Here is a 222,273-nt window from a genome sequence, read left to right on the forward strand (position 1 = left end):
TATTTACAACAAAAACTATTTTGTGAATCTACTCCTAATATATGTTTTAAATTTATCCAAATAATGTTAGGTTTGTTTCCTAAATGTATCATAATGTTACATATTGTGAAACATTTGTAAATGTGTGGCTTCTGCTAGCTTTATGGATTTCAAAATATTTCTTAAATGTCTCATGCATGAAGTGAAAAAAGATCTAACAAATAGTTATGTTTCTTTACTCCTTTTTAATACAGCATGTTTCTCATTAAAGATCTTAGAACAAGAACCTTCTGCTTGTTCCCCAGTCACTGATTCACAGTTATTTAACTATTTGCTCAGTTACACATATTTAACTGCTAGTAAGAAACTTTGTAGTTCACGAATTTGAAATACACACATTTCTTTTTGCTTTGCTTGTAAAAAATCCAAGTCCCCTCATTTCTCTGGAGTAAATCCAACATGCAAACTCCACATAGATAGCACACCAGAACCTGAACCCAGCGTCCCAGCACCACAAGGCTTCAATGCTAATCACTGCACCACCACTCTGCCCTGTAACATTTTCAAAATTCCCTCTTTACAACTTGAAATAAAGGGCCCCAAAATGTTTAAGGCATTTCAGTATAACAGTAAGGCCTCAATGGCACGATACAAAACTCGTCTGAAACCACAAATTGTGTGAAAAAAACGAGTAAGATTCGGTTTGTGATCACTTTTACTGTGTAATCTTCAATGCAGTGTTCCGTTTTAGAAATAGTTTTATATATAATTCTGATATTCTGAATGAAAGCGAGGAATAAGAAATAGTATATTAATAAGTTATACGTTCTACAGCACCAAACATAAGTCTGGCAGGTTAGTAATGCTTCAAAATGTGTCAAAAAGACTTTCATTCTGTGAGGCAGATACTGTATCTTTAGCCTGGTTTCATGTTTTTAATTTCTGTGTGAGATTCATATTTACAGTATAACCATGTTAACCTCTTGAGCAGAGTTGGATGAACATTAGGGATGGGTTGGGGACATTTAAAATCATTAGCAGAAGACTTTTTCCATTATCCTTAGCTGCATCCAATGATCTCTGCTGCAATAACTTTAATGCCACCCTATGTAGGGTGATTATATTGCACTACTTGCAGAGGATCTGAGCTGAATAACAGTTAATTAAGCATGACTTTCATTGCCCCACAGAGCACTTAAATATCTTATACCTACAAAAACAAAAAACACTCACATATCTGACTTAGTTAATTGATAAGGAACAAGTAAAGGTTTATTCCATGCTGAAAAGAGAAGAAAAGAAACATAACGTTTCGGCAGCCAATGTTTTGTATCACTCAGCAGTGTCTCTCTTACACACTGTTTAAGGTGACAGACTAAAATACCAGTCTCCTTACATAAGCAAAAGGAGCAGACACATAAACTATATACACATATACTGCACATGTACAACAACATAACATATTCAGACGCATATACTGTACCTCTTCTGCTCTTTAAAACTTTAATGAAAAGTAAACCCACTGGTTAATTCATTCAGAAAAATCATTGATCATTGTGGAGCCACTTGTTATCCAGCACAAAACTCTCACGTGATTCAACTGGCCTCTCTGACTTTGTTTCTTGCTGTGCACAGTTGGAGCCTCAGGCCTGGCCTACGTGTCTGCGTTTAGTACAGGAGGGATTTAGAGAATCCAGAGAAGGGATCTGTTGCTGCACACAAAGGTGGGGACCCACAGAAGGGCACAACCCAATAGGAAGCAGCTCCAGCACCACATTTTGGAAAGAATAATGCACTGCATTCAACTGGTGCTGTGTTAGCGTGTCTACAGTATGGAAAAACAGAAGAATCTTGTCATACTCATTCTCACCAAAGGCCTTGGCATTCCATTTGGACTTCTAATGCACCAGGTGGATCAGAGGAACAGGCTATTACCACTCGCTGAGGTAGAACAACCCGTTCCACCTGCACTTTCAAGATTTGCTATTGAAGATTACCTTGTGGAGTGCCACAACGCTTAGTCCTAATGATCCGTTGATTGTCTCAGTATTCTCATCATATTTATCCTCCGTGCTCTGACTGTGTTTGGATGATCTAGTTTCTCTCTCCACTTCTCTCTTTGGTACTTCTCTGGTTTTGATTTTCCCCTGCCTTCAGATTACGGTTCTGGACTGTGTTTTGTTTTTGCCAGCATCTCTCTGCCTGGCCGATTGCTTACCTTTGCCTGCTTCTGGATCTAGTCTCTATCCTCCAATCACTGCAACATAATGTAAGAAAAACGATCTCACACTTCCTACACAATGTTTGTCAATTCTTTACAGTATCCATAGCACTGTTTGGATTTTTTGGGAACAGCAAAGCCTCTATATTTGAAACTCAGTAATAGCTCCTAATGTTTATGTGATTTTTCCTGCTGTTTCCTTCTTCTAAGCATGAACCTACGTCACCTGTATCAACCTGCTTGTACAGTACATTATATCATGGAGGACTGTATGGTATGCTACACATTTTCAGCCATCATTAAAAACCTCTGAATCTGAATTAAAAATGGGGAAAGGAATTTGTCTTTCACATACCCTAGCTTGCTCTCCATGAGACACACAGTCACACAGACAGGGAGAGAGAAGCTTGGGGTAAGAGCGCAGGGTCAGACATTTATACGGCGTCCCTGGGGCAGCTGGGGTTAAGGGGCCTTACTTAGGGGCCCAACGGACTAGGATTCCTCTGCCAGCCACGGGATATGAACCGACAACCTTCTAGCCACAGGCACAGATCCTTAGCCACAGAGCCTCCACACCACCCACAACTGCCCAGTAGTGGTAATAAGACCTTTAAGTGATTTTTAATTAACAGCTATTTGTTTAAGGAGGAATCATGTAGGAGGAGAACAGAATCGAAATCAGATGTGCTTGATATCTACACTCCAAAACAGGGATTTTATTAGCAAAAAATAAATAAATCATGTTTGACCACACACAGGAAACTTAAAGTTCCCCAAATGGAAAAAATAAAAACCAGGTTTAATGTCAGTGATTGGTTCTCTATTTTCCTCCATAGGTCAGGTGTCCAACCATGGCCCCAGAAACACAGAGCATTTGTTTTCTTTTTAGTTGAGCTGTGCTTTAATTTAACTGGTAGCATAATTTAGCAGAAATTCTTCAACAGGACTCAGGAGCCTGTTGTTGTAGCATTGTACGTATTACTGAAGTGAAGTCAGTTTTGGTTTATGCTTGAATCCTCTTTTCCTTGGTAAAAAGGAAAAGTGGTATCTCTTTCAAAACCATTTGCATCAGTAGTGAGAGCACTGGTACTGTAGACCTTGACGTTCTTGTACAGAGAATCTGTCACCATATGTTGTTTCAAAGTTTTGTCTTATAATACACTATTACAGAGACTGAGAACTTTGATACTAGAAATGTTTAAAAGCCTGTCTTTCTTAATATATGGCATATGCACTCTGTAACATGATAAGAACACAAGTTGGAGAAAATACACAGGACACTCTTCAATATTGCAAGATACAAGTCATTAATGTTATGTCACTGTCAAGTAAGTATTCTATGGAAGGTTAACTCTTTGATTCAGCTACATCTTTAAACTGGAAAAAATAAATTGTAAAGTTTTTGCAGCATGGTCAGACTCTTTTCAGGGTATCCAGACACTGGAGGTTCTGGCCTGTGTGTGCTTCATGAAGATCACGACAGTGTTCTGCGAAGGGATCAGATTTCCCTTCCTTTTTCTCTTTCCAACAGATTGAAGTTGTAATGTGTGCTTTATGCCAGCAATGCAAAACCCACTACTTGCAGAACTGGATTTACATACTCTTTACATTAAACTACTCCAGACAACTGCTTCTTATTGTTTTCTGTCCTAAATCATTTGGACTGATTTTAAAGTATTTTAAAGATAAAAGGGTACTCTGTGGTATTTGTAATATACACATTGTTTCATATTGTTTTCTCCTGTACCATATGAATTTCCAAAATATCCGGGACGACATTCTACCTACCTTGGGTTATAAATCAAATATGGACCACTAACACAAATTTCCAAATTTCACCATCTCACACCAGCACTCCCTAATGATACTTCATTATCATTGATAATGATAATTCACAAATGTTTGGGAAAAGGTGTAAATACTCTTGTAGTGTTCCACCAGGGTTGGAAACAAGTAAGTGTTCTGGGATTTCAGAGCTAAGCTAAAGCAATATTTGCAGTTTTTCAATCAAAAGTCAAAAGCTTGATCTTGCATACAGTGCCTTTAATACTGTCCCTGAACCACAGGGCGTGAGTGAGATCAGTGCTTTTAGCTCAAAAACCCTTAGGATACCCTCATACATCTTGAAACAAAGTAAACCTACAGTATCACCATCAGTCACAAAGATCCACTTCAAATTTACTAAAAAAATAAAGATATATCTCAATTAAGGCTTGACCTGGTCTTGCAGGGCCACAGTGCTAAATCATTATTCACTTTATCCCTTAGATCTTTTTAAATCGCCAACACCTTTAGAACTATGAAAGAACTAAAACCCAATAACTAGTGGAACCAGTTGGGTAAGAGGAGAGCTGGAAACGAATACTGCAGATACAGCAACAGCCTAGGACTATGACTGGACACTGAGGAATCTGAAGTCCTGGAGGATTTTCTGGTTTTTGTGGACTTCATAATATACTGTCATTAGCTTCATTCTCTGAAGTGTTTGGGAATTAACTCTTCACGAACATGCTTTCAGACTTCTGTGTACAGAAAAGCATTGTAATGTGAACTCAGTAAATATGTTTTGGCTTACCACATATTCAAATTCAGAATATAATGGGCTCTTGTACAGATACTATGCTGACAGGAGAGATTGTGAATGTAATTTTTGGAAACATGAGGGATATTAAAGAAAAGCGATACTGTAAATATGAAAGTTTTTAAGAGCACAATTAAATAATAACAAACAAGGTTTTATAGCCAGACAAAAGCTGACTTACTGCATAGGCAGACCTCCATTGATTATGTCTAAGCTACATTCACAAATTACACCAAAAGCCAGACGTAACCCTGAATCGACAGAAGCGTTTGTGTTTTCTAGCCTCATCCTGTCAATTCCCAGAAACTGTGCAATTTTGGGCCAATTCAGTACAGTCCTTAAGGAAACCGGTTTCTGCTACAGTGATGTTAATGGACCTAATGATGTTAAACACTTGTACTGACTACCATGCCATTAAAAAATCCCATGGTACTTTTCAAAAGAGCCATCACAGCAAATTCCCCCTTCCCTGCCTTATTGGAGGTGTCCTCTCCTATATATTAAGCTCTGTTTTGAAAAGCACTTTATAAATGCAATTTATTGTATTACAATAACAGAAATAAGTGGAGAAATCAGAGGGTTCTTTTGTTATATTTCCATCTCCAATATTAATTTATAAATGTAATTAATAATATATCAGAATATTCTTAATCAACTTATCATTTATTATCCAAACAGAAAGACTAAAAAACTGCCCTTGTATCCAAGTGGTTCAATTACACCAATATTATGAAATTCTGATTTTCTGAGAACACTTGTTCTGCACATGGATTTTCTAGACATGAATATGTCTAGGTCCTGTAGCTCATCCTGTAGTCCTGTGGAATCTTGTGTGTTATTGTGCATGTAATGTCCTTAAATCTAGTGTGTATTCTCTTCATAGTGCCTTGTGTATTATGAGTGGAAATAATTACAGAATATCAATTTTTATTAAGTAAAACTCTGTTTGCAAGGTGGCCAGGATTGATAGGCTATGCAGAGATGTGCCAGGATTATAAATTGCCGATGCTGAGAAACAGTGGCTCAGAGCGTAAAAACAATCAATTTGCAGTATAAATAGAGACGTGACATCCTTTACATAAATCAAAACCAAACATAAAGTACCTTGTGAAAGTGGACTGTTGAGACACAGTGAAAGCTGAATATGTACAACTTGGTGATGTGGAGCAAAAATATGCCAGGCTGTGTGCAGAATTATGCAATTTATGAATGTATGTAAATTGAAATCAAATTTGATTAATTTATGAATCAATTCACTATAAATGCAATTCAAGATAAACTTCAAAGCATATCTACTGTAACTGACACAGTATAGTTCTGCCACTATTTATGCCATAAATCACGTTAGCCCTAATAAGGGCTAACATCTATTCTCTCCTCCAATGGAAGTCAATAAAATTACTTCAATCTACAATTCTCTATATATGAATATAAATCAGCCTCCTCCTTCCTAGCCTCCACACGCTGTTTGTTTTTGCTGTGTCACAAGGTAGTGGTAGCTACTTGACTCCTCTGCTCCAGGAATGCTGCAGATCTGGTAAACTAGGCACCACTGAGTTACTTTGATAACAATAACACTTACACATACAGCATAAACTTTGCAAAACAACTACTGTAATTCTATGCATCCATAAGCAGCTATGTATGTGAACTTTCCTTACTCCATCTGGCTGATGAATCTAGCAGCTCATTTCGAAGTAGAAGGCAAACTTTATTTCCCTCCGATCATTACAATGCTCACTTGTTGGGTTATTTCCCTGTATGACAACTTGCTGTGCTCACTAGGGGCAGGGTGTTGATTTGAGCAAAGCTGTTACCTTTGATCACACAGCATTGTTACATAGCTCAATGGAAAACGCATAGAGCCTGATGGGTGAGGTCTTTAATTTACAAGGACCAAAGAAACATTCATTTATATACATTTAAATCCAGTAAATCTGGAGTGAAAAGGGGCAGCATTAGTATTCCAACCATTCTGAAGCACACAAGCATAGATTCAAAGCTGAATTCATCAGAGGGTACAGGGTTTTTTTTTAAAGTGACTAACTCAGTTTTCTGTTGCAATATCTGTTATTGCAATTTCTATAACTGATCTTTTGAACGTTGTCAATTTAAAGTCTGTGAAAAAACATCTAGCAGTTTTTTCTCTAAACATGTTTGTTAAATTCACCAGATGGACATTTTGCCATTTTAAAAAGTATCTGTGCAATTGTGAAAGCAAACAAATCTTTTTATATCTGTGGTTACAGCAATGGAATAAAAGTATATACCATTGCTTTAAATATTTGATGGTCATGTTTGATTCTAAAAGACTACAAGATCAAGATCACAACACTGGTTAAGCAACACTTTAAAACAGAGACAATTTTGAAAATTCCTATGACAAAAATACATGCAAGTAAGAAAACTCATATTCACATTTGTGGCATTAGAGTTGTTAAAGCAGGCATTTATTTATTAACACGTTGATGTCATCTTCACTTATAGCTGAATGGACATGTCAGCCATTTTGTTTAGCTTTCCTCCTCACTGGAGTCAATATACTGTAATCTAATTTGTGCAAGGAAGGGGATTTTTTACTCCTTCTCAGAAAACTTATTGCTTAAAAACAAGTCACAGCAGTAGTTTATTTTATTTGGAGCAATTTCAATCTCAAGTTTAATAAACCTTTTCTTTCACATATAGTTTGTGCTGTAAAATTGCGCTACAAGCTGATGTACAAAGGTGCAAGGAAAAGGTAATTCTAGGCTTTATTAGAAGTGTGAGATTCAATTCCACAGATTACTGGATGATCCAGAAGAGGAGATTTATTGATTTTGGGAAGAGTGTTGACAAAAGGTATTTTAGGATACTTAATCATCACAAAATTCTAATTCATTTTTACTGGCCCATTTTTATAGAAAAGTTTAAAATATTAATCAATGCTTCCAAAATGAGGTTCATATTCATATTTTGAACCTTTCAGTTGCTAATTGTCTATTACATTTTCTGATGAAGACTTGTTTGCCAAAACATCGACTAGTTTTAATAAATCATCATAAATAAATCTCTTTAGAGTAGAGAGAGTGTGCGCTCAGTTTGTTCTACAATTTTCTGTGACAGAAATCGGCCATCTTAAGTGTGCATTCTTTTTCTCCTTCTTTTTGTATGACTTATCGTTGACACATACAGTAGGTTACTTATGCTAACCGTCTTACGATTAAAGAAAATGTATAATGTGTTTATCCAGGGTCTTTTACTTCTCAAGTTATCCCCTTACAGAATAACTTGTAATATAATTTTTTTAGGATTCTTTGATGACTTACATGCTTACATTGATTTATTTGATGTAACCCAAAAGTAAGCTTCAAACAGTTCATTTGGAGTTGCTTTTTTCAAATTACACCAAGGCCAGAGAAATAAAAAACAATATTGTTTATTCATTACTGCGACGTACTTGGTGAATCGAAAAAGAACCAATCCTGAAGCTGAAAACAATTGTTGCAGAGCTGTAAGGATAGTGCTTTTCTCATATAGCTATTCTACCAGCTTATTACAGTCCATTTCACAAACTCATGGAGGACATTCTTCATTGTGTTCTTATGATGAAATCACTACTTTTATTGACCCAGAGATATTGGTAATATGATATTTAATAAAATATCTTGCATTAATATGAGAAAAAAATATATAAAATGACTACAGTGAGCTGGAAATGGCACAAAATTAAAGACTCACAATTTTAGGTCTATTTATATGATTTTCAATATTCAAGCAAATGAGGGTCTGTTCTGACTTTTTTAAGATTCTAGTAAGCAGAACCTTCTAATGCTACTTTGTTTTAGAGTGCAAACAGGTTTGAAAAGGGCCATAACCGTTCTGATGAAGATGCACACAGCCATGTCCTCAGCCAGCAGCAGGACAGCTCAGCGCTCTGTCCAGGCTACACTGATTATCGCCACTTCTTGCGGTGTCGGACCTGGGGCGGTCTTCTGATAGGCTGGCAGTAAATGTGCATGGGAATGTTCTTAAAATAACTGAACACCCATGGCCTGCAAAAACAAAACGACACAAAGGATTTTGTAGAATAATTGTGGGGATCTTCTTTTGTATAGTTACCAAATCCCTTGACTACAGGGGGGAAAAAAAATCCTAAGAATTTTCAAAGAACATTCCAGAGAAGACAAACATTGCAGAGTCTGCCACTGAATGTACCTGCGTTCGGATGGGAACGTACTTGTTCACGCGTTGGCTGAGGGCCATATAGCTGAGGTTCCTCCACCTGTCACGGTTCGCCTCACTGCGCGCTCTCTCCAGGGCCTCCTGTCTCTCCAGCTCTTTGCGAGACTTTTCTCTGAGCTCCTGCTCAATGCGGGCAAGCTGCACAGGAAGGTCAGTGCCATTAATCTCCCAGAGTTCCCTCAGAATAACTCGTCAGGCAGCCACAGTCAAGCCTTGGCCAACAAGCGTATCTATTGCCTTTCTCTTCATTTGAAACACACAGCATTCCTCTCTCAAAGATGATTATATTATCTAAAAGCAGGAGCCTAGGACACAAACTGAAAAAAAAAACATTGAAAGCAGACATTTTTTAAAGCAAACCAACACAGAAAATAGAAGACACAGAGTGTGAGCCTGTTTGAATTATATAGTCAAAAATGGTGACTTCTTGACACCTCAGATATATTACGTCTGGCACTTATTCTACGACTATTCAGAAATCCAATTGACCAGACATTTAATATTAACAGCCATGGTTAATTGAACTACATGAAAATCCTTTTCTCGGAGTGATGTTCTGCTCAATTGATTTCACTGTTAAAAAGTCAAAATAATGCAGAAAAGAACTGAGTATGCCAAGGATGAAAAATGAAAAAAAAAATCAGATTGGCAGCTTTCATTAAAGCCAAACAAGGCAAAAGTCAAAGATAATCGTGGGTCTAACAACCTCCCAGCAATACCTAACCGCTGTAATGCTGTTTTCATCATTATCCCACATTTATTTACCCTTTAACACTCAGGAATCTGATACCTGCCTGCTCTGGGGCTTTACACAATTTAACAAAACTAAGGTGTGGATATTGACTATGACTAGAGGAATCTGGTGATTGTACTGTAGTATTGTAGACATCTATAGACAGTGATTGATGGGACACTCAGATTCCAGGATTTGGTTTGAAAATGAAATGAACTTCAAGTGCTATCTAAATTGTCCCATCATCACAGAAATTTGATTTCCCAAATACATAAAAATAATAGTTTTGTCAGTTGAATGCAAACGTTCATCATATTATATTTCTCTTTGTTGTTTAGAGGCATGAATTATATAATTATAGAAGTCCCTTGAATTTGAAGTTGGAACAGTTGGTAAAAGCCCTTCATTCTTCTTATATTTAATGGATATAAAGCAGCTTCTTTAGAGAAAATAAAGACCAAACAATAAAAGAAAGTCATAGCTAGGAAAGGAAACAGACTTCATCTTAAAATCAGTTGGGGGGAAAATGATTTTAAAACAGTCAGATTGCAGAAGCCTGACGTGCATTTGGCCATGACACTGAGATTAAAATTTCCAGACATTCACGAGTGTAATGTTACCCATTAGAAAAATAAATACTAAGAAACCTGATCTGAAAGGCAGAAGAAGCACCCCAGTGTGTCTTATGACAATGCTTGAGTATTGGCTAAGATTTTCTGATTCAATGAATGTTATGAATGTAATATTAAGTTAGTGACCTTGCACTGTAAAAGCCACCGTCACACTTGGCTGTCAATTTGTAGTAGATGTGAGCAGCTGTCTACCCCAGTCCCACACGTTATTCTGCTGTAGAAATGAACCCATAGCTTTCATCCATATTCCAGCCTAGGAACCTGGTGAGAAAGCCTTACGGTACAAGGGGAAAGCAAGCACCACTGGCAAACTTTTCTTCTTTTTTTTCTCTTTTTTTACCCGTGAAAGCCGAGAGCCAACTTTTATTCTGAACGGTATGATTGTCGGAATGAAGCACGCCTTTTGGCTTTCTACAAGGAGTCCCTCAGTGTGAAAGTGTTACCTCTGCCAATAGACAGTACTCCTCTTGTCTTCTCTGCTCCTCTGAGAAACCGGTTTGACCTTTCTCCTCCCTTTCCTTCTTCTCTTTTTTCATTCTTGAAGAAAAAAACACACACACACAACCATCCTGAATAAATTAGACATCTGTTTGCCCTTGCGATGTGCCAGCGATGTGTTACATTTCAAATGAAATACAAAAGGTCTGCAGAGCACATAGCCAGGGTGTGAGGCAACTGATGATGACAAATACCTTTTGAAGAAACCCCACAGAATTATCCTGGACAGGAATTCATACATCTGAGAATCTGCAAGGGCTCAAATTGACATTTGACATTAGTCTCTCCTGACTGCTCACCCGAGTGTCTGAAAAAAAAGGAAGTGTGGGGGAAAAAAACTGTCATCCAGTTTGGCTTAAATTGCAATCCAGTTTTTCTTAAATTGCTTTTTTGTTCTAATACTTTTTTTTGTGCATTTTCTCTCTTCATTCTTCCTCTGCTTCTTCACGGTTCACAATGAAAACTAAAAACAAGAGCTGATTCTGATGCCCAGGCACCACTGAAGTTGATGAGAGAGTGCTGGAAAATGACTGCGTTCTGGATAAACCATCCTATGCACAGAGTTCCATGATGGCCCTTGGACGCTCAATACATATTTCCTTCTACCTTTACCGGCTTTCTCAAGTCCAAGTATTTTCCTTCATCTGGTGACAAAAGCAGTCTAATGATTTGTGCTCTCCTGTTTCAAGTAGTGAGCTGTAAACAATATTAAAATGCCCGGTATACTTACATGAGCCTCGGGTAACATGTTTCAGTAATCTTATTTTACATGTCTGCAGAAGTACAATGGCAGGGGCAGATTAGATGACAAGATGCAAATGATACAAAGAGTCTGTTATGCCGAGCAACAGGCATTTAAAATGCTGTGCTTTAAATGGTGATAAAGGCAGCTTCATGTAAATTATATGGAGGATATTTGTTTGTTGATCAATTGTGACCCAGTAAAATTACTCAAAACTATGCACCCTCTTTTCCTTTCTAAACACCCAGAGGTAGGATCACAGTTCTTCATCAGTGGGAATAAAATAAATCTGCTGTTTTCACGTCTTCAGCACTAGATATAGTCCCTAGGAATTCATTACCTGGTACAGCTGAAAGTATGGATTTGCCTTTTAATTTGTAAGTTGCTTTTAGCGTTTAAATTATTTATGAGCTAAAGTAGAAAGAAATTCTTCTGGAAAATGAACTGAAGTAAAGAATTATTCTAGAGTTGCACAAGTGTCTCTTAACAGTGCTTTACTTGAGGTGCCTTAGAGTCAGTCTCGATCCAGTTTTACAGTAGCATTGTCACTACAGTTCTTCAGTTTCTCATGCTTGACTTAACATAACTTCTCATAACAGTAGAAACCTACCAAATCACAGATTACAAATATGGAAACAAACAGGAGAATGCAGAAACAAAAGGCTTCAGAGGAGTTCCAGAGTTCCAATAATTTTAAACTTGGCAAGCTCTCCACTAGAAAAGACATGGGCACAGCTCAAAACAGTTTGCAAGTAAATGTTTAATAACAAAGTGTACAGCTCTTAAGAATATAGGACAGAGCTTTTATTGTGAGGACAGATAACAAGAAAACATCAAAACATTAGATGCCAGAGCTGCCCTGAGCCAACTTCCGTTTACAAGTAGGCAGTGAAAATATCTTTGTCTCAACAGAAGAAATGTGTGCCAAGTGCTGTACTTTTTTGCTCCTTTATCTACACCAGATAACTATAAGTAGCCAACAGAGCCAACGTTTTGGATTCTTTAAAATGCAAAAATTCATGTTGGGGGCTCAGTTTCTAAGGGCAATTAGGCAATGGAAAAGAAGCCAAGTTGGAAGCCGTTAGTTTAAACTGATTTTGAAAGCCCAGTTACATTTAAGTGGTTAACCCCACTTTTTTATTCCAGCATCTTAATTGCTTCAATCTGTGTAAAATCACATGTTGTTTTTTGTGCTCCACAACAGGCATTTTAAATTGACCCTGAAGGGTTGATCATCAGAGGTAGTATTCTCATATTATCATTGGTCAGAAACATCTTGGTTAAAGGATAAAATGTCTGGAGTTGGAGTTGTGAATGTGCAGTTCCCTGATTTTGTTTTTGCCGTGTAGAGAAGGCTCATACTCCTGGGAATATAACCTGATCTTTTAAATAGGAAGTTCTTTTTACACCTTGAAGTGGCAGATTGCATGAGTGTTATACAAAGAGTGGTGTCAGGTGTGACGTAACTAAGTCTTACCTGGTCTCCACAAGGTCAGAGTGCTCTGTCATCTGCTCTTGAATCAGAGCAAAATTCTCCCTGTCTGAATAAGGATGCAATCCAATCACATCTGTGAGGACCTGTAGTTGAAACCAATGCATGTGAATGTTTAATGATTGCTTGTGCTGTTGCTCACTTACCTTTATGTGCTGTTGATTCTGCTGTATATCATTTTTGTATTTGTATAATCAACTTTATATTTATCTAATAACATTTAGTAAGACAAAACTTAAATGCAAGTGTATTGCTTTCTGTTGTTTGTCCTGCAAACATTTCTAATGCCTAGGCAAATGATTCATGGAAATGTTGGTTCATCTATTCAAATAATTTTTGCTTGTTAGATCTGTAGCTCGTACACTTTATCAAGTGTCGTGTCTGTTTTCACACAGGTCACATCTGCACATTTTCTGTCACAGATATTTATTTTATTTCAGTGTATTATTTTGTAGATATCAAATGTTTCTTTCTTGCTTTCTAGATCTGATTTTATGAGCCCTATTCATCTGAGTGGACTTCGGAGTTAGAGATAGATGCTGCTCTATTATCCTGAAATATAGGAGGCTGAGACTCATACTCAGTGCTCATTTATATATAAAAACCAAGTTAAATTTAGGACTCTCAAGTGGCTCAACTGACAAAGACACTCACCAAAACATGGATGAAGATATAGTGTATAAGCAAGGGGTCATTACATTAGCTTATAGTGATTGTGACCCCCGGCAGTGGCACACAATTGGCTAAGTGCTGCTCAGGATATTGTGGAATATGCAGTCCGAGGTCTCTCTGCTTTTAATGACCCTCACAGCCTTCTGAGTACGTGTAGTCACGCAGTACAGTCAGTGAGAGGTGCAGTTCTCTGTGAACCAGTAGCACAGAGCTGTGTTGCTTGTGATGTGTTAAAAGATGAGTGGCTAGAAAGTGTGTGCATTGGAGGAGTCTGTGTACATTTCTTCATGCTTCCCTGAATGCAATTATGTGCTTTGTAGCTACAAACTGAGACATGAAAAACACACAACTGACTATTCAAAATTGGGTGGGTATAACATATTGGTGATTCTAAATTTAAAAAAAATCAGGTTAAATTTTAATGTGAGACTACCTATATGCCTACGACCACTTTGAAAAGTGAGACTGGCAATGGAACTAGACACCCTCTCCCACAGAATTCAACCAGGAAGCAGCTGCTTTACGCGTAGCTTGTAACTGAAGACACTGCACTTTGCTACAATCCCCAACTGCAGGAATTACAGTACCATGGCTCTCTGATGCATACTGTCACTCACTGAGGGATTTTATGTTGTCTCAGGCACTCTCTGTGAACCAGTTTCTTTTTTGATGTTCAAACTGTCTGCACCACTCTGGGGACTGTCCAGAGCTGTCTTCAGCAGCTAAAGAAGAAAACTGCAACAACTGTGCCACCACCAAAAGCAAAAAAGGATAAGTAGTTGGATATCCTTCAGGTGGAACAGTTTTAGACATTGATATCATTATTGACGAGATCAGAACCATGAAGGCGTTAGAGATTTAGAGAAGGACATGCCGCATTTAAATTGTTTCTAGCCAAACTGCCCTTGTTGTCTGTTGTTGACCTGCCAGAGTGAGCCAGGGGATATGATTCTATTCATATTTTTCAGATCATAGCATGAAAGTGACCACCCTTGCTGGCCACACATCACCATGCCCATTGAAGTAATGAGGGTATGTTGTTTTTATATTATGAGGCAGCCTAACATGAACATTTTCCTTTAGTTTTCTTCATGTAATCATGTTATTTGTTTGTCATGGGATGAAAAATATTATGTTGTGTTCTCTCCTAGTGTGTGTGTGTTTTTTTTTTCAGTTTGGTGTACAGTATGTGCAACAAACCAGATTTATATCTGGTTTGTTGCACATAACCAGATATAAATATATATGTACAGTATCTGTCTGTTCTGATTCTTTACACCAGGAGGACATTCACATTGTGTCATTTCAGGAAACCTATCTCCAGTCTGCAAATGTTGACAGATTTCAAAATAAACATTACAAAAGTAATTTAACTTTCTTGTAAGGTTTGTCAATGAGTTATATATGGTATACAGTGTATAGTAGAATACATATCACTGTCAAGTGACACAGTAGCATAGTAGTTCAGGTGGGTAGCTGCGTCAGCATGCGTAGGCTGCAAAGGAACAAGTAATAGGTTTATTCCATGCTGAAAAAAAGGAGAAAGAACACAACGTTTCGGCCGTGGAGCCTTCTTCAGGTGTCCAGTGATTAGCACTGCCTCTCAGCACTGGGCTATCTACATGGAGTTTGTATGTTCTACCCGTGTTCACATGGGTTTCCTCCCACAGTCCAAAGACATGCTGTTAGGTTAACTGGATTCTATGAAAGTGTGATGCATTATTGGTATTGTTTTAAGTAGTAATAGTGAAGGTCAAATCTAACATGAGACAGTAGCAGAAGTGTTGTGTTGGTTTCTGGACTATGTTAGGCTAAGACACTTTCAGAATCTGTAGTAGATTCTACAGTATACAGTATGTAGACATGCTAGGCACTGACAATTACTTTGAGGGCACAGGCAGCTCAAAATAACTGTGACATAAGCACTGTGACATTGTAACATGTAAGTCAATAGTAAACTATTACACAGAATGAAACGTGGGCTGTTTGTAAAACACGTGGAGAATTATATACCAGACAAAGCCCAGATCCAGTCTATTGACTTTATGTTTTTGATACAACAAATACATTGGATTCAGTCTATTTACCTGATATAGGACAACACCTTTCCTAGCAAAATATCTCAAGACAGTTACTCCACAGCCCAGTCTGATGCAGAACAACACTTTTTGTTTGGTTAAATGTAATTAATAACAACATTCATTTATCCCCTGCTAAAGTAAATAAGGCAGAGGTAGTGGCTGTAAAAATTAAAAACAAAGATTTTTCAGTCTTTTTGATTTTGCCCAGTAATTGTCCAAACTTTTTTTTTTTCCCCAAGGAGCTCTTCTCTTCTCTCGCTTTTTCCTGACATCTCCCTCATCTGTGAATCATTCACTGCTGACTCCAGAGGAAGAGCAGAGTAAACGGAGCCTTGTTTCACGTCTGTCACTATTGTTAGCTGTAATCAAATCTCCCGGCAGTGTGAGAGTGCTGCTGTGGGAGGAACTCGACACCTGGCCTCCTGCAGTTGCTTTGAAGTTATTTACTGCATTATCTTCACTCAGGTGCAGTAAGGCTTGGGCTAAAAAAAGTACTGTACCGGTGAGTGATGTGATCTTCACAAAGGAAGCAGGAGGTAGCATCACATCCTCCAAAACAATACATATTATCCCCATTCAGTTAGGAAGCCTTAAAAATTCTGCCTTAGATCCAAGGATACCTCATATTCCCCCAATATATACATATACATATATTTTCTTATTTTAGGACATGTTGCTATAACACAAGAGCACTCTTGAAACTATCATATCTCTCTCTGAGACCAGCAGTCTCTCAGCCATCAACAGAATAGACTGGATCTGGAGTCTATCTGGTCTATTAGTCTCCAGGAGCTTCACAAACAGCCCATATTTCGTGCAGTGTAAAAATGCATGCAGCTCTCATTTGAATTTGCTACAGACCCACACAAACTACCATGTCACACACAACACATTGTCTTGGCCTTCGAGCTGCTCCTGCCCTTGAGCTGCTTGTCAGTGCTAGCGTGCCAGGTTGTGACCAGCCCCACAAGACAGGGACAGAGTGTAGCTGCCATTTGCCCTGCCAAAAAGCAGCAGGTGGAGGCTCAGGAGGACAAGGCCAACGCCAGCCAAGAAGGCACTGATTGAGGAGAATGACAAAATCTGTTTCTGGGTGTTGATGAGTGTTTATGAGTTATCAGATGGGATGCGGGCTGCTCAGGCAGACATGATTAGTGGCGTAGTGTACTGTATGTGGAAGGCTGAAGTGAAGCGTGCCATATGAATGTGCTTTGAAGTGTTTCCTGACTTGTTTTTACAGGATTGGAAATGACAGCCCTGGCTGAACTGCTCTTTTGCTGAATTCGTTTTGCATTGAACTCATCCTGAGCAAAGCAGAGGAAATTAATTCATTATTGGTAGATGAATTCCATTTCTATCAAAGACAAAGCACGAATGGAAAGCTTTGTTTTTATTGCTTAGCCTTGACTACACTTGTAAATCTCTACTGGGAGAACTCAGTAGGAGAACTGGGAGATTAGTGCATGTGTGTAAATAAAACCAGGATCCATCCCATCAGCTGCTGACCCCAGTTCTGTAAAGTAAAGTATTGCAAAATCACCTAAATATGCCATAACATTTGCAGATAAAGGAAGATATTGAAAGTTGCATTGAGTTCATTGTAAAAACATAAATTACATTTTCTTAGTAACATTGGTAAGAAGATTAGATTATTTTGGTGTTTAATTTGATGCATGCATGCTTGTATATTATTGTATGTGTGTTAACCTTTCCTTTTTCACATGGGTACAAAACAGCTATGGGTTGCTTCATATAGTCCTGTACCGTACATTTATTGCGAAAACAGCTACTGTGTTACATGTCAAGGTGGGTAGCTGCGTCAGCAAGCGTAGGCTGCAAAGGAACAAGTAATAGGTTTATTCCATGCTGAAATAAAGAAGAAAGAGAACTCAATGTTTCGGACGTGAAGCCTTCTTCAGGTGTCCCTGAAGGTGTATCTTCAGGACACCTGAAGAAGTCTCCACGGCCGAAACGTTGTGTTCTCTTTCTTCTTTTTTTCAGCATGGAATAAACCTATTACTTGTTCCTTTACTGTGTTAGATGCAGTGTGCCGTTCCATTGGCAGAAAGATAAAAGTCTACCCTTTTAAAATTTGCATCGAATGTGTGAAGAACATATAAAGACAATGCATGTTATATTCATAACTTGTCATGAAACCTCTTCGAAAAACTGTGTTCAAAACATAGCTGTCAAGTTAACCACTAATGACAAACACATATACACACTTTTCGCTTACTGTCCATATGCTGTTTTTCATTATTTTTCTGTTTCTGTCCATGTGAAATGCAGGTGCCATTGGACGTTACTTCACAAATATTCAATTTTCATTCGAGCCAATTAACAGCTTTCTTTTTATAACGCAACTCACCTCGCCCTCTTTTTCCATGCTGGCTGTTGGTGTGTGGGTCCCTGTGAGGGTCCTGAGCTGAAGCACGGGGTCTGGGATGCGCCGCCGTCACTCTGACTGCTGCTGGCGGCTGTCCTGCCTGTCCTGCTCAGCAACATTGCTTCTTTCTTAAATAATGCATCCGAGAAGAATCTACTGTTTCTCTTCCACTCTCAAGTGGAGCAGAAAGATGCATTTCCTCTCAGGTGACTTGGCTCCCCTCTTATCATCAATCTTATTCTCGTAGCCACTGGCTAATTAGTCTTCTGAGAATGACCAGTTCTCACTGAATAAGTCATAAGAGCCATAGGTTAGGATAACACGCTACACCAGTAGCGGTGCAGTGTCATTGCTTCACAGTTACTTTAGTTTTTCTTTTTTTTTTAATTTCTCCTTTTATTTTTAAATGATTGAGAGCACTCCCGTCATGTGCCCTGGCGGAAATAAATAGAATGAAATAAATAGACTCCATCACCACCAATGTGTAGCCCCACCTGGATGATGCACCAGCAGCCAAAGTGCACCAGAACTATATTGGCTATGCTTTGTTGTAGTTTCCTCTTTCCATGTATCATGCTTTAAGGCATTTAATGCATTAAATATTAATTGTACTAAATATTTTTATTATCACGACCCACCCATCTTGGGATCACCGATTGGCTTGTGTGTTGCTGTCTCAGTTCATTCATCAATCATCTCCTGGCAAGCTGCAAGTTCTACGGACGTACAGTATACAGAAGACTTTGGCACTAGCTGCCAGAGCAGAGGCCTGCAGGTGCCAAGGAAACTGGGAGACAAGGGAGCAAACCATACCTTGGTCAACCCTAGTCCCAGTCGGTAAGAGCCTTTTAGTCAAAGTCCGTCTTTCAGAGCTCAGTCAGTTCCCAAAGCCTTTAATGAGTCTCTCAGTAGCCATCATCAACGTTAACATTTTAAGGTCAACATGGGAAGTTTATTTTTCTAAAATGTGCTCCATATTTCTCTAATCTCAGACACATTTCAGATGATTTTCCAAATATGTGTTTAAGACATCCATTTATATGTTGCCTCCATTAGCACCTTCACCCTTTTCTGATTTCTTTCGTGAAGCGGGGGACAATTATTTTCTTCAAGATCAATTTGAAAATTGAGTGGCCTGTTTATAACTGCTGAATATAACGAGCCATACGCAGAGCTTTCAACAACAAAACTGCATTCAAAATATTGCAACAATAGTATGATACTTAAAAATAGTCTTAATTGACATTGAGTTTTTAAGTCTACTCTTCTTGTAACAAAAATATTAATCCCAATTGTGTAAGAGTATCCCTTTCTCTGAAATACTATGATATTTATTCACTAGAAGTATAATTTTAATGCAATTGTTTTCACCACTGTAATAGGAAACAGGTCTTTTACAAGTCTGTATTCTGTGAGAAACACACAGAAATCATAATAAGTACACCAGACGATGATTTGACTTATTTTAAATGTTGTTCAGAGTTAATATCTCATGTGTATTTTGATATATGACTTGCTATTTCCAATAAATTGAATGTGTTATACAACCATACTACCTTGAATTAGATTACTGAGATTTACTTTCTTAGTTGCCAATACGAAAGACCTTAACAAGCATTCATATCCACCGGGACAGAGCCAAGAAATATGATATCTTGCCTGCACATCTACATGATCAAATTGTGTCTGTATAGGCCATATATTTCCTCCGTCAGATGTTTTTAATCAGTGGTGTTGATTGTTATTTCCAAATAGTATATAGCATGTGGTATATACTGAGTTTTGGCAGAAGCAAAAAAGTCACCCATGCTTAAAAGAACATCTGTTTATTCTGGACCCATTCATAGTACAGGCACAATCTGAGTGGAATTGATATTTTTTACTGCTTTTAGGTTAGGTTTTTAGGTAAACTGACACACATTTCCAAAGATACGCTCAAAGTGGTTCACTGGCTAGTCTATTGCAAAGTTGGGCCATCATGACTGTTTTCACGGGTTTGCCTTGAAAGGCCAGTGCGAGCCAGGCCACCATCTGTCACAAAAAGACTGAGGTCTTTTTCTTTTATACAATACCTGTCCAATGTGCAATCACCAATTGGCTATCAACTCAGCAGCATGGCTCCATCTGCATGGGAATAACGTGCTCTTCTGACATGCCCATCTGTCAAAGGCATTTATCATTTGACACAGGGCATGTCTTGCAGAAGAGTTAGCACCAACTGGAGGAGCTGCCTGTCTCCCATTGATGTCATTGCAATTTTTTATAGGCAACTTAGTCAGGGTCAGGGTGTGCTGTTACACTGAATGCTAAGGAAACTGTAGCTGACTAAACCTGTCTGACCTACAGCAGAACCTGGACCATCGCTTGCTACCTGAGGAATACCAGTCACCTAGTGACATCTAGTGACATGAACCAGGCTCGAACCAGACACTTCAAGGACACAGAACTCAAAAGTCTGCCTGAGCACATTCCTTCACCAGATGAGCCACAAGAGAACATTCAGAATACTACAATTTTGACTGCTACTAGCAGAGAGAGACAGAGGTCTTTCTGAAGCATTTTGATGTATTGGGCAAAAAGTTCTTTACTAGATTGCGTCACCATCTAGTTGTCAAAATCACACCCCTGTTGGTGACTCCCATGGAAATGAAAACTGAAGTGCTTGCACACAACTCATAGGTGAGTGTTTTCTGAGAACCATGAAAGCCAATGTATTTTGAGCTTGAAATGCCATGATATTTTCTTATACTTTGTCCTACAAAGGCACTGGGATGGTAAAATCAAAACACATAGTAATAAGGAGACTTTCCATTGGGTAGTAAAACACAACACTGAAGGATCTGGTAACACAGCCAAATCTGCCCCTCCACAGCATAACCCCTGTAACAATATCACCAACTGAACCGAGAACTACTTTGCAATGAAGGAGCTTACAATCTTACATTTCAATGGAAGGTAAATAACACGGTAGCCAGTGTGTCTCGGTATTTACAGCAATAACATGAAAGTTGGATTACATTCATCTGTGTTAAAACAATATTGTAGAGGGGACTGAGAATTAAGCCTTGGGGATCTCCAAGCCTAGCAGCTGCTACTTGTCAAGACTCCAATGAAACACTGAAAGAGCTTTTGTGCATGAAATTAAACTGGTCTTCAAATGCTTCCAAAAAAGCCTAGACATTTACTGCTCCGTAAAGATCACAAGTGAATCAGTGACTGAAGCACTCGTCATTGTCCCTGACCTTCAGGGGTACAGGCAAACCCAAGCACTGTTAAATAAAGACCCTCATAGCTTCAAAACCACAAGTGACCAAAGCTCTTTGGCAGAAATGTACCTTGGTAGCATTAAAAACACAGAGTAAAAGGAAAATTGCCAACAGCCTGTATAATTTAATATAGTGCAGATGTCAAGCACAGAACACAGATGTCAAGATGCACAGCTGGATGGAAATTGACACAGCTGTCCTCAAGGACAACAACTACTTGCGAAGAACAAGAGACCTCCTGGAATGCCATCAAAAAGTTCCAGTGTTTTTATTAACCAGCTAAACCAAGAGTACTTGGTATACGTTTTAAGTTCAATTCTAAAATAAACATTTGAACAGCTTCACCAATTACACAGTAACAAAAGTAGAGGATGACCTATATTCCTTTGAGAGTTTCCAAATATTTGTGTATGCTGGGAAGAGTGTGACTTTATAAAGGTGTGTTGAGATATACTCATTGAGAGACATCAAAATTGATTTAAAACTCACCAGTTCCTTATACATCAACATTTGCTAAAATCCAGCCTAAAGATGTTAAAATGGTTGAGTAAACCTTGTCTTCAGTGGTGCAACTTTCAAGTATTGATTTTAACCTGAAAGCAGCAAGCAAAGTAACTGAGAAACTGCCCAGTAATCCTGGAAGATCCATTATCGCCACACTTGAAACTGGATATGAATAAAGACAGGGTAACTTGTTATACATTCCATCTATAAGTCTTGACTCTCAGTGCTTTTTAATGTTATCATAGAAAAATTAAATGTTTTCTACATACAGTAGATACTGGGTGTTCTTTCACCATGCCAGCAGCCGTATCACCCTGCATCTCACACCTGGTGGCCTACTGAAGCTCAGCAGGTGTGAGCCTGGTCAGTACCTGGATGGGAGACCTCCTGGGAAAAACTAAGGTTGCTGCTGGTAGAGGTGTTAGAGGGGCCAGTAAGGGGGCACTCACCCTGCAGCCTGTGTGGGTCCCAATGCCCCAGTATAGTGACGGGGACACTATACTGTAAAAAGGTGCTGTCCTTCTTATGAGATGTAAAATCTGAGGTCCTGACTCTCTGGAGTCTCTCAAAAAGTGTAGGGGTGTCCTGGCCAAATTTCCCATTGGCCTTTACCAGTTGTGGCCTCCTAATAATCCCCATCTCTGAATTGTCTTCATCACCATCTTCTCCCCCACACTAACAGCTGATGCTTCTCTTCCCGTCTGTGTGTATCATGGAGAGTAAGCTGGGGTATGTGAAAAGAGAGATTCCTAATACAAGAAATTGTATATGGCCAATAAAGTGATCTTATCTTATCTCTTATCCAGGTGGGGCTGCACATTGGTGGTATTGGAGGGGAGTCCCAATGGCCTGTAAAGTCATTTGAGTGGAGAGTCCAGAAAACCCTATATAAGTGTAAGCAATTATCATTATCTATTACTGTTGTAAATCTGTATAAAAGGAAGTTGGTTTTGTTTTCATTTGAGGAAGCAAAGTTGGTCTGTTAGGTGAAAGTCAGGCTTTAAACTTTTGAATTACTACAGCCTTAACTGAGCTGGCCAGAAGTATACAGTAGGTCTTTGGTGGACTTTGTTTTCAATCTGATTTCCGGATTAGATTTAAAGTGGATTCATTCCACAATGTTTTCTGTGTTTCTCAGATAAAGTGCACTATATTTCCTTCACAAAAAGCCCAACATTCCATTCCAACCTTATATTGTCATGTATCACAATATTCTTATAATCAAATTATTCTTTTTGTCATCTGCCTGCCTGTCTGCAGATCTTCTTAAATTAAATAGCATGTGGATTGAAACATTTAGGAGGTCTTCTATTATTAATTTGACATTTGCACAAAGAGAGAACCCTTACATTCTTTGTTAGCGGTGCATTTGTTTGTGCTAGGTGCTCATGGCTAATGTCAATCACCACTGTTTTTTTTCATTAAAGAAAGAATTCCTGAGTATTGTCAGCAGAGAAGTGTAAATACCGCTCGCATTCATTCTTAATAAGATGTGGTGAGTGCATGCGAGTGTGCCAGCAGACCAGACACGTGTGGATGGCTTTCAGCAGAGCTGGCCGGGCCCAGCTGGGAGGGAGCTCCATCTGTCACTGTATTCCAGGACCAAGCTCCCTCGCTGCTCCCTCAACCCACAGACTAACATGGAATGGAGTCTGCAGCCTCTTCTGCTTTCTCAACACCCTCACCCCGTCTCATCCTATGTTCAGGGGGTGACATTAACATTGGGCTCTGTGGATCTCCAATCAAATCAGGCTCTTTGTTTCTTTCAACATATTTTCACCCCCAATGCTTACGCATATCCCATGTTTCACATGTGATCTGTGCAAACATATTCATGAATGCTGTTAATTTTCAATCGCTGGTCCAGTTCATGTTTACTTCACCCTGTGCACATCCTAGAAGTGATCACCCTTGCAGAAAAGAACAGCGGCCTTTTCTCAGCTGAAGAGGATGGCTCCGGCTTCTCAGACTGGGACAAACCTGGACCTGTGCTACTACTTTGCCTCTGACCCTCTGGGTGGATTGCAGCACGTCTCAAAGGAAACAAAGCCAGGTCACCACTGGCTTCACAGCTTTGACCTGACAGGAACAATATACACGGATTGCTGCCAAAGCACAACTGATTGCCAAAAAAAGTTAAAACTGTACTTTCATATCTATAAAGGGAAATACCAGAATCCAGGTGTGTCTCTGTATGACATACTGTCACAATTTAAGCTGATATTTACATGGGTCTGGGCACAGTACACGACAGGAAAAATGCCAAAACTGTGTACTGTTCCACACCCTTTCTAGATGTCACTCAGAAACTTTAAATAAAGCATTCTGAGGGTAATACACTTCTGGCACATTGTCTATGAACCATTTCTATCAGCCCTTTGACATCTGGATCACATGATCTTGCCGTATGTACGTAGAGTGTACTTTATTATTACCAAGCTAAAGTGGGTTTCATCTCTCCCTTGACAGAAACAAGGCGAGAATGTCTCAGTCATGTGGAAGGAATTGCTGTATGGTTAACATTAAAGATATTGTAATCAAAGCCGTGGCTGTGGAAGAAAGGAGAGACTCTTATGGCAAAACCTATGAGCAGAGGCCTTCCCCCTCCTCTGTTCTCCCCTTTCAAACACGTTAGGCTGTTCTGGAGTAGTCGGCTTCATACACTCAGGGAATCTAACAAAATACGTCGGCTTCAGTGGTAAATGTACACAATTGTGCTGTATTTTTCTGAACAAAGTCCAAGAAATTAAAGAAAATGGAAAATAAAGATCTTCAACACAATGCACTGCAAGTGAGCCAAATCCCTGAATGAAAACACAACAGACTACATCTCACTTTAGCAATGAGAAACCTATGGCTCAGACTCAAGTCTGGGTCTAGGCAGAAAAAATACAGAAAGGTCCTATTAACTTTATAGTTAATGATCAGTAGCTGAGTGGGCATCTAGTTAAACTTAGAAAACACAGAACAAACATCATACTGTACTGCAAATCTATTTCAAGACAGTAAACTTTGTTCTAGACAGCAATTAGAATCTAATATATACAACATTTTCAGTAGATACAATTTTCACCTTTTTGTAACCTCTGGTTTGCATGACCCCAAGGTTTGACTGTAACATTAATGTATAAGTCTTGCAGCAGGAAGCAGGCATAAACAAAATTAATTCTGTTGACTTGCACTTCCTCTTTAGGACATTGTACTGCCCTCTAGTGGAACAACGTTGTAAGTTTTTTTGCATTATATATAAGAGGATAGTATTCATCACAATTTAAAACTGAGAACAATGTACTGAAACAGAAACGTAATGCCAGCCTATTATGAACATAACTATATATTTTTGTAATTATTTTCTGATAAATCCGTGGATATAAGACTACATTTCAATTTCTCCTGGCAGCAGTTGAGAAAAATTACAAAGTATTGAACAGGAATAAACAACATTAATTGTGATTACTTTGAAGACTGAAACATTCTGGTGATCAGTGAAAGTGATCTCACTTTCCCAGAGGGACCAATACTTTTATTAATCGGCGTGCTTTGAGTAAAACCAAATCTACCTGATTTTATGTAAGGGAACATAATAACAAAAAAATGTCTGTGGCAATCTTTTTGGTTCATAACAGTCATTTCATCACAGCTCTGCATGTACAAACCATACAATGTGCACTTTTATTTTTACATATATTTCACAGAAATACACTGACACGCTGTGTCACTGGACGAACATAGTTCACCTACAGCAGAGAGCAAAGACTCTACACCTCTGTTTGAAAGGTGTAGATACACCTGAGGTGTAATCAGGTGCATCTTCGATAGAAGTAGACGTGATAGTCTGTGAACAGCACTCCAACATAGTTAGGGTCTGTGTTGCAATTGGCTTGTCCCTGTGGGAAACAAACACATTTCATATTTTTCTTTCCAAGTCTTAACCAGTTTATCCATCTACAGCTGGCAGTATTATCACATGGTTAAAGAATTAAAACAGGATTCAGTTTTTGTAGTGCTAATAGCATAAATCAAGTTCCAGATGGATCTGTAATCTCAGGATACAAGAGGATTACTGCGGATATATCATAGTCTCGCACAATAGAATCAGAACAATCAAGGTGCAGGATAGATCATTTTGGTAAGCATAACATCCTCATGTACAACCTAAATTTGACCCTAAAATTGAAACAATTCTAATGTTCTTAGCTTTAAAATAAGTCCAGAATCAAATCAAGTTATAGCCCCAAACCCCTAGTCTTGAAAATAATAAACATTCAGCCTAATGATTACCATAATGCTCACCTACAATCTAGCCATAAATTACAAAGTATTGAACTTTTGAAATTACTTTTAATTTCAAAAGTAACAACGATCCTATCCCACATTCTGGTCCTACTGTATACTCTAAGTATTAGCCTTAAACCTTACTTTAAGAGAGCTGTAGAGATCATTATTTATTAAACATAAAGCTTTAGGGACCCTGTGTTTAACTACACTCAATATTAACTAAACAAACACGTAAAATAAGGAAATGTCAGTGACTATACTATAAACTCTAAGTGACGGACTGTTTAGCACTGCAGCTGTGAATACTGTCATACAGAGCATATGACAGACTTACATTACATTGTGCTTGGAAGTCAGAAATGCAAGATAAATCAATTGACATATTATGGGAAATTGCCGATTCCTAAAATCATTCCCTAACTCTGACTTTCACACCTATCCTTTCCCAGATTCCAACCTCAGTCCTAGCTCCCACTATCTGCCAAACTATGACCTCAATCCCACAGCCCCGGCCCTAGTTCCAACTCTAAAATCAGCCCTGGCCCCAAACCCTAGCCCTATCACACAACCCAAACATCCTTTGACGCAGATATGCTTATCTCAACCTATCCTGTAATGCAAAGCACTCACTTTAAATCATTCCCTCACCCTAACCCTTCCCCCAGTCCCATACCTTTACTTAAAGTGTGGCAGAACTATGCTTTCAAGGGTTAAACAAACCACCGAGCTCCAAATAATACGTTTTTGCCATCATTAAATAGCTGCCTGTAATTCTCATTAAGAAGGCAAACAAAAAAGTCAGGTTCAATTTATTAAAAGCCCTTACCGCTACCACCACTCGGAAATGGTAAGAACTCCAATGCAGGTGCGCCACAGGCAGGGGCCATATGTGCTCATATCCCTGGGGAAGGTAAAGAAAAAGCAAAAGGCATATTGGCTGTTCAGTTGTTAAGAGCAACCATTTTGAAATGACGGCTACAATTACTCCTGGACCTGATTGGTGGCCACACTGCCCTCTAATGGATTGTGCTTGAATGGCAAACATCAGTAATGTACAGTTTGCGTCCTTAGCCAAGGACCTCAAATACAAGAGTGAATTTTTTTGCACACAATATGCAACTGTATGCTTATTTAGTCCCTACTCTGTAATAATCCTTTTTGCGTGACCCTAGAGATCTACCTCTAGGTAGAGTATGTGCATCTCAGGTATAACATTCTCGACCAGTATAATGAAAGCCTAGTCTGTGAATGTGACCTTCTCAAAGCAAGATGTGTTGGTCAGAAAACCAGGCCTGAGCTCTGTGTACCTTTGTAGACACTGCGTTGTTCTCGATATACTGCAAAGGCAGGCCGTACCCATTATTTTGACCCATCATCTCTGGCCACACTCAGCCAGGTGCCCTTGCAGTGAGTTAGCAACACCCGTTCTTATTCAGAGCAACTATGAAGCAGATGCCATATGCGTTTGATGCTATTTTGTTTAGCGCAATGATTGAATGCTTTGTTCTCAAATGTTTTTCACGAGGGAAAAAAGCAACAATACAGTGCATATGTAGAGTCCACAGGAGGTCTAATTAGGTCACAGGCTTCCAGAACAACAAAGAAATATTTGTAGAAGTGAAATAAAGCTTAAAGGCTGCATCGGAAGAGTAGGCTGGAGGCAACCAAATTTCCATGCTATGTTTAGCTGTTGTGTCTGGTCAGTATTGTCAGTCCTGGCCTGCTTAGTATTTAAGAGAAGCCAGTTACCTGTGTGTTACTCAATAGGTTTTCAGGACTATTCTCTTCTTGCAATCCCATGCAGTCTGTCCCTTTGGAGCTCTTGCACAGGTATATGACTAGTGCTTCAGTGGTGCTGCAGAGGGAACAGAACACAGAGGGGTCAGACAGTAGTGATCTGATGAGACACTTTCAACCTGGTACTGTGTGTTACCTATGGGGTTAAGTAAGGCTAGTTGAGAACAAACAACTTCACAACATAGTGGTTATATTACAGGTTATATTACAATTGCGTAAAAATAATCCGAAGAAATGGCTTTTGAAGCTATGGCTATGGAGACTGTCACGGGCTGGTTCTGTCTGCATGTTGGCCTTTTCCTTTTATTTTATTTAAGTGTAATTATTTTTTTTCCAATATTTTCCTAGACCATGTCCATATCAATAAAATGGTTTGCAGGTGCATGTAAAATAAAAGGATATTAGAAAGGGACTAGAAAGAGATAGAGAGGAAAAAAGTCATAATAAAAAGTTCTTTCAGCATTATAGTAACAAAAGAACCAGAAAGAATATGGTAAAATGTATTTTGGGGTGACATAGCTAGAGGGGTACCACATAGATCTGTACTTGGACCCCTGCTTTTCTTAATGTATATGAAGATCTACATTCTTTTAAAGTAAGTAAACTAGTCAGGTTTTTAGATGATTCCAAACTAGGAGGATTAGCAACATTGTAAAAGCATGAATTAAAACAGATTTAGATTTAGAATTTAACACTGGGCAAACTCCTAGTAGATTATTGCTTAATACAGACAAGTGCACTACATGCCGGTAGCAAAAACATATACTATAGATCCACAATGGGAAACACTACATTTGAAGAAACAATCTATGAAAAAGATTTAGGACCTTAAACTGACACATCATTTACATATTTTAGATAATTTAGAGGAGTAATAAAATAAGGCCAACACAAAAGTTAGAATACAGAATTAAAAGTGAATAATTTAAATTGCATTAAAATCATACAATAAACTAGTATGGCACCATTCAGAATATTGTGCACAATTCTAGTCACCACATCTAAAAAATAATTGCTGCTCTGAAATCAGTCCAGAGGAGAAAAAGCAGAAAGCTTTAAGCTTTCCTAAGCTTAAAAGAATATCCTATACTGGAGGGTCAAAAGTACAGAAACGTGGTGTGTTCGCTGCCTTTAAAATAACTACGAAGGAAACTTGATTCAAGTACTCGCAAACCACAAATGCACTTACAAACTAAAATCCAATTTAAAGCCAAGTACAGTTGGCATTTATTTGCACAAAGGCTTGTGAAAATATGAAACAAATTTATGAAGTATGAAGCTGATTTCCTAATGTTTTCCAAGAAATGGCTGGATGAGATCCTTGGAACAGTCACCTACCAGCAACCAAAGGGGTTAGATTAACCAATTTGTTGTGTAAAAGGACTCTTACATTCTTATTCACCCATTGGAATGTGCTTATGCTCATAAAGAGCTCAAAACTGTTCCTTGCATTAAATCCATCAGTGAGTATCTCCCTGTCAGTCCCTGCACCGTCAACAGCGGTCTCTGACTGCAGTAAGTCCAAACCAATAAATATGTCGGCGTTTGAATAGGCAGCTCTGCAGCAGCCAAAACCAGAGTGGCCTGGAGCTCACATTCCGTTTAACAGCCACCCCAATGAGAGACATTCTGACGGCTGGTGGCAGAAGACGAGGCAGGATACAATATTTCAGTCAAACAAACCACTTCAGAAAAGACCCACCCCCCACTTACTTCATCTGCAGTGTGACTCGCATGTCCTCATGCATGTACTTGCTAATGGGAATGACATAGGTGTAGTTCCCAGACCTACACATTTCACACAAAGGCAAAAATGAAAGATTAACGCAAAGACCTGTAAGGCAGAGAGTGAGAACAGTGTACATTAATGGAAAGATATCTTGGAACTCAGCGCTGAACATTTTTGTGATAACAGCACAGCCTCTTATGTGGCCAATATAAATATCAGTTCCTGCCTATTTATGAAAACACCAAAAAGTCATATTTCTTTTTCCTTTAAATATATATACACATAAATCTGAAAAAGCACAAGATGGACAAGCAGAACAAAGATAAAACACTATTATTTTAAAGCCTGTGACATATTTGTTTTTGAAATCTGAGTGTCTCTCTGTTCTGCGCTGGACTTTTTTTAAGTTAGATGTACTTGAAAAAATACAAAAATGAACCTCTAAATTATTTAGTGTGATGATGTTCAGCATAATCAATTTAAAGCTGGTTTGTCGATTTCCAAGACAAATACCAGCTTGGTTTAAATATGTCTTTCACTAACTGAAAAATGTACATTTGTGTTACTGGCTGCTGTCGAGTGGAGTTCTTAAAAAGGGTATTAGTTGAGACTGTTTAATTGATCAATTATTTAAATGAATAAATTAACTTAAGTTCCAGACTGATGACTGTTTCAAAGTGTAACTCCTTGAAAGTGAAAGTGTATTTCAATCCTCTTTAACAGAAAAAGAAACAACACACAGCAAATGTAACTTCAATGGTGCATTTCTTCAAGTAAGAATCCTACAGTAATTCCCAGACAGAACTACAAAGAACACACTGAAATGCGTTCAGCACAGAAGATGTTTTCTAAAATTGCCCTGCAAATGAGATCAATGGGTAAAGAATATTCAAAGTCAGAGTAACAGGTCCTAACTCTACAAACATCAAAAACATCAGTTAAATGTGCAGGGTGACAATTTATCAGTCTTAGCAAGATGTGTCACTCAAGTATCATGTATGTAAAATAGAAATTTACTCCTTTCAGACATATTCATATGTCCTTCATTGTTTTCAGTTACATTCCAAAGGGGGGCAGTTACATTTAAATCTACAGTGTGAGAGTTACAAAGTTTCAGGCATCCTGCCAGACAAATATAGCACGGGTTCAGGTCAGGTGACATGGGTGACCAAGCCAGTGCTCTGCCTTTGGAAATCAGGGGACCTGTCCAAAACAATCCCCCGTCGAAAGTTTTTGAGTTGAGACTTCTTGAGACATCTCAAGTCAGACTCTGTACAATAGTTAATTTGCATAGTCACAGCAGAACCCCTGCTCCTGTAGTAATTGTTCACAATCAACACTTTCTCTCCATACTATAAGATGCTACCTGAACGTTCTGCTCTTGTGTTGAGTTCTGGGACACCAGCTGTTTAAGATATAGGTATATAGGCCTCCTGCACAAAGATTTACTAAAAATCTACAACAGAATTATGTATCCAATTAGATGAGTGCAGTAACCAGAGGTTTGTATTAGGTGAAAGCTCCTTATCTAGATGTGTGCATTGGAACTCACTGGCAGATCATTAGCATAGCTACCTGAATCTAAGTAACACCATGGTGCTACTGTACTTAAGTGCTGATCAATAAAAAGATGCTCCTGATCAGAAGGAGCATCTGAAGATAAGACTGAGCGTAATGACAGGCCTGACTGTAAAGGATGGAGCAGGAGAATGTGAGAGAGAGTGCACTGTGACAGATACTCTGGGATTAGAGAAACATTCTTCCCTAAATTCAGAAATCTCATCCCAGAGTTCCCACACCTGCCAGAATCACAACGGGTCCCAATCCTACTGGGAGAGGGAGGAGGGAACTCAGTTGAACTGGCAGCCAAGTATGTGATCTCCTGTCACAGCCTGAGGAACAGTGAGTCTGTCTCCCAATAATGCTCAATCGGTCTACAGTATATGTAAATATTTTATGATATGTCTTTGTTGTAAATGTCTGTAGATTTTATTTTACTTTTATTTTTTGTTTTGTTTCATGTGAATATCATTTTTTTTTGCTTTGGCAACGCTGATTGTACCCATCGGTCATGCTAATAAAGCACCTTGAATAGAATTGAACTGAATTGAGTGAGTAAAAAATACTTTTTCCTGAAAAATGTAAAACATGGAATAAGATTTATCTTAACATCACCATGTTACGTATTCAAAATTAAGTCCGAGGTAGTATTTTCTTCTGGACTTGTCATCGTTTCTGTTTTCATGACTGATATTCGTGCCGAACATCTGGCCTTAATTAGGGACTGGCTTTGAGAAAGATGAGAAATTTGGAAGGCTTTAACCTCCAGCTTACCCACAGTGATCCTTCACACAGTACTGCTGGTCAATTATCTGCTGGTTCTCCTTAATGAACAGTGACTTGATTGTTGTATTTTTCCCTAAGGACACAAAGGGTTAACAGAGAATACCATATATTGAAGAGGTTTCATTATCACAGATTTCGATTTCAATTAAATGCATTTTTTATTGCAGAACTAAATTGTTTGATCCCCGATAAGACAAAGAGGAAAATCTTACATTTCTTTACAGACATGTTATAATCACTGTAACATATCTAAAATAAAAAAAATACATCTGCTGTTTGTAAACAAAACATTACACATATTTCTTACATATCTAGGGTAAAAATGTCGAATTTTTCACAGAATAATGTTGTGGAAAAAGTCTTTGAACAACTACTTACAGTCTTTGTCATCTTTCAGATGGCCGAGGATTCTTTCATAAACGTTGTTGTTTTCTCTACCTGAAGAAGAAACTTTGAGAACAATGTGTTAAACAATGCTATTCAGACGACTTTGTTCCTTCATGGTGAGCAAAGCCAGTATCACCAGTCAAGATCTCCATTTCCTTCTGAAGTCAACCTGACCTGGTTCCAGCACTGCTAGATGTTTTTAGCAAATAATGAGAGTGTTCAAATATGATAAGTAATTTGCATTATCATATAAAATGATTTTCGTAGTCACAAACAAGCAAACGCCAGTGAATTAAACTAACAGCAAACAGCTGGGTGTAGGCAAATGTCTCTGTTAAGACACAATTGTCCATGTTTCCAAACAAATGAAATTTCTGTTGCATGGCTCTGAAGATAGCAGTGTGAGGGGTTCAAGATGCAGGAAATGAGGATGTACAGTGTAGTAATCTGACTCTGGCCTGGGATCATCGCTCTTTACCCAGCTTGAGTGCATTTTAAACAGACACCTGATGTCTGAGACATACAGTATCAGAAATTCTGTTGTAGGTGTAGTAACTGGAAGGTTAACATTACCGGGAATAGCCACTGTGTCATAAGTGGAAGTATTCTCGATGATTCCAATATGCAGTTATCGGCTAAATAAACACCCATTTCTGGTAATAACATAGGGTGACCATGGCTTAAACGCTCTATAAGACTACTGGAATTTAGCATAATGTGGGGATAAACCTTGCGTGTCTTCTCCAGTGTTCTCTGGAATGGCCCTTTTCATGGGAAATTAAAAACAATCTCAAACCTTCGCCGAGACTGCCCTGTGACTGCTTGCATCCCTACATTAGAATGTGTTTTGCAAGATCTGTGAGACAGCAGTGTGATCAGCATACCTGTGTGAGGAGTGTCTGTGTGGGAGACTGGAGAGGTTGTGGCTGAGAAGGGCTCTGGGCTGGACGCAGTGTGGTTACTGGGTCCCGAGGGGCAGCAGTACACAACTTCACAGTACATCAGGCTGCAGAAATCCACATCAGGAGGCTGTGGGCTTGGCGTCATTGTGGGCTGTGTAGTGCTGGAAGTACTTGCTGAGAAAACAGGGGACAGCATTACCAAATCAAGGCAAACTTTCGGCATGCTCTTGATTGATACACCACACAAAAAATCTGTATGTCTTGTTCACTTTGGTATTCTATAGTTATAATGTGTACAATAAGTATATTCATCAGCTTCTTACTTCACTTTTCCTGTCATACACTATACCCATCCGTTTTCAAACCTCTTTGTGCAGCACAGGGACAATGGGGAGCAGGAGGCTATCCTGACAAGCAACAGACGCAAGTTGGGATACACCCCTGGACAGGGGTTCCATCCATCGCAGGGCACACACAGACAAAAACATACCAGAGCCAATATACCCAAAAGAAAAATTAAAAGGGAACTGCAGTCCTAAATTCTCAGACTGGTTATTAAATCTCTGTAAAAAAAAACAACAAATTTTACTAATTTAAAATTAAGTGCATAATCATGAACTTTGCAAAAGTACCGTGAGTTGCCATGTTGTTGCAAACACCTGGAGTTGTCACGGGTGAGAGTGACAGTTCCCACAGATTGCTGTAATGTGGCCCTTCCCGCTCACTAGTCACTGTAATGGCTAATGTAATGTGATGTACACCTGAATAAGTACAGGTTGTTCAGCAAGCGTTTCATCGCCAAAATCGCCATGTGGAGTTAACAAGTATTATTTGTCAGCAAAACTCTCGAAATTGAAAGCAATATTTCTATTGGATTAAAAGAAATGTATTCACAAGCCTCCTTGTTCACAATATAATAGAGCCACACCATGTAAGCAGAAGTTTTGTTGCCTCATTCTGAATCACAGAATATAGAGCTGGCATACCTGGAAATTTAATCTATTTTGTTATATAAATTGGAGATTTTACAGGTTACTGTGTACGTAACATTTTACTTTTATTGTGGTTTGAAAAGCACTCATCAATTCTAACCCCAAAATATAAAAATAGTGTTGCAGTTCCCTTTTAACCAACCAGTATGTCTTTGGACTGCTGGAGCAAATCAGTGCACCCAGAGAAACCCTACAAACATACAACCTCCACACAGATAGTACCCCAGGAATGGATCCAAGAGCCCCAGTGCTGCCATCACATTTTCATCACATTCAGTTAAACTTTTAATGTAAAGAAAATAAATAAAATGTTCAAGTGTGTCCCAGTTTACAAATAATGCACAAAAGGTGCACTAAAATGTACAGTAGCATAGTTTCAAACTATAACATGATGAACAAGCTCAAAGTATAAATGACACACTGCCATAATGTATACTGAGCATCAAGAGAAATGTGTTACCTAAACAGTGCCTTGCAATAGGTGCTTGTATAATTGAAAAAATATATTATACTGTATATAGATCAATTATAAAACTTCATATCTTATTCAAGAATTGAAAGCCCTAAATGAACATCTCTAAGGGTAAGATAAGCTTCCACTCTGTGCTTTGGATTGCTGTTTTTGGTTCAAAGCAGGATTTCCTCTAAAATGTGCCATAAGATGCCATTGCTTAATTTCTCTGCTGTTCTTGAGATTTTCAAGACTCTCTTCATCACCTGCACCCAAACAACTCTCACTAAGTGACTTCGTGCTTATGCGACAAAGTCACTCAAGCCTGTCACATCACATGATCTGTCAGATGCTCAAGTAATCAAAATGACGAGAAAAACATTTAATCCCTATTCAGATCTTACACACTTTCAAAAAACGTGCATAAACTGAGTATTCTGTTTTGTTTCTTTCGATGCTTGGGATATAAAAGACCTTGTAAGGAGCATAGATGGCGATGACGATCCTACCTGGGGGAGAGAAGGATGATGGGAAAGTGGTGGTGCTGGCAGGTGTGCTCAGAAGTGAATCATTACTGCAAATGGAAAAGGTACACAGCCTTATCAGCAAAGAAGTCGCAGAGGACAACGTGACAATGTGAATGACAGGTAAGCAGAGGTCTCATACCTGTTCCCAGGGGAGGCATTATAATCATCATTCAAAGTGAGCATGTAGAGAGCCGTGATGGAAATCACACTGTTGGAAGATGCAGCACTCAGTTAGCCAGTTATTTGTAATGCACAATGATGAGGAACGTGGCAGTGCAATGCCAACAATGTGGTATGAAAAATCAGTAATGGTCAAAAGTTTATAAGAGTGTGTTTTATGACACATCACTGCAAAGCACAATACATTAAAACACAGACAAAAAGAGGAGAGACCATGAGAAACTAAACCAAAGACTTAAAAAGTTTAAAAATATATATATATTTAAGGTAAGATTTAAAATTACAAGGAGTCCGATTCCTGATTTCTTTGAGATGGACATTCCACACCCAGGAGAGGAGAAACAGCCCTGTCACCCATAGTTCACAATCTGGTCTTCAGGAACCTGCCTGTGAATGCCTTTAAACTCTGGAGGAAAACATTTATTGTCTAACTATAGGGACAGAACATACATTGTTGCTTAAAGGCAAATACACTTCCATACATAAATCAAAATCTAAAGGCAAGAAAAGCAAGAAAACAATAGCATTGACACAAAACACCAAGGATCAAGACTAGTAAAAATATGAACTTATTGGCATGCCCATGCAAGCTTTTAAAGTAAAAATTGATGTTTTTTGGCTTGATTAGTATCATTCAACTGTATTACTTGGCAAGAAATGAAAGCTGAAGGAAAAGAGTCCGAGAAAAGCCTTACCAAAATGCCATTGTTAACACTAGGGCGATGATGGTGGCTTGGAAGAATTTGTTGCGTGAGCAGTGCTCATATTTCTCTGACAGGCATTTCTGAGGAGGAAAGCACACAGGAACAGTGTGAAAGAGTACTGTCGAATATGGAAGAGAGTGAGACAGGTTTTTAATGGAATTTCACTCACTTTAGCCGATGCGATTGGGGATGGCTTTGGCGAAGGCGGGATACTGCAGTTTTTGCTGACTTTCCTGAAAGCAAAAAAAAACACACATTTCTTTATGAAATCAGAAGTTTGAAAATTCTGATTCAAAAGAAGCGAATTATGACCAACAGGCACCTACCAAAACCGCCTGCAACCTAAGCAACCTGATTTGTCTTACAAGTCACCAATCCAAGAAATTACTGGGACCAGCTTCATAAAATAATATTGTAGCTGTCAGCGCCATCATTTGTTGTTGTTTTGGACGCTTGATAGATTTGGCCTCTTCACTCTGTAATGGGTTTCTCCCTCTGCTCCTTGTTGATAGTGCTTATTTAGGACAAGCAAGATAACGAAAAGTCACAAGTGTCATTAATGGTGGAAATAACTGACCAAGTTTATATTTGAGATTTGTTGTTTTAAATGGAAACGGCAGTCTAAGATTTAAGGTCTGTTTCGTACAGATCTCTCTCAGAATGATGCTGCAGAACTTTTAGCATTTTGTTCAGGTTGTTCACAACACTCTGCCTCGCTGACCTGAAATCCACTTTTAAGAGAACCTAAAACTGGGGAAAATGTATCATCTTTTTATTAATTATTAATTACCTGTCCCTGGGAGCAAAACACAATCTAGTGGAGCAGAGTGGCTTTGTTTTGTATTTAGCAGTCAACGGTCTTAATGCACAGTGCTAATTACCTCAGCTTCACGTACAATGTGCTCTCTACTGCTTTGCTCTTCATAACACAGCTGTACTGAGGAAGGACGTTATGCAGGAAAAAAGTCTTGAGAGCTTTTTTTTGTCTGACTTTCACAAAGAAAAATACAAAAACACAAAATGAAGCACGGTGTGTGTGGGGGGTGACAGAAAGGCACCTCTGTACTATCAAATTTGCCCCAGTCAGAGTCCTTCCTCAGACCACAGCAGTACCTGTGCGCACTCTTCGCGCTGAGGGTGGAGGTCAGGCTCCCCATGCGCTTCAGCTTGGCCAGCTGCCTGTTCCACACCTCCAGCTCCTGAATGCGGTTCTCCAGGTTGTCTGTCAGCTTACACAGCTGCTTTACCGCGCCCACATTCTCCATGAAGATCTGCTCCTGCACAGGGGGGAAGAACAGCAAGATGCACATAGAGTCTGACAACAGTTTGGAGGGCAGAAACGATCAGAATGTTTTGCTTTTGTTTGATTTCGATCCTAACCCAGCTGATTGCTTCTGCCCTGCTGAGCTGGTCCTATTTAATTTGTAGGTCTTTTTCATCACTGGCTTGGCCAGGTCCCTTGTCTTCTGCGGATAAACAGATGAATCATCTTTTTTATTTCATTTTGCAGGTTTCAGCAGCTGGGTTTCCTGTTAGAATGTAATGGGTTAATTGTTTTTCCCATCTTCGTCTGAGCCATGTCTTACATTTGATCACAAGCAGTACTAGCAGTACTTTGAACTCACAATACAAGTACTCATAGGAAACCCGATCTTGCAGGTGTCCTGATATGGACAGCCAAGCTAGTGGATAGTTCTGTGGATATCAGGGAACATGTTTGACAGCACACTTGTGTTACTGCTTTTGCACCCAAAACATGTACAGTATGGGCATATTACAAAAGTCGGTCTTGCTACAAAAACGTCATCACAACAGTATTTCTGCCCAGATAATAATTTTCAACAATTGACCACTGCTTCATGCAGATTGAACAGCACCATCCTGAATTACAGTTCTTAAAATATAATGATAAAAATGGATTCACATCACTTTTTTGGAAAGAAAAAGGTCTTTGCTGAAGTTTGTCCGATGAACAAAAGCACCTTGTACCAAATGGTGAATAGTTGCTGTTGATGCTCAGGGCACGTGGAGCGAGGAGTTGGAGCCTAGACACTTGAGACAACTGGCTTGAATTCAGAGAATAAAAATGAATATGTAACTCAAGCCAGATTCAAACAGGATGCTTTGCAGTTCCATTTCCTTATGTTCTAAGCGTAAGTCTCAATAACACCAGCATGTTACTGGAATGAATTTTGAAGAACTACTGTAGTCCCAATTATTGTTCAAAAAAAGAAGCATGATGTTTGATGACAAACATTACAGGCTCTTTATCGTGATTTTTTAAATGACAGGGACAGCAATCAGTCTTAATAGATTGAGTCCAATAGCCAGATCCTCAGCCCGATGTGATCATGTGGAGTCATGCTTCTCATTTGGACTAAGTAAGAATATAGAAAGAGCACCAAACCTGTTTTGTAAAACTCTAGGGGATCTTGTATTGGAGATTAAATTATAGTGTTCTAGTTATATATTTATATATAGCATGGATAGTGAACATCATTAAACTTATCTGACCACACATACAGTACATGAAATGAAGTAGGTTAGCAAATGCAGCTATAAAACAGATTTTCTAACCTACTTGCTAATAAATCCCATAATCATTCAGAATAAAAGACAAAAGACAAAATTTATGTCTGCTCACCCATAGTGAGAGGACTTATTTGTTCAAATTTTCTATTAACCAAATCTTCTCACACAAAATTATACAGCAAGAAATGTGACCAAAGTTAGTTCACCGCATACATTCTGACCAAAACACTGCCAGGTTATAGTAGCTCAAATGTTACATTTATATTTGCTTACTTCATTATTTTAAACAGTATGGTTAGATTTTGAGGGCTGCATGTGGGAGCAGTGGTTAGCACTGCTGCCTTGCAGTGCTGAGGCCCTGGGTTCAAGTCCTGGGGTGCTATCACTGTGTTCTCTCCAGGTTCACATGGGTTTGCTCCAGGTGCTCAGGTTTTCTCCCATACTGGTAGCTTAATTGGCTTCTGGGAAAACTGGCCCTGTTGTGTGTGCATGTCTATGTGTGCCCCGTGATGATCTGCTGTCCCATCCAGGGTGTACCCCACACCTTGTTCTTGTTACTAGCCGGGATAGGCTCCAGCTCCCCTGTGACCCTGAATTGGAAGAAGTGGTTTTAAAATGGATGGACGGATTTCGATTTGCAAGAGTTGACCGGAAATATTTTGAGATGGCATTTCTGACCAGTAACGTTATGAATTCCTTCACTAAAGGCCTCTTATACCTTATCCACCCAGAGGAAGTTGGGAATCTTCTCTCCATCAGCGCAAGTCACGTTCCCAACCTCTTTCACTGCCGAAGGCAAGAGCTCCTTCACCTCCTGGGCAATGATTCCTGAAACAAGGACAGACACAGCAAGCTGCTCAGTCATGGGCATCTGACACCAGCCAGAGTCCAGCAGAATAAGCTCACCTCAACAAGCCACAAACAACCACACCTTGAAGTGGGGCCTACACAGTCAGGGGTGGTCATAAATAGGGGAGATCCAACACCCAGTGTGGGCAGTATGATATACAGTATAACCCACTGAAGAATCCTTCCAGAGTACAAGAACTACCTGCTTCTTGAAAATGAGCTCCTGTATGTCAGTCGTACAGGTTGCACTTTTTCTATTGACACCCACATATGATCGATCTGGCTAGCTCTATTCAGTGGTCAAGTTTTTTTTTTTTAATCTGTAAATATGTATTGTGTCAGTGAATGTTGGGAAATGAAGCCATAAAGCAAACACAAAGTGCATTTTTGACAGGATTATGCACTGCGATAATTGGGAGTGGGTTGCTTGGGAATAAAGAGAGTGTGTGGGGCCCCATCTCTGATTTTTCCCAGGGCTTGGGAATCACTAAGGGCTCCTGTACTCAAACAGTGGTCATGAAGTAGCCTCTATAAAGATTTGTATTGGAGCCTTGCAATACGAACACCCAGTGATAGGTGAGAGTGGCGTTACAAAAATGGGAATTATAGAGTATATTTACCATATATACTGCATACACTATGTATGTGTTCACTACAATAATAGTTTCATAATTTTACCTGTTTCATGGGTTTGATCAATTCCCATTTGTAAAGCAAACTCTGGCTTATAATCGTACTCCACTATTCTCATCTGGGCTATCCGTTTGAGTTGCTCTGTTGAGTCCACCTGCGGATTATCACAAAACACAATATTACTAAGCTATTCATTTTTCCTTATAATGCTGCTCATGTGACTAAAATAGCAAAGTTAACTAAAGCCCTTAGTTATCACAATGCATTAAACTACTATCTGTCTGGTGGAACAGTGATTAAGACGGCATACCACAGCTTTAGTATACAGTATATCTGAAAGCGCCACTTAAACGTTCAGAGATGTTAAGGTGAAATTATACAGTGCAGTAATTCATCTGCTATAACATCATTTCTGTTCATCAGATTCAGAGAAGAGCAAGTGTGGATAAGGTTATGCGTCTGGATCCTAAGACCAAGAAGTAAAGAGAATGAAGGAAGCAAATCTGTGCTCAAGACAATGCCTGCTGCAAGACCTTTCGAAAGAAATGTTCACAAAGTCACTAGAAATACAGGCTTGTCTGCAACAGTTATTTATTTATTTACAATTTTGCTAATTTTTCAATAGGCATTGAACATGAAAAGCAGCTTAGCAACTTAAGAGCAGATCAGAAAACTCTTTTGGAAAAACAGCTTGTGCTTTTTTTTTCCTGTGTCACTTGAACAATGAGGTGTTAATTAATTACAACCAATGAATCAATTTTTTTCAGGATTGGAAGAATAAACCCTTTTTGGTAAATCACTTCAATTTAAAAAAAAATAAAGATTAGGACACATTAACACTAAGGGAGTAACACGTTCATTTCCCAGTTCACTATCACAGTGTCCACCCCGGCGCTGTGTGGGGAAGAGCCTCAGTCTGACGGCTGGCAGAGTGATCTCCTCCCTGGTGTTCAGTGTGTGGAAGCTGGGCTCTGCCCGCTGTGCTTCCTACCTCCTGGATGTTCTGCTTGGCGCGTCTGTCTGATGGGTGCATGACCGTCCCCATGACTTTCATGTTCCCGCAGACCACCAGAGCCTCGTCCGGAGAATCTGTGTTGATTCCCACTCTGCCGTGACAGGCGACGGCGTCTGGAGTGTTCCCTCGCTGCCACAGGAGCTCACTGTCGTTCTCGAACTGACCAGGGTTAGAGGCCTACAGCAGGGGGAAAATGGCAGACATCCTCATTTTTTATGAACCTCAGAGGATGAAGGATAAGTGAAGAAAGACTGCAGAAATTAGTACTGCTGCTTTCTTCTGGTTTCAGGTTGTATAGCACTGCCATTTATGCTGATGACATGTTTACTTAAAAGTCCGCGTAATGGAGTTCTGAGACCAAGTTTGTTAACAACGCTTATTAAACGGCAGTTGGTTATTACAAGATTGACGTTCTGGGCTGGAACACATTACCCAGAAGGCAACGGGGAATAATAACCTCTTAGTCACCTGACCAACTGGAGGAATACAATTGGTTGGGTAAGAGTTAAAACCTAGCCTACCAAATAATGCTCATCTGCGTGTGCCCTGTTTGGGGAGAGGATTTTATGCATTAGCAAAGGGAGCCTCCTTAAGCACACCACCCTCTTGGCTCAGTTCCAGGGCCCTGTGGTGTGACCTTGAATGAAGATGGCAGATTGATAATTATAGAGGAATGGCTCATTCCACAGACAGATGCCACCGACGCCTCCTTTTATTCACATAGAATTCTACTCACTCAGGCCAGACCTGCCTAATTCTGCTGCTCCCCTTCATTATCAGACAGCCCTCTCAGCTCAACACCACACCATATTGCCCAGGTTTTTAATGAGTGTGGCAGCGACCAGAGTAATCTCGCTTCACTATGTCCATGTTACCTCTCTTTTCCCGCAGTGCTGTTGCTAGCACAAAACTGTTTCCACTGCTCTTCCCCTTTAAATCTGGCTGACCTCTGTAGTGTCAGCGGCAATAAAAAAAAACCCATAAAATGAAATTCAGAAAAACAACATGCGAGGGGTTCGCTCACAACCTATGATTTATTGCGTGTTTTATAGTCTATTTCAAGCAAGCATTACTCACCCTGACAATAATTTGTTCGGAAACGTGAGCCACCAACAAGTACTGCTCCTCCTCCACAGAAGCGTAAAGCCCCACAACCAGCATGAAGTACCTGACACAAAACCAGCAGAGCAAGGTCACAATCACATCCAAACTCTCACCCCTTGGATATGATTCTAAATGCACTAGATTCTCATTTTAACTGTTTCCATTTGGGTTACAATTCACAATATTTAATATACATCAGCTTCCTTTTCTAGTTGATCCTGCTTCTCTGTTTCATTCACTTTTACATTTAAAAAAAAACAAAGTCCAATGCTGTGTATTCATTTAGAATTGTGCACATCTCACAGCACTGGGTTCAATTCCTGGGGTGCTATTTGCATGGAGTTTGCATGTTCTTCCCGCATTCATGTGGGTTTCCCCCAGGAAGTCCCCCACAGACTCTAGTGATACTGGTAGGGTAATTAGCATATGGAAAAACTGGCTCTGGTATGAGTGTGTGCGTTTGTGTGCCCTACAATGAATTGGTGTTACGTCCAGGATGTATTCCGCCTTCTGCCTGTTGCTTGCTGGGATAGGCTCCAGCTCCACTGTGACCCTGAACACAGAATAATGGATGATGGTTTCAGAGCTGGTTTGCTAGGTGAGGGATTTAATTAGGTGCTTTGTTCACCTCTGGTCGGGGTTGGGTTTGCCTTTCTTTCTCATGTTGTTGGCTGTGGTCTCACTGAAGTGCAGCCTGCCGAGTGTCACCTTGGTGATCTTGTCCTCTGGAAGACTGACCCTGAAGGACAAAAGAGCAGCCATCGTCACTCCCCACTCTTCTACGCCACTCAGGTCACAGTGGCAGAGGAAGGCAGGCCTGGCTGCTACGCCAATACACTAAGTCATCTTAGTCATGCTTTAAAACGCAAGCTAGTTCTTCCATTCCCATTGTGTCTTGAAATAAACCCTGACTTTTTAAAGCTTATCTGCAAACAAATGCACCTGCACAACTTATAATGATACAATAATTTTGATCATGGACCCTTTACTGTTTTCTTTTGGAGCTTGTGTATATGGCAAATAATTCAATCCGTACAGCTACAGCTGAAGAGCCTGTCTTTCCATTATGTTTTAGAAAGCAGGCAGTACATCAGCGACAGGTCTTTATTTTGCCTGAAAAAGAAAAGTTTGACAGCTGAATTTTTGTGATATTTACAAACGCCAGCTCTAGCTGTTTGCAACAGTTTCCTAACACAACATTCATAGTATCAAACAAGGCTGTTGATGCTATCTGTATGGTATAAAGAGTACCTAGAAACATTGGGCTAAGAGCTGAGGGAAGGAGACAACAGTTGTGTCTCAGCTCTCTGGAGAGCCTTTTGTTATAAACAAGGACACTGTGCTGAGACTTTCTGTATCTCTACACACGTTTGCATCTTGGCAACACGTTCCTTGTTATTTCAGCCTAGCCTAAAGAAATCATGAATAACAGGTATCAGAATTTGTGCATTCACAAGAACATCATGATAGAAAGATGAATTATACATCAAAAATAACACAGTGAAAGGAAATATGACCAATCCTAAAACACACGGGACGATGTCCTTTAATATAGGAAAGAAACCCTTACTTGACGGGCAGGAATGGCTTCTTACTACGATCCGACTGCGACTGCTCAATGGTGATGACGTGATTCTGGGCCTCCACCTGAGGAGAAGGTTTTGTGAGATATTATAGTAATTGGGTTTGTCATAAGGTGCTGGTTAACATCCCTCCTAGTGCTGTCTGGGATTATAATTAAAATAATGACGGATATTTTTCTTTTTTAACTTCACACCACAACAGACAGGCACAACTGTAATGGCGTAAAAAAATATTATTTTTCTATTATATTTCTATGAGAAAGCACAGAGGTCCAACAAGACTGTCCGTAACTTAGAAAAACACCTGTACTTCACAGCTCACATGGTGCCAAGGAAGTCAGTGTTTCAGCTGTCGAGCTGTCTTCATTTAAGACCCATTTCAGCTCTACATACTAAACAGCTCTCCGGGTTTTGATCTTACATTACATTTGACATTACATTAGAGGTTTCAATTACAGAGCCCTTGAGATCAACTCACATCTTGAGATCATAACTACGAATTATTATGATCACTGTGATCACTACAGTAATGTAATTTGCTATCACATCCTGGAAAACAAATTGGCCACTTATAAATTGAATTCAAAGGATTTCTAGAAAGTAGATTTTTTTAGAAACTTTGAATACTCCACACTAAAAAAAAATCAAGGTGTCTTATTTACGATTCTAACAATTCCCTATATTTATTGTGGAGCTTTTCATCCTTTTCACGGATCTCACAGCACTTTGCATACAGGAGGGGGCCCACTTCGCTCACTAATGAAGTGCAACACCCACATAGACTCCGTAAATCAAAGTGGCACGTCTGTTCCCCAGTCAGCACAGCAGATCAGGTAAAGTATGAAATTCCGTCACTAACTGAATTAAAGAGGGATCTTTAGGAAGGTCAGAGAGGACATCAAGATTAACACCCCTTCTCTTTCTTAGAGCCAGGGGATCTTGAATGACCATATAGACATGACCTAGTTCAACGTCTCATCTGAAGGACAATACACTTATAGCACGGTTCACCCAGTCACCAAATTCAAAAACTTGGATCAGAGGGAAGGACGCCACCTACTGGTCCACCAACACCATTTGCGGGTGCAACTTCAATCGTGCTCTCCTATCCCAGTACTTTCATGGCACAGCCTGGCTTAGCTTCTGAGATTTGACAAAATCAGGTTACAAGGTGTCATATACCTTTCTTGTCTTTTACTCAATCCTCAATTTGACATTTCTTAAATGTCTTTTCGAATTAAGAAAAAATGTGCATTAAAAAGTAGGCACAATAATTTAAGCATTTTGCACCGATAGAATGTTTCAAGCCTTATGGGACGAGGATACAGGACTACCAATAAGCCTACAGTTACACAGAGTTTGAATGAAAAGTAAAAGGACAGGTACCCCAATTGTTGATATCTTTAATTACAGTACATGGATGATTTGGTATTGGCCTCTGAAAAACAGGAAAGACAGCGCTTACCTTGATGCCGAAAACCTTCACATAAAAGTTCTCAATGGGCTTGACGCCTTGAGGTGTCTTGACATATGTGGGGTTCCCAGCCATCCCTATATGAACTGTGACCTGGAAGTGATTCTTTTTCTGGCACACAAAGGCTTCATCTGTGGCAGAATAATTGAACCCCTTGTCCGTGTCAACATGGTAGCCAGGAGCAGGGCTGAAAAAAACCAAGGTAGCAAAGCATACAGTACATGATGTGATAGGGAACTCTACTTGAATTGTCAAGAAAATGCTGCAATTTTTAACAACTAATAAATAAGACTGAAAAACTCTGCTTTTCTGAATTTTTCAAGGGATGCAAAAAACATGCTTCAGAACAAACATGCTTTCGTGTTTCAGACACATTTTGATTAGCGAGGTCAGGGTCAGGGTTAAGGGCCTGAAACTGGAAGGTCATGAGTTCAGATCCCAGGTGGTCATGCTGTTGTACCCTTGAGCAAGGTGCTTCACTTCAGCTCTTCCAGTAAAATACCCAGTTGTATAAATCAGTACAACTATGTTTTCCAGACAAATAAATTGGATAATCCACTGTGAATTCAAATATCACTATGAGAGTAAGAGGCATTCCATTTCTTTTGCTGACTCATAACTATCTACTGATCCATTCAAAGTATGATTTTTCCACTCCAATGTAAAAACCTATTTAGTTTATAATCAAACTTGACAAATTCTGTGCGCTTTGCTGTCAAATTTCTCACAGAAAGTAAATCCCCATAACCTCATCAGAATATCAAAGCTGTGACTCAACATTAGCAATATTCTCCACATCCTCTGATCCCCAGAGCAGGAAGCAGGGCTCTTTTTGTCTGAGCAGTGGGTGTCTTACCAACCATCTTTGAAATCCTGTATGGTGATGTGAGTGCCAGACCAATCAAAAGCAGGAAAACGTGGACAGCAGGGGAACTCACAGGCTCTTATAGCTGCTGCTGTAGAGAGCTGTCCACTGGTTGGACTGGTACACATCCCAGGTCAAGGACTGGTATGCTCCTGGGCAAGAGCCGCCATTCTGTCCATCACCGTCATAGCTGGGGGCTTCACCACTGGGCTCAGCATTCACTGCTGGAAGTGGGGAACATGACGGGCAAGTGACTCATCAGCCAGCAGAGCATTGCAGCGCACAGATTTGAGGAGGTGTACCATCTTGCCCCTAAGTATACCTTCCTTATCTAATCCTTGTCCTATTCTCAGACTATCAAAATGAATAATCATAAATGTTCCAAACACAACACCCTCATTTGTTTTCTATAGGAGCCTTGCTGGGTGTAATCCTATAACTTCTTCTTCTAGACTTTTATTATTTTACATGTCTTAATGCATACTAAAGCCAGGGTGGGAGAGGTCCTGTATTTCTTTTACCTCTAAACTGCTAATGTTATCGAATAGCAGTTCCATCAGTATACCTACATGCTTGAAATTATTTTAGTTCTTATCATCTGCTTTTAGTTGTGTTTCTGTTCTCTTCAGTCTTTGAGTGGCATTTCCACTTTCATCGTTCTAAGTTCAGTGTCATTTTATTGTTTTATTTTACTGTACTTGTGGGCTACCATATACAATATTTGTGAAGCACGTCCATTAAACAAACTTCATTATCTTACCCTGAATAGGAACGTCGGCCACACTAACAGTATTTACAGCTGTGTTTCTGGGCATACCTGGCTGTGATTTTAAGGAGTTCTAGAAGTGCTTACTAATTGGCCTCTTCGGTCTGCTTGGATCATTCCAGGGGTGTGAGTCCACTCCTCCCTCAACAGAGTCCGAATGCTTCCTCTTTTTGGGCTCTGGGAACACGGATCTGTGGGAATGCAAGATCAGGGCAGGTAAGCCACCTCCCTACTATTTCTGAGAAAAAGAACCACCTCACCTGACACTTAGGTGTGTGATTTTTATAATCAGGTTGAAAACTGAAAGGGCAAAGGTAATCTAATGCTGCAGACATAACCTCTCCTTCTCTACACCACTTTTTTAAGGTGAAATGACCCTTATAAAGGTCTTTATTAGGGTCATTTCATGGTCTGTAAACTTGTTACATTTAATTTCAGTAGATTATCTTGCCATTTTGACATGGCAAACACATTGTAGTTAAACAGGTTAATCCAAGTAAATCCAAGCAGAAAACCAATTAAAAACCAAACCAAAACCAAAAACAATGACTAAAACCGAACCTAAATATTAGCAACAATGCTTTTACTCTGTTTACCGTAACCTGGTAAAACTTAAAACACATTGCACTATAGAAGTTCTAAGTAAAAACACTATTGATTTAGAAGCACCATGACATTTGTTTGAACATGATGTACCAGAGTTTTTGTTTTAAAAGAAAACAACATAAGAAACGCCTCTTGAGTGGCTCCATCAGTAAAGGCAATTGCAGGGCCAGCCGGTGGAGCTTTATGTTTCGATCCTTACATAGAGTCTTGAACGTGAGGTAATGACCAACAGCGCATGATTAATAAATCTCAACAGAGATTTCTCTGTTGAGATCACCCTCTGGGATGAGGTATTCAGTGATCTAGGAGAAGCTAATCTTCAAGAGTGAAATGAGCCAATCAAGGTACTGCAGGTCAGGCACCCAGGGACACCTTTTGGAATTCCTCTGAAAATGACCTACTGGATGCAGACCCCATGATCAAAACATGCCATGTTGGTGGATGGCCTGGGAACATCTGAGGATCCCCCAGGGTAACCTGGAGTGTACTCCTGGGTAGCTGAATGTCTGGGCCAATGTGCTCAGTGTGCAGCAGCTAAAAACTTCCACTGACCTTCTGTGAGATACAGTGCCTCCAACAACTAAACTAAATATATTGCCTTGGATTTTCAGATTCATAGCACTAGGTCATCACAAGAAGCTTGATTCTGTATCAGTTCCCAGCAAACTAGGAGATACATTCTGATCTCCATTCCCGTTTCTGGTTACTGTTGTCCAACTTACCCTGAAAGATAAGGGGGTCTGGGTGGCACACAGGGGAAGGCTGTGCCCTGACAAGGAGGTGAGGGTTCGAGGAGGCAGGGGATGGGAAGAGGAGGGGCACTGGGCTTGGCACAGCTGTTTGTCAGCGTCATGAAGTCCGGGTGCTGGGGTGGACCGGTCTGCCATCCTGGAATCCCATCTTTAAATAGACAGGACGCGGTGCTGGGTGACTCGGCAGGAAGAGGCATCACCTGATCCGACCATGAAGAACAAGAGCGCACATCTGGAAGCAGACATGAACGTGAAGCACCAGCTTTAACACTCCAATTGCCATTCAGCGAAATCTTTTTTTTTTCCAAAGAAAAAAAAATAATAGACAAGAAAGATTTTTAAAAATGACCAAAGAAAAACTAAATAAAGAATTATAACAGTGTACATTCTGTTTATTGTGAATAGGGAGAGCAGCACAGGAAGAACTGCCCTTTGCAAACTATACTTTCACTGTAATTTTACAGTTTCAAAACTTGATGCCCAGTGGAATGAGATACCAAGGCATGCTGTCTAGAATCCCCTAGATGTGATCCTCAGATTAATTAGCCTCTAACAAGCAAGAACTGCCAAATGACTGCTCTCCTGGCGTGTAACCTTTCTAGTGTTTGAAAGCTTGACATCGCATATTCAGGTCACTATTATAATGTAACAACAGTTACTGTGTATTAAGGGTGTCAGGACATATTAGATTCCCTAACATAAACTATTAATCTGAACAGATACTTGGAATATCTGTTCCACCACTCTACTCAATTATCCTGTTAATTATTCAAATCCATGTTTAGTTCAATTTTTCACATTCAGAAAACCAAATTCTTTCTAATATAAATATTTTTATGCATATCACGTTCAACAATTGCCATAACTGACAGATATTTAACACTTAAATATAAAATAGGCTACAGTAAAGGCATGGGCTTAAATACAGGGAGAATACATACTGTAAACGCACAGAAAACCATATCTTTAAACTATAGGTACACTGTGCTTTATGCTTTTATTTCACTGTTCTTTCCCAGGTATCTTTTCACTACAAAAAAGAACATGTGATGGGGGGTCATGTACAATAGCTACCGTATCTAATCAATTCTGCACATGGGTAACTGTGATTATTATACCGGGACATCATCTAAAGGATCAAGTAAGCTTCAACCACATCTCCACTTGACTTGCTTAAAGCATTTCGAAATTTCATGAGCTTCTGTGAACCTGTAAGGATAATTTTATCTGAATGATGACTATGTATCAGAGGCAGGGAAATCTATTTTTTTTAAATGTCATGTACTGTGAGGAAGTGTATTTATGGCAGAAACGTTAGTCACTGTTTTACCTAAAATGGTGGTGTTGAGGACCCTGATATCTTTCAGGAACAGGTGGATGTGATGTTTGGGTCACAATGTTATTGGCAAACCGAACAAACAAGATGGATGAATAGGCCTCCTAGCATCTGTAAACAAGTAAGGCTGTTATATTTTTATGTTTTTTCGCACTTTACCTGGTATCTGAGGAGGAGAGCAGGGCTCAGATCCTGAGTCAGGGGGTGACTCTGGTAGCATACTGAACAACAGGGAGAAACACAAGAGGACTGTCAGTTCTGCTTCTGAATAGAAAAGCACACAACACTGAACAAATGGGAGACTCTCCCAGAACAACCCACCTACGAAACAAAAGTATGTTTACATATTAGAAATATAAAGCTTTAGTACTATATTTGGAACAGTCCCTTTTCTGAAGTTCCTCTTAAAATCACTTTAGCGGTTTAAGGTTTGCTTACAGTAGGTTATTCATTCATCACTACTGTATGGGGCAAATTTAAAAACCTCACTTCACACAAAGCGCAGGTTTCTCTGGAGTTTCGAGTGCTTTATTATAACTCTGGCCAGCATTGAAGCAGAACTTTAAAACATCAAAAAGACATTCCAAAACCTGTGCTGGAAGTGGATATCCATTGCATAGACACAAGAATCCTTTGCCAACAGAAATCCAGCTCTTTAGGATTTTGCAACTGGCACGGTCGTCCCAGACCAACCATAAATCTAACCTTTACCAAATCGCTTAAGAGCTCTTGGCCGTTTGTGGATGCATATATTCCAGCAGAATCAGAATTTTTTAAATGGGTAGACCAGCAACATGCGTCTCGGGCCATGCACTGTCTATATCCCTGGCTCTGGCTCTGATATAATAAATGCAGGCTGCAGTAGAGCCAGCAGAGTAACAGGAGCAGAGGGGAGACACTCACAACGTGCTGGGGTCCAGGTCATTGCTGAGGTACTGCTCCAGCATGCTGGTGTCCACCACTGGACTCTCCAGGACCCCAGTGACGTCATGTCCTGATTCGGGAGGAAAAAAGAACGCAGTTCTTAGTGTCGGTTTAATTTTACCCTTCATTTTCCATTTTCTTTCATTCCATAATACTTTCCGCTTCAAAATATGAACACTGAGAGGTGAAAGTTTCTAAAGGTTTCCCATGGTATACACCATGGTAAAATACAATAAAGTGAAAGACAGGTACAAACATGATATGGTATACAGAGATACACTACAGATACTTGTAGTATAGTATACATATAAGTATTTGAGCATGGCACAACCATAAGCAAGCTGTGTTCAAATTGTGGCAACTCACGATGGACGACTTGCAAAAGTCCTCCAAAAAGAATGGAACACAAAGAACTACTCAGTGAACAAAATACTCCCTGGACAGAATGCCAGATCATCACAAGGTATTAAACACCCTAGACAGGATGCCAGTCCATCACAAGGTATTAATATTCCCTAGACAGGGTGCTAGTCTATCATTCTAGGAATATACCGAGGACAGGATGCCTGTCCATTGCCGAGTACACACAGACCCGATTAATTCAACAGTCATGTTTCTGGGAGTTCATAGGAAAGTAAACTTATTTCTTTTTGGTGTCTGCACTAGGCGTTCCACTCAGTTGATGGATAAGAGGTCCAACTTTAACAACAGTCCTAGGTTAAGTGGAGCAGGCTAATTAAAAGGCTGCAGGATGAAGAGTAGAATTGGTTGGGATAGCAAAAGTGATACAGGAAGACACCAGGAGAAAACCAGGAAGAGTCTGAGAATGAGAAATGAATGAGGTCTGAGATAAAAACAAATCATGCAGCAGTAAAATAAAATCACCAACATAATAGAAATATTCAATCTTGTTGTATTTTTTGTCTTTGTCTTTATCACTATGTACAGCGTCCTTGTGCATGGAAAGGCACTTTATACATTCAAGTTTATTATTATTATTATTATTATTATTATTATTATTATTATTATTATTAGATTACCCGTGCTGGCTGCATGTGGCAGATAAGCAAAGACAATCTGTACTGTACCTCAGTATCAGAGGGCTACAAGTTCACATCTCAGCAGGGAGTTTAGCTCTTGTCTCCTGACAAACTGGGTTAACAGGGCTATGTTAATCATTTATCAATCAGTTAGGTAAGTGATTTTCATCAGACACCTCAGCATTGTTTTTCATGTTTTCCAGATCTCTCAATGGCTCAATATAATGGTAACCTTCGCTAATTATTTCAGTAATTGAGACTGAGTTATTATAATGTATATGAATGCCAAGATGCAATAAAAAAACAGCAGACACCATATTACATTATTTTTTTCTCTGAAATACTGCAATTCAATTCATATACAAATTTCACAAATACAATTATGTATTACTGGACAAATGAACTAAGAGGAATCAAACTATGATTTTCATTTTCAGTTTGGAGCATAACAGTACAGCAGAAAATGTAAGCAGTCACTCATAATACTCTCTCTGATTCACAGCGTTCCAGAAACAATGGTAACAGCAGATAATCCATCCTCTTTCTTTTCATACAGCAGGTGTGGGCTAAAACAATCATCCGTTGTCTCTCTAGGGCAAGACTATTGATCGGTGTTAGTTATTAACTAATAATCCAATAAGAAAAAGTGAAATTCCAGACTTTTTAACCTGAGGGAAAAAACACCTCTAATAAATGTTAAATGATAACCCTCAGACCCCATCTGTTTGTCTGCTACTGAAACCATTAGCGATAATGATAAGCATGAGGAGCCTGTCATAAAAGGTGGCTTTCTTCTGGTGTCCTACCATGGCAAACAGTACACTTCACCTCTTTGAAGATTCTTTACGCTCTGAAAATCTTCTGAAGAATTGGGCTATGGAGAGTTAAATTACATGAGCTCTAAACCAAGGCGTAGAGAGCTCGATTTCACAATAATGAAAGTATTTGCCTATAGTAATTGGTCATATAATTAGTTTTAATGTTTTACTTCTGCATAATGTGTTTTATGTGAGAACTGTCAATAGAAGCAGTGAATAAATAGATCAAATAAGGCATTGTATGCATCAATATTTACATCGATATGCGATGAGAAACTGTAGTAGAGAAGAGTGGTACAACATTTTTTGCAAGAGAGCTAACGGCACACACTACTATAAACTGAGTTGCGCAGATGAGATCATGTTCTTCTGTTTCTCTCACATCGCTTTATAACATTAAGGTTTTGTTCCAGAGAATATGCTTTCTTGCACTACACACACTAACAGAACGCTTAAAGGAGAACTGCAGTCCCAATTTCTCAGACAAGTTATTAAACCTCAGTAACTAAATAAATTGACGGTTACAAATCCAGAATTAGGCACAAAATCCGGAACTTTGTGAAAGTACTGTATGGTCGCCATCTTGTTGTAAGTGCCTGGTCTCGCCACGGGCGAGAGTGAGAGATTGCACGCATTTCCATGTAAACCGGCCCTTCCTGCTCACTGGTCAGTGTAATGACTAATGTAATAAGATGTAAGAGCGAATAAGTACGGGTAATAAGCAGACATTTCACCGCTGAAATGCGCTAACATGATGCAGCGTAAATAAGTAAGGATTTGTCTCGAAGTCAAGAGCAACATTTCTATTGAATTAAGAGAGATGTGTTCATAAGCCTTCTTGTTTACAATATTACAGGGCTGCTTCACCTCACCAGAAGTTTTGTTGCCTCGTTCTGAATCGCAGAATATGCCGCTACGTATTCCTGGAAAGTTTGTCTGTTTTGTGATGTAAAAAATTTTACATGTTATTTTGTACATTTTACTTTGCCCTTGCCATTCATTGTAACAACAATATTTAGAGGTACTGTATATTAATATTTAAAAGAATAAAGAATCAAGATGCACAACTCTTTTTGTGTAGGCAGGTTGTACAAAGACTGATGCCAATGCGTGAGAGAACATGCCAGCATCCCCAGTGCAGATGTGTTTCTGCTGCACAACTGTCTTAGTCTACAGGCGTGACTAATTACGGTATCCCCAAGTTGAGGTACTGCCTACATGTCCCCCACATTTGCATGATGATAACAGGTGTTACAACACAAAATGACTAGATACATGCTTCATTAACACACATTAATGGAGTAAACCTGAAGACCACATCCAGACTGGGGATACTGCAAGATATCATGGGCTGTTTTGTAAAAAGGGCAGTATCATCCCCCAGTGCCAGAATCAACAATGAAACATAAACCAGAGGACACAGTTGGAAACTGTTGGGTATTGTATTTCTAAGCCAGAACAGGAGGCTTGTGAAAGTCTGAAAAATGCTACCCAGTCACATTATTGAGGCTGATATCCCGATTTCTTTAAACAAATGGCTGAAATAGCTCAATTAGTGACTAGCAACCAAACAAGCCAAGTGGGCTAAATGGCCTCTTCTCATTTGTAATCTTTCTTATGTTCCATTGATCAGCTCCAGTTCAGATAATAAATATAGGCCAGCCTGAAATTCCCCTTCCTTAATCCATTTAAAATTACATTTCTTGCTGCCACCTCTTGGTTTTGAGTGTTAACTCAGATCCAGGTAGGGATGTTGTGAATCCCCTTGGTATCTGGCTTTGTCACTACAAGTAAATGCAAGCCATTGCTGTTGTAATTCTGTGATGTGACTAAATATACACTTTATCTATATTTGACTAGTGAACTCTGAGACAGTAGTGTCATTATTTTCTTTACTGGCAAGTCTTTAACATTTCACTTCAGTGCAATTAAATAATATGACCTTGTTGTAACTGCTTCACAACCCATTTATGAGTGCACGACCTTGCACTGTCAGTGCACCGTCATGTGGTTTGTGATTAAAGAAATATCTTCACTCTGTTTGAGCTCTTAACCTTGATCCTGTTGCTGTCAGTGCTGAATGAGAGAGAGAAGATGGGTTAGAAAAGTTCTGCACACAGTTGGATCTCCAATGAGTTTTCTGGGTGGATTGAGTGGAGTTCAGTTCCTCATGTACTGGTAGCTTTGCAGCATATTTTCTATTAGATACAATGGCAAAATGCTTTCACAGCTTTTTGTGAAAACAGATTGTACAATTTTCATCCACATTACCTATCTCGAGGTAAAATTGAGGGAATTTCCCAACAGCAAATTAATTACTCTTCTCCACACCCTTACTGTTTCTTCCCACTATATACCACTGAAATCTTTGAAAACATATGTCATTACTTTCTTAGATACAAGTTTTGCTCTTGTAAAAAAGTTGCAAAATTATCCTGCTCATCTTGAAGAAAATTTAGTTTTTTTGGTAATGACTCCTTATGCCTATTATCTTATCACCTTTTAATCTTGATATGTGAAAAATGCTGACCAGCATTCACAGTGTAGACATATCTTCACAAATCGCTCTTTCGATTGTACTATGGATAAATGGATGTTAAGGCAAAACTGCCCAATGTATCTCTTAAACCAGATAATTATAGAACATACCTCTCTACAGACAGATGTCACCTTACTGGGGTAAGATAGGGCTAAAAGAAATTAGGGACTGTATCATCGGAGAGAATACCTTCCCGTCTTGTCCTTTGTTAATGTTGAAACTGATAATTTATATATTAAAGACTTAAGGGTTTAATTGTAAAATGGAAAGAAACACACAAGGTATTTTGGTCAGGAGGAAAAAAAACATTTATCTGTAGCAAAGAATATTAAACCACCTGAAAATAAACCCAAAGCTCAGTGTTACACGACATCACAGGTAAACAAAAAACATCCACCTGTTACAGGGTTTAGAACCCTGCAGTTGGGTTAAAGTCTTTGTTTAATCTTCCCTCAAGTCAGCCTTAAAAGCTCTGTAAGAAAACAAAGTACAAAGCACACATTTCATTGCCAGTTGAGGGTACACATTGCTGAAGGACATTAAGGATTAGTCATGTATCAGCTCATTGATCAAGGAAGAATAAACTCCTGGAAACTGAATAAGTCCACCTAGGAAAGGATTTTCTTAATTTCTACTGTCCCTGCTGGCAGACATAATTAAAAATTAAAGATATCTTTAAAATATACACCTAAGTAAGAGATGACTTTAGAATCTTATTTATACTCTGTAACTTGTGGGCAGATGTAATGTACAGTACCTTCATTACACATGATGTACATAATAATAATAATAATAATAATAATAATAATAATAATAATAATAATAATAATAGGTGCAGTTGTCAGTATAGGTTAGCTTGCTAAACTAAGACCCTGGTGCTTACCTTTTGCCTTATGATTTGTTTAGAAAATAATCCCCCAACATGAAAGCAGGCTTCTTACAAAGGGATTTATTTCTAGGGCCAGGGTTCAGTAAATACAGCTGAGGACAACCAAGGCAGTTTGCATAATGCTCAATCCAGTGAGGGTAGCAAACAGGCATCGGGGAGATAACTACGTTCCTATATTTGGCAGTTACGGAAACTTAGCGCCACGGAGAAAAAAAAAATATTGCGTTTGTATGAGATACAATATGTTAATCACAGCAGTGTACAAACTGTATACCTAGCTGTGTGCCGTCCTGGATTTGTTTCTGTTTGGTATTCCCCTATTTCTTCACATTCATGTCTGTGCAAACGGCCACACAAAAACGGTTACTTCTCCCTTCAAATGTCACTTTTCCCGCATTTTGCTGTTTGATTTCAAATTCATAAGTATATGATGTCAGCATACTGTAGTCTAAAAGTTTTTGAAGTTTTTGTATTTAAAGGTTTAACGAGTGACCAACAATAACAGTAATCCAACAGTTGGTCGTTCTGTCAAGTCATCGTAAATGTATTTCGTTCAATGTTTAAAGAGACGGCAAAAACCTACGTACAGTACATGTTTCTACAGTTTCACATCAAGAATAACACGCTTGATAAGTCGTGTCATTTCTGGTTTTCACAGAAACGGCACGCGTTTAACCCAGTAATGCTTACTGACACTGTGTTGTACTTCATGTATACAAAAGACAGTACATGCTCCTTTAGATTTTTGTGTGTGACGATGTTCTTCTGTTGTTAAAGTCAATGCAACTTTGCATGGGACAATATTATTGCATATGTAACGGAAGACATTAATATAGGAATCAATATTGTTCACAAATTCACTACTGCTTCAAATGTAATACTATCTCGTACTTGATATTTAAGATATGGCAGATACCTGCAAATCAGTTTTGTTTTAGCTACAGGAAGCATGTGTACGGACTAGCTGTGGCTTGTACAGAAATCAAACAATTAAGCAGAAGTGCTCACTGAGAGACACTGTTTTTATGGTTAGATACTTCACTCACAGTGTTCAGTTTCCATGGAACAAAGATCAAAGTACCTATCACAGTACAGAAGACTCTAAGCTCGATTTCCCTCCTGTATAAACTAGCACCTTGTCATCATGGTGATTATCTGTTATGAAAGATTTTATGGCCATTTCGGGAATCATGGAATGTGTTTAATGCACATTAATTCATTACATATCTAGTCAAGGTTTCTTTTGGCCTTGACATTTGAAAAAACACTATTACTAGCACAATTTACAACCTACAGTTCCTAAAGAAGACCACAGACAAACATGCGTTTATCAATTTGAGGGTACATTTACAAAGAGAAAATGTTTGATTTCATGGAGACTGAAGTCTATTGCTTAGAATATTATCAGAGGTCACTGTTCTCTGATACGTTCGAGACATACAATGGATAAAGATAGCATTGAGACCCTTTCTGTGGTGTCTCACTTTGTGACATTACAGTACACATTTTTTAAAAGTTAATATTTTATTTAAAATCTGAATGGACAAATTGAAGGCTTCTAATGATAAGATACGGAAAATGTCAGAACCACTTGAATTTGAACCACTGTTCTTCCTAATTTTTATTAATGATCTAGATTCTGTGTGTAAAACACACAAGTTTGCTGATGATACCAAATTAGGAAGACTGGAAAAACTATATAAGCAGCACATGAGATTCAAAAAGATTAAACAAATGGGAGATGTAATGTTTAAAGTGGACAAGTGAATGATTTTGCACGCTGGAAATACAATCTTCCAGAAAATGTGGGGAAGCAATTACAAATGGCAAAGAAAATGTAATAAAAAACTGTAGAATTAAAATCAAGGGATGTAATGTTAAAATGCACTTGTTTGACCTTATTTAGAATATTAAGTACAATTTTGGTGACCACATTATGGAAAAAATAATGCTGGTCTGGAATTAGTCAAGAGAAGAGCAACCAGATGCATTCTGGGCCTTAAAGGAATGACCTACACTGACAGACTGAAGGAACCGACTTTTTAGTCTTGAACAGAGAAGACTGTCAGAGGATGTACCAAACAAGTGTTAAAAATGCTCCAAAGACTTTGATAAAGTCAACCCATCAGATTTCTTCAAAACATTGAAACACAAACCAGAGAACCTAAGTAGAAATTATTTTGAACTTATTTTGAGCATTTAAAACCAAGAACAGGAGGTACTTTTTACCTAAAGGGTTGCAGGAATATGGAACAAGCTGTATAGCCATGTGCTTAAAGCCAATACTTTGTTTTTTTTCTACAGATACTGTAGCTGGATGAGATACCTACTGACAAACAGTCCAGATGGGCTGAACAGCCTCCTCTGGTTTGTAACCTTTTCATGTTCTTATGAAATATGTTGATTGCATAAGTATTCAGGGCCATGAACTCAATATACTGTATGATGGAGGCACCTTTGGCAAGAATTACAGTACATCTGCAGGTCTGTTTGGTTATGTCTCTATCACTTCTGCACAACAGCTTGGTGCAATTATTACCCATTCTTTTTCACTTTAACGTTTCCTTATGAACATAATGCTGCCATGCTTGAGCGTCAGGATATTGTTTGGACCGGGTGACTCGGTGTGTTGAGTTTGCATCAGATGAAAGACTGAGTTTAGACCAAAAAGCTCCACATCACTATAATGCAATAATGCACCTCTGAGTAGACAAATTCCTCTCCAAAAATCATTTTCAGATAGAACTAAATGGAAAAATAAAAAAATCTTGCCAATGCATTAATCAATAAAATGTCATACCTGAGGCAGGCACCGAGCCAGATCAAACAGCAATGACTATGCATGAAATAACCCCCATCACCACCCAAAAAAATACTTTGTATAAAACAATTATCCAGTGGTTTATGAAATAATATCAGTCTGTTAGAATAATACAAATTGCCTATAGAACTACAAAGGATTAAATTATTTTTAATATAGTTACTGTCAATTACCTAGTAATGATAGCAAAAACCCTGCTCTGCCCAGACACCTCTTTCACCATTGCATTACTTACATTTCTCTCCAATATAAGAACATGAAAAAGATGGAATCCATCTGGATCATCTGCCCTAGTTTGGTTTTAGGAGATAATTGATTTGTGGATCTCATTTGGCCCTTGCTTGAAATAAATTAACTTATCATTTCTTGACAGAAAAAAGACAGTTGGAGAATGGTAGAGTCAACGTTTTGACCAATGAACACTTGACGATGTACTTCGAAAGTCTTACCTTCAAAAAACTGCTGCAGAGCTTCATTCTCGCCGAGCACATCCATTAGCCCTTGGACAGCTCCCTGCGGGTCCACAGCAACCAGCTGCCCGAGACAGACACACTTTTACTTCATACTTATGATATACACATCTCATGGTCAGAGTCGACAAGCGACAGTGAGACCGTCCCCTTTGCAAAGTATGAATGAGAAACAAACATACAACTGGCGAAAACAACGTCCTGAGACATTACAAGAAAACTACAGATATCATATCATGAGAGCATAAGGAATTCAGAATCGCATTTGTGCTGGACAGCTGCTCTTTTTCACAAAAGTACTGTCTCTTTGCGAATACCATAATAAAATATTTTGAGGCAAATAAAGAACGGAGATGAATAAAAGAATAAAGAAAGTACATACTACAAAAACAATTTTTAACAGGGTCAATAGTATCTTATACTAGAACACAAGACACAAAGAACGACTATAAATTGCTCTTCAATATTGTAACGTAAATCTAAGATCTTTGGAGATGGTGTCCGCTCATTTACCAAGTCTAAGGGGATGTCTTCAGTTTCACAAAGCATAGTTTCGGTTGAACCGTCAGATAAGAACATAAGATTTTGTTGTGACCAATTGCCGGTAAATATTGTTTCCATTTTTACACGTGAAAAAACAAAAATGTTATTTAATAACAGAATAATTCAGAATGATATTTTTTTTCTATTAAATATATAACTTGGAAATTCCGGGTTATTTAACTCATGACAGGTGCAATCAGGTATTTTTGGCACACAAAAGAAAAGATCGCATACGCAGTCCGTCCTTAAATTCTTAACTGGTGAAGTGAATTCTCGATTCTCTTCCTGATCTGCTGAGCAACGAGGCCGGCGAACGATGGCCGCTGCGTGTCACTCAGCTGGGGTAAATGAACTACTGTTACAAAAAACAATAGAAACTGACAACTGCTGTAGGCGATATTGTGGATTATGCTCTATTAATCAACACATTGATCATAGAGAGAGCTATATGCTAAAATCGACCTTCACAAGTGACCATAATGAAGAGCCTTTATTAACAATAATTACAAATGTATTATACTTATTGTTCTGGCACTTTAAAATGATTGAGGATTCAAACAGCTTCTGTTCAGGGCTTTGTTGACCTGGGATTGTGTGAGGAGCCCTTGGACACATTTCACGGCCTCCTCATGAGGAACCGCTTAACAACAAAAGCTTTCCGACAACTCCTTTTGAATGACAAAAAACAATCAAGAGAGAAACGCAGAAAAAGCATTCATATGATTTAAGGTAATATCAGGCAAATAATTCATAATATTTTTTTTCTTTTGTCATTAAGCAATTGTTTCTTGAAGAGTGCATACTTATTTATACAAAGATGAAAGAACAGAATCTCACTTGACAAGACACTGGTATGGGCTCAACATGAATTTTGTGTTGCACTGACATTTGGGAAGTATTTCTGAAGTTTATGCCGTTTTCAAACACATTAAAAAAATTGATTATACTTTCCCATTTTTTCACTTGTTGGCTTAACCAATAATTATTTTCATAGCTGTCTGCTCTATTAAAATATTATATTAACCTAGGATATATTCATTATGATAATGAATAGAAACTAAAAAAAAAACAATGGTAGAAATGTTTTAAAACCCATTAGAAGCAATTGTTAAAATGCTAATGATACACAATCATTTAGTGGCATTTGCCTAAAACTAGATTTAAAACAGAAATATCTTGAAAAGTCACATCATTTTGGCTAGTATTGGGAACACAATATCACTACAAACTTGGGTTTTACCCTTCAACAAATTCCAGGAAATTACTGTTCATGTTTCTTCTAAGATTAATAACTTATATAAGAGCAAGAAGTTCAATGGCCCTGTTTTAAGAGAGAACCCCCTGTTAGCTCTGAAAAAGGGTGGGTTGCTTGGCCAGTCCTGTGTAGAGGCAACATTTTAGAAAAAGAAAAAGGGGATTGGTTGTTCTTTAACTGCTAGCACATGCAGAAACAAAAATACATAATTAACAAATTCTTGCTACTCCTGTCATTTATACACCAAGAAACCTCCTGCCAACTCAAACATACAATATATATTCTTATTCAAATAAGATATGGGATAAATCTGTATCTCATCATACCAGATCTCAGCAGGTATGTTTTAATTTAGTTTGAATGTTTGTGTCATTATAAAACATAATGGTTCCCTTAGAAATAAAACTGGAGTCTTCTGTACTTTTTTGTCTTTAACTCTTTGGCATTCTGTACAGCCCCAGAATGTTCTATCCCATACTCCCCTGCTTGTAGCCGTGCTGACACACCAAGACACGGAGTGCATCTCCACGTAGCAGTGATCCATTATATAATGGAGAGAGGCAGCTTCTAACCTGTGTGATGCAACAGATCTTCCTATTAATCTGGATCACTAGCTGGAGGCAGCCAGAGATGTAACAGAAACATAGCCTTACACTTTCAACCTGTGGTGTTAAGCCTACAACATTCTGTGAAGTGATTAGTCCAATCTGTGCTCACAGATTTAACATGATGAATTACGAACAGCATCGCCAAACTCCCATTTGTTAACAGCAATACAAACAAAACCAGGCAAAGCAAATAAATCAAAAAACGGCTGAAAGATAACCCATAATATTATCGAGGCTTTTGAAAATTTATTGGAAAAACCTGATCGCTGAAAAGATAAACCTTTTTATGAAAGAAACGGGTAATGCTTGTTTGCAAAGAACTGTGAAAAATGCAACTAAAAATTCTTAATCAAATCCTCAGCAAATAAAAATCTTTAAGAGTCAACATCCCTCGTCTATCATCTTATCAGCACTATCTGAGTGGAGGATGGCGCAGATACATTCTAGGACAGGTGCTTACCTCTTCACAAAGATCACTCAATTAAAAAACCGTCGCCAAACTGAGGGAATCAAGTGTAATCCATTGGTTACGATACAATTCCTTCAAAGTCTCTGAAATATTTTCCATTTAGAAAAATTTTAGGTCCTTTATTTGAAAGAAATTCCCCCGACAACTCCCTTTCAAAACCAGGCTGTGTCTCTGCACTTCCCTAGTAGACTTTGTTCCCTTGTCGTTGGGATGTAGTTGCGCTCCACACGTAGGTAGGTGTACAGCTGGGGTTTTTATGATCTTATATAGAGCCATAAAGCAAGAGCTGTGGTCATGGTGAGCACACACACAAAGGGCAGGATGGTGGAGGAGGATGCATTTTGCAAAAGACCTTGGCTCTCCCTGCCATTTTCCCAGTGAGACCATTGTGGCTGAAATACTTGAACATAGGTCAGACTAAATACATCAATATTCCCAATAATAATTACACAGTTCTTTTGAAGGCTAACAGAATTCTTACAATTCATCAAGCCGTGAAACATGTGAAACTTTATGGCTAGGAGACAAAATGCCGGGTTTTGGGATATTTTGTTCTCATGTTTCAGGATTTCAGACGTATATTAATAATACAGGGCTCTTTTGAAATCAACGAAAAACATCAGTTCAGGTCATGGTAAAATTTTGCTGTAAAAAAGGGGATAAATATCACTCCAGTGCCAACAAAATCCAGTGCCTGGCGTGGGGCTGCAGTTGTTCGCACTGCTGCCTCACTGCACTGGGGCTCTGGGTGCAATTCCTGGGGTGCTATCTGTGTGGAGTCTGTATGTTCTCCCCGAGTTCATGTGAGTTTCCTCTGAGTGTTCCCGTTTCCTCCAGCAGACCAAGACAGTGAGAGGTTGACTGGCCCTGCTGTGAACTTGTGCATGGCTGTCTGTGTGTGTGCCCTCTGATGGGCTGGCATCCTATCCACAGAGTATCCTGCATTGTGCTTTGCTTGTTGGGATAGGCTCTGGCTCCCTTGCAGTCCTGTATTTGTTAAAGTGCTTAGAGAATTTTGAGATTTCAGAGATTTTGTAATTAAGTTAAAAGTGATTGGATGTAGTTTCAAAATCACTGCATATTTTCTTGCCTTTCACAGCTTTAGTAAATGGTACATACTGTAAGCTCAATTTGAATACTCCACTTTGATGTTCATAGTAATATTTTTAATATTAGTTAACAAAGGCTCTTTTATAAAGTCCTTCACTATAAGGGACTGCAACGCTATGTTTATAATTTGGGGGTTAGAAAGAATCAACATTGATGACTGCATTTCAAACCACAACAAAAAGTCAAATGTACACATTAACTTGTAAACACCTCCAATTTACACCACAGAATAGACTAAATTTCCAGGTATGCACAGGGCCTTACTCTTAAGATTCAGAAAGAGGCAACAAAACTTCCGGTGAAGTCAAGCCTGTTTGCCTGCTTGTTTAAAATCGGGAACTCCCAGTCTCACAACCCCATTCCTTTGGTGCTTCCCTACCACTCTAATACACTTTCTTCCCCCAGGACCATTATTAACAACTACTCCATTTTACAGGACGATCCCATCCATTGGTTCTCTTTTTTCTGACCGCCCAATCATCTCTTAGAGCCAACCACCCAATCTACATAAACTTCTGGTTCTCAGCTCCCTTGACCGCACTCAGCAATCACCCCACCAGGCACCTTCCCCTGCAACATAACTCGCTGCATCACCTGCAAGTGCATATCTAACTACATGCTCTTTCAGGGCCCCTCAAGTTAATTCCAGATCACCCAGACAACATCCTGTATCTCCAGCAACCTCATTTACTGTGTCTCCTGCAAACAAATGCCCAGCTATCTACATTATGGAAACTAGGGGACCGCTTCAGAAACCATGTTAGGGCTGAGAAGATAAAAGATTTCTTCAAGCCCAGTGTTTCTCATTTTACCTCAGACGGCCACGATCACACTGATCTCCCCGTCTCTGTTCTCAAAGGGTTTCTCAACTCTCATAGCGGAAAGACTACAGAAACGGAACCTAAAACTATGTTCACACCATCCCCCTTCTCTCAATGACAGACTTATTTTTGTGTAATCTTCTCTATTCTCATGCAGGTTTTGACTTCACACCTTTCTTCACCCCTCTCCACTTTGCACTTCCTGAGTGGTCTCTCCCAGCTTTTGTTCTTCTGTGCTATTTAATCTTTGCTGTCTGCTCTTTCTCACACCCGAAGAAGGCTTCACAGCCGAAACGTTTTCTCTCTTCTCTTTTCAGCATGGAATAAACCTATTACTTGTTCCTTTGCAGACTACGCATGCTGACGCTGCTACCCACTTCATCTAATAGAAATGCTGCTCTCGATTTCAAGAGTGTTTTGCGGACAAATGCTACTTACTTGTTAACTCTGCAAGCAGATCATGTTGGAATACTTCTGTGGTGAAATGTCTGAGGCACAACCTGTACTTGTTCACTCGTACATCACATTACAGTACATTAGTCATTAGTGACTAGTGAGCAAGAAGGGCCACATCACATCACATCACAGTTTGTGGGAACTTTCACTCTTGCCCGTGCTAAGACCAGATGTTTGTGACAACTTGACAACTTACAGTACTTTCACAAAGTTCATGATTTGGTCAAATTGTTCTACTACATCAACAAATTTATTTTGTTAGACATTTAATAACCAGTGTGAGAAACTGGGACTGCAGTTCCACTTTGATGCCTCAAATACTGAAATAGCTTTGGTTTTAGTCCAGACTACAAAATATGCAAAGATATTAGAACAATGTACTAGTCCATTGGACCCCCAAAATATAGCACTGAACCCCTTAAAGAGTTTTATTGAAGTTGGGATGGATGGATCTGTGAATGCTCCCCTGGAGTTTCAGGGAGACAAATTTCACAATAAAAGAGGAAAAAAATACAAACCGATATCTCATCCATTTCCTGACATGATGGGCCTTGGTTTGCAGATCTCTTTGTGTCTTCAGTCATGTTGCGATTCCTTCACTAATAATTTTCACTTAAAAAATGCAACATACAAGACAGAAATAACACGATGTCAAGGCTAGTAAACCAGACGTTTCAGTATCAGTGAACAACTTCAGCCAGGCATTTTCTAAAGCAATCATTACCAGCACAATAATTATAATGTGCCAAATCAGGGTCCTACTGCAGTTCAAACACTATATTTAAAAGTCTGCTTATTGAATGCATTTTCCTGCTTCTGAGTGTCATGTAAAAATGAATGTATTCTTGCTGGTGGTAAAAAAGACAGTTCCACCACATACACAGTATCACACAGTATATGAGGCTATTTCAAAAAGTAAAGGCTAAAGTTTCTGCCTCCCTACCCATTAAAAAGCACTGCTCTTCACCTGCACCTTACAAGCAGACAATCTCAAACTCCACAAGTTGGACCTGGTTCCTAAACTATGGCTATTATAGAAAAATACATCTAAGGCAAAATGATACGACATTATGGAGCGCCGTTGGGTCCTTAAAGATCGCAAGCATTTGGCAGAGGCCGGATCATAGAAAATACCGCATCGCTTTAACTAAATTAAAACTACATAAGTACATATCCACCTCCGCTTTCTACACGTATCAGCACTCCCAAGACTCTCAGAGGTATACAATTTTATTTAATATGTTCCAGAAAGGCACTAAATCAAATTAAGGAAAGCTTTTGTGATTCCAGTGCAGAAAGGTAAAATGATACATCAAACATACAATGATATAGATATACTTACATACAATACATACATAACTATGATGCCACTGACTGGCGACTAGTTTGTATTAAGAACTATGAGCCTATTATGAGGGAGCAGTTCTGCTGTTACTGTATGAATCACTTTGGATTCCACATGGACTTACTTCAGCATCACATGTACAGGTTTTTCCATAAATGGAGAGAACACAAACGCAAACAGGATCAAACTTTGAATAAATGCATTCATTAACAAAGAGCGGACATCTTCAGCAGCTCTTCCTTCTGCCTTTCGAAACACACAAAAACCTTCATTTTTAGTTCGCCAGAAAAAAAGCCCAATGCAATTTGTTCAGCTGCGACATATTGGGTGTATTGAGAACACAGTACTTGAAATACAGGGTGGACAGGTCGAGGAGGGTGAAATGTCTTGCAGCCAGTCTGTGGTATTGAGGATCACTGAAAAGAGTCCTCCTGCCTTTAGAGATGTGCCTCGTTGAAAGAAACGTTCAAATCCCTGCTCTTCACAGTCACAGCTCATCCCTGTAATACCCCAGTTTTGCAAAAGACATTTCTTTCCGCAGCTGCATAACTTCCCAAAACATCTGTTCAGCTGGAAAACACATAAAAAAGCAGTTCACTAATTCATTTTTATTAGTATTCACAACAGTTACACAAAATATTACAAATGATGGGAATAAAGGGGTTTTCCTCTTGGGTGAATTCTTTCTAAATTAAACAGAAAAACTGGACTCGGAGGGGCTTGCTTCCTTGAGTGTTTAATGGTACAGTACAACCCGATTCACGCCTCTCCAAACTGGAGAGTGCGATAATCATTGAAGCAGGTTTAAAACCGAGTCAGCACTAAGCAGTGTCCTCAGATTAAAACGCCCTCCCTCCACCTGCAGGAAAATACTCTTCAAGGCAGAGGCAGGGCTAGCCAAAATGAAAAAAAAAATAATATGAAACAAAATTGAACCAATACCAATGTGCAACTACACCAAAGCACTTGGACACATTCCCAATCTTTCATGTAAAAAAGGCTTGATAGTGCTAAAAGCAGTAAATTTGTTTAAGCCAAATCCGTTTTGCCAGGGCAAGAAATAAAAAAACGATTTTGTTACAGCTCTTTTTGAGTAAGCTGGGGTGAAATAAAAAAAAAACAACAACCAAATTCTCACCCTAAGGCAACATGCCTCTTTGATTTGGTTTTAGTTTTCTCCTGATGTGGGAAGTATTACATGATCCCGGGTTCGGCCAGACACGCTTTTAAGTAGCTGAGAGAAGACTTACCGTCTTGCTGTTTGACGAGTCCTTGATGGATGTACCGGATATAGGTGAAGAAGTTGCAGACAGAGGTGATCTGGAGAACAGGGACAGAGGAGACGGAGAGGAAGGGGAGCAAGATGTGAGCTGGCCGTCTCCAGTCTGATTCCAACCATCGTTCATTTCAGAAGCTGTCTATGTCTTTACAAACACAGGCATCCCTCGATTGTTATTAGCATAATTCCATTATGAAAACTCAGATACTACAAATGAAAGGACCATTTCTTTATCTGTAAAAGCCTCTGACTGATCCAGAGTTCGTTCCACAAAAATGTTATTTTCATAACTTTGAGACTAGTAAAGTCACTGAAATATGAAAATGTATGATACATATGTATTTAACCCTAGTTAAAATAAATGAATTATCAAATAGTGTTTACAGAGTTGTAGTAATTCTTTTTTTTAACCTATTTTGCTGGGTAAATGTAGCTATTTTAAAGTTCAATACTCATTTAAGTCAATAAAGAAGTTTAAGTGTTTCAAGCTCAAAGCTATTTCTTTCACAACCTGAATAGAGGGGAAACCCTGTTTATTTACTGGGCCTCAGAGACTAAACAGGAATCTCTGCAGTTAAAATGCAGGCTTTCACAACCCCCCACCCCTCAAAATATAACAGATCGAGCTATCAGCTGGAATGATCAGGGCCTCATTCTTTGTGTAGTTGTAGAATATTCTCAATTATCATAGAGCACAGCTTTGAATTTCAGAGACGTGACCAAATGCTGGGTTGACAATTTTCATAGAAGTCAAAGTGTTCTTGTCTGGATAGGCTGAACGTATACAGTAATTGGGTCTGGTCTGAGCTGGGAGAGCTTAATTAAATTTGCAGTGAAGCTTGTGTATCAAATTACGGAAGGATTAGACTGAAAAGCAGTAAAGGAATCCCATTTTTAACTCTTCTCTTTCTTTCCCAAATAGATATCTACTCCGCTTACAGGTCTCACCAGTCTCACTACTTAAGTTTCACATTCACACAAATCTGCACTCCACGTGCACACTGCACAAGCATACAAAATCTTTTTTCTACATTTTTTTGTCTGTTGTACATCTGATCTCAGTGGAATCCGAGAGTGGGCAGATATATATATATAAAAAAAATAATGTTGCAATACACGCATCTGTACTGCAGTTTGTATTATATCTGTCCACGGTATAGAGCTTTCAAATCAATCTACCCTCAATACTTACTTTGAAGACAGGTGACATAAAATGGAGGGAACAAAAGCATAATGTTCACTTACTGAAAATAAACAAAGCACTAAAGATGAAAGCACTGAACTCGTGACGTGGCACTAGTAAAAACTCTCGGCTCAGTTCTCGGAACGGCCTGAATTTGATCTGCTGCCATCATTACCAAAGACATTTTACATTTTCTCTTCACATTTAAAAAAAGTGAATGACCCAATATAGGCAGATACATAAGGGAGGAGTAACACTGTACTTGTGTTCTGACTTACCCTGTACCGACAGAAGGGCGACACATAGTAGTAGTTGCTGGAGTCGCCAAACTTGATTCTGTGCTTGCAGGTTTTGGTCTGGCCACTGAGTGCACACTTTCTGAAGACAAAGACACAAATACTGAGCACTGCTGAGGCTGCCCTATGAAAATACAACCTTTTCCCTTTTTTACCCCCTACCTAGAGCTTGTGATTCACGGATGAGTTTCTGTGGTTTTCCACAGTTTTTTTCCTGACCACTCCCACTTCTCCTCAGGGCACTCCAGGGCTAGAGGTTTTCCAGTTATTTTTAAAGCACCGGCATGGTTAAAGACGTGGAAAGAACAACTAAGTCGTTAAATTACCAGGATGAAAGCAGAGATGGGAAGGAAGCCACTTTCCTCCGGATCTGTTAAAGCTGATGATGGCTTGCTCCTGACCTCAGGGTTTATTGGGACAATAACATGATTTTGCTTTCTACATTTTCAACAGCAGAGAGGCTATGCTCTCGCTGAATCTTATCCAACTATCCCTCACCAAAATCCCTTGGGAGTAGGGCATCCCAAAGTTTAAAACTCCCCCTTTTGAGTGACTGTGTCGCTCTCGGTGTCCACTATCAGGAAAAAAAGAAGCCAGATCACATCATGACACCTCAGGAATGTGAATATTTTTCCAGTGTGAAGTGTGAAGAGCACAGCTCTCCCTGCTCCTTCTGGGTTTCAATCGTGGTGGCAAGCAGGAACAGCTTCACTCTCAGACAGCAGATAACTCTGCAACGTCTAAAACAGCAGGTCTCCTGCCACACCAGCGTTTTACACTGCCTAGACTTCAGAGAGCAGCCATGTTGCTGCTGTGACTGGTTCAGCGTACTGAGCCCTGTTACACCACAAGAACCTCATTTTATCTTTGCCTAAAAGTCTTTCCAGTCTAACTAATCTGTAATCTGTACACTAAAAATTAATACTGGCAGAGGCCCTGCTCTGTACAGGCATATTTACATATGGGCCACTGGAACTAAAATTCTTTCATCCGAAACCAACCTCTTTCTAAAAAAGCAGACGAGAGCGCAGGATTGTGGAAGTGGGGAAGATGGCCGACACGTGAGGCAACTTACGTTATAATTTCAGACCTCCAGCCACTAAGGCAAGACAACAGAAAGAAAAGAAATGAAGAGGCAATGAAAAAGAGGCCAAGCAAACGACAAAGAAAGCTGAAACAAGAGAACAAAAGTGAAAATAAAGAGAACGCTCAGCGAACAAACAAGAAGGACACCTCCAGTTAGAATATTGGATTTTACTTAACCAAACTAAGTACTAGTTATCCTTACTGCGTAGGATTTAGACAAGCCAATCTGCATTACTTTAAGCCACTAATTCACTTATTTTCTAAAATGTTTCTTTCGCTACCCTTGCATCCAATATGCTAACGAAGACTGTAAGCGCAGACCTGCAGGTTAACAGAAAGGAGTATGGCGGGAGAGATCTCCGATGTACTGCAGAGTGGCGGTGGAGAATTAACATTATGGGGAAGATTTCAAGACTCTCAGAAATTCCCTTGGACAGATATGAACCCGATTCCAGTTATAAACCACAAGACGTCAATCAAGTGACTTAAATCAAGGTTGGGATCCTACTCAAATTCACCGTGAATTTCAAAGGGCTTTCAAATTATTGGATTAATCTCTTAGAAATCAACTCTAATATGTAGCCAAGGCTGTTACGAATTGTAAACCGAAAGGAATGATAGGCCAAAGCAGGAAGAGAAAGTAAGCTGAGATGGCCATGGTCATGATCATCATCATCTGCGGCCAAGCCGCTGCCGCTCTGTACTCACTTCGGTCCCCCACACTCCACGGCTGAGGCCTTGACCACAGGCAGCGGCTGGAAGCCCACCGGCTCCACACTCAGCGTGTTCTTCTCCACCGCCTCCAAGATGGCCGACGCCAGCTGCCAACACGGGGAGGAAAGAGAGGGAATGGGACTGCTGTTGGCACGCGCAGTTGGTGTGCTGCGGAGTGTGGGCGGGTGAGAGGAAAAGCGAGCAAGCACCTGGAGCAACAGCCCGACGTTAAAAATCCAGAGCCGGGAGGAAGGGGCTCTTTTACAACTTAGTGCTAAATTCTAATACTAAAGTCATAAAACAAAGCACTGCCTGTACTCTATAAACTACAGGCAGAATAGTTATTTTAAAAAAAGTCTTATAAAAGGTCTCATCATTACCTTCCTACTATTACTCCCTCTGTTAGATATGCAGTAAGCTTGCTCTGAAGGAATGAGTAACAGCAGCTTGGGACTACAGAAGACCTGACGTCAGGGACTCTGTTTTTCATTAATCAGAGTCGGCATCATGGCAGGATATCTTATTACAATGTCAAATAAGGGACTAGACTAGCTTGTGTTTTTTCCAGCAGTCCGTAGGTGTGCTGTATATATCAGTTGATGCATCTTATAAAGTATTAACAGCAGACTTGGCTGGAAGCATGTTCCATACTCGAAATTGTATTTAAAAATTGTCAACATTTCAGCAAACAAGCCTTCATCATGACAAATTGGCAGGACATGTGTCCTGATGAAAGCTTGTTTGCTGAAATGTTGACAAATGCTAAATAAAATGTATTCTGTTATTAATGTTGGAGTACTGAACGCACATCCAGCTGGTTCCAGTGTTTATATTGCTTTTGCCTGTGGAAAGCGGCTCTGCTTTTTGAGTGTTTTTTTATCTCTTTATATCTTATACAGTACATTGGCAGAAGGAAATAAGCACCTTTGAAAGACCGACAGGACAGCTCTTTAATTTAATTACCAGTGAGTTATACTATCAGTGGCTAACAAAAAAAAAAGCTACTGCCCAGTCATAGAACTGCTGGCAAAAAGCTAGCAGAAGCAGAGGACTCTGGAGCTGTGGGCAAGGACACCAGTGGCAAGTGTGGGAACAGCTCGCTGACACTGCCGCCATCAGTGAGGAACCCTGACACAGCTCGCCCAGGCACACACACAGGCACAGTCCCCTGCCAGCTGAGAGCTCAGATACAGGAGTACCAGAAACCCAGAGGCCTAAAAGCTGGCCTAGCCTTTTCAGATGCAGCCTTCGTGAGCTCCGATTCCCCAGCTAAGGGGTGTAGAAAACACTATGACAGCCAGAGGTCTACGCCACAGGCAACAGCAAAAAAAAGAAACAACCGGAACCACAATTCAGTACAATGAGCAATAACAAAACAGAACATAACAAAGGGAATTGTCCATCTCGAAGCAGAAGAACCCGCCAAAGAGCGAAGGACAATATGGCCAAGAGGCATAATATGCCCAAGAAGTGTAACCCCTTTGTGGTGGTAGGGATGTGCAAATGGAAAGGTTCCATGTTGTGTTATTTGTTATGCAGGAGCGTGGTCTTCAACATCTGCGACCCCACGTGTGCTCAATGGGGTTGATATCAGGATTCCGTGGAACATACTGCGGATGTGTGATGCCTTTTTATTTTCTTCCACATTACTGCCATGTTGGCTGAGTACGAAATTTCATTGTACTGCAAGTCTGTGTGACAGGGGAAGCAAAAACGTGGGCGTGAGACTTAAAATACCTCAATAGCAAAGTGGCAGGAGGCCATCTTGTAAATCTAAGTCATCCAACCTGTACCATCATTGAAAACAAGGTCCATTTTTTTTTTAATGGTGATGCACAGCATAGCACCAGTACTATGTCAACCGGGTGGTTGGAATTTGCGGCCTCCCGATCTCCACGTTCTTGCATCCGCTGGAGCAAAACAGTTGGAACCACGATTCACCAGAGAAGATCACTAATCAACAGAACTGCCTGGGACAGCGTCACATTTCGGTAGCCTAGAGAAAATCACAGCTTTGATCAACCATACCGGTGTAAGGCATTCTCCTAGCTGCAACCCTGGGGAAGATATGATGAACTGCACCTTCCTTCCTGCTATTTTTGCTATATCTTGTAGGCTCTGATGAGGAGGTTTTGAAACCAGCCTTAAGAATGCCCTTTTGCTGGGCAGTAGAACGCTTGATGTGTTTGGGGTTGACAGCTGGCAGCTGCAAAACCACGGTCACTAAACCTGGTAGTGTTGAGATTCCAACATCAATTTGACAGGTCATGAGCTCATGCTTTGATTCTTATTCTAGACACATTCTATGAATCTAAAACACAGCCTTGGTAAGGAGCAAAAACCCATAGGCATCAACATTGCACAAACTCATTTTCTGGCAACTCACAGCTCCCACTTGTATCATTTTCACAGAACCAATATGGGCAACAACCGGCAACTTCATCATTTTCGGGTCATTTCACTCTGCAAGGGCAAATATTTCTGTACTCCCAGAACTTCCTAATCAAACTTCACATGACATCATGGGACTTGGTGAAATCATGCGTTTTCCAGTACAATGCTTTTTTGCTAAATAATTAATGTGTTAAGTCATTAAAGTCATTAAACATTAAAATACACAGATTTTAGTTTGCCAACTTTGGGGGAACAAAACTGTTGGCTGAGCATTCATACAGATCTTTAATAAAATTAGAGAAGCCATATTCTGCAAACTACAGGGATCAATGGAAACGACTGCAAATGGAGATCTCCAGTGCAGAAAGACCAGCCCAAGAGAAATTCTGGACTAGGGGCCATGTGCTCACAGAATTAGTCACTGGAGCTCTTAAAGACCAAAGGCCCACGCAGGAGGAGGTTAATACTTCTTCAGTATATGCAACTGAAGCTTAAAACTTTCAGCAAAAATAAGTAACTGCAAAAACGTGTCCTGCGTATCAGGATTTTAAGCTTTACAGCTGCATTTTGCCCTTTGAAACTAAAAATGCTCCAGAAGCAAATGCCCTCCAATGTTTCAGATTGGTTATTCCAGTGAAATGGTGCCATGGCACTGAAAGATTTGAGCAACCTTTGAACATGTTATTTCTAATGCACTCATGCGGATCATAGATGTGAATCCCCAACAGAGCTCCTTCCACATGATGTTCTGAAGTGTGAAGTGGAACAAGGGGCCTGTTTACTAAAGGTGTAAGCAAGCTTGTTCACGGACAGGAACACGCCTGAGGGGGCAGTCTCGTGCTACTTCAGAGAACGACAGCACATTAATTATTAATTATTTTGAAGAAGTGTTTTTAACCGTAGTTTTCCTTTTACACTGGCAATCTATCCGCTGTCAAATATTAATAGAGTTTGCTGGAATATCTATGCATTTAAAAAATGCTATGAAAAAGAGATAAAATCCAGCCTTGGGCTGTCAGGGTACACATCAGGGATTCCCAGCTCTAGTCCTAGAGGGCTTTCTGTTGTATATGTCTCTTAAGCACATGAGGAGCAAAGCAAATCTGTTACACAGCTCCAACCAAGTCAATAACTAGTTAAAGCAGATCAGTAAGAGCTGTGCTGTATTGCAATCCTGCCCGACTGGTCTGGGGAATATATACTGGATACATTTGTATTACATAAGCTGAACTGAAGCTGCACTCCTCTCCTGCCATTGTGTAGCTGCTTAGATGCTGCTTCTCTGTTCTTTAACACAAATTGAACACAATTTATGGGCACAGCCTTCAAAAGCGATGTCCTCACCTCACTTTTTGAGAAAGTCAAGCAGGGGTAGATGTCTTCTCTGTAGATCCGATCCAAAAAGGAACAAGACCTCTCAAGAGTGGGCTCTTCTCTCCATGCCTTGAACTCGCTGAAAAGCAGAGTGTCCACCTGCGAGGAAAACAAAAGTCACAAACTACCACAAAAAGTGCAATATAACACACAGAATGTAAACAGAGGAATAAATGTACAGTAAATTGTTTTACTGGTATTACTGGTTAATCACTGAGTTTATTAGTGGTATATGACCAGCACTGTTCTTACTGAATCCAGAACCAATAGGGAAGATGGCTTTCTTTCATTTTAATCTTTTGCAATCAATGGCAGAACCTAGTTCCTGAAAGAACCCTAACCTCCATTTTCCTGTATAGTGTGAAACAGGAGTTTGGGTGAATATCAGTACTGCTACGTAAGACTTCACATGAGAAACACTGTTTGCTCATATCAGTAAGCAACAAGGTTTAAAACCCAGCATCAATCCAGCATGTTTCTTCAGAATTAACAGAGAAACGGGTACTAGACTGCACTAGTGGAAAGTACATGGAAGAGTATTTTAAACAGAAAACAAAGTACTTTTGCCCAATGGAACAAGCTACATAGACATGTTGCTGAAGGCGATACTTTTTTCCCCCAAGAAATGGCTGGATGAGATCCTTGGATTAATTATTAACTACCAAACAGCAGTGGCCTTGTCTCATTTGTAACCTTTTCCATATTCTAGTCATTTTCCTTATTAATACATTACTCTATGGATTAAGATTTGGCATTTAAATGAAAAATTCCCAGCTTTGTAACTTATGTCTCAAATAAACACTGAACTATCATGTTCTCACCTCCCTTCACTTGCACATGAGTAAATCCAGTGAGGAAAAGGGATGTTTTTAAAAACAAGCAAACTGAAGTATGCTTAACTTTTAACAAGTCTAAATTCAGAAACTACCTGCATTCAGCATCATCTCAGCTTTCACAATTTCAAGACTGCAGTGAATAACCAGAAATAACCTCTCAAGTAGGTATCCTGAAGTAACTTGGAAAGGAAGTCCTAACTGTGTGGTGTAACGAAGGCAGTGTGAGATGATTGTTTACTGCCCGAGGCTGGCTCAGAAGTGTCCAGCAGAGGGCAGTGCGACAGCACGAGGAGCCAGCAGGCCGATACCTCTCTGCAGTCCCTGACAATGGGCTGAGTGGCGCTGAACTCTTGCTGACTGCCCACCATGGCACTGCTGGTGCTCTTGTTCCGGGCGTGGCCCTTCTTGAAAGGGGCTCTGGGGCCCGGGGGCAGGTCCTTACTGGGAGAGGTGGGGGAGGTGGACAACACCAGGGTCTTCAGAGCTGCTACCTCTGCCTGCAGCACATCAATCTGCAAACGGGCACAAAGACACAAATGGTGAGGTTTTTTGTTTTGCGTTGTTTTTGCCATTAGCTGTTATACACTGCCGGCACTCTTTATCGTGATGAAAAGAGTGTCTCTTTCCACACGCACACACAAAGGATCACATGCATTTCTGTTGTTTAAATGTATTCAACATTTTTTTTCTTCTCTTTTCAGCAAGGAACAAACCTTTACTTGTTCCTTTGCAGCCTACGCATGCTGACGCATAATATCAATCAATATCAATTAAGATCAAAGTCCAACATTGTTATGTTAATTCTGCTTTCTTCCCTGAAGCACGTGCTTTGTGAAATAAAACATGCTCGAGACAGTCAACACCGGTGCACTCATTCTAGTTGGGATTAGGGCTGTTCTTCTATTTCAAATTCACATTCACACAAAAAATGGTACTGATCAGGGTACTAAAGGCATCCTTCTGCACTTCGTGATGTTCAACTGGAAGGTGCTGTGCTTTGAGTGCCCGCATCTTCCTCAACAGCTAATTCGGTGCCGCACTGAAACCACTGCAGTGTGCAAAGCAACGGCCTTGTTAATGTTTCACCTGCTCCACCTGAATGAGCCCATTCAGAGGGCCGGGCGCTCTCCACTCACCTTCCCATGAGCCTCCTTCAGCTGCTTCTCTGCGGCACACTGTTTCACGTTGGCCTCTCTCACCATCTTGTGGGCCTCCTGTGGACCAGCACATGGTTAAAGGCCAAAGCCGCTACCTGAGCGCACTTCCTGTCACAAGCCTTAACCACCCACCTCTAAACCAACCTCAACCAACGTCCCAAGCAAGCCAAGCCCTTCTGAAAGTCCACCCCCAAAACAAAGCCTGTCAGTCCCTTTAAGACACAGCTTTAAAACGAAAAAAGGAAGAAAGAGGAAAACAAACGTTAAGCTAGGAAGACAGATTCCAGACAGATTTTATTAGAGAGGAACTAACAACTAAAACGGCATAGAGCTAATGGACTGATTTAGCACAGCTTAACTGTAAATCTGCTGGTGGTTATTTATGCATGGCTCCAATTCTTTATAATGGCAGAGAATAATTTATTGGACAAGCTTCTTTTCTCTGTGATGTGTGAAATGGCTCTCGATTGTAAGAGATCTGCTACTAGAAGAGTCGGGAACAAGCTACCCAGGCATGCTGCTAATGAAGATGCCTTGGCTTATTTCAAGAAACAATGGATGAGATCCTTGGTCAAGCAGCTTGTAGCAACCAAATGAGCCAGATGAGCCGAATGCCTTCCTCTATTACCTTTCTTTTGGACTATATTAACCTGAGCAAACTTATTTCTGCAGATTCTCCAACAGGGGGCAGACTCACCCCCTTACTGTACACCTACCCACAAGGAAAGTGGAGAAACAAATTCTTGATAAGAATAATATGAACACATTAGCAGTATCTGTGAAACCACATGTGAAATCCACTTATCACACCTCAGTGAGTGCAGAAATGTCGCACCTTTATGATGTGAATGGGGGCAGATTTCATCTGAAAATACTTAATAAAAACGGTGAGAAAAAATGCTATTTTTTCTGGATTAAGCCACGGCACTTTTTGGGGGGGAATTGCTCTGTGGGAATTAATGACACAAATTCAAGTTCAAATTAATGCATAATTTCCCCAAAATCTTCTTTTTTTTTTTACAAAACAAGATTTTGAGACCAGCTTATAACAACCCTATAGAGGAGAAAAGGGTAATCAGATGTGCTAAACCAACTGAATAGCTTTATGTCTTTCCATCCGTACTGGCTCAAAGTGCTCAATCACAGAAACTCAAGTGGTTCATTGTGATGAAGAATCCAAACAAACCTCAAACAGGCTAGCTGTGAGTTCTTCCAGTTCTTGCCCAAGTTGGTCCCTTACTTTAGATAGTCTTTCACATTCTTCGTCTTTTAACTTAAGTTCCTTAAAAATAAAATAAAATAAAAAATAAAAGGAAAAGGCCTTATTTCTCTGCCGAAACCGTAAAGTATATACCGTACAGTATGTTCAGATTCTTTAAAGCAGGTGTACTGCGGGTCTGCAGTTTGCACCTCAGCAACCGTCCTATCCAACATACAAGAAAACACCTCTGCAAGCCAGCAATACAGCTTTGATTCTGTCAAGAGTTTTTCAGAAATAAAAACACCTTTTCCCAAGCGCCACTGGCCACTGGAATTCAGACATCCAGGAACTGCAAGGATATGTGTAAGGACTCAAAAGGAAAATGTTTGAGTTAGCCATTTCTATATTACTCAACTGAGCACGTTCACATACTGCCAATAAGCAATAATGGTTTTAATGGTGAACGCTATGACAGACCAACAAAAAAAAAAGCAGAAATTAGAATGGTCTTAATACGTGCTGCGATATAAAATGTAGTTATGATAAAAAGCTGTGCTTTCCACTCAGAAATGTGCTTGGGAAAACACCTTTCAGTACCTGTGGTATAAAGATTGCTATGTTTCACACCACCTTAACACTGCTTGTCCAGGCTCTACAAGAGGAAAGGGACAGATTCTCATAACACCATACCTGCAACCTGGTGCAAAGCATGCATTGCTGATGTACTGCTTGTAGTGCTTCCAGCGATAGTCACAAACATGTAGATTTTCACAGCACAGCCCTGCTTATCAATCCCTGCTCATAACGAAAGTCATTCAGCATAATGAATTTACCAAGTCATGTCTTTTCAATAAAATGACAGTGTACCTGCTACAAAAATTTGTGAAATACTGAAGTAACGATAGGCTTGTTTTAATGTTCAGTATACCATTGGGCTGTGACAGAATCTTCTTCTTCCACACCTTCAAGCTACAGCACTGAACTGTGGGCAGTCCAGCCCCTCTCCCCCCCCCTATCAAGCTACTGAAGTCCAGACCCACGTGTCCTTTACACCTTCCTGCAGATCCCTCATACATACACAGCACTGTCAGGATTAGCACCATGGCAACAGGCAAAATACCTCTGCCCTGAAGTAAGTGATAAGGTAATGGGTGAAAATACTAGACAACAAGGTCAGCCATGCTTCTTAGGCTAACACACTCTGCGTGCGGATTCAGAGTCTGTAATTACAAGGGGAGTAAGAAATGTTTTCAGCCTTTCTCCACAGTCCTTGCAAGCTGAACCCGTGTGTCCCACCATAATCCCTCCTGGTCTTTGTTAATTCGTTTCAAAGCGGACTGACAAGTCGGCAAGCCTCTGCAATCTTTTGTATACGTGCCTTTTCTGTCTTTTTGAAACCACAGCCCCCTCTTCCACAGGATGGTCCTTCAGAGAAGCCTTCAAAGACGCGTTCTGACACTGACGTGCACAGTCAAAGGGAATTTAATTCAGTACACTAAGGCTCTGTAGTCTTTCTCCAGCACTGGGGTTCTCGGCTGTGTTGCCATTCAAAACAACTGAATTTGTCGTTTCTGTAGGACAGGCACAACGAAGCAATTCCATAGGATCTGGGCTTTGTACATATCCCTGATTGTTTAACGCATAAAATAATTTTGTAATTACTTTTATCACGGATTTCAACTCGTAAACTTATCTTAATTAGAAACCTGTAAAAAGGCATAAGTAAGTGTGAGCTTTCTGTTCAGCGTCTGGCTGTTTTTGTCTTGTTTTCTGTGTTTTTTAGTGTATGTTAGTTTTGTGAAAAAAAAAACTTTCAAACGCATAAAAACAGAATCTGGCTTATATTTGGAATTGCTTTGTGACCAAACAAATACAAAAATGTATTTGAAAAATGATGATCGTGGGCAAGTCCTACAGGGCAACTGCCTCTGACATACAAAAAACAGGGCCAAGAGCAATGTAATTCTGTTAAAAAGACAGCTTTGCTATGGACCTAGTGTAATCTACCTACACAAATTGCAATAGCTTTTATCTGGGTTTCCCTTTTTATTAAAAGAAACTTAGGCTAGATTAAACAGTTTTAGTTATTTCAATGCTATGCTATATTAATTTCATGTTTCACACCTGGATTGTGTTTCATCATTATCTGTTAATACCCATGTCTCTTTTTGTGCACACGCTTCAACGTCACAGTTCTCCAAATCCTGCTCCAATCTCACCCTCACTTTTTGGACCCATATACTTAATGGTATGTTAATTGTCTGTCCCTGCTGTATATAGCCAATAAACTGCAAAAAGTAATTTTGTATGGTAATAAAGGTGTGCAGACACTAGTAAGTTTGCAAGGCCTCATGGGTAGAATAGTTTATAATACAGGAACAGGAGAGAACATACAAAGTAAACATAATGCTACTGAGGGACACTATACTTTACCTAAACAAAAAAATAGGAGGAATTACAGTTCCCCAAAACGGATACCTCAAAAAGAGAAAAATCTCAGCAAACCCTGTACAGGTGATAGCCTAAGCAGTCGGCTTGTGGAAGGGCAGGGGTATATACGAGATATTAGTGTCCATTTCGAAAAATGTAACTCAATCATTTCTTGTTAGCCTTTTAAGTTGTTTATCCATGACCAACTGGGAGCTGAATTCACATTACTCTGTTGGAAACTGACAAAGAAATTGAAATGCATTCCTGCCCATTAAAGAAAACATGCTTTTGTTTCAAATGGGAAATGACAACAGCTCTCAACTGCAAACTTAGCTGTTCTGGATGGCTGCAGCATGCATTATGTATTACAAGGGGAAAAAAGCATAAAGTGCCTTAGAACAGTCGAGAAAGTACACATTACGGTAAGTTAACGGACTTCAGAGAGCAGGTTAACGAAGAAACCTGTCTATGTGGTGTTTATTACAAGGATGTGGTAGACTAAATTCAAATTGTGCTTAGGATGCAGAAATGCATAAGGACACTTACAATACTGTACTTGTTAATATTAGTATCTTCAGTGTACCACTAAGCACTTATTTGGAAGTTCCTAATAAGAAGGCTAAGCTCCTAGTTGTGCAGAGAGACCGCATTCCAGAGAGGAATAAAGTTTCCTTTCACAGTACAACCTGTGCTTTCGCTGGCATGCCAGACAGATCTCTCTGGATTTCTCAATGTCAGCACAGATTAAGGCCTCTGACACATGGCTCCTCGGAGCTGGTGATTAACCTATTTTCCACCTGGGGATCTGCACGCTTACGAGTGGCTTGGAAACAAGGGCATGAAAAATTCAAATAAGGGACTTAAGTCTCAAAACAAATGTTTTATATGTAGTTACAGTACATTCTAAGCACTGGTTATCAATACTGTAGTTAAAATTTCCCAACTGTTTTTCTTTACCATGGTTGTGTATCTATCTGTATTATTAATTTACCAGAGCTAGAAAGGGGATTTTTAAAACATACAAATAAGTACATATTTGCAAGAGAAGCATTTTATCATGAGAAAAACACTGCAATGCTATTTGTAAGACCTGCTGCAGAACAGCACTTGGGGGTACGGAATAAACTCAACACACTGCTACCACATGGCGGACTCTGAGACTTGAACTGCCTGTTTTGCCATATCTTGTCATAAAAATAACTGACAACGTTACAATAATTATATATGTAAATGTATTTTCTCCCATTTGAATTCCAGCTCCAGCTATACAGGGAAGCCCATATGTCATGGAAGAAGGTTTTGGATATGCTGGGTATCCCCATCTCACTACAAGTCCCATTTTCCTCTGGTGATCCCTGTCTGCAACAGAGATTCACAAGGCCAGTCAAATCGAACACTGGTTCCCTTCTTAACCCATAACGATATCCATAGGAACTTGGATATTCCACAGTTTTTTTAAGCGCAAAATGCATTCTTTCCTATTGTGCTGTAGGGTGCCAACATTTTTAGTAATCAAATGCAACTGGTATATATACATTACTTTAAGCATCACCTTTAGTCCAACACAGATTCATCACTAATTGTATGAACAAAAGCCAGCCAGAAATACACACAGCAGTTATTTTGGAGGCGTTTGTGGAGAGTGTTGACACAGCAGACAAGGACCTGACTAATTCCAGGTAACTGCAGGATATGAATGAAGGAAACCGAATGGAACCCCCTTCAGTTTTAACCCTGAAACACAGCTGGAAACGAAGAGGATTTTGGTCTAATTTCCTGTTGAAGAACTACCATGTTGCACACTGCCCTGCTCCATTCCTGTGAAAGCTGTCTTTGTCAGGATCAGACATTCAGACTAGGAGAAATCTAAAGACTTTTCCCATTCTCCTCCTATGCCTTCACCATCAATAGAGCTCTCAGTATGAACAGGCCAAGGATGGAAGAGGCTCCTTTTTCACGGGCTCATCAGAAAAGAATAAAATCAAACTGCCATACTGTTTCTTAATATTATTCTTAATTATCACATATTGATTATGTTTGTCTTAATAAAATTCAGAAATTTCTTAATTTTGCTTTTAGATTTTTTTACTCTTTTTCCTGAAATAATAACCAATTATTATATCAAGCTGCTGGGCTGACACATTAACCTTTAATGCCCAACAGGTCCAATTTCAAATTAAAATGGTAGAATTTTGATTGCAAAATCTTTTTAAAGAGTCACAAGATCGGTGACCAACTAAGTTACAATTATTTTTTAGTTCTCCTGATGGTAAAAGTAAAAAAAATATGCTCAATATTAATAGATAAGACATTTGAGCTGAATACACCTTTTGCCATTGTGTTTTGTACAGTATTTAGAACAATACCGCCACGTCTGTGAATTTGTAATGCTGCTCAGCCTGCTCTTGAGCCTTAACACCTTGCTTTAGTTTGTGTAGGACAGTGACGGCAACAAGTACAGCTCAGGGCTCAGGACTTGACACTGGAAGGTTCAAATCTCAAATGGGACACTGCTGCCATACCCTTGAACAAGGTACTTCGTCCAGACTGCTTCTGGAAAGTTCTGTGGACAGCTGTGGAAGAGTACAGACTGTGAAGGAGAGTCACGTTCGCGTGCAGTGCTGGGGATGCCTTACCCTTTGGGCTTTAGCAAGCTCCTCCTTCAACCTCTCATACCCTTTCTCTCTTACTTCCATGACCGAGGGGCTCCTGAGGTGGGACAGGCTGTCGGTGCTGAGGCCCAGAGTCTCCACGCCGTCCTCGCCGCCCGGCCCTCCCGATACCCCCTCCTGGAAGTCGGCCTCCAGCCGGGCACCATGGGAGAACGGAGCGTCCGCCCCTGGGACACTGGAATGACACGGGCAGCACAGTTCACGGTGGCCTGCCAAGCAGCAGCAGGGCAAAGGAGGCCCTTCTCTGTTCCCGGAGGAAAACCTCGGGAGCCCAGGAATCATTGTTCATCACAACAACGGCACAAAAGCAACTCGTGACCTGAGCCAAGGTGTACACTCTTGCTCTGGAAGCAAGAATTTCAGGCTGCATTGATTTCTTTTTAGATAAAACACATGAGCACAATACTCACTGTACAATATAGGCATATCTACTACCATAGCTTTTCCTGTTTACACTAGTCACACTGATCTTTCTGGAGAAACTGGATGTCTGCTTCAAGCTACATTTACGCCATAAAATTACATTTACATTATTTCTATTAAATATGTATAGATCTATGAAATATTCATGATCCACGGCAGTAACCCTACATCTTTACAGATGGAGTAACAGTCTGAATATCTAAGCACAAAATAAAAGGAAGAAAAATATAGGATTTTTCACTAGGTGAACCGATTTAAATTGTAGGCTTCAACAGATTCTGACCACCCACAAGTTAATAAAAAGCCTTTTGTTGTTGTTGTTGATGAAGTTGGCAAGCACCATCTTTACATCATCAAAGGAAACTGAATTGCATTTTGAAAAAATAACATCTGGAAAGTGAAACCTGTGAATGTAGCTGAAGTGGATGGCATAGTGGTGCAGTGGTCAGCATTGCTGCCTCGCAGTGCTGGGGGTCAGAGTTCAATTCAAGACTCGGGGTGCTGTCTGTGTGGAGTTTGTGTGATCTCCCTTTATTCGTGTGGTTTCCTCCCACAGTCCAAAGACATACTGGTAGGTTAACCGGCTTCTGGGAAAATTGGCCCTGGTGTGAGTGTGTACGTCTGTGTCTGTGTGTGATGAACTGGCGTCCCATCCAGGCTGTATCCTGCCTTGTGCCCCTTGCTTGCCAGGCTCAAACCCCCCGACCCTGAACTGGATGAAAAAGGACGGATGCACCACCGCTGGCTGCCCTCTACAAAACCACCAACCTGCCATTGTGGGGCTCCTCGCTGCCCAGGTGCCTGGGGGCAGAGTACACGGGCTGAGTGGGCAGCTGGTCAGCGCGCAGGGCGCTGGGCGGGCAGGGGCCGGCGCTCACAGAGGGGGGGGTGCGGTACAGGACGTTGGGCGAGGAGCTGTGTTTGAGGGCTCGGGTCTCCGCTAAGCCATGCAGGTCGGGAGTGGTGGGTGAAGCTAGGTTAACTTCATGGAAGCCTTCAAGGGGTTCGCTGGCCATAGCCCCAGACTCATCATACAGATGGCTGCAGGGACACAGCAAGGTTAAGGGAAGGACACAAGAAGAAACACAAATTACCTTCTGGTTACGCTGTAATCCAATTAACACTAAATAATGGTCTGGACCAGTTCAAGCCCTGTGAAGTGGTTTGGAATATACCAGATCTGATGCCTACCACGGTCCTTTATATTACAGTTCCAGTGCGTTTTCAACACTGATCATTACAGCAAAGTTTGTAGTGCACAAAAGATCCACAATGTTGTACAAAAACGTGTTTTTTTAGAAATAAAAGCAAAAATCAGCACTTAGCACAGCATATTTCCATCACCGGCACAGGAAATTCACTTGATTCTCCAATTTTCCAATTTCAAGTAAAGGAGACTAAACACAAACACACTCCAATTAAAAATATGGTTAACCTGAGCTTGAGAAACAATTGGTTTTATTGCCATTATATTTACAATGGCACTAGCCTAGGAATGAAGGCCTAGAAAGGAACGCAAACGCGTGTATCTGTAACGTAAACTTTCTTTCTTTTATTCGAAACTTCATCATCAAAATAAAACACCTCAGCAAAAGGATGTCAGAGCTACTGGTAGAACTAACATCCGTTGCGAACAGTTCACACCTTAACCTCTTTGCATATCCTATGATATACAGCACACAATATTCATGATATATTCAGCATGGAATAAACCTATTACTTGTTCCTTTGCAGCCTACGCATGCTGACGCAGCTACCCTATCCTATGACATGCTGTAGCATTTACCATCTGACAGGGCTCAAAAAGGAACTACATTACGTTAAACAGAGAGCAGCTTCTGTCTACAGGACGTGCTCTTCGGCACATCAGAAATGGATCCGTTTCTTGGGGTTAGTGTAATTGTTGGGGGGGAAGAGTCAATTTACACAGAGTTCTGATTTCCTGTAGGAATGGTGTGAAACTAATGCATTATAGGTAAATATTTATGTAACATAATGTTTACTTGTACTGTCTAATTTAAGGTTTTGATGTGTAAAACACAACTGCTTTGATGTAAGACAGGTTTCTGTGAAAGCAGACAGGAAAGTATTAAGCTCTAAGTCCACAATGCTACCATCGCTGGCATGAAAGTGGCTATTTCGGCACCTCTGCAACAAGCAAACAATCAAACCCGGAATAAATCAGATGACAATAAGAACCGCATACCATTCGGAACAACGTTACAGTGATTCCACAGGGGGACGCACTTAAAAATAAAACGCGAAGCGGGAGAGATTCTTGTGCAGCTGTCTCCTCAACTCAGCCGATCATCATTTATGCACCTCTGGAGCTTATCCTGAAATACAGAAGACAAAACAATGGGCTGTTACACACTAGAGACATTAATAAGATCCAACACTTCTATTGTACAAAGACTGACTGACAGAATTCTGGACTAATTATAATGACGATCTTCTGTTGTATTACTCATCTATAAATTATTTGGGAAGGGTGGGGGAAGCCACTGTATCCGACTTATAACCCACGACCAGGTGTACAGAGTTGCTCTTAGCAATCAAGATGAACAATTAGTGACTGCTGGAGAAAAATGTACAGTAGCAGTCTGGACAAACGTGCTAGGGGGGGTCTAGTCAACAGTAATGAGAAATTAAGACGTAATAATGAATTTTAAAACACAAAAAAAGACTTTTTTAGACCGCCTGTGATATTTGCATTGGTGGAAAAACATTTTTGCTCTTTAAATTTTATGGTAAGGTTACTTACACCACTTCCAAAGAAACACAGTTCGAGACTGAGGACCCGTGGGAGTAAAAGGAATTTTTTTACCTCTCTGCTTGTTTCTGAGAAATCAAACTACAAATCCGCACAAATCGACATGACTATCAAAAGGCTTCTAAAAAACTTAATCTCAAATCCATAGTTGTCAAACAAACAGCAACGTGACCTTTAAGCAAAGAATGTTACATCCAAATAAATTCAAATTCAAAAAGACAGCTGTTCCAATCTGCTCCGTTGTTCGGCGCTTAGCTTGAAATGCATTCCGTAATCAGCCAATTGATTGCTGAAATAATTCAAGAACTGCTTTGTTAGATATTTGTCTAGATGAAGAGTCATGAAGCACTGCTGTCGAGCTGTTTAAACTACCATCAAGAGTCTCACAGTTTCCGAGCACACACCCATATTCATATTCCAAAGGTTAAATGGAAGAGCGGGAGAGAATCATTAAACAACAGAAAGAACCTGGAAACCTGTCATTTCCGCTGGAGGAAGAAATCTCTGTAAACAAAAGGAAATCACACAACCAGCATTACCAAGAGCTAACCACACCTTCAATTACAACCCCCCAAAAAACAATAGTTTTGAGATGGATCACAGATGTTGTAGACATTAAAATGTCTCCCTCAGAGCACAAAAATTGAAAGTTATCCAATAAAGTGCTCACCAGCAGCCAGAGAGGCAATCAGGTGCATATAATTAAAATCAATTACGACAGCTGTTTCAATTAATTATTCCTAGTAATGCGTATAGAAAAGGTTAAATGTTCCAGGAGGCATAGTAATTTAGATTATTTCCTTTTAAATGTGAACACTTCCTAGATTTGTAACCTTAAACTTCTGACTCCCTATTGGATAAATGTCAAATTCGACCTTTCATCCTTCTTGGAGTGTAATATACTGCAGTTCTTATCTTACCCTTCACGTTAATAAGTAATTTACAGGATTAAACTCGCTCCTGTCTTATGACATTTCTTATGTTAAAGATCTACCACTTTCTCTAAATTTAACATTTAACTGAAGCACTGTAATTCTAAGAATATTTACCTGCCACATGTTTATTTTATGTTTATTGCACAGCATGAAGTGTGTTTTGATACTCTAATGAAGATCTTTTGGTCGCAAAATGTTCAGGTCTCATCTTACAAGAACACACTAAATCAAAGAAATTGGTTGGCTCTCTACTAAGTGAAAACCGAGTGTGGCTTGCTTTCTTTTTCTTATCTGGAGCTATGAGTCAGTGACCTGCGTTGTCCAGTGTGAATAGACATTATTTGAACATCCTTCAGAGCAACATGGGAGGACATGGGCTTTTATCAGGCCTTTCTTCTCTCTGTGCGAGTGGTACAATCACATTGCGCAGAGCCATTCAGCGTGCCCGTGCACTGAGGCCTTCTGCAGGTCACAGTCCCAGCACATCAGGCTGAGCTCCATGGAAACGGAACTCCTGCAAATCTCCACCTCCCCACCCCAGGCTCCGGCCATGGGTCTCCAACTGGCCTTCACAGTGGCCTTGAAGCGAGGGGAAGTCTCTTCTTTCTCGCTGCCTGTTGTTTAAGCAAAGTCTTCTCGTGGTTTTTAGACGCGACCTATTTCATTATTCATTTGCTCAGCAGTTTCCCTTAATATAATGAGAATACCTTGGCATTACAACAAGGCTGAACATGAACATACAACTGCACTGCGCAAACCTTGAATACCTGCTATATACTAACAAATTAAACAGAACAATTCAATCAAATCTGAGCATAACTGGCAGATTTAATAAATCACCAATTCTTGCACTTGTTGTTGTTTACAGAGTTTAACGGGTTTGCTTTGACTGGTTTCTTCGCTGTATGTCTAATGCAAGAGCTTTTCAGCATCCAGATACTTACAGTTCAGTAGGTTTACCAGAGCACTGGAGAAAGAGCCTATACAACCGGAGGCAAGGCTATGAGACTAATTAAAGATCACAGCTGTACATGGAGCACTGCGATCAATTCAATTCCTCTGCTGCAGGCCCATTGTCTTTTCATCTCCACAGATTTGCAGACCAGAGAAGCCTACCATGAGGCAGCAGCTGTGTGTTCATCACCCATGACAAGAGGGTACCGCTGCCAGCCCACACCACTAAATGCAAAGCAGAACTGCGGTCGGACACATAGTTCAGAGCAGAAGAGGAGCGATTCGAAACCTACTGGTGGAGCCATGAGGTGACACTTTAAGGGAGCTTTTCAGGCTTAGTGGTTTTAAATGTAGTGCATACAAAATATGTGTATACAGTATGTAGGCCCCTCAAATCCAGTCCTTAAGGCCAAAGGTCAATCAATCCTCAACAATGAGATTCTTGCACATGAAACCATCTTAATATATCAGTTTGGATATTCAGAAGATATTCACAGGATCCCGACACTTGCTAAAGAGAAGCTGCTTCTACTTCATCACTGTAAGAGGGATACCAACAGGCAGCACCCGAGACAATCTCTGCTGTCATCATCCTAGAATTTCCGCCCCTAGACTACTTTTCTGAATGTGATGGTCTACCTTGCCACCTGAAATAATCAGCCACTTCTCAGATGTGAATCTGAAGACGTCAGCAGGGCACAGTATGGACTAACTCGAACGTTAAAAGTCAAATGCCATTATGCACCAATCCACAGCTAGAAGAATTTCAGTATTCTTCCAGACATTCATGCCATCAAACCATCTGTGCTGTATGGCCTGCCTGGAAGCCAGCAGAGATTTCCAGAACCTGTACACTTTGCAAACAGTTGATCGCATTACAAATAAATCTCTACTCAACTTCATATCTTCAACGTTCTAGATGGTTTATAGCTTATTAAACCTGAAAAGAATATTCCACCATCGCTATTTGCACGTGTGTGCCAGTCTTTTGATAATTATGTCCTAACGTTTGTAAAACCTGCAAATTTGCCAAGTAAAAAAAACAACAAACAATCTCGTACCCATCACCATTAGATCGGATTCCGGCCAACCAAAATAAATTTGGTTCAGCTAGAATTTGAAACACGGAGAGCGGGTGCAGATCAACAATATTACCCACAGATGAGTTCACAGCAGAAATGATTCGCCATGACAAAACTACTCAAGTTTTACCCTGAGACCTTTAATAATAAATAACAACCCTGAGGCTGCAGGCCTGCCAGGGGACCCTTTTCCTCCCCTGGTTAAAAACCTCTGGATGCTGCGGCCGGTTTCCTCCCAGACCGAGAGCCCAACTGGCAGCATTACGACACCTCATTCGTCCCCAGCCTGGCACTGCAGGCACCTCATCTCCGCTCCAGGGTGGAGGGGAAAGTGCCTGGCATCAGTGTCCCTTTCAGTTAATTCAACAGCAGGCGGCTCGTGCAGTTACATGGCTGCAAATCAAAATGCTGAATGAAGAATGCTGTTCTTTTTGCTGGGCACAAGAACAGCATTCTTCTTCTTCTTGCTCGCAGTACAGCGAGCTTTCTTTTACGTTATGAAGCTAAACAAGCAGTGCTCTGTGGCTATTGTGTGGGGGTGGGGAGAAGGAGGCCTTCTTTAAAAGTGCGGTGAAAAATTATCAACAGAGATAATCGGCATTACAGTACTGACCACATCTATCACTCCCCACTGAGACAGGCCTTCTGGTAGAAACAGGCACACTGCGCTGTTGGAAGAGAAGGGTTTTTTTTTCTGGGCTACAAACACAGAGCTGGAGCCACCTGTCATGTGAAAATGTCAAACTCTGCCAGGCAGCCAGACCGTCTGCGGAATACTAAAAGCTTGGCAATATTTAAACTTAAAACACGGAGAATTCAGAAGGGTACGCTCTCGATTAGAGGAATGATAATGGATGGTCAAGAACACTCCGACTGTTAAAAACAGAAGGACAAGTACTGTATTAAAGTACAAACTGTATAAGAATTTGGGGGAGTTTCATTAAGCTCATCTCCCCTGTGCACAGGGAACTGGCACAAAGTCCCTGTGCACAGCGACACCGTTTCAATTTTAAAGCGGCGCATAGAATTGTGCGCTTTGCACTTTCCAGTGCCAAGAGTGATAACCATTCCCCGTGCACGCCTTCCTTCCTCCAAATCCAAACTGACGAACTCCGGGTCCTCTACCCTTTAACCAGCTGCCAGCTCCTCGGACGGGAAGGACGCTGAATGGAAGGCTTAAGCTGCCCTAACCAACAACAAGCCCGCAGGCCCAGAACTGCGGGGCCTAGTCCAGACGATTTAACTGACGACCTGTTGCATTCTCTTTCGAGTCAAATGTTCTGAGAAAACAAAAACGCCTAACTGGTTTTAGGAAAAATGTCGCCCGTCCAACCCACTTTCAAATAAGGTTTGTTGACGAGTTGTGTCCAGTCATACATAAAAATGAGGGAAATCATTATAGCAGCCATATCACCCTGCAACACACAACTGGCAACCCACTGAAGCTAAGCAGGTGTGAGCCTGGTCAGTACCTGGATGGGAGACCTCCTGGGAAAAACTAAGGTTGCTGCTGGAAGAGGCGTTAGTGGGGCCAGCAGGGGGCGCTAACCCTGCGGCTCACGTGGGTCCTAATGCCCCAGTGTAGTGACAGGGAGACTATACTGTAAACAGGCGCCGTCCTTCGGATGAGATGTAAAACCGAGGTCCTGACTCTCTGTGGTCATTAAAAATCCCAGGGTGTTTCTTGAAAAGGGTAGGGGTGTACCCCGGCGTCCTGGCCATTATCAATCATGGCCTCCTAACAATCCCCCTCTATAAATTGGCTTAATTACTCTGCTCTCTCCCCACTGATCGCTGATGTGTGGTGAGCGTTCTGGCGCACTATGGCTGCCGTCGTATCATCCAGGTGGATGCTGCACATTGGTGGAGGGGAGTCCCCATTACCTGTAAAAGCGCTTTGAGTGGAGTGTCCAGAAAAGCGCTATATAAGTGTAAGCAATTATTATTATTATTAAAAAGCATCTTAAATTACTGTTACTTAACTAAAGGATCAGACATCAGTCCTACAAGTGGTACAGGATGGGGGGAAATAATGAACAAAAGTAGCACAATATTTAGGGTAAATCAGATCAGCCTGAATGCCCTCTTCAAACACAGGGCTCTGAAGAAGGAATCAGTATTGTTGAGTGCCCCTCCATTGCAAATTTACACTACTCCCGCCTGGGAAATGCCTCTGTGCCTTTTGGTGCAACAGTAAATTTCACAACTATTTTACATGCACTGAAATGTTGTTCTTCCCAAAATCTGGTTGGTGATGGTTATTTTTGTAGTCCTTTTATGCTGGGCACAAAACAAATTTCCCCTAGGGGTTCATAAGCATGAATCGAATTGAAAAATATGTCTCTCTTAGACTAAGATTACATTCTTGCACACAGCTGTTACAACGTGGACAACGTGCACAACCCTATGAAAAACAGAATTATAGCAATAACTCTTTACACACTACAGTTGTGGCACATCTTAAAGACCACTATTAAGATTTCAATGAATTGTCGATTAAGCTTTTACTAACAACTTAAACATCTTACTGTTCAAAGAGGACCTCTTTTGCTCTCAAACTTACAACCATGATGAAAAAGGCAATTATTTTTTAAACAAAGCTTTTTCAAATCCACACATTCTGCAGTGGTTGTGTACACTTTATGAGGTGTTATGTTTCAGAAAAGTCCTACCCGATACATTAAAACCACCGTAGAATTGTGTTGTAAAAATTGGACACGCACTGTCTCTCCCCACTGCACTCACTCTTGCCTATTGAGCATTTCTTCAGCACCTCCAGTAAGCCTTCTACATTGCTCTTTTCTTCTCTGCACCTACTGAAACACAGCTGCCTGTTACCTTGGAAACCAGCCGTGTTTTAGACAAGTCTCCTCCCCCGTGGAAACCTTAAACTGCAGCAGGACGACAAGGGGAGAAAGATCTCTTTACAAGTCTGGACCCAGGGGAACCGGTCCATGAGGCTCATCTGTCCCGTCACCAGTATCGATATCTTCTCACTGCGCCGAGGGACCGAGATCATGAACTGACACAGGTGAGCGGAGGCTCCTGTAGGCCGAGAACCTCAGCTCAGAGCACTCTCCCTCTTGACATCTCCCTTCTGCTCATTTCCCCACAAGTTAAATGCCATGTCAGCCGATTCTAAAATCACATCTAATTTTAAAGAGGTGCTCAAAACGTTTTGTGACTTAAGTATATGAAGAATTTTTCCCCTTGTCCATTTATCAGGGTACTCAACCTTTATCCCAAAGCACTCTGACTTTTTTTGTCTTTTAAACCACTTGTTAATATTGAACTTCAAGGAATCGCTGTCATGAAATTTTACGTATTGCAAGGTAAGATCACAATTTCTTGCATTAGGAATTTGTCTTTTTGCATGCCCCAGCTTGCCCTCCATGAGACACACAGACAGGGAGAGAAGCTTGGGGTCAGAGCGCAGGGTCAGACGTTTATATGGCACCCCTGGAGCAGCATGGGTTAAGGGCCTTGCTCAGGGGCCCAACAGAGTAGGATTCCTCTGCCAGGCGCAGGACTTGAGCCAGCAACCTTTCAGCCACAGGCGCAGATCATTAGCCAAAGAGCCACCACACCGAACTCTATAGTAGACTATAATAAATGTCAAAATTAATAATAGCCATTCAAGCCTTTAGGTTTATTGCTCCCACATTAATGAATGAAGACATTGTCAAGCTGCAGCAGAACATCATGTGACGATTTCATAGATGGCTTACAAATCTGCATAATATTAACCAGTGACTGAACTCTGGTGGGGCATGTAATCAATTATCCATACATGTCTTGAACCCCAGATGCTGGCTACAATCTTGCCATCTTAGAATGCCGTGTGGAACTTCCTCAGGGGAGGAAATGTGATGCTTTTCCACAGCTCTGACGCAATTTTGGGCCCAGGATTGGAGTAACAACCCGAATCTCACAACCAGTCCTTGGAAATGCCACTGGGTGAGTGCTGATGGGCTCCAGCAGCTCCTCACTAAACTCCACTCTCTGGTAGCGATCCTGCGAGCCCAGGTTTTGGGACACTCACCCTGCAGAACCCTTTGACAGGCCAGGATACACATAGAGAATGGTTTCAATGCCTCCGCACAGAAACGCCAAACTCTTCTGCAAGTTCGGCAGCCTTGATTCCGCTATCATTCACTAGCATGCCTTCCAAAACGGGAAAGGTTTCATGGACTTGCAGTCACGGGTCGCCTTGCGTCGTCCTGGCGTCCTGGCCAAATTTCCCATTGGCCCTTACCAATCATGGCCTCCTAATAACCCCCATCTATGAATTGGCTTCATTACTCTGCTCTCCTCCCCAATTATCCAGGTGGGTCTGCACACTGGTGGTGGTGATGGGGAGTCCCCATTACCTGTAAAGCGCTTTGAGTGGAGTGTCCAGAAAAGCACTATATAAGTATAAGCTATTATTATTATTATTATTATATTATTATTATTATTATTCTTGACTGGGATCTGCTGTTAACTCACATCGTGTCACTATGGGACAAAGGAACAAAACAAGTGCTTGTCCGTGGATCTGCTTTGTAGCGCAGGCTTCCTTGCGCAAAAATCTAATGTTCACATTGCTCAAACTCTGGAAAACCCAGAATTACAAGACCCTGGAAAGACCACATTAGCAATCCCCTGCTCGGGATATGAACATGAAACTAAGCATGAAATGTAAATGAACTGTTTATTCAGCTTTCAATAATGAGCTCTTACCACAGTCTAAGCAAAAGCTCCATTCTGTGTATTCCTGGGACTAAAGCCATTTTATATGCAGAATAATCATCTACTTGGTAATTTATCTTAAAACAAATCTGGATTAAATTTGCAATATTTTCTTTTCATACCACCCATAAGGAATCACCTCCCATTAATCAGATTTACTTATTGCTTTATATCTTTATATCAGCATTGAGTACGAGGGAAGAGAGAACCATAAACAAGCATTCCTCCAAAACTTGTACCCTTCAAAGGTCATCCACCACGTCATGCAACCTGTCCCATTGAGACCCCAGAAGAGTCAGCATCAACGATGGGTTCTTACACCCACCTACAGTGGTGTGAAAAAGTAAGTACACCCCTTGAAAAGGGTTTGTCTTTTTTTACATTTTTGGACAAAAGGATATTTGATCATCATTTCAACAGTACTGATAGATAAAGGTGATGTAATTTTAAAAAATAACATTGAAAATTCACATTTTGCACTCATTTGTACTATTTAAATAAACAGAAATGCAATTTCCTTGTGCGGAAAAAGTTAGTACACTCCTACCTTTATTATTGCATCAAATGCCCAAAATTAGAATCAGGTGCACCAGAACAGGTGCAAATCATAAGGATATCACTAGAGTAACTTGGAGGGCACTGCCTTATATAAACACTTCAGAAACCTGTGGTGTGGTTTGGTCTTAGCAATTGAGGTGTGTGGTTACATCATGCCAAGATCAAAAGAGCTCTCTGAGGCCCTCAGAAGAAAGACTGTTGATGCCTATGAGTCTGGGAAGGGTTTTATAGCCATTTCCAAGCAATTTGTTGTCATTCACTCCTCTGTCCAAAAGATCATCTACAAACAGAGAAAATGTCAAACCACTGGCAATCTATCCAGGCCAGGTCGTCCCACCAAATTCAGCCCAAGAGCTGCAGGAAGTCTCCAAGAACCCCAGGATAACATCAAGGGATTTACAGGCAAGACTTGCCTCAGTCAATGTCAAAGTGCATGAGTCAACCATCCGAAAGAGACTGCACAACTTTGCCCTACATGCGAGGTCAGGAAAGAAGAAGCCTCTGCTCTCAAAAATGAATACAGATGCATGACTGAAGTTTGCTAAACCACACCTAGGTGAAGATCAGGACTATTGGAACAATGTGCTCTGGACAGATGAGACAAAGGAAGAGCTGTTTGGCCACAATGCCAGACGTCATGTTTGGCGAAAACCGAAAACTGCCTTTGACCAAAAGAACTGGAAAGCATGGTGGTGGAAGCATTATGGTTTGGGGCTGCTCTTCTGCCTCAGGGCCTGGCCAGCTTGGCATCATAGAGTCAACACTGAATTCCACACTGTACCAGAGAGTACTTGAGGAGAATGTGAGGCCATCTGTCAAAAAGCTGAAGCTGAATCATAAGTTCATTTGTTTTCTGTCACAGCACCATAACACATCAAACCTATCAGTGATCATTCAGAAACCTGCTCACAAGGCCAGAAGTCAGATTTCATGGAGGGCACCCCTGTAATTGTGAATACTGACCCCCAAGCCACAAACTGTAGCCCCGATTCAGTCTGTCATCTGATTACACGTGCAACTGTGATGGTCTATCACTACACCTGGCTTGAAGAACCCCTGTGGACTCCTATGAAGTACCCTACGTGGTCCTAGGTGGCCCCCTTCCAGAGATGCCTGTGCAGTCATGAAATCAGTTCAGCTCACAGAGGTTAGTTATATTCTCATAGTCACTTCAGTTCCTCTTTCTCTCACATCGATCAACTCTTCACTCTTTAATATAATCACCAGGAGGGCTGGAACATTTGTCATAAGGAATCCAAAACTCTCCATTCAAAAACCACATTCTTCCATTTCCTACTCTGGAACACCCTCACACATAACTTGGTTTAACCTCAGATGGTCAGGTTTCCCCTTTAACTGGAAGATACATGTTCCTGGTCTCCTCAGAGATATTCTAGTGTGCCACTTGGCTTAGGCTTTTTATGCCCACATTTCCAACTGATCTTCACTCTGAAGCTTTAAAACTGACTTCCAGAAACTGTACCTAAGCAAATGAGCTACAGTATAATACACTCTGGATCCAATTTTCATCAATTATGACAAATCCTTAAAGAAAACCCTTCCACATTCTTCTTTAACATTCTCAATCCTTCAAACCTTTACTGGTCTGAGACCTTAAGGCAGAACAGCAAAAGAGTCAAATATCTACTCCTGTGCTATCTGGCTCAGACCCCAAGACCCTGTTCGCCTACTGTATACCAACAGTTACTTCTGTGGCATGTCCTCCTGTGGGAATCACTAATCAGGCAATTCAGACAAAGCCTAAGTGTTCAACCTCACATCACCTCCCCTCTCCTAGTTCACTATGATTAAAACTGGAGTGAAAATTAGATAAGCAGGCTTGACAGACCACCAGACTGGCAGGATGGCTCTGTAGGGGAACTACAGCAACGCAAAGTAATATGTTGTTCTACCAGACCAAAACAAGGTGCCTGTAGGGTCCAGGCAACCATTACTGCATTAATTCAATTTAAACAGCGGGTTTATAGCAATGTTATGTGATTTGGAAGAATAAGTGGTGTTATGTCACTACAAATGAAATAAAAGGAGGCTTCAAGTGAATCAAACGTTCGATAAAATTGCAATATATGCTTAAGCTCAACATGTTGACCCTTACGTTGTTCAGAGCATTGATGTTTATGCTCTGAGCAGACTGGAGTCTCTCATGAGTATAAAGAAATCAGGGGAACATTTGCCCCACTATTTCCTTTTTGTATTTTCCGGTGACACATCTTAAATTCCATTAGCTCTCTAAATGAGGCACAACGGGTCTCTTAAGAAAGCTATTACAGGTAGTTCTTTATTTACACGACAGATGGGTCCCAGGAATATGCATCATAACTCAGAAACATGTATATTAACATCTCCCATAAGAATGTGTGTAAAGAGGAGGGGCTGCATTCTGAGTCCATGCCTAGCCAGAGGGCCTGATGTGGGATGCAGATCAGCACATACAGTATTCAAGGTTACAGCGTTAGTACTTAATATGCATGGAATAATTACTGAAATATGATACTTCACTATACAGCTCTGTACCAGTCACTGGACTGCCTCAAGGTCTGGTAAAGTACAATAAGACCTTGTAAAAACCAACAGTAACTGATCTGCTCCTAACAAAGTTATCAAGAGAAAGAGTGATCATCTCTAAAGAACAGGACATAAACTACATGAGCATGAAACGAACCAAACTGTCACATATCACACGAGACCACACTTGGGCAGACCCAACACCGAAGTGCTGTCTTTCAACAGGGCCAAACCCCCAGAAATCAACACGCACAATTGCACACAGCTCACATAGATATTTATATACCACAGATGTACAAAAAGTCAGTTTTAAAAGAGATTTTATTTTTATCCCCATCATGTAAAAATGTGAATGGAAGTTTCTTATTTAGGTTTATAACTGGATATTAATTCTTAACTGTTTTGTTTAATCTTTTTATTAATTAAATTGTGAAATTAGCCACTGTGTTCTTTGTGCGTTTTAAAAAATGACCTTAAATAACATTAATTACAAACTCTTCTTACGTTGAATTTTAAGATTTTCACATTGTAGCATACTTTGACGGCTTTGATTTTACACGACATAAATATAGGGTACAGACCAAAACAAAGACATTTAATTGATTTTAGTGACACTTTATTTCTTTAGTGAAAAACTATGTTGGCTAGAATAACACAGAAACAAAGATCACCCAGCGCACAGTGTATACAGGCTCATCATCCCTGTTGCTGGCAAAACGAAAACTAAGCTTGCCTAAATTAAGAAGTGGCAGATATTTTTAAGAAACCAAAAACCCACAAACTAAGAGCCTCTAGTAAAACTACCTGCATCTGAATGAATCAAATCTAGTTTTATGCAGCATTTTAAATGCCAAATGTTTTTCAAGAACATGAACATTACTATGGCCTGAAACACTGAGAGGCGTCTAATTAGGAAAATTAGGTTTGAGAGTGAAGTGATCCGTTAAATGTTAAATTTTCTAATAATGGGAATGCAAAATAGCAGCATATTTCCTTTGTGAAGTCGGACAAAAGGAAGCCTGGGTGATTGCAACATCAGCTGCTCTCAAGGCCTCATGATTTCATATTGATTTTACTTCCTCGCATCTCGGTGTGCTTCACTTAGGGTCACAGTGTACAGAGGATTACCTGAATTCTAAGAGAAATACAACGAGACCCCTATATTCATTTGCGGCTCGTGTCCGCTGAACAGAAGAAAGGTCACAAGCTGAGAAGAGGTCACCCATCCCATTTAGCTTGGTCGGTTGCTTGTAGCCAATGGATCCGAGGATCTCCTCCAGACATTTCTTGAAAGAAATATAGCAGAGGCTTCGACACCATAACTTGGTAACTTGTTCCATACTTCCACATGGCTTCGTATAAAAACAAAGGAATGTTGGGGAACAGGGGCTTTTAAAGGATCTTCTCTTGAAAACTGAGGCTTTTTAACTTATCAGTGCAGGACTGATAGGTTAAAGCCTAGGAAGGTACCCTGTTGCTCTTCTCTGGACTGAAATATCTATTCTCTAATGCAGTGACCAAAAATGGACACAAAGTTGTAAATTAAGCCTTTCTAGTGCATTGTACAATTTTAACATAGCATTCATCAATTTGAATTCACTGTTTACTATTTACTTTTATAGTTTTTACACATATTATGAGATGTAAATGATGCACCCACAATCATTTGCAAACATAACTTTCACAAGCTCAATGGTTATTGTCTTATATTTATATTTTGCCCCTCAATACTTCTTTGTAAATATTGTACTGCATATGTGGATGCAAACAAGTGTACCTGTAAACAAGTATTTGCTTAAAATGTATTAATAAGCACTTCAGAATTATGTATTATTTTATATCGCTAGCAAATCAGTTCAGATGTACTACATTATAGATCTACAATAGGTTTAGCAAGGTACATGGATTATACTGTACTTAAAACAGTTGTACTTGCACTACTTAATGTCATATTTGTACTTTTAAAGCTGGCAGCAAACCAATTATTTTATTTTGTACCGAATTACGTGACACTTTTGTAACGAAACTCCAAAGAGAACATAATTATGATGAACTATTTGATACACTTCTGCACAAAGAGAAAATAATATTTCCAGTACGGATTTCACTTCAAAAGCTTGCTTCCCTTCTGTGACAATTTAACGGTTTATACCTTTTGATGCTGATGACAGAAGATTAATGGTGTGCATCTGTGAGGGAGGACTTCAAGTTGGCATTAACATAGACGTTTAATTAAAGTGGATTATTGACCTGAATAGGCAACGTCTTTCAAGCTGGAGGCAAAAGGCTTTCAGAAAGAATATTAATCTGGACTCGGCTGAATAGGCACTTCTGACTTCTTACGGTAGGTTTGCCCTTGGATCCCAATCCTCAAACTGATTCCAGTTCTAATATGACCATGAGATTAACACTAAAGACATCTGTATGCTGTACCAAAAAATGCTTAGCAAGAAGATGTCATGGAAAAAACCATATCCATTACTTCTAAACCCTCTCCTTTAATATGCATTATTTCATTATTCAGTTATTGAAGTGATGGGCAGATATTGCAATCTAGCCATACACTAGAACCCCTTTAACGGGCATTTTACTGTGGTGACAAGAGGATCATGAAACAGCCAATATAAGAATATTTCTTATTACAGTACATAAGGAGAAGTCAATTTCCACCACTCATCTTTGCATTCCCCCCTTTCGACAAATGTGTCTCGCGTTTTCTGCTGGTGCCAAGCAGCTCACTTTTGTCCAAGCGTCTTGTTATTGAATGAAATCCTTAAAGTGTCACATTTGACTCTCCAAGGTGGTTTAAAATAAAGGGTTTAAAAGGAAAATGGTCTTAAGGCTCAGCAGCCATTTCACTCCTTAACTCCGCATTTCACACAACCTCCTGTCGTGCCTACAGTCAAAGTGATAATTAAGCGTCTAAAATCATCTACATCGTTAAGTGTACCCATTAAGTCATACCCAGCAGCACTTAAAGAGACAGCACCCGGAAAGCTGGGGTATGCGAAAAGACAAATTCCTAATGCAAGAAATTGCATATGGCTAATAAAGTGATCTTATTTCTGCTCCTCAAATGCTGTTTCCAAGGAAAAAAAGAAGATCTCTCAAAACAGTAACAAAACAGCTACAATTATTTCATTTGGTATCATGCAAAGTAAAAGAATTGAGTGATTTACCATTACTCTGATTGATATCTTACTTGGTGTCGAGAGACAATCACTGTGAAGAATGAAGTCAATTCACCAATAACTGAACTGCTTTAAAGAGATGGCCCATCATATATTATGCAGTATATGCAACTGAAGCTAGAAAGGCTTAGCTTTTAAGAGCTGCGTTGATACATTTCGGTCTTCTGGACTGTTAACATGCAGATTTGCCGACTTGCAGAAGCTCCTTATCTCATAAGATTCCAAGTGTTTCAGAAGCATCCTCACATCTGTGCACCTGCCTCACTCCGCCGCACACAGTGGAGAGCAGAGCCCGGGCAGGCAGCCACACGCACCCAGCCAGGAAAGCAGAGCCAGGCAAGCAGAGCAGATGGCCTGTGCTGCAGATCAGTGAAGGCCAGGAGCTCACGAGCTAGCAGGCTTTCCACTGAAACACATGCCATTGTAGGAAATGGAGCTAGAAAGAATATTACAGTATTTTATAAAGCAGGAACAGCTTGGAGAGTGATAACTTATGCAACAGCTAAGAAAGAAGAAATAGATTTCGGGCCAAGCCTCAGAAAATAAAAACAAAGCAATATTCAGTACGTGCACTCCTTACAAGGCTTTAATTCCAGTTTTCGAAAACAAAACTAGAAGCTTCTGTAATAACTTTCACTGTTCTCACGACATGCTCAGGTGCTCCAGAAAATCCTAAAAGTGTCAACCCTGCACAGGTGAGGCGTGAAACCATATAACCTGCAGGAACAATTTTAAGACGAGGTGTGGAGATCCAGAGGAGACATCCGAGTATGTTAAAGAGCTGCATGTTCAGGGTTGACCTGTGAAATGTAATGACGACAGCATATCATCACATCATGGTAAAGGTCTTTAAATACGGGACCCACTGACTCATGGATTGGGCTGACACTTGGCAAATGAAATCCAACTCCGATAGGTGCAAAGTAATCCACACTGGTTATAGGAACACACGCTATGCATATTGCAAGGGTGTTTCTGATCAGGAAGTTACACATGAAAGGAATCTGGTTGTCAAGATACATTGTTCTATGTTCTCATCAAAACAATATGGGGAAACAATGAAAAAGCAAACAGAAAAAGCAGAAAAATCATCTGTAGATTCAATCCGGGAAAGTTATGGGTTACAGATAAAAATATCATCTACAATACAGTGTTCAGTTTTGGCCACCATATCACAAAGCACAAAAACAGAAGTGATTCCTGGTCTCAGGGAACTTTTGTATGCAGACAGGTTGAGGAATATAGATCTCTTCAGTCTAGAACAGAGGAGATTGAAAAGAGACTCGATCCAGAATCTGAGGGGATATAGACAAGTTCAACCTAATGGACTGTTTCACACTCAGTAGTAAAGCAAGGACATAGGGTCACAAGTGGAAACTTAAGAGAAATTCAGTTAGGGAACAGAAAAGGAAACACTTCTTTATGCAAACAGTACCTGGAAAGGGGTTTCCAGCCAGCTCGTTGAAGCCCACATTTTGGGTACTTTAAGAAACAACTGGATATTTTAAATTTGTTTAGATACTAAACCACCAAAGCAGGAAGATGGGGCGAATGGCCCCCTCTCATTTACCATTTGTTTTTATGTCTACTGTTTAACCAAAACTTCTCTTCAGTGCTTGAAGTAGACAAAATACTAGAAAAGTATAATTCTCTTGGAATTATAAATATGAGAGAAACAAGCTAGATAATAACTGAATAGCCCTGTCTTTGGCAATGGAGTACAAAGACAGACATTTGTCATTTGAAAAAAAACCTGACTCCCATACTCAGAATTAGTCTCGGGAAAGTAAATGTAAAGACAATCTTGGACAGAAAGTCTTATGAACTGTCCAGCTATTCCTAAATTGACAATTAAAGGCAACTCCATGGCCCCAAATGTTCAATTTTTTCTTCTTCTTTCTCCTTTGCAGTGTGCACACCGACACAGCCCCCCGGTGCAAAGTTTATAATTGAGTCAGTTAACATTTCCACACACTCAAGACACAGATGTGACAGTACCACACGCTGGAAACATTTTCTAGTCTGGGTTTATGACTGGCACAGACCTGCATGCCCACATGGTTGAATAAGTGCAGTGAGCTTCATATTGTAACATACTGTAAGAAAGGATATCCCTGTCCAAAACAACTTCACATCAGAAGTTGTGAAATATCGCAATATCACAAGACTACGCCCTATGCTATCATTAACTGTGGCTGAAAAGCTGATCAACATATTTGTATTCTCCCGAATTGACTACTGCAATGCTCTGCTCCCTGGTGTATCTAAATCTACTCTGAACAAGCTGCAGTATGTCCAAAATTCAGCAGCCAGAATCCTGACCAGGTCTAGTACAAGTGTTCACATTACTCCTATCCTCGAGTCCTTGCACTGGCTTCCGGTCAAATTCCGCGTAGACTTTAAAATCCTCATGCTCACCTACAAGGCTTTACATGGCTTGGCACCTCAATACCTGTCTGAACTTTTATCGCCCTACTCCCCACCTCGCAACCTCCGCTCTTCAAATTCTGCTCTCCTTACTGTCCCCCAAGCCCGTCTACATTGTATGGGCGACAGGGCCTTCTCCTGCTATGCCCCCAAGCTCTGGAACTCTTTGCCCAAGGATATTAGAGAGTCACCTTCTCTAAACTCCTTCAAATCCAGACTCAAAACCTTCTTCTTCAGAAAAGCCTTTACTTAACTGGTTCCATTCTTCACCCCTCTGCTCTTCTTAATACCATCTTCCACGGTCTCCTCTATCTTTATTGTTGTATTGTTGTAATTATAATTGTGTCCTGTCTTGTGAAATTTTCTTATTTATTGTTTAGTCTTCTTATTTATTGTTATTGTCATCCTGTAAAACGCTTTGAGAAGCCACCTTTAAAGGCGCTATATAAAATAAAGTTTATTATTATTATTATTATCAGGTAGATATGCTACCACCCATATCCCTATACACAGTTTTTCCCCAACACTTCCCTAAATCTGGCTAAGACAGTAACCTGTTAGCCTATCTTCTGCTCATGTTGTGGTATTAGCTAAAAAGGAAGCTACTGTATATGCAGACTCTAAGCAGCAAGGTCAAAGTTCACAACCAACCCACCAATCACAAGTTCCAAAAACAAGGCGTAATGTCAGAATACCATTGGGCTGGCACCCAAACGACAGGTGGGTCTTTTTTTTGTTCAGTGCAGGCCCAAAAAAAGGCAGCTGAAAACAACCTGCCAGTTAAGGGAACACACACTTTTGCACTTGTGCAACACTTTCTAAATGAACCACAAATAGTCTAAAATAAAGGAGTGTGGATTTATATTTTCAAAACATGCTAACAAAACAAACCCCAGCACCTTAAGCCTATATTAACATATAATATCTGAAAAAGATCATTAAAACCGCAATCTCCAGGTTTGATATGAATTTACTTTATCTGTTGCTGAAAATCAGTGAATAGTCAAAAGTGTGTGTGTGTATTTAACTCCTTAAAGTATTTGAAAGAATTCACAGAACGCACTGGAGACAACGTTGTTACTTACTGTACATTCATTTCTAGGGCTTTGGAAGGTACTAGACTAAACCAAACTCTGAACTGCAAGGTACTGCCATTCATCCTTAGCACAAAGTGAGGCCAAGACACACATTACTAGAGTGAGACAGTCACTTCAGTGGAGAGCTGCCTCTTGGCACTGCCTCTTTCTCCTACCACAAAGCACAAATCTGGGATCACTCCCTTGAAAGAGCCATTAAATGGCAAACAAACTGTAAATCTATTCAGCATTTTTAATTTCTCCACTGGTAGAGAATCTTTGTTCCCACAACCGGGATTCTCTACCAGTGCTAAGTGACTAGTTAACGGGGTAAGGTCACATTCATCTTTGAAGGCTGAACTGGAAGGATACACTTGTCACTGGGGTTTTATTATTAAACTGCTTTTGTTTAGGAAATTGTTCAAGCCTACAACACAGTTAAACAATCTGTTCCCTTCAGTTGATTTACAGGACAAACACGAAAACAGCTTAAAAGTCACTCGAGTGAGATTGTCTGCCTGACAGTACGACCTCGCCTGTAAGGGTGTGTAGTTACGTCAATAAATAAGGTCGTCAAGGAGTCGAAAGCAGCCAGCAGCCAGCTAGCTCTGCCTCACCGGCTGCGTCACAGAGCTCGAGTGGAACACAAGTCAAAAACTAGTGACTGAGACCCAACAAGTACTGGTTTTGTGTAAAAACTAGGACCTTGGGGGAAGTCACAATATTCCAAAGGAAAGGTAAATTATTCTGGCAACCCCATTCCTGATACTGCGGTTCGGGTTTCAAAAAATGCAAGCAATCAGCATGTGTAAAGAAGCAAAAATGGACGGAACATTGTCTTCCTACGCACCAGAAATCAAGCTTTGGTCCACGTTGACCAAGAAAGGAGGAATTAACACATTTCTTGGTCTCTTCTCTTACGCACAGAAACAGGCTCTCTATCCAAAGCAAGATACTACCCGTTACAAATACATTTTCACACAACCCCCCCACAAATACTTAACGAAAGCTACGGCCTCCAGTCTATTGGAGTATCTCTGTAGCAATGTCACACACAGCGCAGCTCCATGAAGCTCACGATACCAGTAGGCCCTCAATAAACACACAGGGTGCGCACGTTTGACACAACAGAGCTGTGACGGGCAGGAAGGGGGCTCACACTCACTGGGAGAAATCGTTGAGCGGAAGTCTACTAAACAGACAGGACCAAACAATGAAGAGGAAAACAATACAGGTAAAAACAAAGCCGATTTGTTGTACCAGCGCATGTACAGTGCACGCAAAAGGCAGGTGACAGCTCATCCAGGAGAGACAAGTCAATGCCCTTTGCTAGCACACATGCGATAATTTAGTGCACCCTGCCTCACGTGCGCCAGAGAAAAGAGAAACATTCAGGGGCCCAGTTCTTAAAGGGACTGGGAGTTATCCGACACCCCCAGCTTCATAACTAGAATAGGAATTTGCAGGCTGTATTAAATCTTGAAGGCAAAAAAAAAATTAAATCTCCTGAAGAAAAGGTACATAAATCAAAAACAGAGGCTGCCGAAAGCATCAGCCTGTCAATTATTCATTTTCTGAGAGAAACCATTTACCGCCGTTCGTCTTCCCTCGCACTGCCGCTATAATGGGCCCTTGACTTCACCCACTCTTTCAGCGGCTCCCCGACACCCCGCCTCCGTGTTACCTAATTGCCTCCAGCTGGAAGAGGTGCTGCTTCCTTACTTATTCAGACCACAGGGGCACCATGAATTATAAATGAGGGCTGCAAACGCACCGTACGACAGGTCACATTTGTCAGGATACAGACGGCGGCTAATGAAATTAAAAAAGATCAGTTTCTCCTGTTAGCTTTGCTAGGGCATGATTAATTACGAAGATGTGGTCTTAAAGTCTACCCCCCCTCCCCCCAACACGTTTCAGAAAGCTTCGGCTTTCATATAAAGAAATTGCACGACTCGTAAAATGGCTTAGTAGTCTAATTTGTTAAGAAGAAACAACGCTGGGCATTTAGCAGGAGATGTTCTGGGAGATCAAGTACGTCATCAAAAGTTCAGCAGACCATTAAACCTGCGATACTTAAACCCATGTGAAGGAGCAAGAATAGCTTAGCTGGAAGACCATAGCTGGGGCTTCTTGATTGTATTCTCGGGGAGGCTTTGAGTGGTGAGCATTTTCTAAAATTAACAGTAAAGTCCTGAACAGGACAAGCACCTTTCCCTGAAATTGCAGAAATGTTGGCAAGCATTCTGTGTCGCCTGGTGCCTTTGCCAAAGCTGAAAACGAAATTCTTGTACAGACCACACTTATTCCATTCAGACACACTCACAAATGGGCAGAAAAAAGAAAATAGGGACAAGAAGGATATCCCTTTATAGTTCAGATATTTGAACGTCGGTATTTTCCCATAAACAACTCTGAAGAGAATGACGAGACTGACGAGACACATATAAACCGGAGAAATTCAGTATTTTGGGCACGGTGTTTTACACAGTACAGTTCTGCGTTGTAATGTGCCTCTCAGGAGTGTCCTATTGTGTCTAAAACAAACAAAGTGCTAGCACAGCCCCTGCCTCTGTTGGTTTAACTGCACAACTAACCACGCTCATATTTCAGGGCTTTGTATCCAGTGTTACACTATAAACGGGCCTCACTGTTTTTATCCTGTCACTAGCTTGTCATTGCTAGTGGGGGAAAAAAAGGAAAAACGCAAAAACCTGATGCTTTCTGAATGCCTGTTTTGTTGGCTATTTCTGCTCCAACTCTTTCCGCAATTAACTGCGGTTTAGACGCTTGTGCAATCTGCCTAATATTTAACGTTGACTAAAATATTAAGAATTAAGCTAAACTCAAATGTATCCATGCAAAATTCCCTCGGCAAAAAAAAAAATCAGATTGACAAATGACATGCCGTTACTGAAAGGAGTTTAATCTGCACAAAGCGTTTTCGTCACCAATTTTGTTCGATTTGACTAGGCTACCTCACTATTTCTGTCAGCATATTATGTCCACTAAAGCACGTCAATCGCAGACATCTCATGCAGGATTAGTAATCGTTTGGTTTCAACACACTAGGGCAACAGGAATGTAAATGTACTCGATATTGCACCTAAAACAGTCAAATTGCCTTCGAATATGAAACAAACTTGATTCCAATAGTGTATTTTGGCTCAACATCCCCAGATTCTTTTAAGCGACAGTAGCTGAAGCACAAAATACGAAATTGCGTCCCCGTGTCTAACCAATTATTTTTTGGACCTCCTGTCTTGTCGCACGTGTCTACCTATACAGTACAGGCGTGACAGAAAAACCACGATTCCTTTCGCATAAAATAAAGCTCTTCGATCTCAGACCAAACTATGAGGAATACAGGACGGAAATAAGACTCGCAACAGAAACGTTCGTTAAATTATGGATTTTATAAAACAGGCAAGATAATCCAGTGCTCTTACTCTATTATGCACATATTAAACGTCAACAGCAAGTTTTATTTTTCAATGTAGGGATCGGAGTTTTTCGACGAGAGACGTTCCCCATTTTTTCCATAATCAGGGATTTTTGTTCTGTCAACTAACACATTACCCGGGGGCGAAACTGTTGCCCTGGTCTTAAAAACTGCAGTACCGAAAATAAAAAAGGCACAAAAAAACGCCTTGCCCCTTTTCGTTGTTACAAAGGAGATCAACAGCACGCACAATCAAATTTCGTGCCTTTGGCTGCTGTTGGGTTTTTTTTTTTGTCTGTTTTTGATTGAAACCAACAATGCATCGTGCGGCCCTTTTTCTAAAATCCCACTAAAGGGAAATAATCCTCTTACAAAGCATTATGTATCAGTTCGTTTCATGTCCAGGTAGGATGTCCACCGAGACCGGCTGGTGTGAAGGCTGAAATCTTCACCCCTAATTACATCATTTTGCAGGGACCCGCTAGAAAACTAAATCCCGAAAAAATGGTCATTCGCGACGTTTAATGGGCGCCCGTGGAATAACTTGAGGCTAAATCAAATAAGCGTTTCCTGAGGTTGATTCGCTTCGGAATCTACACAGATCCTGGCTTTAATCGTCTGATACGAATCTCAAAATGCGACAAAAAAAAAACTACGAGCGCGTAAAAGTCCAGAAACAATCCATGTAATGTGGTTTCTCCCCTTTATTTTAAAAACACACTGCCTGTAAACATTTGATTGCTAGAGTATCGCACAGCACAACACCAGGCGAAGCTCGCTACCTGCACAACTGTGCCAGGATCGGATCATGATTTCAGCAGCTACCTACCTATGGCTTAGGAAAGCTAATGAAGAAAATTCCCTGCAGACAGGAAAATGTCCACTTCAAAGAGACGGTCAATTGAGAGACAGGTAACTTCTCTGAGACAAGGATGGAGAAAGACAGCTCACAGCCAGATCAGCTCTAGGCACACCTGCTCCCTCTTCTGCGTGTGAACACGACTGCAAACCGCGCATGCGCGCCCCGGCGGCCGCCCTATGTTTACACAGGCGTAGCTACCCGGTCACAACCGTAATACAAATGGTACACACGCATCTGTGATTTGATGGTGGAAATTTCAAACTACTGTACGTCAAATAATAATATCTCCGCACATGAACCCCGTATGTGGATTAATGCGATAAGTGGATGCATGGACTGGAGCAAAAAAGAAAAACAAATATCCTTCGCATCTGAATTAACATACAGTTGTGGAAACGGCCGTTTTTCATTCATGAATGAAAACATTCTTGTGAAAGCGCTTACCCTCCTGGTTCTCTTACAAAATAATACAATTACATTGTTGAGGAAATTATATTTCTATTTTTTTTCATAATAACCCTTATGGATGCGTTGCACACACATAATCGTGCTTTCTGCTGCATGTCGATCAGAAACACGATTTAAACTAACCCTAGAAATTCCTTTATTTAACCAGATAAATCAGTTGAGAATAATCCTTTGTTTAAAGTGGCGACCTGGCCATGAGACGCACACCATTACTGTACAGAAAAAGCAAAAGAAAAAAAGCTCTACAATGTAAATTGAGCTAATAGGACGTTGTAACGTTATCAAGAGTAACTTTTGTTTTAGCCAAAAGAAAAAGGCGTGATTTGTTCAAGAATATTCATACACTACTTATAACACATAAATGCAGTGTCTTTTCAGTACAACAGTGCCGCCTGTTACAGTATAACTCCCCTACCACAATCCTGTCACGTCCAGTGCATCCAGAGGGCGCTCTACTTCTGTCTTGTTCCTAGTTCCCTGTGATTATTCATGTTTTTCCCGTGTGTTGTTGTTGTTGTTGTGTAGCCTATTTACTTCCTGTGTCTGCTGTACTCCTTGCTCAGCATTGAGGGTACGGATTTCCTGAGACCCGCCTAGCACCAGGTCGCTACTGTCTGTGGCCTGAGGGCATAGATTTCTTTCCGATATCATCTGACCCCCTGAGTCTGGGCTAACCTCTGTGTTGCCCCTTTCACCGCTACGCCCTCCTTGTCATTCCACGGCTTGCCTTTCCTACATCCGTGACATATTACCATGCATAGGGAGAGATAATCTAGCAAAACATTCTGCATCATTAACCTTGGCCTTTTGTAAATCAAGGACTGCTGCTGTCTTATAACACGAAAATACACCGAACCAGAATACTGACTGACACAGGCCCCAACGTCAACAATTCAGTCTCACAAAACTACCAAACTCCACCATCTGTAGCTGGTCAGAAGTGAATCAGAATATTCTAGTCAGCTCCCTCACCTCAGAGCTCTTCACTACAGCCAGCCAGAGGTGACACAGCCAAGGTGTGACGGGCCAGCCTCCAGACTGAAGGACCCGTCAGCTGAGCCAAACAGAAACCCAAACACTTGCTTTTACATTTCAACTGCCTCGAGCAGAACAAACAAGCACTCTCCCGCAAACAGTACTGAAGTTTCGACGGACGGATTTGCTGTCCGCTTAAGGTTATGTCTGGGTTCAACAATTGTTTTTTAAAGGCATAGAGACTGAAATAGCCCAAAACAGAAAAATAAATATTTTGGGTAAGAGAACAAAAACTACAAATAAGTCAAAAAATGTAATTTAATTCATATTTGATCACTTCAGCACCAGTCATCCTGTTCAGCAGCTCATCCTGTGAAGTCCTGCAGAACAGGTTCATGCTCGTGTCTGTTAAGTGCCAGTCAGTCACTCCGGCACAATAGTGGAACTCAGAGCTCTGAGTTGTGTTTTCACACTGGTCATCGCCCCTGACCTATGGCAGTCACACATGGAGTAAGGCCTGGTTTAGCTCTTAACTAGCGGGGCTGTATTACGCACATACTTGTCTTACACAATGTCCACAAAAGACAAGAGATTCCAGATGAAAGGGGTGGGAGATACGATAGCACCTGGAATACCTGCCCAAAAGAACTGAAAATCAAACAACCATCAAAATAGTGAAGAGCCCGCACAGGGCAAAGGGCTGCAAATATCCCAGGCAATTTGAATACAGATTTGTATACAGAAGATGTTTGTTTTTGAAAGCAGGAAATCAATTCTAAAATAATAGGTTTGACATATTCATATTCTAAAGCCACCCCTTAATCTGGCTATCTAAAACTGGGGCTGGATCAAAATAGAACACATTTCTGAGCACAGAAGCAATGGGAGATGAAACTGAAGGCTGGGGAAAAAAATATTTGCCTGGATCCACATCATATGTACTGAAATAATTGTACTGAAAATAGTAACACACAAGCCTGCTGTCACAGGCCACTCAGTTGTGATAGCTAACCAGAACCCATTCAAAATGTAATATATATTTATTGTGGACCATCAAAATAATTGGAAATGTCACAACTGAAAAATACTTACTCCTTTCCCTTTTCAAGGAAAAACATTTCCTATTTTTGTTGATACAGATACACAAGGAAACCCTGAGTCAACATATGCATTTATAAAACAGAAGGTTAATAACAATATACAGTGCCTCTGTCTCACAGTCACATAGTGATAGCATAGCTTTAGTGTTTTCTGCCAAAAAAAGCAACAATAATAAATTTTTAAACAAAACTTTGCCTTCCATACAATTCCATAACAATTTTATGAAAATGATAAGCTTACCTGGAAATTACTGTATATATCAGGAAAATAAATTAATAATCAAATAAATAATTTTTCAAAATCATGCAATCACATTAAAAATAATTGGATTGAAGCATATTGTCCCAGGGCGCTAGTCAGATTACTCTTCAAATGCAGTGAAGGTTTTCAATGAGGCATTGTAACCAACAACAGCTCTTTTAATAGCTTGTTCTGACCCAGTAAGAAATAAACAAATGGTAAGTTCAGAAACTGCAGTTAAAATAGTATCCAGCTTTCATAATAAAGTTTTCCTCTAAGCTTGCATCCATACATGTCTGTCAGCTGATTAAAAAATAAAAGTTTACACTACTTGTGTTGAACATTTAATTAAGGATTAGAATTTGTGGTCTAATACAAACAAGGCTGAGCTCTTCTCTGTTTTAGGAAAAACAGCTTAACACTGAGCTTTTCCTTCAAGCACAAAACCCTGTTCATTTTCTCTGATAATTTTAAGCAGAAGACTATAAAAGGAAATGGGGCCTTATAAACAAAGGCAAAGAATTAAAGATGCTACGTCTGAAAAATTTTCAAAAAGTCCAAGAGGAGACTCGGTAACTGTATACTGTCTTCACAATGTCATGTTAAGTTTTGGTTTATTTTCAACAAAATTATGCCTTTTCTTTAGCAAGCTTAATTATTATACAATATATTCAGGGTTATAGTGGGATTGCTTACAAATGTGCAACACATGACGTCCTGTGCATGCTGATTTTTTGTTGTGTGACTAAAGTATGTAATATCCAAATGCCTCAACTCAACAGTTCCCAACTCTAGTATTTGTTCATCAGACATCAGACAGCAAAATTCAGAACTACAAGATGGCAGGTATATCGAAAATGAATGTGTCTGTTGAGTCGCACTATTTGTGATCAGTACCAAATTTTGAGTTTCAGAACTGCCTTCATTCACTTACTGTATATTGCCTGATTGGGACCAAATGAGTTTCTGCCGATGGTATAAAACCTCATTGCAGGAACTGTCTACTACAGTGACATTCCCACCCTTGTCTATCAGAACTTGATCACCTTCAAAGGGCTGTTTAGTGAGAAATAATGGTACAGTAAGTGAGTTGAAAAGATACTGCTTACATTATTATCACACAACTGGAGGGCAAAAGCCTCTGATCCCCAGGAAGCTGGCAGGACTTTTAGCCATCTGAGTCTGCACACACGAAGTAGAACATACCTGGGTTTGTCAGGCACCGAGTCTGTTAGGAGATTATAACAGGCCTCTGGACATTGGAAAGAAAACCACAGTGGAAAGAAAAACACCCAGGAGGGATATTTTATGCTAGCAACGGACTTCACCACACACAAACACTCACACTTAAACATAAACTCGTGAAAACGGGACTTTCTGCTCTCTAGTGGCAGGTCAGCTGAAACTACTAGGCTAATTACTGCTGGCTTGCCCCACGTCGTCGAAATTGTTATTTTGCTTATAGAAATTAAACACTGCAAAGTTAATCCAGTCAATATGATACATTGTTTCTTTTTGGGTAATCCCATGCATAGTTTGGATCATAATAGAACAAAAAAAGCCAACTCAGTGATGGGACCCCAGTCCATCGCAGGGCAGACACACTGGCTCAGACATGCATACACCCAGACCCGGCCCAGTTTTCCCAGGAGATAATTAACCTAGCAGTAGGTCTTTGGACAGTGGGAAGAAACCAGAGCACCCAGACGAAACCCATTCAGACACAGGGAGAACATACCAACTCTACACAGATAGCAACCCAGGAATTGAACCCAGGGCCCCAGTGCTGTAAGGTGGCAATGCTAACCACACCATGTATTATTGCTTGAGCCAATAACTGCATGAAGTCTGCGACCCATTGAACTCAAAACGCCTTGTATAAGCATGTGTGTTGCTTGACTGCATCAACTTCACATTTTTTGCTTAAGATTAGGGTGTTCTGGCAATACTTTTTTCTTCGGCAAGTAAGATGAATGCATGCTCATTTGAATTTAAATCAGGAGATTGGCTTGGTCAGCGTACGGTTTTCCACATTTTTCTTCTCATGAACCTCCCAAATGAACACATGATTGCACTGACCATATGATTGGGGTTAGGGGTTATGCTATATAATGAAGTGCCATCCAACAACTACCAAATTATTTTCTTCTAAACATAAGAATTCCTTCTGAACGTATCTGCCAGTGTAAACAGTCTTCATTTCAACCACAGTCCTAGTCCTCCCTGGGTGTAGTCCTCCCTGGTGGGGTAGTCCTCTAGGATTGCTCAAACATCTGCCCCATCCCTCAGGAACACAGAGGGCCTGAACTCATTCCCCAGCTATAGGGAATCTATAAGCAGGCTGGCAAGACATGGACCATGACCAGTCCTGAGGGTTTGCCAGTCTTTACTTGGGAGGTGAAAGGCGAGCAGTTGTTGGGTAGGACATGTGATGAGGTGCTTGTTTCTCAAGTCTGGTGATTCCCTAACTTGAGCCCAGCTGGAGTCTTGTTAAGGAAGGGTTTTAGTAATTCTTGAAGGCATATGCATCTTTGATGGATTAAATATGTCCTTGTGTAGGAGCAGGTGAGAAACGTTTTGGATCCTTTGGAGCATTGTGAGGGATTATTGCGAGTCCACAGATGTGTGGAGGAGTGATGTTTGCAAGGACAGGGAGTCAGGGAAGTGGAGCCGAGAGCTCCAGTCATGATGCACATGGTTGCATTCAGCTGGGTGTCTACTCTGTGAGTCTGTGTTTATCCTGACCAGACTGGGGCACAGCATTCTGGAGCTGAGCTGAGGTCCAGATCATGGCAGTGCTCTAGGCTGTACCAGCAAGTGTGGAGATAAGCATCCTGTCTATGGTCGACGCCATCAAAACAGACACTGGCTTAGGCATAGAACAGCTGAAAGGGAAAGTCCAAGAACAGAAAGCGTGGTGAGAGATGGCCTATAGAATCGCCGAGAGTCGGATCCGACTGACCGGATAACATCATCATCATCTATGGTCACTCCAAGGTGTGTTGTAGTGGGATGCTGCTGCAATTTCCGATTGTTCATATGAAAGTTGAGCTTTTCTGTATCTTTTGCATCATGGCTATAATAATAATAATTTCATACACTTACATAGTGCTTTTCTGGACACTCCACTCAAAGCGCTTTACAGGTAATGGGGACTCCCCTCCACCACCACCAACGTGCAGTCCCACCTGGATGATGCAACAGCAGCCATAATGGACCAGTATGATCACCACAAACCAGCCATCAGTAGGGAGGAGAAGAGAGTGATGAAGCCAATTCATAGATGGGGATTATTAGGAGGCCATGAGTGATAAAGGCCAATGGTAAATCTAGCCAGGACGCTGGGATTACACCCCTACTCTTTTCGAGAAAAGCCCTGGGATTTTTAATGACCAGAGAGAGTCAAGAACTTGGTTTTACATCTCATCCAAAGGACGGCACCTTTTTTTTTTACAGTATAGTGGCCCTGCCACTATACTGGGACATTAGGACCCACACATACTGCAGGGTGAGAGTCCCCATCTGGCCCCACTAACACCACTTCCAGCAGCAACTTTAGTTTTCCCAGGAGGTCTATCCATCCAGGTACTAACGAGACTGACACCTGCTGAGGCTTCAGTGGGCTGCCAGGTGTGAAGTGCAGGGTGATATGACTACTGTAAAGTGTTTATTTATTTTACTGGGAAAGAAGCTTTGAGGTATACACTCCAGTTCAGAGGGGTCCTGGCACGACGAGGCAGCAAATACAATCTAGAATGTGTTCAAACAAATATATTCTCTAATCTCATCTATCTCAGGTAAAATACACCAGCAAAGCTAAGCTGTGAATCAATGGTGTCCTGAAATAAGACATATTAAGCAGAGGAATGTCCTTATCAACAAACTGCAGATGCAGGAGTGGTGCAGAGCAGAAGAGGTTTCTAAACAAAGGCATGACCCAGAAAATCCATTATAACATTCTGTGGGTTCCATCACTTCAAAGCACGTCTCACAGGCTTCCAGCTGGACACGGACAAGGAACAAAATTAAAACCCCAAGCCTGATGGTGCATTTGTACAGGAACAGCTGATAAGGTTTTTCTTGTCAAAGGTGGATTATATTCCCATAAAAGATGGTTGACGGAAGTAAACGTAAAACCTTAAATAAATGATGCCCACCGAGTGCCCATCCGCCTGTATGAGCAGGCGCTTACTCAATTAACAAGCATAAAGGTGCTGTCAATTAAATTTTTGGACCTGAAATTGGGAGCACAGTAGCTTATACTGTACCTCCGTGGTGTATCCAACAGCTCGCCACAGTAACAGCCTGTCCAAACTGGTAAAACAGTTGCAAGGATAAATATAGCAAGGGCAACATCAGCAAATAATTGTGTTTGTTTCAAGGCATTGGCTATCTCGACTTACGCGGTTGGTTGGCAATAACAGCCTGCTAAAAGTAGAAAGCACTGTCATCGTAGCGTCCTAGACTTGACTCATCGTTAAGGAAATATAACACATAATCAAGTTGCAAAGTCGCTCTGTGAAGGTAAGAGAATGACGCTACTTCTCCGACACGTGTTTAATTCTTACTTTACTGGGTCAAGAGATGTTTTTAAATTTCAGTTACGCGGAGCGCAACTTGACGCAGGTATCCGATTAAACGGGTTTAAAACAGTTCGTATTGCCTTGTAGATATCTGCTTTACTGTTTAGTAGAATCTGAATAATCTTGATCAGGCTCTCCGTTTAATTGATGCAATTAACATGAATTAAAGTTGATGTAAAATATTTGGCTGACTAAGTTGTTTTTCTACAGTTAGTACCCTGAAGATGACGGTGACTTACTCCAGTAAAGTAGCCAACGCCACGTTCTTCGGTTTTCACAGATTGCTTCTGCGATGGAAAGGCAGCATCTATAAACTGCTCTATCGAGAGTTCACCGTTTTCGTTGTGCTGTACAGTGTCCTCAGCATCGTATACAGGTAATTCTTTTTGCATGGGACAAATCATCAACATTTAAATGACCCCTTGATGGGTGTAATTTTTATTTTTGTTTTATCGATCGCTTTGAAATCGGCTAAAAATAGACTGATATAAGGTTTCTGCTCCGTTGACATGATGCTTTCATTCAGAACTTTGATTTGAAAACCAAATGTTTAGTTGTTTTGATTGGAGACGTAATAAATTCTACCTTTTTAACTCACCTTCATTGAGTGTGAATTGTAGGCATGATCGGCACCAAGTGTAACTAGATTATGCACTCTGGATTCATGGTAAACCTAAAGGTATTAGGTGTAAAAATGTATTACTAATTTATCTAACAAAAAACAGAACAGAAAGCATGGCCAAGAATCTTACGCATGTGCCAGTTTTAAGGCTTTTTTAAACAGTTTTTTTTAGGTTAAGAACTGCACTGCAGAAAAAGCTAATCCATTAGTAAGGCCTTGTTGGTATTTTTTAATGAATGAGAAATTAAAAAGAGGGAGGGGAATCTGAGATTCTGGGGGAGATTAGATGCAAATATTTACTTTATCCTTATAATACAAAATTTCCACCCCCACCCCCCCTTGTGCCTTAATGGTGGTCCAGTTCTGCTGAGATCTGCTTTGTTTGCTTTACCTGCTGTGAGTACGAGTCATATTGGTATGAACTGTTCTTGGAAAAAAAGTGTCCCAAACATCTATTTCTATCCACTCTAGATTCTTTCTTTCAGAAACTCAAAAACGTTACTTTGAAAAGTTGTCTCTTTACTGCGATAAATACGCTGAGCAAATTCCAGTAACGTTTGTGCTAGGTAAGTAAATTGTCCCGGAGGCACACGTGCACAAAGACAGCTGCCTGCGGTCTTTGAATTAGCACAGCTGACATTGCATGAGGCTGTTGCGGTGAGGCATTAGGTCACAAAGAGCAGATACACACTTGGTTCTGTTTATGCTTCTTGGCGTTTGGGTGTGAGGCTGCGTATTTGATATATCATTGCCTAACATTTTGTAGACCAGGATTTTTGTCTTCCTCTTCTTGCTTTTTCTCAAGCCTTCTTTCTGCCTCGGCTGTTTTTACAACCTAAAGTCTAAGGGCCCAGTTTTCAGAGCTGCTGCCAAATATACCCCAGCATTAATTACCCCTGCCTTAAACGTCCTCAGGTACTTATTGTTAAGCTCTGTATGGGGAGTTACTCATAGGCCACACAGACAGCTCATAAATAATGAAACAGTGCCACGCAACATACCCCGTCTTAAGATTTTTTTTCATATGGAACAACACAGGTGCAGACACAGCAATGTACAAACATACATGCAGTTGAAAAACATCTTAGTGAAGGTCTGGAAATCAGACTACTGAATTGACATAAATACGCAAGGATGACATTGCTTATTCTGATGATGAGATCTTATTTGTTGGAGCAGAGGGAGACTAGTTTCATTAAGTTTTATTGTCAGTTGATCTCAATTGATACAGCCCTATTCTCAGCAAAGTTCTGGTCAGCAGGAAAGTAATGATGTCTTTGCCTTTAACTTGCTCTCCATTAGACATTCCTCTGCTGCAAGTATCACGGGTTCTCAAAAGGAAACAGGTGATATATTGTGGCACATCCATTACTACAACACACACAGGATAAGAAGGGAGATAAACACAAATACATGCATTGGACACTATAAAGATGACCTAAAACTGTTATGTTAAACCAATAAGCCTCAAATAAAATAAATCTGGCACTCCTGTAGGTGCATTGGGTCTTGTAGTTGAGACGTATGTACATTGGCTCTACAAAATATCTGTGCACCAAATGTACACATACTGATTGGAACCACTGTGCATCCCTTCTGTGCTTCACGGTTTTCGGTGGCAGATCCCTGCTTTCAATTTTGTGTTTCTGGAAGTGTCTGTGTAAGGGGAATGACTTATTATATCTGTCTGTTTCTTCTTTTCCTGCTTATCTTTTGCTCCATTGCAAAATTTGCGACATTTCCCTAAGCTCCTCAGGATGACACAAACAGCACATTGTCTGAATACTCTTTGTTCAGTTTTTAGAGCAACAAGAACAGCTTCCTTTTTGAACATATCCTCTTTTACAACATGTCTCACTGTTGCCACCCACAAGAAAAAAACTGGACTGGGAGTCACGGCCTTCCTGGAACCCAGTCTGTTGGCTCTCAGTGTACCTAATCAGCCAATATTGGTCAAGTATAGCATTCTTAAAGCTGCTGTCTTCATGGCCCAGATTTCACCTCCCCAGTGAGCTGAGAGCTAAGACTACTATCGCATTCCTCAGGCAACATCAGATTTTTATCCTGTATGACGGATTCAAATTGGCAAAGCTCACCTGGCATACAGCAAAAGCTATATCGTGGCAGAAAAAGCAAGCACATCTCAGAAGCCAATACCCCATTAAGACTACTTTTCAGCTTGGAAGGCAACAGGAGCGCACATTAGGCCTGTTTGAAAGCTGCAGCCTATTTTTCAATGGAGTGCAAGCTTGCGCTGTCTGGAAGCAGCCCGGTTTGTCTTTCCCGAGCTCCCCGCTTTTAAAGCGAGTAAAGGTATCGCCCGGCCCCAGGTTTCTACGTGACGCTGGTGGTGAACCGCTGGTGGAACCAGTTTGTGAACCTGCCGTGGCCCGACCGGCTGATGCTGCTGATCTCCAGCTGCGTGCAGGGCCGGGACGAGCACGGCCGCCTGCTGCGCAGGACGATGATGCGCTACGTCAACCTGGCCTCGCTGCTCATCTTCCGCTCCGTCAGCACCGCCGTCTGCAAGCGCTTCCCCACCATTGACCACGTGGTGGAAGCAGGTACCTCGGGCTTTTCATTTAAAAAAAATAGAATACTTGCTTACACTTATATAGCGCTTTTCTGGACACTCCACTCAAAGCGCTTTACAGGAAATGGGGATCCCTTCCACCACCACCAATGCGCAGCATCCGCCTGGATGATGCGACGGCAGCCATAGTGCGCCAGAACACTCACCACACATCAGCTATCAGTGGGTAGGAGAATAGAGTGATGAAGCCAGTTCATAGATGGGGATTATTAGGAGGCCAGGCTCACACCTGCTGAACGTCAGGGGGTTGTCAGCTGTGAGATGCAGGGCGATATAGCTGTAGGCTAATAACATGCTTGAAAGGGCTGATGTAAATGCTTGTTGTGCCAGGAAAGAACATCAGAGAGGAGGCCATTTGGCTTGACTGGCCTGTTTGGTAGTTAGTTAATGTGCAGAGCTGGTAGAGATGACCAAACAGCCTTGCAGCTGTAACTGCTGCCAAAGGTGCCTCCATCATATATTGAGTTCATGGCCCTGAATACTTATGCAATCAACATATTTCATAAGAACATGAAAAGGGTACAAACCAGAGCAGGCTGTTCAGCCCATCTGGACTGTTTGTCAGTAGGTATCTCATCCAGCCATCTCTAGAAAAAAACAAAGTGCTGGCTTAAAGCACATGGCTATACAGCTTGTTCTATATTCCTGCAACCCTTTTGTAAAGAGGTTCTCAGTTGTAAATACACTTCCATGTAGTTTCTACTTGAGTCCTCTGGTTCATGTTGCACTGTTTGTTTTGAAGGCAGTTGTGTTGACCTTGTCTATGTCTTTAGTGAGGATTTGGAATACTTTTATCCAGTCCCCTCTCAGTCTTTTCTTTCAAGATTAAATGGGGTAAAACCCAGTCTTTCAAGAATATTGCCAGGCATGAGGAAACTATTGTCCCTACCAGTAATACTCAACTGGGGTTGCACATTGGTGGTGGTGGAGGGGAGTCCCCATTATCTGTAAAGTGCTTTGAGTGGAGTGTCCAGAAAAGTGCTATGTAAGTGTAAGGAGTCGATATTAAAAATATAGAACTCAAATCAATTTCCAATACTTTCTTGTTTAGGCTTTTGCAACTTTTTACATCGGGCCCTTTAAAACTGTATCCCAGAACACTTCAAATCACAACAAATCCATTCTAAACATATTTAATTTCAAACTGGGCCTTGGAGTTAAGCCCCATGAAAACACCGAACCGATTCCAAGATTGTACCAAAGGAAAGCTTCACGTGAATAATTTATAACCCAGACGCTACGAGAGAAAGGCTATGCAACAGTGGAAACAGAAAAGAAACTCAGGGCTTCTTAAGAATGCATAGGGTTCTTATTCCAACATTTAATTTCATTTCAAGCCAAGAAAAACCCCAGGGAGGCCATGAGAAACAACCATAAAGCAGCACCAACATTTAAAATGACTGACTTTGCAGAACAGTTGAAAGTCAAGCAAGCAGTTGTGAGCTGACCTGACAGTTACAGTTAACATCAATATCTCTGTCTAGAGCTGTTAGAAGGGGCCTGGATACTGCACGTAATAACTGCAGAAATCCTGCAGGAATACCACCATCTTACAACCACCTAGAAAAGTTTCAGACATTTTTTAGCAAAAACAAATCACCAACCTAGATTTGTTTCCTGAATAATCAAGAATACGGGCCTGAATGTCAACATACAATGCACTATTTTGTCAGTTGAAAGGCGGGCAGTGAAGGTTAAAATTCATAATGTCTTTTGATAATGCTCTTGTTCACTTTTGGAGGTTGGGAAGGAAAAAATAGAGCTAGCACTGTCATTTTCAGTTTAATTTGACATTTTTATGCATAAAGGTTTTCTTGCATCCTAAAGTTGTCAGGGGATAAGAGACTCCTTTGGTATGAACTAGTGGGTATCCATGGGAACATGTTCCTCCTGGTTCTGTTTGCATTGTTCCATGGTGCACAATGTTCACACTACAGTTGTTTCAAGACATTATCTTGTTTTATCAAACAGGAGGGCAGGATAATGCACCAAATTGTGTCCACTGATCTGTCTATTTCCTTGGTCCAAGGTTTTATGACAGCAGAGGAAAGGAAGGTATTTGAAAATCTCAAATCACCCCATCTGAAATACTGGATCCCAGTAGTGTGGTTTGCAAATCTGGCCTCTAAAGCCCGGAAGGAGGGCAGAATAAAGGACAGCGTAGACCTGCAGACCATCATGAATGTGAGTTCACTGCCTTGTTTACACCCCCTGTTAAAAATCAAGAACATAGGAAAGGTTACAAAGAGGAGGAGGTCATCTGGCCCGTTCGTCTTATTTGGTTGCTAGAGGTTAACTGATTGGCGAATCTCTTCCAGTTATTTCCTGGAAGTAGCCGGAGTATCAGTTTCAGCAGCATGGTTGGGCAGCACGTTCCAGTCTTCTACAACCAACTGCGTAAAAAGTACCTCCTGTTCCCAGTGTTTAACTCATTTCTGCATAGGATCAACTTGCTTGCCCTGGTTTGTGTTTCACTGTTTATTCTGAAGAAGTCGTTTTGACATTGCCTTTGAGGACTTTGAATCCTTGAATCATGGCCTCCTTCTTCTCAAGTATTAAACAAACTCATTTTTTTAGCCTCTTCTTAATGAGAAATTCTGTTAAGTCCCAGAATACATCTGTTAACTCTTTTTTGTTCTGGAGAGATTCCAGAGCAGCAATATCTTTTATTCAGTTTACACATTATTTTGACACATTTACATCTTCTAGACAAACAGAGGTCTTCTTCAAGCTGGGTGTAATCTTGCAATTCTAATTCATGTGTTTGTTAAAAGCACGTAATATTTTTTTGGCTATATTATACGTCAATTGGCAGATGTTTGCCCAGTTTTGGGTTTTCCCTTGTTTTTTATTTTAATTTACAACTTATACAGTTTTTGCTAATCCTCCTATTTTGGTAACATCTGTGAATGTGAGAAGCTTTCCATGTATACTCGTGATCTAGATCACTGGTATAAATGCAGAAAAGCCATGGTCCTAATACATAGTTAAATTCCTCTAACTACATCACCCCAATTAATGCATTTACACCTTAAACATCTATAAATCTGTACTGTTTCCTCTCCATTAAACAGTTCTCAATCCAACTATACTTTCAATAAGTTCAATTTAGAAATTAGTGTTTTATGAGGATGATTATGAAAATAATCTAAATATATTGAGACATATTCTCTGTTGGTATCCATTACAGCTGTTTCTTATTTTAAAAAACCTTAATGTGTTCTATAATACTGTTCCCCAGTGTCCTGTGCCTTATGTGCATAGCATTGATTCCTGCTTTTCTTAAACAGTTTTTACAGTAGGGTAGCGTTTTATCTCTCTTATACAGCTGTAGTTTTCCATGTCTTTTCTTCCGCATGCTGTTCCAAAAGCTAATCTGGCTTCAGAGGTTTCTAATTTTTTCTCACGTCAAAAAATAATATTATGGTTCGTTGTCACTGTCACTTTAGCAGACTTATTTTTCCTTAATGTTCACACAGGAAATGAACAAATTCAGAACTTGGTGTTCAACCCTGTTTGGCTATGACTGGGTGGGAATTCCTCTCGTCTACACGCAGGTAAAGATTGAATTTATTATTTTAATTTGATGGATGGAGCACTGACAATGAAAAAAACCCAACATTTATTCACTACTGATGTGAAAGCCTGGATATTGGCACACATGTTCTCCTGTTTTGACATGGAGCCAGCTCACAGGAAGAACAGGAGATTGGATTGTGACTGGACAGTAGCACAAGTCAGCCTTTGTGCTTCAGATCTGCCTTCTGTCGAAAAGCTGTGTGAATCTTCGACAATGGGTCAGGATGGTCAAACTCCAGGACCCAAAGGATGCTGGTTCTTTGGGTTTTCACTCAATCTTTCACTTGCTGACATGACCTTACTATTTATCTCCTCTGGGAAACCTGGTTTCAAGATCCTGACCCAGACTTTTTTTTGTGGAATAGCACATCTGGTACTGCTCTACAGACTTATTAATAAACTATGATAAATTAAAGAGTGCTCCTTATTGTAACAAGTTTAACACCCTTTAACACGTTACTATTTAACATCCTCATCAACAGCTGAGAAAGAAATTCAGTCCTAAAATTATCAATTTATATAAATTGTTATTATAAAAAATAACACTGCAATTCATGTGTAGCTCAACTCTCATCTAATTGTCACGTGCTATCCATTAACGTCGGTCTGGAGTCCAACTGAGGCTTCGTGAGGAAATGATGCCACACACAACCCAAGAAACTGTGGCACCGAAGGCGTTTTCTGAAATGACTGGGGTTCTCTCCCATCCCATGGGTGTTCCTGGCAAAACAGGACAGGGGAAATCAGGAGGCAGAGCAGCAGTTTTCATAGCCTCTGTCAGAACGTCCCATATTCTATCACCGAGAGTGCCTTTAAACCACCATCTCCTTACAATGTTTAATATGCGCACTTCCTGTAAGAAAATGATCACTCCTATGAGAAACAACGGGAGCCCAGACATGACCTACTGTATCTCGGGCGCCTCTGTGCCCCCGACCCACACCTGCAGCAGTGACGTCACTGTGGGAGACTTGTCTTGCTCAATGAGACCCACTGGAGGAGCTCTGGGGAGTGATGTCACCACATCAGTCCCCTCTTCCACGATAAGACCTACGCGCAACGAGAACGAGTGAGGAGAGGTGGACCAAAAACAAAAACATTCAAGATGAGTTTCAGCCTCATGAGGAAGACACCTTACAGATTGCCCAGCAACATTCACAAGCCTTTGAAAGGTCCCTAATGCACACATAGTTTTTTTAAAACAACGTAGAATATTGAAAAGCAATTTTTTGTCTCCCCTCTAGTACTGCAGTTCTCCCTCCCCCTCTCAGACCGTTCGCTGTGTCTCCTCAGGTCGTCACTCTGGCAGTCTACACCTTTTTCTTTGCCTGTCTGATTGGGCGACAGTTCCTGGACCCTAAACAGGGCTACACTGGTCACGACCTGGACCTCTACGTGCCCGCCTTCACCCTGCTGCAGTTCTTCTTCTATGCCGGCTGGCTCAAGGTCAGGCTCCTGCTGGCATGTCCCCTTTTACTTTCTCTCTCCGTTTGCTTTAATACCAGCGCGGGAGACTGTAGTGTCCGGTACCGAACGCTGTGGAGATCTGGACAGGCTGTCACATTAACCACATGATGAAGATGTTAAAATTAATTTTAAAAGTCTGATTTTACATTTTTAAATTGCATTTACTCCATGATAGATATATATATACAGATATTACTCTAATAAGCACTAAGAAATGTTAATAAATAGAATAGATTTCAGCTGTTCCTGAAATTTAAAAAAAAAAATGTTTTGAAGTTTCTTCCAAAGGGAGAGGTTCAAACCCGACTGTGGGATTATTTCAGTGGTTCAGGCAGATTTTTCTACTTGGTCTTAATTACATCAAATACCCAACCTACTCAGACTGTCACACTGCAAGACTTAGAGGAAGCTCTGAGAATGCAAATATCCCACGAGCAATCATAAAAAAATTTCACTGTGAGAGGGGCTGAGATATCTCTTCTATTCCCTATACAATGTCTATTGTTTAGTTCTGAACAGGAGTTGGAACATGGTTTCTCATACATGAAGGAAAACATCGGTTCAAGGCTTGGTATACAGTGATGGTTAGTGCTTCTACCTCATGGATCTTGAGGCAATTGATTTGACTGGGGTATATTTTCTAGGTGCTTGAGTTTCTTCCCACCTTCCAAAGACATGCTGTATAGGTGTATTGATGAAATTATTGGTGAAAGGATGTGTGTGGTGTATACGCATGCACTGCATAGGCATGGTGTGTGCTTTTGTGCGTGTGTACAGCAATGGACTGATACCTTCTAGGACTTAGTCTCTCATTGTGCCTTTTCTTTCTAGGATAGACTCAGTCATATCCAGGAACTGGCTTTCTGATAATGGATTGATGGCTTATTGTGCAAATAAACTGACTGCCAGTAAAGTTTATTGTCTTATCTGCATAAATAATAGATGTGTATCTTGTGTAACAAGATGCAGAACACATCTCTGTTTTCAGCAAACCTCTTTATTTATGCTGACACACAATCGTCTTAGTTTCACATCAGTAAGTCACTGCACAAGTCACATATACATTTTAATTAGCGAGCAGAGGTGTGGGCATTGTTAGAGTAGTATTGTTCCTTGAAATAACTAAGTGGTGAATTTAAGTAATGTGATTTCAGAAAAAGCAACAGATGGTCGGTCAATATTCGGTTTGCGGGTTGGGTTAAAATGACCAAAACGTGTTGATTAAAACTTTATTTAACCAACAAATCAAAAATAATTTTCTGTAAAGCAACAACAGTGAAAGATACCGTATTTACCACTTGCTTATGGCAAAATTTGGCATGGAGATGGAGATGTTTACATCAAGAAATAAGACTAAGGAGTAAACGGTCTCTGTGAGCAGGCTATCTCCTGCAAGGCAGGTTTTTGTATGAGTTACTATGAGAATTACAGATACCATGGCTTTTTGTCTTTGTTTTTTATTCCATTTTTGATGTATTTAGTATTTATGATATTGGGCATTTGAACATGTATAGGTCCAACAAAATCAAAAAGTTATAAATTAAGCACATTCTATTACTGAAACTCACTAATTTTGCCCTCACGAAAACACAATGGCTACCTTGGCTCAGTTCAAACTGTGATAGATCTTCTCACCCTAACCATCTCTGGAATTTCCGCTAACACTACTAGTGTACATTCTCAGCAGTGACTTTAGCATCAGGTCATTCTGAGATTCAAAGCATTGGGCTGATAGTTGTGTTGTCCTGGTCAAAAGGGAGTAGTGGGGGTCTGATCATGTGGCAAGGAACACAAAAACACCTTTGTGCACGCTGAAGCTGATAACAAGCTTTCTTTCAAGTCACAACTTGTTGAGATCCTGGGATCAGTTTGCCATTAGCACCTGGTTAGATAGGTTAAATGCCCTGCTCTCATTTTGAAACCTTAATTTACACATCCAAAGTTAGTCATTCAGCAGCAGAACACAACAATAATGGAGATCTGCTTGGCAGACATCATTTTCTTCTCTCAGTCTCTAGCACATTAAGCCAGCAGTCTGTTAGAAAATGCTGTATTAGTACTGCTTTTAACTGAACTCTCTGTGGGTCACTTTTGGCTTAACATAGCTTGGGAGATTTGCACAATCTGGAATACAGCGATGTACAGTGATGTGCCATATAGTTACTGCTTGTTCTTCAAAAATTAGTGAACCTTTGTCTCTTCGAAGGAAAACTAAACTAAAAAATGTATCTAAGTACTAAATGCTGAAACAGTCGGATCAGAGTTTCCAGGCGTGATGTGATAAAGAAGAGACCCAGAACTGCCACGTATATCGAAAGGTGTTGCTGCTAATGTGCAGCTTTGCAAAGACATTCAAAGCAGAAGAATTCCGAATTGTTTTCTCAGTTGGAATCCACTCGAAACATACATATAGAGAGACACTCTGTCAAATATCAACTGAAAGGGCTAACAAGGTGGAAAGAGATTAATGAGCGCTACACAGTGAAAATGTATGGATTGTAATTGCAGTATACACATTTCTACAAAGCAGTGAGTCAATGACTGTGGAATTGGGTAGAACAAGCCACCCTCCCTGCCTACAAAGACTTAAATTAACAGGCTACTGGCAGGAAATGAGTGGGGGATTGTCAGAAGTGGTGATTAAATTGCAGAGCTTTTTGTATATCCTGCTGGGTGCAGTTTCAGACCAATTAAAGCAGAGCACAGTACATCACGTTCAGTGACCCTTTAGGAAATGGGTGTGGGTGGTGTATTAGGAGCAGATGGAATAAGCTAGGTGGTGACCAAAGCAGCAGCGTATATTAATGTGTCCCATGTGTGAAATGTGGTGGATGGTATTACTTAAGATAAGCTGTAGCTATATCTAGTGCTGGCACCTGCCATCGCAATCTTTCTTACTATCAGGAGCATGGTGTCTTTTTACAGTATGTTACCAATGATAAAAACATACACAAAAAATAGGAAACTCCATGTTTTATTCTGCTAGAAGAATTCTTTTGGGAAAAAAGGGCACATCACACCCATGGAATACCCCTACATTGAAAACAATAGCAGCTTTGGTGTGTCACATCTAGTGCTATACTCATAATTCATTTCTTCCAGTATTTTAATTGAATGAAATGAAGGGACTCGGTATAGCTAACTCATTCAGACATTAAAGAGTGATCATCATACATAGACCAGACTCATTTCCCTTGAACCCTAAATCCGTGGAACAAGAAAAAAAAAACAGATCCTGGAAACTCAATATAGTTTTGAAAATGACAGGGGGATGTCTGAGAGATCATTGGCAAGTACCCTGTTTGAAAACAAAACAAAGGAAAAGAACAAGAAATCCAATTGCATGGTGTATGAAAAAAACAACAAACATCCAAAAATGAAGTGAAAGCAGGTCCCTTCTAAACAAGAACTTCTAACAAAATTACAGGTTGTCCTGTAGTCAGGCAGCCAAACGGTCTTCAATGACAGGGAAGGTAAGACTTACTGTACTTCTAAGGCCGTTGTCAGCAAGCCACTGAATGATCCACCAATTGTGGAAAAAGTGAATTCTTAAAAGTTCTTAAAAGTTGTGGCAATACGATTCTTCTCAGGAAGAACTGCTGCAATGTAACAGCCACCAAGTAGGTATTGGGAAGTAAGAACACTTCCCACAATTCCTTTTTGAGGATGTGCCGTTCCTCTCCCTTTCCCCAGGTAGCAGAGCAGCTCATCAACCCCTTTGGAGAGGATGATGACGACTTCGAGGCGAACTGGTGTATCGACAGAAACCTGCAGGTCAGTGGGTTTTCCCAGCACGTCGCCAGAAAGAGGCGAATGCAGTGCCACTCCTGCCAATGTTATAAGCAAACACAAATCAAATCCGTTTTTTGAAACCTGGGATCCTATTTTTAACTGGATGAATGTATTGTTCCCATGTAAATGAGCCGAGAGGAGCTGAGGACTGAGTCTGGCTTGAGTAACGTCCTTTTTTTTTTTGCCTGCTCATGTAACAGAGCGTGACGTTAGCACAGGGGAATAATTCTGTCCCTCAGGAAATCGAGCTGCATGTTTCTGTTATTGTCAAGTGGGGTTTTCTGTAACGGGCAGGTGTCTCTGATGGCTGTGGACGAAATGCACATGAACGTCCCTCGGATGACGAAGGATATCTACTGGAACGACTCCGATGTCCGGCCTCCATACACCTTGGCCGCCGCAGACTACTGTATCCCCTCCTTCCTGGGCTCCACCACTGACATGGGGTGAGCACTGAGACTCCCACCTGCTCCTTCAGCTGACAGGCATGTCCCTCAGGAGGGCAGATAAACACAAGTATTTAGAGAGGGCAGTTTCTGACCACCCAGCAACACCCCTGGGCAGCCTTTCGAGGGACAAGAGAGGGGAGGAATCTTTTATAGGTGAGCTGCATACAACACAGCACAGAAACCTAAAGTAATTTGGAAACAAGAGTGCCGGAGACCTGTTTATGAATGCACACGCAACACACAAGAGGCTGCAAGGCAAACAAAAGAAAATAGTTTTTACTTTCAAGCTCCAGTTGACTTCGTAACATTTCCCAGCTGAGGCTGGACAGATAGGCAGTTTACCAGCTTACATAAAAGAAACAGGAGAGCTCTACCAAATGTGAGGATTTTTCCAGGTTGGGACCAATGCTGAAGTCCGTTTCTCGCCCAAGCAAAGGTGGTAACCCAAAGTGCTTCTAATCGGTTTCTGTCACCCCGTGCACCACACCCAGCTTTGTTAATGAGCCTCCTGTACCTGTGGCGATCGCTTCTGTACTGTACATACGCGTCAGTTAAGCAGGTGTTCATCCTCGCTTGATCGTTCTTCAGCACTTACAGTTCCCAAATCTGCTCCCCTGCGTGTGTCCTCCAGCTTTCGGATTGAAGCAGCCCGCCCGAGCTCGTGTTGAGCTCCATGATCACGGGGTCTACTGTAGGTCATGTGAAGCAGCTCAGTGCTCCCGACAGCGTTGTGGATTAGCCGGCAGGGACGTGCCTGGCTCTCGGTTACAGGAACTCCTGTGCAATCCCGGGCGCTGGCAGGCAGTCGGTATACTCGGTACTGTCGGTGAGGGACGCGTCTCTCCTCTCATCGGCGCTGAACCTCTGAAACGGGGCTGCATTGCCTGTAAGGAGGAAAAATACGAGCGTCTCCAGGCAGGCGGGTCAGAGGCTTCTACATACTGTACACCTCCTCATTCTCTCCGGTGTGAGGTCACGGGATTTGAAACTCCGAACCGAGGTGTGAAAACACGCAATTGGCAAATACAACTCAAATGGGATTAACAAACAATTTGCAGTTCTTTATTTACGGGAAAAAATCTATATGGAAAACAGACTATTTAATCTTTTATATATCGGGTTTTTAACAAGTAACAAGGACAGCTAGTACTACATGATATTACTGAATACCTTTATATTTCATAACAGCTTTTAACAGGATCCCACAGAACAGGTTAAAAGCCAATGGAATCCATGGTAAGAATTGTACAAGAACTGGTTAACAGAAAGGCAAGTTATTTTACATTGGGCAGATGTAAGCAGAGCAGTACTGCAAGGATGCAGTTTAGACCTGTGGATTTTCCTGATCGATAGCAATTATTTTAATTCTGGTCTAGTTAGCAAACAAGCTAGATTTAGAAGTGATATAAAAATAAGGTGGCAAACGGAAACTCTGCAGCAAGGGAATTAAAGAAAGACTTAGATCAACTCTACTGGGTAAAACCAATAAAAAAATTTAACATTGAGAAGTGCAAAGCGATCCGCACAGTGAATAGGACCGTTGCTGTTTCCATGTAATGTAAGAAAGAGATCTGGGTGTTTGTGTAGACTCGTCTAGGTTATCAAGCCACCATAATTAAAAAGGCAGATGAAATGCTTGAGTATATAGCAAGAGGTATGTGACAGTCCCTTCCATTTAAGGAAAGAAAACATTATTTCTTCTTGTCACTGAAAACCCACGGGAACCAGGTCGTTTATCCCAAGAGAGGAGTAAGGAAGGGGGAGGGATCAAAAATGAGGAAAAGTGGACACAGTGAAGTCCAGTACCAGTACAAAAAGAGCTTTATGGGGCTGATAAGGAAACAGGCCGAGAGGGCCTCACACTCCAGTATTCTGGGCAGTCAGTGATGCCACATTTTGCCTGCTGTGTTTCAGCCTGTCGGACATCGATGTTCTTTACTACGACGACGTCATGCCGGAGGATTACCAGCCCCGCCGGCAGATGTCGGTGTTGGGCAGAGTGCGCCGGCTGCTCAGCGTGCAGGACCCCCCGGACCTCTCCCCCCGCCGCCCCTCTTTCAAGCGCAACAGCAGTGAGTTCTCCAGCGTCTTCTTCCCTTTCCCCCTGGACCAAAACCTCCAGCTTGGTGCCGAGGAGCTGGGCAACAAATTCAACTTGTCGGGCCTGCAGGAGCCCCAGGCGAAAGCCTGCCCAGACCACCTTTCCACGCTGCGGGAGGTCAGCGCCCCCTCTACCCCCGAAAAGCAGCTCCGCTCGCCCACCTTGCGGAAGGTTCCGGAAGTGGTGGTCATTCCACCCCAAGGCAACAGCCTGCACAGGCAGCAGGACAATCGAGACACCCAGGGGCCTGAGCTCCCCCAGGAAGGCCCTGGGAAGGGGACAAGAGAGTCTTCCAGTGAGCGGGAGCCAGACCAAGCAGCAGGGAGGCCAAAGGATCAGGGTTCCAGCAAACAGAGGTGGAGCGTACCGGCGCCAAAAAAGAAACTGAAGAGCCGTCAGCTCTTCCGCCGGGTCTCCAAGGCCTCGTTAAGTAGCCTGCCCAGTCCCAAGGGCCTGGTGGGGAGGAAGAGCCTCACTGGGGCGACCAACACCCCTTCGAAGCCAGCCCCCCTGAGCACCAGCCAGGCTGCGACCAGTGACTCAGAGGAGCTCCGGGAAACGGACATCTTGGAATCCAACAGCGAGGAGAGCCAGAGCACGAGGCAGACGCACTCTCCGGACTCCTAGCAGGCAATCTTCCAGTAGGGCCTTCGGTGTAGTTAGATCTCAAATACAGAGCGTTGGGATTCGTCTACAAAATGTGAAACAACTTTTTTTTATACACCGCATCTTTTTTTTTTTTAGCAGAGAAGACATACTGCATTGGCACTGGATTAAAATTTTCTTATGTTATGCTTAACAGCAATGCTTCATTTAATTGAGATTTTTTTCCCTCTCAGAGTTCTCCGACCAGTTATTTAATTCTCTTTATCAGAATTTTGTGAAGGGATTTTTCACCCTTTTTGTGTGCGTGTGTCCCTGCCTATGTCCCACCCAGCCACTGGTTTCCTCTTTTGTCCCTTACCCATCACACTGGTACTTTTGTCCCGACAGAGATAAATATGCATCCGATTGCGGAGGGGTTTTCTTCTGGCAGCTGTGCCTCTCCTTGAATAGCAGATCTCTCGATTAATTCTGATTAAATAGACTGGGCTACAGTCCGACTCTGTGCTAACCAGCCATTTAGAGCAATAAATCATAAGGTACTTCAATTAAAGATTTTAAATAAACTTTATTGTACTCTGGAGAAATTGATGGATGACGATCCACAGCACAGGTCTGGGTCTTAAATGCAATATTGATAAAGGATCAATAATACTCCTATTATAGGAAATGCCTGCACCTACAGTTCTTTTGGACAGCCACAATGCAGAAAACACTCAGTCACCTGGATACCCTGTTAATTGACCATTACTAATATTTTTTACCGTTTGCATTGTTGCTGAAAGAGCTACCTTGCACAAATGGTTGGACGATACGCTGCAATTGCAGATGGAATGGGACTAGGAGTGACAGAGAACCCACTCACAGAACGAACAGGTGGCCGAGTTCAAGAGGCTGCAAACAGCACACAGGAAACTGCCCAGAGCTGCACATTACTGAGACTGGAGGGGGTGAGAAACATTTAATAATACAAATGTCCTCCAAACCTGGGGGGGATGGTGGAAGGGCAGAAAAAAAAGCTTTCCAAAATGTTTATGATGCTAAACTAAATATTATAGATGAAGTTATTGTAGCCTATTTCAAAGGAAGTAGAATAACCTTTATTCTCCAAAATATCAGAGTACAAACGTTTTATACAGAATCACCACAAGAGGGGGTTCTCATACACAGAGACTAAAGTTTGATCCTCTAGATTCCTCTAAATACAGTATGTGTTGTACTACAATATGAGTAAGACTCGTCTCTTTCCCACACCCTTTGAAATGACAAAAATAAATTTAGACAGCTGGATGACATCTTAACATTAATATTTTTGCACATTTAGAATCATTTAGAATCCACGTACACTACTGTAGCACAAACCATAAGAAAATGTACCCCTGCTTTTTTAACAGAAAGTGTCAAATTGATGTACAAGTAAGGGTAACAATTCAAAATGTACATTAAAATACTAAATTCCTTACACTTATATAGCTCTTTTCTGGACACTCCACTCAAAGCACTTTAAAGGTAATGTGGACTCCCCTCCACCACCACCAATATTCAGCCCCCACCTGGATGATGCAACAGCAGCCATAGTGCGTCTGTCTGCTCACCACACACCAGCTCTCAGTGGGGAGGAAAACAGAGTGATGAAACCAATTCATAGATGTTATTAGGAGGCCATGATTGGCCAGGGCCAAATGGGAAATTTGGCCAGGACACCCCTGGGATTTTAAATGACCACAGAGAGTCAGGACCTCAGTTTTACGTCTCATGTGAAGAACGGCACCTTTTTACAGTGTGTCCCCGTCACTATACTGGAGCATTAGGACCCACATGGACTGCAGGGAGAGCACCCCCTGCTGGCCCCACTAATACCACTTCAAGCACCAATCTCAGTTTTTCCCAGGTCTCCCATCCAGGTAGTGACCAGGCTCACACCTGCTGACCAGCAGGGGGTTGTCAGCTATGAGTTACAGGGTGATATGGCTTCTAGCTTGGCTCTACCTAAAATGCACATACAGTAGCTACATCTAAAAAATACACATATTTGAGAAAGTAGAGGAGGTCAGTCAAGGAAGACACAGGAAAAAGCATGTTCATCTGAATTTATTAACCTGGCTGAAGTTGTCACAGTTTAGCACGGCTCTCTCTCAATCAGGAGAGGGCAGCTCTCCTTGGCAGGGCCTACACCCTCAGACGACTGCCATGCCAGGCTTTGGCAAACCCCACCCGGTCATTCCCTCGGTCAAAGATGCTGTAGAACTCCGAAATGAAGACATCCCCCAGGATCCAGAGAGGACCAGAGGAGGTTTTGATGTCTATAGCCTGGAATCCACTGAAGCACAACTCTCTTCCTCCCAAAGTTTCCTTCAAAGAAAGGCCACAGCTCAGATGCGCCACCCAGCAGCAAGCCAGGAACAGGACATGACACACTTAGACACAAGCGCACGTGGTCTGGCCTTCGCACGTGATCTTATTTGAATTTTTGTTTTTTAAAAAGACAGAATTATGCCACATTTTCTGTAGATCCGGAGCTCTTAAAAAAACATGAGCACCTTTGCTATGATAACTACAGGGAAATAATAAAGTCTGGCTGTACAGAGGTGCCTACCTTTCTCACGTACGAGTTAGCAGACAACTTATACACCACCTCATGGATGGTGAATTCCACTAAGGGCAGGCTGGACAGTCTCGCACAGTCAACTAAGTACTGAAAGATTAAAAAAAAACCCAAAACAGAACTTTTTACATTGTCTGGCCTTTGTTGTAAAATTCACTGTGGAATACAAAGCAAACGTTCCACTCGGTTCACGGGGGGTTCATAATAAAAACAAACAGGCTTTCCCCGAGAGGGCAGTGAACATGACGAGAGCTCTCCCGTCACCCTCACCTCGCCCAGCTGCGATGGAGTGGCTCCAATGTGCTGCTGCAGGGCCAGGATGTCCACTGTGGGACCAGTGATGAGGGAGGTGCCCGTGTCCACAATCGCCTGGCAGCCAGTAGAGCAAAAGGCCACATGACCCTGGATTTTCACACTGAAGAGAACGGACAGCAAGTACTGAACTGAAGGGCAGCGCATAACTGATCCAAGTTGATGATCATGAAACAGGCTTGGCTTATGTTCTCAATAAAGTGCATGCTGCTGAACGATCCCAACATTTATAGAACACACCAGAGTTTCAGCTTTTACTGTGGTTATGCTGTTCGGTTTAACGGGTTTAATTGTTTTTTAAACTACTTTAAGCAAGCAAAGAGAGCTTATTCTTTCCTTTCAGGAATCTACAATAGCTGTTCAGGGGAACCAACAATGCACTCTCCCTTTAAAAGCCCTTTTTGAATTTCATTCCAGCACTGCACCATAACCAGTCAGAACATTGAAAAATCAACAAGAAATGAAGGCAGGATCCTTGAGTTTTCAGTAGTTGTATTTAAACGGTTATAAAGATAATTTAAAAAATAAAACAGGCTTACTTGTCCACTTTGATCTGCCAGTAGGTTTTCTCAGTCAGTGGGACCCAGTTAATGGAGCCCTTGTACAGAGACTCATCAATGCCCCCCAGTAGCAGCTCTCCTCCCACCTCATCTTCTTTCCGTCTGGAACCAGAAACACATTCAGACTTGCAGACCTTCCTCTCACAGCACAGCTTTATGCGTAAATCTCTAGGTCGCAACTTCTGTAATTGCAGATAGACATTTAACTGCGACGGGAGCGCATTGCTGCTAATCAATGGGAAAAAAAAACTTTACTTTAAATTTCGTTATAACGACAAAATGATCTCGTAAATACGGAACAGAAATTACCATTTCAGCGTATGAACAGCCTGTTACATTGTGCATTGACAGCACCTAGTCAGCTGGAACTGTGAAATTTCGAGTGTCGAGCGCTGCAGAATTAAACGGACGCACTTTCCACGGGGGATTATTTCCAATGACGTTACAATTTGTGCCTAACTGAACACAACCATCACCATAAGGACAGTCGCGTGTGTCTTAACAAGAGCGCATCGTGCAATCGATTCCACGGCTTTAAACTGAAAGTCGATGTAGTTACTGCATGACAAATTGTGCTGTCTCGTGATGATACAGTACGCAAGATTGTACTCTCTCATAATTACGAGATTAAGGTTTTTGTTTCTCTGATGGCAGTTTTGTGCTTCAGTGAACTACAGAGCACTGCAGCATCTCTCTCTGTTTTTAGCATCCAAGACTAAACACGTCACTCATTAGGAAAAAACAAACAATGTGGATGGATAAACAAAGCGACCAGGTAAAGTGTTGTTTTTTTTTTCCCTCCAGCACTGCCTGTTTAATAGGAGACGAGAAAGAAGTGAAGATGAACACCAACCTGCTGAGATAGAAGGAAAATACAGGGCTCGTCACCTGCTTCTGTGCCACCAAATTGTCAAACACGGGAGTGCTGCCCCCTTCAGCGAGCGAGGGGTAGCCCAGTCCCAGAACCCCATCGAACTGCGCCAGGGCAAAGGTGAAGCCAGGCTCGAACACCGACTCCCCGAACTCCTGACCGCTCACAGCTATATGGCCAATCTCCGGGGTAAAGAGATACACGAACAGTTATCAGAGAGACCACATTGCCTGCCGCGATCTCCGCCAAAATAAACTCCAGCAAACATGATTTCACAAATAATAAACAATCCCAACAAACCCAGAAAGGTTGAGACGTCCTGCGTTTTATGTTGATTTTGCAGGTGTGGGTTTGCATCGGTAACCAGATAAATTGTCAGACACTTTATAAAATAATAGAATCGACGTATGTGTTAGTGCAGCTGCGAGCTCAATGACACATGTTTCAAACGTAAGACGTTCGCCAATACAGGAGTTACCTTTAACTGGTCTTTAGACACCACTCCTACAAGCTGTCCTGACCCGTACTGAATGGAAAAGATCGTCCCATCGGCAACATACGTGCTTGACTTGAAGGACTTGAACTTGCGGTGCGTACCTGAAAAGAAAAATACAAGACGCGTTTAACCCTGCAGGACTGAGGGTGATTTTGTGAAATCCCCAACTATACTAACGGCAAGAAGTGACATCATGTTTTCGGTGTCAGGTGCCACGTTTTGTGGGTTTGTCTCCAAGACTAAGCAGCAGTGAAGAGCACATTAAAGCCACCTAGATAGATGTCAGTCTAAGAGATCATTAAGTTTGTGCCTTATTGCAACCTCATTTGTATTGGTCCTTGCACAGAGAACGGTTAAAAACAAAGCAAAAAAAAAAACAGGACTAGCCCAAGGCACGCTGTAGGTTAAATATTGCAATTCCTAAAGCAAGGAAAAAAAACTCTGCTTTAAAAAGGTCTCTTCAGAAGGACTTCTCTGGTAGACTGTACCAAACCCCAGTCTGCTCTGCACATCTTACTTGACCAATGCCCAGTTATAAGTCCTCTCAATAGGAAGGTTAATTTATTATTCAGTTATTTGGTTAATTAATTTCATGAAGCTGTTGGAGGGGGTGCATTTGTTACAGAGCTCTTGGCAGTGATAAGCTGCCTCTTTGAAATCTATTATGTTCATGAGAACACAAGAATGGTTAGAAACGATATTCAGCCCATGTAGCTCGTTTGGTAGTTAATAAAGAGTTCTTGAAGGGCTCCAGGACATCACCTTCAACAGCCGGCTGGCTGGGTAGCCCATTTCTTCCTCCCACAATCCTTTGTGTAAAGACGTGCTTCCTATTGGTGGTTTTAAATGCATCGCCACGAAAATTCGACTTATGTCCTCTGGTTCGTGTTTCATTGCATTCGGGTAAAGCATTCGGAGTAGCAGATGAAATTAAATGTCTTAGATAAATATAAATGCAAATTAAATCACGTCTAATGTGCGCGAGGCGGAATTAAACATCTATATTGAAGAAACATGGGTTTCTAATCCTGTAGTGGACATTGTTTTAATGGAAAAAGTATATATATTTAGTTCGACGGGTTTTGTGTCCAAGCTTTACTTACTGCAAGCTTCGCTGATGCAATACAGTGAAGGAACCCAGAGGTTAGATGAGCCAGTATCGAAAACCACGGTAAAATTCTGAGGCGGAGTCCCAAGACTCACTTCTCCATAATATTGGGCCTTCAAAATGCAATGAAATAGAAAAATGGTTATTCTGACTGTAATTAATACATACAAGGTGCATTTATCTAAAATAGTCTATTGTTGTTTCATTTCATTGCAGACATCCACTAGTGTACTAATATTAAGGTATTCAACCACAATATTGTATTTAGATTGGCTACAGACGAACGGTATCCTTTAGTATTGTATTTGCCAGAATACTCCACTAGATGTCACCACAAATTAAGAAGCAATACTACTGTAATGTGCCGTGGAATCTGATTCCACAATTCAACGCTATACCATTTAAAATTTGCATGCAAAGAAGATGGTTCGGTTTGGTCCTGGCTTAACCAGTGTCATTAAAGAACTGCAACAAGAAAAAAAACCCAAACAATTATATTGCTACAGCCAAGTCTTGAATGGTTTAGTCTTCTCGACGTGAGCATACATCCAAGAAGTTGTAGAGGCTCTCTTTGGTGCTTTGGAGGGTGGAAGACGGCAGTCCAGGAGGGTAGCACTGCGAGTACTTCCTGGCAAAGACATCTGGCTGGTGATCCCTCAGGTAGTTCTCCAGCTGCTGAGTCGCCCGGAGCTCCTGTCTCACCGATGAGAAGCGTTTCAGGGGTATCCTGGAAAAAAAAAGGCGTGTGTTCTCTAGTCATGTGGTGGGAGTAATACACTTACTGTTGTATAAGGAGTAACAAGATTAACCAAAACAAAATGATACCTTAGTTGTCCTATACCGGCACAAATGCTTAGTTTTAGTCGAAACAGTTTAATGGAAATAGCAGCGGTTTAGCTTACTAGAAAAATTAGGTTTCACACATCATTCCTCCATATAATAGCTGTGAAATTGATTGGACTCCATAATGCCAAGCTCATTCTCCAGAAACCAGTTCATCTACCAGCATGTCTTTAGACTGTGGGAGGAAACCCATGTGAATGCAGAGAGAACATACAGTTTCCACACAGATCACCCCAGGCCCGGAATCGAACCCAGGAACCCAAGGTAGCAATGCTAACCCCTGTGTCACTGTGCCCCGCCTACTCAACAGATAATATTATATACAATTCTAGAGATCCCCAGTCAAGCTTTATTTCTTAAAAATACCAATGCTTGTTGTGCCATACTAGCAACATCTTTGCTACCTCATCAAAGGAAATTACAATTTAATTGCATTGGTAGGGAACACAATTTACAATCCCTCACTAAATAATTGTTTCTGTGTGTAATCAAGCACCTCTCATCCACTATTCACTGCTGGACTACAAATGTCATTTTAAAAAAAATCATATACAAAATAAAAGGCATTTTAGGTGCATCTGAGGTTGTTTATTTCACTTTCTGTAATTTACCATCAAATATGCTAAATGTTGGAAATCAATAGAATCACTACTGTATATATTTCTGAAGGGCTTTCAGATTTCCCACATGTGATCTCTAAATTACAAATTACACACATCGAACTGGTTGCAGCAAAATTGTTTCAGGTCTTCAGAATGTGATGATTTGATAACTACCTATAAATCCAGCCAGACCCCCGCTAAAGACCTACAGTATGTAACAAAAGCTGTTCCCAGGAGTCTAAACAGGAAGAAACAGGTCAGTGTTATAAGCTTTTCCTTATAATCGGCTTTTCCTATGACCAGTGCAAACAAGTGAAGATTTTCCTTGCTTCAGTAGATGTAGATATTGCTTTCCTCCCTGAATTGGAAAGTAAGATTGCGATATGGTACTTTATGCACCCACCTCCGTGAAACATCTTATCATCCTTGGGGAATGCAGAAAGTATCAGTGTTTCTTTACTACAGTTAGTTGTTGTTTCAGTTCTTAATATTTTCCCATGTGTGGAAAAGTAACAAAATGATTCAAATACACGCTACCTACCTTTTCTGGAAAACGATTTTTTTTTGCCATTTTCCTGCTGGTGTTGTTTTTTTCTATCGGTGGTTAGAAAAGAACTGAATCTTTCACCAGCAAAAACAAACAAAAAAAGAATATATTGATCTGTACACATTAAATGTAAACCTTTTTACACTGGATAGAACCCAAACATGTTTATTAACCATAGCAAAAAAGTTACTATCGTATAAAATGTGTTCTGGACCATTCAAGGAAGCTCGATAAAGCCGCAGATATAGATACCGTAAGCCTGTTGGAGGAATTCGATTTGATCTAATCAACTAGGCTAGAGTGAAATTAAGGATGTACAGACAAAAGTAAATTGCTAAAGCACTGAAGTGGACAGAGGTGCACAGCAAACACATTCGTTTTTATACTGCAGGAAGGATGAACCAGGGTGCTCCACTGTCCTGGTAAGTATTGCATTAAAAGAACCGCCAGCAGCAGAGAGTTGACTTACCTTGTTAAACACTCAGCCGCCTGAGCGCACAGGAGCGTCACCACAATCCACTTCATCGCGGGGTCTGAGCCCTGAAGCAAGGCCGTCTGCCTGGCTCTGTCGCGGTGACTCTGAGGGTCAGCAGCGCGGGCACAGGGTTTCAGGTCAGACTGCACCTGCAGACTGCGTCCACACAGCGCTTAACCCTTCCCGACCTGGCGCAGTCCACAGCGCTGGCTTGAAGCGTGCGCGTTGCTTCGGTGTGGGTGCAGGAGCCCGAGCACCTCTGGGAGGTGTAGGCCCAATGTCGGGTCATAACGCCAGCTGGACCTTTTACAGTGACACCACTTATCCACTGTAATAGCACACTAATACTGCTATAACAACACTTACCTAAAATGTCAGATGGTTACAAATAACGTTGGTATGTGCCATGCAGTGCAATTTAGACACAGGAGTGCAAGAGTTGGTGTGGGTGAACATGCAGGCATCTGCGTGGAGACCATCACATGCCCACTGACCCCTGGACACATATTACAAAGGAGGCACTTCAGCTCAGCCAGCCCACTCCATTTTAAACATTTTTTGCTCAACAAATACATATCCTGAATCCAATCTGTCCAGTTAGAATTCCACAGGTACCAGATAAAGTCACATTAAGGAAAGGAGGTGAGGGTGAATGGCCTTCTGTTGTACTGTATTATAGCCTTTTGTCCACTTGTTTTGATATTGTGATTTTTAACTCTTTGGTTATGGATGGCCACACACATTAGGCAAGTTGTAACCTTTAGGACCAGATTAACACTTTGACCCATATTCCATTACTATGAATTATTGGTGGCTGAAGTGCCTTTGACCATTCACCTATGCTACAGTGCATTACATTACAGCTATGTTTCAAATAAAATTCGAGGCCTGGTACTCTCCCTCCTGTAATATTGTAGATCTCTGTTGGCTCACCTCCCTTGTTAATGCAATCTGCTCACCCTGGCTCAGCCAGAATTCTGCCAAGTGTCTTGTCTTCAATCGCACTCCGCCAATCTCTCTGCATGCTCCCTATTTTGCCACACAATCCTAATCCTACTCGATTCAAAAGACTTTGCTCTCAAAAACATCCCACTCCTGTCGGTCTGTACCCTCTTATCTCTCCCAGCTCTTCTGCCCAACTGCCTGCTTGCTCTTCTCCACTGCTGTTCCTCAGGAGTATGTCCTTTCATAATTTCTCTTATTGGCTATAACCATGACACACATACCAATTGGATTTTAGATTATTGCTTTGTCTGTACATCTTTGATATAATTTCAGTTTATACCACTCTATTAATTTATTTTTGTTCCTTGTTGCACTTTCTGCTAATCCTATTGTCATATTATTGAACTTGCATGTTACCATATTTATCATCTCCTTTGTACTTAATTTCAAATATCTGTGTGGTGCAAGCCACCCTGGATAAATGATAAAATGCACTTTATAACTAGCATCACTCTGGAATGCGTACAGTTAAATGGAGAAGGAGGCCACTGCTGCCCTGCTGTAAGAGCCGGTGTTTGTCATAGCAAGCGTTCATGCACACCTGGGGCAATTCGACCTCACAATGAGTCCAAGCACACTCTGCCTATTTCATTAATCAAACATTTGGTAAATTATCTACAGCTCATCTGCTCAACTGCAGCATTTCAGAATCACCCCCTTTGTGAGGTCCTAATCACAATTGGGTTTTTTTTTTTAATAGTCATAAATGAAAAACAAATCCAGCTTCTGAAAAACAAGAGTCATGTTCCTTGTTCACCTTCCAATGTCACTAAAATGTGACCTCACCATCCCTGCGGTGACTTTGACACTGACCACCATTAACTATATAAACACATCAGTGAAAAGAAATAAAACACCAGCAGCTGAAATTTGTAATTTAACTATGCTCCAACTCAGAGTGGAGTACTGGGTCATTCAGTTGAAACATCAGCAATCTGATGGCTTAAACTGAAGTCCTCTTACAAAAGACAACTTAATAGACAAGCAGGACCACATCAGTATGTTACTCAATTAACACAGTTCTGTGGGAACAAGACATACAGGTAAACTTGTTTCTTCCCTGTAAATAAACACTCACCTTTTTAAGCCACCTGCTGCACTTCAGTTACTTTTAACTGTCTATTTTGGCCAGACAGGCTGAACGCTATTAGAGTTTAACTAGTTAAATAGGTTGAAGCCGCACATTACTCCCTGTGAAAAGACATCGTAGTTCAGGTCCTCTACTACGTGCTATGCTTTGCTCAAGCTGAACTCCGATTAATTAAACCCCAGGTGTAACTGACAATTTGTGAAAGAGACCAACTTTGCTTTTAGCTGTGCAGCTGTATGAGCTACTTACCTGTAACTTCCTGTCAGCAACCTGAAATGTGAAGAACAATTAAAAAGGTGTAATCAAAGTAATAGCTGAATTAAGGAACAGTGTCCCAACTAGGATAAAAACAGCTAGATGCTACAGTGCACAAAAACCAAAAGTGAGAATTTCTGCTCTGAAGAATCCCAGGAGCTGGTTTGTGTGCCTGGGCTAAAATATAGAAGAAACTTAAAATTAGTGTTGCATTAAGTCTTAATTAGGACCAGGGAATACCACTTTATCTGCACCTGACTCAAATGACAGCACAGCACTTTGATATTCAATCAATTCTTGGGACTCGGTGGATAAATTAAAGGTTCTGCTTCATTTTTAAAAAGGATTTATCGCTTTCAAGAAAGGAATCCCTGCAAACCCTAATAGAACAAATGTGAAAAAGTCAGTCATTGGAAGTGTACACCTGTTCTTTTTTATTCGAGCAAGTTAGAAAAACAAGGAATGTACTGGTACGTCAAAATCAATATACAGTCAGCACTAGATGAAAGACAAGTCAATGGCAAAAACAGGAATAGCTAATGGAGGGAATATTTTGTTGCACATAAAAGAAATAGATTTTGTAACTGAAATATGCATAATGTTTATGGGCCAAGATTCAGTTCAGACTTTGACACAATTTCAAAAACTCTTCTGTTCAGCTGTAGTAATACATCTCTGGGAGCAGGATGTTAACCAACGTAATCAACTCAAAATTCAACCTAGCGGATTTCATTGGAATGAGCAGTGAAACATGAGCCAAAGGGCACAAGTGGGAACTAGGTGGGAGCACATTTAAAACGGAGAACAGGAGGCAGCTCTTTACCTAAAGGGTTGTGGGTGTATGGAGCAAGCCATGTTGCTGGAGCCAATACCTTGGTGAATTTCAAGATACTGTAGATCCTACACAATACGAAATGGGCAATATAATCTGAACCTTTTTATGTTCTTAATCTGAATTATAGACTTTTAAAATCAAATCAGGTAACCCTCTTGTATTTTAATTGTTGAACAGTTGCAACCAGGTATGTAAATACTGTGGTAAACATGGTATAATATTGTAATAACTAACAGAGACTAGCATAGTTAAGGTCCTTAAAATAAATTTGGACTTTATCCCACACAGTGTTTTGGTCATTTTAACCAAACTGTTCTGACAGTTAATTAACCACATAACTGATTGACAGACATTTCCAGGTTAAATGGAATTGGAAGTCTAAGACGTAGGAAATCCTGAGCTTAAGGGCTGAATTCTATTCCTTAGAAAGAGAAGAACAAATGGAATTGCTTTTCTAGGAACCAAGGTGCATACAGTACATCAAGTATCCTATAGCGGTTCTCTGAACACCTTGTTAACCCAGAGACGTAACAGCAGCTAATGAGATACCTCTCTAGCTGTGTCCAGATATGAGAGAGATCAAAGTTGGCTTCAGTGTTTAAAAAATAAAAAAAAATTCAGTCTGAATCTGAAATGTCCTACAGATCTTATTGAATTAATAAGGGATAATATACAATGCACTTCAAATATATTCATATGAAATGGGATTTGTAAACCATAAAATTCCAAAAAGGTATACAGATTGGATAATATTTCATGTTTAGAAAAATCTAAAAATGTTACACAGTAACCTTAACAGCATTGCACAAAACAAGACCATATTTGTCATTAATTTAAGTCCAGAAAATTCAAGAGTCGCATTTATATCTTCCCCTCTAGCTATGTTTTTGTAAATCTTCCTCTGGCAGGGATTTGTTTTTGTTCATACAGTATTTAATTAGGGTTAGGAATAAATCTGGTTGTCACTATAAGTATTTTACCCTTATGTTGGTGATGCAGCTATGTTTGCATAATCTTTCACAATCTAGTAGTGCTGACGCCCCAGTCTCACTACACAGAGTTGTGTTTACTGAGCACAGTACTTGAAATGAGCACCCTGGTCTAAGCAGACAACTCTTTTATCTAAATTTAACATTAATGGCATGGTGCCTGGTTCCCTGGATTTTCTCTCTCGGTCTCTTAATGTAACGAAATATTTTCTTATCTGGAAAAAACATTGTTTTTCCAGGTTCTTGAATTAAAGGGATCAGTGCTCAGTATTCAGTCTCTGTCACTGCTGTACAGTTTGAGTTTCCTTATTGTAAAGCTGTTTTCACCAGGAAAGCACCTCAGCAGCCTGTGTTTACACACAGGAGAAGATTTAGAGCAGCCCGATATCTCCTGAAATTTGTAAAATAAACAGACAACTTCATTTTCTTTCACGATGGGCTGACAAACTGCAGGCGCCCCAGTCCAGGCCTTTTCAACTCCGACCGGCTTGGGAGAAGCTATTTTAAGACCATGATAAGAAAGAAAAAACTATGTTCTTCATTTTCAGTGTTGTTCATTCTTAAACTTATGCTTCCGGCCCTGTATGAATTACTACTTCGGAAAGAGTTTGCTCAAGCCCCAGTACGTTTAACCATCTGCAAAGAGAGTGAGGCAGATGGTTTATTTTGAATGGAGATGGTATATGGGAAATGTCCCAAATTCTAGGAATTGGTGTAGAGAGAAGGACCACTTAAGTGGGCTGATAATGTCAGGTATCCCAGCCGTTCACTAGCACAGAAAGGGCAAGAGCGTGACTGAACTCCAGCAGCGTGTGCTGCTACAATCTACAATCACCCGGCACTCCCTCAGCTATCGCAGACATTCCACAGCCCCAGAAAGACTGCAAAAGCGATCCGTTATAGGAGGGACTCTGCCTGTTACTCTGTTCAGTTGCACAAGGAGCTCCGTTTCTACAGCAGAACGTTCTAGAAGCAGCATGTCAAAGCTATTAACACTGAAATTCCTGGGATTTTTCTAAGGCGTTATCCAGGTATGGACACTCTCTCTTTGTAGCATTTTTTCACCCCTGTAAAGTTGTTGTAACTTCAGAAGAAAACTAGAAGCACGAGGTACGTGGTTTTCTACTGAACAGTTAACCAGTAAATTCAAGCTTCTTTAAACCTGCGTGCCGATTTTCTGATGGATGTGGCTTGAAGGCCCGACGATGGGGAACACAATTCGAGGTGTGGTTGCCTTTATCCCTTCTGAGAAATGCCAAGCATTCCTAGTGGGGGAGTTGAAGGAGATGCCCATTGACCGCATGGTCGACCTGAGCGGGAGGCAGCTGCGCAGGTTCCCTCTGTTGGCGTGTCGCTTCAGCGAGCTGGTCAAACTCTACCTGAGCGACAACCACCTGCAGAGCCTGCCCCAAGAGCTGGAAGGGCTGAGCAAGCTGCAGATTCTGGCACTCGACTTCAACCACTTCAGAGAGCTCCCCCAAGTGGTGTGCAGCCTGAAGCAACTCAACATCCTCTACCTGGGTAACAACCGCTTGCACTCCCTGCCCTGGGAGCTGAGCCTGCTCACCGAACTCAAGGCCCTCTGGATCGAGACCAACTACTTCAGCGAACTCCCGGCGGTCATCAGCCAGCTGGCCAACCTCAAGACCCTCCACTTGGGCTACAACCAGCTGCGCTCCCTGCCCGAGGAGCTGGGCCGCCTGAAGGAGCTACGCAGCATCTGGCTCTCGGGAAACCTGCTCTCCGAGTTCCCCCCCGTGCTGCTGGAGATGCACTTCCTGGACGTGATCGACGTGGACAGGAACAGGATCCGCCGCTTCCCCAGCCTGGCGCATCTCCGGGGCCTGAAGCTGGTCATCTACGACCACAACCCCTGCGTCAACGCGCCTGCCGTCTCCGAAGGCGTCCGGAGAGTGGGGCGGTGGGCCAACAACACGGAGGAGGCTGGGGAGGAGAAGGGGAATAGAGACGAGCAGCCGCCGCCACCAGCCGACACCAAGGAGCTCCCCGCAGAGGAGCAAAGCGAAGCCGAGCAGGAGGCCGCAACCTAGGCCGGACAGCGATCAAACTCCTCATGACAAAGTCCCGTTTAATTTCAGGAGCAAAGCCACGCTTCATGAGCAAACAGTACTCATTATTCACTGGTAGGTCAATCCGCTGTATGCTAGTGGCTCAAAATGTTATCTGTATAATCAGTTTAAATACAGGATAATGTGACTTTCCAACATCTATGATGACACAGACCTGACAGAGAAACGTTTAAGGGAGATGTACTTTGGCAAAACAACATTTCCACATACAACCGAGGACTCTAATGTGAGGGGGAAAAAAAATCTCAAAACTTGCTTTCCAAACTCTGAGTTTAGGACTGTTAGAGAATACTTAATTGGAAGAACGTATAACTGCATTTTTTATCATATGCATACAAATACTAATAAACATTCATGTTTTAAATAGATTGTAGAGCATTGTCAGAATTTTGCTCAGCAAGAAAACTTTCTTCCTGAAAGAAACCATCTCAGCTGAAGGTCAGTAGCAGGACTGATTCAATGGTATGGTATGTCATTTAGGATAAACAAGCCAGTAGTTCAAAGTCACCACAACCTAACAAGTGAAATATTTTTATGAACTCGATAAGTAAGTTCAGCAGTAGTTAATATACTCTATGCAAACTACACCTAACGCAAGCTCGCCACTAATACTCGAAGATTAATTCCGATTTCTGAACACCTGACATGCATACTCCTCAAACAACAGTTTGCAGAATAAGTTTACAGACTTGTTTGGCTCTATCACAGATCTGTCAAGTGTCTCTTTGAAGCCACATTTTTTGCTTTAATCTTGAGCTACACATTCTCCACAAGGATTGTTACAAAAACATTAACATAATGAACAGGTTATTCACACTTGTTGGGAGAGAAGAATTAACTCTTTGAGAAAAAGCTCCACGCTTATAAGGCACAGGTTTACCCTTTATCATCTGGTTTTCTATACCTTTTCTACATCTAAAGCTCTAATTATCTCTCACGTTTAATTGTTTGCTTCTTGGCTTATCAGTTGCTTGAGTTTTAGGATGCCAGTTTGCCAATATCATAACATGATTGTTTTATTGACTGTTTCTTGCAGTTAAAGAAAAACTGCATTCTAATTCTTAACACTTAAGGAGCTAGTTAGTAAACTACCTTTCCACCCCAAATCAAAGTTGATCTGTTTGGGACTGCAGACCTTAAATGAGAATTTAAGACTTCAATAAACCACTATTCTGACAGGGGCCATTAGAGATCAGGTAATCAACAGACACAAATTCAGTTACAAATAAAATACAAAAAATGTATCAGTAACTTTGGAATAGAAATTTCAGTTTAGAAGTAGTAAAGAATAAAAACGGACTAATGGAAACTTCAAATATCTAATCATATGAGCCATGATGACACCGATTGACACTGTTTTGTGTTAAAACTTTCAACTGGGCTGTCAGGAACAGGATGCCTGACATGCCATTGTAGGTTCTCACTCTGTAACACTGTAAATATTAAAATAAATCATTTGAACTTGTGAAAGACATGGTTTGTATTAAAAAAAGAGCATTTTAAAGGACAATCATACAGTATACTTCTTACTGACTGTATGCATGGAGCCAGATTAATAATTCACATTTATCCTTTGCAGACATAGAACACGAATCCTTCTGAGGTGCTAAGCATAGAAATATTCAAGTATCGTTGAAGCGGAAACATCCGACTTCTCTTGCTGCTGTTCTGTCAGGAGGCTGCAGCTGAAATTGAATGCTTATTTTGGTCTCATAAACACTTTTGTATACCTGATCAACTTTTTCCCCCAGCCGGATATAAGGAAATTTTCTTAAAAGTCTTACAGAAGAGACAGACAAGACATTAGTAGGAAGGTTTTGCTTTAATTCTTTGACACATTTGTCCACACAGCTGTCTCCACATTGCTAAACGTAAAGAAAAACATGTTGAGTGCCTCAACAACTACAGAGCGCCTGCTCTCAATAGGAAGGCTGCCCGACAAGGCAGCATCCCCAGTGGTAATAAATAGACGAGATGTTGCCCTCCCTCTCCTAACCCTGGTCAGTCTTCAGCAGTCTCCCGCGGCCCCTTTCTTAACTCCCGTACAGACAAATCCAGGACCAAAGGCGCCATTAACATGGGTGGTGATCTGGTACTCTTTTTCTGTGGGAACACAGGAAGAAAAAATTAGGCAAATTTCAAATTGACCAATCTCAAATCTTTAGGAAAACAGTGTACATCTGTTACCGGTAGTAATCGGCACAAACACTTCATGAAAAACCTCTATCGGCAGAGGGTTCCAGACTCAAACGCGTTCACACCCAAACGTCACTCGGTTCACAAGCTGCTGAAAAGGTCTCCGCTCTAAGTGCTGTCCAGGACAGTGCAATGCACTGTGGGAACCCTGGAGTGCCGGACGCGTGTGTAAGCACAGAGCAGAGCCGCTGGCGTGACGTGGCTCACCGGGGCGCTGCCTTGATGATGCTGTCCACGCGCAGGATGACCTCCGCCGCCTCCGCCGCGCTCAGCAGCACCTGCCTCTTCACCTGGAAGCTCTCCGTCACCCCCAGTGCCGCCATGTCACCGATGTCGCCATTGATCATGTCTGGGAAGGAAACGGTACATTTCTTCTCAGCCATGTGTGATTTCAAACCAAATCGATCTGGAATGCTGAGTTTTATTAATGCCATCCAGAAACTCCTGCTATGCTGATTCAAATGGTGATGCAACAACAAAAGGAGAATTAAACTGATTTTTTAAGGTGATTTGACTGAATGTGCAGTGTTCTGTTCCTTGCTTTAAATCAACAATTTTTGTTTGCTACAAATCGCTGAATATTAAGAAGTTTGAAAACATGAGCACATAGGTCTTCTCAATCATGACTAGAAACATGAAAGTAACAGCATTAAGATTTAAAACATCGCCCAGGAGGAGAAACTATCAAACAAGTACATGATTTTTTACAGCAAACATTCGGTCCTTAATGTTGTCTGTGTGTTTTGTAATAGTTGATAAAGCACAGTCACTACACATATCTGCCCATACATTGTCTAACTCCTTCCAGCTTAGTGTCGCAGGAGAGCCGAAGCCTATTCTGGCAAGCAATGAGCACAAGGCAGGATACACTTGGATAGGACAACCCTCCATCGCAGGACACAGGACACATCGTTCACACCAGGACCAGCTTATTCCCAGAAGCCAATTAACATACCAGTATGCATTTGGAAACCCACACAAACACAGGGAGAACATACAAACTCCATGGAGATAGCACACCAAGAACTGAACCCAGGACCCACTGTGCGTCGCTGATGCCAAATACCCTAAAATCACCAAGAAAAGGCATACTCACCTAATCCAAACGTGGTCTTTCCCTCCATATGAGCAGCCCTGAGCTGAGCCACTAAATCTGTACTATCATAGCCAGCATTGTCAGCTATAATCGTGGGAAGCTGAAACAAAAACACTCAGTTAGACTACTTTTATCTGACACAATAATGTAAAAGGTTCTTTTTCCAGCTTCTCTGCCCCATTCAAGAACATTTACTTCTTTTATATGCTACTCTCGTTAAATGAGGAATCCTATCGGTCTTTCCCCAAAATCAAACCGAGATCTGGGTGGCTTGCTTCTCCACAGATAAAGTTAGGGCTTTGTGAGGATCCTCTACATTCCATTACCAGGTGTCACTGAATCCTTTGCTATGCTGACATTTATTGAACTTTCTCCATCAAGATTTCTGGTGCGTGGTGCCAGGGAGGAGCACAGGGAAGCCTGGAGCCCTGCTGCTACCGTTGTCAGATCCATACCGCACTGTATTCCTTCCACTTCCGTATGAAAAGAAGGGCAGTGAAGGAGTTGAGGCTTTTAAAACTAGTCAAACTGCCTTCATAAAAGTATTTTGCATGAAAAGACTGATGCACACTCTGAAATGTTTAACATTGAATTGAACCTCAACCCTTCCACTCTGGGTTTCTAAGTAGAAAGGGGACTTCTCTTCCTAACCAACACAGAGCAGCTCCAAATCACAGCCAGGATCGTTTTCTTCAGCAAAGCTGATGCAAGTAATGAAGTCAAACTTCTGGATCTTTTGACGATGAACAAAAATACAAAGAAGTGAGTGTTGTCTTCAGTTTCAATCAGATTAAGCAGAATCAATATTCTTCTTTGAGATCTCCAATTCAAAAGCACAAACAAATGAAAACAAAGGACAACACTTAATGAGAAGAATGAACAATAAAACAAATCACCATTCGCAGTGCTTTGGCAAAGGACTCCATAGCCACAGACTCTTTGCCTGGTGTTCTGTTTGCCAGGTCTGTCACCGCCTTTGCCATCAGCATCTCTGAGCATCCTGGTAAGAGAAGAAGAGAACGGCAGGTGAGCTGATAGCTCAATCTTCAACGACGACAACAAAATGAGGTGTGAGATCTGCCCTTCATCTGGGACAGCAACCAGCCCAGCCTCACCTCCGCCATACACCGTTCTAGTCTCCTTCACTGTCTGAGCCAGGACACACAGGGCATCGTGCAAGGACCGCTCTGCCTCGTCCAGGATCTGCTGCGTGGCTCCACGGAGCACAACAGTGCAGGCTTCGCCTTCAGAAAAATACAACAAAATCTCAGCTCCAGGCTCCCTGCGGACCTCCGTATGTAACAAGCTCTTGAAATAATCTGTAGAAGAGCAGTCTCATCCAGACCAGAATGGACAAACACCATCTTCCTGAAGGCTAAAAGGACCGAGCATTTTAAAGCATGATTTAATGGAAAAGCACATCAACTTAATCATTCCGTGACCCTCTTTATTCATAAATATTTAGACAATTTTAAGGACTTAAAAATTAGAGAAGCTACATTGACCCACGTATGGAAATGAGGTACTCAATAATGTCGGAGTAGTACGCTCCCTCTCCTCTCAGCGTTGTGGACGTGAGGCTTACCCATTGCAACCCCAGAGAAGTGGATCATCTTGTCCTCACCGATCATGACTTCCTCAATCAGCTTACAGTGACCCAGCTTCACCAACTCAGGGTGGTCAAATGTTGAGGCGATTTCTCCACCTGACACATGGGCAGTGTTTACAGAAAATTAACACACCTAATTCTTCAGAATCAACAGGGAAACACACACAAAATGACACAAGGGGAAACTAGGTGGAAGTTTAAAGCATTTCAAGCTGGAGGCATTGTTTCACAAAGAGGTGTGGGAACACGTTATTCAGCCTTGTTGGAGAAACTGATACTCTGGCTTCCTTGGAGAGAAGTCTGGAAGACATCCTCGGATGAATTGGCTACGTGTGCATAACCTATTACACACACTTTTATACAACTTTAACAAAACTCAAGATTACTTGGTACGTGGAAAAAAATAATCACACCACACCAACCCTAGATGCCAAGTATATTTCAAACAATTGTTTTCCTTGCTCATCTATGTTTATATTTTATAAGGACAAAGTATAGAATTTCTCCTCATTTTCTAGATCAATATATGCATTGGATGAAAAAATGACTACACCATATAAACGGAGTTACTGGATCCATAATTTTTTAATGTTAGGACAACAAACAGTTTTGGGAAGAGCGGTGGCAACACTGCCTCAACCCAAAACCACTTTTCTCGGAACTGTAAAATGAAATTGTCTACATCAATGGTCCTCACTCCTAAACAGCTCTTAAGAGCTGAACAGACAGAGGTAGGAATGACAAGGTACCAGACTCTCACTGTGATCAGTGTTTGTACTTCTGTTTAAGACCTGTTGGTTGTATATTGTACAGTAAATTAAACTAAATTTGCCCGAGACTGTGTCTGTAGTCACCCAGGAAGACAACCGAGATCTACCGTACTGGGGTGTGTTTAGAACAAATGCCTCAGGGCAGAAAAGAAGCCTTAACGAGCAATCAGGTCAAACCCTGACAGCAACCAGCTGGAAGAAAAAAATGTTAACTCCAGGACCTGAACAGAGAGCCATTGGCCTGCACATACAAACCATTCTGGACTTTGCACTCATGATAAAGCCTTACCTGTTACAAGAGCCAGACGCTCCACACCAACAAAGTCAGCATGTTCAATGGCCATCACACCAGCTGAACCAAACAACTGCTCAGGGTAGTTATAAATCAGCTGCCTGGGGATCACAAGCCACAAACACACATTAACATCCACAGCCCATCAATCCTGGAACTGGAGGCCTGCTCACCTGCTATTTTTCACTCCAGCCCAGCTTAATTACCCAATTAAATACCCAGTCCTTAATTGTGAACTGTCAAATTCCTTGAGTGGAATATCTGCCAGTTGCTGGTCTTCACTCAAAATTCGGGAATTTTGTTTTACTTCCGAAATGCAACAGTCAGACGGCAACTTCCAAGAGTTGGAAATAATTCAAATGAATCCTATTACTATGTCAGTCATTTTGTATGCGAGAGCTTGGCTTAAACAAGAGGCAGGAAGTGCGAGGACCTCCAGGACCAGGATTGGGAAGTATAGACTCCTGGTATAGGCTTCTCTTCCGAAACCCAAACGGTTTAGTCAACTGCCATTTTTCCCCCCAAACGTGCTCCACAGCACCCAGAGCAATCTGAGTACCAACTGGAGGAACAATCCAGCTTTTCTAACTGAAGAACTGACAAGCTCCCTTAACATTACTAGTTATTTCCATCAGAGTACCCTGTGAACCACACTGGCAATGTCCTTTCCCAGCAGTGTGTCAGTTTTACCCCCACCCATCTTTCCTCGTCCCGTTCTGGATGCTGCTCAAAAGAGCTGTCCATCAGTGACAGAACCACAACCACAAGTTCACAGTGATATATAAGCAGCACAGCGTTTATGTGATGGCAGTTTAAACGCACACAATGCTATCTTTCAATGCAATCATTGTTTTTCTTGTGGTACCAACGAGCAGTCACAAATTAACACTGCAGCTGAAATACGATCTCCTGATCTGTCAGCGTCCGGAGTAACGTCAGTTGGCTGAACGTCATTCACTTGTCACGTACCTGTTGATGAAACAGTTGATCCCGTGCTTCAGGATGCGCTCCACCTTCTCCTTCATCTTCTCTTTCTCCGCCAGCTCAATCTCCGCCACCTTGGCTGTTGAGTCCACCCGTACTCGCGAGCCGAATATCTGAGGGCACAGACACGGGGCGCTCAGCTCGTCCCGTGACACCAGACCCAGCCAAAGGAAACGCGATTCTACCCTATGCACTGAGATTAACTGCTGGAAACTCAATAAAATTGAGTTTTACCGGTGCTACTTCTGCAAGGCCTGTTTTGTTAAATGGCTTACAAAGCAATATCATTATAGAAAACTTTCAGTATAGACTCTCAATACAAGAGAACCAGATTTAGAATGTAATTTGCACTACATTCCCATTCATAGGCCCCTTTATTTCCTATAAATTAGAAGTCTACAGTTCTAGAATTACAAAATCAATTTAATCGGTGAACGTTCACTCTTACCTTGATCTTATCGGTGTCCATGCCAGTATTCGCAATAAGTATCTTTGCATTCTCAATTCTTTTGGGCTGGTTGACACCAATCTTCTTGTCAAGCAAAAAGCCTACAAACAGGGGCAGAAATTAGCAACGCAACAACTCTCCCCATCATCTCATTACCGTCGAAAGGGAAGTGCAATTTAAATTCCACTTTCAGGGCAGTATAATTTAACACTTCACAAAAACAAGGCTGCATACAGGAGTGTTACTGCAGAGCTTTCTTAAACAGCAAGCCAAACTCAGCCGTAGCGTAATCCCCGTGTAATACAGATGATTTTAGCTGGCCAGCTCCCAGCGTGACACTTACCCTCATCCAGGTAGGAGTCGGTCAGACTTCCGCCCAGTTTCTTGATGACGTGGATGGCCTCCAGGTTCCCCGAGCCCTTCAGCCTGAGCACGGCCTCCACGGCCAGCTTGGAGAAGTGGTCCTTGTGGTGCGTCAGCAGCTTGGAGGACAGAGTGGTCCTGGCAATGTTCAGCAGGTCTTCACAGAACTTGGTCTCGTCGTTTCTGTAGAAGCGCAAGGAAGCGGGAAAACTTGCCTCACTGGACATTCAAGAGCAGCTTCCTCCTGCCTCAGTGACTTAAGTGGCGGCTGGAGGTATTCGTTCAGTTCAAGGCCCCCGACTTCTTTCACAAACAGAGCTGGATGAGATTAATTCATTACTAGCTACCAAAGATGGGCCCAAAAAGGCCACAAATGAGAGGAGGCCCTTCTTATGTTCTTGTGCTCCTAACACTCACACTTCTCCATGGATTATACATGCTCTCACACAGCTTATTCTGCGATACAGCAAAGCAAAGCATCCTTTACAAAACCACCCCCCTACTAAAACTCCCTCAAGATGCGTGTACAGCAAAATCCCAGTATCTGACAGGGATGCAGTGCACTCTACAGTGAATCAACAAATGAAGAATCAATCCTCCCCACACGTATTACTGCAAGAAAAGGATTCGATTCAGGGACTCAAAAATTGTATTCACGCTGCATTAAAAACACTTTTGTACCTTTATTATTTTCCTTAATATAGTAACAGTGCACAACACAAAAGCATTCATTCAATTTTTTCCTTGTTGCTTCATGCAAAATGTTTACTATAAAAGGCATTACACTATGTAGACACGGCTTAAGCACTGTACATTGTTTATTTACAATACAGTGTGGAAATACATGCAATAAGGCACTGGAATATTAAAATGAAGGTAAAATGCTCCATTTACACCATGATGGAAAGTGGTTCTATGCGTTTTTGTGTGGTTTGCTCCAAATCCTGCCTGATGAAAATGAAAACCGAATCCCGCTATTAAATAGAGCAGCAAAAGCATTTGCAAATGAATGTCTAGCGGGTTGTTACTCTACAAAACAAAAACCTGGGGCTTTTTCGTCCCCGGCTGCAGTGACCCCTGGTGGAAAGACTCACACAGTTCTCCTTCTGAGGGAATCTGCTTACACGAACTGTTCAGACAAAGAAACGGCGAGCTGTTTTCACAAGCGAGCCCTCCTCACCCGTGATCCACAGCGGCCGCCTTCAGGGCTTCTCTGGCTGCTTGGGTTGCCTTCCTCCACCCAGAGATGATGATTTGAGGATGGAGCTTCTTTGCAATGAGTAGTTCAGCTTCCTGAACAACATAGCCATGATTTCAAAATAAAACATCAGCTGCTGTTTTTGTCTGCATTTAAAGCACCATAACCCTTAGCACAAACTGCGTCACACTACAGTACCCTGCTCGCTCTTGAAGTTGTCCCCAGTCACACTAAACCCAGGGGACTTAGAGATAACAGTGAGTATTTCTGTATTATCCTGTAACTTCTAAAAAAAAAAAAAAAAGTGTTGTACAACAATACACTGTACATTCCAAAAAACAATCTTGATGCACATCACTTAAATGGAAAATACACTGAAGTCTAGCTATAGCATAAGCAAACTGAAAGTGCTGAAAAAACTAAAAAAAGCATTTAGTACTATATTTAAAAGTGTGCACATCGCAATCTTTTAGTACAATCTCTTAATGTGTCTGTGTGTCCATCTCAAAGGTATTTTGGTTCAACAGTCTTCCAATACCTCAATGGAAATTGTGGAAATGGCTTTCATACTGAATATATTATATATTATATAGACTGAAGCACAACATACAAGGTACAGTGCAATAGTTTTCACTGTTAACACTTCAAATATCACTTAAAAGACTGTTCGAGGGATGCATTCTTTTGGTTCAAAGCCTAAGAGGCAGCACACCTGTATGACTTACCCTCAACAACTCTGCAGCAAGGACTGTGACAGATGTGGTACCGTCCCCAACTTCATCATCCTGGACTTTGGACATGTCTGAAAACACACAACGCAGCCATGCTGGGGACTCCTGTTTTTATTAAACTTCCTCTGTACCGTGTTCTTCTGCAGCAGCAAAGCCTTAGGCGGTGAATTTAAACATTTCGACAGCCCAGTCCCGATTCCAGCCTGCACAAGCTATGATGAACAGTAACACTAGGTGTTGTCAATCCCACACAGCCACTATTTCTCATTCCAGCCCAGCGGAATGACTTAACTGAAGCTTTCCCGGAACTAATGAGTGTTTAGCAGGAATAGTCTCAAGTTTTTGCTGCTCAGGAGTTTGGCACCATATTTTACTTATGAAATTCAGTACTTAGAAAGCAACTTCCACTGTTTCAAATGAATTGATTAAGGGGACTCCTGCAATAAACTAGATGAAACAAGACACAGATATACCTCCCCGTCTTATGATGTAAATATTATCATTTATACTGGTCCTTTGCATATTTTGGTTTGTGACTTGATTAAGCGCCAGGATGTTCTAACACTGCTGCACTGCCAGTCTGACCCAGAACACCATTAACCCAGGATGATTGATGACGACAAACTACTAGATGACTCAGATGAGCCAAACAGTATCCTGTCTCTTGTAACCTTGCTTATACTCATCTCATAGATCTCACCTACATTCCGAACCTTATTTAGTAGTATTTCTTCACTTGGCCTTTGTATTATTGGTTTTCAGTTCTCAAAATGCTTCGGTAAACTGGCTAAGCCTTCATCATGTAAGTCAATGAAAGCTGGCGCGGTGCACTGCAGTACATGGGCGAGACACCCAGCTGCAGCCTGTCAGTAGGAACATACATGTAATAAAACAGTCACGCCTACAGCTGGGCACCCCTATTTCCTCACACTGAACACAAACCGCACACTTACCAACCAGCACTTTCGCGGCAGGGTTGTCAACCCCAATAGCTTTCAGAATGGTGGCCCCGTCATTCGTAACTGTCACAGAGCCATCCCTTCCACTGCTGAGGAGAATCTTGTCCTGTATAGAAGACCACAGGCTCCATTAGAACAAGAAACGTCAGGACCCATCTGTCCACCACACCTGCTGGTTTTCATTTCACCCCACATTAATCAGATATCTGAAGCCTTAAGTGATCTAAGAATTTGCTTCATTGTAACATTTGCATTTTGTTTCTAGTCACAAGTTTGGGATTTTATTTCTCTTACTAGATACAGCTGTTCAAGCCCCAACACTTTTAAGATCAGGGAACAAAGAGATAAAATTAAGCTTATTGAGTCAATGAGAGGTTTGAACAAAATCCAGCTAGTGTGTGGCTCACCAGGACGAATCACTGGAATCACTGCTGTAAAGCATGGGGAGTGTGGATCATGCCCGAGTCGGGTCTAAAAAATGTGAGAAATAATTATGCTGCAATTATACGACTGCAAACAAATGTCCAAAATCAGCGCAAGTGTATCAGGACAGGGACACTGTGCTGTAGGAAGACATGATAATCTACTGTATAAGAATTTAAACTAAGAATAAGAATTGGATTCTTACGTTGAAAGTTGGATAAGAATCCCAACTATTTGGTCAATAAAAATCCCATGGCACCGCAAGGGTGTGTAAACTCTGGCCTCCTGGCTATACTCCACTCTGGGTTAACACAATCTGGCCTAACTCAAGTTTGCTCTTAAGTCAACTGGTCAACCAGCTCTTAACGTCTCCCACTGGTCTACAGCAAGGTGGGGCTACAGGTCCATCAGCCAGTATACAAAATACCTTCCAATCTTAACTTTTAATCCTGTAAATATCACAATTTGTACTTCAATGGGTGGCCTTTTGCATATTTTGCTTTGCAACCTGATTAAATACCAGGATGTTCTAATATCGCTGCAGTGACAGTGACACATTGCACTGCTTTGACATTTCATTCTGAAAGCTTCAATCGCTGAGCAGCATTAAATGTCAAGTATGATATTGTACTGTTGAATCATCCAGTAGTGAGCATGTTGATAGAGGGATATTGAACACAGACGTCTTTTCCATTTAATACACAGTCTGTGGAATCATTGATAACGACACATACCATTCCCTTCGGTCCCAAAGTGCTTTTCACCAGATCTCCAATGGCTATGGCACCAACAAAGGAAGACTAGAAAGGGAAAGAAAACACAGAAAAAAGTAACATCCTGAACTGGGATTCTGCACAATGAAAACAGCTGTGTGCGTTCTTCAGGTACCTGCTGTAAGGAGCAGCACTTACCAGTCGGGCTGTTTCTGCTTTCTCCTCATCTGCACCAGATCTAAAGATGTTCACGGGAGCCAGTGAGAGGGATGCCTGCAGAGAAACCAGGTTCCGACATTACTCAAGTTTTAAAGGTCTATTTAAACCTGTTATTATGTATTTACGAAACCAAAAATAATACAACTATACCAAAACATCATTTTCTAATAGTGGGCTGTAATTATTTACTGGCCGTCTTTTAAAGTACTAAAATACCAATCTGATTCACTGGTTCATTTACCACTGAGGTAGTACGTAGCGCACAGAAAGTGAAAAGCTACCTTTAGATGTACTCTGTGATGAGTGTATTCGACAAAATCACAGCCTCTAACATGCGTAGCTGTCTAATAACCGCGACCACTACCGAACACTCCTGGAAGCGCGTCTCTGCTAAAAACAATCGCCTCAAAACGACAAGCAAAGCCAAAACACGGGATTGTAGAGCAAAAGAGAATCACGGCGAAAACAAGGCAAACTAAAACTCGGGAAATAAATCGGCCTCGGAGAGTCAATGTTTATAAAAATCGCCAACGAGACAGAAAACAGCGAATACGCAGTATTTTAAAATGTCCCGTGAAGGAATGATCTCCCGAAGAAGTAGAACCTATTTTTCTGAGGCAAGTGCAACGTAAAAACAATGCAGTCGTTACAGAAAAAAGTAATCAAAGCGTATTTATTGAACTCCCGTTAATTCTGACTAAAGAGCATATTTCTCGCATTTTTCCCCCATTTTCAGCAGCTTCCTAGACCTTACATGGTACGATCGGCGCTCGCTAAGGTCCGCATCGCGCTGTGCGACAGTAGTCCCTCCCCTCCTAGAAACAACTAGAATCACGGCAGGGCCTCCGCTTTCTCACTTCGATGACAGTTATGCCAGATTGAATTCTCGGTCTTAATAACTCTGCCAACAGGCCGAGGTCTACAATGAAGCTGCGATTCAACGACTTACATTTTGATGTTCTTATAAAGGAATTCAGTGCGGCAAGGCCTACAATGAGCCGTGGCCCATCCATGATCTTGCAAAAACCGGTAGCTGCTTTTCGTTCATTGTAACCCTTCACGGCTGTAATTAGTGCACGCTTTTTTTCTTCTTATAAGGTTCACATGACGAACTACACCGTTAACCCAACTCTCCTTTGTGTGTACTTTGAGACAAGTTTTTTTTTTAAATCATCTCGGGATCTTTAACCAAAACCGAGAACAGCCTACAGGAGCCCATGTGCTTCCTTCCACGCCGAGCCGAGACCTTAAGTCCGGAATCTTACGCTGGAAAATCGACTCCAGAGCTACAGTGAAAAACTGGACTCTTATGACTGTAAATGAGTAGTTTTCAATCTGAAGATTTGATTATTAATTCATAAATGAAGACGCTTACCATCTTTCCGCCGGTACAAAGCACACAGCCACACAATCAACTGTCTCCTTGCGGCGGCAATGGCGTTTGTTATGACGTCACCGCGTAAGGCCTCGCCTCTCCTGACGCTGCGCGTATAAGCTTTAAGTGTCGATTCCTACCAGCTCAAAAAAGCTCTCCCGTTCGCTTAGATCACAAATTATATTCTATATCACGAGCATTACAACTGAAACAAATATGCAACGTCACCAGGAAAGAAAACGAGAATATATATATATTTTTAATGAGCCATTTTATATATTGAACAGGTATTTAATAGGCGAATTCATGATCGACATCGGTAATCAGCTTGGTTGTGTAACAAAAAGTGTACTGTAAAAGTCACAGGCTAGTGGCGTGTCTGGCCATACAATTGCTCGCTGAACAAGTGCGTGCCCGTTCGCAAGTCTTAATATTTCAAAATGTATTTTTATTTTATTCAAAACAGACAGACAGGTTTCTTATGATGTTCAGTGTGAATGCTTGTTAAAATGGAAGAACTTACTGTTGTGATAAAAAGAGGAAATTTGATATAGTGGGAATTTCTGATTATGCACTCATCACAATCACACGGAGCTTTTCTCAGCATTTCTTATGCCATTTACCTTTTCTGCATTTGCCCATAAGTATATTGAAGCTTTGTGAATGGTATCAACCCTGAACCAACGTCTGACATCCAGAACTGCTCTCATTCAGCCACTGCAGTTCGAAATGTGACCGACTGGGCCTCCGCAGAAGGAAACAAAACTTGGGACTGTGGGAGTGTCTCATACAGCATCATTCTGTTTATCAGATCATCAATTAGTAAGAACCTTTTAGTCAGAAATATGGAAAAAAAAAACAATCTAGCGAGAGGCTGTGTAAAGCTCTGTGTGCCGAGGTTGTTAGAAACAGGACAGCTGAAGTCGAGTATCTGTGACGTTCAGGACAGGCCACAGAAACAAGTATGTTTCACAAGTATGAAACAAGCAAGCAGATTGATGTAATCATCAGTTAGCACTGGAGATGTAGAGCTCACCTGGAATGGAAACCAGCAGACAGGACTCCCGCAGGACCAGTGATGGGGACTATTGTATTATTGTGCACTACTACTGATATTAGTATCAGTCTTGTCACAGAGGTCATGGAGCAATGCAAAGTAACCAGCACTTAGTATGGCAAATGAATAGCAGTTATCCCTGGGCAGGAATTAGGCTGGTGGAATACGTTGGCGATATCCTCTTTGCTAAATGTTTGTTTCTGCATCTCACTGTGGAAGCATTAAGGTCCCCAATATTCTAGATTGAATCTTCTGACGCTTTTGGTAACTAAATGGGAACTACCACCTCGAAACCTGATCATACAGACAGATGAGAGGATGAGCTCATGTTTGATGACAATTCCAAAGACGTCAATAAAAAGCGGGTCTGGTAAATAAAGGTGTTTAGCTCACTGTACAGTTTGTATTGGATATTAAATGATTCACTTGTGCTACCCAAGAAATTTTAACAGAGGATATTAGCTATTATTAGCATAATAACTTTGGTACATGATATATCACACCTTTAGCATTTAAACCTGTTAAAAAGGGCTGGTGTTTAAAAGCACTGTTATGTTATCAAACCACACATTCAGACACTAAAACTATTTTCAGCATTATCTTAACTTCTAATACAGGTGTATTTAAATTTATCACATTCATTAAGGTTCATTAAATCATATTACTGCAGCCTATGCTGAAACAGAGGCACAGGAATGTGTACATGCCCATGAAATATTTGTGCATCAAAATATGTAGATTACAGGAGAGAGGATTCTTTGAATTTACGATTTGCATCACTTCAAAAACTGGGTCAATTTTTGTGTTTTACAGGATTTTGTACCCTCTTGGTAAGAGGACCTAACACACTTAAAGACACACTTTTCCAACAAAAACATCACGTCACAAAAAAAACATTGTAGATTGTTTTTATTGCCATGCTACAAAAAATAATGTTGGCACAGATGGCATTTGACAAGATGTAGATATCACAAAATACACTTTTTTTCCTCATAACATTTGTTTTAAAAAATTGGACCATTCTGGTGAACCAATATCCATACCTGAAAAATGCAAACATCAAAATACATTTAAATTAAATGTTTGTACTTGACAGTGGTATAGCTCTGTGTGTGTTGGTTCATTTGGTGCATAGTTATTCTCCTGAATAACACAGGGAAGAGATAACAAAACAATTGAAGAGTAAAATTTTCACCTATAATGAACCCCAAAGGCATTTGTTCAAGGAACATCGTTTCCAAAAAATGGTTTGGCAAGGGTTTTTGTTTTAAACTACAATTTAATTGATTTAATAAACAAAATCTATTAAACTACTTTTATACACACTTCCTACATTTAGGCATTTTTATGGTAGGTAGAAAAACTATCATTTTTAATAATGCATGTTAGAACATATAATAAATCTTACAATATAATACAAGGTAACTGATGAAACATTTGTCTTGAGACTTAAAATACTATGAAAATGTCTGACAGTTTCATATATGGTAAACTTTTTTTTTTGCTGCCATTATCATTCCCATAAGGACACTTGATCTTACTGGTGGGTACCTAAAAGTCAGCCAGCAGACCTGCCAAAAAATTATTCATGATTTCTAGTTATGGATAAGATACAACGAATGTTTCAATTTAAACAGCTGCAATGATTTTATCAAAGCGTTTTTTCCAGCTTGCATGCAGAAGGCAGAATAAACATGCCTGCTTGTCCAGAGGTACAGAGAGAGTATTATTAGGTGGAACTCAAACACAATTGCTCTTACAATGAGAAAGCAGCCTACAATCTTTTTAGCACACATTCAGAAGGTAAATGTACCGTTTCCTTTCAAAGAATGTGAAATTCGGCAGATACGCAGTGGAGATGCACTGTCAGTAAACAAAATGGGTTCTTCAGGTACTGAAACTGAACAGGTAAAAAACCAACAGCATGTAATGTGTTATTCAAGAAAAGTGAATAGAAAAGTAAAATTGAAGACATTGCTGACTTTTACCAAGACACCAGTGGCGCGCCGTGACAAAACCAACCCGGTTCATATGGCCCATGCCTTCCCAGCTCGTTTAACCGTAACACATTCAGTGCAATAAGTATACACACCTACAAAATTAGATATATAACATTAATATAGAGACAGATGGAGAAAAACTTCAGTGGCGAGTCAAATAGAAATAAAAATGTTTTGAACAATGTAACATTTGATCCCGTGAAAGATCCAGCAGTACAATAATTTAATTCCACTTTAGCCGCAAGAAGTCTATCACCACCTTCTTCCAGCGTCAGCACAAGTATTCTTGCTGTATAGTATCTCTTTAATGACAATCTCAAGACAACTAATTTGCCATGTTTTATGAGCAAAAAAAAAGGGGAGAATTTATACAAGATGCTTCTTCTAACACGTCCTGTTCATAGTCTAAAACCTACGGATTAATAAATGGAATAATCCACACAAGGAGCACCTTTTAGAGTGGTTCAAACAGGAACTTACTGCAGACCGTACCACAGAAGCATCTCGGGTCTAACCAGGGACAGAATCCACCTTAACATGAGAGACTACAGCAACAATAAACCTGTTCTCCTTCTGGCTAAATTACATGGTAGTCAAATGGAAGTCACATGACAGAATAACCTGCGGAAAATCACTCCTGGCCAACATACAGATGAACATGACTGGCTAACCTTCACAGAAACTGCTGTCGTTCTTTTTAACTGCTGGCTATTGTTTTACAAGTGAGAGTGAACTGATGTTCAATTTTAGATCACGAGGGGCCACTTGGAGAGCAATCTGATGTCCTCAATGGCAAGACACCGCTGGAAATGGGACAAAGATGATCATTAAATCTCATTTTGGAGATTTTTTTCTTATTCCACCAAATCACAGAGTCACCGAAAAAGGAATGTTTAGAACAACCAACCCCCACCCCCAGAAAATATCAGATCATCATAGAATAAGATAGTGTTACATGGCAAGTACCTGGTCTACTTTAATTCCCTTTAAAGTCAGCACAACGTACAGTGTAAATCCATGACTAGCTTAAAGTCTCCAAAAGCTACTGTATTTGGAAAAGAAAGTAAAATATATCTGAAGCCCTTCTGTCCTTAAGAGTTTTGTTTTTATCTGGAAAAAAAGGTGCAACTTCACACAGTGCTATCTAGGCTCACATAGGCAGGTCAGTACTGTTGTGTCGTGTTTTCCTTGAAGTACCATCATCGCGTGGCAGTGCCTTCTGCAAACTAGACATGGCAGCAGTCCGCTCGATGTCTATCACTGCATACAGTTCTGTTCTGCGAGTCGGAGTCTGTGGGAGAGGGGTAGTGGGGGTTTTGGGGGTCTGAGGGTTATCTGAATCACTGCCTCTCTCCATCTCCACCTCAATGTAGTTGAGCTGTCTGTGCTCCAGACTGGGCCGCCTAAAGTCAAAGTTAAATACTGTTGGGGTGCAATCCCGGCGCCGCGCGCTTTCCAGCTTGTGGGCACTCAGGGGGACCGTTACATTCTCCGTGTTGACGTAGTTGTGCATGGGGTCCAGGTTGTGATGGTAGCCATTCAGAGATGGCGTCTTTGGTCCAAAACTGTCTTCCTCCTCCTTGTTGGGTTTTTGGGCTTCCCAGACAGGAGGCAGGGAGGGGAGGTTCTCATAGTTCAGAAGAGCAGTTCTCCTCTGTGCAGAATTATTAGCGTTCTGAGAGTCCACACTATTTGGCGTTGGGATGGGCATCCTGCACCTGCGGCCTGCAGGGGCACTGGGCAGAGCCAAGCCATTGACGTTCTCGTACACCAGTTTATTGGTAGGCGGGCCGTCCTTGCGCTCGTCGCTGTCGTAGCCCGTGTCCCAGTCCGCGGGGTTGGGGTTGGTGCCGGCGCTGCCTGCGGCCACCCCGTTCACGGGACCCGCGGGCTCCGCGGCCTCACCCCCGCCGGCGCCGCTCGCCTTCTCCAGGCCCAGCTTCTCCTGCTTCTCCTTCTCCATCAGCTGCCTCTGGACCGGCGTGGGCCCCAGGACGAACGTGACCGCGTCGGGCTCCAGCAGCACGTGGGGCTCGCGCTCGTCCGGCGAAGCCAGCGGCCCGCTGGCGCCGCTCTCGGGGCTGGACAGCCGGAGGTCCAGAGGCGCCGGGGCGCTGCAGCGATTCCGCCGCTCCTCCGGCACCCCCGTGGTGTTCACGTACGTGTGGACCTGCGGAAGCGAAAACGGAAAAGAGCTTATTTTCCCCAAACATGCCATATTGGAGATCCTGCCACGCCCAATCCCATTTGCAGTGGCTCTAACTGGATCTTCAGAAGTGCTTGCTTCTCTGTTACAGACAGCTCTCTACTCTTCATCTTAGTCTATGCCTTCTAACTCAAGAGGCAGACCCCAAAATCAAACTCCAAACGCTGGCACCTAGGCTAATAGACAGCCACAGCCCTGTGCACCTAGGCTGTACAGTCACGAGTCTTAAGTTTTCACAACAAATGCAACATGTAACACCTGTCAGCCAGTTGTCCTAATACTTATGCTCACCCAAAGGTGGGATTGAACACAGCAAATGACATTTTTCAAACATAACTAAACATAGGAAAAATAACACCCAGAAACAAAAGCTGTAATTCATTAGGCAGAGTGGTGGCTCTGTGGCTAAGGATCTGTGCCTGTGGCTGGAAGGTTGCCGGTTCAAATCCCATGGCCAACAGAGGAATCCTACTCTGTCCGGCTCCTGAGCATGGCCCTTAACCCCAACTGCTCCAGGGGCGCTGTACAATGGCTGACTCCACACTCGGAGCCCAAGCTTCTCCTCCGTCTGTGTGTCTCATGGAGAGCAAGTTGGGGTGTGCGAAAAGAAACTCCTAATGCAAGAAATTGTATGTGGCTAATAAAGTGATCTTATCTTATTAATCTTTTGTTCTGAAAGAAATGTTATGGGTACACAACAAAAATGACAGATTTCACTTCACTGTCCCAATAATTATGCTCTTCACGATATATAATTTATAGAGCCACAAGCTTCCCTGTCTGGACAACTGGGTCTTTTAACATGTTCTGTAGCATTAAAAGTACTGCACGGCACTTCAGGTACATCAAGTGTCGCTGAAAACAATCAGCCGAAATCACATGGTCTCCATATATAGATATTGTAGAATCAGACCTTTTAGTGACAGGCATGCAAAATCATTTTTAAAAATCAGGTTGAAAATAATAAGAGGACGTCTGTCAAAAAGTAGTTTACAATGTGTCCAAACAGATCAAAACCAGGATTTATACAGAGTGATAAATCTATAAGGAAGAGGTTTTCATTTAAATTTACAAAAGCAAAGTGAATCATTAAAACAATATTATCTTAACATTCTTGATATTTAATTTTGCAGAGTTTTGTCCACTAGGGGTCCCCACATAGCAGAAGTTTCACTCAAGATAGCAGTGCTAAATCCTTTTTTCTGTGCATACAGCATGTGTGGGTACTTTTGCGTACTTCATGTGGACAATGACAAGTTAATGATTTGTGTGGACTAACAATAATTTTAAAAAAACTCCACTAACGAGAAAGATTGTCTACAGCGTTATTATTATTTAGGAAAGACTATTTTCAGCTGGAGCAGGGAGTGATCTCATTACAGTGCACTGTTATGTCTAGAACACTAAATCAACAGTGTAAGACATAACAATGAATTAAAGAACAGAAATAATAATTTACGTAATTCCTGTTGAGACTGAAAGCAAGAGAATTAGTAAGAATCATCTTCATTCTGATTGCCTCCTCATGCAAAATACAGAAAGGTTTTTTTCCCTACACAATTACTAAGTCACTCTGATCGCGATTAGTACGAAATAACAGTTCAAATTCACTACCAATGAACTGGCAGTAGACAATAACGCAATATTCTCCAATGAGAATAATGCAAGTATAAACAAGACATGACTGCTGTTAAAACTGTGATGTGGAAATGTTATTACCGGTTCATCGGCGACCAAGAGAGGATGTGTTGACTCCTCTCCCACGGAGGGAAGCCGGGTGCTCCCCACCGAGGGGTGTCTGCTGGAGGGGCGTGATGAGGCGTCGCCGAAGGAGGGGTACCGTGGGCACCCATTGGGCAGTGTGGAAGCCACGAAACCCGGAGCTGAAACAACAAAAAAAAAAAATCAACAGAAAGCCCCATGAAGGTCAAAGAAACTCACGGACACTGCAGGTATGGACTGTGGATTTTAATGCCCAGTAAGGTATGAATGTTAGATTTGGATATTTGAGAATAGTTTGATTCACAAGACTATACCTATGGTCATATTTCAAATTACAGCATCTGAATGAAAAAAAACAACACTTTTTTATTAAAGAGGAAAAGGCTATGAAAGCAAAATAAACACCACTCCAATATATTTTAGATAATGGAAAACAATGTACTGTCTCTTTTGTTATAGCACATGTGGTCTTTTCAGAAGGCAAATAAAAACTGAGAGCAGGGTGAGTGAATACACCTCTGAAACAAAGTTAATTTCTCCCTTTGGTTCATGGCTCACACAACAACCTTTTAAGATAAGATAAGATCACTTTATAAGCCACATATAATTTCTTGCATTAGGACTTTGTCTTTTCACACACCCCAACTTGCTCTCCATGAGACACAGACAGGGAGAGAAGCTTGGGGTCAGAGCGCAGGGTCAGCCATTATACAGCGCCCCTGGAGCAGTTGGGGTTAAGGGCCTTGCTCAGAGGCCCAACGGAGTAGGATTCCTCTGCCGGACGCAGGATTTGAACCGGCAACTTTCCAGCCACAGGCGCAGATCCTTAGCCACAGAGCCAACGCTCCGCCTTTTAAAAGGACCACAGGTTCCTCTCGGCTGGAGTACAAATTGCTACATTGACCTTGCTACTGACAAAACCACTCTAAAAGAAAACTGGCCGAGGACAACTACATCTCTGCCTAATACAGCAAAGTTGGGCTGCTGCTGCTTTCAATTCAACTAACAGAGATTACTCAGCGGTTACCACCTCCCTGGCTCACTTACTAGTTGGGGTTCGGGGTGTCCTGGGGATGTCTGGGTCTGTCTGGCTGGGGTTTCTCTCCATCACTGGTTCCTCCACCACACTTATACTGTTATTTTGCATGATTTCCTGGAGCATGTTGAATATCTCCTCTGCACGGGCACATTTAAATGCAAATATACCTAAAAATGAACACAACAGAAACTGTTTTCCCCCTGAAGTCAACATGAAAACAAGAATTGACGCAAAAGAGAAACATTACACCAACACGATCGCAAACACACACAAATGCACAAAAAACACTGGTTTATGGTTTCTGCTGACCCTGACACTCAAAAACAACAAAAAAAGCAAAACGGAGGAAACAAAAATAAAGGCTCAAGAAAACATCTTCAGGGTGAACAACACAAAACAACTAAGCTAAGATATGACTAATAAAAAAATGTTTTGTAACACACAAGTAACATCCACCTATGACTGGTCCAGCAATAGTGTTCACTGCAAACAGCAATACTGTAAAACTCTCCAGTATTGCTCCAGATTGTTGCGAACAGCGCAGGCAGACCAACTTACCATTACTAGTACAAATACCAGTTATGTCCAGGCCCAGCTCTCATTTGCTCATCCTTTGTAAGCATTAAGTTAAAGTTGACATTCTCACATTAACAATGACACAGTCCATCAGTCACGTGTTGTAAAAAGAGATACTGAAAAGACACTGACAATTCTGGCAGGTGCAGGTACCCTGCACGGTGTGAGCACAGCAGTGCTCAAATTGCCTCAAACTAACTGGAAGAATTTGCAGGCACCGTTTTGTCATTTTTGCCTTCCCACGTTATGGAGGAAAAATGATTACAGACAGTAAAATTGTCATAGTTTAGTTTCCCTAAACAGCACATTAGCCTTATTAACCCTTGTGTTAGAAAGCTACAGAGCTTCATATTTCCACTATAACACCACAGTACTACATTTTAACAGATTACATTGTACAGTTCCGAAAGATGGCACCAATAGTCTTTGTAGATCATTGTTAATAACATGTTGGCTGAAAATGATAAACGTTTGCAAATCTTTTTCGACAGCCACTGTAGCATCTATAATTTATTACCACCCATTTAACACAGCCAGAGCTCTGCAGCGAGTGAGGATTAGACATTGAAGCACGTGCAGAGGGATGATTACTGTCATTAGGCATTACCTCGTGTGTGAACGGATTTGTGTGTGGACGCTCTGAAACGACAGGAATGCAGGAACCGCGACGCGGTCACGGGCAAGTACTGAAGGAAGAGCTCCCGAACACCGAGGCGTGTACAGGTGCACCGGCGCGTACCTTGGCCAGTCTGGCACCGCCTCCCGCTCTCGAAGGAGAAGAGGTTGGAGTCGTATCCGTAGCGCCGGAGGCAAAGGTAAGGCCACTTCACGGCGTCGCGTTTGCGGGTGTGCAAAATCAGCTCCGTCTCCGTCAGCTCCATCACGCCAGAGCCCAGCTCGTTGCCATCGTCGTCCACGTTGGTCACCTTGGGAGGCGGGAAGGAAAAGTAAGGTACGGTATGGGCGAAAAATGGCAGACAAGCCCCGAAATCCAGACTGCTGCTGGTTCAAATCATCTGCCGGGGCGAGGCTTAAGACTCCTCCCCCACCCCAAGTGGCGGCAGCACAGGCAGGGGAGCCCCAGCGACTACCCGGCGGCGAGAGCTGCGGCAGTCCTCCCGCATCAGATAACCTGCTGTCGGGACTGTGGGACTCCCAGCACAGAACATGGCAGATTAAGTCCTAATCCACGTGTTTCGTAGGAAAATAGCCCCGTCCACCATGCGTTGGTAGGAGGGCTGCTGTGGTAATGGACCAACTCATTAGTAGCTAGTTGTTAGCTACTATCAGAGACTATTCTTAGTTTTAAATTTGGGGAGGTATAAAAAGAATAATTCAGATCTTGTTTTAAAAATACAAACCTACAGTATATGGCTAACTCATTCTTGTGGGTACTTGAAATATAATCAATTGTAATCATAAAAACGACCAATTCGGTTAAGTCATTGAGAGCAGAGGCAAAACAAACTGAAGACTGAAACTGAGACGACAGCTCTCCCGGGCACCACAGAGCCTTTAAACCCTGTAGCAGCCTTACAAATTGGGTCTCAAGCACAGTTGCTAGAGTGTCTGTTCTCAGTTACATACCTGGCTCAATTATTTGTCAGCAAAACTAACACTTTTAAGCAGGCTGTGAGGTAACCATACTTTTAATGAGGATAACATCACGTGTAATCAACTGTAAAAGAGCTTCAGAAAAATCCTGTGTGTGTCCAATTTAGAAAAAAATGTTTATTGACTACTCGAGGTAGAACAAAAACCAGGAAAGACAATACTCTTAAGGAACCGAATCCGAGAGCCCTGGACTGCAATGCTTGTACAAAGTATCCACTCATGCAATTTAGATTCACTCCAGCTCCAGCCTGGAGCAGAGGCAGATTCTAAACCAGGACAAAAACTCACAATAATAGGTGACAGCAAACACTTTTATTTCTCAATTGACACAGCTTACAACTAAACAACAGATGGGCATTCAATTTTATTTAGTTGAAAACACACAACCTACATCAGTGGTAAAAGTAATGAAAGTATTTCAAAGCTCCGACAGAAAAAGATTGCTTCAGGAAACATATCAGGATTAACAGTGTGCCCTAGCAATTTGTTCCAGTTCTGAGATGCCTTTTAACAGATTTCGTAAACAAACAGCTGACTGGCCCAGCCAGAGCTGCTGAACTTGTTTACAATCATTTCACAGAATGATGTCACACTCACTTGCGCCTTGAGCTCAGACCCACCTTAAACTTGTTTTGATGGTTATCTGGGATAGACTCTTTATCTGGACAGCTACAGCAGCTACCCATGGCTTCTTCAGAAGACCATTTGATCTCTGAAAAACAAAAGAGAAAAACATTCACCTTAGGCAGACAGACATCAATGACACTAAGGATAGTGCAGGCAACACAATACAGACTGTTATAAAACCCACAAAAATGATCAATACAGATAGATGAAAAGGCAACATTCAAATTTAGTTAGAATTGATTGAGGACAGAATCACACACCCTCATACCCTTTCAATGCAGAAAATGTTCACAAAGTACACTAACCAAAATTAACAAAATACTTAGTTAGCAAACACATGCGTTGTTTCTCATAATGGCGGTAGGGTCTGAAGGAAAATTCCACAGGGTTACAGCTTATCATTCTGGAAAGAAATGTCAAGCAGCTGAGAGCCTGAAGTTATGAGCCTTGGTTGGAATGCTTCATTAAGTTCTTTTTACTGCTTTGCCTTTAAGCTCAGATATGCCCGAAACTCATGTGGACTCATAAAGGCACTGAAGATTACGGAGTAAATGGTGGGTTTTTTTCTTCCGTACAAGAGGTTCACCAGTAAGTCACACCCACCTTGACTTACAGGAAGACAAAACGGTTGATAATTACTTCGCTTACTGTGACAAATCCAAATCCTGATGTTTTTAGAACAACCGGGAGATCACTATTACCATGAGGTAAGTAGTAACATACAGGAGAAATACCTCTCATTACTCATTAGTGTCATGAGTCTGTTTTCTGATAATGCACTGTCTCTGGGGCACGATATTGATCCTCCACTGTTCCTGCTGTACTGCCCTCGTATGTCCAGCAGGTGGCACAAGGGGCTCTGTCAGTCCGGGAACATACCTAGATCTGGCCATCAATATTCCTGGTCCCTTGCCCAGCACCTGGACCACAGTCATACTTCACTGTACCATCACGCCACCACACTTCTGATGATGTGAGCCTGAAAAAAAAGAGCAAGATCTCATTTGCACTGTGCATAGTAGACATTATAAATCATAATACTGAATACTGCAACTAAGTAACTAAGTTGGAGAAAAACAAATCTTCAAATGTTATTTTTCCCCCTGAAAAAAAACGACTTAATTCCAGAGGAAAAAAGGTTGTAGGCGTGATATCTTGTTTCATGTCCAGTGCTTTCAGAGACATTTGAAGGTAAAGGAACCTCTTTCTCTTACATAATATAAAATTGCACAACGCAATTATACCTCCTACATAATGTGAAATTGCAAATTCAGAGTTCCCCAGCTGCTTGGCAATGAAGCTGTTCAATGGCCTGCTACTTCTAGACGACAAAATAAAAATTCAATTATGGAAGAACTTTTTACAGACTTTTAAAAGACAGGAAAACATCTGATCCCATTTCTTTCTGGATTTGAAGGGCAAAACAACACATTGTGACGCAAGCATGTCTGCGGGCTGTTTTTTAAGACAAGAACTAGCAGTATCTCCGGAAATGCACAACAAAAGCCCACGCCATGAGCCCCGACACGGCAGTCTGTGACAGTCTGCTAAGCTAAGAGACCCCCAAACTCACAATCATCATCATCGCGACTGCAACAATGTACTGGACTGTCTGCATCCCAGCAAGCTGCGCGACTGTCGCAGCTCTTTCAAAACAGTCCACTGGCATTCCAGCAACACCCTCAAAACCTCAGATGATACAATGGCGACATGCAATTTAATACCACTGGGTGTAGAAACCACTATTTTCCCCCCTATACGGGTTCACTGTATAGTGTACAGTAATTTTTTTCTCAGCAATCCCCTCATTCCTGATTCCTGTGCTTTCCCCCCTGGCGCCCGGTCTGCAGCTCTCAGCGGTGGCGGTGTTGTCGCCAGCGAGTGGTGGCGGGGGCATCGCAATCCTCTCACGGGGGCACGAACTTCTCGGCAAGCTGCCTTCCAGGAAAGCGCTTCCCCTGCGCATTCCACTAACAGCAGAAGCCCCAGCCTGTTTCATCAGCTTTCCGTTTCTCAAGAACTTCTACCAGCAACCCACTCCTTTCAGAAAGGAATACATTTTCCACAGCCGAAAAACACCCCAGGCCCTCAAGCCTTTCTGTAAACACTGGAATCGTTTAGGCAAGTTTGAACTCTGCAATGTTTAACACCAATCCATGCAACTGTAATTACAGCAGAAATGCAACTCTCTCTCTTCTGTCTCTTTATTGGTTTATTCCACCAATTACATGTTTTCATGACATCCCGGTTCCTGTGCTACATAAACACTCCCGCGGGCCACGTGTCAGGATGGAAGAGTGAAGAGGTCTCATCTCTCTGAGAAACGAGGACAGGACAGAAGAGTAGTGGACAGAATCACTGCAACGGGAGCATCGCTTCATTCCAAGGACTATTTCTCCTCATTTACTGAAATGACAAACTACATGGACTATGTATGGGCTCCACAGCAGCCCCAAGTATAATGGGTCACTTAACTCAGAAGGCTAGCACCTTTACTTGCTACTTGCATTCTGTCTCGGTTCCGTCCTGAAATGAGCCTCAATAACAAAACCTCTTCGGATACACCTCACAAGAAAATCTAAAAGTATTTATTAATTGCTAACAAAAACTGGCCTCCAAAGAATTTGCGTCTTAAGAAATATGGGGCTTCTTTCAAATGTTCAAAATAGGCATGCACGCTCAAATTGTCTTTTGTTTGCTTTTTTGTTGATCAATAACCTACAGCACTGTGCATGATTGTACAGGCGTGTTCACCGAAAACGAGCTGTAGCAATCAAAATCGCCATGCTGCTAGGAACCTATGTTCAACGCTCTAGGCACAGACTGCATTAAGCGCAACACAGATCACCCTGTCAGAAACCGGCAACTGCAAACACTGAAGAAGACTTCCTGATGTCTTTAGTTTCTTTTTGCTAAATTGTTTTTGCACGTTTAAATAAACCTGCAACACACCTTCTCAAGCCTCTCAACTATATCAGTGTGCGCGCTCGTTCGGATAGGCTCAGTACTCGACTTGGAGAGAAAACAAGGGGGAAAAAACCCTCCCTTTACTCCAGGTTCTCGAGACGCTATTGCCAAGGTGCTCTGGTCCTGTACCTGCGTTTTCTGCCAGTACTCCTGAAATCCTCTGCTGGAACAGGGATGACAAGTCTCTGAACATTTCTCAAGTACTCGGCCGGGACCATTCAGGCTGTGAATGTGGGGACACTCGATTCCCACAAAGGATCACACAAGTCACAATTATTCGGGAGAAAAAGACCTGGTGAGAAGTGAAAGCGTATACGGAGGCTCATCAGCTCAGAGAAGACTCACCCTATACTCTTATTCTGAGTATTTTACACTCCCCTCTATTGAGTCTGTAGATCTATGGACTATAATGAGAAACAAACAAACGGTGGACAGCGAAAGGTGTATTTTTAAGCAAGACATCAGACTTTACAGAAACTATGTTAAATGGAGGACTTCGATATTTTAAGCCTGGACATTAAAAATTTGCCGTCTGGAATTTGTGCCTGCGGTGTAAGGCTGAATAATGGTTGTTCATATGTAAAATGGTTTTGTTTTGTTCCGTAAAATAAAATTTAAAAAAAGAAAAATGGGCCATCTGCTTAAAAACAGGTTAAATAAAATCGACCCGATAGAGCCTTTTTTCAGGTAGACTCCACAGACGCAGAGCTGGATGGGAGAATTATCCTCACCCCAAGCATACACAGTTCCTCAAGGAATAGACGTAGTAGGGTTTAATTAGCATGTGCTTGCTGCTCAAGACAACTGCGAAAGGGATCCCAAGACCTGTGCAGCCCAGCTTGTTCAGCTTGCGATGTCAGGACTATGCTGTGCATCCCCACATTAGTGCAGCACCAACTTGTTTTTCCTTGTTTCGTTGCTTTCTCAGGGTTTAACCAATCTGGACAAGGTATGCTTATGACTGCCTGCATTCCCAGTGGAATCCCTCAGGTGTGACTGCATCTGGATAATGTTTGCACTACACAAGTCCTTTGGCAAAGGATCTGAAAAACTAAACATACAATTCAACCTCAAAGAACAAATATAAGAACCGAATTAGTTCATCTTTCACTAGGGTAGTAATACCATCCAAAGACTCCAATGAACCCATGTTCTCTTAGAGCCATAACATTTTTCCTTCCTGCAGTACATAATAGCACTTTAGAACTGAGTACACTGATGTAAAGTGTACTCCTTCACATATTTTTTTTGCCTTTATGAAACCAGGAATATCCCTTGTCGAAACATACTGCAGTTTGGTTTGTGCCCCGCGATTAAAAAGAAGATGATTAACACTCCTCCACAAAGTAATGTTCATGTTTTTCTGCACACACACGTCTTGGGCAATCTACTGGTTGAAAGATACAGGATTTCAGGAACAGCAATTATTTGTGAAAAAACTGCTCAAAATTAATCCCGTCTGATGAATTGAGGAACAACAACTGTACAGCTGTATAATTTTAGACAGTCTCAATGTACTGCACATTTTTTTCATTTTTAGCTTTATCCATAAACCCTGGAAGATGTATATTATTTTACTGTGGGGGTTCACTTAAACTACTCTACCGGATTGAAAACAATCTACACCACTTTTAGACATGAGGAATTATTACTTATTAGTAAATTAGCCTTTTTTGAATAAATCCAGAATCGACATTTTGTTTGTGCCTCTAGTTGATGGAACTCCACAGCCGCACACAGGAGAGAATGAGGAAGTATGGGCACTCCTCCAAGCCGCTTGGGATGGGATCAGAGGCGCACCCCTCACCCACTGGCGCCGTTTACCGAGAGCCAGGAGAGCCCTGGTCAGGTCCCCCCATCTCCACACTGCCTGCACCCCAACAACTGTGCCTTCCCACTTGTGGAATCTGCTCACTGTCAGCTATCGTGCTCGAACCCACGACGCCCGGGATCACACTGCTCAAGGCGCCCTCCGACGAGTGCTGGTACTTCTTCTGTAAGGACTTCAGGACGTTCTACCCTGGTTTGATGATGGAACTCTTGAAATTCTTGTAAGACAGTGTTTTTTCAGCGGTAACGGACATAATTACAGACATAAAAGGTCCGTAAGAAATAGGCTAGCAGCGTGGAAGGGAAAAGCAGTCTAAAAAAGGGTTAACCACTTTGATCAACAATTACCACAGAAGCAGCCCTGGCTCCACAGTAATAATCCCTATGCTACAGCGCATAGTTTCATAATTAATGTAGATACTGGCTACTCTCCTAGAAAATATGCACCTTTTTTTTTTCTCTTCTCTGGAATATTTCATCCAACAAAAACAGTGGACCTGTGTTAAATTTGGCAATAGAAATACATCATGGTTCTCAGGTAGGACATCGCTGATCTCTGTTCTTTGTGGGAACTGAAAGGACCAAGATAGGTAGCAATTTGGCATGATTCAGAGCACTTCACAGGCAAAGAGCTCATACTTAAAGAGGTCCTTATTTTCCCCAGCTTGCCAGCCTGATAAAGAGCTAGTTAAGATAGCTATATAGATAACAGTTCTCAACCAGAGAGACACCCATCTTTAAAATAAACAACCCACCTTGTAAGAGCATGCTATCTAAAACAAACTAAAAGCTCTTTGAAATGAAGAGCCCCTGCAGCAGACATTCTTCGGCCGTATTCCTGCTGCGGTGCTGTTCTTGGGCAGCCGGATTGCCGCGCGTCAGGAAAAGGCACAATATCGGGGCACAGAGCCAGGCCTCAGCCTCTGAGGGAGCGCTCTACATGAGCACAACTGATTCCGTGTAAGAACAGAAGCACCAATGAGTGGCACCCGTGCCCAGAACCCCTCCCTCTCTCCTACAATACTGACCTGAGATTTAGGGGTCAGCGTTCGCTCTGCGGGAAGGAGCCGTGAACTTCCAAGTCCAATGACACCAACAGGGAAATTTATCTCCCATGTCTGCTTTCAAACCCTTTGTTTTGTAAAGCACATAGTTGCCTCTAGCAAATATGTAGTTGCTGCTCATAAATACATACCCTTGATTGAAGTCTGGCCACACCTCCATCTACATACACCCACACACGAGTTTCACCCAGATTGCAACAGCACCTCTCCACCATGTCAATAACCTGAGACAGGCGCGTGCACAAAAACAGAGCAGAATGGATTTGTTTGTGCTCGTATGTTTAAATGAAAAATAATGGCTCCTGATGGTATGGAAAACAAAGCTCTTAATAAATAAACAATGTCAAACGGGGGTAGGTAGCAGAAGTGGGTTATTAAGGATGTAACCCTATCTGACTGTGACCACATTTTGCTGTAAACATTTGCTGTCTTGATTATTCGTCAGTTTCATATTTCAAATAAGTTCATTTGACTGACGTCATGCTACACAGAACTACATAAAATTATGATCCTCAAATCCGAAACAGGGAAAGGTTTGTATTCACAAGCGTTCCAAGAGACAGAATCCTTCCTGCTGCTTGGGAGCGAAACAAAACCAAAAACAAATTTGTGGAGATGATTTTCCTACTCCTGTACAAAAAAAAAAGTTTGAAATATAAAACATGAAAACAGACTCAATACATAGACAACAACCAAATGAAAATTATCGAAATACTTCAAAGAAGTCTGGAACTCGCACCAACAAATCATGTGCTCTGATAAATAATTCAATAAATCAAGCTCTTGCGGAAATCGCAGTTCAACGATCCTACATACAGTAACTCAGTATCATATAAACATTAACCTTGCGATTGCTTAAATGCAACTTAAAAAGTACAGTAAGAGGATGGACAGGGAAAAGGGATTGAGGTGCTCCAGGGATGAGCAAAAATCCCAAAGGGAATCACTGCAGCCAAGCCTTGCGCCGTAATGTAGGTACTGACGATAGGGTGGTGAGAGCGATAAAAAGCATCATTTCCCAGGAATAAAGTAGCACTGCCCAGTGACTCAAGTCAAGTCAGTGAAGAGCATTTCAAGCTGCATGTCTCTGTGTCCACACCCAGATTCCCTTGCCTCTCCAGACCTGCATCAGGAGTTTACTAGGAGAGCTGGCTGCTGTTAAAATAGCTTTAGTCTCCTAGTAGGCCCTTTGTATTCAATTACTGATATTCTACAGGGGAATCTATCATAACCCAAAAACGCAAAAATACAGACACTGACCGCTGGTGGTAAGACAGCTCCAACAACTCAACAAAAACAATCGATAACGGCAGTACTGCCTCACAGATTAAAGTGTTTTTGCTTTACTTTCCTTTCAGGCTGCATACGTTCTCTGCTTGCTGCCTCAAACACTCTGTTGGTGCCGATTCACACCTTATATACTGTAGCTAGACGCCGCAGACTTACCCAAAACCTAAAGGGCGACTCTGCCACCGAGACAGACGGGTGATTTAAAACTAAAGAACATTTTACACAGTTATCTTCAGTCCCTCACCTCTTATTACAACAGGGGCTCCTAATCCCAGCCTTGAAGGTGGACAGGGAAGCAGCCCCAGACCTGTAGGGAAGGACTAAACTGGCCGGTCTAGGCTTTATTCAGACTGCTCAAAGCCTTTCACAAGGTCCCTAGCTGCTGATAAATGAAAGAGACCTATAACAACCCTTCTTGTTTCGGACTTTAAATCGGAATGGTGACGCTCCAGCGAGAAAACGTACAGGGGTGGCCAGTGAGCATCTTGACAATATTTTCTAAGAGGCTCACAAGGCTCTCCAAGACGGAAACAGAGGACTCTACTGCATCTGGCTAAGAGAGACACCTGCCTCCCCCTCCCCAGACGCCTGCATCCCAGAGCCAGCCGAGCCCAGGGATAAAACAGGCCAGTAAAGGGCACCGGCCACCTGCGCCAACCCCATACCCAGAACACTCCACTGTCCCCACCCCCTCCGGAAGCCAAAAACCCATCCGAGCTCCGAAAACGGCAAGACCGCTTCGCTGAAGATGTTAACTATCAAGGGCTGGCGACTGCTTTGCTTGCCAGCGCAAACGTTCCGCAACCAACTCCACTCGGGAACTCCGCGAACTGTCGAACCGCTGAAGTGCTTGGACTTGAGGCCCGAAACAACCTGCCACACAAAAGGGAGCCGGGATGACCGGAGACGGTGCGGGCGGCGAGCGCGGCGCGGGCCAGGGCTGGAATCGCTGCCGGGTCGGCGACCGCACGAGCCCCGCCGCGCCGCGCTCCGTCGGGCGGGAAAGCGCGCCTCCTCGAGCCGGGCGTACGAAGAAGGCCAGCCCCCCGCATCGTTGACAATCCAACTCTCTGTTGGCTACAGCTGGGAGATTCCCCCCCCCCGCGGTGGTCCCAGGTTGGAGCGGGCATACTGGCATGGCCGAGCGCAGAAACCCGGAAAGTGAATATGGCCCCCGGGCTGCCAGGTCTTGATAAGAAAATAAGGTCAATTAACTCATTTAACTTAAAAACTAATTTAAGTCAAATTAAGAGCGCGAGCTGAACAAGACAGGCTTTCAATTTTTCAGCCTTTTTATCCGAGCAAGGGATTCTTTGGAATATTGTACGATACCGGAAAGGAATCGAACAAAACTGGCTACATAATGACATTTAGACAATCGATCACTTCAAGCAAAAAACAGCTCTTCCTTATTTTACTTTGTAATCAGTACAATAGAACCTTTCATTAAAAACTCCGTTTAAAATATTATAGCCCGGCCAGAACCATCCTCAATATTCCACTGCAATAACCAAATCTTCAAAAAATGATCCAGTATACCACAAATTTCAGGTCAAGCCCAGAACATAAGAAGGGAGCGATTCTATACTTTTTGAGGATAAATGTTTCTTCATAGTTACAAGATGTTACAGTTTTTCCCCAAGAAACTTGCTTCCTAAAATACATCTCGATTCTCCTTCTAAAAGTGTTGTCAAGAAACGCCTTCTTCAGCCGACTGGAAGAGACATACAGCTTTTTGGAAGTATGATAATGAAAAACATTTAACACTGCAGCTAAAATATTTTTCCTGATTTTGTAAACTGACAAACCTGCAATTAGGAGTCCAATACTAAGAACATTAGCAAGCAAAACCTTTAAATTTCTGTAAGCAGAAATGTTACCACCATCTACCTGGATACTGTCAGACGAAAGAAGCGCAGCAAGATGTGCCAAGACAAAAAGGTTGTTGCGATACGAGGTGTTGGTGGAACAGCAGGTGGCGTTCCTCCCTGTGGCCCACGATTCTTAAAAAAAAAACAATGCCCTGGTACAGAGGCGGGCAAGATTATGCTGTATGAGACGCCATCCTTCAGATGAGATGTTATCATCTCAACTACTTGGCCATCATGCGTCCCACAGCAACGTTAGACTCACTGTATAGAAGCAGAGGATCGGGGGAGTCTGGAGCAAGCTGCCTAGCCATGTTGTCACAGCCGATGCCTTGGCTTCTGCGGTTAGCCTCTCACTTCCAAAAGGACTAGATGGGCTGAAGGGCCTCCCCTCTTGTGCATAACCTCCCTGGAGAGAGAGAGACTCTGCTGTGTCCTGGCTGTGTTCTGCCCTGGGCTTGAACTGTCTGGCTGACCTACAATTCAGCTGGTGAAGCAACTCCTCACCTTTCCACCTGGTCTGCTGCGAGAGATGAAGAGAGTCCCCCTGTATGTAAAGCACTTACAGATCTTTTGGGACGAGCAGCAGGGTATAAATCAAATTGCACAGAGAAATTTTAAGCAGGTTGCCAGAGCTAAGAAGTGTTGGGATCAGTAAGCTACTAAAAGCTGCACGGCAGATAGGGCCAAACGCCCTTCTCTCACTTCCAACATTTCTTACGATGCCATTTATTATAAGCGTGTGGCATTATATAGGATTACTTCATTTTTGGGCATGATTGCATTTGCATTGTCAATGTTTCGCAATGTGGTTCTGTATTTTTTTTAAAGCTTTTAAGAAAGTTATCTTTTGTAGTGTGTGCGTGTCTGTGTCTGTCCTGCGATAGACTGTTGTCCCGGCTCAGACGTACCCTGCCTTGCACCGCTGCCTGCTGGGAGAAGCTCCCACTCACTCCCCTGCGCCCCTGTACTGGATGAGTGGTTAGAAAAGTGATTAAGTGAAGACTTGTGTCTTTCACCACCTCCTACATTAGAAAAGGCCATCTCTGTGTGAGGGTTAAACAAATTCACCTACGGGCCACGAATAGTTTTGGTCAACGCAAATATTAACGTATGAAACTATAAGAAGTTGTCTTTTATGAAATTTCAAATTACTACTGATAAAACTGCCCACTTTATCAGTTGTGCAGTTTTTAATTAACTCTGCTCTCAGTCATTGCTGATACCAGTTTATTGAACTTAAAATAAAAACGTCTGACAAGCAACTTTTGGCGAGACGTTTTCATTTCTAATTGGTTAACAAGTTTAGGAATTTAGCAAGGAGCCAGGACTAAGCAAAACAGAAAAGCAAGACAGGACTGGGGGAAGAGGGGAGGGGCAGGGTTTATGCAGTTCATTTTGAAGTTTATTTGCAAAACATTTCTGAGCTAGAGAACTCAACTAAAACATGGGTAAAAAGTTTTTTTTTTTGCAAAATTCTGTCAATGCAACAAAAAAGAGAACGTTACTATATTTCTTTCATCATCCAATTTCCTCGCAAAAGGTTGGTTTTCAAGTGTTATTGGAAAACAGGGTCTGTTACATTTTCATAAGATCTTCGGTATTCTTACTGACTGAATGGCAATGGTTACACAAAACACTACAAAAGAAATGAATTGCAACAAACTTTAACCAGTTAAAAACTGTAGCTACTGTTGGAGAAGAAAGGCACAATTATTTAACCACTATTACAATTATTCAACAATTATTTCAGACACAAGAATTAAAGGTGACCGGAAGGATATTGTTGATCTTCCTCTGTATTCATGATCATATTGCACTTTTCTTTTGTAACTCGTGCTTCCTGGCCAAATTTCCCATTGGCCCTTACCAATCATGGCTTCCTAATAATGAATTGGCTACATTACTCTCTGCTTTCCTCCCCACTGATAGCTATTGTGTGGTGAGCGTTCTGGCGCACTATGGCTGCCGTCGCATCATCCTGGTGGGTCTGCACACTGGTGGTGCTGGAGGGGAGTCCCCATTACCTGTAAAGCGCTTTGAGTGGAGTGTCCAGAAAAAAAGCGCTATATAAGTGTAAGCAATTATCATAAATCAAATTCTTAATAAAAACAGTTGTGTAGATGGTTAGGACTAGCGAATAAAATCTAAAACCACTACATGTTAAATACCTTTCTCCCAGAAAGTACTGTTGATCACAGTCTGCTGCTGCTTCTTCACTTTCACCTGTAGATCACTTGATCTCAGTTTCGGTTCACTCAAAAGATCACTCAGGATGTTCTTAAATTCAGCTCTTGGAAATACCTTCCATATCACCCAATCACAAATGATAAAATCATACAATGTTTTTATATGTAGTAGAGGTTCAATAGCCAGGCCACGTGTTTAAGAGCTGCTGTCGTTTTTGTGTTCCGATGAGAATGTGCATAGACCTCCTACGGACTGAGAAATACAGGTCTACTAGATGTCGTACCATATTGAGCTCTAGCAGTGACAAACTTCTTTAATGTGAGATTGAAATCCTCCCCTGCATCCTAGATTACAACCTGTCATAACGGTAGTGCATACGTAGCTCATTTTCACTTGGGTGGTAGAACAAGGCACTTTTCAGAATCTTTCTTGTTTATTAAAAGTAAGAATGTAAGTCTACATCAAGAAGTGATAAAAGTCAGCACTAAACTAAGCACCCAGCAGTTCCTGTAGCCCCAGCGTGCTGCTCCTGTAGTGTTTTTTACTACATCAGCTCAGGCCAGAGCCAACGGGACTCATACCACTACCAGTGTTTTCCCAGGAAAGATCCGTTGAATGTCATGTACAGAGGAACTCTGAACAACAGAGAAGACACCCTGCTACGGACCATTTACAAATCGAGAACTTGAAGGGGCCCTGACACAGCATGCACAATCAACAAACATCTCTACCAACACAAGGCAACAAAAACACACACAGGCCCTTTTCTTAAAAGCAGTTTACCTAGACTGAAAGCAAAACAATCCAAAAGCATTATTCCAAACCAGTAGATGAATAAGCGGGTTTGAAAGCTTCTATCATATGCTTGCAATTACCAGCAGGTGAGGTTACAGGGGGCACTTGCGAGCTTGGGCTGCAGACGAGGCAGAGAAAGGGTCTATTGATGCTGTGTAGATGGCGCACATTTCACAACTGTTACCTCTAAAGCGAAGGGGTGTGTGTGTGTGTGTGTGTGTGTGAGAGAAGAGGCATTTAAACAAGGGGGAACACGGCACAGAATGCTGCCCTAACAGAGCAACCTAAGAGGACATCTCGCGCTGCTCTGCACATCTCTCCTCAGCGGCCGCCTCTGTGGACAGACAGGACTGACAGCACTTCGCCGCCCGTGTGAGAGCCTTGTAAACCACTCTCGTTACCTCTGAGCCACGAGGGTGTGAATGTTGTGGAGGCCTCGACTGTGGTTGCCCCAAAGGTTCGCAGTTTTTTTTCTTCCCTTGAGTCAACTCAGAGCGGCCCCGTACACCGCCGGCCCAATCTGACTCACTGTGTTTCGCATGTGGGGAGCGATGCCGTGTCACTGGAGGTCACTCGAATGTTGTTTTACGGTTTTAAGGGGTTTTTAATTCTGTAATTACACTACTGGAAAATGTGAGTCAGGAACGGGCTTTTAACTGCAACCGGAGCTGTAGGAATCTAAATTAAAAAGACACTTATAAGCATCTGAACTGATTTGCTGTTGTTTTTTTACACTTCAGAACAAGTATCTCGGAATCATTTATGCCAACTGTGTGGTAGACGATAAATTAGCACAACATTTCACGGTTTATGAAGTGATATTCCACGCAGAAAATACATTTTCACTTGCAGTCACCGCCGTGTTTCTGAGCCACCAATTGAAACACCAAATTAAAACAAAAACAAAACGGACGCCATAATGATTTAACAAATGAATCTCACTAATACATTAGTTACTGATTGGTTGTCCTGCTAAAACACTGTACTTTAGCATGAAGACAAACATGGAAAGATCTTCGTATAAAAGACAGTCTTCATCAGCTACATCAATTTGCAAAACATGTATGGACAGTTTAGAAGGGAGTTAGTTTCTTGTACAAAAGTCCAAACATGAAGGGACAGATAAGTCAGCAATCGAAAAGTACATTTTTCCCAAATTATTCATGGCTTCCTGTCTAAAATGCACAGATACAAGAGGTCAGAATGCAGACAGGATCAATAACCCAGCACTAGGCTGAGGTTCTAAGGTCCCCTGAACAGAAATGAGATCAACAGCAGGTTAGTTTTATGCTATAAGGATCCACAATAAGATGCATTCTCAGAAACACTCAGTTAGGAAAGTGTACAAATAATGCATCTCCATTAGGTGGTTGCTCTTGTTGTTCCAAACTGCCTCACAAACAGTTGTTAATCATATTTCCCGGATTTTCTCCTTTACAGAGCTACAGATAGTACCCACAAAACATTTTTATACTGCTTCTGTAATCTGCCCATCTGCCTTCAAAGGTGAGGTAAACCTGTACCGTTTACACGAGTATAAAGTCATTCAGTAACTTGATAGGATCTCTTTAACTCGGTGGCAACACAAAGTTGAGGTGTTTTCTAAACAGGAATAGACAGGTTAGGGATGATTTGCTTTTGTAGAATAGATTTCTATTTTACAAACAGGGGCAACGTATAAATGCAGACAAGCTGTTTAAAATTCTAGATTTATGCAAACTATTCAATACATTTTTCCTAATTTATGCATGCCAGAAGTTTACATATTTCTGTAAAATCAGAATTTCCCAAAAAAGCGTCTGGCAAACAATTCCACTTTGGCTTGAGACAAATGTTCAGTACTCACGTGAAACTTGAAGTCTTGTCTAAAAGGCGCATTAATAAGCAACGACAACTCTCCCAGAGAGTGTATGAGCCGCTTTAAAAGTATTTGTAAGCTCAGTCACACCAAATCAAAGGGAAGGTTCAGGTTATGATACCTCTGAAGATATTTTGATTTCTCTGCTCTTAATTAAGTTTAATCTCCTTCAACACGATTTCCTACTGTAATTCAGTGGGCAAGCGCTGACAATCTGCAGACCAAAAACAGCTTGGACATTCAGCACTTAGGGGGGAGAAAACAGACAGCAAAGGTCAGTTCGGAGGCTCATTGAGGGTTAAGAATGTCTGAGGTGTCTAAAAAATTATTTTTAAAAAACAGTGGGAGAGGTTTACTGTGCATGCAAATACATGAAATATGTAAACGCGGTGGTAGATGGTATTATAAACATTAACTGGGTGGGGGGGGAGGGAATTTCTACACACAGATTGGGAAACCGGCGTACTAACCACACACAAGCTCCAGCACAGAGAATTGGATTTTGCGCGAACCGCCTACACAGTCCTCTTTGAGCGTGTGATTAGGAGGGCTGATGCATGAACACACAAAATTCCTTCCCCCAGCTCACACTAACAGCTTGCCCTCTCCGCTGCATTCTTCTTCAAACAGGCCCCGTCGCCCTGGCAACCCAGCGCTCCTATTATGGCCAGCTGGTCTTTTGAAAGCAGCCTCAGCTAGCGTCTGAACTTTTGTTTTACTTCAAACAGGGAAAAGAGTTTACTTTAACTCCCACACCATTTTCATACGAAACGGACAGAGGCCCAGCCACGGCACAGCCAGGGTTATAGACAGCAACATGACAGGAGCACTGCAAGAAAGAGAGAGCACGCAACAGACAGAGGAGAGAGAGAGAGAAAGCGGAGGAATGCCCTTTAAAAACAAAATAATGCCTAATATTCGCATACCTTCTGCAACACGGGGAAAAACCTTGTGTTGTATCAAACTAATTTGACCAATTAATAAACTGCTTGCTTCCATGAGCCAGCAGTGTAATGAGCCGGATTTTCTGTAATGAGAAACGTTAGTGAATACTGCACAAGAGGCCAAGAACATATACAGATAACTTCAGTCCTGATTATTGCAGTTACAGCTTAATGAAGTGAAAAAATGTGAAAAGACTGACTTTGTCATTAATAAAGCTTTCTGTTTTGCTAAAAACATTGCTTTCCTACTGACAATGGTGTCATGATTCCATCCCAACTACATTTATTTGCTATGAATACTATTTTGTGTATAACTGAAGTATAAAGTGATGAAAATGTTCAGATCATCCCCTTACTGCAATAGAAATGCGCATTTCAGGCCAGTCACACACATACACAGTTAAGACAAAATCAGCCAAGTTTTAAAAAACAAAGCAAAAAACTCTCTCCAAACGAAGAGAATCACAGCCTTCCATTTGCCTTGAATGCTTCTGTATTACATAACCAAGATTCGCACCTACAGTAATTGCCAGGGCATGAATAATAATGTGCTGCTTTTCTTCGCTGTTAAAAGGGTGATGTTTTGTTTGCTGCAGTCGTTCTTATCACAACCAAAGAATAAAAAGAGGTCTGAGGACTGTCAGATCCCAGTTTGATTCACATGAACGTCTACACTAAAGACCACTTATGAAGTCTTTTAACATTAAAATGGAGTGAATTAATAATTACTGCTTTAGCACTCTACACACCGCATAACGAGCAAAACCAACAACTAAAACACGTATAGAAAGAAACTTCGATGTTTCATCTCATACAAATAAGAAGCAGTTGGACTGTCATACAACAAAGAAAACCTGCAATGACGGTGAATGAATTCAAACAAATACTTAAGACAGTTCTCCTCTCCTGCCTAAAATATAATTCAGCAATCAAGAGAAACAGCTCCAACATCCTTTCCAACACTGCTCCAATAGATAATCTCCACAAACAGAAAGTGTCCCCCTATTGGGGAATGACAGATTTCCAATGCCTGTTTTGTTCCTAAATAAAGACAAGCAATGATATTGAAAACCACCACAGACTGGAGTGGCTCCATGGGATCTGGGGTCTCTTTCTTGAATGTTTTGAAAAAAGACTGAGCTTCGGACACATTTTACATTCTGCGATTACTTTCCTCATGGATTTCAACTCTAAACATATCTCAACTAGAAATCCGCAAAAAGGCATAGGCAATTTTGATCCGTTTGTTCTTTGTATGTTTGTTTACTTTTCTTTGTTTCTTTTTGGTGCTTTACGCATTGCATATTGCATATTTTTTTAGGATTCTTAGCTTTTCTTAGTCTTGGTAGAATTTTTAAATGTTCTTATATACAATACCTTAAAAAATAACCCTAGACAACACGGGTGGAGTGTCAATATAGCAAAAAAGGGGCCTGATCACAAAAGACTAGCTTGAGCAATGGCATGCGTTTAGCATCTAAACTGACTAAGTTCAACCGCATGGTTGACATTAATAACTCTGAACAAAAGACACAGTTTGTTGTTTCCACGGCTCTCGGACACCCCTACAGAAGAGTGGCGAGGGGGCAGGTTTCTTTACTATTGTTAATGGCATCTCACTGTGGAGCTACTGGAGACAGCAAGCCCTTTCTGCATTCAGCGATAGGACAGCCCGAGGCTGAAGCATCTTTCAGCTACAAGACTAAAGTCCTTTTGTTTTACAAATACAGACATCAAGCACAGAAGAATAGAGCTATTAATGCTGAGAATGTGATGGCAGCACTGCTGGCTAAACATTTTCTACTGTTCTGACAGCGCCAGCACACAGGACCGTCCGTTTGTGAGGGGAAGGGCGCCCGAACTGCGATCGCAAGATTCCTGGACAACGTTCCCCGACCCGGGCTCGAGTCTGTTATGGGACGAACAAGACACCGCAAGCGCAGACATACCCCCTCCGAGGACGGGCAGCTTTCAGTGTTTCAGTGCCTCCAGATATTTCACTCGCTTTCTCGAAAATTAAATTAAACTTTCAATTCAATTTACTAACAATCACCATAACGTGATTTCCAAGTATGACGAACACGTTAAAGGACCCTGTTCATTCTGTGAGTGTCCACAACCCCTGTCTGGAGAATTATAATAAAAAAGGCCAGTCTGAGATTTTGCTGCATTTGGAAAACGCCTCAAGCCTATGGGAATAAGGAGAAGCGAGCACTTTTTCCTTGGGAATTCAATAATTCATCTGATCAGGGAGACGGTGATGTCCCGGCTTCGTTAAGCGTCCTCCTACCCAGAAACTGCTGGAACACAGGTAAGAGGTCTTAAGGAACAAAAACAGGAGGCACATCTTTCCACAAAGAGTTGTAGGAGTCTGAATCGAGCAACCCAGCCAGGTCTCTGAACTGGAGTCCTTGAGATCCTGGAAGACATCCTCAGATCCATCAGCGACCAACAACCAAATGATCATGACTGGCCAAGCTGCCTCCTTCATCCATGTGTATCTTGTCTTACTTTTTATTTGGTCTGTGATGACACGATGACTACATTTTACATCTACACTCTTCCCGATAAGTGTGCAATGCAGGCCTTTCTATTGAGCCTTAAATTTTAACCTGGCTGCTCGTCTAAGCCCATCCGTACCCTTTGGAATTCTGGGATGCGTCACCAGTACATAAACGTCAAAGGCTAAACACGAGGCCACAAAGGAAGGGTGGGATTCGAGCGCCGAGTGAGTTCCACTCCCTACCACCTGCTCACAATCACTCCTTTTAGAAACAATTAAAGGAAACGCCAGCTAGCATCCAAACTACCCAAGACTAAACAATAATGCTCACAACCAGCAACGGGATGCGGAACAAAAAAAAACACCAAAATAAGTGGGCAAATACAGATTTCTATTAGAATCAATGCATTATTGCCAGAGTATTGGGTTGGGAAAAACTTCATGTATTTTAAGAAAAACTACCTTGAAATTCAGCAAAGCCTGGCATTAAATTGTAAAGTAACTAATGGAAGAAATTCAAAATTATCAACCACAGTCAAGTGGTTTTGAAAGTCCTTAATTCCACACACAGTGCGCTGCCCTGGAAAGGAGTCGTGCATTCTCACTCACCTGTAAACCTGGCTGACCTGCTAAGGCCTGTGGGTTTTTACAGAGCAGCAGACGCTGAACTGCTGTGAAAATTAACTCCTGTTCTTAATTTACTTATTCGAGGTTTTCAAGAGGTTTACAATGAGTTTTAATAAAGTTGATTCCCAACCACTGTGTCTGCCACAGTTAAGGAGCAAGAGCCCTATATACAGTTCCTCCGTCACTTGAATGCATATCACCAGGCTGTGAAGTCCTGTTCGCAGTCATTCCCTATAGACAGCTGTGGGGATCACAAACATCTTCTCATGTCCAAGAACTTTAACACAAGGGTGTTTTACGCTTCAGGTGTATAATCATAAAGTTGCATGCAAGTTGTGGAAAATGAAATGTTATTAAAACACAATACATTCTGGGGTCACATCTGAAGATTTTTAAAGCTTTTGGAATCAAAAGTAAAAAATTGCTCGCCCATATTCTGAAAAATCTTTTGAATATCTAGGAAAGACAATGGAAAATAAATCCCTTTAGAGATCTGCACAAAAATCGTACAGCACAGCACAGGGGTCTGAAGTTCATTTTGTTATGACTACTAAATCTATATCATACAAGATATTTCATTGTGTAAACCAATGTACCATTTTTCTAATGATATCACTCAATTACTCACGTCACATTCATTTTTTCACTTTTATGGGGATCACAACAATGCATACACCCTGCAGCTCAGTGCAAAACCAAAACCCAATAAATAAAATGGATGAGACCAACATAATATCTTCAGGGTTCAGCAAAGATGGATTTTGATTTAATTTGTTTGAATACTCAGTCTCTGTGTACTTTATGCAAGAGACGATTAAGACTACAAAGGGACCTGATTCAAGTGTTCAAAATCCTTAAAAATTGACAGTCCAGCCATTGGACTTCTTCAGATTAAACAGATGAACTAGACAGCACTAGTGGAAACAAAGTGAAAGATCATTTCAAACGGAGAACTGAGGAGGCACTTCTTCACCCAGAGCACTGTGGGAGTCTAGAACAAACTACTCAGCCATGTTGTTGACACTCATACCATACTAGCTCCAGTCAAGCAGTAGCTGGATGAGATCCTTGGATCAATTCACAATGACCAAACGGGAGAGATCAGCCTCCCCTCATTGGTCTTGTAACATCTATCAAATATCTGTCAAATTATTTTCTGGAGGTCTCAGTGTTCAATGACCAGGAATACTGTTGTTATACAGCATTTCTTTGCCCCTTTTGTTTTATACAGGCAGTTTATGGAGCAAATCACAAGCCTGTCTGCTTCCAAACAGGTGAACATATTACTGTCAGGCGCATGTATCCACGACAACAAGAGGTGCTAAAAACACGCATAAGACAAGTGAGCCTAATTAAACAGCTACTGCTGGTAAAGATGAGAGACAAAACCAGTTACTCAAGATGACACCGCCCTCATTAGGCTCTCAGACTGTGCTGCCTTCGCTGCCCCGAGGCTACAAGAACGCTGAGCTTCAGAGAACACCGACTTGTCGGCACGTCGCAGGAAAACTTGTCCTGTGCTTCCAGCTCTCAGGCGAGCAGCAGCGTTTTCTGAATCTGCACTTCGGCACTTCTAAAACAATCGCAGACAGAGCTGGGCAGATCTGGACACAAAACTGCACGCCCTGAACAAAGGGTTAAAGAACAAATTGAACAGATGGATTCGGAAGGTAACCCAACCGGAGTAACTTCTATTCATTTTTTTTATTCCTTCACCAATTCCAAAATAATTTCAAGATTCATTACTCCCCTGCTGAAAGAAGCTTCATTTTCAGCATTGTTAAAATAGGCAATGCTCTCCCAGGAAGAGCTGGATTTTGTCCTCTTGAATCGGAGTCAAGGTAGTCAATGTCCAGAATTCAGTCACTACTTAATAACCCTCAAACCCCACGTTCAAGGTCAGAAGCAAAGCGCAATGAAACCTCTCGTTTTCTGCTCTCATCCTTTTCTCATCAGCATTCATTCCTGTTATTATCACCAGTAAACAGGCACGAATCCCTGCATTTCAAATCTACAACCAGGTTCTTCTTCCTTGTTACTTAGCTGCTGTCTTCATTCTGAAAACTGGACAGACCATTACACAGAAGCTCAGTTCTGTATTCACATTCATTTATGTACAGAACCTCAAAGTTTTTATGTGATACAGACACCATCCACGTCCAACAGGCAAATTTAAAATTTGAATCCCTTTCATGCAATGGTTCTGATTTTCACTGATCTAAAGCACAATTTCGCTTCACAAAAACCCAGCGTTCTCTGATGCGTTTGCTGAATGCTGGGCGCGTATTATCATTGTGGAATAATACTCAATAATCACAGCTTATAACATACCTTCACCCTTGCTGCAATCAGAGAGCGATTCTGTCTCAGTCTTTGAGACCAGACTCTGCACTGCAAAGACATTTGCCTCACATCTCACTCATGGAAGGGGCAATGACCCAAACTGGTCACAATGCATTTCAAGCAGGCAAACAAAGGCCATTAACATGCATGTTTTTACCCCCACCCACTTCACTTCTGAAAGAAAAGTAACTTTTGCAAACAGCAGAAGCAATTGCAGCAGTTGTACACTGCATGTTTGCAAATATACTGTGTATATATATTATAAAAACCTCCAAACTAGCAAAACTACTGAATTGAATAGGTGGACAAAAAACATTTAATGACAGCAATTTCTCAAATGCTGTCTCTGTCACCGTGTGCGACATGTCGGTCAGTGGCTGCGTGAAGGAGTGGACAGGAGGGTTAAAATACCAGGTGGTAAAACCCAACTGTATAGAAGTACAAATGTAAAGTGTTTTGGGTAAAAGCGCAAGAGAAATAATGTAAACGTGCATTGTAATAAAAGCCTTGAGACTGATCAGACTAATTAAAAAAAGCTTACCTCTGGATCATCTACAAATACACTCTGCAGTTCTGCTTAGGACTGACTTTTCACTTCCAGCTGTGTGTGGGGGTAATAAGGAGACTAACACCTCTTGAAACACTCAATTAAAGCCACACAAAGGTAATATGTAACGTGGGTGTGCTCTTTTCTTTAGGGTTCACAGTTAGTTATAGTTAAGATCAGTCAGAAATAAAAAGAAGATGAGAGCGGGCCGCGAGCCGGAAGAGAGCGGGCCTCATGCCGGAAGGGGCGAGAGGAGAGCTGGAAGGGGCGAGAGGAGAGCCGGGAGAGAGCGGGCCGCGAGCCGGAAGAGACGAGAGGAGAGCCGGGAGAGAGCGGGCCGCGTGCCGGAGAGACGAGAGGAGAGCCGGGAGAGAGCGGGCCGCGTGCCGGAGAGACGAGAGGAGAGCCGGGAGAGAGCGGGCCGCGTGCCGGAGAGACAAGAGGAGAGCCGGGAGAGAGCGGGCCGCGTGCCGGAGAGACCAGAGGAGAGCCGGGAGAGAGCGGGCCGCGTGCCGGAGAGACCAGAGGAGAGCCGGGAGAGAGCGGGCCGCGTGCCGGAGAGACGAGAGGAGAGCCGGGAGAGAGCGGGCCGCGTGCCGGAGAGACGAGAGGAGAGCCGGGAGAGAGCTGGAAGAGAAGAGAGGAGAGCCGGGAGAGAGCGGGCCGCGTGCCGGAGAGACAAGAGGAGAGCCGGGAGAGAGCTGGAAGAGAAGAGAGGAGAGCCGGGAGAGAGCGGGCCGCGTGCCGGAGAGACAAGAGGAGAGCCGGGAGAGAGCGGGCCGCGTGCCGGAAGTGCACTGGCCGTGGTTGTGGTTCAGTTGCATGCTCAATGGACAACAGCTTGGTTTGCCGGAGGTGAGCATCCATGCGCATCACTCACCCAAGCAAAGCTTTGCTGCCAGATAGCCGAGCCTTAAAACAAGCAGTGATTTTACAAACTAGATGGAAAAAATACATTTCCACATCTAAAATAAAAAACAGGCAAATAAACTTTCAGCAGCACTGCATTTCCAAGTGATATTAAGTCACAAGGAATACAGCCAAGAGAAAAACGAAATCAGTTTTCTTTGCACGGCTTTTGTCAATAAACTATGCAAAAATTTAAAGTGTCAGGATGCATTACCACAACATCCAGAACTCCACAGTGTTTTCTGTAACCACATGGGATTGGTCATACGTCAAATGCACACTGCAACTAGAAAGCTATTATTTTGGTCAGAAGGACCATTACTTTTTATTGCTCAGAGAGAGCACCGTCCAAATCAGAAAGCATTTCTGAATACAGTTATTATACTAAACAGGAGATGATATCCATTCAGCTCTTGTTCAAATCAACTTTTACCTTCAAGTCTCATTCCCCAAGAAAGTATAATCTGTATTTGAGATTTAATAACTATTATAGGCATACCTGGTAATATAGCAGCAAAAATGGCTGAGTGATTATAGGCCTATCCAGAAATACTTCAGCGAATTCACACGAAAGGGAAACAAAATGAATAGTACATTACATATTGTAGGAGCCGCTTCAAAAATTAAGTAAGGCTCAACATTAGGTGGGTTACCACCACCTTTTCCATTTGAGAAATTCTCTCAGTGCTGTCCTTTCTGAAGTTTACCTTTAAAAATGTTGGATGCCTAAAGCATTCTTTTGCCCTGTTCACTGCAAAATCCGATTCCGTTTCAGCTAGTTGCAGTTCATACACTTTTTAATGATGAGGATTACTAATCATCAATGCTCTGAATACATTTAATCAAACCGGAGGGCGGGTCACAGGCGAAGTGAGTTTTAATTTACTTAATGCACATGGCAGCTGCCACAGTTTACTATAAATTCAATTTGCAGTTCAGCATTTTTAATATTGAGAGAAAAGACCATGATAAGGGTGCAGCTATATGAAATGCTTAATTCCTTAAGAAGCCTGTGTACAATAATGCTTAACAATCCTCTGAGATGTATACATGCCGTTTGGCAGGAGACCTATGGAATTTAGCAAGCGACACCTGTAGTATCTGAACATATTCAGCCCATCACAGGTCATTTATTAGGCATTGAGAACAGGCGTGATTACGTTCAGATTACTGTAACACGGCTGCTGTTGGTATCAACTCTGAACCTCTAACCAAAGAAACATTCCATCACATCGGGCATAATAGCTCGATGTCTAGTAAAACCTGTTGACATCAAATAATTCAAAGAAAATCTTGAAAAAATTTTTAGACTAGCGAATAAACCACTTTGAACTTTGAGCCACATGTAATTCTTAGAGGACTTTTTTTTATTATTCGATGAAGCAGATACAATGTTCCCCTCCCTGTACGGACAGGAGAAGAGGGCATTCCGGTATTAACGGCTGTCCGTTACATTGCCAATGAGTATTTCAAGCTCACAAAAACCACTTTTAAACAAGGCAAAAATTATATCAGAAGTAAATCAAGGTTTTTTGGAATGGAAATCAACTACTGGAAGCTCGTTCGTTATATCCTGGAGGACCCTGGGTCTCCATGACATGCCAAGAGCTATGGGTGTCGATCTGTGAACCATCAGCATTATCGCCCAGTAGTGCCGAGATCCTTTCCGTGCGGATCTGACTTCCTGGTGTGGACGTCTCATGCTTGTGTGCTTGAGAATGTTCCAGGAGCAAACTCGCCGGCATTGTAACAGCTGGGATAATATGATGACTTCACCTTGGATTAATTTATTCAATGTCTTATGGACCAGTTCTACTGCATCACTTCAGTGCACGAACTCAAAGCTTCACCATATTTTTTTTTTAATTCACTATACAGTAATGTTTACAAAATCATCAAAGCCATCCGTCACTGTATTTGAAATTCAGTTTCATGTGTTTGGCCAGTGTATTGGCTGCAGATTGCAAATCAACATCGCTGATGTCCCTATTGTGGGCAAAAACCCCCTTTACCAGATTTGGCCTGTTATTTTTTCTCAGAGCAAATTGTAGCCAAGCCGATACCAACACCAGAAGACCAACCATAACCGATACCAGCTCAGTAAAGAAAGAATCTGCAGTTGTAGCTCTGTTAGCAGAATTTGTGGTATGTGCTGCACACACTGCATTCCCTGAACAACTGTCCCTCGGTCGTGTAAGTTTTGAAATCACAGGATTTGACAAGGCTTAGCAGGCATAACTCAGCCTCTAACATGCAGTCGCCCCCATCCTTCCTAGACTGCTACAGATGTTACACAAGCTCGAAACAAACACGCGATTACTTCTCTGCTGCAGATCAAACTGGGTGTCCAGGACTGCACAGCAGTGTACAGCTGGTGCTGCCAAACATCTGAGCTCAGTTGCTTTGAACGCAAAAAATAAAGTCATTTCAATTTCAAAAGCCACAGGAAAAACAGTGCTTTTCCAGATCTCTCATGCGCATCCCAAGGCTGTGGATTCAAACGGATGTTGTATCCTTGAGCAAAGAAGATTTATCAATTGCACTGCTTCGGCAACAAGCCCAGCTAGACAACTGGGTACAAATGTGAGCTGCTTGTGGATTAAAGTGCAGGCCAAAGAAAATAATTTTGGAATCATGCAGTAGGTGCAAGGTACAGTGCCAAGAAATACTTATGGGTAGATGTATTTATTGGTTATGAAAAGTAAAACAACTGAGTCCCAAAAAAGTATATTTTCTTCTCCTTTCAACCATTAGCAGCAGATGTTTTTACTTTTGATAACTACTGCATTTTTTAAATTATATTTATAAACATCCAAGAAGCATCTTTGAAAACATTTGAATGATTTCTATGAATACTAACATATAACATTATGAATATAATCCTACATTCTAGTTTCTTAAAACCAATTTTTGGTCACCTTGGAAGCTAAGTTCTCATTTTTTAATTTGTTTATACCATTTTAAATTTCCAAACGCATGCGCGAGCAACCTGGCATCATCTTCTTGCTGAACTCTAAATGCATAATCCTAGTCAGGAGCCTATTCTGCAGGAAGATGTACATCACTCCTTCAACATGACCCCACTTGATTGGTCTCTAAGCACTCCAGGGACAACTAACCACAAACAAATACCATACTCTAATTTTTAAATATTAACCCAAGTCATCTTTAATGTTGAGATTCATTACAAACAAAACCTTTCCCTGTCACATGGTTAAAACGTAATTAAAAAACAGTATATTTTAAATCTTTCCTACTGTATAAAATTCTACAATTCTATTGTATTAAATTCTGTTAACTTGCCGTACAGAACAATAATACAGTAATCCCACAGATACCTTATTATTGATTTACTATGACATTCACAGTACAAGCAGGCAGTACTGTGGCTTGGCTCCAGTATCGTGGCTTCGCTCACTGCTTTAGTAGATCTTTCTGTGCAGACCTTCCCCTTACATTTCCAGTCACAGGTGGAACAGAGCCACGGCGGCGGCTCACTGGGCCAAATGGGCTCATCCTGGTTTCACTAGCATTAAGCAGACATGAAAGCATGCAACGCCAGCCACCACCCCTGGCCGAGACACTGCAAGCGCTTTGAAGAAACTTGCAAAAAGAAGCTAAAAGACAAACTTCTCTGGCTCTCTTTCAAAGTCACCGAGCTTTCCTCTTGCAGCCCAATCAGCCAGCAGTATAGGCAACCCGGCCTGTCCGGCATTTTATACACGAGCCTAAGCATGAGGGGATATTGCTGGCTCAATTAAAACATAAGCCACACTTGTGAGGAAGCTCTTGCTTCCAGACTCCTCGGGTTCCTCGCTTACCCGGCTGTTTCTGTTCTTCGTCCACTTACCTGTATGTCAGGAGTGAGCAAACCCTTGGTAGGCCTGTATCCATGAGTGAGTGCAACTGGCACCAGGACAGGATGGAGAAAACTGCAGCAGCAACACACCGCAGAGAGATTTCTTCCCCGACAAAAGCATTTCTTCCAAAAGTGGGTTTGCCCGCCCATCCCATCTCATTAAACTGAACGTTACACCAAATCGCCGTACAAAGCCCTTGCAGCAAAGTTTAATTATTGAGCTTGTCAGCATTACTCTATGTTTGGGCTTGCTAGTAATCATATTTTTTTCCACCCATGCAATAATTACAAAAACTAGCTCACCCTGCAAATCATTAAGATTCTATGCATTTTTTGCCACATGTATCATCGGTTAACGCGTTTACAAGGTAATAATGTGTTGGTTATTTATCGATAATTAGCTGTAAACCTCTTGAAATGGTTCTCTTAATACATCAAAGGAAGTGGTGAAGTTAGCAAAAAGAAGACTGTAGCAGCTGGCAGATTGTTATGATACTAAGCTAATTAGAAGAGTCAATCCAACAACTAAGAAAAGCTCATTTGCGCCATATTTCTTCTAATTACTTATAGCGCCTTTATGCTGGAGTTGCATACAACTGCAAAACACCTACCAAGCACTTAAAAAGTCACTTGCTCCAACAGAAACAGAAGACTCTGTAATGCCAATTTTCGCTTCTGCTTTTAGTTTGACCACCAGGAAACAATACACTCCTTTCACTGAAAAAGTTCCTTCTGCAAAAACACACTTCCATTTCATGCACATGGTCTTCAGGGGCATTCCAGTTAAATTTCCTTGTGCCAAAAGAGGCACAATGACAGTTGCTTGCGATTCGCCAAAAGATTTGCGATGGAACCACAAGGCAAATACGTGTGACTACAACATATACTCTCAGTACTTAATGATCTCGAGCTCTGAAGAGTAGAGCATTACAAAACAAACATTTTAATTAGAAAAAGAACAAATCATGCTGATTTAGATGCCCAATTTTAGATTTCAAGTTGCCTTCCTGCATGGGGGGAAAAAAAAAGCAGTGCGATTTCCAAATCCACAGGAAAAAGCAGAGAAGTGTCTGACCTCAAGCTCTGCTTCACTTCAATTTCGGCTGTGTAATTACGTCCTCAGCACTGCAAAGAACAACAAATACAGAGCTGTTTGCTTGGCTGCTTTTAGTCAAACCAGTGCCCTGTGATAAGAAAAACGTCTGCTAAAATTCTTATAAATATATTATTTGTTAGCTATTATTTACCAAGAAGGATGTACTCTGACTAATGCTTGCCCTGAATGAGAGGCACAGCGAGTTTCAAGCGAGTTTCCTCAGCATGTTTCACCAAGGCTGTGCGCCTCCCTTCACTTCCACTCAAGAAGCCAGAGAATCTCTTCTTGGACCGGAGAGGCATGAAAACCTTTTGCCTGCAGATAGCCAGTGCAGGCAGGCAGACTCAACTAACAGAGACATCAAAACCCTGGTGACTCAGATGTGATTCAGCCACTGGCATTAGCATGTTTATCATGCCCTGACAGTCTTGTTTGGCTGTCTGTGGGCGGCTGGTAGCAACAGGTCATTGCCGTTTCTTCAGCACACTGCAAGCCAGAGACAGAGCAGTGTAACAGCCTTCTCCAGGTCTAAAAGACTGTGCAACACATTACAGAAAGTAAACATTTGTACTACATTTTTAACAGAATTCAGAGCTTTTTTATACAATGATTGAGAAAGTATACAATTCACTTGTGGGTCAGACTGATCCATTTTTTTTAAAAAAAGGGGCTTGAATAATTAATGAAATCAAAATCTCCCCCACCACATACGCTGAAATCCAGCAAAAATATTGATATTTCATCAAAAACATTTCTTTCGAAAACAGCGCTTCAGAGATTAAAAGAGAAAGCCCTACTAAATTCTAGAAAAGTCGTGGAGATTCTAGATTGTTACTCTACACTAGAGCAGTATTGATTTAGACTAGGCATGGCTTAGGCATCACTTCTGACCAATTCGAAAAGCGCAGCGATGATTCAGTTCAGACATACCCATTTGCCCATCTAAACCTTTCCAAGGTTATGAACACAAACCTTTCCACTGTCCTGCAAACTGTGAAGTGCCACGGCAGAAGACCATTTAACTTTAAAGGTGATGGTGAAGCAAACTGACAATCTTTAGATTTTGGCAATTGTAAGCAAACGCAATATCATTAAGCAAAAGGATAATGATCCTTCCATGCATCACTTGTTTGTTTGTTTTTTTACTTACGACAGCGCTTATCTTCTGAAGTTAAAAACCTAGTACCAGAAGTTTGGTCCGCGAGTGTGAGATTCTGGTCCTGTCTTTTATCCATCCACATTCGGAGCCTTTATATTTGAAATCAACGACGAAAGCTTACCTGTTCAAACAGCCCTCTGAATACACTTCCTCACTTAGCCTGTTCCTCACTAGGAAAGCCAGAATATCTTTCAATACCTAAAAGCCCACATTCTTTCCAAACCCCTGGGATACGCCCCAATCTTGACATTTTTAAATGACTGGCATTCCAAGCCTCTCGTGCTGGAAGAGATGGATTTGCTGCTTCTTGAATGCACCCTTGCTGTGAGGCTGTAGTCATTGTGCAGCTTGTTGTAAAATAAGCAGCCCCTTGGCTTTTCCTTTCAAAACATGGACTGTGCCAGGGCTGCTCTTAAATACTGCAAAACTGCCAGCGAGATTATATATCAGAATCTCCATTTCCCTGTCATTTTAGTGGTTATTCGCCAGAAAGATAACTTTAAACAACTAGCTAGAAAGAAATCTGCTAACTCTTAAGGCTCTTGCTTCTTAAAAATCACAGGAAATTGTTTTAGATCATGCAACGCCAAATGCTGAAATAGGCTCATTAATGAAACGCGTTGAACTTCAGAGCACGGTCTTCATGCAGTTACTCACTTCAAATCCACACTTGCCAGACGGATGCGTTTAATCAGACAGCGCCCCAATGATGTTTACTAGAACAGCGCCTAATGCCTCTTCCAACCCACATCTCGCTGTCAGGCAATCGGAAGAAGCCCGGCGCGTTTCCACGACAGACAAAACGAGACCTCCCTGCGCTGTGCTTGAGATGGTAAATACGGCCAGCTCAAAACACATCCGCGAAATGAAAGAAAAATGGAAAATGCATACCAGTTGCTGTCATTTGTTTAGTCTTAAGCAACAGATATTTCCTGACCTCCCCAACTGCAACCAGAGTAAGGCTGTTCACTTCCACAGTCGAGTCGGATCGAGGCAACACAGAGTGGGCACGGCTACATATAGCTGGGCATCGAGATAAAAAATAATAAAGTCAGAATTAAATGTAAGCAACTGATTAAAACTGGAATAAAGAGGACTACTGGGTATGCTGTGGTACAGCCTCCGCTAAGTATTGTGGGGAAAAGAAAGCCCTCGGTGGAGGTCTAGATAAGCAAGTGTTTAGTGAGCCTGGGAGTAAGAGTACTACAGTACTTCACAGCATCAATGCAGTCATGTAGTAACACTAATTCTAAAAGCGGTATATACAAACCACAGGCACCAACACTGCCTGCTGCTCAGATCCTTTCGGGCACGAACCTGACACAGAAAGCCATCATCAGTGACTGTCACTTTAGCCTCTCACTACCTGTCCTCTCTTGGCTCCCATCCGCTGACAGAGGATCCTCGCCAACGTGCTGCGCTGTCATGGAACATCGCGGTCACACCCTCTTCAGGACCGAGCGCTGAGAACACATTCCTTCCCTTCTAGGTTCACAGAGCATTTTAAATGCAGAACATATGTACAGCTCAGAAAATAACTGAAAAGAAAGAATTCACACTAAGCTACAGGGTGTATCAGTGCAGAGAGTTACATAATTGTTAATACCATATGCCCCACAGAAGAACTGGAAAAACTGAACACTACACTTTCATTTATCCAAATAAAACTAAGATGATAATCCTTAAACGGAAAGAGTCCATTTCAATCTTATCCATCATCTCGAATTACCAAATTAACCATTAAAGCAGTTAACATATGAAATTAAACCTGTCAGGCATGATAGGGCAGTTATGCTAGTAGCACTAAGGAAAGATATCAAGTGAATATTTGAAATCAAATGACATGTTCTCCTGTCTTGCTCTAGTACAGACTCGAATACACTAGACATTCATTTAGCAACACACAAAAAAAACATTTTTCCTTTTAAGGCGGAAAAGCAGTTTAAAGAAATGATCCCTAAAGTGCTATATTGCTATACTGATCCTGCTTATGATCAATTAAATAAGATGCTGGCTGTACACAAGTATCTGAAAGGATGCAAGATGCACAGCCCTGCTATAAGTACTTAAAATCAAGAAAGGCAGAGCTGTACAATTCTTCACGCTGAAATCAGTCAGCCCAAGACACACCATCACTGCAGGTGACAATTTTAGCTACATCCACAACTCCTGGAGGACTTACACTGGCAGTTCCATTATTGGGGAGTCACCAATCTCCCCCAAGCACTAAACAAATTCGAATACTGCGGAAAACACAGGTAACTATTAAAGAAAACAAAACGATCACGAGTCTAGGTGATAACGTCTCACTTCAGTTATGAAAACCACATATATATATAAATATTAAGCCACTAGATTGTAAAGCAGGGTGGCAGCAAAACCAGTAATTACCAGGTAAATGACCAAAGCCAGATAAAACCGCAGAAATGTAAAGTGTTCAAAGACAAACCTTCGAAAAATAGGAGTAGAAAGACTGTCTCTTAAGGAAAATCCTTTTAGCTGGATACAATACTTATTGATATAACATTTAAATGGCAAATAAGAAGAATATAACATTGACCCCCTAGTACAAGGACAAGGTTGAGGAAGGCAAATTACTCAGAGGTATGAAATTCCTGAAAAACCCTTATTCTGGGGGAAACTTTGCTTGTAAAATCCACTGTCCTACAACATGTATGTTTCCCAATTTAATTTGGCAATGAACAATATTATGGTTGAAGTTGCCGAAAAAAGACTTAACTACCAGAAATATTCAAACTGTGTCACATTTCATTCATCATTAAGAGTGACACAAAACTGGTAGTGACATAACTGGTCTTTAAATGTTAAAAGGGTAAAAGCCTCCGAGACATGGGCAACTTGTTCCACTCCTGGTTCAAGCCAAACATTTCAGGCTTCACTTCTAACACGCTGCAGACCAGCTCCACAACCTCATTATTCAAAACGCAGATAAAACAACCTGTTGACTGAACACAGTCAGAGTGAAGTGAAAGAAACGTTTAATTCAATTTCATAAGAACTGGCAATTGTAACACCGTAAACATAGCCTTTTATCGCACAGAAGTGAAAAATGGAGAGTTCTTTAAATTCAGGGACAAACCGAAAAAAACATGCCCCAAGGCAGCACCACTTAACTCAAACTAGAAAAAGCAATCAATGCCATTAGCCTATGAGAACGTAAGCGATGGAAGGTCTTGAGATATGAACGATACTTTTTATCACCCATCTGACTGTGCGCGCCTTTGGCAGTAGCTTCAATCGCCAAGAGAGCTCAGCTGGCTCACGTTTCACGAGCAGCGGAGTCTGTCGCGTCAGCACGAAACACAGACAGAAAGACATCAGCACCAAAGGGCAACAGCGGGCAGAAGCACATACTCCAGCAGCGCGACATCTGTGCATTAACTCAGAAGGCAAGGCAAAGCACAGGAGTGACTGCAGATGTCAACCTGGGGCGCATGCAGCCAGCTTCATGAACAGCTCAACAAAGAAGAGCGCTACAGTCAAACCGCTCAGTTGCTGGCTACGCACAGCTGTGTCCAATGGTGCAAGCAGACCAGCACATCTCGCTAGACTGGAGCCAAACTAAAGAACTCTACAGCCCCAGTTGCCTGTTCACAGCAGTAACTGGCTCTGATGTGTCTGCAGTATTGTGGGGCAACCTGTCCTGGCACGGTTCCATTGCTCTCAATCTCTGAGGAATACAAGGTCAATGGGACTTGCTACTTAATGACACTGATCATCCTCACCCCGTGTTGCTGCAGTTCTTTGCTGGCAGGAAGGGTGTCTCCAGGGTGACAAGGATCCCACCCACAGAGCCCACGTGGTCACCCAGTGGTTTGAAGAGCCTGACCCTGATGTTCTCTTAAGGTTATGACTTTCTCAGTCACCAGATCTGAACTCAGTCAAGCACTGTTCCAGTGAGCGCTGAAAAACATAACTGCACTCCGAGACTGCAGCTTGTCACTGTGAGCCTCCCCAAAACAAAAGGGGTAGCACAAACACCCCCTTCCCAACAGGGATGCTTGACTCAAAGAAAACTGGACAAATTGGGAAAATTGCTCAAAGTTTAGCTTTTTCGAGGAGCAACTAACAATTTAGTTACAATACAATGATTACAATGCAATCAACAAACAGATGCTCGTATGAATAGTGTTTTTCTTATTGAAGAATATCTTCTATTATTTCCTAGGGGGATCTTGCAATGTTATGAAACACTCCAAGTAATTACACAGAAAATTAAGATGAAACCCAACAAGAATTAGAGGGGGAAATATATGATGCATTATTGCAGTCATAGCCAATGGAAAGAAGAAAATTATCCAATATACAGCTATAAACATACTAAATGCTGACAACCCAGCTTCTCTAGTGTAATACTAAAGGTTTATCAAAACCATCACCCAAAGGACTGACGTTGCAGGGATACAATACCAATCACTAATGCTGGACTTGGGACTTAAACATCTCAAAAAAGACACATGTTTCACAAACAGGTAGCAAAACAAATATAAGAGTGATATTTCCCTGTGAAATACATGGCACAAACTGCAGCTGGCACAAATGAAGGGTATTTCTCCGTTGTGGCTGAAGCTTATAACAATAATCAGATTGCTTATAAAACTGCAATAATTGAAATGTCTCATCATTCCTATGCGGCTGGTTATGGGCATCCACAATAAGGATTTTTCAGTTTTATCGCATATGGAAACTTTCACACACTGAAACAAACAGTTTCAACTCCCCTGCAAATTACATATAACAGGCACCTTGGCAGCTTTCTTAGAGACCTCCCAACCTCTTCTCTTCAAACTCTGAACAGACACTGCATATTAAGAGTTGAGATATGCACAGCACATTGCAGCCAAATCACTTACAAGGCGGGAACTCACGATACACTGCGACTGGAAAGTTCAGATCACTTATGAATACAGATTTTAACCTTCAGTGGCAATTTTGATGTAATACTGGTCTTCATTTGTAGGTAACGTATTAGAAAATATGGTAATGCAGCTAAATTCCACTTCGGGTTGAATTTAAACAATGTGCCTAGACTCAATCTGATTGAAACTGCAATTACATTAACATACTGTTCTGGAACTCCAGTGGATACTCACTGGCACCACAGACCAATCTAGAAGTGCAGAAGAACAGGATGTCAAATGTAAATGAAACACCAATGATAAAAGGTGCCATTAAAAGCAGATTTAAAAAAAGGTCTCGAACATCTTCAATGTTTCAATGCTTTATTGCCATAACAACCAGCAGCAGGAACTTGATTTGGTGAGCTCATACAGTTAAAGACACACAACCCAACTAGACAACATAAAGCCAATAATAAACAGCATCCCCCCAACACATCTTCAATTGCCATTCGGAACACACACCCGTAAAACAAGAATGAAATCAAGTCAAAGTTCATGCTGTTCAATAGCTCAATCCTGCTCATTGATTTACTTGCGTGACAGTTTGACAATGAATACCCATTGATCTCAAACAGTCCATGGAAGACTGATACCTGCCTTGTCTGGTGCCTATAACACAGCAGACTCCACTGGAGATCTTCACCAACAGGTAGGTGGTGGGAAGCCAAGCTGGAGCCAGCAGCTCAGACTAGTTTTCAATGTCGAGTGCCACTTCACATTTTAAAACACACGGGAAGGCGAGGTCAGCGCTACGGTCACCAGCGCCCAAAGAACCTCTGGACCTAGTCCTTAATTATAACCTTAGCTGAAACAGAGAGTTTTATATGAAAGGAGAAAGAGGTAGCAGTAAACATTTACAAAATCATAGGAGGTATGGAACACAGGACTCAGATCCAGGTTCAACCACGCACTATATACACACAGCCAGGGCAGTTTGCACAGTATCTAGCAGGGAGACACTGAAGTGACTCATGTATGTTCAGGGTGGCTACGTTGCAATGCCTTCAAAGAGCTAAACGCAACACATCAACTCAAGATTTTCTACAGGGATCAGCATTCTAAAGAGATATCCATTTCGGAGCCGGCTGACAACTCTTGTATCAATGAACTATCACCTTGGATCGATGAACTGCCTCCTCTTGTGTCTAGCCTTTATTGCTCTCTACCCGACAATGGTTTGGGACGCTCACTTTGAAGCTAAGCCTGACTGCTCCTTTTTTTTTTTTTAAGTACAGTACAGGTTTAACTGCTCAGAACTGGACTGTTGCAAGTTGTGAATATATATTAGATATTTGGACCTTGCTGAATATTTGAAAATTATGGCAAACTGACTTGACTCCAAGACTGCATTTCACATATGAAAAAGACAGATTTTATGTAAAGAAATATTACGTATTGCAAACTCTTGTTCAATTACAGCTTATATGTTTTTGATCAAAACACAAAATGTACAAGACCTTTACTGTAATATCCATACTGTGTAAAGAACTGAAATAGTACATTACAATTTACCACATTCAAAAAAAATCTTTGTAAAAGTGTACTGTGGAAATGTACGGTAAAGACTTGAATTTTTAAACACTTCGCTGGTGGCGAGGGTTAAGACAAATCACGTATCAAAGGTAGTAAAAAGATACTGTGGCAATCACAAGATTCACAGTCACTCCTAACTCATTATTTAAACAAATGAACAGACTGATAACTAGTGATGAGTGCTTGTTAGGTTGCCTGCTACAATATTATATGAGGAAAGAGATACTGTGCTTCAGGTCATAGTATACCCTGATTTTGTGGGATGAGTTAAGACTTACAAAAGTTCAATTCCTTTTCCCATCACATAGAAGTACTATAGCAGGTGTATGATACAAGTTCAAATATTGTTTGACTTCTTGAGACACAGTTATAAAATATTTAAATGAGCCAGTCAAATCAATAAATTAATTTAAGGTACAGGCAGGATATAAACAGAATTCCAAACCCACTCCACCACTTGAGTTTAGAATTAGTAACAATAGTGTTTACAAACAGAATGCAAGAAAAGTTGTGATGGGTAACTAATCTTATGAAATTTATGATGGTATACCATACTTTAGTACAAATGTCATTTTCACATTTGTCTTATTTTTTATCACCCAGCTGCGAGATAAAAAAATGCTATAGCAAGACTTATCAAAATAATGGCATAATACCCTTGTATGTGATTGATGCTACTTACAAGCATGACCTCATGTTCACGATGTAGTGGGGGTCTCCTTTTCTAGCAAAGCAGAACAACACTGGCCTTTTCACATCTGTAAAATGTCATTCTTCAGCTGGGATTTTAGACAAGCCTTTTTTACATCTAGCACTATTGGTACCTTTATGGACATGAGCCTACATCCGCAAAAATTTACTTAATTATTCATTTTAACACATCAGGATGCTTGTTGTATGATCACTGTACTTGCACACAAACCAAGATCGCTATCTCCAAAAGGCTTCAACACTGAATTCTAAGCTGGCATTATAAAAACACAAAGAATGGTTTACAGATGGTAAAAAATGTTGAAATGATGAATCATTTACAATAAATATTTAGAAAAACAGCATTTACCGTAAAAAATACAAATAATAAAAATGCCTCTTTATTACACGATACGCACATATCCTTGAAATGCAATCATCCCTTGAAAACACACAACTGCTGAAAGGCAATCACAAATGGAAATGCACTCTCTATATTCATTTAATGGCAAGGAATATATTTTTAAAGCACTTATAAAGAACAAGTGATCAGTATCAAGTGCCTCAGTTAATGTGTGAGGTATAAATTCAAGTGTGATTTGCCAGTGGCAAATCTGGACATCTTGCAATCAGGCTAACTAAAATGCAAATACATCCACTTGTAATAGGGCTGATAAAAGGTTAAAGCCGATTTACAGAAAAATGCCCCTACACGTCAGAGACCATCAAGCTTCAGATAATGTTGACTCTACATGCACACTGCATTATTAGATAATGCATCATGTAAATGACAGCACTTCAATATGTAAATCCATATGCATGTACAGCTATTCCGCTATGGCTTGGCTGCAGGAAATCGAAAAACAGCTCTTCATTACTTCACCAATTATAATCTAGACTAGGGGCTCACAAAGACCCAGAACCTCTGGCCTTGGGGTACAGTCATTCCTGGTTTTTACTGCAGCCATGTTCTTTGATCACAGCCTAATTTCACTTCTCTGTCTGAGCTATCTTTCTATATGTGCTTTCGGCTCTTAAAACAACCAACGGGATTCGTAATGGTAACCAGCCTGTACCAATTTCTGAGTTTCAGGACTGTCAACATTCGAGGGTGTGCTACCTAAAATGTAACCAGTTTATGTGGGCCTCTGCAAAAGGCAAAAACTCACTGTGGGAGTGTCTAATACAGAGTCATTCCCACCCGTGTCTGCTCATCATCAGTTCATGAAGCGGCAAGAGCTTTCCAGTCAGAAATATGGGAAAACAATCTGACGAGAGGCTGTGTGAAGCTCTGTGTGATGAGGTTGTTAGAAACAGGACAGCTGAAGTCGAGTATTTGTGACTCTCAGAACAGACCAAAGAAACAAGTTAAATACAAGTCTAAACAAGCAAGCAGATCAATGAAGTCCTCAATTCGCAGTGGACATGTACTGTAGCTCAGTTAGAATGAAAACCAGCAGATAGTGATCCTCCTGGACCGGGGCTGGGAACCACTGATCTAGGCTCAGTTGATTACATGGGTGAAAGGCTCTTTTCACTTGTCCCCTGTCTGCCTAACTAACCTATCAAAAACACATCCACACTGCAACAGGCTCATAAACACTCAGCAAACTGGCAGATCGCAGAGGCTAACCGAGGCTGGGCCTGATCAGTGGCAGAATGGGTGACCTCTTGGGGAAAAACCAGGTTGCGGTTGGCCGACCAGGAGGCGGCAGTCACCCTCTCTGGTCCAGAGGCCTCTGGCTATCATCCCCTCGTGATGACAGGGGGGGGCACTGTGCTGAAAGTCATCCTTCAAAGGAGATAATAATAATAATAATAATAATAATAACAACTTACACTTATATAGCGCTTTTCTGGACACTCCACTCAAAGCGCTTTACAGGTAATGGGGACTCCCCTCCACCACCACCAATGTGCAGCCCCACCTGGATGATGCGACGGCAGCCATAGTGCACCAGAACGCTCACCACACATCAGCTATCAGTGGGGAGGAGAGCAGAGTAATGAAGCCAATTCATAGAGGGGGGATTATTAGGAGGCCATGATTGGTAAGGGCCAATGGGAAATTTGGCCAGGACGCCGGGGTTACACCCCTACTCTTTTCGAGAAACGCCCTGGGATTTTTAATGACCACAGAGAGTCAGGACCTCGGTTTTACGTCTCATCCGAAGGACGGCACCTGTTTTTTACAGTATAGTGTCCCCATCACTATACTGGGGCATTAGGACCCACGTGGACCACAGGGTGAGCGCCCCCTGCTGGCCCCACTAACACCTCTTCAACCCAGGACCTCAATGGCCATGGCACAGTTAGAAAACCTAGGGGCGTTAACCCTGGAGTCCTGACTAATCTCCACTCTGGGCTGGCACACCCTAAAACACCTAACCCCCTAACACCTAATTCAATCGGTGAAGCGATCCCAGTCTCCTGCACCTGACCGGCTGAGTACTGGGGGCAGCCCCACTTTGTTGGGTGGTTGGGGACGCGCGTCTCCTCCGTTATGTAAAGTGCTCTGGGATGAACAGCACCACACGCGGGCAGTTCTCACAGAACTGTTTCTTATCCAACAGGAGTCACAGGAATGTGACCAGGAGATCGACAAACACCCCCCACTTGATATATTTTTGCCAAGGTGGAGCACTGAGACACTAAACCTCACAGATGTATCTGCCGAGTACAGTATGAGGTACAGTATGACAAAGAGGGGGAAAAAACTCAGGCTATATTCCACAGCACCCAAGAGTCAATTATATGAATGAAGCAAACCAAAAAAAACAGTCATAGGAATATTCCTCTGGAAAAGCTTTTTTTACTCATTTATTTCCTACTGTTGTTTTGATTTCCTTCGTGTGAGTTCATGCAACTTGTTTTGCCTGTGTATTTGTGCTTTTACAGAAGAAGCACAAAAAAATCAGACTCTACATTTATTTTGAACAAAATGGCTCTCTTAAGGCAATTTAAAGGGAGTCCAAATGAAAGGCACAAACCTTTTTTACACTTAAGTAACTACATGTAAGTGTACGTGGAAAAGAAGCCACAATTTCTCCTGTATCTACAAGTTTTCTATGAGCCTTCTCTCGTGCATTTTTTAATTCGAAGCTCCTGAAACGGTGAAGAGCAGAGACGTTGTTAAATCGTTTCATTTAACGCTCCCATTGAAAGATACATTCAAAGTACCACAAGAGCTAAAGGGGTTTATATTTGCTTTGTATTTCGTTCTCTTAAATTCTTTGCACTGGGTTTAAAGTACTCACAGTATTGTATCACAGTAAAGGGCCGAAAAAACGTTTTGAGTGGGTTGCAAAGTGAAAGAAATAGACATAACATTGGGATTGTATGACTATGAGACTAAATAGTATAAAAAAAACATTATACGCAAGATTTTGTAATACACAATAATAAGTTAGCGGTCCGAAAAGCTCAAATACTTCCCAGTGCTGTGGGGTTCCGTTTGATTTGTTTAGCACAAATAAGCTTATATCCTAATTGAAGTACGGCTGTAACCCTTTTTTAGTGCTCGAAACGTTCGTTTTTCTTTTTTTTTTATCCAGAACAAACACCGATCAAAAGGTTTTGGCTACTCCATGAACACACAAGACAAAAATCTGCGAATTCGGGAAAAAAAAAATCCCTCTACGGACCGGAGTGAAAGTAAGCTGGTTATTACTGTTCTGACTGACACGGCGTTCTCCCGTTCATGGGTAGCTAACAATTACGAGCTGTGGGATGAAATTACTCGTTTTCCTGTCTGTCTGCTTTTCGAAGTAAATTTAACTTTTCAGCCAATTTTCTCGGAATCTTTAGCAGCTACCCAGACGGTTCGCGGTTTCAAACCCAAGATAAGGTGATATAATGTTTCGCACGACACCAAAATATCGAAAATAAGCACGACAGTCACCGGGTAAATACGAAAATACGACTTGTCGGCGCTACAGAAATATTACCAATGTTGTACATCACTACTAACTCCGATAAAACTAAGGTAAAAATAAATCAAATGGGCACAATTGTCCTATGCGCAATGAACAAAACCACACTTTTTATTTGATAGAAGGCTAAACTGAGAATACCGAGTCTAGATTAACAATAATTCCTAGACAACACCCAGGCAAAACACTTAGGAAACCATAAAGTATTTCTTGCATAAGGATTATCTTTAAACAATAGTTGGGAGTATAGCAGATAGGCTACTACCAAGTCTGAACAAAATACCTGACTTGAATTTGAAAAAGTCTGTTCTCTCTCTCTCCCTGGACTCCCCCCAAAAAAACTATAAAGGCGTAAATGTCAGCACCAATAATTTTAAGACTAGCAAGAAATGCAGAGAATTTGATTCCGTTATTCTCAAAACGCAGCTCCTTTTCACTCGAGGACCTCGCCAGTGGGGGGGGGGCGTGGGTCCGCGCACTGGCTACTAGTTAAACCCCCCTGGCGCTGCGCCAGCCCTTTCTCCCTCGAGTTACCTCATTACTCCTCAGCCGCAGCCTCGCCGAGCAAAACCCCCGTCCAGGCAAACACCCCCCCCGCCTTCCCTCCACACGAACAAACAGCAACGTCTCCAGCCCTCCGTCGCAGCGTCCCGCAACTTTACAACCGCGGACACGTCTTGAGAAGCTCTTCACCACGCCGAGCATTTAGTTTTGAAGCCAATTCAACCGTGGGCGCTCTTAAATTCTTTTTTTTTTTGGTCCATAAAAAATTCCTTTTACCTGTTGGTTATTTTAAAAAAAGAAACTCCAAAACGAACCGTTTCACTGTTTCCAATTATATCGAGGGACACCCCCCCTTCGGATAATTAGACGCAATAATTCCAATTAAGTGTAACTAGCCCCACCATTAACCACACGTTAATTGCAGGGTGTTATTTCAAAGCCCAGTTACGAATCCAGGTCCCAGGGGGTCCAGCTGTACAAGAAATCAACATTTTCTCAAATACTACGGTATATACAGAGGGTTTTACATGCATGTTTTACCACCTCTATCTTCGCCGCTGCACAGAAAGAAGACGTACAGCTTCGCTTTATTATTTAAATACCTCCCTCCACACACACACACACAAACGCAATGCCTCCCCCCAGCTTCAATCCAGCAAAGTTTTGAATGAACCCAGATACGTGCCACAACACAGGCACTCGGGCTGCCCCCACTGCCACGGTTGAAAATAACTCGCAAGCGGGCACTTCCCGAGCAGAATAAAAAACTCAGCGGACACGTCGGCCCCAACCTTATATACAAGGTTTGTTTTAAAGTTTTAAGGCGTCTCAACTCTTCGCCTCTCCTCCCCCCCCCCTCCTCACCGCATAGCAAAGCGAAACCACCACCACCACCCCAGTTTCTTAAAGCCCACACAAGCATAACAACACGCACCCGAAAGCGTGCGGAGAAACTCCCGGTCGAGGGGAGAGCGGGGTCTGCGAGGCGCCCGCCAGCCCCGCACGGCGGATCTGTCACGGACCGGCGGGCACCCCTCGGCCAGCAGCCTCCGCAGTGACCGCAGCGCCCGGGATAGAGCAGCGGGGAAGGGGGGGGGACCCTTCAGAACCAGCCAGCGCCGTTTTCCAGAAATGAATCAAAACTTTGGTGAACTTACGGGAAACGGAGGCTCGGGGAAAGTCGCGGAGAAGTCCCACTGGAGACGTGCGTCCCGGACTCCCGTGCGCCCGTGTAGCTGTGCTGCGTAAATCCCTTTTCCCGACTCGAAGGAGAGGAGGAAAAAGAAACCAACCCCAAGCCCAACTCCGTCTCCTCTCCCTCTACGTGCCAGAGCGCCAAAAAAAAAAACAAGCTCCAAACTTCACAAGCGGTTGCTTTCTCCCTTTTCCCCGCAAAAAAAAAAACAACAACACCCCCTTCGACAATTTTTTTCACCAACTTCTCGCTGTCGTCCTTTGTGCCTGCCGAGTCCGCGCGTCGTAGGGAACGAAATCCGGCGAAAACGCTGGTAAACAGAGAGCAAACAAGCCGAGCCAGCTGCTCTCCCGTCGCCCAGCCTTGGAAATCTCGCTCGACTGGCCAGCAGCTCCGGGAGCGCAGGGCCTCGATCCGCAGCCCGACTGCATCCGGGTCACCGCGCGTTTGGAAAGCGGGGGGCGAAGGGGTCGGGTCTGGGTTTCTCCCTGAAACCTATCTAGCGAGAACAATAGAGCTGCAAACGGTTGCCCCGTCTTTGGTGAACGAGTAAATGCACATTTCGAAGGCGTCATATTTATTGGAGACGGAGTTTAGGTTTTTGTTTTCGTGTGTGGCTACAAACTGTGTGAGCGAACTTTTTCAACCACGGAGGGATATTTTTCTGGTGCGCAAAAGACGCATCAGAAAAAAGTTAAATATACGTCGTTAAAAATAAAAAGATAATACAAATAAAAAAGTGTAAACTGCTAAGAAGCGCTACATGTGGATTTTTCTGAATGTTTTAGTGCTTCCAAACTTTTGGTTGCGAACTTCGTTAGTTGAATATGTTATGAATATGACAAAGTTTTGGTTCATACTGTAAATGTTACAGTCCTACACGGAGAAAAAAGTGTTTTCCTCGGAATTCCAAAACGTTTTCGTAGTTTCCTATTTTGAACTCTTAAAGCTGGACTGGAGTGTCTACAGTACAAAGCATTAAAAGGTTTGGAACACAAAACCTTTTTGGCTGGAACGCATCACACAATTAACTAAATACTGTATGATTAAGGTTAATACTTTAAAATGAAACTCTGCATTAAACATGGCAGCACTGCACTTAACACATTGTGTGGGTGAGTTAAGCAGTGGGCACAGTACCTCTATGAGGGAGTCAGTCCACTGATTGGTTAAGCCAATTACAATCTCCAATGTCTTCAATGTGCAGTCAGTGTGGATGGCTGATGCTCTGTGATTCTCAAATATGGATTTCTCTTTCTCTGTTGTAATGGACATCACACATGTATTGGTTCAAAGATGGATGCATCACTTATATAGGTTTTTAGTAATAAAGGCATGCTTTTTTTGCTTCCCTAACAGCACATCTCTCACTTCTTACTTCAACGAGGCTGTTTCTAGAGAATTTCTAACCTCTAGTGAGACCCTCTGCAGGAAAAGTTTGCTAGGTTTCCAGAAAGCCTTTTTCTTTTTCTCTTCCTTCTCTCGCTCTCATCCCTCCATTTTGTCCTCTGCAGCAATGGGTTTCAAGTGGCAAAAGCAGAGCGGTTAGGCGTGCAGTCAGAGTGCCCCAATCTTGAATCTTGGTTTCCTCTGGATTTCCACTGGAGACCCACAGCAGTTATGGCTGTGCTTCCAAGGGTCTCAACAAAATCTTAAGGCTTTTCAAGGGTTCATCAACCCCGGGTCTTAAAGCCCAATACCGGTGTCCAACCAGCAGCCATATCACCCTGCAACTCACAACTGGCAACCCACTGAAGCTAAGCAGGTGTGACCCTGGTCAGTACCTGGATGGGAGACCTCCTGGGAAAAACTAAGGGACACTATACTGTAAACAGGCGCCGTCCTTCGGATGAGACGTAAAACCGAGGTCCTGACTCTCTGTGGTCATTAAAAATCCCAGGGCGCTTCTCGAAAAGAGTAGGGGTGTAACCCCGGTGTCCTGGCCAAATTTCCCATTGGCCCTTACCAATCATGGCCTCCTAATACTCCCCCTCTATGAATTGGCTACATTACTCTGCTCTCCTCCCCACTGATAGCTGATGTGTGGTGAGCGTTCTGGCGCACTATGGCTGCCGTCGCATCATCCAGGTGGATGCTACACATTGGTGGTGGTGGAGGGGAGTCCCCATTACCTGTAAAGCGCTTTGAGTGGAGTGTCCAGAAAAGCGCTATATAAGTTTAAGCAATTATTATTATTATTATTATTAATTTCACAATGGTCTCGACAGTCTCAAGCCCATGTGGGACTTCATCAGAGGTTTTAATGGTCTGACTGTTTGAAGGTTTCGAGCCTCAGTCCACCTGCAGCTCCTATGTGCTCTACAATTCTTTGGTCTTAATATGGGCGAGGACCTTCCTCGAGGTCATGATTTTGTCTCAAGTCTTGATGGGGGACTGAAACTCAAGGCCCCAAGCCTCAAAAAGGGCATTTTCTCATTGAAGTAGACGCACCGTATGTCCTATGAGGTCACGGCCGAGCCCTGGACCCCTGCACAATTGTCTACTCCTCAGGGTCTTGACAGCCTTAAGTCTTGCTGTTGGACTCCAGCCTCGAAGTGGACATCTCCAGCTCAAAGTCAGTACGGTCTTGAGCCTTAATCAGGGATTGTGCCCATGAGGTTTTGGCAAGGTTTGATCCTGGACACAAACTCTTTCTCCCTGTAGTCTCAACAGCTCTTGTTAGGCGTGCAGTCAAAGTGCGCCAATTGGTTTTCACCCCCTTGAGGTCTTGACAGTGACTCAGCCCTCAGCAAGATGATACCCCTGAGATCCTCCATCCTCTAACTCCCCCAAAGCATAAGTCTTCAGGACTGCCAGATTCATTGCCAGTTCAATTTTCAATTAAGCTGCTGGTGTCTCAGGTCTTGCTGGCACATGCTGTGTGCTGATCATACTCACACCCAAGAGTGATGGTCTTGGCAATCCTTGGGGTGATATAGTGGAATCCCACAGGGATCTGTACTAGGACCACTATCATTCTGATTTATATCAATGATCTAGAGTCAAGTGTAGTTAGTAAACTAGTCAAGTTTGCCGACACAGACGAATACGAGGATTGGCAAACACTACTGAAAGGGCACATCAAATTAAAAAATAGAGATAAAATTCAATCGTGGCAGATAATGGTTAATACAGACATTAAGTGGAAGGGGCAAAACAAAGGAGCAATATCTAAGGGAAAATGCTGAGCTTGAAAAGGTTGTATATGATGACACATCATTCACATCTAGACAATATGGAGAAGCAATAAAAAGTCAAGGAAAATGTCAAGCATATATAGTTAAAAGATTAGAATTTAAATCAGTGTATCTTATGTTAAAAATTATGTTACATGCCTCCATCTTAGAAAGGGGACCTGCGATGTTGTACTTGCCGCCCAACCCTATTCCTGCACAAGGCCATGTGACATCACCCACCACACTCACCATCACCCGCCACGTTTTACTGTAAGACCTCCCTGGAGTCCCGGCATTGTCCCAGCTTCCCAGCATGTTTCATCTGGGGGCTGGTGCTCCCTCTCTCTGGCCATTCCATTGGCCCAGGGTGCATCAGCTCGTAGGGGGAAAAGATGGCAATGCCAAGTACAGTGACGTGCAACTGCGACTGCGACTGCTACTGCAACTGCCGAGGAGAGAAGTAAGAGTTACCCAAAGGAGGCCGTTTTGGGCTGCTTGCAATGCACAGATTACAAGAGAAAACCAACGCTGTGGCAAGCATGTGCAGAGCGCTTTGCGTGAACATAAGTCGCAAGGCCTGTACTTGACCGCAGATAACAAACCAGAGGACGAAAAGGAGTGAGAAAGCTGACTTGTTGTATTGTGGGACAGATATTTACTGACGTACAGAGGCTTTCTGCACCGCTGACATTCCACTACATAACTTAGACAACATTAGTACGAAAAGCTGTCTGAAAAAAACAGCGCCATAGCTGCCAGATCATGTCAGATCATCTCCAGAAAGTACTAACTATGAGTAAATGGTCATTTTACACTCTACAATTAATTAGTAGTCAAAATTAGATCTGTTGTTAAAACTGATATGTAAAGCATCCATATTGATGTAGCAAAAACTGTGTTATGTGAGTACATCTCCATGATTAGGGTGTTATTTTCCTGTGACCTGTCCGTGACATTTGCTAAAAATGCCTGTGTTAAAATCGTAGCCCTACCCCTGACCACAGCTCAGCCACACTTCTGCTCAGCCCGTCCTCCGTGCCTAAGATACTGTCTACCTTCCAGAAGACGCTTTCACCCTCTGAGCTGTGCTCGCTGTTAGTCCATCTTCTGTGTCCAGTAATGGCACTCTACATTTGTATGTGCCTTTTATAAGATCTGTGCACTTTTTTTTGCACTCTGAGGATGAGAACTGGGGTACCGCATTCTCCAAGAACCAGCAAGCCATTGCATTGTGGAGGTCCACGCAGGCGGTCCTGAGGGCTCATTCTGCTGGGGCCGCCTCCTCACGCTGGGCCATCTATAATGGGGCGTCAGTGGAGGACCTCTGACTAGCTGCAAGGCAGGAGCCACCTCCTACATTCGTCACTTTAGACATTTTGAACATTAAGAAGGTGGCGCGACCTTCTCTAGGGATGTAGAACTTTGCGGCAAGACTCTCAGAAGTCCCTTCCTGACCCTCTGTCCCTGTAGCCTCTGGCTATGGTTCGCCTGCCTGTTTTGCCACCGCTTGTGAACTCTTATTCCCAGGAGGAAGCAACTGCATTTCTCTTCAGAAGGAACGCAATCTTGCTATCATAATTCTCGTTCACCGAAAATAAACTGTTATCCTTCCAGGTCACTCTAGTGTCGACCTCAGACGGGCGCCAGCCTGACCAACAAATAATGATGAGCCACTATTATCAGCCCAGGTGACGATGGCAGTACTTTGTTTAAAGCAAACCTTGAGAGGCTGGTAGTGACAAAGGCAGTGAGCTCCCTAAGAGTGTCTGAGGGTAATGTTAAGAATACCCAGGTCAGTCGGGACATAACCTCCATGATTTACAACTTGCTTAGAAGTACAAAGATGAGACAGAAGACTTGTTGGAACAATGTTTTAAGGATAGGTGAGACCATGTGATGGAAAAGTAAAAAATTGTCGGAACAAAAGGAACTGCAGTTGCGCTATAAGAAGACCACCATCTGTGACACATAGCCTGGCCTGGGTATGTGTGGCCACCTCTGGAGCTGATCACAGGTCTTTTTTGATGATGTCACTAATGATGGCTGAGGCAGAATGAATTCTGAAGTTTACGGAAATATTTTATCTGCTTACGTAAAAGAAAACGCTTCCCTACATATTGGGCGAGGCTTCAGCGTGCCATTTGTCAGTGACATAAAATACATTGCCAGTGCCACCAAGGAGGTCACCAGGAGAAAAAAAATGCAAAATCTAAGACTGGCCAAGTAAATCACCAGATAGTAATCCAATTCAGCATGCGCTTTACCTGCTTAAGGAAAATCGTTCGTTAAAACACCCTTAGAATAAGCAAGAACTCAAAGTGCCCACAGCAAAGCATCTAGAATGATTGCACAAAGAGTTTGGTAAATTCAATGGGTCACGGGCTTCATGCAGTTATTAAATCAAAGAGGTATACAACCAAATACTAACTTTTACACTCTGATCTTTATTTAAAGAGGGTGTGTCCCAATACCAATGGTAATTTGAAATCACTGGTTCGAACACAAAGTATGTTTTTGTTCTAAAATGATCAAATGCACGCAAGGGATTGTGCAAAAATAAATGTATACTATATTGCACTTTTCTTTCATATTAATCTCATGATTATAAGCACAAATTGCTCGACTGTAAAGCAAAAATAATAGTTTTGATTTTGCTGTCCCAATACATTCGAAGGGCACTTTAGAAACCCCTGCCTCCCCCACTCATTCATGATTTTAAAACCTTCAGGAATAATAGCAGTGGGCCTGGAGGGATTTGTTTCTGTTCTGTTATCATAATACTAATTAAATTTGGTGTTCGCAACAGTTGTGCAGACTTGCAAGCACAATTTCACTGTATATCTGACGTTCTGCAAGGAATTGGCTTAAGGCACAGAAAATGTATTGATGTATTAAATGTATTGTTTCCTTTGACATTACCACAATATTGACTTAAAGCTATTGTATTGCGTATTTACTTCTTTTCCTTTTTTCTTATCCATTCTTTCTGATAGACTGTAAAATATCCAGATTTTGACCGACAATAAAAAAGGTCACATTACAGCTGGCTTGAGTGTAGGAGTGGATATTTCTCGGGGGTAGAAATGGGCAAAATTTAAAATGTTTGAAGTTTTGTGTTTTTATTTTAAATTCTGAAATGTATTTGACATTAAATAAATATTGCCCTTCTTTATACAGAAACTGAACCACTGAAAAAATTAAAGCATTAATGCCATTTTCCAAGCAACATGTAATAGTATATTATATTTTAAATTGTATTGCTTGCCTTCCCCCAGAGGAATGTATATCCACAACACAATAATTAAACATATTGAAAAGATACATTTAACAAATATTACATATTATGGTAATAAAACACTACCGAATCATTAATATTCCTTTGTCTTCCATACCTAGGTGCAGAATGTAATATTTTTATGGAAGTGTAAAGTTTTCAAGTGAACCTCTAAATGGAAACTTCTCAGAGATCAGTTTAGTTCATTAGCATACTTTCTGGTCTCAATTTAACAGCAGAAATAGCAGTCTTTGAATTACACTACTGCTATTCATCCATTAGCTCAGTTAAAGGCTTGGAGATGTAATCTTTTTTTCCTATATTTCATGTTTCACTGTCACTTCTGAAGAAATGCACTGGGTTGATTGTATCAAAGTATGTCTCATCCTTCACAAATGCTGGCTGAATTTGGTTTTAGTAAGTTAATAAGATAAGAAATATCTCTTAAAATCTAAAACACCAAGTACGTCACCTGAGGCTCATTACAAAACATTTGTAAAATGTGTGAAACGTAATGAAAGCATAGATGTAAAGCTGGAACAATAAAGAAAAGTTGGGATGGACAAAGGCATCTGGTATCTGTCAGTATTTCTTTATTTTTGATTAATCCAGCTTTGAATCTCAATGTAACTTTCTTTCCTTCTTTTTTTGGAAATCCCTAAATTGTCAAATTAGGCTAAAGTCCCACTATTATTGAGGTGCAGTTGAGAACCACCATTTTCATACAATGAGAGTTTCTTTTTAAAATAGAACACTAACACTATGGTCGTTTGCATCTCTTGGCTCTTCCTTTAAGACAGAAAAAAATACAGGAGTTCTACGTCAATAAAGGTTAAGGAGAACGGATTCAGAACTGGAAAGAGTTATGAATGTTAATAGGGTTGGAAAAAGGATTTTTAGTTTGCAACTACTGTTTCAGAAATAAAATAGGTCACAGTTTCCACTAGGAATGATGAGAACTAGAACTAGGATGGAAAAACAAACAGATGAAATTGAATAAAAGCTTGTTTCATAGACACACGTACGCCAGCCTTGTATATAGATTACACCATGGCTGCAGTTTAATTGCAACCTTTCTTCGAAGGCAAAAGTAACTATAATTCCGGCATTGAATCTACTTTAAAGTTAATCTGTATGCTTTTTGCAAAATCAAAGGTTGGTGTTGTGCTGTGATCGGATTCATATTTAGAACGTTTCAGAGCTTTAGCAAGCCACAAATATTCAATTTCAAATCCACCACTGAAGACATACAGTATAATGTATGCAAAATCATCTCTCCTGAGTATTTTCACAGCTGCTTTTGCCCAGATGAAGAGACTAAATTAAATTTTTTTTTAGGACTTCAGCATTCCTTCTAGACTCTTGTGGACTACAGTCTAAGCTTTCTGAGAGCACATAAGTATCCACATTTAATCCCAAACAGCAAGAATCATGTTTTGTAGCAAGAATAATGTTTTGTAATATTTCAGTTTTCATTAATAACATTTTGTGTTATAAATGTAATGTTTTAAATTTGCAGATGCTCAATAATAGTCAGAGTAACAATTAACACAGAAGAATATCAGATCAATAGTAGATCAGCATTCGATATACAAAGTATTTTAGGGAAATTAGAGTGTGGAAATTCCATCCATAACACTTTTAAATATTATATATGCTTTATTTTCACCAAATCTGATTACTCCAATTGTAATAATGAACATTCAATGGGTGTGAGTGAAGGGCCCATTACAGAAAATTATTGGTAAGATATTAATTAGCTCTTTGTCCAATCATGATGCTACAGGAGATTGAGTTTTCTTAAGGCTTCTCATTCACAGCATAAAGTCCAAGTAGACAGCCATGGACATCTCTTTCTGAAGTCTTAACTAGAAGCCTATGCTGAAGGGGTGTTCAATCTAATACAGTACATGTGTACATCTGAGTGCCTGCTCAAAGTTAGTAACGTCACACTGGTGCTGCAAACTTTGAACACAAGGCAGAATGAAAAGCTCCAAGACAGGTGTTGCAAAGATTTGACAGACCAAAGAGCTAATTTATATTTATTCTACAATTGGCATCTGTGTGTCACCATTTGTGTGATTTGATATTATTTTTAAAATCAATCAATGGAAAATTAAAAAAAAAACAACACATAACTGAAGAAAGACTAGATGTATTTATTGATTTAGTTTGCCCCCCACCCCAAACTATGTGGAACAGGGTATTTATGGGATGGTTGATGTTTACTCCTCCTTCACCTTTCCATTCCAGACTCACGGAAAGGACAGAAACTGCAGGATAAAATGGTCGAAAAACAACTGCCCAATTCAAACATAAAACAGTCAACACGTCTACTCTAAAAATTAAACCTTCTCGTTGAAGTTGAGTTTATCTTTAAACGGCGGGCTAACCAGTAAAACGGTGCTTTCTTCCTCCCCCTAGTGGCACAACGTGTGCAATGCATGGAAACCTGAAGCACTATAGTTCACCAACTCGATTTCCTGGGGTCCCCTTTATCCTATAGGACTCAGTCAAGCTAAGACGAGCTGCATTCCAGCCTTCACTCAACTAGTCATTTGCTAATGCGACATATTCCACTGTTTTCCAGTACAGTAGATTCAGATTTCAATTTAGTGGGAAAAAACCCACACTGCAGATTTTGCTGGGAGCCGAAACCATTTTTAAAGATTGCTAATGAGAAGGCTATCACTTGGATTAAGGGGCTTGATTACATAATTGCAAGATCAACTGGAATGAAAATGAGAAAGCACTGGACAGCCCTGGCTCTTGGTCAGAACATTTCTCAAATTGGTCTGGCATTTCTCTCTACAAGACTAATTGCATAGGAGAAATGCCTGGGTATGAGACTGTGAAGTATATTATGGACAGTGTCAACAGAGATAGAAATAGAGTACTATTTTGTGGAAAATAAGTGTGGAAAAGCTTGCCCAGGGCAGGTGTGTTAAGCAAAATCCAAGCCTCCTTAACCTATACCCTGAAACTGAAGCCTTAGAGAGCAATGGTGATGTATGTTTCACAGCCTCTCTTTACATAGTAAGAATGCATGTTAGCCCACTGTAATTAAGTAAATAACTGGTCTCATAAAGTCTTTGATGAAAATAAATCTTTGGTATGGTGGACTGAGATTGCAGATCCCCAACCTAAACTATTAAGCCTGGTAACTTGATGCATAAGACAAATAAATAAAACTTTACTGACTTTGGCTTCACTAAAAAAAAAAGGGAAGAAAAATCACAGCTTTCTGTACACCCACAAATGCAACTTTTAAGTAACTCAAGACTGTACATTTATACTTCTGTGTTCTGCTGAATGTAATATTATGGATTTTGGAACTTAAATAATTGCTTTCCAAAATCACAGCCAACATGTTAATATTGATTATTCTCATTTGGTGGTAATTTGATCATTTCATTTCATTTACATAATTTCTCTTTTTGGACACTCCTGCAGAACTTCTGTATCAATGCATTAATATCTAAATTGCAAGTTGCAATTCCTAGTGAATCACTCTATAAACTCTATTTTTCTGCAAGCCAAATGATGCCTTTACAGTAATTACTATAGATTTGAAGAAAACATAAACGCTGTAATCCCATTAGCAAAATTATTCTGTGACATATTGTGTTTATGTTTAAATATCATAACATAAAACCAATTCTGCCTCAATCCCTCTAAGGCAAGCTTCATTTCTAAGCAATACAAATCCTTTTTTCATAACCATATTTCCACAAGTCCTGTTTGGGTTTGCTTGTTGCCTAGTTACTGCAAGTTTCTCTCTTTTTTTTTTGCACTCCAAACACAAACGTATTCACACAACTAAGAAAAAAAAAGCTCAACAAAATAAGATGTAAAAAAATAAAACGACTATCAAAATTTTAAAAAATTCACCCACAAAAAAAGGATTGTTAAATGGTTTCGCAGTCCATAGTCCGTATTTCACAGTTCGTACTGGAGAACAAACCCTTCTGGGTCTTTGGCTCTGTAGATACAAAGTATATCTGTACGTGAAGTTGTGAAGAAAGTGTGTACTATGAAACTAAAAAAGCCTGGGTAGGTTCAGACAATACCACAATTACTTGTTAAAACAAACATGACGATATGGAAGCAATGAGCTAACGTCTGTTTTCTTTTGTTGCAGAATTTTTCTTATGCCTTGTACAAGAAACAAGATACTTGCCACATGCCAGATGGCTGCAGGCAGTGGCTTCCTTACTCAACATTCAGGGGGGACAAGGACAGCTCTGAAACGTCCGTGCCCCCCGCTTGGAGAACCGCAGCCCAATGGCACTGCCAAGCACCAGCTACTTTGGAGTTGTGGTACCACAAAGAGGCCAACTGACCTTGAGCATTGTCTCGAGCTGATAAAATGTGTTAAAATAATGACAGGAATGAAATAGAATCCACTGTGAGGTCTGCAAAGTCCAAATTCTTGCTTGCAGTTATAATTGCACTTCTCCCCTCCAAGGGAAGGGCGAGAGGGGAATCAATTCACCCTTAACTAAAGCACAACACCCCTACACGTCAGCCACCCTGCGCCAGCAGCCCCGCTACACAGCACACCAGGTAGCAAGGGAAGAACCTACTTCACCAATGGGGTTGATGGGGTCATTTTAGGGACACCAGAGTGAACACACCCCAAAGTGGAATTTTTCCAAGACACCAGGGTTAACATTCCTACTCTTACATTACCTTACAGGAAGTAAGATAAGTCAGGATCTGGGTTTAAGTAAATAGTCTTGAGAAGAAAACTTTGGAACACTGCATCAGGATTGCAGATCACAGACCAAGCTTGTCAAGCTCGGTAGCTTCATGCACCAGACATTCAAATGCGAATAGATAAGACTTCACACAAAGAACTGGGTCCCCAGTCATCATACTGGGACAGGTTTGGAAAGTCTGTTCCAGAGCGAAGAGCGCCATCTTCTGGACCACCAGCAGCAATATTTTTTTACAGGGACCTAATTCACCCAGGGACTCTCTCTTACTAGTACTGATCAACCATGCAATCAGGCATGAGTTTAAATTCAGAGAATTATTCCGAAAACGGTAATCTGTTTATACAATTTATGTCACTTGAGTGCGGCTGAATTGTTGATGTTCAGGATTTTTTCCTTTTTTCTGAAGGGCGCCCTCCTGCTTCTCTGTGCAGAGGTGTAAATCTGTTCTTCAATTTGCACACATATACCGTCAGCAATCTGGGTTTATGGATCACGTAGAGGAACCGTCGATAGGAAAGAGGCTAATATGAACTATGATTGGGTATTGATGGATGTTTCAACACTGTACTACCACTAAACACTTTAAAAGGGTCACTTTTGTCCTTGCCCTCTGAAACGAAATTTGAAATCCAAACCTTATTGCTTTTGTATCCTCGTTCTGGCCTATTATACAGTATATGAAGAAACCGTGTTGCTTAAATAACGTGCATATAATTGCTTCTATGGGGCAGAAAAGTTTAATCATTTTCAGGGTGGAATGTGCTCTTGCCAGCTTTGTGCATGTTGCACTGATTTTCATGGGTCTGATCGAGCGCTACGTATCCAGTACAGTACTCACCCACAGACAGAAGGCAGCACTTTCTTCCTAACTCACTACCTTGTTTCAGCCAGGTCCTGGGATGGTGCCAGAGATGTGGGCTGCCACGTTCAGAGTGCGTGTCAGATGAAAACAACCTGTCATACGTCAGTCTTCACTGCAGCAGGCTTCAATAAGCCACCACTTACCACTCAGAATACTGCGCCACTGCGGAATGCAGTTGAGTTTGCTCTACAAACAAGAATAGATCTTTGCTCTCATCTGTCAATACTCAGGCAGCACTATGACTCTGTCTGTTATAAATATAGCAAACAGCGGAATCAAGGGTCTCCAGGCCTGGTCATGCAGAGATCCAGTTCAGCTGGTCACCAATTTCTAAAAACCAGGAACGCTTGTAAATTACTGAAGAGCCAAGGCCTCTGGGCTTTTGAACATTGAAGAGCATTTAGATTTTGGTTCCATATGACAGGTTCCAGCATTGACGAATAGGGAGGTTTTGAAAAGATGGTTTATACTAACCCCAAAACCCCAACATATAGTGATGCTCTGTAATTTTAGTAAAGGTGAACAGGGGAGCAGATTTTAATGCCAACCCTTTTTCTAGGGCAGATATGGGCCACAAAGCATCACTGACCTCATGTTGTAACAGCACAGGTGGCAG

The 222,273-nt window shown here is 41.4% G+C and overlaps 8 protein-coding genes across 24 annotated transcripts; 2 read left to right on the forward strand and 6 right to left on the reverse strand.

Moving 5' to 3' along the window:
- Positions 1-6,647: 6,647 nt before the first annotated feature.
- On the reverse strand, positions 6,648-18,409 carry LOC107078042 (protein enabled homolog). 3 transcript variants are annotated; one of them, XM_015352766.1, is made up of 5 exons: positions 18,221-18,409; positions 13,085-13,185; positions 10,811-10,904; positions 8,998-9,140; positions 6,648-8,812 (listed from the first exon to the last, which is right to left on the reverse strand). In XM_015352766.1, the coding sequence occupies exons 1-5, from the start codon at positions 18,236-18,238 to the stop codon at positions 8,713-8,715; spliced, it is 456 nt and encodes a 151-aa protein (XP_015208252.1). In that variant the 5' UTR covers positions 18,239-18,409; the 3' UTR covers positions 6,648-8,712. The 3 variants fall into 3 exon arrangements, with proteins under 3 accessions (XP_015208252.1, XP_015208253.1, XP_069048073.1); XM_015352767.1 differs by having other exon boundaries at positions 8,976-9,140; XM_069191972.1 differs by lacking the exons at positions 13,085-13,185; positions 18,221-18,409 and adding an exon at positions 11,060-11,562.
- A 1,639-nt stretch (positions 18,410-20,048) lies between these two features.
- LOC102693625 (myelin regulatory factor like) lies at positions 20,049-65,717 on the reverse strand. 2 transcript variants are annotated; one of them, XM_069192295.1, is made up of 26 exons: positions 62,184-65,717; positions 59,297-59,381; positions 50,720-50,810; positions 49,976-50,037; positions 48,451-48,712; positions 47,210-47,313; positions 46,430-46,580; positions 45,483-45,678; positions 44,005-44,081; positions 43,063-43,173; positions 42,408-42,498; positions 41,307-41,507; positions 40,361-40,469; positions 39,552-39,661; positions 37,415-37,578; positions 36,471-36,534; positions 36,293-36,381; positions 35,557-35,625; positions 35,400-35,464; positions 33,430-33,621; positions 32,537-32,596; positions 32,147-32,231; positions 29,797-29,871; positions 28,036-28,141; positions 27,113-27,187; positions 20,049-25,895 (listed from the first exon to the last, which is right to left on the reverse strand). In XM_069192295.1, the coding sequence occupies exons 2-26, from the start codon at positions 59,340-59,342 to the stop codon at positions 25,809-25,811; spliced, it is 2,742 nt and encodes a 913-aa protein (XP_069048396.1). In that variant the 5' UTR covers positions 59,343-59,381; positions 62,184-65,717; the 3' UTR covers positions 20,049-25,808. The 2 variants fall into 2 exon arrangements, with proteins under 2 accessions (XP_069048396.1, XP_015208225.2); XM_015352739.2 differs by having other exon boundaries at positions 32,537-32,608.
- Positions 65,718-65,791: 74 nt separating this feature from the next.
- Positions 65,792-107,677, reverse strand: rab3ip (RAB3A interacting protein (rabin3)). 6 transcript variants are annotated; one of them, XM_015352890.2, is made up of 13 exons: positions 107,494-107,676; positions 85,176-85,305; positions 83,738-84,010; positions 82,511-82,721; positions 77,430-77,525; positions 76,376-76,468; positions 76,223-76,300; positions 75,395-75,598; positions 74,221-74,349; positions 70,477-70,589; positions 68,665-68,764; positions 67,175-67,244; positions 65,792-66,494 (listed from the first exon to the last, which is right to left on the reverse strand). In XM_015352890.2, exons 3-13 carry the CDS (start codon positions 83,983-83,985, stop codon positions 66,412-66,414), a joined length of 1,425 nt encoding a protein of 474 aa, XP_015208376.2. In that variant the 5' UTR covers positions 83,986-84,010; positions 85,176-85,305; positions 107,494-107,676; the 3' UTR covers positions 65,792-66,411. The 6 variants fall into 6 exon arrangements, with proteins under 6 accessions (XP_015208376.2, XP_015208379.2, XP_015208378.2 ...); XM_015352893.2 differs by lacking the exon at positions 107,494-107,676 and adding an exon at positions 85,915-86,105; XM_015352892.2 differs by lacking the exon at positions 107,494-107,676 and adding an exon at positions 85,734-85,887.
- Positions 107,678-114,731: 7,054 nt separating this feature from the next.
- Positions 114,732-130,665, forward strand: LOC102693430 (bestrophin-3). Of its 5 annotated transcripts, XM_006633583.3 has the most exons (10): positions 114,732-114,834; positions 115,104-115,269; positions 115,987-116,081; positions 117,846-118,079; positions 120,138-120,292; positions 121,588-121,665; positions 122,981-123,133; positions 126,848-126,928; positions 127,241-127,392; positions 129,310-130,665. In XM_006633583.3, exons 2-10 carry the CDS (start codon positions 115,118-115,120, stop codon positions 130,121-130,123), a joined length of 1,914 nt encoding a protein of 637 aa, XP_006633646.2. In that variant the 5' UTR covers positions 114,732-114,834; positions 115,104-115,117; the 3' UTR covers positions 130,124-130,665. The 5 variants fall into 5 exon arrangements, with proteins under 5 accessions (XP_006633646.2, XP_015208180.2, XP_015208181.2 ...); XM_015352694.2 differs by lacking the exon at positions 115,987-116,081 and having other exon boundaries at positions 115,174-115,269; positions 117,264-118,079; XM_015352695.2 differs by lacking the exon at positions 115,987-116,081 and having other exon boundaries at positions 115,174-115,269; positions 117,272-118,079.
- A 1,509-nt stretch (positions 130,666-132,174) lies between these two features.
- Positions 132,175-141,031, reverse strand: nots (nothepsin). Of its 3 annotated transcripts, none has more exons than XM_006633582.3 (10): positions 140,863-141,031; positions 138,513-138,622; positions 136,598-136,778; positions 136,047-136,164; positions 134,926-135,044; positions 134,430-134,629; positions 133,556-133,678; positions 132,975-133,119; positions 132,696-132,794; positions 132,175-132,451 (listed from the first exon to the last, which is right to left on the reverse strand). In XM_006633582.3, the coding sequence occupies exons 2-10, from the start codon at positions 138,566-138,568 to the stop codon at positions 132,269-132,271; spliced, it is 1,224 nt and encodes a 407-aa protein (XP_006633645.1). In that variant the 5' UTR covers positions 138,569-138,622; positions 140,863-141,031; the 3' UTR covers positions 132,175-132,268. The 3 variants fall into 3 exon arrangements, with proteins under 3 accessions (XP_006633645.1, XP_015208183.1, XP_015208184.1); XM_015352697.2 differs by lacking the exon at positions 140,863-141,031 and adding an exon at positions 140,602-140,813; XM_015352698.2 differs by lacking the exon at positions 140,863-141,031 and adding an exon at positions 140,602-140,813 and having other exon boundaries at positions 138,513-138,674.
- Positions 141,032-143,549: 2,518 nt separating this feature from the next.
- On the forward strand, positions 143,550-146,252 carry lrrc10 (leucine rich repeat containing 10). Its single transcript, XM_015352903.2, has one exon. The coding sequence runs from the start codon at positions 143,877-143,879 to the stop codon at positions 144,741-144,743; it is 867 nt and encodes a 288-aa protein (XP_015208389.2). The 5' UTR covers positions 143,550-143,876; the 3' UTR covers positions 144,744-146,252.
- A 333-nt stretch (positions 146,253-146,585) lies between these two features.
- On the reverse strand, positions 146,586-158,247 carry cct2 (chaperonin containing TCP1, subunit 2 (beta)). The gene is made up of 16 exons (XM_015352902.1): positions 158,159-158,247; positions 156,763-156,837; positions 156,586-156,651; positions 155,423-155,534; positions 154,464-154,540; positions 153,721-153,833; positions 152,521-152,723; positions 152,178-152,278; positions 151,715-151,842; positions 150,743-150,846; positions 149,660-149,779; positions 149,190-149,318; positions 148,971-149,074; positions 148,075-148,174; positions 147,186-147,327; positions 146,586-146,885 (listed from the first exon to the last, which is right to left on the reverse strand). Exons 1-16 carry the CDS (start codon positions 158,159-158,161, stop codon positions 146,855-146,857), a joined length of 1,608 nt encoding a protein of 535 aa, XP_015208388.1. The 5' UTR covers positions 158,162-158,247; the 3' UTR covers positions 146,586-146,854.
- Positions 158,248-160,107: 1,860 nt separating this feature from the next.
- On the reverse strand, positions 160,108-210,271 carry frs2a (fibroblast growth factor receptor substrate 2a). Of its 3 annotated transcripts, none has more exons than XM_015352910.2 (7): positions 209,587-210,271; positions 169,879-169,978; positions 168,993-169,084; positions 167,498-167,684; positions 166,191-166,349; positions 165,141-165,304; positions 160,108-163,385 (listed from the first exon to the last, which is right to left on the reverse strand). In XM_015352910.2, the coding sequence occupies exons 3-7, from the start codon at positions 169,056-169,058 to the stop codon at positions 162,366-162,368; spliced, it is 1,596 nt and encodes a 531-aa protein (XP_015208396.1). In that variant the 5' UTR covers positions 169,059-169,084; positions 169,879-169,978; positions 209,587-210,271; the 3' UTR covers positions 160,108-162,365. The 3 variants fall into 3 exon arrangements, with proteins under 3 accessions (XP_015208396.1, XP_015208397.1, XP_015208401.1); XM_015352911.1 differs by lacking the exon at positions 209,587-210,271 and adding an exon at positions 174,825-174,928; XM_015352915.1 differs by lacking the exons at positions 168,993-169,084; positions 169,879-169,978; positions 209,587-210,271 and adding an exon at positions 166,741-166,793 and having other exon boundaries at positions 167,498-167,583.
- Positions 210,272-222,273: the final 12,002 nt, after the last annotated feature.

Source organism: Lepisosteus oculatus, chromosome 7, assembly GCF_040954835.1.
Source record: "Lepisosteus oculatus isolate fLepOcu1 chromosome 7, fLepOcu1.hap2, whole genome shotgun sequence".
NCBI classification, from domain to species: domain Eukaryota; kingdom Metazoa; phylum Chordata; class Actinopteri; order Semionotiformes; family Lepisosteidae; genus Lepisosteus; species Lepisosteus oculatus.

Bases quoted from the DNA above. Each gene is read 5' to 3' on its own strand.
- rab3ip (XM_015352890.2), bottom strand. From the start codon at position 83,985: ATGGCCAGCGAACCCCTTGAAGGCTTCCATGAAGTTAACCTAGCTTCA. The intron at 77,526-82,510 runs GTAAGGCATCCC...TTTATTTTTAAG, and splicing joins AGCTTGCTAAAGCCCAAAGG to GAACTTAAGTTAAAAGACGA. The intron at 75,599-76,222 runs GTGAGTGGAGAG...GCCCGTTTGCAG, and splicing joins TGAAGGAGGCTCATGGGAAG to ATTGATGTGCTGCAGGCAGA.
- LOC102693625 (XM_015352739.2), bottom strand. From the start codon at position 59,342: ATGGATGTGCTCGGCGAGAATGAAGCTCTGCAGCAGTTTTTTGAAG. The intron at 43,174-44,004 runs GTAAGGGTTTCT...TTTGTCCTTCAG, and splicing joins AAGCCATTCCTGCCCGTCAA to GGTCAGTCTTCCAGAGGACA. The intron at 25,896-27,112 runs GTAAGGGCTTTT...TGTTTCCCACAG, and splicing joins ATTTCCGAGTGGTGGTAGCG to GGACAAGCCAATTGCAACAC.
- lrrc10 (XM_015352903.2), top strand. From the start codon at position 143,877: ATGTGGCTTGAAGGCCCGACGATGGGGAACACAATTCGAGGTGTGGTT.
- cct2 (XM_015352902.1), bottom strand. The intron at 155,535-156,585 runs GTATGTGTCGTT...TCTTCTATACAG, and splicing joins CTTTGGGACCGAAGGGAATG to GACAAGATTCTCCTCAGCAG. The intron at 148,175-148,970 runs GTGATTTGTTTT...TTTTTGTTTCAG, and splicing joins TTGCCAAAGCACTGCGAATG to CTTCCCACGATTATAGCTGA.
- frs2a (XM_015352910.2), bottom strand. From the start codon at position 169,058: ATGGGTAGCTGCTGTAGCTGTCCAGATAAAGAGTCTATCCCAGATAAC. The intron at 167,685-168,992 runs GTGGGTCTGAGC...CCGCCTCCCAAG, and splicing joins ACCATCAAAACAAGTTTAAG to GTGACCAACGTGGACGACGA. The intron at 166,350-167,497 runs GTACGCGCCGGT...GTTCATTTTTAG, and splicing joins GCGGTGCCAGACTGGCCAAG to GTATATTTGCATTTAAATGT.
- LOC107078042 (XM_015352766.1), bottom strand. The intron at 10,905-13,084 runs GTAAGACTTAGT...TTTTTCTTCAAG, and splicing joins TCTGACCTTGTGGAGACCAG to AATGAAAAAAGAGAAGAAGG. The intron at 8,813-8,997 runs GTACGTTCCCAT...TTGTTTTTGCAG, and splicing joins CTCAGCCAACGCGTGAACAA to GCCATGGGTGTTCAGTTATT.
- LOC102693430 (XM_006633583.3), top strand. From the start codon at position 115,118: ATGACGGTGACTTACTCCAGTAAAGTAGCCAACGCCACGTTCTTCGGT. The intron at 116,082-117,845 runs GTAAGTAAATTG...GCCCGGCCCCAG, and splicing joins TCCAGTAACGTTTGTGCTAG to GTTTCTACGTGACGCTGGTG. The intron at 120,293-121,587 runs GTGAGTTCACTG...ATGTTCACACAG, and splicing joins ACCTGCAGACCATCATGAAT to GAAATGAACAAATTCAGAAC.
- nots (XM_006633582.3), bottom strand. From the start codon at position 138,568: ATGAAGTGGATTGTGGTGACGCTCCTGTGCGCTCAGGCGGCTGAGTGT. The intron at 135,045-136,046 runs GTAAGTAAAGCT...TTTTCTTTTCAG, and splicing joins TTGCATCAGCGAAGCTTGCA to GTACGCACCGCAAGTTCAAG. The intron at 133,679-134,429 runs GTTGGTGTTCAT...TTCTGGTTCCAG, and splicing joins TTTTCCTTCTATCTCAGCAG to ACGGAAAGAAGATGAGGTGG.